Below are 288,358 nucleotides of genomic sequence, written 5' to 3'. Positions count from 1 at the left end.
TGGCTGACAACAGGAGGTCAGCAGTGGGCCATGTATGGCCCATTTGCCTGCTCGCAGCTCCAACGACCGTGACTGGCGACTCCATTTGGCTCTTGGCTAATCAGCGCAAATATCGACAGCAGATGAGGACGCCGGTTGGGGGCTGGGCTGTTGGGAAGCTGCGAAGCTGGAAAACAGGCAAACTGGTGGGCTGGGACTCATGTAATATACATCGGCGTTGTCGGTTTCGATTCTGAATCTCGTTTTCGTCTCTGCACTGATACTGATATGCATCGCTGGTTCGCCAGGAGTAGCATTCGATGTCGCCTCTTTTGCCATTACTGCTGATGCTAAAACTGATGCTGATGCTGCAGCTTTGTCCACGTTTTTGGGTAAAAGTGCAACTAAACATCAATTAGCCCAATTCCCAGGCCATTGCCATTTGGCTTCCACTTCGCTTTCATGTTGCATGTGGCTCACGTTGCACGTTGTAAGTTGTAAGTTGCAGTTTGGAAGCGGCGGCAGTTGCCCTTGCGACTGCATCTTCAGACCAAAAGTGTGCAATTTCTGTGATTAGACGCCGCTCTTCTTCACACAAGAGTGAAATTTATTGCAATTTTCATTTTATTTATTTGCGTTGTCTTCGGCACGGCCACTGCCTGGCTGTTCCCTCTCTCATACTCGTGTTATTTTATTGTTGGGCAAGAAAACGTTTCGCTGTAATTCTCTCATCGAGCATGTGACTGCAAGTTACTTAGCTAGCTGCGTTCTGTTTAGGCCAGGAGGTCCCAAGTTCGGTCTCTGAAGTTCGCATGCCGGACTCACAATGCTGACTGCTTGTCTCACGTGCCATCGAAAGTGCGTCGGTTGGCAGCGAAACTCGCCATGAACTCGAAAGTGATTCTAATCACATTAATTTGGCGAAAAATTGAAAATGACTTCAGAAGAAGTCTGACTGAGTCCCTGTAGATCTTTGTACATCTGTCAACCGAACGAGGTTTTCAACTTGTTCATAAAACAAAGTCTCCTTCTGACTGATACTTCATCATTTCGATTCCCATTTCTCATATTTGTGTCACGACTTTGACCAAGTGCCCGTCTTTTCGATCAAGTGATGGGTGATGAGCGCATCAGCGATCGCATTGAATCACTCTAATATCGGCTGAATGGGACAGATGTCTAGCATTCGCATTACCAATGAGTGTATGCGCATGTATAATGCGAGAGAATTGCATTCGAACAAAACGAAAGTTCATCAGTATTTGAAGAATTCCCAGTTGTTAATAAGTTGAGTTTGTTGTCGAAGTCTTTCGTTTGGCAAAAGTGAAACCTCTAATAGCCAGTAATTGCCTGCGATTTGGAGAAGATTCTGCGACGCGCACATAATTGATAACCGAAAAACAAACAAGAAGCATTAAATACACAAAATGAGATTTGTTTTTTACCTCCGACCCACGTCTGCTGATTTTCGGTCTATGGCTCTCAACAGGTTTTCCAGGTGCTGGCGATCGCGCACACGCACAAAGTTGACAGTGCGCGCAGTATTCCTGTCAAGCTTTATGCAAATAATCATAAATTTGTTCATTTCGAACATTAACAGCAACAACAGAAAACATAGAAACATATACCATACTATAAGCTGAGTTCAAATTAGCTTGAACCAGTCGGTGAAGGTGACGGGGCAAATGATCAAACCACGCTTTGCTTTTCTTTAAATGCTAATTGGGGGTATTTGTGGTATTTGTGTTCGAGAGATGGAATGAAATGACAACTACGCACGTGGCTCGTCCATTTTCAATGCCTTCACTATCGATGTCGATATCGAAACTGTGTCGAATCGAATGGCAACGACGCACACGGGGCGTATACGCAACGGTGCGTAGTCCGAAATTAGCAAGACGAGTAACAGTAAAGCATTCTTGCAGCGCTTTGTAATTAAATGTACTTTTACTTCGAGAACGGTACGTTTTCTGATGATTAATGATGTGTGAGCAGCAGTCGCGCTCTTTTGACACATATTAAATCAAATGAGGAACCCACCCAGTACAGCGCAGGAAAGGCAAATTTCTTAATCGAAAGCACAATCTTGTTCTTGCCTCATACATGCGAGTGAGTACAAGGCACATTACACAACAACAATTTACGGTTGGCAAAAAGTTTGCCTGGCAAGAGAGACAGAAAAGTGTCATGAACTTTGAGCCTCGTTGGGAGCCGAGGCCTGACCCAGCCGCCAACTGCCAACTGCCGCCTATCAGCACTGACATCGCTGTACGCTGAGCTTTAAACAGGCAAGCGAACAAGCAGTAGAGGCATGCAACGATGGAGAGCACTAAACAGCAACAAGACTTGATCCTGCTGCTCCTGTTAAATGTTGCCGGTTGCTGAGCCAAGTACGATGCTGCATGTTGGGCGCCTTACACTACTGGCACAATTTCTAAGCAGCAAGCAGCAAAGCATTGGGAGCGGTGGCATTCGGGAACGGGGTAACCAGTCTTCCCGTTGGTTTTGTGTTTTTTTATTTTTGTTGTCTTCATTGCTGAGCATTTTGTCAGCGGCATGTAAAGATTTAAATGGACATGCAAGGCATCCCACGAGCGACGAACGAACGAGGAACACGTTAGAATTTTCGTGGGCGTACCGAGCAACTGACGTTTGTAACCCAAACAGAGAACCAAGTCCACGAACCATTTGCAGCTGGGGTAAGATGCACATTTTCGATAAAATTTGGAAAATTTATGCAAGAGAAAAACTGAGCACCGCATTAGTTGAGATTTGTAGTAGCAGGAAAAAGGGAACAACATCATTTAAGAAAAGGCTGGGTTTGTTAGGCCTGGTAAGAAATCCAAATGAAAACTTACACTGTGGGCTCTTTGAGAAATGCGACTGATTTGGAAGCATTAAGACTTTGCGATGATTTGAAATTGCGTTACGTTTATAGGAGTAAGTATTTTATAATGACTGCCAGTCTTTCCACTAAAAAAAAACTTACAGTCAAATAACATTTCTGGATATCTTAAGGGATATGCATTTACAGAGTGCTGACCCATAACGGTTCACATTGTAAATAAAAAAGAACATGCAGAATGGAGGTGCCCGCAATTTATGTCTAACTTAAGGCTATCTGCCAACTATCGCCAACAATTAAGCGGCTACGGTGGCGGCAACGTCGGCAGCAGTTGCTCCAAATTTTACTGTCGTAGTTTTTAAAACATTTCGACAGTTCGGGAGCCAATTCAAGCTTATCAAATACACAAAGGTGCAGTTAATTGAATTTCCATTGTAGACCGCGTGCGGCTAAGTGGCACTAAAAGGAAAGCCCCTTGTCTGAAATATGAGCTGAGGCAGTTCGGTAAATTCAATTGATTGCCATTTGCATGGAACTTGCCTAATTGATTTTATAGTCTCAGCAGCTGTGGGCAATTTCATTGTTGTAGCTAGTCAAGCAATTTTAGTGGCCGATAGCTAGAGAGAAACGCACTTCCTACTTCTCGAGATGAAACCCTGCACTGCTTTAAGGCGAAAGCTTCAACACTCGCCACTAATTTTCACCGCGAAAGGGTGATATTTTTAGCTGAGCTCGTTGATGGGTTTGGAATGTACGGCACAACAATTTGTTAAAATACCACAATTAAATATAATTAAATCAAGTTAAGGCACTTAAACGGCCAGTTTCGATATTTTTAAGCAAAAGCAACTAGCTGTGCTTAACTTTTAAACACAATTAAGAAATTAGCGAAAGGCTTTTCATGTAATGAAGAGATTTTCGTTTCTTCTCATGTCTAATCACTTTATATGAATCAAAGTGCTTATGACCAGAAGATAAGTTACCATTTTGTATTATTTCCCTTTTTTTTAACTTTCCGCGGTCATTGAGTTCTAGGCAAGTCTATTGTATCAGCATTAGACACCATGCTGGGTGGTCTTTAGTCTTTGGCGCGCACAAAGGCTCAGCTATTATTTGTAAATTTCGCGCGTTATTGTGTTGCCGCCAACGATAACGAAAAACAAATCGAATACTAGTGGGAGGGCACGACTCTTGTGTACACTATACTTCTAGACGGCTAAGAAAATTGTTTACAAAATAATTCTGTCTGTTTGACTGGCTATCGAGCTATCGAGGCTCCACAACGAGGCTGTTTATTGCTCCATGCATAAAAAGCAGTCTAGTATATTAAATGGCTGTTGGATCAGAATTAGATTTTGTAAAGTTGCTTAATAAAATGCAACGAGGCATTAACAAAGGTTAATCGTATATAAAAATAAAATAAAAAACGTTGAGGCGTGTTGACTTCAGATAATCATAGAGTGAAAATAATAAACTTCAACTCAGCTTGGACGAATCCTTTAAGGCGAAAGAAAAACAAGTATATGTATTAAGTCTCTGGAGGTTTTATACTTTCTTTAATCTTAGCGTTCAAACAGGCCTATGGAAGAGCCGACGGACATTATTAAACGATTATGTACATATTATAATATATTGATAATTGAACAGTCTATACTTGACAATCATGTTTTTCGTACGAGCGCAGTATATTTAAACAAATAAATTATGTATAAATATAACTTTTGGCAAACATACTTTTGTAACAATTACTTCCCTTGAATTATCTTCAGGTGAGATAAATAAAAGAGGCATTTAAGTATTTTGTTGGATTAGCTTATCAGCCGACGAACAATTAATTGCATTATATTTAATTCTATAAATTGTGCAACTTTCAGTTCTTAAATGTGTAACCTTTTGTTTGTTTTTTCATAAAAACGTTATAAGCAGGAAGAGAAATTTGAGAATGCCTTACTCGCCCCATTCGTAACGCTGCCGATGGCATTGAATTCGACGCCACCACCCGCCCTCTCAGAGGTGGCAAACTTCAATGTCTGGTTCGCAGTTTTATGAGCGAGTGAGAATTTGCCATAAACTTCAATGAGGCGCAGCGTCGTGCGGCCCAGTCGCCCGAAAGTCAGATATGGACGCTCGTTTAAAGCCAGGCAGCGGCAATAAATGGCATTCAAGCGATCTTTACTGTCGATCATGGCAATGAAGTTACCGGCAATTCGACGGCAGGTAAGCACGCCAACACGCGTCTAGCACTTGGTTAGATGCCGCTGCCGTTCTGGACGATAACACTTGAAATATGTATTGATGTTGTTGACAATCGATCAATAGATCTTGAGCTGGAGCACATAAAGCACGAGCAGGCAGCGTACTGAGCTTGCACGTGGAATGGTCATTAATCGTGTGGCCAGAAGCGGCCAATAAAAATTTGTTATACATTGGACACAGACCTACCTACATATATAGTTCAACCAACGGAAGTTAATGTACTATAAGCGAGTGGAATAAATTACTTAATTAATCGACAACGTGTTTACAGTTATTTGATAGATTACAAATTAAGCGGCTTCTGTACAGCTTCTGTGACTTGCTGCCTATTTCCGTAACACATTTACAGCAGCAGCAACAAAAACTTGTGGCATATGCAAATCAAAGCATGACCCACAATGGGAGAATTTCAGCCGGTTACTGGCTTTTGTGGTTTCTTTAGCTTTCATTTTCATATTTGTAGTACACGAAAAAAGGTAGCGGTGGGAAAAAAATCTGCCAAGACAAAACAAAACAAAAACACTTTCCACATTTCCGTGATTTGGCGACAAAAATTCTAAAATTAAAAAGAAGCTCAAAATAATCTACGCATGAAATGAGAATTTTAGAGTAGGTTGGTTAAATAACTGGCTTGGCGTTAACAACAACAATAAAAACAACAAAAACACCATCGGCAACGACAACGAAAAGCCACAATAAGAAAAAGAAAAACTGGTCACATATAAAATGACCTTCAGTGACAGTAAAGTTGACATGAACACAGAAAAATGAAAGTTTTTGGCATTAACAATTGACATTTTACGATGCGTTCCACAGCGTTCCACAGCGCTTTGCAACGCTCTCGGTTGGATTTCGAATATTTTTCATTGATTACGCAATTCAAATCTGGGAATATATGAATGCTTGGATTTTTGCAAATCGTATCTTCTAGCACCATTGTATAGTAAAGCTCTAACCGTATAAATGAAAGTTACAGCGTTGACTGTCAAAAGTTGAAAGCGATGTGTCAAACGCTCTCTAAGATGTGAATTCATATTTAAATCGATCTACAAAAAATAAATAAAATAAAATTCAGAAAACGGGCGGGCAGCTTTGTCGGCATTTGTTGATTTCCAATGCTTGCGGCCGCTCTCACTTTCAAGCGAGGCCTAGCGCCTGCATTGAAATCGTATTTAACGTGATTAGTTATTAACGTTGAGTTGCTTGTTATGCCCAAGTTAGTTGCATATTTTGGAGCAACAAACAGTTAACGGGTGAAGCTGTTTGATTGAAGAAAAATACAAAATCAAAATGTAGAGGAAAACTCACACGTAGCACGGGCACCAGCACCAGCACCAACATCCCATAATGATGATGGCATGAGTTGTGATTTATGACAAACAAATGAAAAGGCTGTTTTAAATTGAGTGCTCAAATGAGCATGACTACGAGTAGTACGTTGATGTCTATCGACAGTACTGTTTGCGCCTCCTCTTATCTAAGAGTTAATCGAGTTGCCGTTGCCGGCAAGCAGTCCTCCATTACATCACTCAACTTGTTCATTGTTGATTTAACTGCCTGACTATTATTGACAACAATAACATGAAGCACAATGTGCAGAATCATGATAAAGATAAGTTGCACTCAAGGAATTGCATAGGCAACCACTTAAATGATGAATAGTGCTACCGTCTTTCCTATATCTACGAGTATGTGGATGTGTGTGTGTGTGTCAGCAAGTTGGCCAGGAATCGTGCGTCTATCCACACAGTTATGCAAATGGATTGTTTATTGACAGTGGTGTCACTTGTGCTTGTTGCTGCATAAACATTACACCATAATTTTGACTAATTGCAAGGCAAATAGAAGAACGGCAAAAACCTGTGAAAATCAAATAATAGCAACAGCATCGACAACAGGCTATGTACATCGGCCGGCAAAACCGGCAACCAGAACAAAAACTAGCGGCATATTGGCAAACATTTTGCTGTCGACATCGTGCCACAATTTCTGAGGCCATTTTTCATAGCCTGGCCAATGCACGCGCCGCAGTTTGGTGGGCGTTGTGCACTACTAAAGAATTGCAACAAGAAAATACCAAATACTTCCGAATGATTTGTATCCGAATTTTCGATACTCTAATAGTAAATAGTTTTCAATGCTTTTTTTTTGCATCAATAAAAAGTTTAAAGAATCGGATATTTCTCTACAGCTTATACAGTTTATATTATGGTGGTCAAAGAGAGGGCGTCCTGATTTTGGAAACTTTAACTGTATTACTTTTTGAGTTAGTGAGTTAGTGAGTGCAGACGGATGAATAAAAAGTTAGATAGGCTAGCTATCTTCTATACTCCATTTCTGATGGAATTGAAAAAGACTTGAAAAAGACTTGGGTTGTGCCTGTGGAGGCTGTCAAAGCCCTCATATTGAAGGAAAGATAAACAACGAAATCATTATTATTACATCACTATAGTTACAAAGGGATAGGCGGTAATGCTGGTCACGAATATTCACATCTTGCCATGCCTGTAACATACAAGAAGTTGATTTCATAATACTCCTTTAATTTTCGGGTATAGGGTATACAGAGGTTAGCTACTTTTTGTTTGAGTTATTATACGTATCAAGGCCTGCGGTCAGAGCTAACTGTGCGCTGCAAAATAGTATAATCTTTATGCATAAATTCACACACCAACAACAACGACAGCGACAACAACAATAGCAGGAATGTAGCAAGCAGGTTCGTTGCCGTAGTCTTTCGTTTGTGGGCAGATATAAATAGCGATGGACCATTGAATTTCTGCACTAGAAACCCAAATTTTCATGTGCAAATATAGCTAATGAAACGTTTAATTAGCCACAAAGCCATGCGGCACGGCACGATAATTCATTAAGCCAAACGCTTTGCCAATTGTTGGCGGCTTTCTAGCATGCGGCGAGGTATTCAGCATGACGTTTGGAATTTTTTGGAATTTAATTAAAAATATGCTTTAAATGGCAAAAATGAACGTCAGCTCAAATTTTGCAAATTTTACAAATGACTTTTGGCTGCACGCAGGTGTGCGTCAAGTGACCCACAAAGGAAATTCTAACCATTCGTGTGTGGTCGCTATTAAGGTTTGAGTGCGGTATAGGCGATTGAAAAACTTACTAACTTTTCCCGGCATTTCCGGCCCAAGCTAACTCAAAGTCCGTCGCTTTTCGCTTTCATTGGCGTACCTCAGTTTAAAGAAAATAATTCATGGCTTAAGCTTTAAGTAATGCAATTACCGGGCGTTAAATAAAATGCGCTGAGCCTCGTACAACATGCACCCGTGACCAGGCCGATTGGTCAATCAAATGTTACATCAGCGCACAATTTGATGCGCGGGCAGAGCATCAAAGAAAACAACCGCATCTGCGGATTAGCTACGGCTCAACTTATGTCCGGCTGCTATGGCACACATTTCATTTTATTCTCTGCATTTACGTGTAATACACTTTTTTTTGCGATAGAAAGAACTTTGAGTCCACACCAGGAGTTACATGAAAATCATTTTAGAAGTGGCCTACCGTTGGGCTATTATTAATATAAGCCTTAATCTGGAGCGCCTTCGAGCAACTGTTGGGTGGCAGTTTAGGGGAGCACCATTAATATGAGTTGCAATAAAATTTAGAATCGCATGCCATCGACTTTTAAGAGCAGCGGAAAGCGCTTCCGTTAGCTGATGCAGTTTTTCTGTCCAACCATATCGACCTGACCCACTTAGTGGGAACACGAAAACGTGGGCGGGCCACGCGCCATGCGCTAGTCCCGACAGACAGGCGAGACGCGCCAGACGCGACAGACGCGCAGCTTTTGCATTTAGATGTGACAAAGATCGGTAAATATGGCAAAAATCTTGGCCCATATGCAGTTGACAACGCTGAGGCGTATGGAAATTTCGTTTTCTCCACGAGGCTCAATTTGAACGATTTTGTGGCCAAATCTGAACGGAACCCAAAAGAAGTTGTCGTCGGCTTTGGCAACGCAACAAGTAGCGTAGATTTGCGTCCAAAAAGGTTGTCAAAGCACCAGTAGCCAGCACAAAGAAGGCAACAGCAGCCTCCAAATTCAAATGCCATGCCAAACGCGGGCCAACAAGCACAGCGCAGCAGAGCACAGCACAGTACGTGTAACAACAACTTGGCTGCCATTTTGTGGACATTTAGACACTGGGCGATCTCACCTAAATACTCGTATGCGACAGCTCAATCAGACCATTGACCATGGCTGCGTGCAGGGGCAGTGCAGGCAGTGGAACGTTTTCCAATTTTGATTTATGTACGCCGCCTTTGGGGGACTTCTTCCTTGTTGCATATTTGCATCTCTGGATTTTTCATGTCGGAATTTATGAATAAACATTAAAGCGCCGAAATTTGGCGACCCGTGACCAACGACTACGAACAATAGTTGGTCGGGCTCGCGCCAGTCCACGGTCCATTGTGTTTTATGGAACGTGAGGTTCAGCGGGACTTCCAAGTCCAGAAACCGAAACAGAATTTGTTCTCACATGGCCAGGAAATAAAACACAAGTCCTATTAGACGTTGCTGATTACAACAACGACCCTCCAGTCACATCTCCAACTCAAACGTAATCTTGTCGAGGCATGAGATTCGCCGACTTTTGTTCAAGCCGACGCCGCCAAACAAAACGCAAAATGTTCCAAAGCTTCTCGTGCAGCATTTGTAAATTACTTTGTGCGACATTCGTGAAAGCTGTGCAGTAAAGAAACATTTTATTTATTGACAAAGCTGAGTGAGAGACGGACAGACGGACCGACGGATTGAATGAATGACGTGCTCGCACTCGTACCTGAACAGCGGGCTCGACGTGTTGTGGTGTGCTTTGATTAGTCAAGGTGTTCGCATTGACCCAGAGAGCTACATTCGAGGCGAGGCAAGGTGGGTGCTCGATTTTTAATAAAACTTTCAATATGAGCGCAACTCGTGTACATTAAGTGAACAATTAAAGTGATGTTGAGTTCTGCAGACACCAGCAGGCACCAAGGAGTTCCAGTTAATCAGTCAGTCAGGCAGTCAGTCAAAGTACGGTTAACACGAAGCTCGCTTTAGCCCGCTTGATAAATGGCCCTTCGTCGTGGCTGCTTCCTCGTCTGCCAAATGCATCGCCTAGTGGTCGAGGCTTTCCCAGCCGGGACTAATCGTCGCCGCTTAGTCGTTTAGTCACTTAGCCGCCTAAATAGTCTCACACCTTGGCGAGCCGGCTTGTAATATTTTGCTCAACTCAATTAGGATGTTTGGGAATGATTCATTCTAATCTCAAGTCGAGTATCTGAAGTCATGAGCTGAGCTGAGCTGAGCGGAGCAGAGCCGAACCGAGCCGTCAGAGTCTGGTCGGATTTACCGTTGCGTCGTGCGGCGGCATTGCCCGGGGCGGCTCGTCCGTTTGTTGTGTCTAGGATTTTGCATGGCTGTCTCTGGGCTGGGACTGGCCATTATTGATTTGGATCTGCCAGGTCGTAAATGTCTTAATTTAGTTGCGGCTCGCCGCCGGCACCTGGACACGTGTACACTGTGGCAGCTGGACAGAAGAGTTGCGAGTTGCGAACAAATTTATGAGAGGTTCACTGCATCCATGTTGAAGCCTACACTGTGATGCATTGCGGGGAACATGGTGGAGTTGCATTTAATTTAGGGCTTTCATATTAATCTCGTTAATTGTCGAAAGTGAGAGCTGCTCAAATAATGGCTGGAAGGCTCCCCGCATGTGCCTTGCCCATTCCATTATACAAGTAGGTCTGTCTTTCTGCTTTGACGGATTCACTTTGGGCCATCAGCACCAACTGATCGACCGACTGGGTGAGTGACTTTAATCGATGAGGCCGATTTGTTTGGCGAGTTGCGTGCGCTTAACCCATTGGTGGCAACCTGCATGTGCAGTGCCATCATTAGGCCGAGACCTGTGCTTGACTGGGTCATTGTGTTTATACTCGTACTCGTATTTTCGTTAAATGCAACGAAAGTGAAAAGTGAAACAGACAAAGAAAACAAAGCGAATAGCTGCACTTTCATAAAAAGGTTGCAGCCTCTGCTAATGAGGGCCGCTCTTGTGACTTGCAAGCGTTAATTACTGAGCCCTTGAGTGCACATTGCTTGGATGCTGGATGGCTTAGCATATTAGTGGGCGTTGCAATTAGAATATTGAATTATTTAGGTACAGTAAATGCCACCCATTTTATAGAAATGATAAATCTGATATAAGCTTCTGCAGCTGTTCTACATAATTTAATCTTAATGGTGTGTCTTTGACTAATGGACGATCATTGTGCGAGCTAAAGAACTAGATAATTAGCTAAATAGAAAATATGTAGATCAAGAAACAAGCCAGCGATAAAGTTGAGGTTGAATCTGTGGAGCACTTCTTTCGGTTATGTTGCATAAATATTTACTTTCACGAGCTTGAGAAAACCCTTCACCAAGCAGCCTAAACAAACAACAAAGTGGCTATCTTTTAGTACAGTACTATATAATGAACGATATCTCATTTTAGCAACAATACTGCTCTTCTTGTTAATTGAATTTTTATTGGGTATTAGTGAGAGTCGTTGAAACTGACCAACTAACTCAGTTCGTTGCGCCACAGATCGCTTTAGTCAGGCAATTAATTTACTCATTAGGCCATATATGGCGCATTATTCAGCCACAAACAACACACATTGTCGTCGTGATTGCGGCACGCAGCCTTCCAGTCCAGAACTGGCGATTCTGGGAAATGAATCGGACTTGTTACGGAATGACGACCCAGAATCCGATGTTTATTCCCACGAGCTCACAAGCTGATCCTCCAGACACAACTGTCGCTACGCATTTTAGGGTCTTGTCGCTCATCCACTTGCCATTCAAATGGCAACACACTCTAAATATGTGTACACGATTCATAACTCAATTAAATGTTGGATTTGATACAGTTAGGAGGTGCGGCCGCCCCAACTTCGTCACGTCCACGCACCGTCTTGTTGTATGCCACCTGTTTGTTGTCGCTGATACGCCGACAAATGCCACTTGCCGCTGCCACCATTGACTGGACACGCCAACTCGCATTAGACGCTTCTAAGCCAAACACAACTGAACAGCGCACTAATGAGCAAAACTGGCAGTTGAAACAGCAGCACAAGCAGCAACAGCAGCAACATCTTCAGCAGCCAGTTGGCCGTTTCGCACTAGTTTTCCAATTTTGTTTGCGCATTTCGCTGTCATGTTCAAGTCCATGAGCGTTCAATCGATTGCGCGACAACATGTGTTAATTACGGTTTTAAGATGGAGCTGTTGATGCATCGTAAACAGTAGCACCAGAGATGGATTCTAATTTAAGCATCTTATCACATGGAAGTTGTTGAAAATGGATATGCGAAAAAGTAAACTAGAAAACTCACACTGGCAAAAAAGGGATACATTTGCAAACCAAATGCTTAAGCGTTGCATTATTTCATTATTATAAAAACATTTTTTAACTCACATCTTTTTTAAGCGTAATTAAATAAATGAGGCCAGTTTTAAATGAATGTGAAACAAAGAAAAAAAAAAATGTACATAAATAAAACTCATACTAAAATCGTCTATTATTTATTAGTACTACTTATATTGCTAATTGGTTTATACAAGTAAGTATATCACAAACACGAAGTGACCCTTATAGTATTTAGGCATTCGTTACAATATTCGAAAATTGAAATATTAAAAGCCCAATATACGTTTTTATGTTTGCTTAAACACGATTGTGGATATTTGTATAAATTTTAAAATCATTTTTAATTCCTATAATTGTATACAGATTTTTATAAAAGTTGTGAAGCTGCAATAACTATCTCTAATAAGTTTCAATTTTTAAAATCTTTGAAATTTTGTAACAAATATTTCTGAATTTTAAATTGTGCTGAAAATTTATTTAATAAAAGTTCATTAATTCTTTGTAAAGAATAGCTTAAATATCTGTACTACTGAAACAATATTGCAATCTTTTTTAATCCCTTATGATCAGATACTGAATCATAAAAAATCCAATTCCAGCTCGCCAAAGACCTACATATGTAGTTGGAAAGCCTTTTTTAACCTTTTTGAAGACTTCAATCAATGCTTTTGCCGTTTTCTTAACAACAAAAATAAATAATTAATTATCTTCAGCTTAGCTCTTAATCTATTTGGCTTACTTGTACATATGATTTGAACTAGATTTTTGATTTTGTGTTCCAGTTAAAAGTTCTGAAGTAAAAATGTATATAATGTGGAGGAACACCCAACGCAAAAAAGTATTAGAGCTAGAATTTTTAATGCTGCCAGTTTTCTTGTCTACAATTTCGTTTCGGGGCAAATGAAAGTGTCACATCATGTTGCCACTTCGACTAACCTTGAAATGAAATTAAAGTTTTCTTTAATTGCCTGCCCAGAACTTGTCTTAGAATCAACTTTTGGCACACGAAAGAGAAACTTAAGCACTTTTGTGCATGCCAATGCCAGAGCTGAAGAAAGCTTTTATGGCAGCGTAAAAATAATAAAAAGAAATACTCGTATAAAAATTAGACACAATTTCATGCTTTGGATTTGCTTTAGTTCTACGCTACTTTAATTCTGCGCTGGCTACCCACAAATTCGCATCATTAAATGCTCTTTTATACGTGTACATGGGCAGCAAATGTGAAAATAATTATATTATCGAGGGAATTGTAGAAAATTTGTATTTAGTTTATGCTCACGTGTTCCGGATAGCGGCCCCCACACACAGTCCCAAAGCTGTAGTTCCAAAGATGCTGACTCACTATTGAGGTTCGGTAGCGCTCGCATGTCTTCACCACACACACATATCTAATAAGACGAGAGTGAGTTGAACCCATGGATTCTGTTAAGCAAATCATTTGCATGCAACCACGACAACAATGGCCATATCGGATCGGATCGTATCAAATCAAACACAATGCAGGCGAACGCCGAGCAGAAAGTAAAAGGTCCATTAGTTTCAACAAAAGAATGTTAATTGCATTGCTATTCTAAGCATTACGAGTATCTGTTGATTCGTTGATGGATAAGTTTCAGTTTCCATTTCACACTTTTCAGTGTGTGGCTCATTTCATATGCGTTGATAACTTTCGTTTTTCTCAACTCAACATTCATTCCATTCACACCTCTTCGGCAATTATAGGGCTTTCTGTAAGCTTCAGCAATAATAACAGTTTCAAATTTAGCGAAACATTGTCAAAATATTTAGTAGTGTTTGCACTGGCACTTAACTAACGGTTCCTGAGCCACAACGCCCACAGAGCGGTCTTAATAGCAGCTACAAATTAGCATAAGCTGCTTAAATGTTTATCCATTTTAATTGCTATGTGGTTCTTTGTCTATCTATAAATATATATATTCGTATATCTATTGGAAAGGTGCTGCAACGATCTTTTCATTTAAATAAAGATGATAATAATAATATGCAGATGACTGCTGTTGATTTCTTGACAGCTACATCCAAGCTTGACAATTAACTTAACCCACTCTAGAGTGTTACCAAAATGCCTCTCAGCTTGTTCATTTCACTTACTCGTATACGCGAGACATTTACACTTCAATTATATTCTCAGCATTCTATTCAAATTGAGTTTCCGGTGTTTGTAGTTTGTCGTTAACATGTGTAAAACATTTTCACTTTTTCTTTTTAACCAGCACTTGACGGTGCTAGCCCGTTAACCAAAATACAGAATAGTTACATACCCGTACACTCACACACACAATGACTCCACAAAAAGCTGCAGTTGGCCCGAACTGCCTGTACTTTTGACAGCTGTCAGGTTCTGTTTTAAGATGTTGACATTTCATTTCAAATATTTCGACTCACCTCTCAGAAATGCTGAGCATACGACATTCCCCAAATGCCATAAACGGCGCGTTATTTTTATTTGATTTGATTGGTTGAATTAATTTTGATTTAATAGACTAAACTCTCAGCACGAGGAATTTGTTGCTAATGAATGAATTAAATGAAATTGTACATAAAAGTCAATTTGGTGGCCAGATAACAACACCATCAATATTTATTATATTTTATTTATTTTTAATTCAACTTGTTGTGGTATATGAGCTTGTTCTAATCTTTTGTTTGGTAAAATTCTATCTACTGAGAAAATGCGAGTCATTACAAGTTTCGCCTACTTATTTATTCAAATTGTTGCCAAGAAATTGAATTACCTTCAGTACCCTAAGGTTAAAGGAGATAAGCTGTGTTATTAATTTATCAGCTTAATTAATTTTAATTTGAATCAGTTTAAATTAAAACTAATAATCAGATATCACCTGGCCCGAAAGTTAAATTGAATTTTTTAATAGGATCCACCATCAACTACGATAGATGTAGAGTGTTAGTTACCCTTGCGTTTTTGGTATCTTGCTTAAGAACATTATTAAGTATATGCAATTTAACTTCTCTATTATTAAACAAGTAAAAAAGCTAAAGTCGGGTGTCCCGACTTTGAAATACTCTGTACATATGTCTACAATAATTATAACAATAATCGAACCAAATCGAAATTATAGACACTAGATTAGCTGAATAATTGATTTTTGTAACTTTGCCATTCGGCTAAAAAGACGTAATTTACTTGCAATATAGAAAAAAGGTTTGTCATTTAAATACTATTTATAAATAGTAATTTTAAAATACATTTATTTTCCATTCCAAACTATTTTACGATTTCATGAAATTAATCCAAAAGACGAACTTAAATTTAAATGTATCTTCGTTGTTAAACTAACATAGATCTGCTCAGGTTAAATATATAGAGAAGAATGTGCTCTATATCTACACAGCCAAAACAGCATTGCTTCATTTTTCTCAATGTTTCCCAACATCTTCGCTGCATGCCCTTTTGTACAAGGAACAAGCTCATTGGAATGCGTTTTATCGCCATGAATTCCAAATACTTTTGTCCGAAATGAAACAGTAATTGAGTTTGAAAATTTCAAGTTTCTAAAGTGTTTACTAAAATTTCCACAATTAACGCGTTCAAAGTATGCGAGCTGTTGCACAATAATTTCGCCTTACATAACTGAAATTTTATTAAAAAATAAAAGTACATAATACCAACGATACGATACGAGTATGCGCGAGTAGTGGCTGTTAAATAAAAAATAGTAATATCTCCTACTACGAGTATGTATGGCATATACCAGCAGTTAGTTTCATTGACGTTTTCCGGCCAAAACCAAACCATGCACACATTTAAGCCAAATTGCGTACAAAATTCAACGGCAGCCTTTAATCTTTTATGACACACTCACACACAAAAGACACGGCTAATTGTAACGGCCAGTCGGCCAGCCAGCCAGCCAGCCATTTCTCTTTTGTTTTTGCGCATTTAAGCGCTGGCGGCCGAAGAAAGTGCACGAATTAAAGTAAATAATGTCACTGGCATTGGTTGGAATATGTTTTACATGACCAAAAGCCTTTTTGGCATGGTCAATGGTCAGTGCCGCGTGCCACGATGCGCTGGCGGTTAATAAATACATTTTATTTTATTTTTTTATTTTTTGTTTACTTTCTTTTGGCCGTGTGGAGGAAACGTGAGAAATGAGCCTGACGCTTTGTTTGTTATGGCTTTTTAATAATTTGTTGTAATGTGTCAAGAGACAAAAGACACGTCTCTGCCACGGCGTTGCAGCGTGAAATTTTCTTATACAATCGGTAGCAAAGTGAAGTTTCTGTATGGAGTGTGTAGGTAGGCATAGTCAGTACAGTGGCAGGAAACATGTTTCATTATGAATTTGCTATAGACGCGTCTTTAACGATGCCATCTGTCGAATAACAAACAGAGTGTCTGATGAAACATATAGATTTCGGCGAAAGTTTCCAGTCTACCAGAATCTCATCACTTTAATAATTATGATGCACAAAAGACGAGCATTCAATAAAGGAAACATTCACTACAAACCACACCCGATAAAGTGCACTCTTTTACAACTAAACAACAATACAATTGTACACCGTTTTAATGCGTTCACTAAAAGACTAGCTAGACTGTACTTGTGGTTGGAATCATAATGGAGCAGTGCATTCAGTCAACTGCAACTGAATTTTAATTGAAAAATAGTAGCGGCTCTGACCACTTTACACATAACTGACAAAGCAACGCGGGCCTTGGGGGCTCAGTCTAATCTTAATCGCTTCTAATCACAAGCGATCAATTTTGAGAACATCGCCCGTACGACGTGCTAGCAATTTCAACAGAAAGATAACACGACACCGTCTGCTCTATTTTGAGGTGAGAAGCATTCAATTGGACCTGGCCAACACTAACCAGTTGCGCCTCAGACTCTAACTCTTCCAATAGCACGCACACACACACACACACACACACGACTTGCTGTTGTTGCTGTTGCTGTTAAGGAGGCAGGTAGGCAGACACCTTGCGTTCTTGCTGCTGCTACTGCTGATTGCTGGAAGGCGATTTGATGCATGCAGTTAGATGTGAGACAGAGAATTCTAGCCACAGTGGTAGCCATGACCTTGAGTGGAGTGGCACTGTCTAACCATGCCCAGCAGCCACGCACGACATGCCAAATCAACAGCTACGACTGACATTTGCATAACACGCAGTGGCAACTGCAACTTCAATTGCAACTTGCAAGTTGCAAGTTTAAATGCAACTGCAACTTCAGCAGTGCATTGATTTATGTGCCACAAGTGTGACTGCCGTTAGCTGCTGTCTTCAGCTGCCGGGGCGTTGCACTGCCGATTATGCAATATTGATTGCACAATAATTGGCGAAAGGGCGCAACAGCCGTACAAGGTGTCGAACTAGAACAGTAGCTGAACCTGACTGCCTGCAAGCTAGCCAGCTAGCTAGCCAGCGTGCCTGCCTGCCTGCCTGCCTGCCTGCCTGCTTACCTGCTTACCTTTTGGCCACATCAATTGTGGCTAACGAGCTGTGGGCCAAATCGCCAAACAAATGCTGCCATAAAACTTCATAACTACAACTTCCGCAACATGGTAAAGACAGCGACGACGAAGACGACAAAGACGACGACGACGGCGACGATTCAGACCCCACCGTATGTATAGTGTATAACGTATGCCTTATGCATGGACATTGTGGTCAAGTTTGGACTTGGACTTCTTCGACTTGGCCGTGCTTGTTGTTTAATATGATAACAAATTATGGCCGGCCATAGTGCGGCGCTTTACATACACGGCCTGTTCCTGTGGCAGAGGCGAAAAGAAAAAAGAGCGACCACATATGGACGCCAACAAGCAGCTTTTATGATTATCATGATATACGAGTGCCCATTGTTTTGTGCTGGACCCCAGCAGCATTCAACATGTATGCGAGTCACCAAAAATGGCTAAGAGACTAGCCAGTTCAAGCTGACGCTGAAGCTGAAGCGCAAGCTGAAGCTAAAGCTAAAACTGAAGCTCTAGCTGGCGCTGTGTAAAATTTAAATGAGCATATTTTCACAGCGGTGGCAACGATCGCCGCATTGGTATTGGTATTGGCATTAGCAATGGCAGTGGCAGTGTCGGTGGCGGTGGCAACAGTAGTGGCTGTGGCAGCCACCAATTTGTAAGTATAGCAACTCAGCATTCCACTTCCAGCAACGTTTATCAGAGCACATTAGGTGAGAATTGTGTCACCTAATTAGCGTAAATGAATCAAAAGGCAAGCAGCTGGGCAGCCGGGCAGCAGCACACGGCAAACCGCTAATCCGCCAATCTGAGGCAGCGAGGAAAAAAAAACCAAAAAAATAAAAAGAAGAATAAAACGTGACGCTCGGGAGAAACCGCTCGCTGCACAGCCTTTTGGGCTAATTTGAGCGTATCTAAAGCGTGCTTAACGCTCCACAAAAAGTCGTCCATGTACCTACAAAATAGTTGAAGTTTAAGAAATTTAAATACCAACAAACCAGCAGCCACACAACAAAACCTACAGTGGCTAAACGTGACAAATGCCGGCAGGCAAATTGAGTTTTACCCCCAACCTACTATTTGTATTAAACAGCAACAGCCAGTTACTCCGACCAGTTGCTAATGTCTTGGAGAAATGTAAAAAGAAAGAATAAAATCATAATAAAAATTGCATGCTAATTGCAATAAATAGCTAAATAAACAAAAATTCCAAATTCCAAAAGCGATGGCCAAAACAACTCAAGTAACAGTAGCGATGTCAGCTTGAAGAAGCCCACAAAGCACTTGTTTTTATTGCCATTCTTGGATTCTTTCTTTTTTTCATCATTATTATTACTATTATTATTTCTGTGTTAAGCTGCGACGCGCACATGGCAAACTGTAGTTAGAACGTGCGTTGCCTGCCACTGGTGGCTTTGATGGTCAGTTGTGGTCAGTCTTGGCCGCTGGGGCATTTTTGTCTCATTATTGAGCACAGAAGTTCTTGTTATTGACAAAACTACTTTCACCGTGCTTAGAACGAGCTGCGAAAAAAGTGACAATTCTTGTGACATATTTCGGCGACAAATTTCTTAAGAATTCTCACAGGCCCACTAGATGTACGCGAGATATTTGTGGGCTCGTGCAAAAATGTAAGGCTTTCGAATAAGAATTATTAGCAAAAAGGCAGAAAAATTCTTAATTGAAAGGAAAAAAGGCATTTTTTAAATGAAAGTTTTATGCCTAGGACCGCATCAGTAAGCATTTTGATTTTTTGTGGTTTTGCTAAAAAATCAATACCGGAACCAAATTTTATAGTTTCCTTCTTCAAAGCAACCGAACATGGAATTTATAAAGTATTAAACATTTTTAGGGCCATCATGTTTTATTACTATTATTATGTTAGGTTTCCTTTGCAGCTCTGACAAATTATTGATAAATTAACACTTCCCTTTTGAGGTGAATCGATAGTTAGTTGACACTTAGTTGCAAATAAATTGAACAAACTACGTCTACAAAAATACACATAAAATAATATAACAGGCATTTATTGGCTATTTGCATGCCAAACAAAGCTTTCATTTAAAATTAAGAAAAATGCATATCATGACAAGGTCTTCATTAAATGAATAACTTTTTTTAAACTAAGTGTACGTTTTTTTTAATTTGGAAAAATCATAATGTTAAAGAAATTTTCAAAAAACCTATCCTCATTTTTTTATGCTACGCATAATTTTGCACATGAATACATGGTTGATTAACTTTTAAAAATTAGTATCGTACTTGCATTTATTCGAAAACTGCAGTACTACAACAAACTGGAAATAAAACCAGGTTAGTTGAAAAAAAATTTGTTACAAAGCTGATGTTGTGAATATTCTTATTTACAATATTCACAAACAATCGCATACGGCAATTATTAAGTGTAACTTATTAGTATTTTAAATATATATATTTATGTTTCAAAACAATAACTATCTAACTAGACAGTCTACGAAAAAAACGGCAAGGGAAAACACAATCAGCTATAAATAAGACTTACAACAGATGAACTTTGTTTGAACAAAAAATAGAGCCGCAAACGAAATTTAAAACCTAATAGTAACAAAAGTGCAATACAAAGTAGATATAGGGGGGGGGAAACGACAATGAAAGAAAGCAATCATCATAAAAAAATTTATTTCGTTTTGTTTGTTAAAGAAAGATTACATGAACAGGCCTAGGATGAAAAAGATGTTACTAATTAAGTAACAATTAAAATAAATAAATATCTTTCAAAGTACTAAGCTATTTCTACCTTTCAGAAATCGCAGAAGCTTATATAGAAATCAAATTGCAATGAATGTTTTATTAAATTATTAAAGGCAGAACTAGAATTTTCCCCTTTTTCCCAGACTTAAATTATGAAATCAAATTTATTCCGCATACAAGTAAGAAGTGAATTGAGAAAATATTGCAATTTAAATGCTTCCAGAGACTCAGGCTTAATTACTCCATTAGACTTTTATGGCCCAGAGCCCTAGCATCAGGGGAATAAATTGCGTCATTTGTCAGTGTAAAATTTCACTGAAAGCATTTGTGGGTCACACGCGCACACACACGAACACATATTCACGCCTTTACCAGGAAAATCCACTTAGGCCCCACTCATATTCAATTTCACGTTTGACACGGCAATAAAATTTGCAGCACTGCCCACGGCTATCCAGCAGCTATGCAACAGAGACTCAAAGGGACGCGACCGCAAGCGAACACAGCCCGCACAGCCCACACCCGAGGACATTAACAAATTACGGTAATCAGCTTTAATTAACGCTGCTGCGTTTTATCTCTGGGACCCTAAGGGTCAACTTTTCATTTAGGCCAAATATGGCTAAGCTCATTGGCCGGGCCATTGAACTTGCGCATAAGCCATTTGGCAAAAGGCGTTGCCAGCATACAAATAAAAACGCACAGTTAAGCCAATTTATGGCTGCCAGAGATTTCGATCGCCAAATGAAAATAATCATAAATATAGCAGTCGAGCCCGCCCTTTGTAAGCCCAAGAGTTCTTTATGAAAAAGTTGTCGGCGGCGACGGCGTCGCAATAAGAATACGAATACGAGTATGTGCTAAATATTAACACATTCTTGTTGGTTGGACCGTGGCGTCGGTCGCTTTTAACGCTAATCATCAACACACAATTGGCACGCACAATACACGAATTTGTTTAAAATGTGGAGTAAAGCACATAGAAAAATAATTTCATGCTTTAAATATTTTCTTTGGCATTGCTCTGCTCTTTTCTGCTCTGCTGTGCTGTGCTGTGCTGTGCTGTGCGGGTGTCTGCAACAATTGTTAATCAAACCTCAATGATGTTTGAGAAATTGTTACCAGAAAAATAAACAACAACAACAACAGCTCTACTAACAACAAACGTTTTCTGCGCATTATGCGTGTATAAGTGTTTGTGTGTGTGTAACCATACTATGAACACAAATGGCGTTTATAGAGGGCTTTGAACTATGCCGCCCAACAAAGAGCTTCGTAGCATTTGGACGCCTAACAATTTTGAAAAGAAAAAAAACCTTAAACAATTCTCAAAAGCAAAGAATAACGACAATTGCCGGAAATGAACGTTTGGTCAGAATTCAGCAAGTTTTCAGATAGTACATCTCAAATTAAATGTTTGCCACAAAGGCGTGCGTTTAGTTCCTCCCTAGAGTCTCATATCTTGAGCCAGCATCATGCTTAAATCAAATGCTAGAAACGTGGCGCAAATAATGCGCCTGCCAGCGCCTTCGAAATGCTGGCAAATTGAATTGTTTCGTTGGAAATGGGCATGTCACGCCCTCCTGCCTCTGCTGAATCTGCTGCTCACGCCCACAGCTTGCCACAACTTGCCACAGCTTGCATTGCTTTGCCACATTAACGGCTCGATGATAAGTAGTAAAGTATAGAAAATATATTATAGGGCTGAGATTGTGGCTGCCGACGGCACTGACTCGATTTTTATGAGGCTGCCAAACGTGAGCGCATTTAAACAAATGCTAGTGTAAATACTTGGCGATAGGCAATGAATGCAATGCAATAGTTGGATTCAACGATCGCATTAAATATTCAATAGCGGCCAATTTTGCATGGCGCTCCAAACAAAGCAGAAATAAAATTTTCTCAGCTCATATTTCACCAAACGTCGGGCACATTACGCCCAATTTGGGACCAGCTTTGTTGTTTGGGCCTTGTTAACAACGACGTACAATGGGCCAACATCATGTGAGAGTCTACATACTTACGAGTATGTGTGCGGGTATGTGTGTGCGTTTGCTGTTTGTTTTTGGCACATTTTCATCGGGCCTCGCACAGCTGAAGCAACTTAATCAGGCAAACAACCAAACGTTAGCGGATGCTGTTAGAATTTGCCAGGCCGAAAACAGCTTGCGGTTCATGTGCAAAAAAGAAGCATTTGCACACAACGACCCGGCCAACAAGATTCACATGTATTCGCCAGAACATAATGTACACTCAAAGAAACAAATTGCAAATAGCAGCTAATCAACTACAAGAACGTAACCTTCATTAAAATTATAAATTAACTTGGTATTCTACTTTAAAAAATACGTTTTAGTTATATTTAAATATTTGAAACAATAAGATATATTAGCAAGAAATTCATTTAATAATACATATCGATAACGTTTAAACAAACCCAAGTAACATTCTTAAATTGCAAATTTATTGCACATATTAAAATGGGACATCCATAAATTTTAAAATATATAAGTCCTCCACACACTAGTAATTACGTATTTATATATATGAACTCTTTTAAAACTGAAAATATGTGTATGATTCACCCCTAATTAAACAGGACTTTTCAAAAATATCCACCTATTGATGGGTGCCTAGTAACGTACATCCCGCTAAGCACTTCTTAAAAATCATTCAAAGTTACGCTGTGCATGTGCTATCGGTAACGATAGAAAAAATAACAAATAATAAACTTTTTTATTGATATAATGAATGAAAGTTTATGGTGACAATTGCTTATCTCGTGGCAGGGCCCACTTGTGATTACCAAAGAATCAGCCAACATCTTTGTTACAATGAAAAGGAAATTTATATCTCAAATTCATCGCATTTTAACCGATCATTTGAGTTTGCGAACGGTGCGCTTCTGTTTTTATGCGCAGAAGCTGAATGATAACAAAAAATTTCTCAGAACTTATCATTCGGTCGGTAATTGCTTCTGATTTTTTGACAAAAAAAACAATTTTTTTTTACCCTTCATATTCTTCTGATTTAGCTCCGTGTGACTATAACCGTAACAAATATTTGCATTTCTAAAAGCAATACAAAAGACTTGTAGCACAATTTTGGCCAGATGACGGTCAAAAAACCTTTTTCGAAAGAATGCCCAATAAGTTTAAACCTATTTAGGGTCAGAAAATAGTTATTTTTGATAATAAAAAAAAAAACGATTTTACAAAATATCAAAATTGTGTTTTTTTTTAAGAAGAAAGTGTACGCGAAGTTGTTTACTATCGAATAGTTAAATGGCATATTCATGTAATCCCAGCACTATCACATGTGTGTACATATCAATTAAAATCGCTGAAAATTAATTTAAAATATATCAAATCTAAAAGTGCTATCAAAAATTAAAATATTCAGATACCAAAATGTATATGGATATTAAAAATGACTCTATACAAGAAATAAATTTCAAAAAAAAAATTTTTTTTCTTAAGAAACATGATTTGATTTCAAAGCTAAGGGTCATGAAATATAAGCCTTAATTCGGAGTAAAACTAAAAAGGAATGAGATAAGGAATAAAATTAAGTTACACTTTGTATTTCTCTAGCGTTTCAAACCGCATATCGTAAGGGTTTTATTTTGTAGAAACTAGCCTCAATTTTCTAAGTGCATGCACAATGAATGCTAATAGTGCGCCCGTTGGCTTAACAAGAGTTATTGGCTGGCAGCAGCCGCTTGGCTGTGAATTTACGCAGAATAGTGTTTATAAAATACAAAATATACCGTAATTAAAAGTGTTTTAAATGTTGTGCTAAAGCTAACTGTTGACTGTGTCGCAATGCGTTCAGCTAATTAATTTGCAGAAACGAATGACTCAGGCAGCGAACTGACAAATATACTTTAAAAAAACAACAAATTCGCAAAATTTACACATTTCAGAGCATTGGTGATTGGGGCATCCATTAAGGCACTAAAGCACAAATGAAAGCTGTACAATTTAAATTTTCACCGAAACGAAAGTGCTGACCAATTCTTACCAAAGATAAAAAAGAAAAAGAAGACATTTGGACAGATAGGCTGCACCTGTCGACAAATCAGCTGTCAAATCTTTGAGCACATCAACCAATTCGCCAGCAAAGGCAGCTGTTGTTGCCTTTTTATCATTGTCACAAGCATTTCGCCTCATTGTCGCTCTGGTGAAATGCAAATTGCCTTTCCAAAAATAACAACACACACACATTCACAAAACACACAAGCAAATAAAAAGAAGCGCCGCAAATGTTTGTTTGTTTTCTTGCTTTTCAGCGCATATTCTACGCCTTGAGTTTCCGGTGCTCACAATACAAATGCGATATGTATTAACACAATTATATGTAAATGTGTGTTGCTTCCTTGCGATACGTTCATGCCGTTTAATAATTTGTAGCATTTCTGTCTCGGCTTTCTCCACGTCATCATCAGCATCATCAATATGCCCGCTTTTTGTTGGGATTTCATTGAAAGCGAAAGGTTTACTCGTCTTGTCTTCTCTCGCATTGCCTTTGTCTCGTCTCGGGCATTAAATTCAAATTGATTCATTTGATTTTGGGGTTTGTTGCATTGTCGCTTTTATGTGTGTTTACATTTTTTTTATTATGATACATGGCGTTGGATTTACGAGTCCATTGGCGAAGCTTTGTCGCATAAATAGTTTAGTTTATTGAGTCGGCATGCAAATGTCTAAATTGAAATGCTGAAAAACATAAATAATTTGTGGGCCTACTCGCTTACATTTATGAGCTTTCGTTTTCTCAAGACATAACCCATTGAACTGTTGAAAAGTGTTTGAGCTTTCTTTGCTGGCAAAGAACTGAATTGAATTGTTTTTGTCTAGTTATGCACTTTATTTTAATACCTTTCTCTCATCTACTACTACCACAGTAAGCCGCCTGGGCTGACTTCGTTTTGCCACCTAATTCGTTTAAACTGTTGTTTTGCCCATCAATGGACAGAAAATCATGCTCAGAATCGGAGCAGTTTTGTAACTTTGTGGAGCAGAAACACACGACAACGCCTGCCGCTGACCACAACAGATAAAGCTCAAATCAACTATACAGAATCTGAGCCGAATATGAAAAATCATAATTTTCATGTGCTGATAATTCAGTTAAGTGCATCGGCCAATTGATTTCTTTTTGCTTTTACTGCAATGATTGTGTGCCATGCGCTGATTTTAATTTAATTAATGATATTGGCCTTTACAGTATGCGCCAGTTTGAACTTCAAAAACAGACAAGCAAAAGCAAAAACAACAACAACAGCAGCAGCAGCAGCAACAACAACAAAAATCATAAACAGCGCTTTGCATAGATTTTGTAATAAGCATTTAAAATTGCCCGCTCGCACGCAAATCATGAATGAATGGAACAAACACACTTGTACGGTTGAAGAGCAACAAAGCCAATCTCAGTCTGCAGTCTTCAGAAAGAGAGCAAAGAGAGCGCATGCGCGCAGCTTTTTGAGTGGAAAAAAATCAATAAAGTAAAAGCAGTGCAAAGACAACAACAAATACCAAACAACAGCAACTGGCTTTTCCAACTGCTCGACACACGCGCGGCTTTTGAGCACTTTGCGTTTGCGCTCATTTCTTTGGACTTTCTTTGCTCGTTTGCCAGCGCGTTTATTTTTTCTTCTTGTTTTCTTTCATTCTTGTGTGTGTTTTGTTTTTGGGACTTGGGCTTTCTTTCTCGTGCGACTGACGGCCAAAAGCAATGCTTGGCGCTCACTTCTGCTTCATATCCATTGCCATTGTCAAGGCGAACGCACGGCCAGTCGGAGCAGCTCTCGCAATAAGAAGACGAATAAGAAGAAGCAGAAGCAGATCAGTCGCTGCAGTTGCAGCCAAAGCCTTCGAACTTATATAACGACCTATTAGCCCGACGTTTAGTTTAGTTATTCGGTCAACTCTCGACGGTCAAGTTCGCAGCGCGACTCGACTGTTTCGCAGACGAAAAATAAATAGAAATATTATCAAATATTATCAAACATTTTGTTTAACACTAACGTGCGAAACCTTCAACAAGTGCGTTAAGGAAGTGCGTTATGCAGAACTGTTGACAAGGAATAAAGCAAAGTGCAAAAAATAACAGCTATTAAATCCTAATTAGTGTGTTATGTGCAAATGTTCCAGCAAATAAACCAAGTTCAAGAAATAAGTCAAGAATTTAATGCATTTAAATTTTGAAAACGTGACAAATCAGAAGTTTTAAACTAAAAAAGGATATTTGGAAAATCGCAGCAGCTACCAGTGAGTCAAGTGAGTGTTAACTTCTATATCATATTTTTCTTCAATGTATTATACAACGTTGATATGCGACACTAATAAGTAGAGATGTGATAAAAGTACACTGTATTTAAAAGTTTTTAGAAATTTAAGACAAAATCTTTAAACTACATGACATCCAAAAAGGATGAAGATGATGCGCTCTGCGTTAAATACTGTTCTTAATGGCCTTAATTCAAGCGTTGAAAGCTTTCATGTTAAGCCTCAAAAGTCATTGACATTTGTAAAGGATATTAATTTGTTCTACCGCCTAAAGATTATTCTTAATATTTATTTTCATTTCGTATTTCCTTCAAACGTGCGCAGTAAAACAAAATTCTTTTCTTAATAATATACATAAGCGAGGTAGTTCATATAAGAATGCAGGTTTATTATATATATATATTATATATATATAGCATTAATTTGTAGCTTCTCACGAGCATTTACAACATTGTCCGTTTATTAAATAATCATTAGTTTAAATACTTTCAGTTCAAGTTAACAAATCTTTTTTCACTTTTTTTCTATCACTCTTTTTTTTACAATTAATCGTTTTTTGATAGCTTCATAATTGAAGCTCTGTTGCACTTTTATGTAAAACAAATTATTAGGAAATAATAAAGAGCCACACCTTTAACCTTATCTAAGTCCACATCACCTCCTGACAACAGAGCAATAAAAAGAATGGCAGATATTTACTGTAGGCTAAGTGACTACAAATATGCGCTTGATCCAAAAATATCCTATAATTTTGAACCAATTAAATGTCTGGTGCTCAGTCAGATGAATTAAGTTTTATGTCTAAAGAGTGGCAATTAAAAGTACAGCCCAGGCAATTAAATTAATTAAGCGTCGTCTGTGAAGGATGTGGAATCGTAGACGTGGCATAAAATGCGCAACACAGGTGTCAAAATGCGTGTCCATCAAATGGCATTTACCACTTGTTGTTGCCACAGGGACCACCAGCCGAAATAGCGCATTGAATGTCAGCTACCGTGTAGTAGCTGGCCAGCAAGATAGCAAGGGTTTTACTATTTCAGGCACCGGCGTCTTGAATGCCTTTGCTGTTGCTTCTACTGCTGTTGGTATTTAAATTTGCTGCTGGTAATTACCCTCAAGTCTGGGCAATGCTGCTGCTGTTGTTGTTCATCGTCATGATGCTGCTCATGTTGATGTTGATGTTGATGATGATGATGACATGACAGTTACAGCACAGGCAGTGTTGCTGGCTATGAGCTATATATATATAGTATATACTGGCAGGCAATCTTAGCTAGGCCTTGCAGGCTATTCTGCTCGCCTGGTAACTATTAATTTACGCAACATGCCAGCCACTGTCGCTGTTGATTAGACGAAGCGTGCGCTTTAATTGCCGCCAAATGGGCACATCTACAACACGCTTCCAGGTCTGTCCATACTGTCTGATTCAGATACTGATTGTCATTCTGATACTGATGCTGATTCCGTGCTTTGGCTCGCTTACCATTTGCAATTTGTCATGTGCATTTAATATTTTCCCAGCTCTCCACAACTCTCAGTTCAATGTGCTTGGCTGCCTGCTGTAAAACAATTTGCGTTTGTTTGCCCAATGGAGGAGCTGAGTTGGTAGCTGATACAACTACATAGTATGTAGTAGCTTGTTTGTTGCTGTTAGCGTTGATTAGCGTGCTGCCATAGATCGGTGGAGCTATAGCTATTGCAACTGCCGCAATTACTGCAGCTGCAATGGCCGTTGCGCGTCTGTAGCGTCGCCTCGGTGGGCTCTTGGGCGACACGGACACGCCTTTGAAGACGTTTAACGCAACAACTGCCAGTCAACAAAGCAATTTCAAATGTCTACACACACACACACACACACATTCACACACATATGTATATATGTACATAGTTATATCGTATGTAGACCCTGTTTGTAGCGTTGAGAGCGACACGACCACCTCACCAAATTCCCATTGGGCGTGCAATGATTTGACATTTGGCGCGCTGCTTCCTATAAGCCTTGAAATGCAATTTTCTAAGTATCATTTCAATTTCATAGGAGAATGTTGTAGCAGCCACAGCAACAACAACAACAACAACAACACCAACAACAGCAACAACCTTGTCAAGCTCTGAAAAGAAAGAAAAAATGTGGTGTTTTTTTTCAAGCTCACTCGTTCGCTTGCTCCTACTGCCTTGTAATGCTCACTTATTTTTTCTTTTTCTGCTTTTTACGGTTGCTGCGGCGGCTGTCGCTAATGATCTTCTTGACAATAATCTCACTAATCAACCTATACAAACAAACATACAGACGCACACCATTATGTGCATACATCTCGTTATTATCAAAGAAATCGCTTTAGAAAATCAGCAACAGCAGCTTGAATTCTGGGTAAGAGCTGATTATTATTGCCAACCGCAAACTTGCAATTGTTGCTGTTGTTGTATTAAATGTGATTATTGAATGGAGTTATGATTTGCCATCGTCGCGACGCCGGCACATTTATCATTGGAGCTTGGCAAAAAAAAAAGAAGAAACCACCACTTCCGTTTCAATTTATGAAAGAAAATTGATTAAGTCGTTGTTGTAGCCTTCGGCTCTCTTGTTGGCCACAAAGCGACCCGGTTTTGGGGTAAAGACAAACGCACCTTTTCCCTCAAGTTAATTTCACATTCAGTTCAGTTCTAAACGTTGTGCACCGTTTTTGAGTATTTGTCGCCGCTTTTGTTTTATTTTCTTTTTTATTATTATTGTGTTTATTTAGCAAATTTTTTGGTATCGAGGTCAGTTTGAACAACGGTTCGCAGTTTTTGTTTGCCACATTAATGTTACGATGTCCGGCCGCGTCATGAGAATTTTCTATATTTAACTACAGATTTGGTACCTCTGAGAAAAATGTGTGTGACTTAATGGCGGCGGCGGCGGCGCCTTGGGGCTGGCCCTGTTGTGATTGTTTGTGATTTGAAATAGGCTAAACGGTTGATAAGCATGCGTTAAGTGGTCAGCTTCATCAATGAATTTTTCAGCTGTTACATGCAACAATGCAACTGCCACAGCAACACATTACAGTGGGGCAGGTTAAGCCGGTAAGGCAGGGAAGGTGGAAAGGTAGGGGCAACCTGTCAGTCACTCATACCAGTCATTCATGCAGGCTACTGCCTTCAATGAGGTCACCCGAGTTCGTCGTCTTTGCCACATGTTGCAAGTCATGCTTCTTCTTCTTCTTCTGTTGCGCTTGGCAATTACATGGCCAGCTTGCCCGCAATCCCCCCAGCACCGCCCGGCCCCTGCCAACCCACATTCGAACTGTCACTCAAGCCGTCTTGAGAAGTTGCAACTGTTGCAGTGTTGCTTGTTTGCCACTTGATTGGCTGGCTGCATCGTTCGCTTTCATTGCCATTGCCAAATGTCTAGCCGACTGCCGGGCATTTGCAGCCTCACTTGCTCTTGGCCACTTGACATGCAGTTTGGCTAATTCATCCAGAAGTGTTGCCCGAAATAATTTCAGGCGTTTCGCTTGCGTTTTGGCAAACGAAAGTCTTTTATTTTCATTTTTTGTGTAACGCTTTGCTTTGGCTTTAGCTTTCGTTTGCATTTATTGATATTTTAATTGAATTTTAATTGAAAATAAAAGTTGTGGAAAAGAAAACAAACACGTAAGCTATGGCATGGGGTTATTCATACTTTGGCCTTAACTCAAATGCACAGCTGGCGGCAAAAGAAAAATCTAAGCTAAGTTCATGTGAAAATTGGTCGTGTGCTTATACATTTCATTGGTGTGGTTTATCGACTGTTCGATGGGGGTTTAATAATGCATGCCAGAGTCCAAAAGATTTCACTTTTTGCTTGGAAAAAACGTGGCGCAAAAATATCAATGAACTTTGCTGCTGAACTTCTGCAATTGCCAGCAGCAGCAGCAGCAGTTGCCAAATGGCAGACAATGGCAGGAGTTGGCCAACTGGCTGGTTATCTGGCTTGACTTGGCTTGGCTTTCAATTGCAGCCGCTCAAGGCAACCAGCCATGGAAAATGACACAAAACTTCACGATGCTGTGGCAGAAGCGTCCGCCAAATATAAACAAAAAAATTACTAAGAAATAATCGTTGAAGAATTTGACTTTCGCTTGTTTGTTTCTGCGCGCGGCCATAAATAAAAAGGATCCCCAAAAAAAAAATAGAAAAAGATTTGTGATTGTCGCCGATTAAATGCGCGAAAAATTGCCAAACCAAAAATTCATTGGCAAATGGCACGACGACAGCCACAAAGAAAGATGCGCCGACAGACAAGCAGACAACCAGACAGGCAGCAGGCAGGCAGACAAATGGACGAGCAGTTAGACGTTTGTATTTACTTAAACTTTGACATTAGCAGCTGGCTTAGGTAAGCAAGGATAGGGGAATACAATGATAGGAGCAGCCCCAACCACAGCCACAGTCATGAGCAGCAGCTGTGAAGAAAGGTGCAATTTATTAGGCATAAAGTGGAAAAGAAATTGGCACACAAATCAAACGGAAACGGTCTTATGGACATTGAGGCGTTGCCGAACAGAGCAAAATCATAAGGTGCGATACTTAAATGGCAAATGTGCATTAAGCCATTCGAGTTCGGACTACCACATTGAAGAAGAAGAAATTAACACTTTAACTCGTAGTGGTATTTTATGGTGTGAATTGTGTGCTTTTGTAAGCGAAGCTTAAGTGATATGTCGACATAATTGTAAAACCCTCGATTATAAACAATCTTATTACATTTTGTATTCAAGAGAGTTCGAACTAGTGTTCTTATTACTTGTATTGTTATGCAATAATTACTAGTAGTAGAGTATAAACTTGTACATACACATGCGCACAGCTTAGCTGCAGTTAAGTTATCATCGTTGAGTTCTCAATTTTGTAACCAGACCCAGAGCGAACAAGAATAAGTTATTGAGTTATCGTATTTAACAGATCAAAATTTTCAGAGAAAAGACTCTAAGTATTATCACAAAGCCAAACAGTTGTAAATTTGACTTAAATAAAAGATCTTTATCTCTTTTCTAATTGGTTTTTATTAGAATAACATAATGTTTGCTAAAATCGACAAGTCCGGTGCAAATTATTTGCTTGACTCATCACATCTGTAGTACTTGGTTTTATTAATTTATTAAGAAATGTATTGCAATAATTTATTTTCTGTAATAATTGTGGTTTTAGGTACTCTATTGCTTGTAGTATTTTTATTCCTTCCACTACTATTTTGATTTCCATATTAAAGTTCATATTTATAAGGGTATTTTCTAAATTCATAAACTATGCAGTCTTTATTTTGTGGTTTTAGTTTTGTAAATGCAAAACGCGTATAAAACTGATATTAACTTACAATTTCCCGGTGGAACTGTATTAATATTTTTGGAATTTAAAACGCTTGTTATCTGGTTTTCATACAGAACACTCCTTTTTAATATTCTCGGGAATTCCATTAGCTTAGGCTTCAGTTAAAACAAACATTATAAACACCCACATACATAAACTATCATGACTCACCCATAAATATCATTATTTGAAAAGTGCATGCAATTAGTGGGTTAATGAAGTGGCACAACACAGGGCCAGCAACTGATCCCTGTCACCTTTAAGCCGTAAAAGACAAAAGATGCCGCAAAGAGCATTTCAATACGGTAGCAAAAAACATTTTGACTGCAATGCCAACCTCTGAACCGAACCACACGCCTTCCAAATGCTGCGATGGCAATTTCACCCATTGACAACGCTCAATTTCGCTTTCAAAAAACGAAGCCCAGCTTTGCGCACAATTTCTACTTCTTCTACAATTTAATGACAATAATCCAATAAACGTTTAAGCGCCTTGGTCGTGACAAAAAAAAAAGCGGCAGAAAAAAAGCTAAACTCCCGCTGCTGTCGCGTGAAAGCGCTCCAAAGTCAAGCCCCCAAAATGCCTTCAATAGTTTTTGACACGGCTGCGTTCCATGGACGGTCTCTCACATTTTGTGCAACATTCGTCTCTATATGCGAGCATATAAATCTATCTATCTGACCTCGGTTCATTACTGATGCCAAGTGATGCGCCACTTTAATTTTTTTTTTGATTTTTTTTTTATATACATTTTCTAGTTGGCCAAATAAAATGCCTCGATTTTGGGCTCAACGATTTGAAATTCATTTGGCGTCAGTCGGTAACGTGCTTGGAGTATAATTTGGTGTTGGTGCCATGTTTTTATGACTTTTGCAGTGCACACGAACATACGAACATATATAAGAATTTCGATCTTACTTCTAGTTAACTTGTACTCTTTTATGTGTGTTCACCTCTTTTTTCTTTCTTTTTTCAACATTCAGTGGCATTTTTAGTGACCTCAATAGAAAGTGTTACAGTTCAATGTCTCGCTTCCGTTGCGATGCTTAACTTCTTCTGCGCTCTCTTTAATTGTAATTTCAACTTTTCATTACAACGTTAAGGCATTTGATGTGTTTCTTGTTTGTTGTTGTTGTTGTTGTTGTGTGTGTGTTTGTAATTGTAATTTTGATTCTGTTTTATTAGTTAGGCGCATCTGCCGGAAGTCTCCCGGTTAAAAACGTTCTTTCTAATGCACTTTTTTTGTTCTTTGGGCTAACAATAAAATGCGTTTAAGAATGCACCGATGGAGGTGGTCCTTGGTTTGAAATTCCAGTTAAATTTTTTCTACAAACTTTGATTAAAGCCGAAAGTAAAAGTGCCCCTCTGCACTGTGGGAAAATAATAAAGCCGGCTCGGATCAAATGCAATTTTAAGTGTTTAGTTGGTGAGCCTTTTTAAGCTAAACGCAAGTTAAAGCTATATCATAAAGTCATTATTTTATAATTATTATTTTACTGCCATGGCCAGCTAAAAGAAGTCAAATGTTTTAGCGATAAGTACTTTTGTCACTTCAAATTAATTCTATATTACAATAGTATTTTAGGTAATCATATAAAAGTTAGTGAATGAATGTTGGGGTAATTTTCAGGAATACATAAAACTTTAAAGTCCCTACCCTCCCCTCTCATCTTGTGGGATTTAACTTGATTTCTACACCAAACTTTTCTATGGCAGCAATACTTTACCGATTTCAATGTAACTTCAGATTACTTAGGGTCTTAAAAAAAATATATATATAATTTAGTTACTTTGCACAAACCTAATATGCCTTTTTTTACCCTTTGGCTCAGCGTATAAGCGGCAATTAAAATTCTAAAAAAAACCTTCAAAGTTGGCTTGATTTATTTTCCATTAAAAATTTGCATAAATTTCCATTATACTGTCCGACTGAAGTTGTTGTATAGACATGCATTTTTCTTAAGAATTTAAAAAATTTACTTAAAAAATAAATAAAATTAACATTTCCAACTAGAAGTTTATACTTTCGAGTTAGATTTCAAATATATCCCTCACTGTGCGACGCCCTCTAAAATCCTGTTTGCTAAACTTTTGGGGGTTTTTCTAAAACTCAATCAACTGTGGCTCGTCATGCGAATGGCGCCGCACTCAGCAGCGATTTGCATTAAAAGAAAGTTGCCGAAAAAAAAAGAAATAAAGACACAAAATCTGCGGGTAGTGAACATCGAAGCACAAACGCGTGCATTGCATACTTAATTGCATACATTTCAGTTATTTAGCTCGTTAAACTACCCACGAGCGCAGAAGGCGCAGAATAAATAGCTAAAATCGAAACGGCAGCAAGTGAAACTAGCCGAAAATGGCCAAAGAAAACAGTCAATGGGAAGCCGTGAAGTCAAGTCAAGTAAACTCAAGTCAAGTCAAGCCGATTCGAGTCGAGTCGAGTCGGCACCCAACAATCGCATGATCTGCAGCGCCCGATTTTGATCAATGGCCATGGCCAAGACTCGGCGGATTTGCAAATGTGTTAAAATTGGCAGCCTTTTTAAGGCAGCAACAGTTGCTGGACTTTGTGTCGACGACGGCTGCTAGCCATATTTAATTTCGTTATTTATAAGCAAATTTGCTGTGCTAAGTTATGCCTAGGCCGTTGCAGTCTAGCGACATAGCGACTAGGTCAACTTTCGCTAGCATGGAATGCGAAATGCAACAGCAGCAACAACAACAGCAGCAGCAGCAACAACAGCAGCGGCAACAGCAACAACAGAGTTACAACTCAAGACCGTACAAACGACACTGCCGTCTAATAATAAGGCAAAACAAAAACAAAACAAAAAACAGAAAAACAGAAAAACTAAAAACAAAAAACACAAGAAAAGAAGTGCTCTGACTGACTGACTGACTGACATCGGCGAAGCGTCCGACTTGACTTGCTGACTTGCTGGTGACTGCTGCTGGCAGACCTAATAATACTTACAGCCGTTTTTTCCTGCATTTCTATAGCTTTTTGTTGTTTTGTTTTTATTTCAGCACAGCACGAACTCGAGTCGACTTCTTGTTGCTTGGTGTCGTCGCTGTCTTTTTGTTTAAATAGTTGCAAATAAATTGTGTGGGTAGCAAGATGTGCCTCAGCTGCAGCAACAGCAACAGCCACAACAACAACAACAACAGTAACAGCCACCGCAAGTAAATTACTTCAATGTCACCTGCTGATGATTCAAAGTCAAGATAAGCGTTCCAGAGAACGTCAGCCCCTGCTTTAAATTTTCTCTTATAATGAAATTATCGCTGCATCTCATTGTTTGTTGTTGCTGTTGCTGTTGCACTATCTGAGATTTTGTGTGCCCCACTGAAAACAGAAAAAATAAAAATTATTTATTTAGTTCTCGTTTTCACGTTAAACGTTGTCACACTAAGCCCAATTGCTGGCGACAGTGCTCGCAATCCAAATGCAGATGCAGATGCATATCGTCCTCCTGATAAAACAGCTGAAGACTGTGGAATTGAGAAAACGTAGGCGTACATACCTTTCTCATTCACTATCTCTCTCTCTCACTCTCTCTCTCTCTTTCTATATATATATAGTACATATATATACATATCTGTCTAAGTGGGTTTCTGGCTCAAAATACAAACGCTCAGACTGTTCGTGCATTTAAGTCAATATTTGTCTAATTTGCATTTGTCTTTTTTTTCCACAGATTAGAGCTCATCTCAAGAGACTGCAGACGAAGTTGGAAAAAGGGAACCGCCCCGAAAATCTATTTGACAATCACAAACATATAAAAGGTATGTGGCATTGCTCGAACTTGAAGTTAAGAAGGGATACCTATGATGGGTGCTGATTATAAAGCTGTGCATGCAGGGTCAACGAACTAAAAACTCTAAACACACAATTATAACCAAATATCTACTTATTTGGAAAGAAGGCGCTCTTTTCGTTTTAAAAGCATGGTGTGCGGTAGATTATGCAAATATTTTAAATTTCCATTTAACGTTCTAAACGAAGGGCAGGAGGTTCAAGCAGGCACAGTGACATAGCTTGCGAGTCAAATCCTCATGTAATATCAAGATGATCGCAAATATTTGTAACTTAAAGCTCAACGATTTATTAAACTTCTCGAATGCAGTCACGAGAAATTCTTCTCTTAAAGTTTGTGCAAGAAGTTCTCAGCTTGCTCTTCTTTTCAAAATAAATGGTGCATATAATTCAAACACTTCTTAAAAAAGCATCATAAAACAGATATTGCTCATACATAGAAGACAGATAGCTATAGATGCGACTGCCTTGGTGTTAGAAGTATCAAGATTTTTTAAGGTATCACATAAAATATACTATCGCATGAAGAATAGTAGTCCAGTCTGCATTCTTTATGTTCACAGATTTAGAAAGCTTTGTAGTTGTATCTTTTGGCCTAACATTCCAATAAATAAATAAAAAAGAAAATGTAATGCAATATTCAGAACATGCGAGAATATGCATGTTTGTGCTAGACATAATATTTATTTACATATTTATATATTATTTATAGCTAGAAACTGAAAAGAATTCTTAATGGCCACTCAAAACATTTGCACGATGCTTATACTTTTAACGGGCTACAATAAAAGTTGAACAAATTACTAAATTTTCATATCTGCCGCACTAAAATGTGCATCGAAACTCTGTCAACTAAGAGCGCCAGCGTAGAGTCCATAAATCTCACTCATACCAGTTAAAAACTTTATGTGCTAGCCATCAAAGAAATTGTGCATAGATGGCGGATTGTGGATGAGCAATTAGTGCCAACGCCATTACCATCTTATGTGTGGAGAGCAGTCAGCTTGATTTCAAGACCCAAATCAGTAATCTGTGGTACAACTAATCTATCTGCGGCGGCAATATTAATGCGGTGCCGTCATCGATAATGTTTATTAAATGCAAACAAAGTGAAATTTTCGTTTTTTTATTAAGTGAGCAACGAGAACTGGCAGGAAATGAACCACTAAGCCACAGCATTACATTCCAGGTGGCTGCCAACTTGACCGTGCATATCATCGACCCAGTTTTGTGGGGGACGATGTTGCCGGTGCAGTTGCAACTTCCAAGAGTCGCTGCAATGGGAGCAGCCCGAGCTTAGTTCGCTTAGTTTGCTCAGTTTGCTCAGTTTGCTTAGTTTGCTTATTTGCCGATTTGACTGCGGTTGCAACTTGATTACAATTTTATGCTGCCACTGCCACAGTGGCTGCTGTGGCAACCTCATGATGATGCTGCTGCTGCTGAGCACTGTATTTAGTTAAATAGAAAATTGTTTGGCGTGGGCCTCCGCTTCGAAACTGGGTAATGCAGCCAAACATCAAAGCAATTTCTTTATTTCATTTTTATTTCACATAACTTGCCGCATAGACGCTGCATAAATTAGCGATACACACACACACACACACACAAGCAGGCATACCACACTACACTATATACTATATATAGAGTTATATATATATAAAAAAGAAAAATACGGCAAGGCATAATTGTGCAATGAATATTATTTGCCAGCAACAACAATATCTGCAGCATCAACAGCACAGTTGCAGTTGTTGTTGCTTATGTTCGTGTTGCTTTTGTTGCTATGCCGTTGGCAGCAACAATAACAACCACAACAACAACAACAACTGTTCTACTTTTACTTAACTTCGATAGCCGCAGACAACAGCTCGTATTTTATAATAAAGAATAACAACAGCAACAGCAACAGCAGCAGGAGTAGCATCAGCAGCGACTTTAATATTTATTACGTTCTAAAGACGCGTTGAAATCGCTTAGGCTGCCTTGCTGCAGAAATACAGGCGTTCCTCTCTGACGAGACAACATGTTCAGTTAATGAAAACCACTTAAAACTGTTTTCACTGCAGTATTACCCGAGCTTATTTCTTAATATCAGATATTTCAAGAAAACTCTTTACTTTCTAGAAATGTATTTTTGTTTCAATGTTTAGTCATTTGTAATTACGAATTAATAACCAGTTTGTTTTTCTTTCAAATCAAAAGACGCTTTTTTATTATTACTATTGCTCGAATATCTCATGTTGGAAACGTTCTTCGTTTTAAAAGTTCTTCCTTCTGTCTACAATGAAGACAAGAACACAAATATTGAGAGAGGCACAGATATCAATGTTTTCGAACCCTTAGTATTTTCTTATGACAAATCCTGATACATAAATACTGATAAATGATAAATAACATTTCTATCTATCTTCAGTTAAATGTTCCCTCCTTAATCAATTCTTAACAGGATATTTATAAAATGTTTTTCTCTCTTTTACATATTTGTTATGTCAATAGATAACCAATATTAAACTAACTGCCATATATTTGGAATAAGAGATTCAAAGAATAATATGAAATAAACAAATAATTACTTTTTCAGTTAAAAATAAGGGGGCTTCTTAGAAAATATAGAAACTTAGAATTACAGTTCAGTTTTTTAAATGCTGCCTTCAAGTTACAACATTCCCCCTTATAACATTTTCCATGTATCGAAACTCTACTGTAGTGGCTGTTGCCAACGATGCGGCAACATTCTGCCCACATACGTATATGGACAGCGCCCAATTGCCATAAATCTGTGCGCATTGTGGCTTCATTGACTTTTTATGTGCAAATTATATAATGAGGCTTGGCTTCATTTATTTGCCTGCCAGCCTGGCTCCTTGGCTGCCTGTTTTTGGGCGTAATTTATTGTTTACTATCTTTGGCTGGCAAACTGTGTCACTTAACAAAATGTTTCTCTATCTTGTCTAGCTGTCTGGCTGGCTAGCTAGTTGGCTGGCTGGCAGGCTGTTGCATTTCCGTTTCCAGCAAAAATCTATCTGTGGAAATATCAAAGAACACGTGAGCCGGAAATACGGCAAACGTTATACGTGCCGCTTAAGTTGTCGTTGGTATTGTTGTTGTAGTGGCTGCTGCTGCTGCTGCTGCTGCTGATGTTGCCGTTTCGATTGGTATTGGAATTGATTTTGATTGCGCACAGTGGCGTGCGTAATGATGGCAAATAAATCAACTTGGAAATTGCGCTTAGATTGGTGGGAAATGCGCCGATCTGACGGCATTGCAGGCAGCAACGCGTTTCCTGCAACAGCAACAGCAACAACAACAGCAACATTGCAACAAATTAGCGCAGCAACTGCATTGGCGGCGGCATCTTGGCGAAATCGTAAGGCAGACAGCAACAGCATCAGCATCAGTCTATCAATCAGTCAATCAATCAAGCAAAGCTTACATTGCCGAAGCAAACAAATAAATGCGCCCCATTGATTGCTCCTCAGTCAGTCAGTCAGTCAGTCTCTCCGACCGTCTGTCTTTCTTTCCATCTATTATCTGTCTATGTCTGCCTGTCTACAGACCTATCTATGCGAGCTTAAGCAAATGTTTGAGCAGTCGCGACATACTATAGTTGCTGTTGTTGCTGATGCTGTTGCTGATGCTATTGCTGATGCTGTTGCATGGCTACCGTAAGCCGCTTAGTTTTAAAAACATTTGACCAAGTGTCAAGCTGGCCAAAAGGCAAGGCAAATACTTTTACTGCCACAAATGTTCAAAATGTTTGCTTTTCACATGCAACTACGACGGATGTCAAATAAAGCAGCAGGCTGTGCAACCACAACAACAACGAAAGCAACACAAACAACAGCAACAACAACAACAGCATTGGCTACTTGAAAATGGGTTAATGGCACTCACAAGTCTCTTGGCCGACAAACATTTTAATAGCAAGCCATGAAGATGCAGCAGCAGCAGCAGCAGCAGCAACTGCAACCGCAGCCATTTGAGCATACAAATTTATTAGGCATGTTGCAGCAGCGCCCAGTCCCCCGTCCCCCGTCCCCGCTCCTCTCAATCGGCAAACTCTTGCAGCCGACGCTGCCGACGCCTCCACGCGCCAATTATATGACCAACATTGTGCGCAAATTGGCTTAAATGCGAGCCTGCCTGAGTTACGAGACGTTGGCAATTAGTTGTGCGCGCCTCAGTCGTTTGGTGGGTGGGTGGTACAGAGCTTTACAGTTAGCTTTTGCGCCATGTTGACAGTTACGTGCCGACATCTACTGCTGCCACCTGCGCAGCAGCGTTGCATAAATTAACAGCAGCAACAAGTGGAGCAGTCAGCCAGGCCACATTGTTGCCACCATTCACAGGCTGGCTGGAAGAGGGAGGTAGGCCAGGTGGGCTAGGCAGGCGGCTAGATACGTGTATGTGTATGTAGGCAGGTCTAACCGTGCCGCCTTTTGTACTTGCGTAATGCATTTTCACGCAATTTATAACAGTTTGTCGGAAAATGGGTCAACTGCTGGCACCTGTCGCACAATACATATGGGAATTCGCATATGTTTATGCACTCGAAGAAAAACGCATGCACAATCTGGCAAATTTGAAATAAACTTTAGAAAAAGCAAAACTTATAAAAAGTGTAAAAAAACAAAAATAATATTTTGTTTATTACTACAACTTGTTGATGATGCTTTGCTTATAAAGAGAATATAATCTAGTAAACTAAACTGCAGTAGTTGTGCCATCATGCAGTTTTTAAAGACTTAGAACTTCAAATTGCATCCACAATATTGACAGTCATTATATTTATAACATTAAAATCCTCTTTTATATTAGCCCGATTACTTTTCAAAAGTCTCTGTGATTGTTTTTCTACATACCATAGAATTTGGTAATCAAAGAACTGACCATATATTATATTTAGGAGAGTCTTCATGCAAAGTTTAAGCACTCGGGCTCTTATAGTTTCTGAAATCAAGGCATTCATACAAACAATTAAAGGGACGTTTAAAAGCGCGACACAGATAGAGATTTCGCCTCCTCTTGGATGTAACATAAAACAGATAGATTTCAAAGAGTATAGGCTGCCAATATCTATAACTAAATATAAACCAATTTATTTTATAAGTATTATGTAGCTTTCAAATTATGTTTGCATTTTACATAACAATGCCACATCTAGCTTAAACACCTACGAAAATATAATTTAAAAAATAATTGGAAGGAGTTTCTCTAAAAACGCACCACAAATAGCTTTCAGTGTACACCTGTAGGCTTGTTCACATGTGTATCAAAATTCATTTGCATTTGATTGAGTCGTAAATTTGCAACGCACGCGCACACTCAAGCTTTGAAGCTTGGGCATAAATCTTGCACGCTGTGGGAGTTGCCGTCCGTACGCCCGCCGGCCAGAACAGAAACCGTAAAAAACAAGAAAAGAAGAAATTCTTTTGGAAAAATTGAGGAAAAAACTGAAAAGCCTGCAACTTTGGAGGCGGCCTAAATTGCTCGCCGGTTCGGTCTGCATTCAAGGCATGGGACGTTGCGTACACGCTTGATGATGATTGGAGTTTGGCGTGCGCTTTTCGATTTGGCCGCAACTTTTTAACTTGGCCATTGCTGTTGCCGTTGCTGTTGCCGGTGCCGTTGCCGTTGCCGATGCAATGCGGCCGCTTCCTTTGGTTTATGTTTATTGTTGTTATTTATGCATTTTACTTTTGCTTTAAGAATTTCCACATAAATATACCTACATAGATTTTCGGTTGGCTTTTGTGTTTTTGGGGGCATGCCGACGAAAGTTAAGAGAAAAATATAAATAAAGTAAAATCTTGGTTAGCCGCGCGTGCTAATTGTTTTGAGCAGAGAATCGAAGCTTAAACATACAAATCAGTTGGAAACAACAGCAACAGAAAAAGACCACAAACAATAAATGCCAACAATTAAGTTCCAATGTTGCCTGCCACTTAATTGATTTGCTTTTTGCCTGCAAGTCCAACTTTCTTGCTTTCTACAATGGCTCGATTTTGCTGCGCCACTTTTCAAGAATTTCTAATAAGCTAAGCGAATAACAATAACAACAGTAACAGAAACAATAACAACAACAACAGCAACAGCTAAAGCAACAGCAACTACAAGCATTGTTTGCTTTAAACGTTTTTTTATTGACTCATATTAACACTCAAGTAGAATTTTATGTCATCAGCACAACGCCGGCAGCCAAGCCAACCGCTAATGCCTGCCCGATACAAGAGAAGAAGCTAAAAATATTTGTTTTTTAACAAAAACTAGCCAATGTCGTACAATGAAAGTGCCAACTCATTTTTAGAATTTGTCAACTTTTACAAATGAAAATCTAGGCTAAACTTTCTTAAGAACCTGCCTTAGCTAGAAGAGACCCCCAAGTCTAAGCTCATCGACCACAATTGTGGGCAAAGAAAGCGAAAAGTGTTCGGTACTTGACACACGTCTCTGGCATACTCGTACTCTTCGTAGTTAGCGTTCTCTTTTAGCCCCCATTGTCATAAAGTTCTTTGTCACGTAGTGGATATAAAATGTCATTTTATGATGCGATTAGTGCTGGGTTTTATTGTGCTTAAGGCATATCACCATATCGCTCTTGACTGATGGGCCACACAAAACACACAAGCACAAGCGCAACAGCCACATCGGAGAAAAGTGAAAAGAATGTCAAGTGTTAATTACCATGGGCATGTGTTTCTTCGGCCAGGGTCTGTGTCTGAGTCTGAGTCTGGGTCTGAATCTGGGCCTGTCTATTTGCTTAGCTCTCTGACGGAGATGAAGATTAAGTTGTCGCCGTGGTTTTATGGGTTTATAAGTGTTATGGCTGTGGCCGCACAATTTTCTGTTCTCCAGTATCCATGAGTGTGTGACCGATTAGGAACGTGCATATAAATGATTATAAATGGCAGGCAAATTAACTTGTCTTGAGTTATGATGGTGAAGGGCATTAGAAGGCTTAGTGAGCAATGATTGCAGCAGCCTCAGAATAAATGCGACTCATACAGTTAAGTCAAAAAGAAAAGATCATAACAGCGCAGACATTTCTTAAACGATTATTCTTATTTGAAGTACTAGAATACGAGTATGTCTTATGTTGTGAACCTCTGCAAGCATTTTTTGACTTGAGCCAAAACCACTTTATTCAAAATTGTTCCATACTCTGAGTCTCTTTGTTGAATGCTTCGTAATTCCATTTAATGTTAATACAATAAAGCAGACTGCTTTGAGGGCAATCCTTTAATGTTCATAAATGTATTTAAAAACGCAGTGAACTCAAAAATAGAATATTAATTTCAATGACAAATAAATCAATAAACCATTTAATTCCGCATTGACAGCGAAGAGTGAGTCTGATAATTACAAAGGATAAGTGTACGAGAAGTTGCATGAAAAAGCCCCCATTTAAGCTTTTTCGACTTGAAAATGTGTATATGGATGTCTAGTGAAATGTTGAATACTCGAATTCTTATTATTTTATTACCCAACAGAGCTTTAATATTCTTTTGAATTGATTGCCGTATAGCACCACCTACATATATATATTTCCACCATTATTATTTATGCAATAAACAGGGTATAAATAGGCACTCAATGGTTTACAGCTCGACCAAAAAAAACTAGAGCTTCAAAGCACAACCACCTTGTTAGGAAAAGGGTCATAAATTTTAACAGCTATACCAATAAAGCTCTCTTTTATTTATAAGAATGTTTTTCAATCAGCGGCAATACAATATGGCTGGCCTAGGGAAATAGTTTCGAAATAAAATTTCGTATACTTGTAGGAAGTGAAGCTGTTAAATTTACAAAAGTCTCAAGTCGTAGCTTAAAGAATTTCAATTTATGTTGAATAAAGGCCAATAACAACAACAACAACAATAGCATGAAGAAGAAGAAAAACAACAACAACAACAGCTTGAGTGGCAAATGCTAATTGACTTTTGCGTCATAAAAAATACCAGCAATATAATTCGATGCCCAAAGCTTGGCATGCAACACTTTCTCAATGAAAGGCCAATAGCAACACGTCTTAAATATTCCAAAGAGTGGCAACTAAATGAACTCAATGAGCAGCAGCAGCAACAACAACTACCACTACTCGTAGCAACATCAACAACAACAACGTCTGCGCATGCATAATAAATAAGCCTTTGTAGACCACAGAAATGCACGTAGAGTGCAAGCAAAAAAATGGGGATAAAATAAGAAAAAATAGACCAAAGCAAACCAAATTGTATAAAGCTGCAGAGGAAGCCGCATATTAGCGGCCAACTAGCGGACACAGCGGTCTCGGCATTATCATAAACTAAATATAGCAGCAAATATCAATTTGATTGCGCGCTCGACCAGCCGGCAGCAACAACAATAACAACAACAGCAACAACAACAGCGCCAACAAATAGACTGCCGACCAACTGTGCAGTGCGATGTGCGCATTGTTTGCCAAGTACCGTTCAAGCTCAAGAAAATGCTCAGCTCTCTGGTCACTCCTAGGTTGGACACCCTGGCTGGCTGGCCGGCTGACTGGCTGGCTGGCTAGCTGGCTAGCTGGCTTTGGTCACTGGCCACGTCCGGTCAGGTCTGTTGGCCTTTGATAAATTAACACTCACGGCTTGCCATTAATTTTCGGAAATGTACAACGTGCCGCGCCAGCTACAGTGTGAAAATTTGCTAAACTAGCTGCTGAACATTATTATTGTTATTGGCATTGCCTGTATGTAGTATTCTCAAGTGAATACGAAATCGAAGTCAGTTAATATCGCTCGAACGAAAATTATGAAAAAATCATATTCACAAATGTTTAAGCAGAAATGGCAATCAACTGCTAAGTACCTCAGTATTTATCATTGTTTTCAATATCACTTACAAACAAATGGATTCTTTAATAAGGTTAGCGAGGGAAAGAAAATATCGTTCTGCATAAACAAACATTTTATAAATAGCTTGCTAATAGTTTTTGAGTTTATATATTTTGAAATATTTACTTTAAAAACTTTAACTAATATCGCAGGCTTAGTAGAAATACCTTTCACAATCCCTTCAGCAAACTGTTACTGTGGGCACTCAACTTTTATAGAAATACTAGATTCTTAACATAAGGAGACCCACACAATATTATCAAACTTACTTGTGTATTTTTTTGTCGTTTAAGTTTTTGTTTTTGAACTCTATTTTTTTTAATATTTCATTCTATATCCACTTAGTTGTAACGCCTTCCTTAATATCTCCTTAGATAGAAGACTTCGCGGTTGATTTAAATTGGGAGCACAATTATGGCTTAAAAAGAGTGATATAGAACTTTAAAGTAATACAATTATTGCAGTAATCATTCTAAACAATATTATTTCAATTTGAATTACATCTAATTTATCTTTGCCAATTAATCCTTAAAAATTTCATAGTTATGTTGAAACGTGCTCGCCTTTAAAGTCGGCCCTTCTTCCGTTTTTACTAAACTTAAACCTTTTCCCACAGTGCTATGACCATGTTGACCATCATGTTACCATTTCCATTTGGCACAAAAATTATTGCATTTTATGCCTACTATTGTAAGCTTTATACCTTAGGCACCTTCGTCTTCTGCTTTTGGGCGTCTCTTGGCGTTGGTGTTGGTGTTAACGTTTATTATGCAAATTTTTTAGCATTAACTGCAAGCGCGCTGGTCTGACTTGAAAATTAATATGCAAAAATTGGGCGGCTTTTGTGTGTCGTTGGCATTTAACGGCACTCCATGCTGATGATTGTGATTTAGAGTGCAGCCATTAAATCAGCGACAAGTTGCTGCAAACTTCATAACAATTGAAATGCCGCAACTGTGGCTTCTACTGCAGCCGCTGCTGCTTTACATACACATACGAGTATAAGTAGTTGCCAATACACGAAGCAGTTGCACTGTGGCAGTGGCAAGTCTCTCTTCGCTAACAACTTGATTGGTAGCAGCGCGTACTTGGCTGACATTGAAATGTGGGTCTGGCATTGATGCTTCTGATGCCTGCCAATGATTGTTCTGCGCAGTTGTCAGGCCGTAGCAACAAAAACAAGAACAACAGCAATAGCAGCAGCCGCAGAAGCAGCAGAAGCAGCAACAAGTTGCACTTGTCATGCCACATAACTAGGCTGAAATTCTAGCTGTGGCTCCTGTAGCCACCGCAACCGCAACCGCCACTGACACTGGACTCTATTGCATAACTAACAATGTTCGGATCGCATAAATACAGAGCGCTGTTGTTGTTATAGATCGTGCTTGTATGTATCGAATGGAGTAACGGGCATTGCTTGACATGCAAAACTATTTCAGTTATGTGCGCGCAGCTCCGCTGATTATGCCAGAACGTGCACGAGGGTGGGTCAGGAGCAGGGGCGGTGCAGTGCAGTGTAGTGGTACAGAAAGCAGAGTGAACAGAAAACAGTGGACATGCGCAGACATTAATTCAATGCAAATGGCGGCATTTAGTTTATAGAGATAAGTCAACTGCCAGAGTCGAGCTCTTGACTACGCATAAGCAGCAAAAAGCAATGCGAGTACAATACAAAAATGTTACTTAGCGTTGAAGATATTGGACTTTGCGGTGTTCAGAAACAATAATGTGATACTCTGCAATAATATTGCAGTTGCAGTTCGGTGCTTGAACATAAAACTAGAGTACGAAATATAAAATAGTCTAGATATATCTTGTTCGGGTCTATAGAAACTAATTATTTGCGTTGAAGAATGAAGATGCGAGAGATATTGCCGTTAACATTTTAACATTTCTTCTCAATTGAGGTTCAATTGTTTGACCAAGAATATTAAATTAAAAAGAATAAAACGTTATTTTAAGGAACTTAATTTAATTTATCGAATGAATTTTAACACCGATTTGAAAACCGAGAATTGTATTATGTGTAATTTTGTTTTAAACTTGCATATTTCTTCAAGGCCTAAACTCAAATAACAAACATTTGGTCATTATGACTTCTTGAAACACAAACGAAACCCATAATTCACATCGCATACGAGTACATCCATATGGAAGATATCGAATCTAAAATAAAACAGATGCCAAGTGAATGCAATACCCCCTTTGGTGTCTCCACATGACAACAAAATGAATACACTCGCTTTAATGAGTGTATGGGAAAACAAGTTCGTTGTCTGAGTCTTTTGATTTGATAAGACTGAACTGCGACAGCTGACATACAAAAACAATTAGCAAGCGCTCAATGCCAATGCCCAATGTGCAGCAAAAACAGCAGTGTGCGAGCGTATCTGCACACAATGAGGCAAGTTCGTTGCCTAAGTCTTTTGTTTTGTGGCCTTACCTAATCCTCTTGTAACTGAGACTATTAGCAGCCCATTTCATAGCCTAACCCCACAGCATGCAGTCCATCCGCTCTCACATGATTGATAGCCGGCTGCGAGCGGGCCGCTTGTTAACGTTCAATTAGTGATATTGATAGACAAGCCACATACAAACAACAATATACTATACTTAAACATATACATACAAATATGTACGATATACATATGTATAGTCCTATGTTATATAGCTGTGGAGAAACATAAACAAAAATAAAGCCAATGTTATGGACGATGTTGAAGATGAAGTAGAAGGCAAAAACGAAAACGAAGCGTTCTCAAAACCACAAATTACATGTTAATTAAAATGTTTTACTTTAAACCCCATTCTCCCCTCTATTGGGCTTTCTGAGATTTTTATCCGGCCGTGCTGCCCATGCCTGCGGCTGCAACAGTCAATGCTGCCGCATGCCACACACACGCGCATAAACCGTTCTTCTTTCTTCTATATATACAGGTATAAATATATATATATTTTTTGCCGCTACTCTTGCCTTGGTTTGGTTTGCTTTTTGGGCGTCTTCTGGTCAATGGCTCATTACATTTGTGGGTTAGCAGGTGAAGCAGCCCCGAAACTTTTACAAAATTGTAAATCATTTATGCGTATGAAAAAGAAGAGATACAAAAACCAAAAAAAATGGGAAGGCGCTGCAGCAGCCGCTTATTAAAAGACCGTCTTTTGGCCAAAAAGGCAGCGGCGCATGCGCCTTGTAAGCTATAATTAACATAAATTCATAGCACTAATTGTGGAAGTGCTGGAAGTGAATGTCGGCTCTGCAACGTACCTGTTCCATAGCTTTTCGTCAGTAATGAGTCTTTCAAAAGAACATTTTCAATATGCACATTGTCTGCTGATATGGAAGAACGAGTCTCCAGAGATTTCCTCCCTCATTTGTGTATTCTTCTGTCTATGTGTGTGTGTGTGCACTTAAAACTCTGTTATTAACTTTAACGGTGCTTTTTGGCGTTTGTTGCTGCTGCTTTTTTTCTCCTCTAATTTATGTGTGAGAGCGCCGAGTTTTTGTTTTGCATGTAAATCTGTAGCAGACACTAGATGGCGCTTTGCTAGTCGCGATCAACATCAACAGCAACATCAACATCAACATAGACGAACGCATCATATGTGCGCGCCCTATAATTAATTATGTAACAAGTTCCCAAAGGCATCACTGCTCAGAAGTTTCTCACGCAGCTGCTTATTAACTGATTTACAGCTAACAGCTCTACGCCAGCTGCTCTTCCTTCTTTTCTAGCTATTGTTGTTGTTGCTGTTGTTCCTGCAACTCCATTTAATGAGTTATTATGGCCCGCATTTAAGATTATCTCACAATGGCGCGGCAGCTGTTGTGCGTTTTATTATTGTTCAGTCATTCATTTATTCACTCTTTTGGCCATATACTACTACTTCACGACTGCGTTGCGCGTGTGCTTGTTTTTTTTTTTAGTGTTTTGGCCATAAAACTGTAGCTTAGCTCGCAAAGAAAACAAACAAAAACCCTAACAACATCAAAATGCTGAGTGCTTAGCTTTTATGAATGAAATCCCCACTTTCACACTTTAAGTACATTTTCGTCTTTATTTCGCGTCAGGTGTTGTTGATAATTTGCGAGATTTGGCCAGTGGCAGTCATAAAAAATGTGGGTTTGATGGCGCCGCATGCATGTTACATAAGCTGGCGAAATTCTCAAATAGTTTAGCACATCGAATTGTAGAAAAAAATAAAAAAAATTGCGCAAAAGAAAAATCGTTTCCCAGCCACAGCTTTTCTTCACACAATAAACTTTTGCGCCCAAACATTTTTCATTGCTGTGGCTGTAGCTGTAGCTGTTGCCATTATTGTTGTTGCTGTTGTTGTAGCAAACAAACATTGCTCGTCGTTGGCTGTAGCTTTAATTAGGCGCTGCACAGCGAACAAGCGAGCAATTAAAGCTCAACAGCAGCAGCAGCAGCAGCAACAACAACAACAATAATGCTGGCCACATCAGGTTGTCAGCCAAGCCCAGAAAGACAAGCAAGACAGAAAGACAGACGAACTAACGAACGAACCCAAACAATGTGCCGTTCGAAGCACCCCACCATGCCAAGTCAGCTAATATCAAACTAATAAAATGCACACCAGGAATTACATAAATTACGCGTAACGTAAAATTAGTGCTTGCCTAATTAACATTGTACCACACCCGCACCCCGCCCCCATCTTTTTCTCTACAATTGCAGGGAGCCAAGCAAAATGTTTCTACGCCACTGCACTCTTCTCCTACTGATCTGCCTAATTGCGAGCAACGCCAGCGCCGCACGCAAAACAAAACGTCCTGTCAAGCCGGTCAAACAGACGCTTTCACGCAACAACGCAACGCCTGCTCCCGCTCCAGCGCCAGCGCCTGCGCTCACGAACAGCGCCAGCACAACAACAACTACTGCTGCTACACAGCAAGCCGATGAGCCTCTGGATGGCATCTTGGCAGAGGCTGCACCTCTGACAGGCAGCAGTATCATCAGCAATAGCGAGTTGCCCAAGCCGCTGGCCATGCAGAACGATCCCATCGCCATTCCCGTCGAGGCAAAGACGGACAAAGTGCCCGCAGTACCGGCCACGGCAGCAGCGGCAGCAGCATCACCGTCTGCCGCCGAGGAGGAGTGCGATCCAGATATGATTGGCTTTGAAATTGTGACGGGGTAAGTGACATTAAAACATCATAATTTATAAGTAGTACGCCATAAAAGACAAAGAGCAAAAACTACGAACTGTTATCAAAGCCAACAATCAAAAAGTTTCACTGCCCAGCGCTATTGCTTATGCAATAAGTTTAATTATAGAAATCTTTTATTTCAAACTTCCAGTTTTCACTTTTACTTTCGGACCATTCTGCCCTTATGACTTGGCGCAATGGCATAGAAACTTTTTCGTTTAACAAAAGAAGTATACGAGTAGTAATAGTGCTCACAAATTTTATCAAATGCATATTAAATTATGTTTGGCGTAGGCCATAATAATTTGCATAAGACTTGGCCAGCGTAACGGTACTAGATATGCATATTCAGCAGCGCACAGTGGTTGAAATTTATTGGAAAAATAGTCACTCGGAAATTGTGTTTGTAAATATAAACAAATATTACGAAGGTGTATTACAGCTTGAATTAAACTAGAAGAAACGCCGCTAACTCTTTTAATCTTGAAGTTCTTTGGGTTAGGACTCCACTATAGGCGCCATATTATAACTAAGTCGGAATAAAATCTCTCTAATGAATGAATTTGAAGAGCCTTAGTGATAATGCATAATTATCAAAATGGATGGCATTATTAAATTCGAGCATCGACCATTTCATATTGAATTTAACATGTATCTACAAGACTAAAAAGTCTACAAGTCTACAAGACTAAAAAATTGAATAATTTTCGAATTCATTCTATTATCTCTAAAAATTATTACCCAAATAAAGAAGGAATATTAAACAATACTTAATCTTCAAATTTCAACCACTGTGCGACTAGGGAACACTGCTAACTGCTCATGACTGTTATTCATATGCAAATGTATATCACTTGCCGGTTTTGATGCGTCAACGCTTTAAAAAGTGATCAACATTAATTTCGAAAGGCGGCGGCAGGTGCTACTCTGGAAACAAGTTTGTTGCCAGACTCTTTTGTTACCACATAACGAATTTATGCTCGCTCATTGTTAATATTTAGGTATATGTGGGCTATATGGTGTATGACGTTGTAGAATCGTTGGTAGGAACTTTCATTTTCATTTCAAGCCATCGCAGGTTAATGAGCATCGTTTGTTGTTGTGCGCTCGCTGTGCGGGCGTTCGTTTCATTCCAAATGCGGGCGTTACAAGTTGGGCGCGTCGGGGCGTTTGAAGTTATCAATAACCGGGCATAACGGTTGGGCGCAGCGACCGACCGAACGACAAGACGGGGAAGGTGGTGTAACGCCTTCACAGTATTTATAAATTGCTAATGAAATTCGTCTCGCTACATTATGGGTTTTATGTACTTTACAGTTACGTGCTTTCGGCACCATCGAAAATGCTGGACACACTGCCGGGCACCCTGATGCTGACCGATTGTCTGGAGGCCTGCCAGAGCAATGAATCCTGCAGTTCTGTCAACTATGAAACCGGCTTGTGTGTGCTGTTCAAGACGACAGCCGATAAATTGCCAGGTGAGTGCGAGTTCGAGTGCCAATGCGAGTGCGAGTGCGAGATCAGGCAAAAAGCGCACTACAAGAAGAAAGTGTGAGAATCGAAGGCGCTGCCTGTCTGCCTGCCTGCCTGCCTGGCTGCCAGCCTGCCGCCTGCCTGCTTGTCTTTCTTTTGCTTTTTGTGCCAAAGAAAGTTCAATAATTCAAATGTGCGCACAAGCTTGCTTGGCCATTTATTCAATTATTGAGTTCTAGTTCATGAAAAATGAGAGAGTCAAAGCAGCCGTTTCAGTTGCTAGGCATAAATCACACAAGTGACGCGCCCAACCCGCATTATACGCATGATTTTGTTGCGGCAACGCCACCGATTGTGGCAGCAAGTTGGCCCAAACTAGATTTTGCCTATTCTGCGGCACAAACTGGCTTTGAGTGGCATTGCGGTTTGGCGTTTGGCTGTTTGGCTGTTTGGTTGTTTGGCGGTTTGGTGGCAAGCCTAACGCATAATTTCTGCCTGCCGTTGTCGTTGTCGTCGTCGTCGCGCGGCCTGCGTTTCTCAACGCCTGTTACTTTTCAGTGAAGGGGCGTGTGCGTAAAACGCACTCACGCACTATCGCACTAATACGCCCGACACCGTTGGCTCATGATTTTTTGTGTGTCTTTGCCATCCATGTTGCAGGTTCACTTTCGCGCTCACAGTTTCCGGTTTTCACCATCTACGCACAAAAATCCTGTTTGGGCGTGCGTCCTTGCTCCAAGGCCTGGTGTATAGATCGCGTTCAAGGTTACCGACTGCCCGAGCATGTCAAATCTAGTCAGACAGTGCTCTCACGCCGCGACTGCCTGGAGCTGTGCCTTGGCGAGACGGAGTTTACATGCCGGTGAGTTCATTGCGCCCATCTACGAACCTACATAGGTATTGCGTAAGCACGCTGCCTTTATCACTCTGGCCATCCTCCGGCCAACTACCTCTGCCTAACTCTATTTATCTTCTCCTTCTCTCTGTCTCTGTCATTTTACACACAACACACATACCATCTTCCAACTTCACACTATGACTCCAAACGCCTCTATGCTGCTCATAAATCTCGCACCACGTGCAGCTCGGCCAACTATTACCGCCACTCGGGTCTGTGCGAGCTGTCGGATATGGACCGCATTACACTGTCTGCGGGCACCAGCGTGGAACCCTACGATGGAGCTGACTATTTGGAAAACAACTGCGCTGAGGAGCCCAACAAACTGTGCGAGTTCAAGCGCATCTCTGGCAAAATTTTGAAGACTGTTGACTCTGTATACCAGGATATCAATACGATTGAGGAATGCCGCGATCTGTGTCTAAACTCGCCCTACAGGTAATTACCCATAAAGCGATTCAAATCAGATCGTTTAAGATACCTGTTGGGTAACCTTTGACTAGAACTAAACTCAGTGAGCAAAACATGAACTATCTAATCCATTTAAACAAAATAGAGTAGAGCATTTAATATAGATATAAAGTACTTTCGCAAACAAACAAATAATGGCTTTTATGTTTTTCCCTGACATATTACTCCTGTTTACCCACAGATGTCACTCTTACGACTATAACGACACTGGCGATATGGTATGCCGCCTTTCGCATCACAGCCGCGCTACACTCACCGACGTACTCGACCCCTACCTGGACGTGCCTGAAGCTGCCACCTACGAGCTGTCAGCCTGTTACAACGTTTCCATTGAGTGCCGCGCCGGCGAAATGATCACCAAAATTCGTACATCCAAGCTGTTCGACGGCAAGGTCTATGCCAAGGGCGCGCCCAAATCTTGTGCTGTCAATGTGAACAGTTCGCTGGAGTTTGACTTCCGCATGGGCTACAACGATCTCGAGTGTAATGTGCGCCAGAGTGCCTATGGTCGCTACATGAACGATATTGTCATACAACATCACGACATGATCGTCACCTCCTCCGATTTGGGTCTGGCCGTCTCCTGCCAATACGATTTGACCAACAAGACGGTGCTTAACGATGTGGATCTGGGCGTCACTGGCGAAATTGAATCATCGCTCAGCGAGGAGATCACCATTGACTCGCCTAATGTTGTGATGAAGATCACTTCACGCGACGGCAGCGACATGAAGCGCATTGCTGAGGTGGGCGATCCACTGGCACTCCGTTTCGAGATCGTTGAGCCAAACAGTCCCTACGAGATCTTTGTGCGCGAGCTTGTTGCCATGGACGGCTCGGACAGTGCTGAGATAACGCTGATCGATGCTAATGGCTGCCCCACCGATCAATACATCATGGGCTCAATACAGAAGCTGTCCCATAATCGCAAGGTGTTGCTCTCGCAATTCGACGCCTTCAAGTTCCCATCCAGCGAGGTGGTACAATTCCGTGCTCTCGTCACGCCCTGCATACCGCGTTGCGAGCCCGTCATTTGCGACAACGAGGACGGTGCCAGTGGTGAGCTCAAGTCTCTGGTCTCCTATGGCAGGAAGAAGCGTTCGGTGTTGAATGGCACCGATGGTGGTAAGTGCTGGTCGATGGTGCAACTTACCTCATTGCGCCCTGCTAACTGCTTGCAAATTCACACACAGCCGAGTTCATGGTCAGCAGCACACGCCAGCGTCGCGATGTGAGCCAACAGTCCCCTGACGACAACATTCTGCTCGTGCAGTCCATACAAATCACAGATAAGTTCGGCTTCCAAGCGGAGGATGGTGATGGCGTAACCAATGCTGAGGCCCACGACAAGACGCACACTAGCGGAATCGGTGGTGGAGTGCAGGACAAGCTCACTTGTCTCAATGGCTATGGTAAGTCGCAATTCTCTCTCTCCCTGTGAAAATGCCCAATCAAGCGCGAATCAAAGTTGGCTCGCTGTGCTGATTTGCATAGACAATGCGCAACTATGGCGCGATAAGCAGCGCAGTCCAGGACGTCGTGCCGGCTCGGACAGCGGGTGGCCATCCAACAGACGACTATAGGCAGCAGCTTCTATTACATCGTGAGCCACTGACTTGTTCTGGCCATTGTGGCTGCTCGCTAATTTTGATAATGAATCAATTTTTCATCATTGCCGCTGCCTGCATGAGAAATAAATTAGAATTCTTCTATGTGGTTCTATTCTTTTCCATTCCATCCATCCACCCTGACCGCCTTCTCCCATTCCTCTTGCACTTGTTGGCAAACGTGTTTTCTGCGTTTTGTGGCAGTCAGTTTGCAATAGAGATGTGATGGTTCTAGAGCTTTTGAGCTAGATCGCAATGCATTTCAATACATATCCATGATAGCAACAATTTCAGGAGTACTATTTTTACTTCAGCAAACTCAAGTAGCATTTCAGGCCCAATTTCTATTCAATTGCTCCACATATACCTCTTCTTTTAGAGGGCATCGTTTTCTTGTTTAAGAACTAGTTCATTCTAGAAACATTCTCATACGAAAGCCAAGCCAACTAAATTAGTATTAGAACTAGTTCATGCAACGCATCGAATTAATTTGCACATCACTGGCTAATAGAGTTTACTAAACAAGTTATGATATTGTTGGCTTCACCAGCATTTGCGCATGCGCATCATCAGCGCTTGGATCACGACCGGGTCAGTAGTTCAATGTGATTCTTGGCAGCTGCAGCTGCTGCCACTAGTGCCACTGCTGCTCCTACTTCAGGATGCACTGGGTGCACGCCTCAGTTTTCGTGTGGCGTAAGTTATTTGCACAGTTGCTTAGTTGGTCCGTTAGAAGAGCCTCAACTTCAGATTCAGCAAGTTCCATGTGTCATTGCCACGGTCGAAGTTGCCTTTAGCTTCCATGCTTTGTGGAGCAATTTCAATGCACATTTGGTATGCTGCATTATAACAACAAATGCAGCATTGAAGCGTTAAATTGACAGCTTGTTAGCTGGCAGCCGGCAGCCGGCCACCAGCAGCCTTAGCTCGCGTCCAGTCTAGTCTCTCGACGACTGCCGATGTCGATGTAGTAACATAAATTTCCGTGGTAATTACTACACGCAGTGGCTGCCCGACAAAGTGCAACGCTCACTGACCGTAATTAGAGCAACGGTTTTTCGGTTTAAGCCCATTTGCCACACACAAACACTCACGGATTCACCATACAAGATTAGGGGCGTTTTAGCCACATACACTCAGGGAAAATGGTACGCAAACAATTTTAGATCCACCTTTAAGGTAGTTTTCGTACTTGAATAAATATCAAATCTAAGATCGCTTCTTACGACACTACACTTAATACTAGACTAGAAGAGGACAACAAGTTAAACTATATTGTCACAAAAGTAAACATAGTTAGGGAAGAAGACAACAGACCTGTAGAAAATCCGGACATTTCTTTTTTATAATACCAAGCTAGCACATCAGCCACGAACCAACAAATACCCTCGTAGCAGGGTCCGAAATTAAAAAGTTGCTAGCTAGTTAGAGGGGATCCAAGACCAGCAGTTAACTCCACACCATAGATCCACAACTCGTCTTCTTAACAGCAACAGCTATTATATTCAACAATTTAGCCTTTAAGTTCAGTTTTTAAATCATGCCTTACTGATCACAAATTTCCATACTTAAAGTTTGCAAGTAAATACAAAATTTCTAGAAAATACATCTCCAAAGATAAACAAAAAATAAAAATAAAATACAGACAAATTGATAACCTCCTCCTTTTTGAAGTTCGTTAAAAAGAATTAGAATTAAAAAGAATTAGCTTTTTACAAACGAATTATTAGCACTACAGGCTTAGAGACTTCGAATGTGAAAACAAATCAAACGAAATACATTCAGCCTAATCATTAGGCAAAGTCTTGAAGCTGACTGAAACGTTTATACAATAGAGTCCTAAATTAATCCAAAAACTGTCCCATCGAAGATTTTTTACAGTTTTGATAGAAGTACTTTTGAGTTTATGCAAATCTAATGAAATCAATCGTCTTTGATTTTTTGCTGAGTGCATGTGTTTTTTGGTGGCCTCATCATTTCGCATATGAAATATGAAAACAAAATCTCTAGCATATTTGACCCATATTTGTGAGATTTCCTTTGAAGTGGCCTTCTGTGTGGACCTGCGGCAAAAAAGGCGCTATTCGAAGCATGCTCTTATGGCCATATCGTATCACTTGAGAAGTCTTCACAGTTCCCATAGTGCTCGAAACATTTCGAGAAGACATTACAGTGGCTGCCATTGTTCTTCTATTTCTTTTTTTCCTGTTGATGCTTGGTTTGACTTTCTTTGTTGTTGTGGGTTCGCTGTTTAAGTGACTTTAAATTATGTATTTAACATTTGATACTGTGGGAGGGGGGCAGTAGCAGAGGGGGCGCCTCAACGTTTACTGCAATGTAATTGTAATAATTTAGTGTTGTTTTCTATACGTTTTTCTGTCTGCCTGTAGGTCTGTGGGTCTGTCTGTTTGTTTGCGCAGACAAACTACGATAAGTATAACTGAAAAAAATGCACATAAATAAAAGCTCAAGTGCGTGCGCTTTGTTATTGAGACTCATTCAAGCTATTCCGTTGTTGTTGCTGTTGTCGGCCAGCATTGTTTGTTTGAGCCGCCAGCGCCAGCTTTTTATGGGCATTTGATGTGCCAGAGCCAGAGTCAGAGCCACAGCAACAGCAAAAGCAAAAGCAACAACATAACTTTGATAGTCATCAGCAATGTCGGCATCTTGCTCTTAAATTCTGATTTCGTGAACTGGACGATGTCGACAATGTCGACAGCGACAGCAGCATGCGAACAACTCTACGACCAAGACGCTGCACTTTGGCGGCACTTTCACCCGATTTCTTTCGGCATTGAGTTTCGTTCGTTTTCTTGGCATTTCACTTGCGTTTTGACCAACGCCAAGGCATTGCGGCTTATTTATGTGGCATGTTGCACTTTTAAGAACCAACAACCGACCCAACCAACCGACGAACAAACGAACGAATGAGCATACAAGCACGCAAAGTACGAGTACATCCAGCTCTTCGTTGCTCTTGGCACATTAAAAGTGAAACAGTTTGAACCGTTAGGGGGAGGGACTGAGGGACGGACCAAGGGGTATGCCAAAATATGCAACTCATGCATTAAATTGTCGCTGTTTTATTTCTCATTGTTTTTGTTTATCTTCAACTTGTTGCTGTCAAACTGGTCCGCATCGTCCGCATGGTCCGCGTCGTCCTCCTCTTCGTCTTCGTTGTCTGGGCGCTGTCGCTTCGAGCTTGGAACTTGTCGCTTGCCATTGTTGAGCATTTTGGAGCATTTCGTATAAAGTAGCTGGGCAGCTAGAAGACATACGAAACTAGGTCAAGTGGCGCCCACTTTTGTTTTCTTTGATGTGGGACACAAACGCACAAGAACCTAACATTTTAACCCATTTCGTACACAGTTCCTACTCGAATACTTAGCAATTATTTACATAATTGTTTCTGTATTTAGAAGCAACGCTACTAATCACACCAAGTATATGTTATCGCTCTAAAAACTTTGGGTTCTTTTAATCGGAGCTCCCAATAATATTAGCTCACAAATCCTTAATTTTTACAAATCTTCTCTAAGCTTGAGAGAAATTTAAGAATGCGCGAAAATCGCAGTTAGTAGCCCCGTCCATTTATCTTTACAAAAGTATTGAAATATACACAAACATTGTTAAGATATATCAGGCCTTTATTGAAGTCACAAATGCTATAGAGTAGTGAATCAGAGGCACACAACTTATACCCTAAGCTCTTCAACATTGTGTCTCACAATTTGTTTCCCTCTTTACACATTTATTTGTAGGACTAATTTTGGCAGGATCGCTGTTCCTGCTGGCCCAATTGAGCATCTTTGGCATTTGGAAGACCGTGCAGCGACGCACACGCAAGGAACGCTATCTTTACCAGCATGAGCCCACGCCCACTATTAGCTATGGAGCGCCCACCATGATCTATGGTCCACCACCACCATCGGCTGCGTCACATATGAGCAGCGGCACCAAGGATACGCTGAGCAAGCTGTATGATAGCGGCATCAATGGACGCTATGGAGGACAACAGTTCTAAGAGGATTTAAGTGAGAATTAAACGCAATACGCCTCGAAAGCTTCAAAAAGATTCGATGAGACTTGAATAGACATTTTCGTTAGCACAACGAAGTGAAACGAAAATCAATTTTAAATACAAGTTATACTTATATAGTTTAATTAAATCATAGCTTAATCTTATAACTTAGCTTAAATTAACTTAAACGAACTACACTTAACTAATGGACTAATTTTTTTTGTGCGTGACAGAAATGCGTGCTTTTAAATGCGATTTCAGAGCATAGCAAAATTTAAAGTTTAACCAAATTTTAGTTGATTGCATTTTAAAACTGCGCATTGCTCTTAAATTCTATCTACTTAGTTTAAACATAAATGCCTTTAGTGAATTAAACAATATTTAAAGAGAAATCAAGCAAATGCTAGCAAAAGTTAAGCTAATTTTAAATTTAGTGAAAATCTCTTTCAAATCCAAAACAAAACAAAACATCATCACATCTAAGTCTTTGCGGTGTTTGCTGCCAAAACTCAAGCAAGTGGAATGCATTTATAACTTTTATTTTATTTATTTATTTATTGCTTATTCGAGCTGCTTTATAGCTGAATGCAACGTTTCTTTGCAGGCTTGCCAAATAATTTTGTATCAAAATGTTTGCGCAACGCTTTGCGCAACGGTGTATTTAACTTATCCGAGTCGAAAGCTAACTATTCGAAATTTATTTGTACTTCATACCTTCTATTTATTGCTAATTTATTTATTGCCGAAACGTATAGGGGTGCTAATTGTTAGGGTTAAGTGCGGGCTCAATGTGCAACAACACAGGAAATACGAGCTACGATGCTTAGTTTAGACTTAAATAGTATATATACGAGTATGTATCTTGCTAAACGAATTGTACTGATTAAGTAAAGCAACAAAATCTATGCGTAATAAACTCTACACATAATAATAAATGCCTAAACATATGAATAAAAATATACCTCTTCTTTCATTTGGCTATGGAATCTAATCTTCTAATATCAAATGGAAATATGTATGAAATGAAACTACTACGTCATTATGCAGGTTATTGCAAATCAGAAAGCATTCGAAAAACAGCTAACAAAAACTATAATTATGCTAATATCAAAAACTAGTCGTAAACCAAATTTAATTTAGAAAGAGATTGGAAATTGAATGGAGTGTTTAATGCCTTTCCTCAGCTTCAAAATGAATAAAATCTGCATTTGGTTTAAATTTCCCATCAAATATTGATGAGTAATTCTATAAAATATATGGTCAGATTATTGGACCCCAACAACTTAATTCTACAGCAAAATGCATCAAAAAGAGGCAGAATGCAAAAGTAATTTTTCCTATCCTAATTATTCCTCATATTTTCCTAATGCCTAAAGGAGACAGCATTTTTAAAAGTATAGTAATGACTCTACGTGGGTAAACGAATTGATTCAGCTGAAAGTCTTTGTTAAGGAATGGGTAGAGAATTAATTACAATAATGTACGCAATGTCGTTTCTCAAGTTTCAACTGGTAAAAAATAATGCCTTCTCGACAACAGAAATAGCAACAAGTGGTAGATTTAACAACTATTCAACAAATTTCAAATTCAAATCATGTCACTTTGAAAAATCTGAAAATCAAGTTCAGTGGCCCTTGGTTTTCTACTTTTTAAGATACCAGGTATACTCATATGGATATATTTTATAAATTTGTATTGAAAAAGTAGTAAGTATCTTAATAGTCTAGAAACGTTGTTACACGTTAAGAACATTTAAATATAAAAGTAAACGACCCACAAAATTAGACAAAACTATTATACGAGTAAGTAACCGTGAAAAAACGAAAATATTTGTCAAGTTGATAGTACATTGTCATTCTTTTGTTATTTACAGCAAGGAAAGGTTTAAGATTCTGGTACAATTTGGTAAAATGGAAAAAAAAAAACATGAAATACAGAAATTCAATTTTCTGAAGCTTATAATTTTCATCATGGAAGCATTCGTAAAACATTCGCACTGCTTTTTGCTTTGTTTCAGGCTCATATATCATAAATTTAAATAAAACTAATTTTTTAGTTAAGTTAAAAACCATTTGCATTCAAACGTTAAAGAAATCGAACCAAAATTAATAGACGAACATATTTAAATAAAGAAAATATAGTACCTAATAAAGTTCATAAAAAGAGTACATTCTCCTCAAAAAGTTTTTGAAACTCCATGTTTTAAGAAAATCTGAATAAAAGTTTATTTGAAACAATTTACAAATAAAATACAAATAAAATACCACAAATACGAACTAGGCTAAAGCGGTTATGCTATTGTTTACTAAAAAGTTGACGATAAGTCAACATATTTCAAATCGAAATTATTGTCTGTATTTTCCTCTAGGACTACAAAACGGTCGGCGCAGAAAATGTTAAGTGAGAAACAATAAAAAATTTACAAATTATAATAATTTTACAATTAAATAAAATACCGCAAATAAAAACTAGGCTAAAGCGGTTATGCTATTGTTTACTAAAAAGTTGTCAATAAGTCAACATATTTCAAATCGAAATTATTGTCTGTATTTTCCTCTAGGACTACAAAACGGTCGGCGCAGAAAATGTTTAAGTGAGAAACAAAAAAAAAATATTTACAAATTATAATAATTTTACAATTAAATAAAATACCGCAAATAAAAACTAGGCTAAAGCGGTTATGCTATTGTTTACTAAAAAGTTGTCAATAAGTCAACATATTTCAAATCGAAATTATTGTCTGTATTTTCCTCTAGGACTGCAAAACGGTCGGCGCAGAAAATGTTTAAGTGAGAAACGAAAAAAAATTTACAAACTATAATAATTTTACAATTAAATAAAATACCGCAAATAAAAAGTAGGCTAAAGCGGTGATGCTATTGTTTACTAAAAAGTTGACGATAAGTCAACATATTTCAAATCGAAATTATTGTCTGTATTTTCCTCTAGGAATACAAAACGGTCGGCGCAGAAAATGTTTAAGTGAGAAACAAAAAAAAAATATTTACAAATTATAATAGTTTTACAGTGCAGTGAGCAGCGGAAGTTACAAAGCTATAGCCAGCATATCGCACAGACATCATCACTAAACGCCAGCGGCAGCAGCGGCAACAATAACAAGAACAACAACAAGAGCGACTGACAAGCGGGAACCGGCAGCTTGGTCGGCACTTGCCGCTAAACAAAAGTGTTAATCAAATTATGAGAAGCCGCTACAACAACAAGAACAACAACAACAATACTGTAGCAGGTTTAACCAGGCGTTTTACGATCTCTTTAACGCTTCAGCTACGCACGCCATTATGCCTGGCCACGACATCAAAATTCAAAAGGCAAAAAGAAAACAATCACTCAAAAAAGCTGAGCGCGCAAAAAAGGCAGGCGTTCACAATTAATCATGATCATGAATTGGTTATAGACAAAGTCGAGCAGACCCGACGACGCGTCGTCAACACATATATTTATATGTGGTATATACATACACACAAGTATATATGTATACTTGTATGTATGTATGTAGCCGTAGTACAAGTATGTGTCGCTAACGCACCTTAATGGAAACTAAATGAAGACATTTCGCTGTCTGGTTTTGAGCGCGGTAGGTGTGCTGCGAGTATGTGGCTCTAAAAGCCAAACCAAGACGCATGACAAGACGCATGTGCGTCGTGTGCCATGTTTGTTTGCCACTCGGCGGGTCTGTCCGTTGGTCTGCTGGTCGGCATGAATAAAACGCCCCTATTAAAAAAGCATCAACACGCGTCGTGTTGACAATTTTTATGGCTTGTTGGCGCGTATTTGGTCTGCAGTCTGGCCCGTCTGTCCAAAGCGCCGGCTGCTGCACTTCTGCACTGAACAAAAGAAAAACGGTAAAGTGTTAGCCAATGAGTGTTAGGATGCCAGTAATTCAAAGGCCAGATATTTGCTCCAGTTCAATATGGCATCATGGATCAGCGATATAGAAGTGGAGAAGTTGAACAAATATTTATTTAAATAGAATTGAAATGTAATCTATATATATTCAACTTATGCTAATGCTGTGGATATAAAATTAAAGCGCATACCAAAATGTTCACTTTTCAAATCATTTTAATTGCAATTTTTAGCTTATTCAAATTCAAATATTTTTACTTGAAGGAAATAAAATATTTTTAATTCCCCTACCAAGCAACCGATCTTCAAATTTGAAGTATATATGCAAAACCTTTCCACCCTTTCATTTTCTGATCTAAATTTATTATAAACTTAAAATACATCAGTGTTCAAAATACTGTCTATAATTTTCACTAAAAACGCCACCGATTTTCGAATTTATTACGAAGTTAAGTTCACAAAACGCAGTTTCAAAATTCAAGCACATATCTTCCTAATGTTTTCCTTGTTTTCATTTTATAAATACTAGATTTTAGATGAAAACTGTAAAAGCTTTAAGATAGCACTGGTTAATATGTAGCGGATGTATTTTCCATTGAAAATAAAAGTTAAAAACGAAAAGTTATCCTACTCGTATATTGTTCTAAATTATCACAACAAATTTTAATTTTCGGCTTAAAAGAATAAAATACTAAAAAAAAGATTTGCCAACAATGAAGAGGTGGAGTCTGCAGTTGATAGCTTTTTGTGTGCACTATAAAAAAGGGTACAGAGGTTATTGAACATAGCTGGCATATCGAGCTAAAAGAGGCCTACTTATGTAGCGTTATAATGATAAGTATTTTGTTCTCCAATTTTGTATATTTTCGTTGTTGGTTGTGTTCCTTCAATAACTACCAAAAGCTTCCGTTTACTGACGAATAAGCTTACAAGTTACAAGGCCCTGCTAATTTAAAAATGAATGAAACTACTTTGAAATGAAACTGTCGGCGATTTGCGTTGGCAGGGAGATGGCTAATCGATGTGCATTCCCAACATTTTTATACCCTGTACCCAAAAGGGTACAAGGGTATATTAGTTTTGTGCGAGTGCACATGGAACACACAGAAGGAGGCTTGGTAGACCCCACAAAGTATATATATTCTTGATCAGCATGACAAGCCGAGTCGATATAGCCATGTCCGTCTGTCCGTCTGTCCGTCTGTCTGTCCGTCTGTCCGTCTGTCTGTCTGTATGAACGCAAGGATCTCCGAAAGTATAAGAGCTAGAATAACCAAACTTGGTATACAGATTCTCCTGAGACCGAGAAAGGACGAGTTTGTTCATTTTTTCTGATCCACCCCCCCACTCCCCCCCTATTGACGATTTTCTATAACTTCCGTAATTCTTGGAATTTTGAACTAAAATTTGGTAGTCACATTAGGTTAGTTATTATATAACCGTATACCAAGTCTCATTATGATAGAATGATCGGAAAGAAAGTTATAGCCATATAACCAGGCCCAATGCACACATACATACATATGTACAAGTACACAAACACGCATAAGGCACGATTCTGATGTAAATGTAAATGTATGTATGCATGCATGGAATATTTTATATTTAATTTAGTTAATTAATTAAATTAATTTAGTTAATTAATTAAATTTAATTAATTAATTAATTTAATTACTTTTTTGTGGGGTGGTACAGGGTATTTAAGAGTTGAGCCTGCTCGACTTTAGCATTCCTTTCTTGTTTCGATTTGTAAAGCGGGAACGGGCCCGCATATAGTACTATGTTCATAACCACTAATAGGATGCTATTTCTTTTATTTTTTGCAGTGTGCAGCTGCTGCGTGAGTTGCGTATGTTTAGTCGTCATCTGAAACTAGCTGCGTGCGACGTCTTGGCCAGGTGTGAGGATTGCTATCAGTCATCAGCTATGCAAATGCTTGGCTATTAAGCTGTTGCCTGTTGCTTTTAATTAGGCACATTGCTCTTCCACACACACACACACACACACAGCCACTCGCAACTTTCTAAAGGCAGAGTGGTAACGACAATGGCAATGGCAATGGCAACACCTCTGGCTGCAATTGTCGCCTTTGGCCACGCCAACTCACAACTCGTTGACACTTTGACCATTGACAGGCGGTTTGCTCGCATTTTGCCAATTTTCATGCATAAAACTTGAATTCGCATCTCGTACACCCTCACGCTTTCTGGCATTTGCATTTAAATGCCTTAAAGGAGCCCGATGCACTTCCTTTCAATGCCATGTCGCCTTGTTGGCTCGCTCACGACTTTGCATCGATATAGCAAGGCGTTCGGTTCGTTTCGTTTTGTTTCGTTTCGTTTATTTTCTCTTCTTGTGTTTGTTTTTTGCTTTACAGCTGCAGCGTTTGATTGAAAAATTATGCACTTGCCATGGCAGCACCAAATCCCAAATGCCTGGCCTGACAAAAGGTGGAATTTTAGCACTTGAAATGCAACGGGCGGCCAACGCAAACACACTTGAAGAAAATCCACCAAGTAGTTGATAAGTGTACGATTAAGTAAGCATGATGGAGCCATGGCCGGTGGAACTTTCTGGCCAAAAATTGTGCATTTTCAGAATTGTACACAAACAATAGTAGACTCCCATTGAGAGGTCAACAGGTAGCCAGTTTCATAAGAAGGCTGTACATCGCCACATACAGATTTATCAAAGCTCAGTTGAGGGTCATAGAGACTCTCCGCTTCTCCCAGCATTGTCGGCGGAGAATCGTTTATTAATGACTCCTCCGGCCACCACACACCACCTGCGGTATATCGGCAGTAGCCAATTTTTGATGTGAATCACCCATTATGGCCCAACATTTTCATGCCAATTTATTATCTTGGAGAGATAATGTGTGGGCGGTTCATTTGTTGGTTGAACTTAAGTCTGCCAATAGCGGAAGTAAAAAGACTGATGGGATAGATGAGAGATAGCAAGAAATTGGAAAATAAAAACAGCTTCTAAATGGTCTCCCCTTAACGATGTAAATGGGGAAATTCTTATGTGTTTTATTTATATAAAATCTGTGTGAAACATAAATACCCTCTCTCTAGCTAGACCGCCCTCTTACTAATTCAAGGCGTGAATTATGATTTTAAGAAAGCATGCAAACTTTTTCTTAGACAAGTCCGTTAAAAAAATTAAAATATCTTTAGACATTTTTTTTGCATTTTAAGATTTTCTCGATTTCAGGCTTAGGTTATTCATCTATTCAGTTAATATTCAAAATAAAAAAGAAACAACCAGCATTGACATTCAAAAATTCAACTGTAATAATAATGTTTATAACTAACTGATTGATGATTAACATGCATCTCGAAACTTGGATATGAAAGTTTTATAGAAAAAACTTATTTTCCAATTCATTTTCAAATTAAGAAACTAAAGCCACTTCAAAATACTCACTCCTATTTTTATCAGCATTACAGCAAAAAGTACGACCAACCTAATAAGAACAGAAGAAAGGATTATTCACCTTTCTGGTCATTTAATAAAATGCCTATTTTTTGGTAGAGTGTAGTGCCAACCCGTTGGTTTGCGCACCCACAAGAGCCTGTCGTTTTGGGGCAAAAGCGAAAAGCATTTTCTATTTTTCCCAAATTTTGTTTTTTATTTTTTCTATTTTTTCTGTTTTTGGTCGCATGAAATGAGAAGTAGGTGGAGTGGGAGCAGTGGGAGGAGGAGAAGAAGATTAAGGCACTGCAACATTTTTAACATGAAGCGGGCGCGCTTGCAACTTTTCTTTTCGTGGCCGCTAACATGTCGTCCGACCAGGCAACAAGGCAACCACAAAACCAGGCAACTAGCCAGCCCCCGCCAGCTTGTCCTGCTCATTAGCAAGCGTTTTGGCCTGGGCGACAGCTGTTGGCTCCTTTTCACCTAATTAAGCAAACAAACGTGTGGGAAATTGGCGCGGCGTTCTGATAACTTTCGCCCGCACAGTTTGCAAAATGGATTTTCAGTCAGGGAGGAAGGCCGGCCGACCAGCAGACAGACAGACAGGCGGACAGGCAGACCGACAACTGACCAGGCTAATTGCCACAACAAACAAGACGATGAGAAGCTTCGCAACAGGGCTAAATGCCAAGGAATGCAACTGCAAACATTTGTCTCTAATTGCGGTGCGGTATGCAGCAAACCAATTGGGCGAAGCGAAATTAAATTAAATGCAACTAAACAAACAAACGACTGAGCTGCAACCATGCGGCCTGGGAGCGGAGGCAGAGGCAGCAGCAACAACAACCAAAAACAACACCATCAACTACAACAATTTTGTGCACAAATACAAATTGGAACATTTGGAGAGTCAAGCCACACTAAGAACAGGCCGCGCGCTTGGGAAATTTATGGTCAGAATGTACGACACGCGGTCGGGTCATTGACGGTGGGGTGGCAGGGGCGGCTCCGGCTCTGGCTCTGGCTGTTGCTGTGGCAGACGCAAACGCAGAACAGCGGCATCGGCATCGGCTGCTGGATAACATCTGTTGACGCGTCGTGCGCGCGCTTGCGCAATGGGCGCGCATGCAAGCCAAAGGACATTGACACAGCAGCCCAGGTGAGCGAGAAGGCACTCAGAAAAAAACAATGTATATAGTAGATGGATCCGGAAGTGTAAATAATCTGCGCACAAATTTGTGAAATATTCCTAGCATGTCACAAAGTAATGCTATTCAAATAAATCAATAAAAAAGAAAGAAATGTCTTCTTGTGACTCCCCTTTCTAAGCAACGAAAATTAGAAAATTGCCTTTTTCTCTGCTTTTTAAATAAGTGATTTTATTCCCAAAAGTTAAAAGTATGAGAACTCACACAGCTCTTATATGCAAATTACTCCAAAAAAGAGGTAAATAATTTTTACCAGCATTTGATTTCCAAATAGGTTATTAAACTCATCAAAGATAAGGGTCTAAGAACTCACACAAAGGCAGAGGTAATTGAAAAGTAAAAATAATATATACAAGGAAAAAAGAAAAAACAATAACCAGGTTTAAGAAATATTTGCAAAATGTTAATTCATAAATTAAAATATACACTTGGCGCTACTTAAATAGCAACTTTATACTCTTGTTAATTATGCAGAAAATATAATAACTCATAGAACTAACTTTTATATTTCAATTTAAATAAGTTTTATTTATTATTATTTTATGAAAACTTGTGTGTATCGGAGGTAGATTTTACTTCCATTTAAACTTAGCGTAAATATTTTCAAATGAATTTTACTCTTTTTTGTTGTGGGTCGAACATCCTTTTGGAATTTTCATACAATTTAGCTATGTAAGGCAATAAAATAAAGCTCCAGATAGCTTTGTAATATTTTCTATTAATAAGGAATATATTACAGGCTTAGGAAATGTCGGAAGCGAGTAAGTATACATTTGAATATACGATGGACAAGAATCGACGCCTATTGCCTATTATTTATAGATTAATTTAAAAAAAAGAATTAACATACTATATAAATCTGTGTGTGCATCCCTATTTTCTCTAATAATAAAATGAAATATTTGTATGAACCAACATACTATCAATAACTATCGATGGTACTGTTAATATTTCTCCACCTCATGGCAGCTGCTTTTCAGAGCTATTCACTCAGTAGCTTTGTTACAAATTTTTATTGTAAAAAAGTTTGATGGAAGGGCTAACTACTATTTTTACTTTATTGCCAATTTCCGTCTGACATGTCTTTTATCAAACTGCAATAATTCCAATTCTACGTTATTCAAAAAACATATTTAATTTTAAAGTTTGTTGAAGCAAAAATGCAGTTGTATTCACATAAATATGAATAAAATATAAATGGAAATCGATTTGAATTCCTAGAGAGTACTACAATATGGCTTCCTGTTTGATCGCAAAATGGTTCCCATACTCTAATAAAATTTTAAATATTCTTTAAAGCAAAGTTAATAAACAAACTGCGTATACTTCTTACATCTAACTGCAAGGGCAGCTTAAAAATTCTGGAATATATATTTTCTACAAGTGTGGCTGTCCGGCCAGCTGGCGGTTGGCAACTTCCGCTCGGTTGCCGCTGCTTGGCACTGTTGGGACTCTTGGGACTTTTGCTTTCTGGCCGCGTGCGTTTTACTGGATGAGATGGCATGGCATGGCATGGCATGGGATGGGTTGGGGTGTTGTACAGGGGTATGGCAGTGTGGTATGGGAGAGGATGCTGCGTATATTCAATTTGGTCCGTCCCGTTGGAGGGCGTGCGTGAAAATTGCACAAGGCACACGGAAGGCCGCTGGCTGGCCTCTCTCACGAGGCCCAGACAGGCAGGGCCAGTTGCGCAATCGCAGTAAGTGATTACGTAACAGTGCATTGTTCTAAAGAGATGAAGCAGTAGGAGTGGGAGTAGGAGGAGATGGAGCTAAAGCTTAAGCTTAAGTTAAAGCGCTTAGTTTTTACTTTTCTGCGGCGTTTTATTTTGTTGGTTCTTCGGTTGGTTGGTTGGTTGGTTAGTTTGTTTTTATTTCATTGAACAACGCAAGTTTGAGGCGGTGGCATTGGTCGCGTTATCAGTTCTTAGCAGTACTGGCGCATCAGGCACGAGGAAGCTGCAGCGGCAAAATAATTTATTCACAGCCATTATGCACTGCGAATTTATGCCACTTCCTGGTGGAACAACTACAAATAGCCTTTTAAAATGCGATAAAAATAGCGCCAACGGCCCCTAAAGAAGAAGACCGAGATGACGATGAATAAGAAGAAGATGCTGCACAATGGACAGCCGGGGCAGGGGCGTGGCATGGCGTGGCCCGGTCTGGTCTGATCTGCTCTGGTCTGGTCTGGCGTGGTGTGGTGTGGCCATGAAGGAGCGTTGGCGCAACGACTTGCAAGCATGAAACCGTAAAATGGTTTTTCAATAAACACAACCCAACTGAAGTATCGCCGAGCACCGCACACCACAGCAGAGCGGAGCAGAGCAGTGGAGATGAAGCAGTCGACGATGAAGTTCATGGGAAGCATTGGCAAAAAGTTGCAAACAATGCGACAAATATTTGAATATGTTAATTAGACCAGGCCATAAAGTTGCCTCTTTTTGCCGAGAATCTAAAGCACAGGCACGAACGAACAGTTGCCGCTCTGGCTATGACTTTGGCTCTGGCTTCGGCCTCGGCCTCGGCTTTAGCTGCTCCCCAACTATCAGAGGACGTGCATCGGTGCAGTCTAATTTCATGTGTTGGGCCTTGTTAAAACTATAAACTGTTTTACATTTTGTTGCGGCATGTGCTTTTCGCGCCAACAGGCCAGCTAACGAGATGCTCCAAGCAGATGCTTGATTCATATTTAAAGTTATGATTGGTATGCCAGTCCAATGGATGCCACTGGGCAGGCAAGCGTACCACCAGCCACTCACTGGCCACACACGTACACGAGTTGGCCAATAAAGCTGCCAATGAGCCTGGCTAAAACCGCTTGACAGGCTCTTGTAGTTTTATACGTACTTGCAACGACAGAGAGCCTTATAAAGTCTTATAAAGTCACAGGCCAGCCAACAAGACTTGGGGGTCTGTGGCATTTTCGCCATTTGCACGCAAAGTTTTTTGGCCAGGCCCAAAAAAGACAAAAAGGAACACCTTCAACACTTCGGCCAAGCCAAAATTAAATACTCTTCTACACTCTTAAATTGTATAACTTCCTCATTGTTTCAAAATGTTCTCTATCAGTAAACAATTCCAAGTCTAAGAAAAATTCCTAAGGCTAGTGCTAAATAGGGAAAATCTTATAACTCAACTGGCACATCAAGTCCCATAGTAGGTATAGCATCTGGAGCTCTGGAAAAATGCATATGCCAGCAACTCACTCAAGACTGAGGAGAAACCTGTAAACAGCATATTCCTGAACCGGGAGAAAATTCATAAGCAATGCATATAAGATTGGAGAACTTTTCGTGAGTCTCACAAACAGAATATACCACTAATAATATATTATTACAAACAAATAAATTATCGAATTTGTGCAAAAAATTGCATTATCCTCAAGATTTTACTTGTAAATGGCTTTCTTTTCTATAAAAATACACTAAAATATATTCCTTTTCTTATTTTATTGGACGGATTTACCAGATAATATCGATTTGTGACTGATGATTGGCGATTGATGATTAGTTTCTGGTGAATAGCTATGATTATTGATTGGTAAAAATATTGCCGTTTTAGTATTTTTTAACAAATACTCTCAGTCGCAGGTAAAAAACTACATTGAATTTCAAAAAAGGAAGAAAATTACGACACGATTTTAATATAACACGGATAGAAAATTAAAATTTGCATATATATTTATTTAGAGATAAGAAACCAATCACCTATTTTTGCATATGATCAATGTATTTTTTTACGCGGTTCTTTCTGGAACCAATCTACCGTGTAAGAACAGAATTATGTGTACTTATATTAGATATATAGCTTTGATGGTTTTCTTTACTTTAATTTCTTACCATATCTTTTATGCGTTTTAGTTAAAATGCCTAAAAATAAACGGAGTAAACGTAATTGATTGGAGACGTACAAGTAAAAGAGATTGTTGTAAGACTACAGTATCGTATGAATAGAACTAGGGAGACTTCTATAGTATACTGACTGCAGGTGCCATTTGCCGTATCTGCATTAAGAATGCTCACGAATTTTTTAACACAAAGACACACACATCTCAAGCATGTTGAAAAAACAAAAGATCAGCTAGTAATTTAATACGTAATCTTAAAAACCCATAACATACTGAAATTATTTTATTGATTTTTAATCTTAATTTTATGCATTACTTTTTTCTACCTGCACTAAACTATAAATTGGCTCAAAAAAGGCGACTAGCAGACAAACAGACATTAAGACGGTCAAGCGGACGAACTAACAGACAAGCTCACATGACGTTAGCAATTCGTTCCAATAGGCCATAATAATCTTTTGGAAATCTCTCATTCACAGTGTACGTAATATATACTTGTAGTTCGATTCAGACTGTTCTGAAAAAGAGTGTCAAATAGTAACATAGACTCTTACGGAAACCTTTCGTTTTCAGACTTTTTGGATGTTGATCTAATTAGTATGATGAAGAACAAATATGAAAGGCAAGATTCGACAGCTAGGATTCTGTACCAAGCGCCAAACATTTAAAATTCATGACTAATTCATAATGCACACAACTACTTCGTCGAAAACTTGGTCAGACTGTTCTGAAAAAAAGTTCAGTTGCCCAAATTTCACTTCAAAGATAATTAAGGACAGAAAGCGGCAAACAATGCTATATTTACTTCCTTCAATACGCAATCATTTCTTCTTGCATATCAAACACAATATACCCCTTTATTTGCAGTATAGGGTATAGATGAAAAAATGTTTATGTTTATGAAAATGTATTGTTGTTGTTTCTGTTGTTCACCCACCTGAGTCACACACAGCAACAGGAACAGCAACCTCTGCGGCATTCCTCGCGTGCTGCCGCTGTAGGTGTTGCCGCTGCCACAGCTGATGTCTTTGACAGCTACTAAATTCTACTTTGCGCGCCCCGTCCGTCTGTCCGAGAGCGAGCGTTGTCCACAACGCACGTTTCTTGTCCAATTTTGGTCAGCCTAAAGTTTGCCGGCGCTTATCGTTTGGCCATAAATTTATGCTGCTGCTGCTCGTCGGCGCTGGCCATTGCAGCCAAATATTGCCAAGTTGGAGGTCCTAGGCCATAACTCACTGACACGCAATGAAGTTGTTTGCCAAGCGGTTTCTTAAGCTCTTTTTGGTATCTCCTTTTATTTTTGGCCATTGTGGAATTTTTTGTTGTTTTCTTTTTTTTGTTTTTTTGTATCAAAATCCAATTAACGGTAGTTGATGCTGCCTAGTAATTAGAATTGGGAGTTAATCAGTTCTGTGTTACACAATTTATGCGATTTTGTTATAATTTCGCTAAGAGCTATATATATCTGCAGTTTAATTTTAGTTTCGAACTGTAAAAATAAATAAGTGTAGTCGAGTAAACATATGTTTGCTGCCAATTTACATAAACTATTACATTTTGTTTAAGCTGTGATTGACTTCCAGTGTTCATAAAATTAAACACAACTACATGCATTGGAAAAATATTTTTAATATTACTATATTTGTTTGTAAATGTATTTCTTTTAGTTGAAATTTGAAAAATTAACTGCTTTTTAACATTTGAAGCATACTTTGTGGAGTAAATATTTTCACCATTCCACCGCATGGTAGCAAAAACTTACCATTATACTTTATTCACCACATTTAGCAGCGGCAAGCACAGTTTAGTATAGACAGCCACCGTAGAACATATAAACATCGACATTGCGATTATTTAATATTTGTGTTGTGTTTTTTTTTGCGCGTACACCACTATGAATGCTAATGCTGATCCTTGCAATGACCATACATACATATATTAAAAGAAAACAAAAATTACTTTTCTTGTGTATTAATGAAAGCCACGTCGCTGTTTTTGCCTTCATGAGCACGTTTTTGCAATTTGTTTTTTGTTGTTTTACGCTGCATTGCTATGCCGCTTAACGCCAATTGTGCATGTTTTCCATTTAATGACACTTGACTAATTAGCGCATTTACGAACCGTTGTGCATGCTTTTCACTCAACAACACTAGCATTAATTAACACAATTAAACGCATATATTGTGAAAAATTTGCATAGTTCACTCGATAATAAGATGAAAGACAATTAGATGAGGGCACAAACGCGAACTTAACTTTAGCCGAAAACTAATGATGCGCAAGCCGAGTCTAGAGATGGGAATGTATGGATTACAATTAATTGAATACTTTACCGTTATTGTGCCATTGTGAATTCACAAGGAATAGGTTTTTGTGATGATTTTCAAACGTTTATTTAAATCAAATATAACTGCTACAGACAATTTGAATTCAATGGAAAATAAATTATGCTTACTTCCAAAGGCGTAGAACTGCAATTCTGCAAAGTGCGTGCATTGGCTGAGGCGAGTTCGTGCAAATAATGCGCTCGATTGGATGAAAATGTATAGAGATTTGAACTCAGTTGGGCTTAAGCACGCACCCATATGAAGGGACAAAATTGCAGTTCTAGGCGCTTGCTTGGGTATTACATGGGTATTCTTAAGTATTGTTTGTGGCTGTGAGCGCATAAAGCTAATTTTATTCACTTTAAATACGTACAAAAATCAAAGTTATGACATTTATTTTGTATTTTTAAAGCAGTTTAATGCTTTGAGTGCACTGAAGAATTTTGTCTTATTTTGTAAAATATTGAACATACATACATACAAAAATTACAATAAAATGGTGCCAGGATCTTTTTTTCGTACTAATTGAATTGCGTTATAAACAACGACTTTTACTAATATTTGTAGAAATACAGACTAGTAGCTGAAAAGAAATCTATAAAATGTCTATATTATGTAAATATTTATTTATAATACGCGGTTTCATGTGAAAAGCGAATAAAATTTACGGTGGTACTTATGAAACTTATACATACATTAAGTAGAACGACGTTTGCGCTTGAAAGGACAATACGAGGAGCAATTTGTGTGCGGGGTATTCGATGATATAGCAATTATTATGGAGCTGCCAATTCAGCAGCCTATTTACTGAGCCTGTTTTGTGAGCATACATACAATTTGAAGAACATTAGACAAGGTATTGCAAGGATTCTCATTACATATTAAAAAAAATGATGATAGAGTAATGTGTTTGGTTTTATTGAGGCACATTTCATGGATCACTAAACGGGAGTAAACGCAACATTCATGAGTTTCAGACTCAGCTGTGAGGAGCCTTCTAGAAATGTTTCTGCAAATGGGCGGAAATGATGAACGGCGCTACCAAAGAACAGAGTGAGACCAAGACGTTGGCAATTGCTTGCAGATTGGCTGTAAAATAAAAAAGTACCTGTAGTATTATGTTTATAGAATTAAAGGAATTTAAAGTTCTTACCGCCACTACAGATGTCGTGCAGTAAATCCTCTACATAGCCGTTATCGTTGTCACAAAGACACAACTTGGTTTTGCTGGACATGAACTTGGCAACTCCAATGGTCCGATTGTTGTTCTCGAACTGACAAACCATGCCATCCTCACAATCATTGTTGCTGATGCATTTGTGACGTAGACCTGCCACAGCCAAAAATATGATTTACAATAGTTTAGCAATGTGTAACATGTATTTAGCTAGGGAAGTATGAAAAACATTTCTCGAGTATATTGTATGAGTGTACATTTGCAATTTGCTGTGCATGTCGCAAATTGGCATTGCTGGCTCTGCTGTCACGGCATGCTTCCATAAATTTGACATTACGACCCATAAAGGAAACCCAGAGACGGCCCTTGCTCATTTCAGCACTTTGTCGGCTGCTACTTTTTAGCTCGACAAATCTTCCCCTCACACTTTTTGCCCGCTATACTAAATCAAGAACACGCTTTCTACGTAAAGGTATTTATATACTCTTTCAATAATATAGTATCTATGGCTTAGACGAAAGCACAAAGTATAATTTAAAAAAAAAACCTTTGAAAACTAATAACAAAAAAATACACATTTTCCATTAGCCGAAACTCGATTAAGTGGGATGCTCTACGGTGATTCCCCTCTTAAATTTTTGAAATTTCCTGTTGTACTGTTGTAAAAAGAATACAAGTATAGCATTTCTTAAGATTATTTTTAATAACGTTTGAAACTGAAAAGTGTCGTTTAATTTTAAACTTATTAATGAACTTTTTCGTTTTACGAAAAACAAGAATATTTAAATTATTTATAATTAACAAGCATGTACAATTATTAGTTTCTTATTTTATACTTTTTTTGTCTTACTATTTTCATGAAGTTCTTCACATATCTTATTAGAACAGCTACCTGTTTGTTCAAGATTCTAATATATTCTCAGCTACTTGTCTTAAGATTCGCTTTACAATAACCCAATCATTTTAAATTAGACGAAGTACTTTAGCGCTTGCTTTTTGACATAACAAAAATAGAATTTTTTCGAACATTTTTTTAATTTCAATGTTTGTTTCCGATTGGTCTGCTCCATTCGATTTCGATGCAATTTAGTATACTACTGTGAGAACATCACCCAGTTCTTAACTTAATTCTTAATTTTTACATACTATATCTTTTATTATTATGCATTTAACAAAATCCATCAATCAAAATACTGAATAGAATAAAGGTCAACATTTTCTCGAGATTTGAATCAGTTTTTAGCAAATTCTAAAAAGAATGTGTCTCTTCAAGATTTTGACACTACTCTTTAAATATTCCAAAAAATGATCAATACAAATATTAAGATTGTCATCTTCAAATGATTTATAGGCACAACTTTCGAACCAAAACATAAGATTGAAATAATATCATGCAATATTTTGAGATATTTATAATTATAATAGAACATTAAAGTAGTATTTGTGAATTTTTTCAACACATTTAACTACTTGTATGAGGGTACCCAGAGAAGAGTTCATACGGCTGTTTAAGGTTTGGAGGTGGTCTACATTTTTGAAATGTTTTTGAAAAGTTGATTGAATGCGAAGCAAAGTTCCTTCCATTTGCTTCATTGTGAATGTAAAAAGTGAGAAACCTGCTTTGAATACTCGAAACATGTCAAAATAATTGTAAAATGGACCATCACTAATTCTGAGAGCGATCTAAGTAGTTCAGCTGGCCAATGGACTGCAAAATAGACTTCGAAGTCGACTTAGTAAGGGCACTGTCTTACCAAATAGCTCTTTTGTGTGCTGAGTCCCCAACAAAATCAAAAGCAGAGCACAATGGGACTAGTAACGTATGGCAACAAAACCAAGTGTGAAGAGGACACGAAAACTAAATAAATAAACATATGTGTAGATATGTACATATATGTGTTTGTAGTCCGAGGATGGGGATGCTTTGTTTAATTCTCATTTGGCGCCTTGAAACTGCCTTGCAGGCCACCTAAAGCCCATTCGTAAACTTGTGGACGTGTTGGGCCCTATGGGTCGGAGGTGCAACCCTTGAGTTGTGCACAAACAGAGCAGGGCGAAGAAGAAGAGGAAGAAAAAGCAAGAAAAAGTCTTCTTAAATAATAAATAAAATGTATGTCTAACAATTAGTTTTTGTGCGCATGCATTGCTGATGAGCACGAGGTCCGATGCTGGGGTCCTTTGCATTTTCTCGACCGTTTTTCTCGAGTGTGTCGTGTCTCAAGCCTCTTAGCCAGGTGACATGAATTTGGTGGACAGGTTTAGCTGAAAATTCCTTACCTTTAAGAACATCGGGACACAGGCCGTTGGAGGGCGGGGAATCGTCGCCGCAGAGGCAGCGCATTTTATAATCGTTCGGATCCTTTACACAGCTGGTCCGGTCTATCGCGCCACAGTCATCATGGGTGGAGCATTCACGACCTTTGACTGCAAATCAAATCCAAATTAGTGTCACACTCAAATGAATAATTATTTGTTTACGCATTACACTGTAATTTGTTCAAGTAAATCCCACTAATTGTCTGTCAACATGCCGCTAATTAGCGCAAACCCTTACTATCTCTTGTAGACCATCAAAAGAAAATACAAGTAAATAACCACCCAGCAAATACAAGTATTGTGTAGTTCTAATAAAGCGACTAACTCGTGGAACAACCGCCCCCATTACGTACATAATTTCCCCGCACTGCTGTTTTTTACGTCTCTGCCTGATTCCTTGACAATGGGCCTGATTCGCCGATAATTTCGTTTTATCGTTGCCCGTTTGCCTTGAGCATTAGCATTGTTGTCATTGCATTTGACTGACTTGTTTGATCAATTTTTGATTTATGTTTTGTTATACTATATGTAATTTGAGAGTCATGCCATTCATTTATACTAGTAGAGCAGAGAAGGAGGTAATGGGGAGTGGAATGTGCTACCGGCGTATTTGTAAACATGAACATACCTGCACGTGCCAGCACCAGCGCTTTCAAGCAATTATCAATGCATGCAGGTACTTATCATTAATGATAATAAGTATTTATTTATTTACATTCCAGCAGCTTCACCTTCGCCAAATGACAACGCACTCGAATTGGAATTTTAATTTGTTTTTCTAGTTTTCAATGTGAAGCAGTATTGCTGAAGCTTGTGTGAAATACTTAATTATCTCTGAACCTAGGGAAATTTTGAGCTCCAAAATGGGGAATATCTATGAATACCTATAGTATATAACTTTCAGCTGCTCTTTTTTGTGATCTAGTGGCAGCTATGATAGTAAATTTTCTTATAACGTTTGTATCATTTTATAAAGAGTACATTTTTAACCATGCCTAGTTATTATAAGTTGTAGAAATGTAAAGTAAAATACTTATATATATATAATCATCACTTTGCTGCGAAATAGGAAAAGAGTTCAAACGGCTCTGTACAGGATTTCGACATAGTTTGGGTTTTAATCAATTGTATATATTTTACTTAATTTTAATAGAAAAAGCAGGCAAACATTCTTCGAAACAGGTTTGGAGAATTATGGTTTTCCCTCGAATAGTATTTAAAATGGCATTCTCGATGAACTAGACTTTTGAAGGGTTTTAAACATTTTTTTTATTTACAAAAAGAATTAAATGTGCAAATATAAAAATCATATTAAAATATCATGTTAATTGTATTTGAACCTTTTAGTCCGTTTTATTAAAAGCTGACATTCGAATAAGCTTCTTCGGCTCTTTCTTAATCTTATAAGTTGTCTCTCAAGTCTTTAGAGCAGCTTTGCAGATTAAGCCGTAAAATATTACTCTTCTTAATTCAAATAGTTTTCAACTTCCTTATTAAACCGCTATACTTAGAACTGTTACAAAATCAATTGGATTATCAAAAGTTTTATATTTTAAGTAACTCTTCAATGGGGAATACAATGATAAAATCATTTTGCAACTTGTAACAATTTAGTTCCCGAAAAATAAGAAAAACTCAAATATATCTGTTTAAAGCCAGTAAAGGTTGTACATTAAAATAAAGTTTTCTGGAAGAATAAACCTCTTAGGGCTTACATTTTTAAGGACTGTTTCAAAATATTTTAAAATATGAGAAACTTTTTTATTGGTTTATTGGTTTACAATTATTGTGAACTCAGAATTATAATTTAAAGTCAACATCATTTAAATCTGACAAAAATTGAGACAATTAAAAATCTCTCAGTAACTATTTGAACAATCTTTGTTACTACTATGATTGCCATGCATCGAATTTTCAGAAATACTATATGTTCAAGAAACACGATATTTGAGTGAGAAATTCTTTCTATCTCCCAACTCTTCGAAGTGCTGTTAAATCCACTCTCTGATCAAAAGTAGTTTATTTATATATGTGCTACGCCAGCATAGCATTTGAATTTGTTGGAGTTAAGGTCATGCCCTTTTTTCGAGCTGTACTTATCCCTTGGTCTTATATTCCTTTCAAGGGCATACGCAGCTTTTTCCAAAGGGTTGGTAAGTCGTACTTATTTACTATCTAGTTATTTGAAATACTCCATTTTAATTCCATCCACTCTGCAATTTAGTGTATGGCTTACTTATAAGCAATCCAACGTATATCAAGTAAACTTTACCAACTCAACTAGAGGCTAGAAAGAAAGCTTTGGATATTTCGTCGACTTTAAAAGTATTTCAAATGCTTGTACATTTCGGTTCCTTTCTTTTCTAAGATTCCTCATTTATGTACGTACTTTATCATCTGAGTGGAACGGCGCTTTAACTCACCTATGGGAACTGGCGGAGGCGGTTGGTTGTTGGTTTTGCCAAACGTTGTTAATGCCGTCGAGCTGACGCCGAATAGAATGATGAAGACGCCAAAGAGCATGGTCAGGCTGCCGCATTGTGTGAATCGTTTTAAGGGCTGCATGTTGATTTTTAGAACTTTCACTAGCACTCAGATAAGTTACTGGATAAGTTATATAAAAATTGCTAGACTCAGAGTAAATCCTTTCTAGCCTTGCACGCGTTAAATTCTCACGCACTAAGCTGAAAGCTGCCCAACTATTTGACTCAAGCCGTTAGGCAATTTTATGCAAATTTTTCACACCAAAATTATTTCCGCTCGAAGAAGTTAAGGCCGCACGAAACTCAAAGAAGCCAAACCAAACCAAGCCAAGTCAAGTCAAGCCAAGCCAAGACAAGCCAAGAAGTTGGCAAGCGAGCGTCACTCTTGCACTCTTTCTCCAGTCACTTGTTTTGGTTGTAGTATAGTATATATGTATATATTTCAGAATTTTTTATTGTTTACTTCAAAAATTGTGTATCAACGCTTATTTGTTATTTACAATTAGTTTTATTTCTTCTTTATTTGAATAATTTTCTTTGAGAAACCCAACGAACCGTTCGCCTGCGCGTTCGAAATGCAAGTGAAGAATTTGTTGGCGTACACGGAGCTTAAGTTTTGGGGTCCCCGAGCCTAGCGAGCTACTTAGCTCTACTCGCGCACGCTTGGCGCCAAGACTGTTCGCCCCAACCTTCCCCCACGACAATAATAAATTAATGTGTGCAGGCAGGTGGGCAGGCACGACGGCTCAAAATCTCTCTAGGCAGATTTGCTTTCAGAACGTACGGGTAATTTGTGGAATACCATAGTATAGTACAAGTATAGCGTTAACGCATTTCTCTCTGTGCCAGAAACTGAAACTGAAACTAAAACTAAAAGTCCAAGTCAAAGTCCTCGTCGTCATTGTCGTTGTCGTCGCAATTCGTGTGACTTTCGTTAACTAAGATGGAATTTTTTTGTTTGCTTTATACTGTACTTGCCTGCACTCGGAGAAAACTAGAAGGAACTGATCTCTAACTTTAATGTACTTGTATGTATAGTTTTAAATCGAGCACTCATAAGTTATTAGTTCTTATTACCTATTTATCAGTGCTACTAAGTGTTTAAAAGTTCTCAAAGCATCCTCATGTAACTTAAAATAAAACTTGATCATTATTTGTTTAAGTTTATTTATTAACTATCTCTCCTATACCTTCTTAGATTCTGTTATGTCGATGTATGCTGATGATGCTAAGCTTGTTCCATCTCACAAATTACCTCTTCATTATAACCATTTGTTAAAAATCTCAAAATAAATATAACAAGGTTTATCGATTAAGCGGAGAATATAATTTTAGTAATATTCGCGTGCGAAAACTAAGTTTATCTCTTTCCCCTCTGCAGACATTAATCTTAACTGGGTATAGACATTATTGTTAAGAAAACTTTACCAACTTGATGATCTTTGAGATGATATTAATATATTTTACTAACTTTTAAAGTATTACAAATGCCATTTCTATTCAGTATGTTTGCCTTGCTTTATTTACAATCATTCTTACATTATTACATTGTCAAGAAAGCCTGCTGGACTTATGAGATATTAGGTATTACTTGTATTTATTAAAAATTATTCAATACTTAGGCTTTTCTAGCTTTTAAAGTGTAAGTATAACGCTTTGCCATATACTTGTAGATTTTAGTAATACAAAACCAGTGTCAGTTTAGACCAATGGACCGCCTTTGTTAGTCCCACATGGGCCGAATTGGTCTAAAATATCGCAAGGGAATTATAAAACATTTCGGAGAGCGGTTTGGGGAGAAGGTGTTTCAGCGATTCCTTCTATTTCCTGCATCAGTCTTCTGTTGCAATTGGGAGTAGGCCTGTTATAAGTCTGCATTCCTTTCTCTTGATTTACAACACAAATTGGATGAAGATCATTTTATTGATTAAACTTGCTTAAAACATTCCATTACCTAAAAAGTAGAATTTTTAAGATTTACAAACATTTAATTCAATTTCAACTTTGCGACCCAACTTATAGAACTTCACCAATGGTAGTGGATTTTCTAGGATAATACCTGCATGTTTCTCTTATTTTTTCTCAGTGTACATTTACATATGTTTATTTGCAGGGATGTGTGTAGCAATGTTTTGTTGTTAGTTACCTTCGTGTATTTGGCTGTTGAAATTTGATTGTTGTTGCTGTTGAAGCCGAAGTTCGACCTCGTCTCCTCGTCTTGTCCTCGTGTATGAGTGTGTGTGTGTGTGTGTGTGTGTATGTATGTGTTGTGGATATAATAATAATGACGAAGGCATTAGAGGCAATGCATAGCCTACTTTTTGGGGTGGTGGCGCATGTTTCTGTGGTGTTGGTGGCGTTGGCGGCGGCGGCCATAAAGTGTGGCATTAGCACGCACAACAACAACAACTACCTAGGCAAATAGTTATTTTGGTCATTATTTAATTTTTTTTCTCTTTTTTGTGAGGTTTGTGTGTGTTTTGGCAGTTTTTTGTGTTGCAAACTACTACACCAGTGTGCGTGTGTGTGGTGTGCAGAGCCTTAATTATAATTTTTGGCGCTTGTTGCTTTTTTGCTCTACTATATTGCGCAAAAGGTTGGAAGGCACGCCCACTCGCCAACCATCACATACGAGTATTGCCGAAATTGCCAATTTTCCAAATCACTTTCATTGCCTATTGAACAAAATGCGATGTTCGACACGGTTCTTGGCAGCCGGCAACCTGTCATGTCTCTCTCTTGGCCTCTCACCTGCTTCCGTAGCGCGAAAATAGTCCGTAGTGGCAGAAAATAAAAATCAAAGTAGACGCGCATTTCGGTTTGCATTTAGGGCCAATATTTTACACCTATACTTCCTGAACACAGTTGGAGTCTAGACGCATTGAGGTCAACATGGGCTAACTGTGGGCTCACTTCCCTTTCTAATCCGAGTGTTGTGGAAAATGTCAACGTTGCGATATCTTTGAAATAAATCTTCATATAAATGTGCAGCCATTTTGGCAACCTAAACGTTTGTTTCAATCGCAACGACGTCAAACCCATTTGCCCGCAACTAATTGTACAAAATGTATTTAAATTTATTTTGCCATTACTTCTGCCATTCACACTCACACACACACACACACTTGCACCCCCACATGCTCCCACGGACCAATCAAAATAGAAACATTTTGCACGCACTAAACCGAAAAAATAGGGAATAACAGCTTGCACGACCAAATTTTGGAACAGTGGTAAAAATTGTTTATACTTGTAGAAGCTAAATATAAACTATTAGGCCCCCTGATCGGGCCAAATATGTACAGTTTATAGGGATTAAGTAAGGGCTGTTCTTGGAGTAGTTTTTCTCCACAAGCTAGTTGTCGGTGATATAATTTGCTTTCGACAGAACTCTCTCTCTCTCTCTCTCTCTGTTCTATAAAATTTATAATTTATTTATTTATAGGTATCTCCGCGAAAATCTCTGACCACTTACTGCAGTAAGTCGGACTGGCTTTTAAATTGTCCCCCACAGGGTTGGAGATTTCCCTTTTACTCTTTCTCTTTATGGTTAATAAGCTGTTAAGTAGAATTACTTTTCCTTCTGTAATTACTATTTTTTTAGCCTGTTAGGTCTATAATGTCTGACTACATATGGCTTTCTTATTTTTATAGCCTGTACCCAAAGGGTGAAAGGCTATACTAGTTTTGTGCGCATGTATGTAACACACAGAAGGAGGCGTGGCAGACCCCACAAAGTATATATATTATTGATCAGGATGAGAAGCCGAGTCGATATAGCCTTGTCAGTCCGTCCGTCTGTCCGTCCGTCTGTCCGTATGAACGCAAGGATCTCAGAAAGTATAAGAGCTAGAATAACCAAACTTGGTTTCCATATTCTCCTAAGACCGAGAAAGTACGAGTTTGAGTTTTTTTCGATGCACCCCCCCACTCCCCCGCAATTCGTGTTTTTTCTTATAACTTTCGTAATTCTCGGAATTTTGAAATCAATTTTGGTAGGTACATCCAGTTAGTACTAATGTGTCCGTATGTCAAATTTCATCATGATAGGTCAATTCTGAAGAAAGTTATAGCCATAAGTAAAATCGCTGCTCATGCGCTGCCTCTGTCGGCAGCGCTGCCCGCAGCTGTTGTTGTTGTTGCTGCTTTGGTTCAACTTTGTGCTGCATACATACACGCATATAAACACGCATAGGTACGTGATGTAAATGTATGCTGTTAAAACTGAACATAAACATGTATTCTCATTTAATTAAATTAATTAATTCATTCATTAATTTTTTTTAATAATTTTTTTTTTAATTTTTTTTTTTAATTTTTTTTTTTTTTATTTTTCTTTTTTGTGGAGAGTACAGGCTATTTTACTGTCGGGCTTGCTCGACTGTAGCGTTCTATCTTGTTTAAGTTGAAATTATAACCTTGTATTATTAAATATATTTTTTTTTATTTTATAATATTATATGATTATATAAATCATAGTTTTTGTATATATATCGACAGCACTATTTGTTGATTTACTAAATAAATTAATAAATAAATAAGAGCAGTAAGGACCTTTCTTAAATAATAAAGGGAAAAGTGGATACCCCCAAGTTTTGCGACCATGATTCTTATATTTTTTGAGATTTATGTCAGACTGAATAGGCTAAGCATAGCTAACATGTTGGTGACTACAAGATCTAATCCAATTTATACAAGGTTTATAATAAGTATAATAAGAGTCTGAAAATAAAAGAAAAGGAAAATAAAAAATAGATGGGCCTATGAAAAAACTGAACACCACTAGATAATAGCGTACATAGAGACAGGCATGAATCAATTCTGAAGAATTTTGCTATATTTATTGTTTATTTTAGTCAAAACGATAACGTCCGTCATTGTTAATTTCGTTTCTTAGAAATCAATTTAAATGAGTTCTTTAACGATTGATTCTTTTGTATCTCAACTAAAAAGGCAGCACATCAGTGATTCCATTTAATAAACAAATTACTATCCAGAGTGTGTATACTTGTATATGTGTGATACATCCAGTTGAGATCTAATAATAACAAATAACTAGTGTTTGATATTGTACTTCAAGTGTACGGGCATTACCAGAAACATTATGTTGAAAACTTCTTCAAATTAAGCAAAGTATTTTTAAGAACATACAAGTAGATCTAGAAAAATATAATTTGAATGTCCAGTCAACTAGAAGTCATCTAAATAACGTATATCTCAGATAACATTCGCTTGCCTCTTGACAACTCTTTATATGTATTTTAGGAATTGTACTTTATGTTGAATTATGTTCTTCAAATTAAGCAAAGTATTATGAAGAACATAGATCTAGAAAAAGTAAAAGTTTAATAAAGATAACATTTGCTTGCATCTTGACAACTCTTTATATGTGTTTTAGGAATTGTACTTCAATTATATGGGCATTACCAGAAAAGTTATGTTCAAAACTTCTTCAAATTAAGCAAAGAATTATCAAGAACATAAATACAGAAAAAAATAAATTAAATGACACAATTCTCAGATAACATTTGCTTGCATCTTGACATCTCTTTATATGTATTTTAAGAGCATTTTGGAGTTCACATATTTGGCGCAACTCTCCCCAGTGTTGTGCTACTGTTAGCGACGCACAAAACTATACAAATTCCAGGTAAAAAAGAAAAAGAACGAAATGTGAAAAATATAATTCTTGCATGGCATATTTAATTACCTCCTTGTTTATGCCGAAGCAAATAATTTTTCATATGGCAGAGAATTTTTGGCAATAGCTTTGTTTCATTCTTGACGCAATTGAATTAAATTCATGATAAATGTTCTAGCCCTAAAAATACTGCGAAAATTATATGTAAAAATCACGAACTTTATCCAAAACGAACCACGAATTACGGCAGCTGCAACGGTCAGAGTTACGCCCCAGGGCGCAATTAAAGAAGTATGTACTTTTATTGTGTCAACAATCTGGGCCGCTACCAAGTTGTGTTTTTCTCTTAACTGATGATTAATTAGTGCAGCAGTCGTGGCATTCAACATATTGTGGCACTCATAAAGACGACGGCTTTAGAAAAAAACAAAAAAAAAAACAAAAACAAAGAAAAAACTATTTAACTCCACGATATATAATTTTCTCACGAACTTTGTGGCAAGCGGTAGTCATGCTTAGAGGTCATCATGGTGGGTATTATTGCTATACGTATACACTACTTGGGCACATACACTTATGGAGCACTCTGGGGCCGGAACCCCACCCAGACAAATTAGCTTTAGAGTAAATGCCAATTTAAGTCCTTTAATTTCATATTGCGGCTAAGTCTAATTGCGCTTGACCAGCACTCGCAACCGAGGGAGTGGGCATGGGAATAGTGATGGGAATTGGGAGGGGAATGGAAAGGGGGAATGGTGATGGGGATGAGTAGTTCCAATGTCCATGTTTTACATGCAAGTTTGTTCGTGCGTTTTCGCGTACTACTCAACGGCGTGCTAACGACCAAAACTTTCTTGCGCTCTCATTTGTTTTGGCTACCAAAAGTTGCATGCCACCAGGCCGACTTGGTAGCCTTGTCTCTTGGTCATTTGTTGGCCCCTTTGTTTTACGGCTTTCTGTGGTTCAAGCCGCTCGCTCGCATAACCTTTGCTTGCAGCCATGACTTTCTCAATTTATCATTTATATGCATATTGGTCTCAAGTTCATTTTATTTATGCCATCCTTGGTCTTTTTTTTCTCCATTTTTTGTATTGTACAGCACGGCGTAAAGTCTGTCAATGCGCATACGTCACTCACGGCCAGCGTTAGTTCTAAACATGAACAAAAAACTTGTATATACTTCATTTATATGCTAAACTATTATGTTGCTATGTAGCACGAAACGTGAAAGGACACGATGCCAAAAACATAACTCATACGTAATAGGATTGTAAACACGTCAATGGCTGAAGTTTGTGGCACAAGCTGAACTATTAATGCCTGATTTATATAATAATAATAATAATAATATAATTCTATCTACAGTTATAAATATAGAGACACCTATAGTAAGACGAAGCAAAAGCTCAAAAAAGGTTTCCCGTAGCGCTCATTTTTTGAACGATATCTGTATACTACCAGCAAAATTCGAGTTAGAGGTAATGCCTCAGCATAATCTAGCACGACTCCTTCTAATAACATAGAACGTAATATATATATAAATTTTTACTAATCATTTTTAATTTTTGCCCAAAAATAATCGTCCCAATTACTTATATAAGTTGTTTTAAAACAACGTTTTATACGTTACGTTTTATAGTATTAATTACTAAATTTTAAAATTCGTTAAACGTCATAAAAAGTCGGTCAACAAAACGTTATATTTGACATTACGTGCCAAATATGTAATTTTCCAACTATGAAACCGCTCTACAAGCCGATCTCCACTGACTAAAAGAATTAACTCGTAGGACTGATACAAATCTTTATTATCGCCTTCAAAATGGACTCCTTTTGATCTAGTATCCCAATGACTGTTTTATGCCACGATATTTAAGTTTGGGAAACAGAAAAAGGACTGATATTAATTTACTAATAATATTTAGTTTTAAAATGTGTGCAATTTAATAAGCTTTTCATTTGAAGAGCAAAACTATCCAATATTGAAATTGAAAAAATATATACTCCAGTTTTATTTTGGAAATAGCAATTCGAAGGGGATACCATCTGATCGAATTTGACCCGAACTGGTTAGAAAATAAATTTTTATATATTTTAATACAAATTTGGCAGGATATTTAAGTTTGGGAAACAGGAAAGGGACTGATAATAATTTACTAATAATATTTAGTTTTAAAATGTATGCAATTTAATAAGCTATTCATTTCATGAGCAAAACTATCCAGTATTGAAATTGAAAAAGAATATACTCCAGTTTTATTTTGAAAATAGCAATTTGATCGAATTTGATCCGAATTGGTTAGAAAATGCAACATTTTTATATATTTTAATACAAATCCTTATTATCAAATTAAAAATAGACTGCTAATAATAGACGGTAATTTAGTTTTACATACTCTTGTTATAGGCCTCAGCCGGAATTGGCTTTTCATGACTAATGGCGCGTCCGTGGTATGGTGGCTGAGTGGTGACTTTTATTTCCAGTTCGGCCAAGAACTGAGTCACAATCAGGCCAGAATATGATGGCATATTGTCGTGCTGAAAAATCTAGGAATTGGTGGTTTGATCCGGGACTGGTAGCGACGCGCTTCTTATCCGATATTTAGGACGTGTTTAGTCGTTTCGGAGCAGTTACAGAACACAGAACTTCTGCTTCTTTCTCTAATGCCAACATGACGATTTCAATCACAGTTTTCTTTACTTTTTGGATGTTATTGAGGCAAATCACGACCCTCACTGAACGCATTATGCCTCCCAAATAATACTTGTGGTCTCGATAGAGTAGACTTGAAAAGTCTTCTGCAGCAAAGGAGATTTGACATTTACGAGGCACAAAACTATTCTTAAGATGATGTTGGTTGATCATCAATGTCTCTAGTTGTCAATCGTCGATTTTGGAGATTTGCTTTGTATCCGCCAAATAAGTTTGGTTTACAAGTTTGTGTTTAATGCAACACTTTGGATGAAATTGGTTTAGAGGTTTTACTTATATAAACATAACGATTAGAATCGCTTTAGTCATATCTCTCTAAGCAAAACGAAGCCGCAGTTTCGTAACGATTCGAAAATATTTGAATTGTTTTAAAATATCAGCAACATAAATCCATCAAGATGTTTTTTAATTTCCATTCACTGTATTGAATACTCTTTTGAACGTCTTCTTTTTGAAACTTGAATAGAATGACTCACGCCTCCTTTACCATTAACTGGAAATAAGAATTGGAAAAAGGGTTGGTTTTGCATTCCAAAATTGGTCATTTGCTAGAATGATGAGTGTGCATAGTTACAGCTTGTTTAAAAACTATAAAACCGTGGTTTATGGTGCCATAAACCTAACGAGAGTTTAATAAAGTGCTTATGGTCGTGGCTAATTTTAAGTTGAGTTATAAACAGCAGAGGCCCTCCGAATATAGCTACATACTTGTATTACGTTTCGTTTGAGTGGGACACGTATGGTTTGCTGATTTCAAATCGGTGACGAAATCAACGACACACTCGTATGTATATCTGGCAAAGCTCAGGCATTTGTGCGTGCGTCATCATTCCACAGTACATAAAACTGCTCCACAAGGCAACCTTCTGCCTAGCTACATACTAAATATATGCTCAGATCAGACACCCTGTAGGCATTTAAGTATAATATGCAAATTCACGCACATAGTACAAAAGTAAGAGTAAGTTAGTTCGCTGATGTTGGAGGAGGCCATAAAACGAAACAACAGGAAAAAAAATCAATGCCGCATGCTAAAAACCTTTGCAACAAAGCTAAGCAATGCGGTCAGTTAAGATCCTGTGTGCGGATATTAGGGGGTTCGGGTGGGCAATGCACAGAAAACACGATTAAACCGCACTGATTATGGGTTACGACCATTCGGTAGACCAATTTTTTTGCCAAGAGCGAAACTTTTTCCCCAAACTTTGTGCTGAGCGTTCGCTGTTGGCTCTTGGCTCTGGGCCGTCGTGGACGTTGGGTCTGAAAAATTGATGACGGCTTGGGTGCACGCAATCCATGACATCACCATCACCATCAAACCGTCGACCATCATCAACACCATAGGTTTGTTTGCTCAAATTGCACACAAGGTATGTGAGAACTACCAGTATATGTATGTTCTATATAGTACAAGTAGTAAGTATGTCGGGGCTCGCTGACCCCGCAATTAGTGTGAGTGCTGACCCTTCCAAAACTGAAATAACTGTTTTTGTAGCCCTTTATCTTCAAGTGAGTGACGTGCTGACGAACTGTGCGAGCCCTGTAGGTCATTTTTTTGGATGCGTGCCTTTACTGTCATTTACAATTATCCTTGACAGCGTTTGTGTTTCAACTTTTTTTTAGCATAAAACTAATGAAAACTGCGACCACAAACGCAGCTGGAAGTAAGTGGAGTGCGAGTAAAGCAATTTTTTTCTCACACACATACTGACGAGTACTACATACTTAGTTATGCAAATATTTACCCACTTTACGTTTATTCTAATAGGGTTTTCGCTAGGCTCTGGCTTGTCACGATTTTACGTCAAGAGCACTGAACCTTAGGACTCTATAGTTTTCGCCAACAGCCAGCGAGCAAAATGAGTGGCGTTCTTAATTAGAATTTAAATTAAAAACTGCCCGAAGTTGTGTAAATTGTCGCTGTTTTATTCAAATGTAATTACTTTCCATTTGGCCCTTGACATGCGACTTGTTTGTTGCTTGTCATCAAGGAAATGCACGGTCTGGCACTCATTTATTTATTTATTCATTGGCCATAATCAATATTAGACCCTGTGTGTTTGGAAACCCCCTCCATTCGGAATAAGACAATGATGAGATTAAGAATATTATTGAAGGCATTTCTACAAACGATCTCCCCTATAGAGGTATATACGCGTACTAAATGCAGATACAATCAACATCGGCTGTATGTTTGTAGACAAAAAGATTGGATCTTATTCATAGTTTTGGATTCGGTTTGGATTTTGAAATCCGTAAAGAAAGAAAACAACAAATTTGCAAACTTCCAGCAGATTGTTTTGAAAATATTCATTTACCATAATCCGTCGCAATTCATTTTCCTTAATAGCTTACTTTGAACTACTTCCGAACCAAAAGCTTTTTAAAAGTTATCCAATCTAAAGTATTGTTTACAAGAGTATGGCTTTTTAAGATGCAATTAAGTCTAATATGTCACAAATGCAAACGAGAATAGTTGTTTCCCCACTTCAAGGGATTCGGAGGGGGTCCGTCCAATCATAGCTAATTCCAAAAAGCCTTCCATATTACTATTAATTAGATAAGTACATTATTATCGAAGCTTTATTTGTATCCAATACAATTTCGATATTATTAGAAACAATGGTTAGGTTAGATTAATTGTGATGTCTTATAATTTCCTTTATTTATTATTGATCCGCTTCTGTGAGATCATTTAGGAAATGTTAGCCTAGCTAGCATGCGGGACAATAAAAGAGGAGGTGCTCTATACTCATTTGCTTCCTGGGAATAGGTATATTTATAATCCGTTGTATGGTAATTTTTGGTAACTGATTTCATAAAAGAAGATAAGCTACAGTGATTTTTTTTAATCTCAAGCGTACTAGCCTAGGCGGGTTCTTAAGTAAGGTTGCTACAAAGAAAACATTTCCAAATTATGCTAAGTATTTAAATTGAATTTAAATTACTGTACATGTTCGAAAAAGGTCATATTTAATCTTAATACATGGGTATTCAAATGAATATATTGTTCATTAAAAAAATGAAAAATTCGAATATTATTTGTAAGATACTAATATAGAAAGTGGCTTTCTGGATTTAATTTAATTTAATCCACAATTTTTTTTATATAATTGATATAAAGAATATTTTAAACCAATAGATAGATAGTCAGACAGATATAGAAACAGATACAGGACAGACAAATAAATAAATAAATCGACTGATATGTTGGTAAAATTAAACAACTGGTCAAAGCTTTGAGAGCAACACAGTTAAGCTTCTGCGAATCCTTCGACAGAGCCTGTTTGCCAGCCATTGACAAATTGGAACTTAAGAAATCATATTCAGAAAATTGAGGTCCAAGAGCAAATATTTGGAAGTTCATTTTTAAAACATTTAGATCCGATGGTATCAGTATCCACTATCAGTACAAATCCCCAGTATTATAGTACGCTGCCACATTAAATGAAACAATTGGACACTTATCTTCTTAGGTACTCAACATTTTGAAACAACATACCAAGAATTTACGAGCAAGATAAATTAAGGCAAAGGCATTGAGGCCGTTGCAAACGACAAAACATCGTGCAAGGCATGAGATTAGCTGTGGCACAACGTCTTTTAAAAACAAATAAACTTGGCTTGTATTTGTTTGGGGCCCATTGGTTTTCGTTTTGTAAGCAATACGCCATTTTATCGCCGCACGTGCCTTGGATTTGCACGAAATGGGTGATTTCCGTTTTCATGAATGAAAAATTACTTACGAATCTATGAACAAGAAGAAGTGGTGAGCGTGTTTTCATGGATTTTCAATTTTCACGCTAGGTTTGTTGGCACAAAAGTTTTACCTGCCCCTCTGGGCTAATCTATGGTGAATTATCAAGGCAGAAAGTGAAACTAAATCGTTGCGAAAAGCCAACGTACCAGAAAAGAGGTTAAATATATGCAATCAGTTGCCTGTGTTGCAAATTAAGCAACGAAATTGTCGTCGTGTTCTTCCATTACTTTGCCGACCCATATTAATTACAATGTGAAACTCATTAGGAATGCTTTTGCGTAATAAGTACAATCGTGGCAAGTTGATGAAGCGAAACAAAATTCGGGGTAGATACATTCAGACTAAGATTATACCCCTGACAACCCGCGACAACCTAATCTACATTCAGAATAGAAGAATTAGAAAAACTCTTTTTCACATAACTGATTATTTAATGGTAAATGTAGAGCATAGTTGATAGATAACATTGTCCACTGACGTTCTATGTTGATAGCTGAGAGTTCGACAAATTTGAATTTGATAAGTTCGAGCTATGCTCAGAGTCGGAAGAGTGCGCCGGATGCGGTTGTATTTGTGGATGATGTGACGGCTGTTTTGCTTGAATGGCAGTGCCCGACTCATAGTTAATACGTATCCATTGACCCTCAATGTTCTCCTTCCACAAAGAGACATTATTATCGCCGCCACTGACGGCCAATATGTTGCCAGTGGTCGACCAGGAGACAGTCCAAACGGCATCATCAAATGTATGCAGGACAGTCGAGGTCCATTGAGTTAAATCGGCATTGCTGCTCCATATGATCACATGACGGTCCTGGGATGCCGTCGCAATCTGTGATCGTGGCAGTCCAATAGATGGTGACCAGGCCACATCGCGCACCCAATCCGAATGCGCCTCGAAGCGTTGCTCCTCAACCCAACGGTCGTTGTCCTCGCGCCAGATCCTAACGAAATTATCGCAACCGCCGCTGACGATCCGTTTTACAGCCGTATTACGCGACGTGGCGCGCTGATCGAAAGCTGGATCAGGTGCTTGGGCCGGACACCAAGAGATAGCGTTGACGCCAATCGTATGCGCGTTGGGTATCTTTTTAGCATCCCATGAACCATATTCCGTATTACAAGACAATATTGAAATGGAGCCGTCCGAGCTGGCGCAAGCAAGAACCAAGCCATATTCTGGCGGCGCAAAGTCTACAGAATTTACCGAGGAATCATGGTTGCTGTATTCGTATCTGTAACAAAACCAAAGCAATTAGGCAACGCTTCAAGATAACGTCACACACAAGCACACACACAAGCACACATGCACACTCACACAAGCACACATGAACACACACAAAAGCGCAAATGTTTTCGTACTTACAGCTTTGTCCAGTCTCTGGGCGTTGTGGACTTCCAAATTATCACTTTGCGATCATAGGAGCACGAGGCCAGAATGCTTCCAAACTTTGGATGAGCCCAAGCCACACGCCACACCGGACCCTGGTGGCCTTTTAACTCGGCCAGCGCCTTATTGTTCTTGCGCGAATGAAATATTTTGACGCTGCCATCTGACGAGCAGGTTGCCAACAGCAGTCCGTAGAAGTCCAGTGCTGCGTGATGAACCATGTCCTCATGCTCGGTGTCAATTTCATGCAAAAGGCTCACCATTTTGTTTGAAAATATTTATTTAGAGACCGGATTTAAGAAATTACACCAGTTCGTCTATTTTCCCCGGCGTCCAATTCCAATCGTTTACGTGGATTTTAGGGATGTACTCGATGTAACTCAATCGAATCATCGTAGCAATAATATTCGATAGCAGGCACTTGTTGGCGATTAATCTATCAAATAGTCTTATCGATTTTTCCCTAAGTCTATTGTGAATTGGACGATTGAATTTTCCACAGACAGACACTTACTGTGCATTTGCAAGGAAAAAAAGGTAATTAAGATTCAATAAATAGCTTGAAATCGTAGTAGCTGGTTTGTTAAACGCACCAAAAGTGTATAAATAAATCGAATGTGCGAAAATTCAACTGCAACCAGCACAACAACAACCCCTATTACATAACCTTTTTAAGGTTACAAAACTGGAAGTTTTAGATCGAAATCCGGCTAATTTTTATGCCTTTGCAGATGTTGACGCAATCAATCCTGAAAGGCGCGCGTGTGCTGCGCACCGAGGCTCGTCGCAACATTGCCATCCTGGCGCCAGCACTTAACAAGGCGTCCGATCCCATCCAGCAGCTGTTCTTGGACAAAGTGCGCGAGTACAAGCAGAAGAGCGCGTGAGTATCCTACAATAGTCCAAAATTCAAATGATTTAAGACTTAATTATTGAATTGCAGTGGCGGCAAAATTGTCGACTCCAATCCCGAAATTGAGCGCGAGATTAAAAACGAGCTGGATCGTGTTGCCAAGCAATTCGGCAGCGATGGCAAGACCGACATGCTGAAGTTCCCCGAGTTCAAATTTCCCGATGTTAAGATCGATCCTATTTCACAAGGCACCGCCACCAATTAAGAACTTTTCGTTTAATGAAGTTAAAATTGTTTTAAGTTTTCCTATCACACAACAACAGCAACAACAACAGCCAGAGCGGAGCTACCAAGTAATTGCGTGTTAAAATAAAATAAAAACAATATAAATTACATAGAAGGGTTCGTAGAACAAATCAAAAACTGTTATTCAACACATTCTGTTTCTTTAAGCTAACGTGTGCTGATGACCTGCTGCACCGTCTGCTGGAGCAACTGCATCTTATGGTAGCCCGCTACCTTGGTGAATGTGTGCAACAGCGCCTCGATATCCTTGCCGCCTATCAAGGGCACAAAGTTACCGGCACAGGTGCAAAACTCAGCCAAATTGTCGCGCTTTATCTCATTGCAGCGGGCACATCGCAAGTCCTGCAGAACATACGACATCATTTTGCGCTGGACGACATCAATCATACGCATCTCAATCTCCTCGTTGTCATACGCTACATAGCACTGGGCGCACAGCCAAACGGGTCTGTAAAAAGATAAGTCGGAATTAAACACCGTATGTGTGCTCACAAAAATTTTACTCACATGCCATCCTTCATTGCTCGGTGCTTGTCCTTGCACAGATCTAGATCGCGACAGTGATTGCAAGCTTTACATATCACCTCGTTTATGATATAACTGTCGCTCGGATCGTTCCATTCGGCCAAGTCTGAGAACTCGCCCACGCCCACAAGTCTCAACATGTTACGTCTCAGCTCATTGATGTGCTCGGCCAGACTCTTGTCCACACTCAACACCTTCACAATTGTGCGTATCAGCTCCAAGCCAGGGCTGGTTTTGCCCTTGCCATAATTCTTATGCAACTTCAGCACATAATCAAAGGCACAATGCGATATATCCTTGATGGCCTGTTGGGTAGTCTTGTGCTCCGCGAGCGACTGCATAAAGAGTGTGAGCAGCGTTTCGAACTTCTCTCGACATTCATTTTCATCCGGCAGCCGTTCGCCAATGGTCCAATTTAGGTCCAGCGATAGCTCTGGTTCCTCCTCCTCCGCAGCATCTGTTGCCGAAATCACTTCGCAATCCCGCTCCGGCCTCTCGCCATCGTTATTATCATCGTCGTCTTCATCGTCACTTATTGTTTCGGTTGGACGATGCATTGTCCCACTAGCCGTCACGATAGAGGCTGTCTCATCAATGCCCTTGGGCAGCCTTCCGCGGATGCCCGAAAAATTCGCCTGATCCAACCAAAGCATAAAGTTCCAGCACTGCTCAAAGCTCAGCTGTATGGAGTGGAACATTTCCTTGTTACGCAGACTCTGCACAATATAGTCCACATAGCCCAAGGCGTCGGACACGGTTTTCTTGCCCGAACTCAAAATAATGCGATTGAAGTCCGCATAGACTATCGTGGCGCCCAGACGCTTAAACTCCGCAATGATCCGCAGGAACATTTTACGCATGAGATTGTTTAGCGAACGCCTCAAAGCCGGATCATACATCAAGGCATTACTGGATCGCACCCACCGATAGAAATGGACGATTTGAAAATCGGAGAATATGTTCTGATTAATAGATACCTCCCGGAGCCAACCATTTACCATGGAGCGCATCACGCGAAAAGCTGCGGAGCACAGAGCGGTCTCATCATAGCTGGGCAATGTAGCCGCTGGCACCGTGCCAATCATTTCCTCCAGCGATGCCTGTGGCATCACATCAAATGTGATGGCCGAGGAGGCGCCCTCCATTTCCTGGATTTTCGTGGACTGCAGAAGTGCACTTACTGCCAAGCTATCCAATGCCAGCTCCACGCACACATCGCCATAGAATCCGGCACGATTCTGCACCACACTGATGCTCTCCTCGAATTCGGCCAACAGACGACTGTCATCCGCCTCACGTCCGCCCAAATCTGGGCGTGTGGTCTCCGACCACCACAACACAAAATTGTGTTTCTGCAGCAGACGTGCAAAGAAGAGATCAGCACCAAATAGCACCGTATCTGGTGGCATGTTTCCAATGGGCACATGAAAATACCGACACTGATCCAACATTAAGTCGACCACATTGTTCAGGTTCAGGAAGTGTCGAATTACGGCTCGTGTGCCCTGACGCTGCCAATCCAAGCCGGAGAGCAGCGACGCATCATCTGAGATGTGTATCTGAGCCTGTGGGTAATCCAACAATATGGGCATTGCAGAACTCAATTTCCTCGCCTCGATCGCTGTCTGCATGCAGAGCATTGTGGGTCCGCGCTGTTCCTGCTTGTAGCTAGAGAGCGCACGCTGTATATGCCTGTAGATCTGTTTCACATCAACCTCGATAAGCACTTCAAAGGTGAAATCTTCTGGGGGGATTTTCTCGACATCTGCTGACTGCTGCAAGTTCTTAATAAGCGCCAACCGTTCCGCTGTGTAGAGTTGCTTCATATTTGGCATTTGATTGGCGCGCACCGTGTCCAGACCAAATATATAGGCACGCTTGCTAGACAGCAGGAAGAGTGCCCAAATCTCCTTCTTGGCCGTGGGTATGTTATGCTGATATAGATAGATCTTTCTTAGCTTGTTACTCGCTTGTTGCAAGTACTTGATGTGCGATTGTGGGCGCTGTTCCAGCTGCTCGATGGAGAAATTCTCCAGATCCTTGGTGGACAAAGCGGCCAGACGACGCGCCTCGTCGCGCTGCACCGCACAAATACAGCCCAGGTCCATTAGTGCACGAAACTCCAGCGTCATCTGAGTCTCATAGATGCCCTCGATGTCCGGCGTCGCTAAATCTGCCAACATGCCCAGACAATTGTCCCGGAACACCTGTTCCGGCACACTGTAGCGATAGAGATTGTAAACCGGTCGCGAGCGGGGCAATACGCGATTCACCTTCCGCCACAACTGCCCCTCTTCCGGCGGCGCAGCACTGCGTTGATTCACGTAGAAAATGCGCGGCACATTCAACTTGATGCGATGCAGTTCATCGCCAATCATGGCCCAAACAGTGAAGTGGCCCAGATCGTCGACTGGGACTATCTGCAAAATTTGCCACTGCTGGTCAATCAAAGTGCGTTGAGTGCGCCGTAAAAATCCCCCAAGCGTGGCCGTTGAGGTTGTAGCTCGGGCCCCAACTTGGGCGCTCTGGTCACTGTTGTCGTTGCGCGAGCGTTTGTTCTGCTGCCGATAGCGTTGGCGCTGCTCTAGTTGCCAGGCCCATTTGCGCTTTTGGAAACGCACCCAATCCATAATACTCTTGCGTGTCTCGCCAATGGGAGGCGGGGGACCAAGGGCTTGGCGCCAAGTGGTAGGCGCAGGCGTTGTATTTTCTGTCGGGGTGTCATCCTCGAGCTCAATGCGTTTCCTCTTGGTTACTATGGGACGGCCGTCTAACTCCGATCCGCCATCCCTGCCGGCCAGATCTTCCATGTCAGCCAGCTCTAGATCCTTATCTTCCGTATCCAGTGCCGGTTTTGGCTTCGGACGTGCTGTGAACATCTCATTGATGCGACGCTGCTTTAGCACATCATTTTTCTCCAGCATTTTCTTGTGCAGCCAATCCGGATGCTGGACGCGTGGCACAGGATTTGCCAGACCCTGCAGGGCAGCCGGTATGGTGATAATCTTTTGAATAGTGCCACCCAACCGCTCGATATAGTAATTCCAGTCCAGCACATCGCGTATGTCCGCATCGCCCATAGTGTTGTCCTTCAGCCAACGACGCAAGTGATGGCGTCGCACACTCGGCTCTGACTGAAATATGGCCAATGGGATGGCCCGTTCTGTGACTGGCGCCCCTTCAGGCTTCTTCGAAATGATATACTTGCAAGCTAGACCCGCATCTTTGACCATTTGCTCGCCCAGAAACTCGGCTAGACGTTTAGCTGTTGATATGGAAGTGCTTTTTTGTGCGCCATATTCCTCCAGTTTCTTCGACATAGATTTGTTCTCGGCAATCAACTCAAATAGCTCTGAATCGGGCAAATTGGAGCCACGACTGTACAGAACGTCTAACCAATAGTCGGCGACTTTGGCCACCGAGGCATAGCATTCCTCCAGTGTGCTGCCCGCTAGAAACGCTTCGAATACAGAGCTCTGAAAATTCTTTATCAGTTGCAATTCGCCACGCCGCTTCACTTCAAAGCCCTTCAACTCCGCCAAGGAGCCATCGAAATTGAAGACCGCATAGCGTTTCTTCAGCTTTTTGCCCTCCTCTTTGGCGGCAGGTAGCACCATCGCCAGATAGGGACCATCCACCTCAAAGAAAATCGAATTTTCCTCACGTATGTCATACTTGGGCGGTTCGTTGGCATTTTCGGATTTGCGCAGCTCATGATATTGGTCGTTGGTAAAGTGATCTTTGACCATGGTATTAAGCACAGCATTTGGGTATGAAATGTTGATTTTCTTTTTCTTTTCGTGTGTCGTATGCACCGTAAATTCCTGCGGGAATGAGCCGGGTAATATGCACCAAATACCATCAGTGTCTAGCTCCAAGGGTCGACCCACTCGCTCAATAATCTCACGTGCTTTCGTGATGATATTCGAGCCGGTTAGACACACAATGCCAGCCATAGGCATCGAGTGCCAACGCGCTCCCCGGCGCATCACATAGCCATAGAAGGAGTTCAGAATACACTTGTGTGCCAGCTGGAGCGAATCATACAGCACTTCGCGGCCCTTTGCCGCCTTAATCTCAGCAGCATCGCCCGAAGCAACGGCCGCGTTTACTGAAGCTTTGGCCACTTTGGTCAGACCCTTGTATTCGTAGCGACGATCGCGAAAGGCGCGTACCGTATCCACATAGAAACTGTTCTCCTTTTGGCAAATGGTCGAGTTTCGTGTCTCCAGTTTGGTAATCTTAGTCTTTTTGTACGCCTTCCGGCAATAGTCGGACAGACGTTTCTTCTCATAAGCTGCTTGATCCTCTTTGGAGAGTTCGTGAAAGGCACGGGTGGGTCCGCCCGGAAAGAGTGGCGGAAATTTCTCCGTTTCCAGCTGCTGTTGTATACGCTGGAACTCATTGCGGGAGGCGGGCAACATTTCACCTCGCCAGAGCCAATCCATAGAGCGCTTACAGCGTACACCGGGCTTGTTGAAATCACAAGCGGCGCAATCCATGTCGCTGACCATGGCCGAGGGCTGCAAGCGATTAGTCAGAATAATGTTGGGATACATAGCACCCACATCCAAATGATAAATGACCGGCTGTTCTAAGCGATTAGGTATGTCATGAAGACCTGCAAGGAAACAACAAAACAATTAAAGTGCCAAAATGAAAGGAATTTTAAGAGGTTTACCTTGCAAGCCCTGCGATATTTCCTGCTTAACCTCAGCTAGATTGGTCACCTTCTCCAGCGGTATGCCCTCCTCCACTTCAATGGCATGCTTCAGAACTGCATCGACATGTTCCATCAATTGTTTTACCATATTTGGATCGAGGCGAAATCGACAAGGTATATCTGCACGAAATACTCCAGATTCCAGGGCCTCCACATGGCCGCCTACATAGGTTTCGGAATCCAGCACATGTCCCTCGTTGGACAACTTGTTCAGTTCACTCTGATGCTTATTGGGGTACACGATGTTAGCATGATAGGCCTCCACCATCAGCAGGGTCTCACACAATGTGCCCGATCCCTTGCGCAAGATCTCATCCGGTTCCATGGGAATAATGGTGTTTAAAGCAAAAATAAACGGATGTACATACTTCATGTACAGATAATAGGTTGCCACAGCATCGGACACCGAATAATTGGCCAGCACCTGCGGCTGTTCCACAGCCATGCGACACATATCCTCAGGATCTAGCTCAACTGGATCGTAGCGCAGTTTTGCCTTGGCCACCGCCTTTAGACCCTGCGAACCCACGGGCAGATAGGAATCACGCTTTACCCAGCAGAGACAATCCATGTGTATGGACGGACGACTCAGATAGTTGCCATCGCGCACCTTCGAGAAGCCAATTTCTTGCTTCATATCCAAATCGTAGACGGCCGCGCGTGTCTCCACAAATGGCCAATCGAAAAAGTCGCCGTTGTAGGTGACGACAATGTGAGGACGCACCTCCATTATGTGATCAAAAAATTTCTGCAGCAGATGCATTTCATTCTCCTCATTGCAAACTATGAAATTCCCTTCGAATTCGGGCTTGGGCGTGTACTCAAAATCATTAACATCTGAAGATATAATCTCGCGATTTGTTATCAAATAGCCCTGCCCGTCGATCATGTACGAAATCATCATAATTTGATCGGTTTGAGCGTCGGGAAACTTAAGCGGCAATTTTGTCGTCTCTATATCAAAGGCCAATACGACGGGCTCGGGTCGATCCAAAATATCGGGTCGTGCTGTGACCAAAGGCATTTCGTCTCCACTGCGACAACGTATGTTATACCATTGGCCGCAGAAGATGCGCAAATCGATGGAGACCCGGACATGGTACGGCACATCGTGCTCCCGAATATCCATGATGCAGTCCATATAGTCCAGCTGTCGCTTACCCCCACCATCCTCACTGTTGGACGACTGAGCCAACGAAGATGCCAACATTTGCATGTAGTAGGTGTTGGACTTTTCGCGCTCCTTGTTACGTCGCACTGCCGACATCAGTTCCCGACGAACTTTCGTCATGGCTGTTTGATTGAGGAAGGACAGTTTGAGATAGCGCTGCTGCAGGCCAGATAAGTGATTGGGCAGGTCCAGATCCTCTTTGATGATGTGCTCCAAGCCAGCAATCTGGCCGGAATATTTGCGGCCCAGGAAACGCGCCACTTCCAGATGCATATTGTCATCCGGCCTTATAAGCAGGTATGGTTTGTAGGGAACAGTGCACTTAAAACGAGTACCGTCCATTTGTATAAAGAATAGATCTAATGCGGCAGCCAGTCGCCTATCCTCATCAAGCACTTCTGTCTACAAATAAAAATACGTAGAAATTGAACGTTTTTCTAATTCCTATTTATTGGAAGCAACAACTTACGGAATGCATATTAATGAGGTAGCCGGTGCGCTCCAGACTGTCCTTGACACGATCGAAACCATATTTGGAGTCGATTTTATCATTCTCCCGCGATTGTCGGTACCCAACTTCGTTAAAAAAGTCGTCCCTGATAAAACAAAGGAACACAATTGCAAAACTCATTGGCGATTTCTAAAGAACAAACTTACCCTTCAGCTCGCGTTTCGCTGACAAATTTTCCTGTATTTTGCAGCACTTTTGCTTTGTTGTTGCCCTGATCCATAATTAATAAACATAAAAATCACATATAAATAAACAAAAACTAATGGCAAATGTGTTTCACTATGTTTGGCGCCTTTTGTTATTTAATATCGATATGGACAGTGCATATCGGTGCTATCGATTGTCAATATACGATGGTATCGACTAGCAAGTGAAGTTGGCTGCGCTGCAAGCAGCTGTTAAACAGATTGAATGCAATTTTTGCTCTGAAATTTGAATTAAAGAATAACGTTTATTTTCTTATTGCACTGCATTCATAATTTGTATTAGAATCCTACAAATTTAGATGCCCTATCGAAATTGCACTTACCTTAAGAACAAAATGTTCACATTTTCAAATTGCCAATTTTTTAATGCATATAAATTGCATTTAAATAAAGTGCCGGCGATCAGACGCTGACTTACATTAATTCAATGCTTCAACTTACATTGCGCACGCACACGAATAAATTCATTCATAAAAATCCGGCTCACCTACACGCGTAGTAAAAATGCAGTTCAGAGCTTAACATAGCAACACAAACACATGCACATAAAAAACTGTTAGCTAAACTCTTTGCGCACGCGCTCTCTCCATATACTCTGGCTCGCTCAGTGGATTTCTCTTTCATTAACCGCTTCGGGCTGCTTACGTCCTTTTTTTTTTTTGATACACTTGTCGCTTTGGCCGCCCCATAGCGTTGCTTTCCCTACAATTGGATTTGTTTCCCCTGCTTTTTACGGCTGTTGACAATCTTGTAGCGCCGTCAGTGGCAGTCAGTCAACCATATTTGTTGCACGTGTTCGTTATGCAAGGCTGCCTTTTACCGCCTGGCTGGCCTGCTAAGTTCCCTGTCGCAGGGATCTTTCCATCTTATTGCCCTTTTCAGCGCAGCTGGCAATACTGTCAATACATGCATATGTAATTTATGCGAAAAGCATTGCCAGTATAAATATACATACATATACTATAAACATATAAATGTGTTTGTATGTACATAAACCTGTTTGTGTGTGGAGACCAGTTGCGAGTAGGAGAGAGCGCCGGCGAGATTTCATATGCACAGTGTGCAGCAACAGTGGATGCATTTGCACTAACATTGTGCTAACTCGCACCACTGTGCTCGCTTGCCAAAACGGACCAATGCATACATACATACATATGTACAAGCAAACACATGTATGTATGTATGTATACTCGATACTCTGCCTTGTCAGATTTTGTTCTTGTAACGCAAACATTTTGTTGTTTGGGTTTTTCTGATTTTCCTTTAGGGGTCTGATCTGCATTAGTTTGCGTAAGAGTGCATGCTCCCACGCGCGTCTTTAGTTTAACAGCAAATGTACGTTGCATAAAATGTTGACAAATTCTGTCCGTTGCTTTCAAATTATACAAAATAAAATCTCCGTATTCACTTACATTTGTATATATAAACCTATATACGTACCTATTTACACACACATGTAAATTGCAAACACACTTTCAGCGAAATACTCTCGCTTTTTGGCCTTATCAGTGGACAAAAGGCCAGGCTATTTGTTTGCAGCTCAGAGGCAAGAACACTGCTCTTCATCAACTTCTGCGCGAAACACTTGCGCTCGCTCACAAGCGTTGGCGTCGGCGTCGACGCTGTTGCTGCCGCTGATCATGCTCATGCTGCGCTGCTTGCTTTAGTTTGTTATCGACTCTCTTTCGGTTTGGTCGCAACAGTGAACAACTCACTGTGGGACGGTTGTGCGTTATGTGAATTTTTAAATACACATGTAGCATATTCTTAACCGCTGGCTCATACGCAAAACAAAAAATAGTAATAAGCCAGAAAGCGAGCGCGTTGTCGTTGGCGGCAAAGTAAATAGCAACAAACGCAAGCAAATAAACCGATAATGCATGTAGTTGTTGTTCGCCGTGATGAGTGCCATTCAACAAATTTAAAAATCCCTTGTGCGCAAGTCAATTATTTGTAACGCAGTGTGTGTGGCTGCCGCCACATCTATGCCAATTTTTGTGCAAAAACAAAACAAAACACTGAGCTTCAGCTGTGCAATAAATAAATAAATGTATAAAAAAATATACAAATATAAAAATATATATAGCAATTCAAATGTTCAAACGCATGCGCATTATGTGGCCAAGTCTGCATAAAAAATAATTACCAAATAAAATAATTAGCGAAAACAAAACAGATTCCGCAGATACATACCTACATACACATACTCGTAGATATGTATGTATATACCCATAGATTATAACTACAAATCTTCGTGAAAAGCGCAATAAAAGCAAAGTAATAGCAAACAAAAATCGTTCAAAATAGCGTTTTCGTTTTGTATTTGCTGAGCGTGTCCCGAGTGCGTGTACGTGTATCAGTGTGTGAGTGTGTGTGTGCGTGTGGGACTGATCCGTTCGATCTGCGTTAGCGTCGGCGTCGACGTTTCGTGTTACGAGCTCGAGCCGCGTCCTCAAAGAACCGAAACCCACAGAACAGACACAAATACAAGAGACAAGAGACGGAGCCAGATCCAGAGCGGACTCTTCCTCTTCTGTTTCCTTTCGTGCGCTTTGTTTCAGGCACGTAATCTCGTCGTTGGCTAAACCGTATAATCAACCTGCTGCTGTTGCCGCTGCTGCTGATCCACGATTAAAAACCAAGGGTTAAAGCCACAGAAAGGCCGCGCGTTACTCAAAAGAAATAAAACTATTATAATAATAAAGCATTTTAGGCTGCTGAGAGAGCACCTGAATCTAAATCTGAATCTGAAACTGGCGGTGCAATTCCTGCTTTTCTCGGCTTGCCTGCGCCTCCGTGTTCAATCAAGATTATGCGTCTAATTTGAGGCTGTAATTAATTTGGATACCCTAATAAAAAAAACAAAAGAGGCAGACGAAAGAACAACAAAGTATAATAAAATAAAAAAGAAGCAAAACTAAGCGGCTACTTCTCCCATTTTCGGGGCGTTGTAATCCCCGCATTGCGGCCGATACGCGGCGCTATTTTATTACCCACCGGTGAGTGAAGTGTTGAAAACAGTAGTTGAAGTATTTTTCTCCTATCCAGCAGCTACTAGATATAAACCTTTTTTTTTGTTTTTGATATGCATTTGTGTGCGTGCTGCCGGTTTCTTGAATGAATGAATCTATCGCTCGGGAACTGGTTTGTGGCAATCAACAACAGCAACAACTACGAGCTGTGGCATAAACTTGATTGTATGCACTTGAGACTACAATTCAGCGAGGATTTCTCGCCCAGCCCTTTGGGCCACTTGTTGCCTGACCAACACTAACACACACATACACACAGCACACTTGGCAACCCTTTCTGTGGGCCCCTTTAATTGAAATTACAACAGTTTGCTCTGCTTTTGTTTCCGGTGTTACACACAAAAAACAGTCGATGGATCTTCTGATCCCATCAATGAAATTGGAACTACACATTTTTTGGTTTCTTTTCTTTCTTTTATTTTTTTGGAGTTGGCTTTGTAAATGATAGCGTGTTAATGACTGCGGTTTGAAAGCTACTGCTGCTGAAACTTTTGTCATAACCTTTTGGTCATTGATCTGAGAGTTCTGGTTACTTGCATCGTTGTGGTCCAGACATGCAGGTCCTTCAATTTCAGTTCACTGCGTACCCCGGCTGCTGGTTCGTTCATTCGTTCGTTCGATCGTTCGTTGCCCCATACCTATGTACATACATGGTTAGTGTGCCATACGAGTATATTAAGACAGTATTTCTTTTCGTTTTTTGGTTTTATGGTACAACCTGCTGCAGACAGCAGACAACAGACACTGTTGGCAATTGGTTGTCCCATGGAGAGATGCGCACACGCAGACAGCCAACACATGTGCCCTGGCAAGATCAACAAAGAAGGCCCCTTCCGAAAATGAGGGAAAAAACAACAGCAACAAAAATGAGCAGCAACTAAAGTGTATTCTACCGTTACGTACATACAAGTATACAAAATTGCACCCCTAAAAATGTGTTGCATGCGCGCTGGGGAAGGAGTGCGCACCATATCGAAAGATCATATTCGTTTTCAATCTGTTCCTTCGAGCATCTGCTGTCCGATGTCCCGCACACAGTCTCAGCCTCAGCTTCAGCCTCACACTAACACCAGCACAAGCATGGCCTGCTTTATTATTTTTGCTGTCATTTTTTCTTTTTTTCGAATTCTGTATCTGTACGAATATCTGCCGCCTACCCATCCAATACCATATTACTTTTTAGGCTTGCTCATTTCTGGAGAAAACATATGCTGCACTGATATTGTAGACGGCTGCCTGTTGCTGCTGCCCTATCTCTCTCTCTCTCTCCTTTTCTCTCTCTTTTTAATTTTCTTTACGCTATCTGTTAAGTATGTAGCCTGAAGATAAGGTCATGTTCTGAAGGTAGATAGCAGTTGCAACAATTATTTATAAATTTCACGTCTAGCCCGGTATACGTCTGTTATTTGTGACTCCAATTGATCGATTCATGGCTCAAGAGTTACCAAATTAGAGACACTTCAGATTATCTTCAGACTAGTACGAGTGGCAGCCAAACCCAGAGATGTCGAGCCATAATACGTGCTTGGGCTGAACATTTGCATCCCAGAAATTTAATTCAACAAGCCCATATGTGTACCTTCATATGCAAATAAAATTATCAATCTAAAAAACGATAGAATTTCCTAAATTTGCGGGTCCTATGAAAAACTGTTCCCAACCTTCTCCTCCTTTTGACGCACCTGCCTAAACCAGGCATTATCATCGTGTGCTGTGCAGAAAATTAAATTACTACCTACATATGTATGAAATGGATTTGGGCAATAATTTTGGTATATAGTGTATATTTTTTAGAAATCTAATCTTGCTGTATTTGATGAATGAAAAACAGACGTCGAACATGTTTTTAATGAATGCGGGAATATCAGTTTTTGAGAATGCCGATTAACCCAATTGCTTAGGTGAGACAGTCTCTGAAGATTCTAATAAAACTATTGCAAATCATTTGTAAGAATAAAAAAAACCGTTTTGTTGTCTTGGAAATCGATGTCCAAACGGAAGCCTCAAAAATGTATACATTTAAATAAAATGCAAGGATGCGAAACTCCCTGAATTTTTTTTTTCGAAAATCATGCAAATTATATTTAAATGTATTTATAAATTCTAGGAATGAATATATGTTTTGTTCTTTTTTAAGCGAATTCTATGTTAGAATATAATGGATACATTTCAATAAAATACGAGGATGGGAGACTGCAGGAACATTTAGAGGAGATTGAATAGACAGTCGTATTTCTTCACATGCCTTGTCATAGATTACAGGCCATAAAATAATTCACTCCTATCTTGACTTATTAATAATCAAGTCTACACTATACTTCGAGGCCGTCCAATAATGAATAGAGTTGAAACAATATGCGGATCTATGTTTAAGCGGAATATTCAAATCAAACAAATCTTATATTACTGTATTGTTTTGAGAAAGTGGGTTGTCCAAATCCTATTGCTGCTTATTTTTCCTTTCCTTATAAATGACTCTTTGCTACTTAAAATATTGCAATATTGTTGTTCTTTTAAATGTTGTTTTGATTTTGAACATGATAATGAAAATGGAATTTTTTTTTTAAATGCTAAGAATGAAGACGAACTGCTCTCTGTATAAATAAAACATCTATGTACAGTTTCGGCTAGTTATACTTTTTATGCTTGAGAAGAAAAAGGAAAAGTTTAGGTTCATGTTGAGATATCAAATAGAACTGCGTTCAATTCAACAAATGATTATGCTAATTAAATAATCAGACATAATATAAGTATCACGTCATTCAAAATATCTTCACAATCTTCAGTTATTATCTCACCTACCTAATTAAATATTAAGTAAGTAGGAGACTTGTTATTTATTTATGACAAGCTCATTGCGGAGGCTCTAAAAAAGCAAGAAACCCGTAAGCTAAATTATGCATTTTAGCGCACTTCGTTGATAGACAGCTCCACGCTACCCGCTACCCGCTCCCCATCCCTCTACCCTACGCTGCTGAGCCACCCTCGCATGCTAATTAGATACGCTATGCAAATAGAAGTTTGCGGCGCATCTGTTGAAAGCTTTGTCTGTATACCAAACAGTTATCTACGCACGTTATCGGCACAAAAAGCAAAATAACAAAAACAATAACAAACTGTGCACATCTACATATGTATGTATAGTGTTTATATAATACGGATGTATGTACATATAGATATACATGTATATGCTATGTGTGACAGTGATCTGAGCAGATCTAACTGAAAACCGTTGCATAAATTTTGTGCGCTTGCGAAATTCATTTCGATTTGATTTGCTGATTCTGTCGCAGATGGCATGTTATAAAATGCTTAAAATTACATTGGCATACAAACAAACACACACACACCCATACATCCATATGGGATATATACATATACATACTATACGTACTATATACATCAAGTGTGATTGAGTGCACTAAAAATGAATTTAAGTTAATCAACATTTAAATGGATAATAAAAATCAGAGTGCAGCCAATTGCTGTTGCAATGTACTAGCTGGGCAACAACAACAATATTACACGATTTTATATACATACATATATATATATATATATGTATATACATACATGTACATTTGTATATGCTATGAGTCTACACGTACTATATTCTGCGGTTGGACGAAAATAAAATTATTGACGCATAAAATTGGCACAGAACATAAAAATTGATTTTGAGTGAAACGCTAGAAATTTATTATAAAACTAATTTGGTGCTTTACTAATTATAAATATTGTTGCTAGAAAATATTATATTGATTCCCGGTTCCTGAGAGGGAAAAGTGTATATGTACTGAAAAGACTTAATGTCAAATGTACGCCGAGCACTTTTGAGCCATAACAACCAGGGACATCAAACTTGCTTTCCATGCTTTCAAACTTTTCTTATCCATAGTACGTTAAGAAACCTTATTAAAAACCATCAATAGCGTTCTTATTTTATATGATCAAAGGTATAGTTTTATTTATCACTTTTATCATACATTTATTTTCTAATCTATCGATGTATATTAATAGAATACTGATTGGCGACCAGCGCATAGCCCAAACGGTGAGAGAAAGCAAGTTCGGTGAGAACTGGTCTATTCGATCTTCAAGGGGGGAAAATGGGCTCCAAAGTTTCTGCATTTTGTAAACAATTAACTTCAAACTCGGCTTGTAAACTCTAAAAAGAAATGCAAAACAATCTGGATTCATGGTTTTTGGATTCATTTAACATTTCTTGGTTTTTTTCAAAAGAAATGTTTCTGCTTAAATTCAAACGACCATGTTTCAAATTTGGAAAACATGCTCACCATGTCTTGCTTAAATCGCATGGTGCTGTGCGAACCCCGAACCCGATCAGATTAGTTGTTTGCTTTCTGACTCTTCGTAGTCTTTCTAAAAACGCCTTAAGTCCTTCTAATTCTTCACATAGATGTCGCTTTTCCCATTAGTTTGTGATCCATCCTTCTTCTTTATCTTTTTTACTCCACGGCCCCCATATCGCGTTCTTTTCAACTGCTCCACATCAGGCGTCAGCACTTATTAGCTCTGAGAACCCAATGGCATTTTATCGCTCTATTCGTTTATCGTTTAAATATTGTATACACACACTACTTTTATGCATTTATATGTAAATTTGTATAAATAATTTATCGTTTGCTTTGCTTTGTTTTTCTTATAAGTTTATCTGTAATTCCATGCCCAAGCCCATATTTATGAGGATTTATGACAGCATCAGTGACTACTTGTACAAAATTTTACTAAACAAGGCATGTGTGCCAGAGAACTGGTCAGACGATAGCGTTCTTTTAACCACTTCCTGTGATAGTAATAAAAAAAAAGTACAAATTTTCCGTTATTTGGGTGGATTTTTGAATGGTTCCTTAGAAGTGTTATCGTCAGAGCTCGTCACCGAGCGCGCCATATAAAATTAAATAAAGCTAAGCAAAGAAATTTTTTTTTTTTTTTTGAAAGAACTCCTCCGATATTTGTGAGTCTATATGGGGAAAATGACGAAGAACAAACCCTTGCCTAAAACTAAAACTACATACGTAATGGATGCTGTGTAAACAAATTTTGGTCTATCTGTGGAGTCGGCTCCTTTTGTTGTGGCCTTGTCGCAGTTGTGAGTACGGATCGGAACTTTTGATGTTGCTGAGGCGTGCACGCAACTTTGAAATGTGCCGATTTTGTTGTTATGCATATATACTTGTATGTATGTACACAACAAGGTACGGACGCTCCATCCCGTCTCCGAGCCACACAAAGACTCGCAATGAGCCGCAAGAAAAAGTGTCATAATTTCTTGAATCAACAAGGCGGGCAACAGGCAGGCTGTTGGGCTCACCTGGTGAGCCTCAAATTGAGCGAAAAGGTGTGAAGATCGCTGTGAGGTTGAATAGTTGAAGGTGTGAATGGGACCGCATGCTAAGAGCTCAATAATTACCTGGTAATGGGCCGAAAAGCGCCAGTGCCATTGTTTATAATGTTATTTGGTATTCTTGTTGTTGTTTTAGTTGTTGTGACTGAACTCGAAATATTAATTGTTTATTAGCATCTCAATTGTTCGCTTAATTAATTTGGTTTCCCTTATTTTTTTTATTTTTAGATGCCTACGCAATATGGAACTAGCGATTTGTAAAACAGACTTGCCCACCACGAAATTTATGCTGCCGCCCCCGCTGCCAACTGCAGCAGCAATTGCAACAACAACAGCAACAACACACTCGTCGAGTGCAGCAGTGACGGCCTCATTCCTGGACAAAGCGGCCCAGCTTAACGAGTTATTTAATCTCAACGCCGGTCATTTGTTCAGAGCCAGCAACAGCAACAGCAACGGCAACCACAATAGCAACAGTCCGTGCCATAATTTAAGCAACACCCCAACAGCAACACCAGTTCTTAGCAACGCCAGTGGCACTCTCAACACCACCAACAACAACACCAACAACTGCAACAATAGTAGCAACAGCAATATGAGATTGAAAAAGAATCGCAAAGTGACATTTCTATCCAGTCTAGTTGAGGTAAGAACTACGAAGTACATGTATATAAAAAGAAAATTAAGATATAAATAATTTTATTTCATACATAAAATATTGCACATCACGTATAGAAACTACCTACTATGTACTATTATTATCCTTTCATATTATACTCCAGTAGATAAAGCTTGATCCCATTCTTATCACATTTTCTAGACTTTCCTAAAATTCTTGCCAAAAAAGGTGTACCAGGCACCATGTTATATACAAATATATTTATCAAATCGGTGTAGACTTGCCCGCCTATTCGTCCGCATGAACCATGAAAACTTTTCAACCATAACAGTTAGGGGCACCAAATTTTGTGTATATAGTATAAAAAATATATTCGCATTATTTTATGTAAAAGTACAAAGGAACGACCTTTTCTAAATTCACCCTTGCTTTCAATTTTTGTCATTCAGATATTTTAAAAACTTTGTTATTTTTGAAATTTCCTAATATCTTACTATAACCTGCTATATTTCTCAGATGAACGATTGGTGCATTAACGTTTATTTTAGTTGAAAAATTGTGGAAAGAAGAGGGGCGATTATAGTCTATGCAAGAGTTGGACTCTAGCCATTTGAACCTTCTACTAGTTTTCTTTGAGAAGTATTTGTACAGATAATTTTAAATGAGAAACCCATAGTATGGATTTATATACATCTATAAAGAGGATGTGTCAATTAAACAGCAATTTGTCAAAACCTTTATCATGTACATACATCCATATTTTCAAAGATCCAATTCTTTTCATTGTATAGTACATATAATCAGATTGATCTGAAACAGACAAATATCATATCTAACTAAATACTAACTAGTTGTACATCAATTGAATGTCATCCATATTTTCAAAGATCCAATTTTTTTCGTTATAAATCTTTAATAAGGAAAAATAATTAGGGTATAGCATAATCAGATTCATCAGAAACAGACAAATGTCATACCTAACTAAATACTAACTAGTTGTACATCAATTGAATGTCTCTGAGACTCTTAAGAAGCCAGAAAGTCAGTAAATGATCAGTCAATGGACATTAAGCTGTGCACCTAGGAAATATTTTATTCCACGGCTTAACTACATATATGTATTTCATAACTGTATTATAAAATAGTCCTAAACCTCATCTTCGTCTGGCCACAGTTGGCACATTTCGTAGCAACAATGTCGATGCTAAAAATAAACGATTATCTGAAGAAATAAACAATCGAAGCCTAGTTGACATAAAAATTTGAAATCAAAACGACACAACTACGGTTTCTTATAGCGCATGACAGTATCGCAGTGTGTCAGTGGCAGGCGTCAGTCATCCGTTTTAATACTATATATAGTATATATCGAAGATATTTCATCATGCGAAGCACGTAGGTTAACTCTAAATTTGGATGCTCAAAGCAAACGCTATTATTGTGAACTACGCTTTTGTACTGAATAGTTATTAATGCATACCCTGCAATCACAGTTAAGTGGGCCATAGGGATGTGCACATGCATTTCGTATGCTCTGAGTACTGGAATAGTTCCGAGAAATCTGTTCTAAAACATATTAAGTGAAGGAAGCACTTTTCCAATGGCATTTTGGAGTGATATTCAACAAATTTATTGATAGAAATGAGATGAAGAGATGAAGCTACATTTAGTTAAAGATATATCAGACAAGAATATCGAATTGAAATGTCAGACAAAAAGAAGAGGTTCAATATATGAGATGACAATATTTACCAAATAACAGATATGAATACCAATAATGGAAATATGAAAGAAAACGTTCAATACATAGGAATCAGCCACATACATCAGACGACTGTTCTATATATTGATATTTGGAATAACTCATTGAAAACTCTAAAAGAAAAGTGATGAGGTGGAAATATTAGCTATAATACTAAAGAATATTCGCTAATACATATACTAGATGTTAATAGAAAATGCAAATTTAGAATTCCAGTAGACAGATATTGTTTAGATAATACTTATGAATAAGATATAAAAAATATCACAGCAATATGACAAATTTTTGGCTATATTTATTCAAATTTTAGAATGCTAATACATAGATCAGTCTCTGTTTTAGCTATAAAATGTATTTGATAATAATATTACAATAGAAATATATTATATCACTTAAGGTACCGATATCTACCCCATGTTCGCACCACAACTCGGCTTGTTCATTGTTTAGAGCAGTTTCTAAGCGTTCAATCATTTGCATTTTCTTTGTTTAGAGCATTTTATAAGTGTTCAATCATTTGGGATCATAATTTTAGCTTCGACTACTATGTAGGTGTGTCTCCTAATCTATGACGCACAACCAGTCCAATGTGCATGCTAAAAATATTCAATGACGTTGCTGATGCCTTGTCTAAAAAAGGCAGACAGCGACGAGGACAATGCCTCGTCCTTGTACGGCTTCGCCAACTGTCTGTTGGAGTCTCTCAGCTGATCACCGTGGATCACACTTGACATAGCTATAGTATGTATGTATGTACTCGTATATGCCACCTATACAGACAATACTATATATACTCGGGCAGGTTGCGGTAAACATATCCGCTGCTCTGACCACTTTCATCCGGTCAATGTAGAAAGGCCAACACCCTGCGCACATATCAAAAGGACCTGCAACCTGGAACCTCTGCGCATGCGCACTCGCTTGGAAAATGCAGTCAAGTAACTTAATCTTAGAGTGTCAACTAAGGTTGAACGCAATGGCTATTGAATTTCCTGCCATGGCATACACATACAATGTTTGAGATCGAAAGTAAATGAGATTCGGTTCGATTTCGACACCGAATGTCCCGAATTAGGCAATAAATGGATAATAAGACTTTGGATTGATTCGTGGCATGAACACTTTTTATTGAATTATAGTTTAAAGCGATTGTTGCCTCAGGCTTGTCTTAGACCTCTAGTTAAAATAATTTAAAATGAAAGGTATAGGTGTAGAAATATTGTCTTGTTTTGGAATTGCCTCCTCATCCAAAATTCATCAAATCATCGAATTTAAAGGTCGGGTGTCAGATGACAGTTCGATTCATGAAATTGCGGCTTATCTCTCATCAAAATCATTTGTCTAAGTTTAAAAATAAAAAAATGTTGTATTAAATCACGACTTGAATTACTTATGTTTTATATAATTCCTTTAATTTTAAATTTTTTTTACACTTTCGGTTAGCTGCTCAATCTGAATTGTCTGTCATCCATTAGCACTCGACAACTACTTAACTATCGGGCAATACAGGAACTGGGCTATTCCTACTATCTCTTACTAATTACAGTGCTCCTGCACATTCATAAGCAAGAGCGAATTCTGTCACCTATTATTGTATTGAAACTTGCATTAATGGCATAATTCCCTTGTCGGGTTGTTAAGTTTCCAGTAAGATTTGGTCCAGACTGTTTCAAGAGGCATTCAACATTGTTTGTTCTCGAAAAGCTGTAGAAATAATTGAATCGGATCATGTTTATTAGGCACTCAATTGGTTGATTCTAAATAATCCGCTATAGTATATACGAATCAACCGATATGCTCCTTCACATTATTATTCACATTATTATTATTAGGGAACGAACCTGAAGACCCAGCTACCGAATTGATATTAAATCGAATTTAAGTTTCAAAAGCGAGCCTAGTTTGAGCTTTATTTCGGGATTTTTGTGTAGCTTTCTGTTTAATAAATTCCAATTCATAAGTCCTATTTAGGTAGCTCTAAAAGTTTTCAGTCTAAATTTGCATATGTGTCATATGTGTGTGTATGTGTGTGTGTGTGTGTGTGTGTGTGTGTGTGTGCGTTTGTGTAGTGTACATTTTTAGAATCAAATTCCAAATTTCAAATTGAATTGTCTGCTTGTTGGGGCTTTATTCAATTGATTATGATATTTATGAAACATTTCGTTTGACTATTTTGACCTCCATTATCATTAATAAACAACGACATCGTCGCCACAATGGAGAGACAACGACGTCGTGCCTTCCAATTATTATGTTTGGTTTTGTTTTATGCGTTTTTTGTTTCAGCACTTTGTGGCACACTCTACAAAACGATCGTCGAGTCAAATGTACAATTCAATTTATTAGAACGCGTTTAACACGATCAGGCAGCGGGTGTAGGGGTTCCAAATGCCAAATGGAGGTGGGCAATCATTTATGAGAGCTGCTGCTCTGATTCTACCCAGAGACCGTTTTCGTTTCAGATTGGGGTGCTGCTGCATTGTAAATGTGTAATTGGGTAAAAGTGGTTTGTTTACAAATACATACATGTACATACGTGTACCTCATTGACTGCCTGACTGACTGACTGACTGACTGTCTGCTTGACTGCTTGACGGATGAGTTAAGTTGCCGTTCTCATTCTCATACATGTGCTACATGCTTGTTTGATTATTTGTTTTAGTTCTTCCCAAGAGCACGCTATGATTCTACAAGTACAAGTATACTCGTACACATATTGGCAGACCCATTAGACAAACTATGAATGAAGATGTAAAAGTAATATACACACATACCATATACTTGTACGCGTACATATCTATATTGTAAATATTTATTCACAATTAGTTCTGCCTAATCGTCTGTGGTTGATTTAAAAGGTCTGTTAGTACTATCTTATATTTGAATATGTTTTATTATTTAAAAGCGCATCTTCTTTAAATTATCAAACAATATCTCTTATACATATGCTTGAGGGCCTCTAAAGTTGACCCGAGAGTTACAAGAATACTTGTACAATGTTTTTATTTGAAACTTATATTAATTAAGATATCAATGATACATTATACTTTACTTTATTGGATTATACATGATAAGAGAGCAACAGTTTTATAGTTTTTGATACAAATACCACTCAACCCAAAGGCACTCCGTCTCCGATTTACACGGATTAATGCATTACAGAAAAAATCTTTGAATATGATTTCACAGCAACGATTTAAACACACGCGTCTAAACGTATTTATGGATGGCTCTAAGCTTGGAGGTGGAATCTTCCTTTTTTCCTTCTCCCTCTTGTTTATATCAGGCAGAGTGTTACAGAAATGCAGGAGGACTGACAATACCTACCCCAAAAAAATTGTGGGTAGCATGCTACGCGATTTGCCAAGTGGAGCTTTGGACGACAGGTCCAAAGTCATCCCTGGCTGCCCAAGATAAGCAACTTAAAGATTCCTGCACAGATGGGGAAGATAAAGAAAGCGTAGAGCATATACACTTTTGGTGATTATAATCATATTTGTTGGTCAAGTAACCGGCATGATTTTTAGACCCAGCTAAGCCAAGTCCTTGCGTCCCTCAGCCTGTAAAGACTTAATCAAGCTGTAAAAGGCAAGGTTCGCAGAATTTTGCTCATTTTCCTCATTGCTCGTGGGTATGTGAGCAACATTTATTAAGTGGGAAGCCTCATGCTTGGAATTAAAATGTAAGCACTAAGCAAATGTTGAAGTGGGTTCAATGACCTAGCATCAATTTATACCCATATTTTAAAAGGAACATATATCAATTACAATCGATTCGTTAATGCACGTATCTATGTATATTAACACTCTATTATATTTATTGCAGTCCGAAAATATATACATTAAGGAGGAGCCAGGCTGCAAGGATTTGCGTCCACCCCTATGCAGTTTATCGGATATTTCAGATCATGACACCTCAATTGGTAAGTTTCGCTCTCAACTATACAAATGCAACTATCGTTTGTTTTATTATTTTTTTTTTAAAGTACTATGTACGTCTATAAATGTAGTACGAGTATATATTTTATGATGAGCCCCATTTATTTTATGGCTCTCGATGATGTGTTTGTTGTTGCTGTGTTTTCTTTCTGCAAGCCCTGATAACATTTTTCTAAGAAATGGCATAATTGGAGTGCAAACTGTTGTGCATGTTCGGCTCTGCTTCTTCTTCTGGTTTCTCTCACTTATTTTTGCGCTATCTTCGCGCATGTGCCAGCGCTTTAGCGATCGAGTGGGAGCGCGGGATGGAAATTCAGAGAGCGATTCGAAGTGCTCGTGTCTGATATTTGGCGGCAGCTAATTTCTTTGCGCTTGCTCGTGTGTGTCAAAAATATTCTACACATATGTATGTATGTATACTCCTATATATGATGTATGTAGGTATATAAATGTATGTGCTTACAAATGCCATCAGTCATGTTCGCTTACTCTTTACGTTTTTGCAACGAAATTATTATTATGTGCTCTTTGAACTGGCGATAAAAAAAAACCGAATACAAATTATTACTGATAAGATAAGTAACCGAAAAGCGAAAAACGCGCCACACTCTTTGTGTTGTTGGTGTTGCAAACAAAGCGACGAAGATAGCAAATTTTATTCTATGAAGTATCTATTTAACAAACATAGGCTATACAAAAGGGCCACAATAGGGCAATGGAATTCGAGTAAATACAAAACTTGTCTTGGTAGAACGACCTTCACAATTGTTTTCGAAGGCAATTATTCAGGGAGAACCAGACTTCAAACATGGCAAAATATACCATACGCTCTATATTATAAAAATTATTTTAAAAATTATTCTATACCATATCAGTTTCACGCACTTCCCAACTGAGGCTCAGATTTCCAAAATCAAACTCTCAAAAAAATATAGGGAAAGGTCTGTAAGGTCTGTGATGTCTGTCCTTGATTTCGATAATTTCGGTTCTTAGATTTCAATATAATTGAAAATCGTATGTAGGAATTCTTTTCTTAGTCGGGGATAGGTAACTGAGCCTAGAATATTTTGGAATAAACAATTTAGATTTCTATTGTTTTTCTTTTTCTTGAACATCCACTTTCTAGTTATTGTACGGAATAGTTGACGCACCAGTGTCTTAAAATAATTGGCATGAGCAGAATATTGATTATTCATTTTAAGCCTATAACAAATAAGATTTAAGTAAACTTAGAAGACACGAATTAAAAACAATCTATAAGATCTTAAGCTAAATATTGAGATTGAAAGCTTCGTCGATATCAATAGATTTCAGATATCATGGGTCTTAGAAACAATATGTTCTAGTTAGCTGCAGCTTTGTTATGGCTTAAGCGTATCTTTTGTAAGTATTTTCTATCGCTTTATTCGCTTTTTCCATTCTTATTTATCAGGCATTATTTAAGTATATATACTATAGTTATGGCCATTTTATCGAAATGAATAAGCAATTAAAAGTAAATGCATTTGCTGGTCGCTCTTGGTTTGGTGTATTCTCGCCTTTTTCTATAGTTTGTGTTCATATTTTGTAAAAAGTCACGTCGTTTATTTCCGGTGTCCATTCACACAGGCACACCTAAGCGCGGCATATTGCCAAGCAAACTTACAGATTCATTCACTCATTCATTCATTCACACACACACACACACATGCACACACACACGCATGCGTGTCATTCAATTCTGGCCAAGCCATGAAACATTTGCATTTCAAATATTCAAAATAAATATCTTAAAATGTGCGCCCTGCACTGCAACAAACTCAAAAATCAACGCCAGCCGTTGCTGCTGTCAATCAGGCAATACGTCAGTCATTCAGTCAGTCACTCAAACTAAATATACGTATACTTAATGTGACAAAGCGTGCGTGTTCTTTGTGAGTGTGTGTGCGTGTGTGTGTTGTCTTTCTCTATTACTTATGTATCTGGTAGCTGTATGGTAATTTATTACACATCTTTGTTCTAAGATTCTGAATAAATGTGTGGGGAATCGAGTAAACAATGTACTCGTTTTACCTATGCCTGAAATCTTGTCTTTTTTTTAATAAATTGGGCTTAAGTGTTTAAAAAAACTGTCGAGCTATTGAATATGGAAATGAGAAAACAAGCTCCAAGAGTACTTCTATTCTTAGAAGAAAAGTAATGTTACACACCAACCCCTTTTTCATTTTTTCTTTACATTTACGTTGGTTCAAATTTATCAACAAATCAAATTTAAATTAACAATAAATGTCCTTAAATATCAAATCTTAACCAACCATCAAGCAATGCAAGCAATTAGTTGTACTTTATATAGTCGGAATTTTTCAGTATATGCTATATTTAAATGTTTCCTGATAACTAAGTAGTAATGTAATCCATGTAGGGGCGAAAATCTCAGCACAATTATCAAATTCATTATATGCCTATATTGACTCTACTTGTCATAATTTTTTCGCCACAAAATTTATAGCAAAAGTTTGGCTATCAGAAATGTGTTATCTTGCTTTTTATGGACCTTTAAATATTTGACTTTGTATGATAGCATCTGGGGTTACAATAACTCGCACAAATATCGTCAGAAAAACGAAGTACTTATGTAGTTGAATTATTGATTGATTATTGACCCATAATTTATACACAAAAATGTAAATCGACTACTATTATTATTATATTTTGAAATTTGAAATGTTTGGCCCCGTTTTTTCATTTATATTTGCATTGTTTTATTATTAGAGTTGTAATAATTAATGATTTCTTCAATTGATTTATGACAACTTTCTGAATTTGGACATTTTTATACCTATTAGCTGAAGGGCTAAAGTGTTTGCTAGAAGGTGTAAGAGCAAAATGTATTCACATAAGGGACAGAAAAATGCATGCATGCAACATAGCATCTATTGTTATATGTATGTAAATAGGTATATATACTTACAAGTATGCTTAATATGCTTAATGATGACAAAAATCTATTCGTTCGTATAAACACCGAGAACTTACATACATATGTATGTATTTACCATAACAGCTAGGGACATCAAAGTTATCATATAGACTCGTTTTTTTATACAGAAATCCATGACTGTATAGAATTTTTATGTAATTTACCTGTTAAGGAAAGATCGGTGCAGAAATCACCCTTAGTACTGACAACTTCTTTATTTGTTATAGTTTTTTAAAGTCTCTCACTATATTCTGAACTCTTATCGATTATATCATTTAGCTGGCATACGAATGATTGGCATACAAAAGTTTATTTCACTTGAAAGACTATACTGGCCTTTAAAATTTTAAATGTTATGATTTTGTATTTTGATTGCCGTCGGCAATTTGCGAATTTGAAATAAGTACGATGCCTGTCAATATTTGCAGTCATTACTAATTTCTGAAAATATTAGATTGGTTTTTATTTAGAATACATAAAAAAGGTCAAGTAACTTCTTGAAAACTCCTTATGATCAGACAGCTATAGATCAGAATTTATACAAGGAGAAATACCTTCGCCATCAAAATAATATGAACATATAATTTGTTTTATTTTTTGCATTTGCGATTTCAATCAGTTGTTCATTGCTTACAATAGACAATCAGTCTGGTTCTGCTGATTACATATCTGTTGAAAATCATTGCCATAATAAACGTAACACATGTGCAGTAATATTTCTGAAAAATCTGAACAATAAAGTAAAATTAAACTAAATGCTGCTAATAAAAACAAACAGCATTTTTATTATTGTATTGTATCTAGGTATACACATACATATATACATACATACGCACGCACACACACTTAGGGGGAATTTATGTCTTATCGCTGCGTAAAAATCTACAAGCGCAAACAATTTCAATGTCAACGCGGCAAAAACAACAAAACAATAAAGTCAAAAGTAGCAGCAGCGGCGAACGGACAGAAGTCAGTGCCCAACTATACATAAGTATAAACATATGTATGTACATACATATATACACTTATGTGTACGAGTGTGTTTAGGTATGGTTGTGTGTGGCAGTCAGTCCCTTACTAAAATTGTATTCGCAAGATACTTTTTGTGCTCACCGCTAGAAAAGCGCGCAAATCAACAAGAACAAAAAAAAACATGCAAAAAGCGGCGACAACTGCGCATATGTATGTACGTATTTTTATATGTTTGTATGCCTCATTGAATAAAAGGGGAGTCCGCACGTAAATTTAGTTTACATTATGTATCTGTATCTGAGAGATGCGCGCCTGCCTGACTGACTAACTAGCAGGCAGCCTGCCTGCCTGCTTTCCTCACACTCATGCATACATACATACCTACACATCTATGTCTACACCAATACAAATGTGCGGGGTACATACTGCCCTTATTTTAATTATGTATATTTGTTTTATTTTTGCGCTCTTTTTCGCTTCATAATTCTTTGCCATTTATAATCAACTCGTGCATTAATCACAAAACTTTAAGAATAACAGCGCAAAAGCAAACAACAACCAGAGAGAAAAATAAAGCAAAAATATAATTTTGATTATTAAATATGCTTTAATTTGTATGAAAAAAACAAAAACAAAAATTGGTTAAATCGTCATCAGCTTTGGCGTCGGCACTCAGTCTCACTTTTATGGTGTTGGTGAGAGCAACAGTGGGCCAGCGCCAAAGCAAAAGAGAGTGCGACATACAAGAGAGCGCGAGAGTGCAGTTGCCGCTGTTTAAGCGTCGCAGTCGTCTAGCCCCAACTTTCATTCATTTTGGCGCTCGGCCGCTCATTTCATTCATTCATGCTGCAGTCGCTGTCACTGTCGCTGCCGCTCTGGGCGTCGCTGTTAACGTTGCTGTTGCTGCTGCTGCTGCTGCGGTGCTGTCTATGGCTACTGTGGGCAGTAGTTTAAGCTCTCGCACAGCTCTCCGAACAACAACGGACAACAGGCAACAAAAACAAAAAACACGTTCGTTTTCATTCATATAAAAATTTCTGGTTCTGCAGCCACAGCCACAACCAACGCCAAACGCCGCCAACCGCTGCTTGATCGCCTCGCAGCGTTGAAATGCAGTTGATGAATGGGGGACCAACGCACAGTGGGACAAAAATAGCACAAATTGAATAGCGGGAAAATGTATGGTGGCAATAGATAGATATAGATTGTATGTACTTGTATACTCGTATACTATTAATAGACTGCTAGCCGAAAAATATGCAACTTAAAGATATTGACGTTTGAATGTCCCCTTCATAAGAACAAATCACTTTCAAATCAACAATCAATCTTGATACGCTCTCAATTACGATGTACTTTGAAGATACGAAGGGATACAAAAAACTTAAAAGCTATGAAATCAAAATTACAAACAATTCAAACAACTTACTTGCTTTATTTACTGTGTGATAGGTATAATAAGGCTATATTGTATACGTAATGTATTAAAGGCAGCTGTATGTACGGTGTTCTTTCTGATTTGTTGAAAAATAATTCTAGTCGAATAATATTTCAAAATATCAAACTCATAAAATCAGAGGCTATATCGGTTAATTGCAAATTTTTATGGTCGGGTTTGTTTACGGTCCGGCAGAAGTTTAAGTTCAGGTTACAAGTATTTTAAGATATAACAACTCTCTATAAGCGGACGACCTTTTCTCAGCGTCTAATAGCAGAAATTGGTTACCTCTATGATCATGCTATGTTCGTACTATCTGATATTTTATTGTTTTACCATCAGATTGCAATATACTACATATCCTTACACTTTTCAGTAAAATACATTTTAAGCCCAGTGTGCAATGCTGCGTTGACGCTGCTGCTGCTGCTGCTGCTGGACGCCAACTGCCTTTTCTTGTTGTTGTATTTAGATGGGGAGGGGATCTTTGGTGCATGGGTGTGTGAGTTGTTTGTTGTTTTTGGATCATCGCTGCTTTGTTGAAGTTCTGTTGTCGATGCTTGATGTTTGTTTCCTTCCTTTTTGCGTGCCCCATAATGTGAACTAGGGTGTGTGTGCGTGTATGTGTGTGAGTGTGTGTGTGTATTCCTGCAAACCGGCTTCGACAGCAAACTTACGTCTCATCTAGACTCCAATCGGAGACAACGACTTTTTCCCCCTCTCTTGGGATACGAAGTCGCTTGCCCAGCCCCAAAGTCGTGGTCCCGGCTTTGACCGTGGGCGCGTCGATTATACATAAAAAATACATACATATGCATGTACATACATATATGCAGGTATATATGTATATATTTTGTATATATGTGTAGTATGTGGCTGATTCCTCACTGCTGCCTAGTCCCAGTGACTTTATATTTATTTTGATTTTAGCTGTTTCTTTTATTTATTCATAATTCGTCCCCCATTCCCAAAAGACAAAAACAAAAAAAAAAAAAACAAAAACAAAACTAACGCACACATTTGTGAACAGCTGCTGTTGATTTTTATTCAAGATCTGCTGCTGCTCCTCCTCTACCTCCTTCTCCTCCTGTTACGTCTTCTTCTTCTTCTTCTTCACGTTGGTGCTCCATCAAACCAGTTGCCAGTCCGCCTGCCTGCCTGGTCTTTGGTTCATCTTTAACGGCGACACTTGCTCGCATTTCTTGTTTAGCTTTTATTTTAATTTAACTCTTTTTAGACCTTTCAAATTTTCTTGTTCACAGATTTTTGAAGTGCTGCCGTTGTTGTTGTTGTGGTTGTGGTTGTTGCTATAATTATTGTTGTTGTGCTGTTTTTCATGGAACTGCTGCGTTAACAAAATTTTTTTCCTCGTCAAACTTACAATTTTTCATTCATACGCTTCATTCATACATACATATATGTATATTTCTTTTTGTTATTGTATCTACACTTTGTGGGTAGGTAGGTATAAGTATCTAAGTGTATATGTGTGTGTGTGTACATAGTTTGTTTGCCTGTTTTATATTTCATATGCACGCCACTTTGTACTCACTTACTATACATATGAGGCGTGTGTTGGCTTTTTGCTTTTTTTTTACGATTTTTTCCTTCTTTTTATTTCTCTGCTTCTCAGCTTTATATTCATTCATAAATTAATTCAGCGTAAGTTTTTCCCCCACTCTGCTCTGCACACACTTTTCGGTCGAATGCAGAATTTTTATTCGTCATTTTGCATATTGAAGTAGCTAATGGGAAATTACTGTAGCATTCAATTTCTTATGGCCTATGCAATCGTAATTTTAGAACTAATCGTTGCTAATCTTGAAGACTTCTGTAAAATCGTTGTTCGTATTTCTAACATTTCGTGGCAATGCCAGGCATCGGCTCTTTGCTTTTTAGGCAACGGAGCACATTTTTTAATGAGTCAATTTTTAAATGATATTGTGTTTAGAAAAGTATTGTATCACTGCTTCATGATTTGGCATATTGGCAATGTGGGATACCCCTATACAAAAAAGCCTCTATCCATTCCTAATGAGTCGATAAATTTAATCAAAAATGAATGCCAATTAGAAATACATTCGGCTTATTTTACAAATTTTCTTGCAACTAAGACGCCTGACATTGTGTAAAATATTTATGTCCCCAAAACTGTCAGTTAATTTAGGTTTCGACGATTCCATTAATGGTAAATAAATGAGTTCGGGTATGTTTACGATCCGGTTTTAGTTTCAGTTAAGGAAATTTTAAAATATGAACGGTTCCTGGTTAAAAATTCCAAATTCGTGTGAAAATTTTGATTTTATATTTAGATAATATTTCTATAATACTAGTGCTCCTACAAAGGTCTGAAAGAAGTGCTCTATAAACCAAACTTATACTCTTTAAAGTGTGCCTATTGAGTTCTTTCAAAAATTGCTTATACTTTTTTATTTCTTGGAGTAATTTTTGTTGGGTTTTCAGAAAGCCGAGATAACTTAAAAATTGTTTTTTCAAAAAGATTTAGAATGCAGCTGCCATAAATTTGTATTATTTAATATAAAAAATGTTTGAACTATATAATAATAATATAATATTACATTCTGACGCGATTAGGAAATGATTTCAAAGTTAGACATTAGCAGTGATTGTACTTTAGAAAACAATTTATAGATAATCATTTTATAGATTTGCCTTGACTATTAAAAGTATTGACAAGCGCAGCGAATTAAGGCATATCTTAGTTACCCCAAAGCGCTTGATAAATAGATTTGTAGATATAATATTTAGACCCAAAAGTACTTTGAATGCAACGCCAATGCCAAAAAGTTTTGCGATCTCTCTAAAGATTTTCTTAACTATTAAAAGTGTGATTACGTGATGAGCCGAATTAAGCAATCGTCATCTCATAGATGCATTTTTTTTTGTTATCATCAGACGTCAGTACCATTTTGATCCCAAAGAAAACATCATAACTGAAATCTAACACGTTTTTAATCTAATCTGGAATTTGCTACCGAATTTAAAGAAACTCAAAACTTTTGTTGCCTTGCAGCGGTTTATCTAATCACGCTCTTCATACTATTAATATCACAAGAGGTCTCCCGCATTCATTCAACTCTTGGCTAGATTATTATTTTGTAATTCATTCTGCTGTATATATTGTATCTTTTTAAGGTCTTTTCCATGAAAAAAAGACGGATGTGCCTAAATTGCAGCATCCCATGAACCAATTAATTTTTGCGCCGCTGCTTTTTTTTGTACACATGTACATATGTGTATATACGAGTATATATGTACTTATAGTATATAGAGAGAACATGAAACAGAGACATTCAGACGCACTCGCAGCTGAGCTGGCAGCATGCCTAATCAGCACGATCGGGATTGTTGTTGGTTGTGCATAAAAAACAATAACAAATAAAAAAACTGACCAAGCACAACAACAGCTTGCAGAGGTGTCTGAGCTAGGTGTGTGGGTTGTATCTCCCCTCCCGATCCCTCCCCTCCCGATCCCTCCCCTCCCATTTATGCATAATATCAAATATGCAAACAAATTCTGAAGAGCACAATTCAAGGCACAAACATTTAAATCTACAAAAGAGCCTAAAACAAACTCATCTTTGCAGATGCCTTCCAAGATAGTATTGTTTTTCTTTGGATCTGAAGAGTTGGATGCAAATCTAATGGCAACATCAGAACTTAAAGTAGCAAAAGTACGCGTATATCCGTACAAGTATACTTTAAGATTTCAGATATTTTTGAAAGCAATTCTAAATTTATATTTCAAACAGTCTCAATCGAGATACTATCTGAAGCTTTGAAAGCAATCCTACACTATCCATTTATCCGAAAGTCTACCAGTTTAGACTGATTCGGCTGACAATCAGAGATCTATTCTTTTACAGCAACAGGATAATATTCTCTTCTGCTCTTAATAAAGAGACATTAGCTTAAAACACTAGTCTAAGCCAAGTAGGAGCTTTAGTTTCCCAACTTTCTGAGTGCCCGCAACCTTCTCCCATCCTACACAGTCTATATTTTTCTATCTTTAATATTATTGAAGAAATAATTCTCAAAGTTCGGTTCTTTTTATTAAACGTCTTTAATTATTTCTACCAAAAATCTAACTTCTTGTAAGCGCGCAATGCGATCGCCTGGGCGCATAATAATAGAGGATTGTGCGCATTTCGAGCTTCGAATTGGCAATAACACCTCCCTGTGAGTCCAAACATAAGCCACACTAAGGAGGGAGCGAACCAGCTGTGCCATCTTGCGGATAATTGGCTGGACAGTCACGCCTTGACATTCGTAAAGACCAACTTCACATTGTTTTGGGGAGCCAAGTAATCAGCATGCTGAAACAAGGTGGAGTAGACTTAAAATATGTTTGCTATACCAGCTGAGCTTCTATATCATCACTCACTGATAGCAGCGACTGCTTGATCTTTGTGCCGTCCACGTTCAGTACTAAGGCACGTCCGGAGGACTTGCCTAGCCAGGCAATGGCATTGAGCACAAACTGATCGGTAACCTCGTCACATTCCTTCAAGTCAATGCGCTTAAGCTTCATGCACTTTCTCACCATTCTCATTAGGCCTATATCGGTGACGTGTCCGCACCAGAACAGTCCCAAAACCTCCAAGCCAGACAAGTCGTTGAAGAACTTGAAATGATCGTCGTCCAGGACATCGTTCGTGCTCCAGTGGAGTTCCTTTAGTGAGGAGAGTTGACCCACATAGCGCGCGTGCTCGTTTGTGATTTGGAATTGGCCCGCCAACTTCAGATAGCTGAGATTATTGCCCTTCTTCTCCGCCAACGTGGAGAGAAATCCGATGTTGAGCTCGTTGGAGGTCATCCAGGTCTTCAGCGTGCAGCGCTGCAGATTGCAATTACACAACTGAGCAATGACCTCAAAGTTCGTGTCACAGCCCGAGAAGGATAGCTCCTCCAGCTGGACACAGCACTCCGCTATCTTATGGTAGAGGGACTGGTTCATCACCTCGAAACAGCAGTTGTCCAGATCGAGGGAGCGCAACGTCTTCAGAGGTATGCCGAACTCGCCCGAGTTCCACAGCAAACAGTCGCGCAACACAAGGCTCTGCAGCTTGGGAAAGCCGCATAAGTGCTTCCCTGAGTACCGAGTGGCTATAAAGGTGACAAAAAACTGTTTGTTTCTGTCCTGCACTTACCCGTGTAGCAACCATTAATGAGCTCAAACGACTCCAGATCTCGATTGCCCTGCAAATTGAAGTTTAAAACGTCCTCCGCATCCATACAATCGATGCTGACGCGTCGCAGCTTCGTTAGGCGCGCTAGTAAGGCGTGGTAGTGGAAATCATCCGTGACATTCGTAAAATTAATTTCCTCGATATTCTTGCAAAACTCGGCCATAAACTCCACCAGCAAGGACTCTTTCTGAAACGAGGCGCAGTCCACATGCAACACTTTGATAAAAGGACCGGCAATGGAGAAAAAGTCTATGATGTCGGGCAGCCGCATCATTTCCACATCCTCGGCCACCAGTTCGTTGCGTCGCACTCGAGCCCAGTCCTCAAAGGCGAGCCGAAACTTGGATGCCGTGGATGCCAAGCGCACCTTATCGCATAGTTCGGGTAGATATCGAAACAATTGCCGAACGAGGTCCTCGGGCAGGCGCATAATGTGGCAGTTCGGCTTTTCTATTGCTTGGAGCTCTGTTTCCGCCAACATTTTCTTCGTCGCTTGCTCTGCTTTTGTATTTTGAATTTTGAATCAAGTATCTGCTAAACATTTTAATTTTCTTATCTCTTCATAGAAAATAATACTATTAAAACTTATAGGCCTGTTAAAAGATCTAGTGACGAAGCAATATTCGGAGATTCTTTTGCTTTCGAATCGGGTATATGCTAAACATTTTAGATTTCTTATTTCTTGAAAGAAAATAATGCTATAAAAACGTATAGGCCTGTTAAAAGATCTAGGGACGAAGCAATATTCGGAGATTCTTTTGCTTTCGAATGAATCGGGTATATGCTAAACATTTTCGTTTTCTTATTTCTTGAAAGAAAATAATGCTATAAAAACGTATAGGCCTGTTAAAAGATCTAGGGACGAAGCAATTTCGAATGAATCGGGTATATGCTAAACATTTTAGTTTTCTTATTTCTTGAAAGAAAATAATGCTATAAAAGCGTATAGGCCTGTTAAAAGATCTAGGGACGAAGCAATATTCGGAGATTCTTTTGCTTTCGAATCGGGTATATGCTAAACATTTTAGTTTTCTTATTTCTTGAAAGAAAATAATGCTATAAAAACGTATAGGCCTGTTAAAAGATCTAGGGACGAAGCAATATTCGAATCGGGTATCTGCTAAACATTTTAATTTTATCATTTTTTTGAAGAAAATATTACCACACTGACGAAGCCAGAAAACAAGCTTTCCATATGAACTTTTGCTTAGATATTTTTTTTAGCTATATTTAAATTGTAAGTAGAGTGTCTGCTGAAGTGTCTGTCGAGTTTGCTTATTTCGTCAACTAAATTATTACTATACTGACCTCAGAAAGTTCATAATTAGCTTAAAGAGCTAGTCACGTAGCAAGAAAGCCAGCTTTTAATAAGAATTTTAGTCGTTTGTTTTTTGCATTTGTATTTTAAATTAAATATGTATCTATTTTGTCTTAAAACCCCTTTTGATTAGTTACAAGATCTAGTGACGAAGCAAGCTCCCATGTTTTCCATAAACTTTTCTGTCGCTTCTGTTTCAAATTTAATAAATCAAGTAAATATTTTAGAAACTTATAATATGTTGTCTTTAAAATCTAGTGATAAAACAATATCGATATACTTGTACAATTCTAATTCATGTAGTATGTAGTCTCTTTATTACAAATTTGTGTACAATTTCGTCACTACATAGGCTCCCCATCCGTGGTACATATACATTGTATATTTGGGGCACAAATTTTGCACGCGTGCGTATGGCAGAGGCGTTATCTTCGACCTTCAAGAAATTTTGCTCACACATTCCAACTTTAGTTGCCTGATAAGGTTTTCTTTCAAGCACTCGCTGTCTGCCTCATATGTACGTAGAAGTATTGTGCGTCCGACATATTGTACCTGCACATTTATAGCCGTAGCATCAGGATTTTGAAAAATGGCCGACGCTGGGGTCTGATAATATTTCTTAGTATGTGTGTAAGTCAGTTGGTAAATAAAGTCAATTTGTAAATAAATAAAGGGGCAAATGACGTTGCCGATAAAGGCGTCAAGCGGACTGTGCAGATATGTCGCTATCGCATATAATACCTTAAGTTATGAAGTTTAGCATTTCTTGGAACTGAATGTATTGGCGAAATTCGTGGAATGAAAATGATAGGGAGTGGGAAATACAACACCGAGTGTGTTCTACTTTTTTTTTGAGTGTGGTGCGCAATTATTTTGTATACCTAGAAATGTATTATGTTTGCTTCCTTTTGGCTTAGTTTTGAAGTATCTTCAAATCCATAATTGATAAATGTATTTAATTATGTTGAAGCTCTTATATGTACATATATATAATTATTTATTATTTATGTACATTATATATATTTAATTTTTAATTTTTGCAGACAAACGTCTAAACAGATAAGGCTTATAGAAAATCGAAAGCAAATTTAAATTTTATCTTCAGTGCAACCTGAAAGTATGCTATGTTAAACCATCTGGGCTGTTTTTTAAGGGAGGGTGGGTGTCTTCGCTGCAACAACAACCTGAATTACCCGTCATATTCTTTATGTCCAAAAGTATGCAACAGTTTTTTGTAAATGTGAAAATCAAGGCAATTGCAATGTTAAATGAAACAATTTTTTTAAATCACTAAACATTTATAATTAATTTATTAACAGACTAACAAAATTCTCGAAACTCCACATTTCTTTGCATTGAAAACAAAATTTAAAACATAGCGATATAAACAACACGTATGTATTTGCGAAAGTTTTGTGCAATAAATTATGCTTGATGCCTGCTTAGGTATATAGACAATAATCGTTAATGAATCAGTCGCATACAAATGCCCATTTGTGACTAAATTCATTTAATAAAAGCTACCAAGTGTGGGCAACAATTAAACAAAATAAGAAACATACTCTTTTCAGGCAATACTATTGAAATAGTTTTCAAATATGAAAAGAAAAATTTCAAAATCGCGACAGAAATATGAATCAATTAGTGCTGCACAAACAAAGACAAACTGTCCAAACAGGTAACACAGTTGGCATTACTGCTGCATAAACTCATGAATGGGCAACTACTACTTGCTCCGAATAGATGCCAAGCCAGCAGCAACAACAGAAAATTGCACATAAAACCCGTTCGTACTGCATTCAGTTGGACTTGTGATTACCACGACGCATGCGAAACCAATTGATAATGCAATTGCGGTCACTCGCTATAACGCAATTGACAAACAAAAATCGATGAAAAATTAAACTCCATCTCCGTATGGCATAAGCAAATTTTGTTTCGATGCCCCCCCAGTTCCAAAACAATCAAATGATGGCTTCATTTTGAACCAGCTCGTAAATCTATCTCTCCCAATTTTTTAATTCAAAAGTGACGGATTTGAGGAGCTTTTTTAGGCTTCAATATTTGGAATGTCCACTCTTGCTCCGATTGGAAGTTCTATTTATAAGAGAAGTTTTAATAAAAGTGCTTTTAAAAGGTTTTGATTGAACTTTGCATGCGGAAAATATTTATATTTAGGCATATTGGTTCCCTGTGGATACAAAATGTTGTGCAGATATGTTTATACAAAATATAAAACAAATTTTTTTTTTAATATTGTTCGTGAAAACTGAGTTTAGGAGCCACACTAGAACTTTAGAAATAACATAAATCCGTTTGAATTTCTACTTATATTCAAGACTATATTGTAGTCCTTCTACATCTACATAGATACATATGTATATCCAGGAAGCTTAAAAAAAAAGAGTATAAGCGTAAAGAAGGACTACTCTAAGGATATTTTTTTCCCATTCCAACATAACCTTTAAGCTCTTGACGTTAGCTGCTTTAATGTAAACATTTAATTTTCCCCCATTTGTGGGTTGAATTTTTCATATATCCCTTCTTAGTGCACACTTTCTATTGCAAAATGTAGCGCTATAAATTGTAATATCCATTAGGTTGCTTCATTAAACAAATTTACAAACATATTTGTAATTGAACTGCATACTCTCTCCTAAATCCAAAGCTCTATTATGGACTAGTTCCGCAAAGTTAGGGGCACTGCTGGGTCCAAAGGAGTGTGTGAGTGTGCATCTGATGTTGGGCTCAGAGTGCAATTGGCTGCTGCTTTCGTTGTTGCTGCTGCTACAAATGTAGCACACCTGCCTGATAATAATAATAAATTTCATATCATCAACACAATTTTCCAGTTGCCTGCCTCTAGTCGTGGGCTGGCAATCGCGAGCGCATCTGTAATAGAGTTTTTCAGGAGTTGGTCAATTGAAGCGTGTCTCATGCCCGATCGGCCATTGATACGTACATACATATCCACTATATAGCACTCGTATTGTGACTTACGTATGTAAACCTCTTTTGGCCAATTTAACGCTTATGCTCGAGTCGCCTGCTGACTTACTACCCTTTGTTTATGTTGCTGTTGTTGAGCAAGCTCAATTTGTTTTAAGCCCAATTGATAATTTAACGCTTCAATTGTCACGCAGTCGGACCGAAAACTATCTTACCAATGCGCAGGCGTCGCTAACTGACTGAAACATTATTGCCTTTTTTCTGCCCTGTCATAATTTGTAGCACATTTTAAGTCATACATAATACTTCATTTTTTTATGTTTTTTTTTTTTGTTTCTCGCCATTGTCGGCTTGTAATGGCTAATGGTTTTAGACCTTAATGGCATTTTGGTATTGTCATTCGAATTAAAAGCCATTTGTTGCGGCACTTGGATTATTATCAAGTAATTGCCACACACATGGCAGATTTCTATGGACTTATGCTCACGTGCTGATAGATGTCATCTAACCATATAAAGATCTATTGAAGGGATAGGGATAGATATAGAACAAATATGTATTATGTCCGCTATCGCCAAATTCTGAAAAAATATTTCGTGAAAATATACGCATTTCTAAAACATACTTTAAGCACATAATTTAGTAGAAGAAAAAGATGTCATCTAACCATATAAAGGTCTATTGAATCGAATTACAAATGGTACTGTAACTATTCAAGAAATATTGGGGATAAATATAGAAAAAACATTATGTCCGCTTGCGCCAAATTCTGAAAAGAAATTTCTACATATTTCTAAAACATACTTTAAGCGCATAATTTAACAGAAGAAGAAGAAGAAGATGTCATCTAACCATATAAAGATCAATTGAATCGAAATACAAATGGTACTGTAACTATTCAAGATATATTGTGGATAGATATAGACAAAATATTATGTCCGCTTGCGCCAAATTCTGAAAAGATGTTTCCTGAAAATTTCTACATATTTCTAAAACATACTTAAAGCGCATAATTTAATAGAAGAAGAAGATGTCATCTAACCATATGAAGATCTATTGAATGGAATTTAAAATGGGGATAGATGTCGAAAAAATATTATGTCCGCTTGCGCCAAATTCTGAAAAAATATTTCGTGAAAATATACACATTTCTAAAACATACTTTAAGCGCATAATTTAATAGAAAAAGAAGAAACTTTAGTGCGCTTAAACGATTAACGAATCAAACATTATAATCATCTTTATTCAATACAAATGCATGCATAAAATATTTTCACAATTGTATGGATAAATTTTGCTTCGAAGTACAGACTAGAATGGAATTCGGTGATGGAGTCGAACTTCTTTTGAATATGTTATACTACTATATGCTGATTTGAAATTAGTAATGATCTGTGCTGACCAAACGAATACGACTTATCACTTAAAACGACTATATTCTGGTAGCTATATAAAAAACACAAACTTATGAATGGCATAAAATAATGAAATAATAATGAATCTGGACCCTCTGTCCAGAAAGCGTGGAACATAAAATGCTGAACAACTAGTTAAGTAAATAAAAGAATTGATGCTTCCAAATCTTCGATTGACAGCTGAAGACATTTATAATGTCGTTGCCATTTCTAATTAATCAGTCAATATCATGTTCAGAGAACTTTTGTGCCTCGTAGAAGTTAAATTTCGTTGTATTGCACCTCTGATCTCATTCTTCTTGGTCATTGTACCAAAAACCAGACGCATATCATTCAAAACCGCCTGATTTAGCTTCGTGTGACTTCTGGCGTTTAAATAAATCGGAAATCCCAATCAAAAAAGTCGCTGAAGGGCATTTCATAAGACTATTTTTGTATTAAAAAAGCTTGGCATTGCATCCGAAGGGAATTACTTTGAAGGCGATATAATAGATTTTAATGCATTAATATTCAGTTTTAATAAATACTGCGGATCATATTATTATGTAGTAGTACTATTACTAAGGGTTTTTAAAATTGATTCTTCATTATGAGAAGAGAAGTTGAGAGTGGAAACGAATTAACATTTTCATTTCGTTTCTGTGATGATGCGCAGCTTCAGTCTCCATCTCTATTTAGTTGCAACAACATCAACTATATTATGAACTGATCTCTACAGCTGCCAGCTAGCCAGCTAGCCAGCCAGCCAGTCAGCCGCACGAGCCTCCGCCGCCTCAACGATGGCGTGCTATGTGGAGCGGGCCCAACATAACACCTGGCGTTTGCATTCGCCCTAGCACAGGATGCCAAACGAGCAGAAGAACCCAGTTGTGCAAAATTAGGAGCATGAGGAGGGGGTGCACTAAAAAACTAGCTAAACTGCAAACTGCAAACAGAGAGCTGCAAACGGCCAACTGCAAACTGGAAGCTGTAAGCTGTAAGCTGCACTTTAACTGTGAGCTGAGCTGAAGCTGCATTGAATTCATTTTGACTGCTGCCCGTTCCGTTTTGTGCCCAGCTCTAGTCGCCCGGCCCCGCCGCATCTGTCCTCAGTCGATTTGCATATGCGAGTAGACACGTTATTACTGGGCAAACGGCAGTGGGCATACACACATTGATCATTAGAGCATCTTTAATAGAGATGGAGCGCGAAACAAGTTCCGAGTCTCTTTGCTTTTCTTCCTCCAAGTTTGACGCTGTGGCCATAAAAGTGGTTTGGTCAGCTGTTCGCAATGAGGGGGCCCCTGTGTGTTTGCCACTATTGCTGTCTAAGGCAGCGGCAGGGGTGGCGAGGAGCTGGTGGGCGCATGACAGTCGCAAGTTTCACCTGCTCCTCGATAAAGTTGTTGCTGTTGTTGTTGCTGTTGCTGCTTTGGTTGGTGTTACTGCAACTGTTGCAGCTTGTTTGCTTGCTTCGAAGACTTTTATAGAATCTGTACCTGGCCAAGCATTTCTCTAGCGACTGTGTTTGATTTCATTGTCGAGGGTATTCCCTTTCATTTTTTTTTTAAATTTAGTTTTTTTCATCTCCAATTTTTAAAAAGTGTTGAATATTGTCATCATCCATCAATTTCATTTTTCATTTGTTTCATTTGCCTTTTTTCCTTTTTTTAAAAGCACTATATTAACATATTTGCTACCGACTAATAGTAAAGATACTATTATTAATTTATTAATTGTGTCTCCCATAAGTTTGTATTGAGCTGCGGAGAGAATCTTTTGATTATACCGTATTAATACCTCCTATAATAGATCCAACTTACAAGTAAAAAACCCTCAAAATTAAATATACAATAATGTCTATTGGGGGAATTTTATTTGCCATACGGCCAGCTATGCCCCGATTCATAGCCAATTGTGGTCAGAATCATTGTAAACCTAACATACTAAAAAATAGTATGTAGAGAAGATAACTTAATTCTAATTAAGAACTTGTTATATACGAACAAAAAAGAGAGAAAGGAAAATCTTCAACCCGGTGGGGATAAATTACATATATTTTAATATAATGCGAGAAGAAGCTTCCGATACCAAGCTGCAATTGTTGTTGTTGTTATATTGTAGGTTGTACATTTGTGTCTGCTTTATTTGAAGAACGTTTATATATTTATTTAATTTTAAAATATAGATATTTAGTAATCTAAAATAATGTAGAAAACTCTGGTATTTGAAAGACTAATAAATTGAATGTAGCCAATACTTAATTCTAAGTAAAACACAAAAATATGTGGCAGTCGAGCATGCCTTGAAGCGAAAAAAAAGTAAGTTATATGGACGCATAGCCAAAAAGGAAAAAGATGAAGAAGAGCAAAGGGCGTAGTACTGGGGTACAATTGTTTCGGTTACAACTTTTCTTAAATTTAACCGATTTGAATGAAACAGATTTAGAGATAAACATATTATTAACGTATGTTGCTTATGTGATGGCTTATGGAATTGTTGACAGTATTGACGAACCTCTTTAACGAAGGAAGGAGGAAGAAAATCAAAGAAATAAAAAAACTCATATTGTCTAGAGATTAGGGGAGTCTACATACCAAGTTTGGTGAATATAGCATCACCCGTTTTCGAAATCCAGGCGTTCATTCAGACAGACAGACGAACGGATAAACGGACATGTCTACATCATGCTGTTTAAAAATATCTATGTATACTTTGTGGAGTCACAGATGTTTCCTTCCTTACTAGGCTACATTTACCTTACTTTAATAGGATAATATAATAATAATAATAAAATCTTCTGGAAATTGTGGGTAAGAAAGGAACTTCAAACTAGCTGCCCTTTTGTGTGGGAGTAATAAGTATAATTAAATAACTGGCTGTAAGGTGCTGTGTGCATATAAAAGACTCTCAAGGAATACCCCTTCTATAAACAAACAGTAGTTTGCACAACAATTAAGAGTGGCGCACACCTTTAAACAATTTCAATTCGGACTAAAAAAGAAAGTGGTAAAAAATAAAATACGTAATGTTTCAACGAAATGCCAACGGCACAATGACAAATTAATTTATGTGCCAAGCAACAAATCTTGGGCTCAAATAAACAAAAATAAATGGTACTACATATATACATAGCCAGCGCCTCATACATAAATACATATATCCACCAATACTCGCACTCGCACTCGTATGTGTGTGTGTGTGTGTGTGTGTGAGCATAAATTAACTTCCGATCTGTATACAAATTTATATGCTAATGTGGGGGCGCGTAGTCAACTCTGGCGGGTGTTATGGTCAGCATCAGCATCAGTCTTAGGCCAGCAATTAAATTAAATGCAAGTAGGCAACAACACAACACCAACAAGTACAACAGCAACAATGGGAGCAACAACAAACACTCAATAAAATGCGTTGATAAATTGCGTCGAGCATCAAAGGCACCCAAAAGGCAACCCACAGCGTTGATGGCGCTCGGCGGTTGCCTGCCAGCGCCATCGCCATCGCCAGCGGCCACTTGCAATCTTCTTACAAAATTTATCGATTGTTTTTGTTTAGATGAAAATCTCTTTATGTGCAACACGGAGCGGCAGCTGTGGCGGCTGTGGCGGCACCGCTGCCATAGACACAAAAGCGCCACATGAGCAACACAACAACACTAACAACAAACAACAAACAGAAGTGGCCGAATGCAACTGACAAAAAGGAAAACATACAAGTTCATGGAATTGAAATTCCTATTGCAAAACGATTCAATTTCTGAAAATGTTGGTCAAGTTTACGTTTCGCGATTTGAGGTCCAGACTCTCCAGCTGTACCTCATTGTGGCTGATTCTGCTTTGTGTGGTTTCTGAAACCACATGCTTTATACTTGTAGCTTTCCAAACATTACACACTCCAAATTATTTAAGGCACGATCTAATATATATAACTTATATTTCAGATAATGTGTAGTAAGTTCTCAAACCATATTTTAAGCGAGGCTCGTTTCTTCTAATACGTTTTATTTTCGAATGACAAAGAGAGTTTGATTTGAAGAAGATTTTAAAAAAAAGACTGACTATTCTGTAATTTTCTGGAATTTCTGCGAACATTCGAAAGCAAATGTATTTCCTTACAAGTATTAAACGATTCTGGAAAACATTCTTATTTAACATAATAGAAAAAAACATTCAATGTTCAGCAATAATTTAATAATAAAATATTAATAACATATATAAACACACAGTCACAGTTATCTAAGTTCATTTAACTTAAATCCAATTGAAAATGTTTTGGGCTACCTTGTTAAAACCAAGTCCATAGAAAATATTATCAAAATTTCGAACAGTTGATGATTTCAAATTCTGGAGGCGACTGGAATGGGGTAATCTTAAAATTATGTATTTTAGTTTAATGATAGGTCGATTGATGTCTCTTGGAAAGACAAATAGAGGTCATACAAAACATTTATTAACATTTTAGTTCATAAAAATTAAATGAGAATTAATCAAATTAAAATTAATGTTGCATAGTTGATTTTTTAACCAAAGTGACTGATAATTAGAAAACGGTTGAAAATCCGTTTTGGAAAATATTATTTGAGTATTTGAAATTAAACTATTTAGTATCAATATCAAAGTTCTGTATGGCTAAATGTAAAATTGTTAGCAAAACATTAGTGTCTTATAAATTGAATAGACACTATAGGTGGTTATATTGTACCTACTACTACTACTTATAGTAGTAAAATAATTATCTTATTATTTAGTGCACATGTAGTTTTTGCACTGATCGGCCATATGACCGCTATACAAGTATATCTAATTGAATTAATGAGGCTGCATATGGTTTGTAATAAACTTGGTCTGCGTAGGATGCAGCTAGTTGCCATGTCAAGTGTGGCGCCGCTAGTTGCTACGTTTAAAAAATTATCGACGTTCATACAGACGGACAGATGTACAGCTAAACAGACAGACCGGCAGGGCTTTATCGTTTCTTTTTAAAAAATGCGATGCTTACAAGATAATGAAGATGACTTTGTATTCCGATAGCTTATTCTCATGTTCTTGTTATATTTTTGTTTCTTAAGATGGACAAAATTAAAATAAAAGTAATAAATTGTTGTAAATTAAAAATTAATATTTGCATGTGCACCGATACCAATTCTAAATTTAAACTAAATATACAAGACAGTAAGAGTGTTTGAGCATGGAAAACTCAATTGGATTTCTGTAAAACCTTAACCCATTGTCCCCTAAAATTTTGGTGGTCCTGAACTCCATCATCTATATACAAGTTACTGGTATTATCAAGTGGATCTTCTTCTATGCTCCATTTGCTGCTGACACACCTGCAACAAATCAATTCAATTACAACAAAATCCTACATCACCATGAAAATTCCTTTTATAGGAAAAAATTAAATGATTCGGCCACCAAAGTGCTAACCCATAATAGATAAATTGGTCGCCGCTGTGCCGCGCACAACGTGGGCTCAGGCGCCAGTCATTCAAGAGCTTTAAAAACTATTAATATCCAAAACAGACCCATATATGCTGTCGATTTTCTACCTTAATGAAAACGCTATCCGTCACACTTCGAGGGAAACAAAAGCGGAAAGACAGAAGGGTATACGCATATAGTATACTTGTAGTATCAGTGGGCTGCTTCGTCTTCATTTTAATTGTTATCAATTAATGACCGTGTATTTGTTAAACAAACCGGGCGAGGGCCATCATCTTGAAATACATTTTCGGCCATAAAGCAAAACAAAATGCTTTACAGTTTACTTAAGTTACCTTTAATTTGTGTGTTAATTTATGCAATGGCGTTTCAACGAATGCCCGTTAAAAGCTACAATAGAGATTAAAATATATTTATGTGTTTTTTTTTTTTTGAGTTTAAATGTTAAGTGTGTGAAAGTTATTAAAATGAGTTGTTTTGCTGGGTTTGGGGCACATTGTATGGGGAAGTATTATTCTGAATAACAAACAATATGGCGATACGTATTAATTCAAATATTCTACACATTTGTATCAATCTTTAATGCTAACAAGAAGAACTTTAATAAACTACCTAAGGAACAAATTAATCTCCATCTAACTAATAATTGTAATTGAAAAGGGAAGTGCCATGAAAAGAAAAAGCTGATGTACCGTCTGAAAATAAAAGCTAACACGCTTTTCAATATTTCCATTTAAAATTTGTACCAACTCTTTTTTAAACTAATAATCAAATTTTGTTGTTGAAATATATAAAAAGGATCGAAATTTAAATAATAATAATTTTAATAATACTGCGTGGAAAGCAGATGTGAATTACATCAATAAACATTCTATTTATCTGTATACCCTCTCTTGAAATTGAGAATTTCATTAGAATTATTCAAGTTATCTGCACACATATCTAAAGCTGTTTATGTATTTAATTATTGATACTTTTTGTTCGATCGAACCTTTGAATCGGGCTACCCCATACAGTTCTGAGAGTTCTGAAAAGGAATTTGTGTATCCGAAAGTAGTGCTTGACATTTGGAAGTTAAAAACAAAACAAGTTCGTGTCGGTCTGAAAAAAACCGGCCTATGTGCATCTTTAGTTCGAACATTTGTAGCCTACAGAAATGGAGTGAAAATCAAAAATACAAATAACTTCCCTCCAAATGAATTGAATTCTATGGCTAGCGTTTCCCATGCACAAATGATTCGCAATAAATAATAAATTTATAAATCGACAAATCTTTTTATATTAATAATAATTATTAAAAAGCTACAAATGTATAATCGAAATATCAACACAATTAACTTAGTGATTGATTCAAGCATCGAATAACACTTAACTAGCGAATCGAATCAAGTATCGAATGGTATCGGATGCCAAATACTAGAAGCTAACGAAATTGTTTTAAAAATGGGCGTCAAAATTAAATAAAATCTATAACTGACGCGCCAGAGATTCGACTGCGCAAAAGCTCTATGATTCATCTGATAATAATAATACAAGTAATACAGATTTGTTCGCTTCATTTGCTTGCCATTTCTACTCACCACTGTTTTGGACTAATCAATAATTATTGCCGATACGAATGAACTGAAGTTAATGATGAGAAGACAAGACAACCAGAAACTCATCATTAACAGCACCAACTTGCGCAATTAAATTGATCTTCATGAATGAATGACTGAATGAATGAATGAATGGAGAGATGAATGAATGAGTAGCTGGCTCTACGATTGACAAGCTGAAATGTGAGCGCGGAAGTTGATATAAGATTACTACTTATATGCATATATCGGACCTAGTACATATAGAATTAAATAATTATATGTGCTGAGCTCAAACAAACATCATGTGCTTCTCGGTGGTGACTCGCAGAGATGCTGATTAGAGACTATAGATACGAGTAATGTGTGCGATGTATGAGTATATTAGTTAGGCTTGCGAAAAAATTCATTCATAATTTGCGTTGTTGTGGCTTTTGTCTGATGTTGTTGTTGCTGCTGCTGTTGTTGTTGTTTGCATAGCAAGTCATTTCGTACTGTACTGAGATTATTGTGGCTATCTGGCAGATAGTATCTCCGCACTCAACCAGCAGCGGTTTACAAACAAAAGATAGAATATGTATCTACATATGTATGTATGTATACTCGTACATATGTATATACATACATACAACGAGGCATATTTAATTTGAGGCAAACTAGCAATGATTAGGAACATCCGGTTTACTAACCGAAAAACTGGCGACGGCGGCGATGATGACGACTATCCATCCATCCAACGAAACAACGAACCATCCAGTCATTGAACAGTAGCGACAACAACAACAACAACAGCAGGTCGAACCGAGCTATATTCGTTCTTATGTTCAGCTTACAGTCGTCTACTTGCACCGAAGTCGTCGTTGTAGTCTCGGCAGCCTCATCATCAGCATTGAGTGTGGGGTAGGGATGTAAATCAAGGGAAAAACATCGATGTTGTTGTACAGCGATGTGTCTATAAAAAATCGATGCATGGTCGATGCATTGCAAAACATCGATGTATCGATATTTTAAAATATTAACTGTCTATAGAAAAAATGATATTAGTAGGGAGAAAACTAACAGAGATTTTTTAAATAAAAAATGTTTATATATTAATAAAGTACTCGTAAAAAAATACAGTTTTAAAAACGCGACTCGTTTTAGTTACGCCTTTCAAGCATATTAAGTCTGACATTATTTATGAATTAATGGAGATCAAATGCTGAACAATCTAAAATTCATACTACAAAATACATATTTTTATGAAAACATCAACTAATTTTTAATAGAAATATACCTTCTTCGGTAAACCACACAAAGAAATGTGACCGCCCAACAAAACATGAATAATGCCCGATGTTTGGATAAACATCGATGGATCGACGACTCATCGTTAGAAAAAAAACGATCGGAAAACATCGATGCATCGTGGTAAAAACATCGTCGATGCTCGAAACATCGATGTTTTTTTACATCTCTAGTGTGGGGTACCCGCAGCCACAGCCATTGGAGCGCCTGCTTCGGATATAAGGCAGATAATAATGTTGTTGCTGTTGTTGTCGTTGTTGCTGGATGCTGTGAAGTTACTGTTTGGAGTTTGAATTGTGTGTAATTTGTTTGTTGGCTACTGTGGCTACTGTATTTTTCAGCTGCTGGTGCTTCTTCTGCTTCAGCCGGACAAGCCATGAACATCGCCACACGATCGCCGATTCGTCTTGTAGCTGCTTCTGCTGCCTGCTGCCTTGCTGTTGTTGCTGTTGTTGGTTTTGTTTGTTGTAGCCGCACATCGGCTGCCTGAGCATCATCAGCTTTAGCTTTAGCGGCATCGGCATCGGCAACTGATGCGATCAGCATGTTTATCTTGAGCTTTAAAGTGTAGCCTCATCTCTCACACACACACACACACTCACAACTTCGCTTCCTTTGGCTCGTTATGTTATTCTTTTATTTGATTTTGTTGCACGTTTAATTATTCATTTGCAGCTTGCAGCGTTGAAAGGCCAAACCCTCTTGAATGGGCGGCAAGTAGGTGGAACAGCCCACCCATTTATATGTCTGAGGGAAATCCCAGCATTTGACATTCTTGAGTTCTTATGAAGTGTAAAAAAGAGAAAAACTTAATTAAACTAGCATGATTGCAAAGTCGATTCTGGCTCTAGATCTGGTGTTACACAATTCCACTTTTCGTTATAAAACGTTTTGATAAACATATTTAGTTTCTATGTGATATCTGAAATAGCCTCAGGTATTTTTATTCAAAACTGGAATTCAATCTATATAAGATTGAAAATAAACAATTTCGAGCTTATATTTTCATTTTTAATTCGGAGAAGCATTCTTAAGTTTTGTTATTAAACTGGCTAGTGCATTGGAAACTGGAAACGACGGCTTAAAAATGTATATATATTTATTATATGAATACTTACTAATCAAGTATAAAAATCAAACGAACTTGTTAAGCGATAATCCTTTGCAGTCGAATTGGAGTTATTACCTCAAATCTACCCAATCAGAATGCTACAGACATAACTAATCGATATGGAAAATGTCAGTTTTATTAATCCCAGAGATCAGAGCCGACAAATTTCTGAATATGATACAAAAAAGAAGCAGAGTCGAAATGGTGTTTTATTGATCAAATACTGAAATGGTATCGCACTCAGATAAGCTATTGAATATATTTAAAACAAACGATCCCAGGTCGAGTATTTTCAAGCTACTTAAATGGTATTCAAAACAGATTAAAATCTGATTAACAGCACTTTTTGGTATCCCTTTTTTCTTAATTTCTTATGATTGAACTATTCTATAACAAAGACACTTATGTTGACCCAAAAAAATCTTTTATAAAAGAAATTTCTTTTTATTGCTCCTTTAGTTCTAAACTGGGATTCTAATCTTCTTTTACCACAAGCTTATTTAATAACTTTGTATTCATTAATTTTAGGTCGAATAAACTTTTTACAAAAAGAAACTTTTTTGCTTTTCTTCTTAACAGTTAACTAATTAACTAATTAGTTCCAATTGAGAATCCTTTTCGGCTGTTTTGCTCAAACTCTTATGCTCATCTACTCTCAATCGTTCTTCAACTACCTTCGGGATAATCCCGGACAACTGCCACTGAATCGGGGCATAGTGTTCCCTCAGAAATGGAGAAATAACTTCGTTGTACTTTGAACAATACTCATAACTTAATTAGCAATAAATAGATTATACTTCAATTTGTTTAGCGGCCCTGTAGCGAGAAAGAGAGACATTTGACAAACAGTGATTTAGAAATTGTAAAATACACGATAGTGCTTATGTATACTTTTTCATCAGCAACTTAGAATATAGGCTTAGGCATATGTAAATGATCTACTAAGTGCCAACAACTCATAACACATAACTTTCTCACTGAATTCAGCTCTAACTGTTCAAATAGGTAATCGACCAACTCTCTATGCGCCAATTCTCATAGAAATGAACTCAAGCCATGCATATGCATAACTTATTAATTATCGAACATGTGAAAAAATTAAAGCGCACTTCCCAAACCAATTAAATACTAATTAAGTCAAATCAGGCAAAGATATCACAAGCCGTCTCTACATTCAGCTCATCTCCATCATCCAGGGGAGTATCGTTCTCATACTTGTAAGTAGTCGAGGCCGAATACGCCAAAAACTTGGCTTAGAAACTAGTTCTCGCAACCCACGGCAAATGCAAATTATATTCATTGGCAATAACAAATCGAAAATTAATAACTTCAGCCTGACACCATAGACACCAAAAACAACAAAAGAGAAAAAAAGAAAAGAAAAACCTGTTTCATCCGGAAACATATCCTGTGTGCATTAACTGTTTTACATGGTCCGCGAACTTCCGCAGACCGGAGGCATAAAGAAAAATATCACCAACACTTGATGGCATTTTCCAAGCCTTTCCAGTTTTTTCTTTCTTATGCTAGCTTCCTTTTTATACATATGTACATATATATTTTTTGCGCGGATACTAAAATAGGTTGACTTGGGCAGAGTGACCGCCGCGGCCACTTGTTGCCGTTGTTTGCCGCTTTTCCAAGCTGATTTGAATGGCTGATAGCCGCTGTCGCTGTCGCTGTCGCAGTCGTTGCCACGGCAGGAAAATGCGTGCGACTTGCCAGCGCAACTTTCGCATTTCATTGGCGCTCTGAGCGCTGTGGGGTGCGCTCACCACATCATTCACTTGCTCCTAATATCAGCCAACTTGATCAGCTGCAGCAGCCAGTTGGCCAGTTGGCCAGCGGCAGCAGGCAGCAGGCACAAGCTTAGACTCAGGCTCAGGCGCAGACAAACCAAATCAGGCAACAGGAAAAACTTTTGGCAGAGACAGCCGAAGCATGGACACTCTTTTCTTGTATGGCTTGTAAACAATTATCCTTTTTACCATATATTTATTTCTCATATAGTCGGTAGTAGTCTGAAAACACAGCAGTAAATGGGAAGAAGTGTGACGTTGTCGACCTCGGAGCTCGTACAAAACTTGACTGATACGAAACTACAAATAAAAGTACTCGGTATCGATACTATGGTAATACAAAGGGAAGGAAGATGCGTAAATGAAATATATTTATTCTTGGTATTTGAATTGGTTCAAAAAAACAAAACTTAATGCGATTTAGTTAAAGACACTGTTACCGGTAAAGGATTTTATTCACCAATAGCTTTCATAAACAAGGAAGTGAATATTGAATATCTCTTAAAAACCTAGTGAAACATTTTCGAGTAATCAACTATTATCTCATTTTCCCAAATTTTAATTTGAATTACAGATTCGATTTGTAAAATTGACTTGCTTTTTAGTATGTATGTTTTAAGAAAATAATAAAAACAATTACTGATGGTTCAAATTTTATTACGATTTAAATTTAAGACAACTTAAAAAATTCTTACTAAAGTAAATATTTAACTCGGGTTTTGTTTTTTCTTATTACGTACACTTATTAGGCTTTCTTAAGCGAGCTGCTTAAAGGATCGAAAAGCATTCTAAATATTGAAGTTCCATCAATTTCAATTGAAGTATCCTTCACTTTTTTTCCTGTATTACCAACAACATATCAAAGGCGTGCTACCTTTTGGAAAGTGTATTTAAATGGTTAAACAAAATTAAGCAAAAAAGAAAAAGTTTTATGCGTTCGTGCAACTTTGCGCCGCTTGTCTATTTTTGCAATGATCGTGTGTATTTTTTTCTCACATTGACCGGATGAGCAGCTGCTGTTGTTGCCGCTGTAGTCGCTGCTGTTGGGGATCAGGTGAGGATGAATATAATAACATAAACCCCAATATCAACAGCAACAACAACAGCAGCAGCAGCAGCAGCAGCAGCAGCAATCGATTGACTGACGAAACCAGTTTCATTGAGAAAACGGAGAATGGGCAGCGACGACCACTACATGAATTAATCACTTCGTTTGTTGTGGACCGATCGCAGGCGGGTGGTTTGGTATTAACCCAGCATGTGCGGATGTGTGCGAGTTTGTAAACCACTGTGTGGTTGCCGTGAAAACGTATGTGTGTGTGTGTGAATGATTTGCTTGTGGGGTGTTGCGTGCATTGCTGGCTTGTTCAGGCACTTTTATAAGCGAACCTGCCTGGCTGGCTGGCTGGCTGGCTGGCTGCCTCACCTGACACCAGCCCACACCCCACTACACCACAGCACCACCGTCAGCACCACCGCTTGGCATAGCTTGCTCCCAACTGTGGCTGCTGCGTGTGCACATTTTATGAATGAAATGATCGACAGCTGAATTGCGAAATTGTAAAACAACAACAATAACAATCTCAGCAGCGGACTGGTCGTTCGGTCCGTCCATCGCAGAGCTTGTTGCTTGTTGCTTGTAGTTGTGGTTGCTTCATTGATCGACATGCATGGTATCGAAGCCCCGATCCCAGTCCCGTCAACGTCCACGTCCACACAGCGCCAGTGGAAACATAATTTCTCTTAATTATATTGCCGGCGATCTTGTAGAGTTAATGAGTGTTGATTAAAATTTTGTTGCTCATGGGATTTATGTGCGCAAGTATGCTTCTCCATTGTGTGGCAGCCTCATCTATCTCTGCTTTTATTAACTTCCTACTCTGTCATTGGAGATCCATCTGTGTATGTACGTATGTGTTCGGGCTTTTTTTTTTGTTGTTGTTTATTTGTCGTTTTTTATTGGCTAGATATCGATTGAATTTGCAGCCTGAAAGATGGCCAATTGGGCAATTAATCAATTTTTCACTGACACTTGCTTGGCCCTCGCACTGCCAATTGATTTGTTTAAAAGATGAGCAACTTAAGCTGTTAATATGCTAACATATACATGGCAATTAATAGGTATGGAATTGGTGGAAAATAAGATACAGGTGCTATTATTATAATATAGGTATATTACTATACATTGCCAGAAAAGGCATAAACTTAGAAGCGTTTCCTTGGCTATATTTTGAATGTTTTGACTTGGCGAGCTAATGAAAAAATTAATGATAAATGGCAGGGTAAGGTATGTAGAATTGTTAGTATTTAGAAAAGTTCAAAGTACATTTACAGCAATTATAACATCACTTTAAACGTTAGTATCTGGTCTAATGAGGAAATCAGCATCCATTTTTAAGAGGAAAATGAAAGATGCGCCACAAAATTATTCCAAATTTGATGGCAGAGTAAGGTGTAACTGCTACGGAAAGTTTTGAATACAATATCTGATTGGACACAATGAATAACTTGCGGAAACTATACTATATACACTTAACTGTGCCTGACAACAAAAATGTATTCCTTCATGGCCATGAATCGTAAACTGTATGCCCCCCGACTGCAACATTCTGAAAATTTGGAAATATAAACTGTTTGGAAATATATAAGTTTTTCATACAAAATCATTGCGTTTCTATGAAAGCTATTTGATAGTTCGTGTATAGTGATCTGGCATGGTCCGTCTCGACATATTGCTGTAAGACTGTGGAAAGAGTAACGATTGAAACAGACGGACGTACGGACAAGCGAGCAGATAATAATCACCATTTGGGTTTGTCTCGATATGCGATCCACCATTCTGCCTGCTGCGTGTCACAAAAACATTGAATTTAAAAACATTATATCTATTTACTAGATACATGCATCAAATGTGAATATTTTCGGTTCTTACCTTATTGGTGATAATGGCAATATCAATAACCCCAATTTGCAGCCACTTCCCGAATCGCATTCCAAGTTTCGACCCTTCTCTGTGCTGCATACTTGTATTTTCAAAGTGTTCCGACACCTCCTCAACTTGTACGAACTATTTATGATCCACACATGTTTACATACACATTGGGGAGTACACATAAACTCATAATGACTATGATGATTATTGCACTTCAAACAGTTGCCAAAGTGTCTGTTTGATATCAGACTTTCGGTGGCTTTCCAATGCACTTCTCCCCTCACACCCAGTTGCGGAGGGCAGAGTTCCCTCAGCCCTCAGCCCCGCACACAAGTTGAGAGGCTCAAGGCAGCCGCCACAACAAACATGAAAGCAACTGCTTTGATCTATCGATTGCACTCCCCCCACTGCCCTATAGAAATTTATGGTTGTAGGGAACCAGCCATACGTTAGCAAAATGTGTGCTTTTTGGCATAATTTTGTTACTAACTTATAGTTTGGAAAGTGCGCGCCCAACTAATGAATTCATAAAACAAATCTTTAAATGCAAAAAGAAATTGGTGTCATGCGAATGAAAAAATTATGTTTTTTTCTTTCCTTTTCTAATGGTTTATCATAATTTTTTCCTTTATTTTGTCGTTTGATGTCTGTTTTTTTTTTAGCTGGAAAATCAGAAATACATACGAAATAAACATTTGTTTTTGGAACTGCACGACTTTACTTCTCCATTTATTGTGCACTAATTTTCGGCCAAATATATTTTTAGTGATATTTTTTTGTTCCTAATTTTGTTTTTTTTTTTTTAATTTTAGCATATTGTGGCCATAGTTGTTCGTACGTTCGGGTTGTTTGTAAACATGACAAGTTCCGCTGAAAAAATTTAGGAAAAAAAAGTAATGCCGCGCAGTCTGTTTGTCTTCTTTAATGTGTTTCTTGGGTGTTGTTTGGTGTTTTTGCTGTTGAAACAAAATACCCATAAAATGTTTTGTACAAATATGAAAAAACAATATGCGAGTTCACGTACATCTCTACATGTGTGTGGAAGTTGGTGGATGGTTTGTGTAATGTGTGTTTGTGTGCCATAACATATTAAAAATTAATTTATTGGCTTTTAGCAAGAAGAAGAAGACCTAATGTTCTATTGGACGATTGATCTCAGTTCCGTTACCGTTCCAAATAGCCTCTGTGTTGAGTTGATTTCCACCCCTCTCCCTCTCCTCCCTGCCCAATGCCCAATGCGCATACAAAAATCCCATACGTGAGAGTTTTCTTTTGATCATCAATTTTATTACATATTCATGTTGGGGCTTTTGTTTTTGTTTTGTGCATGTGTGTGTGTGTGTTCGTATTTTGTATATTTTCTATTGGGTTTTTCAGCTTGTCCGATTGACTTTGGCCTGTCTATATAAATTGTGTTTTGTGTTGATCGTTTGGTAAATAAACATTTTCCCAAGCTCTTCTATGTTGTGCGGCATTCGCACAATCTCTATACATCGAAAAGGGAGTTCTAGTTTATAGAAAACTGCAATATATTTAATTTGTATTTTATTATATGTAAAAATAATTGCATTTTTTCGCATGTTGACGAAAAGTGTTTATCAACATAAGAGCTTGAGAGATGATGCTAGCAAGAAAATATTGCAAAGCCACATAGTCTTTAAAATTGTCTTTTCCTCTTGAGATCCATCTCCATTTTGTGTATCTGCAATCTCTCGAGGCTTCAGTCTCTTTCTCTTATTTTTCATTTTGTCTTCACGAACTAGCTGGTCCTCTTCATAATGTGTCTAAAGGTTCTTCCAAAAGCATATTCATTTATTTATTTATTTATGTCAACAAACATTGACTGTCGACCAGAATATACTTGGTGCTTTCCCAGCGCTATGTTCGTCTTTGCTTTCAGAGAGCATTAAACATAAAATGCGAAATATCACTTACAATTGATAAACTAAGATAAGAGAAAGACTTCAAAGGAGGATTGCAAATCATCTTTTATTAAAATGCACAGGAAGACAAAATAAAGCATTATTCTTCTATGGTAATGGAAGCTTACACAATAGTTTGTCCTGAAGACCAAAAAAAAAAAAAGAACTAAGACAAGATTAAAACATAGAAGCAATAATCTTCTATCAGAATTGAAGACTATAATATGTTTTTACGACTTATTGTAAAAGAGTATTCTTCTGTTGTTCTTCTAACTCTTCTGTGTTTAATTCTTAGGGCCTAAAAAGAATGGGAGCAAAAAAATAATATTCTAACCTTAAGAAGAATGTTTTGGGTACTGCTTAACTAAGACGAGATAAGATCATAAAAGGAGGAATTTAAGTCATTAACTTCTATTAATATATGCAGAAATATAAAAGAAAGGATTACTTTGTGAAAATGTGTTTTTTTATTGATATTCTGACTCATTGGAAACATTAGAAGGAGGTGGTTGTAGCGCCTTGGTTATACGATTTTTTTTCAACCGAAAACTAATACTGATGAGTAATAGTCTATGATGACTAATATCCAATCGTTTACTTATTTCATATTTGTTATGTATGGCAATTTTTTCTGGGAAATCTTCAATTCTTGTATCAACAAATACAAGTATTAAACACAAGTTTAATGTCATTTGAATTGTTGTAATTTGTAGTTAAAGGAAAGTTCACCACAACTTTAATATACATATGTATGTGTCTATATTTGTATTTGTAACAAGTTGCTCAATGCACCCCTACTCAGTGCTTATCTAAATGATTTTAACAAAAGTAATGCGCTCCCCAATCCTCATAAGTCAGTGGACTTTAATTTGCTGTAAGTTGCTGGCGAAAGACCTCAAACTGTCCAGTTTATTGTGCTATGAATAAATGCAATTAGTCGTAAGCTCCAGTGGACAAACATTGCGGCAAAGTGTTCGAGCCGCCCACCATCAATTAAACGGATGAAGATTCTCTAATTAAATGATGTCGTTTGCGCACGCGCAACACAGTCCCTAAGTAGAGTATTGTAAAGGTTTTTTGTCAGATTTCTACAGACATAATTGAATGAAATTAAAATTGAAAGGAATTAAAAGACAAACAGTCGGACAGACAGACGGACAGATGGACAGACCGTCGTACAGACGGACAGTGGGCCCCGACATTTGTCAACTCTCCTCAGACAGCGTATTTTCCGTTTGTTTGCCGACAAAATGTATAATGTTCTGTTGTGGAGCATATGCGAGAATTAAGAACTTTTTCTTGGAACTTAATCGACATTTTTGCCATGAATTTATCGCATGTGCAAATTGAACTTATCGCTTTAGATTCCATACGCTATCAGGCAGCTAAGCTCACAAATTTATATACTTGTATGTACACGGGTATACAAGTATACGAGAATTCATGTGCATGTATACAAGTATATATTGGTACAAAGCAATTGAATAGTTAGTCAAATCGACGTGCCCTTCCTTATTGAAGAGTAAAACAGATAGCAGTATGTTGCCCCCCAGGCCAAGATACAAAACGGCAGAGAAATTACAGCCAGACACCAACATGCTTTGTGCTTATCAATATGACCAGAGTTGTGGGACATTTTTACCGGGCCAACAACAAATCAAAAAGCCATAAACATACCTTTTTCGCATACCCTGAATCGAAATTCAATTACAAGCCCAGCGGCAACAACAAGAACGCCATCAACGTGGTCAAAGCCATAGCTGATAGCGAGATAGAGAGCTGCAGCTCTACCTGTCAAAGGTGACTAAGCGCAGCCGGTCTGGCATATATACAAGTATTCAGCATATCTGCACTTAACTAAATTCTGAACAGACTGACTGCCTGCCTGCCTGCCCTGCGGCCTAGTGGGAGCAAGGCAATAAAATGTATAATAAGAGCCCTCGATGTGCACCTGAAAAATAAAAAGACGACCGCAAAAAATGAAATGAAATAAGATTGGGGGAGACACGAAAACACAGCCAGTTATTGCTGCTGCTGCTGCTGCCGATGCCGCCTGAGAACTCGCCAAAAAGCAGTGAAGGCACAACTGGAGGAGTAAGTACTGGAGGCAGACTTTCCCACGACTCTTGGAGCTGAGAGCGCGCGCACACAGACAGACGCCAACCGAGTCCTTGAGAGGAGGGCAGAGGCATTGAAATGTAAAATGTCGAATCAGGCAGTGGCGAATCACCAAATAAATGGTAACGTTGCTTAATTGTGGGGCACATTCATCTAACAAGTCGCAAATGCCTTGCGCAGGGTATGCAACAAAAGTTTGCACAATTTCTTCGTTATCCTTCAGAGCGTTTCAGGCGGACCCAGACTTTTTCATTAGCAGGTAAAACCTCGAAACCATTGTGTTTAGCATGAGAACGCGATGGATACTCGCATGCAGATATATACACATATATATATATGTATGATATACTTATTATGAGTGTGCTTGTGTATGTAATTCGAGTCGCACTTCTGCTTGCAATGTTCAGACATACTGCGTACATATTTTTTTGCCCAAAAACAAGACAAAACAAACGTGATTCAAAATATGTCAAAATACACGAATACGAAATGATTCAAGTGCGTGGGAATTTTATTTTCTGCGAATTTTTGTATACTCTCTGTGATCTTCAATAAACTATTGTTCAGATATATATTTCCAAGAACTTTTATTAATTAATCAAATTTTTTGGCGAGTATTTAAACAGACTATTTTCAAATCATAAGACAGGTACTGGGGATCAGATTGGAGAGTAATTCGTTAACAAAGTTTTAGTTCAATGCCTGCAGTGCGAGCTTCTTGACAAAGTACCTTATATGAGAAACTGGGCAAAGGAGAAGCTTCTTTGGTCTTCGTATTGGGGAGGCCAACAGATTAATGGCCTGATTAACAATAAAAATTTGATTTCCAATTGATTGCTATTTAGAATTTCATTAGAACTTTGCCACAGGGGCAAAATATATGTGGAGACCACAATACAAAACTTAATTATTATTCGGAAAATCATATGGTGTGCTAAAAATTATTAAAAATAAAAATACAGAATTGATAGTTTGGCAACATTAGTTTATTTTATTAAAAATAATACGACGTTTTGCACGTTTGCGATGCAAGCCTTTTGAATGAGAAGAAAATGCAATATTTCGAGAAGGTAATACATACTCGCGAAGCGAAATCAGACAAATATGGGAAATTATAGATATTTAAAGTAGATCGAATCCTATATCAATAATTGCATTTAAAGCGTAGACAACAGATCAACATTCTCTCCACTTTTGAAAACACGACCAGTCACAAAAATGTACAAGAAGTTTTGGTATTTATTTTTGGCTCCTTAACGTAGTCTTTCAAATGTTGAATTTTTAAAAAGCATATTTGAATAAGTCGTTGAATCACAATCATAATAAATCATATTTAATCGATGTAAAAATTATAAGTGTTTAATTTTGTTTATTAAGGAATTATACAACTTAAATTAAATAGATAACTATTTCAAAGTTTGTAATATCTGGTTCAATTTACGTATAAAATTCATAATTAACGAATTATAGTAGGAAAACACATATAAGCTTTTAAGCAATGTAAATACATATATCTGGCAAGCAGTCACAAAAAATTATTGTTTCTTCACCTTTGATTTTGACAACAGTTTTGTGAGACGGTTCCAACGATTTGCGGATCAGTACGTCCAGTGGCTCTCAGCTCACGTACCAGGTACATCTCAAAAGACCCCATTCCGGGTCAACTAGAGTTTCCAAATAATATTTAATTTTAAGCGCCATGTTAATTTAGAAAAATTCATTTAATCTTGTATTTTGTAAGAAGCCACTTACTCAAGGCACATGAACTGATTTAATAATTTCCTTTTAGGAAAGATCTTAAATGAAGCAACAAAATCCTTTGATATCAAATAATTAGTCTTCGTTGCAGTGCTATTTTAATTTCCTCATTGTTTGTAGCCCATTTCCTATTTTTCCAATTCTGCAGCTAAATGCAGGCGCTCCACTCATTAGAACGTCCATGTAAAGATGGCTTTTTATAAAGTTTTTCGTTGAAGTATCTTCACATTGTATGTATGTACATACGAGTATGTAGTTTATAATTGCAATTAATTTTGGTCGTTCTTTCTAGTTTGTACGCACTTCTTAGTTCGATTGTTTGACACCCTGTCCCGTTGTTGCACGCATCAGTCGTGACACTAGAGGAATCTTTGTGCAGCATGCAACATATGAACATCGCACTCGCAACCACACACACACTCACACACAAACACACACACCAGCACAAGCACGCACACACAATTTAAGTGTTGAGTGTGTAATTTTATATTTCCGGTGTAGTAAGTTTCGTACGACACAGCCGTGCTCTCGGGCCTTGGCCACGGCCTCGACTTCGCCACATCTTGGGCTCGTTTTCTCCACACTTGTCTGCCTGCTTGCCTGCCCGGCGCTGCTTTTGCTGTTTCAGCTGCAAAAATGCAACAACAACAACGACAGCAACAGCAACCCATGAAGTATCTTCTCGATGGTTTTGGCTTGTCTTGCTACTTGTCAGGCAACGTGGACGTCGCGTCGCCAACAACAACAACAATTACAACTCACACACAATTCCTGCAATTATTTTTATATCGAAAACTCCTCAACACTCCCCACACTATCAACGCTCTGCTATAGCCAGCCTGTCAGGTATACATGTTGTATATATACATACATAAATATGTATGTATATATGTATATACATTTATTTATACTCGACTGTGTGTGTTTTTTGTTGCAGTTAATTAGGATGTATATTTGATTTATTTGCGTTCAATATAATTCTCAGACCTTTTTATCCAGAATTTTGTTCGAGAAAAAAACTGCATACTTTTCGAAGAATCGCTTTCAATACGACCATCAAATACTGAGTACTGTACAAAATCTGCATACTCTTTAAAAACTACAAAATGCATGCTTAATTTTAAGCTTTGGAAAATAATGATAAAATAATAACCAAAGATCTCCTATATATTAAATATTTAAATATTTTCTATTTCCATTTATGAGTAATAAAATAAAAAAATATTTCAAATGCAAATGCATATGCAAAAATAATTAAATAATTTAATTAAATGCAAAAGAAAACAGATATTTAACATAAGTTTTAAAAGAAAATACAAATACTATCAAAAAATAAATTATACATATATTGAAAAAGAAATAGCATTATTCTAAACAAAATATGGAGCTTTAAAACTGTGACCCATTAATGACTTTAATCCAATATCAGATCCATATATTCCTCTGCGATACTGCCTTTTTTCTCAATAGAGACTTCTTAACATATCTATCATAACATTATACATACTCCGTCTTTTTAGGGTATAAACTTTTCAGCATGTCAAAGAAAGCATTTTTTTCCTTTTATTTGACAAATATTCCCAGAATTTTTCACGTTGTCGCTGCTTCTGCTGCCTTAACGTTTTATTTATAAAATATTTGAATAACACCAATTATTCACATTAAGTTACGATTTACATGCTGCCCACAGCATTTGCATAGACAGCTTTTTGCAATTATACAAGAATATATAAGTATTCTATAAATATAGAAAAAAGTTAATGAACTTTGAAATAAATGCGAATTACATCCAAATTAAATATTTGAAATTGTGAAGCCAACTTGTATACCTCGGGGGCTTAATTGTTTCAAGCAAATATCAAAGGACACTTGCAGAAGGAGACAAAGAACTTAATGTTGCTAGAACTGAGCCTGCTCTTACACACACTCAAAGAAAAGGGGGCGCAGTTTGCCTACACATGGAAGGAATGTCTGAACATTTATTGTACTCTGTACATGAAATGTACAAGAGTATATTAGGTTAGCGGGAGCTGAAAAATGTAACAGGCAGAAGGAGGCGTGGCAGACCCCACAATGTATATATATTCTTTTCAGCATGACAAGACGAGTCGATCTAGCCCTGTCTTTCTGTCCGTCTGTCCGTCCGTATGAACACCTGGATCTCAGAGACTATAAGAGCTAGAGATACCAAATTTTGCACAAAGATGCCTTATGTGTGTACGCTGTACGAGTTTGTTTTATTTTTTTGATTTTCCCCCTCACTTCCCCGATAATGGAGCTTTTCCGTAACGCCATTCGTATAATCCCAGAATGAAGCTATTTTAGTTTAATATTTGGATACAGTGTGGGAACTGTGTGCATGGTAGGAACTGGCAAATCTTTCAAGTTTTACTTACTTATATTTCCAAAATACTATTCTGAATGCAGCAAATATCGGGTAACATTATTCCAATGCGTAACGAATCGATAAACTAGCAGCTATAGTTCTTTCCATCTCAAGTTCTCTTTTATTAAATGATTTTTGTTAGCTCACAGAGTTGTTCGAACACATTCTCAAAAGTATTCAACATTTTTCCGGTGCAGGAACATTCATTAGTATTCAAGGTGTTGATGCAGAAGAAGAAAGAGAGTAAACAATCAATGCATTGAGAGGAGAGCCTTTGCCATATTTAATTATCACAAAGTACAGTTAACAATCGTTCTATTTATACAACTGTGGTGGCAAGGAATCGACACAATTCCAACTCAAATCATCCGGTTGTGGGCCAACGAATCTGCTCGCTCCCCATCCCAGACCTTGATTGGTGCAGCTGCCTAGCCTATCTATAACAGTACCAGTAGTCGTCAAGTGGGAGAATTTTATAAAATTTATGCTTTTGTCGTTACAACAACAGCAACAACAAAAAGAAAAGCAACAACAAGCAGGCAGCTCTTGTGTCTGCATAGGAGAGGAGAAACTCCACGAAGTTGGTAATGAAATATCTAACGACCGGAAGTCAATAGCAAATACTTAATAATGTTGTTGGTTGACTGAGCGTTTGTGTGTTGTTGTCGGTGTTGTTGTTGTTGTTGTTGTGGGTTTGTGGTTTGTGCCTTTGGCGGATTGCTGTAGTTGTTAATTTCCATGGCAGAGAAACTGCGTAGTCTTGATGAGTATTGGCCAATTAAAGATGTGAGAGAAAAAGTTGTTCAAAGTAAATATTGGGCCCTGCATGCACCCCGTAACAAGTCAATTCATTAATTTCACTACAAAAGGCGCATGATATAGATAATTTTGTAGGGCTTAACCGTGGTCAAGTACTCTCCAAAGGGCTGCGAATATAAAACAAGAGAGAACGCTACAGTCGAGCAAGTTCGACAGTAAAATACTCTGTACCCAGACAAACTTCCTTCACTGAGTTATATGCGGCCATAGCAGAAGCAAAAAGAGGAAGATGCTGCAGCTCTTGGGCTCTCTTATAACGTTTCTTAGAATTGACCGAATTGGATGAATTTGAAGCAAAAGTAGATAACTGTATATAGATTGTGTGTGCAAAGTTTGATTTATGAAGCTTTTGAAATCTGGACAGCATAGACGAAATTCTGTAGTGGGTGAAAGGGGGAAAAATTACAAAACATAACCTAAACTCGTCCTATCTCGGGCTTAGGATAATCTGGATACTAAGTTTGGTTATTCTAGCTCTTATACTTTCTGAGATCCTTGCGTTCATACAGACAGACGGACAGATGGACAGATGGGCATGGCTATATCGACTCGGCTTGTCATCCTGATCAAGAATACTTGTATATATATTTTTTGGGGTCTGCCACGCCTCCTCCTGTGTGTTCCATGTACACTCGCACAAAACTAATATACCCTTTTACCCTTTGGGTACAGGCTATAAAAAAAGGGCTGCCAAGCTTCTCACAATGTACTTGAAGTCACTAATACATGTGTATATGTACTCAAGTGCTTTTCAATTGCCTAACTGGTGTCTGATTGTAGATAACATTCCAAAACGGAAGAGAACTTTGCAAATACATGTGACTGTTATCTGTCCGGATATAGGCATTTGGAGTCGCATGCTAAAAGAACGAAAAAGGAACCGGAACTGTTGAATTTTTGCCAACTAACATTCAATTGAATGTCAAAGTGTCGACATTTATACTCAATTTTCTTATCATTTCCGCAGTTATTATTGATATGGCTTAAATGGGGCACGTTTTCATAGAAATTTTAATATGCCCGCCTTGTCATTAACTGATAAGCAATCTCAAGGTGGCGGCAGCGCAAAAAATAACCTGCACCAATAAATTTTGCCTAGTGACCTACCCATCTAGGTTTCCTTATTACTTCTTCAATAGTGAGTTCTCATATACTAGAATATAACGTCTTGCATAGCTTCTCGTTCGGAGAATTTCGATAAGCCGCATCGAGATAAGAAATTTGTAACGTATTACGCGCGCTTTCCCATTATACGTCTTATAGAAGTATAAGTATCAAAATGAACGTTAATATAAAGTAATTAAATAATTTAATTACTAAGAACATACTCCTATGCTGATACTTTCCTATCTGAATAGAATGAATGATGTGACGCACTTTTATGTGGCTGGTGCGGACGATCGACATGAGCAACCGCAAAGCCTTTGAGCCACTTGGTGGTCTACGTGACTATTTACTTGGTGTCGACTTGGGCGCCAAAACATTGTGATAATGTGTCAATAAAGTAACTAATGCAAAATAATGAGACCATTCACAGCTATTTGGAAACCAAATTGAATTCTTGTACGCGTTCTGCTTGTTAGCCGAGAACGATAACAGAAATTTGCAACCGGAACTGGCATCGATGATAAAGGCTTGTCAAACAAAAAGTTGCCGTTACTTTTGCTACGAAAATGGATGTAACAATAAAAATTCTTTCGGCATCGATATCCGTTGATTCTTATTGTTTCCGAGTAATAAATATGTATTACGTTGAAATCGGAATAGGATTAAAAAGTGATACAAATTTTGTAGTATTGCGAATAATATTTTGGTATAAATATTCTCGCTTAGCAGATAATGTAGCATTTACTATCTGACATTGTCAATCGATTCTTATTGTTGGAAAATGGGTGAGTTTTTACATATTATTTAAATAATTATTGGCAGTGTCTATTATTACATTTTTACATTATTTGCACGTATGAGGTAGGGTGTGTAAAAAACCATCGATTTTTTTTTACTTTGCTGATAATTAGTACTCGATTTTTTCCGACGTTTTTACGAACGATATATATCGGCGATAATCGGGGTTTGGGTAAAATCATCGTTAGCTTATGGTCTCCAATTTTACAAAGCAGTTCAAAAGGAAACTGACGCCAGTTGTAGAATGGTGATGGCGTTTATAGAAAATTTAACATTATCGGCTGCAGATAATCACCCTTTACAAATTTTGAAGACAATTAACGGGGCGTATACACATTTTTATAAGTAGCCCGAAAACTCCTACTAATAGTATCCACTTCTGTAATATTAGACCGTATGTTTTCCGAATCCGGTAGCCGCTTGCTATTGGTATATTGAACAAGCTTCTGTTTCTTATGAGTCTTTATAAAGAATATATTCATGACTCTTGTTAATTTCAAAAGTGATCTGTGTCCTCGTCTTGGCAAGCGCATTTCGTGTCTTTAAAAAAGGAAAAACTTACATTTTTCGTTGTGTTTTTCTAAATTATACACTACATATATACAGACATATACTCGTATGTAGTTTTTATGTGATATGCCTTTTCATTCCATGGATGTAAAAATGACCGTCTGTTTGTTCGTCCTCCTGTTTAACTGTATGAACACCGATAACGTTTGAACTAAAACAGCTAGAGACATCAAACTTTTTATGTTGACTTGCCTTATCCAAACACATAGAAAGTTTATTACAAACCATATTTTTGCCAAACCCCATAGTCTATATGTTCAATATTGCTCTGATTGAAAGATATCCATATATTTAATCGTTATCTGGAGATTATAGAAATACTGAATAATCATTTGCCTGTGTCTTGCATGAATTGGCTGCGTGTTGGGTCTTCTGACCCATTTTAAGTACTAGTTGGGAAAATGAAGCGCCCAATGAACACCTCATATGATTACCAACACTTCACTTGCAGCCCTCAAGCTTTAGTCAGACGCCTAGAAATGGCCATGGTATTAACACCCAAGTGGTTTGCTGTGTGGCCAGCCGGCAGCACGACAACAAAAACAACAACTACATACAAAGGGAACAACAATAACAGCAATCAGAAGAATTGTCTACTCATAATGTATTTTGAACACGCACAGACGTTTTGTAATTTCAACTTGTAACTACATATTTTGCTGCTTTTAAGATTTTTCTTTCCCTTGCAACAACGATGAGTAAAACATGACATAGACTGGTAATATGGCATGCATATGTATATATACTTACGATTACAGGAAAATATATCGTAAATGCTGACCATCGTCCCATTGTTAAGTTAAATCGTTTTGGGAGAATTTGGTTTCTTAAATTGAGTAACTGGGGCTTCACATCCTTTATTAATACCTTTAGTAGCAATTGTGAACAAATTTATAGCTATGGGGTTCTGAAACCCTTATAGCCTGCAATTCACCTAACATTTAAATAAGAAAGTCGACTGTCCTTCAGCTTAAAGAAGGTGTGATTTTATAGCAAGTACAATTATAGTATGTACTCAACGCGCTTGTATCACCCCTTGTTGAACTCTGAAGTGTGAAGTTTGCAGAAGAGGGAGCTTCGAAATCAGATCATAATTACCTTACAAAAAATGAAAAAAATCGTCTTCAACACTGGGGGGTGTCTACCAGAAACCATGCCATCTCGCAGACATTTCAAGAATCCCTCAATCATTTACAACTGAAAGAAACTAAAAATATCACTAAGTAGAGCCAAACACATACGAGACTCGCTCTTATAGGTTACTGATTTAAATTAAAACCATTATTCAAATCTTTTTTTCTATTAATATTGATTAATATTTTCAATATTGTTATTACTCTTCCACATTTTATTATTATTATTGGCTCACATATAAGATTTAAGTAAAAAACTATTAATTGTTCTTGGTTAGTTTTCTATATTTGTAATCCACATAGGCAGGTTTCACTGTTTAAAACAATAATTTGTTCAAGACGAAGATGTTGTCGCTTTTGTATCTTGAAGTTATATTCATAATACATATGTATGTATGTATGTACATACATAAAAACGTCAGTAGGTTTTCTTGTAAAAGGGTTTCCCTGCGTTTGTCGCCAATTATGCGGTTTTGTGATAATGACCAAATGATCTCTGCGTTGCCGCCGCCGTCGTCGTCGTCGCCGCCACCGCTGCCGTCGCCGTCGACGCGCACGTAATTTCAATTCATTCATAGGTTGGCGACTACGACGCTGGCTGACTGGCTGCGTTTCATTCATAAATTTACCTGGTCGCGTAGTCATAATAGCTTTATCATACAGCCAGCCTTTGCTTTTGGTCTGCTACGCGTATACAGACAGACAGACAGACATACTTACATACATACATACATACTTAGTTTGTACGCGACTTCGTCGCTGGCTGCCTGCCTGCCGGTCTGCCTTCTTTATCTTCTTATAGGTAAAACATTTTGTTGTTCGATACATTCGACGACGACGACGACGATGCGCGCGCCATTCAACGGAAGCAGCGGAAGCACCTCACCTCTGCCTTCTGCCTACAACCATTGTTGTTGTTGTTGCCGTTGTATATTTTTGACGTAAAACAAAAACAAAAACAACAGCAAAAGCAACCAGCAACTCCAACAACGAAGCTGCCTGCTGCTGCTGTCGATCGTAGCATTTGGTTTCTTGCCTTCGGGCGTACTTTGTAGCTGCTTCTTCTTCTTCTTTTACTTTACGTTTCTTCTTCTTGATCGTGTGGAGTTTTTAGCTCGAACGTAGACGAATACTCGTGTAAAGCAACATAAGAAATTCATTCATAAATTGTTCCCTTCACCAACAACTGGACAAGGAACTCCTCTGTGTGCATTGATATGCCCTCTTGCATATGTATGTATGTATATATATATATGAACATATGTTTGTATGTATGTAGGTGTGTGTTGGCAACATGAGTAGAGTTAGGTTCTTCAACAGGGTTATATAAAATGTGGCAAATACTTGTACTTTGCTGATATGTGTTGGTCACTCGATCGCCTCATTTGTTGCCCTTGCATTTTGCACTTGAACTTTGAACACTTTAATTTGCCCGGCACCTGTTACAGCCCCCGTCCCAGTTTCAATTTCAGTTGCAGCCCTCACCTGTTGTGCAACAAAAACAACGCACAGCAACAACATTCGCTCCACCCAAATACTAATGCTTCCTTGCGTTGTTTTATTTGTTATTTGCTTTGGTTTTCATTTCGTACATTTGCCTTTTTTTGTTTTATTTTTTTCTCTCGGCTAAACAAACAACGTGTTGTGCACTTTTGTTGTTTTACTAGGTGTACGTAGTTGTAGTTGCTTTTGTTGTTGTTTTTGTCGTCACGATGATGGCCGTTTCCGTTCCACACGCACACACACTTATCCATGTACATCTACATATATATGCACACGCGCAACAGATAAGGCAAGCGGTTTGTGAATGAATTCCAGTTCGTTTCGTTTCAATTCCACTTGTTGCGCACTCAACGCATACGCTCTCTGCTGCACTCTCTCTTCAGCGTGCGCTCTCCCGATTGTTGCTCTCTTGCGTATCTGTATGCCTTGTATGGGTGTGCGTGACTCGTTTCGTATCATTGTTTAGGATATCATCGACGACGCGATCGTTTCGTTTCAGTTTGGCTTCACAAATCCAGCAATCCGATAGATACACAGAGAATAACTCGTCGTTACAGAAAATTTTCAGTTGTTTTTTGTTCGTACGTCGTGAATTTTTCGCTTAATATATTTAAATAAATTGCAATTCTGCGCATGTGTTTGTGTATATACATGTGTGTGTGTGTGTTAGAGTGAAACGGCAATTGAAGAACTTGTTTTGCCATTTTATTGCCTGCATGTTGACAGTTTGTAATGAATTATTTTGTGCATATTATTTGCGTTTAATGACATGCATTTAAACAAGTGCCACAATTAAATAGTGACGCCATAATTGTTGTTTATTATTGCATTTATTTAAATAAAATACAACTGGTTAGTGCTAGAAGTCAACAAGACAACAAAATCGCTTTTAAATTGCACGCTAATCCCATTGAAGGGCCATAAGAAGTCAGTTCATTGATGTGCCGCGTAGATACATTTGTAACCACAACAAGCAGACGCCCGCCCGCCCTTACGCAACAAATGCGAGCGCGGAAGTTGTGAAGAAAGGGTCGCGACTTTCACTGACATTTCGGGTCAAACTTGTTGCTGCCGTTGATATTTTGATTTTCACGCCAATAAATTAAAGCAATTGAAATTGACGATAACTTGTCTTCATGAATGGGTGTTGTGTTGTGAACGAGTGCAGTGAGTTCGTCTTTAATTGCTTCATGGGCAAACAATTAAATTGACTTCTTGACACCCAACAACCGCACAGCTACTACGAGTATGTCAGTCACAACAGCAGCTCGTTAAGCATTTGTTACACTATATTCAACATCTTAGAGATACTTTGATTGCATATCTATTGAAAATACTGCAAAATTATGACAAATGAATGGATAGATTGGAATGATAGTCGCATGTTGCCGCCATTGCGCACCACGGGCTACAACAATCATCAGGCGTTTCTAAACAACAATAGCAATTACAACAACTACAACAACAACAACTATCAATGTTTTTCGAGTAAATTCAATTTAAAAGCACACAAGTTGCAGCAATTGCACACAACCAATGGCAGATTGAAAGGTAATTTTAGCCTTCCCTTGAATTTCATTGAAATATATACATTCATACATATATTTCGGAGCTACACAGCCTTAGACTGAATCGAGAATGTAAAGCAATGTTCTCTCTATCTTTCCTATTGCAGATATACCCACAGCGTTGCCGCCATTAACACCAGGCACAAATCATAAGGTTAGCCAGGTGCTGAAGGCCTCATTTGCCTCATGGGAGAAGGAGGTGCAGAACTGTAATATTACCAAAGGTAAGCACGAAGAGTATCATACATTTTTGTATTTATTATCGCAGATCATATATGTACATGGATTATACAGTATTTACCTATGCTACACAGTGGCAAAAACATTTGCAAAGCTTAGAGGCTTAAAGCGTTATCTATGAAGATACATACATACATGCTCGTATGTGATTTGTAGAGTCTTTTTGAGCAAAAACCTTGGTGGGTAAATCAACATATAAAGTATTGTTACCAAATTCTGGTGCATAAATTCCATTTCAAACTATTCTGTTAAGGCTTTAGGCTTCAATGGAGTAAATATTTATTTTCTAAGTCAACTTAAATGTTTTGAGAGACCTTTTAGGGACCTTCACAATATCCATGCGACTTTTAAGCTATTGAGGGAATAGGGTATTTATAAATACACCTAATTCTGTTTTTACACGGTTGATCGGTTCCAGAAATAACCGTGTAAGAAAACACATTGATCACATGCAAAAATAGGTAATTGGTTCCTTATCTCTAAAGAAATATATGTTACAGATTTGGGTGTATTCATCAGTTGAATGACTCCAAAATGCTTCTCCAGCTGATAATAGTTATTCTGAATTATTTCTTTAAACTAGATATGTTTTAATATGGCATGTTTAAAGGTCCATATATTATTAAAAGAGATTGGATATTTTAAGAAAATAATCTGTAATTAAAACGGACAACATAATGCTCAATTGATACTCAATCAGGCTTGGCTAAATGAAAAAAACGTTCGCTCACATCCGATATGTCATCACTTTCTTTGATCAAGGTTTTTTTTTTATTTTGGTCTAGAAGTTGTTCTTCTGCTTTCCTAACATCGATGTGTCTTACTCGATATCGTAGTTTCTAATGGATTCATATATTAGTAGATTGCAACTGGACATGAATTACAGCATTAAAGCGTTATTTAATTAGATTTTGATTTGATTTGAGCGTAAAATCTTGGTTAAGATCACGCCTTTCAATTTCACTTTCCTATAATTTTCCTGACTTCTCCTTATCTTAACCTTACCAATCGTAGTACAAATTATCAACTTGAAAACCTACGTTGGGTAAGACAATTAAATGCTGATTGCCATTTAGTTTTGATTACTAAAAGATGACTGTCCGCGATCACAGATTTCACAGCACATTGTTGCTTTTATTAAATCGTCGAGTATTGCTTCAGTCGGCAAATGCTTCATGCTTTTGCTAATTCATGAATATTGAGAACTACTTGCTAGAATTTAGAATGTTTCCCTGTATTATGTTGATGAGCTAGTTCAGTAAATTGATCAATTACTATTAGTATAATCCACATGCCACAAGTTAGCAGTAAATTTGAATTTGTTGCATTTGATACGCCAATAAAATAATAATATATAAACACATGCAATAGAGACAGCAATAAAAGACAGCAGCTATACGCTTGAGCCTAGACATGATCATAAATGAATATTAATAGGTTCTCACAGCAATAACGTTAATAACGTTTTGAATGCGCTCCCACGCACTCTTGGTGACTTGTTGAAAATAATAATTAAGTAGCGAAGAAGCGGCGCTGCAGTATATTAGAAAACAATTAATTTAGATGTTTTTTGTTCATTGAATTATTTATAATTTGATTACAGATCCACGCGAATGGACGGAGGAGCATGTCATTTATTGGCTAAATTGGGCTAAAAATGAATTCTCATTGGTCTCAATGAACCTGGAGCCCTTCTACAAAATGAAGGGCCGTGAAATGGTTGAGCTAGGCAAGGAGAAATTTCTGGCCATAACACCGGCATTTACGGGTGATATTCTATGGGAACATTTGGATATTTTACAAAAAGGTAAGCCACAAATATGAAGTGAATGCGCGTGATCGGCATATCAATAAGCAACTGGCGCCAGCAAGAGTTGCTGCAACAACTTGGCTTTAAAACTGCTGGTGGGCAACTGAATGGCTACTATCGACTATGGCTAAACCAATTTGCGCTGAAATTCTGACATAAAATAGAACGGAAAATTGGCGCAAGCAGCGGAAGTCTTTAAGCTAACAAAATCACAGAGCGTCCATCGACTGCGCCACATCCGAAGTGCCGAGCCACGTTCTCTTCTCCATTTTGGGGGGTTGTTGCACGAACGGGTTTTCCAACGATGACGATGGCGATGGTGAAGGTGTATATGTGTGTTTGAGCAGTTGGACCAGTCGGGTCGATTCGGAGAGGAGACTAGCAGTCTTACACACGCTTTCCGCCACTAAATTTGCTTCCTACTGCTACACAATTTGATTTTTCTTGCCACATTGGCGTTAAGGTCAACCTGCGGAAGTCAAATCAGTTCGCAATTTCGCTGCTCTGCAATATAAAGAAAGAAAAAAAAAAAAACAAGTCAACAAGCAGTCCTTACCTACCATATAATTTATTGAATTTAAAAACCTTTTAGTGGGGTCATATGATTTTTCATAATAAGATTTTTCACATAAATTTAATTGTATTCTTTTCACTTTCCCTTCCCCACCATACACACACACAGATTGTGAAAAACCAAATGAGGACATTGTGCATGCGAATTCCTTTGAGTCCGCAACTACAGCCTCGGTCTGTGGATCGGACCATCAAGTAGCGAGTTATTTAGGCAATACAGTGAATTCGGCAGCAGCAGCAACAACACCAGCAACAGTGCCTGGCAACAATGCCAATAATAATAATAATAACAACAACAACAACCCATCGAATCGCTTGTCCATTGATTATGGCCCAACAACAGCGACCAGTGATAAGAGAAATTTCCATTCACCCTCCATGCAACAACACAGCGGTAAGTGAGATCCATAAAATTTATTGTGTCCTAATTCCGGTAATTATGAGCGGAACAAGCCATATTTTAAATTATTACCATAACCATCAACTGAGCATGATTAGATTTTACCTCCACTTGAACAATCTTATCAAGTGCGCTAATTATGTTTACCAATATTAAAGAAGATGCCAACAAATGGCAAATAAATACAATTCGACTCGCCTTCCGGTTGAGGAAATACGCTCAATAAAGGCACATTGATTGCAAACTATGCACCAGAGAGATTGGTTTAAAAAAAAAACAGATGAGAGGGAACTTGTAGAGAATAGAGGCAACAGGATAAGAAGGACAGATAGTACTTCTTATTCATATTCCTCTGAAGCTCTACGCGTATGAAATTTGTATTCTTTCCACTCTTTTTCTATTGTTGATTTTTCCATAGCTTCCGTAATTTCAAAAATTGAACCACATCCGTTGCTTATTCGTGTAGGTGTTTTATATCCTTAATTTATTGGTTTTAATAATACAATTTATTTTTAAAATGTAGTTTAAAGAATTCAACTTTCACATGTTCAAAACATTCTTTTAAAGTGGGGTTTTAAGAGTGGGGCGCACACAGCTCTCAACATTTCAGTCTTGTTTTTTGTTCCAACAAATAAAATAAAAAAGTTGTACTATATTGAAAAAACAGCTTTCGGTCAAATCCAATAACATTAGCAAATAAACATCTTAAAATAGGTTGCTCCGAGCTATGAAGGAAAGCTCAATTTTACTCCGATTTGTAAACCTTTCGAATCCGTATTTTCAAACTAAAACAAGTTAGCTAAAGACTGATCTAAATATATGCTTTCATGTATTTAAAATTAAAAATTTAAGTTCTAAAAATTTTATTTAAAACCTTTCACACTGCGAGTAAATATGATATAATATTTTCAAAAATATAATGCTAATTTTGTTGAGTTATATTCAACTTGACATGAAAATCAAATTGTAAATCTGAAAACTTCTTTTTGTATTTTGAAACATTTTTTTTCTAACTCGCTATTCATAACATATTTTATTTTATTAGATTCGTTTGGATATTTAAATTTCTTTTAAATACACACCCGAAAATACTTTTAAAACAAGTAAAAAAGCTAAAGTCGGGTGTCCCGACTTTGAAATACTCTGTACATATGTTTACAATAATTATAGAAAAAAAAAAAAAAAATTTGATCGATTTTACCTCTCTCGGTATTCGAACTCACGTAAAGGGTGTATAATTGCACATTTACATAGCAATTGCGTCTGTGTGAGTGTATGTATGCCTATGCGCATCTATTCGTGTCTGTGTAAGCATTTTCGCAGTCAACCGAACAGCAACATCAACAACAGCCGCGGGCAGCGCTTGAGCAGCGCTGCAGCAGCGCTGCATCAGCAAATATATTTATGGCTATAACTTCTTGTTAAATCGGTCTATCATAATGAAATTTGGCATACGGACACATAATAACCAACTGGGGGTATTTCCATTCCAAATTTTAGTTCGAAATTCCAAGAATTACGGGAGTTACGATTTGCGGGGTAGAGGGGGGAGGGAGGGGAATTCCAAAATATACATTTTCTGCGTATTCACATAAGGCATCTGGGACTAAAATTTGGTGTTCCTAGGTCTTATAGTCTCCGAGATATAGGCGATTATACGAATGGAAAATCGGGAAAACCCCCATAGGGGGGAAGTGGGGGGAAAATCAAAAAAATAAAACAAACTCGTATAGAATACACACATAACGCATCTTTGTGCAAAATTTGGTGTCTCTATCTCTTATAGTCTCTGAGATCCAGGTGTTCATTCGGACGGACAGACAGACAGGGCTAGATCGACTCGTCTCGTCATGCTGATCAAGAATATATATACTTTGTGGGGTCTGCCACGCCTCCTTCTGCCTGTTACATTTTTCAGCTCCCGCAAACCTAATATACTCTTGTACATTTCATGTACAGAGTATAAAAATATAGATCAAATTTTGTTCAATTAGATTTGAGTTCAAATTTAACTCGACTACCTCGCTAGCTTATCAATATTTTGTTCACCTTACATAAGTATTCAAGGTATTTAGTACTTCCTAGAAATCACTCACTATCTAGAAAATACGATTCGCTTCACGCATAAGTCACTTCAATGATCGGCGCTGGCTAATTACCGCTTTATACAAAATGTTAGCCCGAAATTCCATTAAGTAATCAAACTTGTTTATTTCACATCCTCAAATCGTAATGCCCGATTTTGATATTGGCATTGGCATGTGTTTAGTGCATCCGGCCCATGTCAAAATGTTATTTAAACAATAATTTAATTTTATTTATTGTTTTCATTTCTCATTTGTTATAAGAAATTAACGCACCTACGATTCGCGAACATAAAATTTGACTTGATATTTTTTTCTAATGGGCGTATCTTTATTAATTGTTAATGTACGGGTATGTGAGTGTGCATCCAATGAGTGTGACTTTGTTTGGATTGAGCGCATAATTTAAATGGCAGGCCATATATTAAGCATATATCGTGAATGTGTAGCCGTTTTATATTTGTGTGGTACTAATTTATTTATGTGAAATTGAAACGGAAATTAAATTTTAAAACAAATAGCAAAATGCCTGGAGGGGCGCATGGCGCCAGCGTAGGCAGCTAAATGGAGAGATGAGGAGACGAAGAGACAGACCGACAGGCGGACAGACAGGCAGGCAGGCGAAATAAGCATATCTAAATATCTATTTAAATTGTTTACATATTAGGCATTGAGTTGGCGACTTGCTACCCGACGCCGGCACAGCTTGAGATACATTTATTTAATGCTCGTGATACAAATTGGAGCGACGGCTCATTAATGCATTGTATCTCCTCCGACTCTAACTGCACTTTCGATGCCAGCTTGCGGAGTGTTAACATGATAGAGTGTGCGCCACAAATTTATTAATAATCAAGTTGCCCACAGAGTGGAGTGTTGGAGTGTGTTGCACTATCGTTCCAATAATGCGTGCACAGTTAAACCGAAAATTTAACTTGTCAGAGATGCTCGTTATCAGCATTCTATCTGTCTGACTGGTTTGGCGGCTGCGACTGCTGCTGCTGCTGCTGTTATGAACATTATAATAAATTAATTGAATTTACGGTCTTGACACATTATGACCATAATGGTCAGATGTTTGTGCATACTTCCAATGCATATGTATATAAGGCGTGCGCTGCTAATGAAACAATCAACGAATTTGACAATCAGACACAAAAATCTATCTGCCATTAAATGCCGAAACTTAAATGCCCTTAAACGAGTATGTGAGTTTCCTGCAGACACTCTAAAGAGCACATCATATACAAGTATTCTATGCGAAGCGTACTCTTTAAATTTCACTACCAATTTATCTTCTTGTCTATAAGAAATGATAAAAATAAACAGATCACAAATAAATAAAATAAAAAAGCAGGGCTTTCATTCGTTATACTATATTTATAATTATACTTATTATAATTATACGAGACTTTATTTAAATCCATGTATGTATATAAATGAAAAAGTTTGTCTTTCAATCGTTTACATGCGGAATCCATTTTGCATTAAAATGGGTACTGGGAAGAAAATTATCTTGATTTCGTCACTTCCTAATTATTTATAAACGAAATATATCATCGACGTGGTTCTGAGTTAAGCTTCAAACATTAATATGTTATATAATTTAACAATAAAATACATGTTTTTCGACACTTCTTCGCTAATTTTACATCGTATGTAGTGTATTATATTTATAACGAAACTAGCGATAGTATCAAGAAGTATTTTTTCCCACCCCATTTCCCAAAAAAAAATTCCATAATTTGCATGAAATTCTGCACCGAAAATAAAACTGTGTTGTGACTAAATATTCTACAAGTATAGTATACCAGAAAACAGGGGCTGTTATACGAGCCAGCATTCTTAATGATATTGAAAGGTTGTATATAAAGAATTTATTTTTACAATATTAGAGTCAAAAAGAAGAAGACAAATTGTACGCATTAATAAATTAGTAATAACTTGTATATGGAAGAGCATTAATCATAAAAACCACATCAAAATCCAAGCACAAATCCACATTAATTCTTAATCGTAAATGTGAGCGGAGGAGTGCGAGCTTCAAAATTTGTTTTCTTCTGCCTCAAATTTGATTCAATTTCTTCTAAAAGTATATAGTACGAACGCCCCAAGTAGCCGCTGTTGTCATCTCGTGTATGAGTAAACGACCGGCGATTGTCGAGCCCCGCTGTCGCTGTCGCTGTTGCCGTCGCCGTCGTTGTCGTCGCCGCTGTTGACCGACCCGTGGGCCCAGACCCAGACCCAGGGACAGGCACAGCTTTGGCTCCGACTGGCCCGCATACAAATTATGCGACAGCTTGTAGTCAGTGAGTTGTTGTGGCTGCCGTTGTTGCTCCCTCCTGCGGTTTTTGTAGGTTGTCGCTTAATTCGTTTCGATTGTCTTTTTGTCAGTCATTAATTTGCTGAATTTACATATTATTGATGTACTTTGAGTGTGTGTGTGTGTGTGAGTACGTGTCTATTTGCATATGGTAGTGGAGCGCCCCGATAACTAGAAATTGGATCCTCCACCAATATACATTTTAGTTAACGCCTGAGTTATGATATCGGAATACTTTAGAATGCTCATAAGAGTTCATTTTTGCCTACCATCGCGGTTAATTCTCAGCTATGGTTGACTCTTTGACATTGAGGTACATTAAGTATCTCAGCGCTAGGTCCTTAAGTGAATCGCATATGCAATTATGTAAATGCGACTCTGATAAAAGGTCTAAATGTCCAGGTGTTCAACGCAATTTAACACGAAAGCGATTCTTCCCAGCCACATAGAAAAAAACTAATAAAAATACTAATGAAATCTTGGCGATAAAAACTTAAAAATCATTCATCAAAACTGAAACAAATTATAATTAATTACACTAATTAAAACTAAGTTCATGCCTTGCAAAACTCAAAGCTTCAGCGGTCGAAATGTTACCAAAAATAAAAATAAAATTAGTGTCATGAACGCTATTCTCTTTTCTTCTTTTTTTTTTAACTAAGCCCGATTTTTGTGTTTTTTTGTTGTGTATTCTTTGTTAAACTTTGTTTTAATTTGAGTTGCCGTCCGCCCGGCCGCACCGCCAACAAAACTACACCTACAACCAAAACTTGGAGTCAGCGAAGCGCAAAAAAGCTAAAACTACGAATTTCATCATCTCGGCTATAGTGCCAGCCAGCAACAAACTCCAAAGATATAAATTCAAAAATGAAGAGTGTACTTTGTAGCAGCCGTGACTTGAACTCTCCGATTGATTTATGGCAAATGCTACTTAGACGCATCTCTCTTTGAGCAGCCACCGTTCTGCCACCGTTCTGCTGTGTAGCAGCAACATTCAATTGCATGCAAATTGATTTTACAACCAATTGTAGCTTTCGTCCAACGCTTACTCATCACCTCGATGCATGAATAAAACATCGACGACACCATCCACCCAGCAAAGACATCCGTTTCAGCATACGCTCTGGCGGACAAATCTTGACTTGAAAGGGTTCCTTTTCTGTGAGCAATCAGTTTGGGGAAACTATATTTTCAATATCGAGTGTAACCTTTGGGGAAATAATACCTTTATTTCTCTATCCCTATTTCTCTACCCCTTTTAGCTTGATACACATAGACTAGAGAAGGTACTTTTTGTGAGCAATAAGTTTGGGGAAGTGTATGTCCACTATCGAGTGTAGTTATTAACAGTTTTATGTGGGTAGTATGTTTGAAGTAGCTATCCTAATAACGAAATGGGCGGTTTTATCTCTCTTCATATTCCCTTTACACAATTTCCAGCAATGTTCAATAACTCCGATAGCCTGTTTTTAGTGCAAAAAGTGGCCGCCTCTCTCCGCTTTATTGCTGGCCAATCTTTTACCAAGGAGGCATATTATTAAGTTTGGAAATACTCCGAGAGGTGCAAATCTGGCAAACTCATCCATGCTAATTGTTTTTTGTTGGGTGGACGCTCAGATACAATAACTCATAGATTGCATACACACATGCTGCTGTTGTTATTGTTATTGTGATGGGTTGGGTTGGCTTGGGGGCACTGGCGACTGTCTCATACATACTATAACTGTCTATATATGTGCTTGAATGTTTGTATATATATATATATATATATAAATGTGTGTGTGTGTGTATGTGTGAAGAGCCAGGGTCTTTTAATGTTTTGGTTGAGAGCATATCTAGGCTAGTGTATCTTAGATATTTGCACGCAAAATTGTTTTTTATTAACGCGTTTTCATTGTTCCATACACAGATACGACGATACAATATAACTTTGACTTGAAATATGGCAAGAGTTGTATTTGTTTTATGATTTAATTACAAACATTTTTCTGCACGGCTCATGCATTCGTCTAGCTAGCCAAAGTATCTGAAAGGCCATTTACCTTTCAACGCCAATGTGGTTCAAAATCATTTGCAGCTCCAGTTCGCCATTGTTTAAAATGTTTTATGTATTCTTTTTTATTTTTTTGTTGGGTATTTTTGTTTTTATTTCGCGAAAATTTGTACTATTTACTATTCTAGGATTTTAGTTTGTTTTCTCTTCTTTTATTTTTTTTTATTTTTTTCAACCAACTCATTCATGAGCTGCAATCGGTTGCTTTGTTGTTGGTGCTGTTTTTGGCTTGTGCTGTTTTTTGTGTGTTTTCTGTGTTGTAGCTTGTATTTTTTATTTCTACATAATAAAATGCTTGATGCGTGAAATGTTTGTCCAAGCTTGAAGAGTTGTTGCCATTGTTGCCGGCTGTTGATTCATGTTCCTACTCATCGTCATTATCATCATAGTGCTCATCATGCTGATGTCGGCATATAACCTCAGTCGAAGTCGGTCCAAGCAACCAACCGATCAAGCGACTGTCTCTCCATTTGTCCAGCCAGCCAGCCAGCCAGCTAGCCAGGCAGCCAGCCATCCAGCTGTCCAGTCGACTGCTCCATTCGCTTTTCACATCGCTTGGCCGTATCGAGTCTCCTTCTGTGGGCCTTGCAGTGCGTAGCTCTATGCTCGTGCCTCAGCGTAGGTTGTTGCCTCACAAAATGACACATTTAATGCACATTTGACTTGTAGATACATTTGAGTGCGCATGCAGACTCTGCTCTACTCTGCTCTAGTCTGCTTTGCCCTGCCAAGCCCAGCCGTGCCGAGCCCCTCGCAAGCCCCCCCTTGGACAGAACTAATGCCCGTGCCGTGGGCTGTTGATCATCACATTGCGTGTCACTGGCGTTTCATACTGCACTTTATGACAAACGTGCCCCCCCTCCACCGACCCCCTCTCACCCACAATTGTGGCCAGCACATGTCTTAAGTGAACTATGCATGTGATTGCTTGTAGTGCCAATTCTGACATTTTATTTGTACACTCTGAGCGTGTGTCAAGCTTTTAAAGTTAAGTTACAGTTTGTTGATTTTGAAAACGACAATGAAATTCCTCCACTTGTGCGCACATGTCGTCTACATTTATTTAGAGGCCATGTACGAGTACATACTATATCTTCTAAGGTTGTGTTTATTTTTTACGCTTGAAGTGGGTGAAAGGTTGCTCGAATGTAACTACAAATTACCACTCAACTTTCGATAACAAATACATACAATTACAATACATTTTGATAAGTTATAAATTATAAGGCGTGGATTTGGGATAAAAGATCGTAGGTTTTAGTTTAAAATCCACAGAGATTTATTGTTGACCGTAATATGCTTTAAAAAATGGCTTTCTACTATTAATAACGAATTGCAGAAACATATAATTCAAAAATATCTTTATTCCTGATTAATTCATTCAACAAGACACAGTTAGAATCACTGCAGATAGCGAAATTCGACCCCTTAATTGGAAAAATTGCGCTCAAAGATCGTACGTTTTAGTTTAAAATCCAAGATTAATTGTGGATCATAGTACGCTCAAAACAAATAACTTACTACTCTTAATAATGAATTGCAGAAACAAATAATTTCAAAATGTCTTGATTTCCTGAATGAATTATTTAACAAGGCACAATAAGAGAGAACCAGTGTGGAAAGGGAGCTGAAGTTTTAAAGCAATTAAATTGGAAAAATTGGGGCCAAAGATCGTAGATAACTTACTACTCCTGATTAGGAATTGCAATGTATTGTAATGGCATCGCAAGCCAACACTAAAAAATGTTTAAAAAATTGAAGTCCCCTCAAAAACCTTAACTAGGAATCTTTTTACTTTCTCAGTCTTTATGCCGGCCATTCTCCTACAATCTTGCCGTTTATAACCAATTTTAATTAGTCCACAAAATACAAAGTAATGCACAAACGGGCACAACTCAAGAAGCCTTTTAATTACGCTAAATTCTGCCATTAGCGCTTGACAATTTTCACCTCCTACAAATTATGTGGCATCGGAGCAGAACCCCAAAGAGGCAGAGAGGGAGGGGGAGTCGAATGAGTCCACCACGCACCACAAAATAGAACACATCCATACACATACAAGTACATACATAGGAATTAAAACTCCAAGTCATAACATGTAAAATTATGTTGATTGCAAATTTATTAAGGTCATAAAATATAATTTCATTTTTAATTTTAACGCCATTGTTTTGCAATGGCTAAGTAAGTTTACGATCTGCCCGCCCTCTTCGCCTCGGTTTGTTGAACTGAGGCATATTATTATAGCATTTAGCAGAATTTAATGCGTCCACTTCAGGCCGAGTTACTATACTTGGAGTAGCATATTAATCATTTGTATACGCAGTCGGGCCGCTAAGTTTAACACAATGGTTAGAAGAATTTTTCAAAGAAGCGGCCAACACTAACAGCTAAAAAGCTGCAGCCTTCAAGCCAGAAATCACATAGCGACTAATTAACATACTAGTGGAGTTCGAGTTGGAGTTGGAGGTGCTGTTGATGTTGATGTTGATGTTGGACTTGGATTGGACTGCGACTGCGTTCGCAACGCTTGCGCGGTTGGTTGGTCAACGGTGGTGACGACTTTGTTGGTGCAGGTGGCGTTGGTGGTGGCGGTGGCTATGACGGTGGCTATGGCGGTGGCGATGGTGGTGGTGGTGGTGGTGGGTGCCAGCGCGCAGAGCTGTGAAAAGTTAAGTCAACGTTTCAGTTTTATGGTATTTTCTGTTTTTTAGCACGGTTCAAAAGCCGCACAACCTAGAATTTTGCTGCTGTCAGTGCATTTATATATGAGCATATGCATAGGTGTGTGGGTGTACTGTGGCTGTGGTTTCCCTTTTTTGTGGTCGAAATGTTTCCAAGTTGAGCAGCTTGCGTAACGTCATGGCCAGCCACAGACATCATCGCAGCCAATTGCATGCCTATGGAGTTGTGCTCGAACTAGTTAAAGAAACTAGTTTCGTAATTGAACTATTGTGGATGTGTTCTTTCAGTTAAACAAATTAACAAATTAGCCCTTGTTATATTTTTGATACTTTGTAGTCCTTGATCTAAAATTCTTCATACCTATCAATGCTTTTTGAGATTTCAGAAAGTCTTTTGAAACGTTCTAATACTTATTTGATCTGAGAGGATACTCTTTTTCCATAAATTTTCAATACTTATCTAAGTAGTAGGAGCTAAAACAGACATTACTTAAATATTAAAAGTGCGAAACTATTGACTTCATTTGCAATACTCTCAGATCTATGTTTGGAACCTTTAAATAATTTCTAAAGAGTATCTAAAGAGTATATAAAAGATTTAGCAAGCAATATTAATGGTCTAAACTGTTCCCAAAATAGTTTTCTAGATATATAAATGACAAACAAATAAATATTACTGTTTCGATGTCATTTAAGTATTTTGTAAACATTTTACGATACGTTTAAGATTCTTCTCTGACTATCAGCAGCTACAATAGAAAAATGATTTGGATTTTATAACTTATCGAACTTAAAGCCAATACTGAAGCTTTATAACAAATTGGAAGAAGTATAGTGATCGAAACTCCACCTTCCTGTTGGTAGATTCTAGCTCTTAAAAAATCGTTTGGCGCTCTACTTTAAACTCAGTTCAACTAACCGAGCTGCGTTGAGCAACTCTATGGCATACTCATGCAGAGTTGTAGGTAAACTTTTTCGTATAATTCTTCTCAAGTATAATTCTTTTTCTGTAGTTCTCTTTGTGGATTTCATTTAATTTATTACCATATTCAGTTGAATCTGACGCGCGCCAACGGCAACACCAGCAATAGCAACAGCCCCAGCCCCAGCACCAGCACTAGCACCACCACGACCAATGCCAGACATTAGTTTTGATGCTGATAGAGCGTATAACGTAAGCGCAGCCCCTACTTGCACACACACACACACACACACTCACACACATTCGAACCTTTGTTTTTTCGACGCGCGTCTGTAAATTAAAAACGTTCGTAAAATTCAAATAGGTTTTAACGCCACTTGGTTCGTTTGCAATGCTATATAGTATTGGGCCTCTATATTCTAGAGGTTTTTTTTTTCAAAACTATTGTTGCTGTCGACGAGAACGACGACTACGACGACGTCTCTCTTCGATGCATTCAGTCAGTCAGCTTGTTTTGGATTTTTTTTTTTGGTTTTTTTTTTGTTCGTCGTCGGTTTATTTCGTTACGTACGTAGATATAAATTTAACGCCATAGAAAAGCGTTACGGTCGAGTTAATCTAAAACAAAGAACATTCAAAAGAACAACATCAACGGCAAATGTGAGTTGGGCTTTTTTTCATTTCATTTTTCGTTCATTTTTCGAGTCGAGGGAACAAAAAATTTAACATTAAATTGTATAATGCGAAAGCCACTAATAGCAGCGCAGTAAGCCGTAGTTGCTTCGAATATAATGGGGCAAGAGGCGAAATGCATTTGATCGTGTCGACAGACATACACACATAAGTACCCCCACATACAAGTATAGGCACTGTAACACCTTTATGAATGAGGCGAGGCATGTGTATGGGTGTGGGTGGGTCGGAGATTTGATTTCCTTAGGTTCAGTAAACTCATATATAGTAAATGTGATTATGTGATTTGAAAAAAATTATGCGGGAAGAGAAGTGAAGAAAATTCACGATCTACAGATACTCATATAAAAGATTTAGCAATTAAGCAATATTAATTGTCTTAAATGTTCCTAAGATTTCCAGATATATAAATGACAAACAAAAATGCTTTATTTTCAATAGTTTGTTTCCTTAAATTGTTACATATACATGGATGTTTTTTTAAAATGTCCGCAATTTATTACAAGCGTTTTAATATTCATTCGATTCTTCGAGATACTTTTTAATTCATGTATATTACTTTGCAAAACTATTTGTTACCTTCTAAACAAGTATGTTTTTAATCCTTCTATCTTTTAATACTCATATAAAAGATTTACATTTAAAGCAGTATTATTAATAAAAATTTGCTACAATTGATTCTAGATTATTAAATGACAAACAGTTATGTTTACATTTCACTGAGAAATTCATTCAATTTCCAAACCTATTAGATATCTTAATTAATCGACAGGTAATGAACCATATTTTAATGGCTCTGGCATGTGGGGTCAGAGATTCTGGTGGATCTTCGAGAGGGAAGAGGAAGGTGGAAGTGATTATTCTAAATTACTATGAAAAGAATTGTACAATGCTTACATCTATTTAGAATAGGAACTAAGAAAACTACTTAAAACATTATGAAATTGTTATCATTAAATATTTCCCAACAGTTTATGCTACAGAAGCAGTTGGCTGATTAAGATTTATTGTATGAGCTCATCATATATTTATATGATGGAATATATGTAGGCACGGAAGCTTTTTTTTACAAAACCTATATTAAATTGTATGGTAATTAAATGTTCAGATAATCAGGTACATATACACAGATTTTATGAGCTATACAATTAGCACGTTCATCTATTGATAGGATTTGTATTTGCTTTTATATTATGACAGCCATCGAATAAATTCCTATCCTTAATTACTTATTTATATTAAAAATTTAATATGAAAGAAAATATAATGTTTAATCAATACATATATTCGCACTTTTGCTTTAATTGTTTTGCAATTAAACATTGTTTTACCCAAAAAAAAAAGAGATTTGCATTCAGCATTAAAAAATTTGTAAAAACTATTCACAAATTACAGAAAATAGTACCACGTTCAGGCGCAATAGCAGCACTTTAGTTAATTTATTCAAGTTTATAAACAAATCATATTATTATTACCAATAATCATCATTGTTTGCTCTCAAATGGTAGAGAATGATTTATGTCTATTGCAAAAATTATCTTTTGAAATGTAGCACAGAATTGGAAGTAGCGGATTTGGAGGCAAGTTGGCAATTAATTCGCAATCAACTTTCAAAACTTTGTGTAACCAAAGCACTTTATGCATCATTAAGAATTAGGCAAAAACAAACGACAAAATGGAGAAATAGACACAAACAGCCATGTCTAACAGTTACCCAGATTGTTGTATGTGATGTGTGTGTGTGTGTGAATGTGTGTCGATGTGTGTGTGTGGTGGGGAGCGTTGTCCAACATATGGACGCCAATTTATAATTATTAACTGCTAACAGCAACAAACGAATAAATAAAATCAAATTGTGTGTAGTGAGGAAAAACGTCTTGAGGCCCGTTGGCCAGCCCGACTGACTTGACTATCTGACTACTATGCCCCCAAAGAACTACGCCAACATCCGTTCGCACACACACACACACATACATATACGCACACATAGATATATAAACATACACACGCACATCATTGTAACGATGAATGAGCGCCAAAAGCCGGTTCGTTGGCCCAAGCGTTGAGTGGTCGATTGAATGGACTCTGAATGAATAGAAATGAATGAACTGTAACTTGTTTTAGATTTTGCGCTTAACTAAACCATGTATGCACGTCTGTATTGTATATTTGTGTGTCTGCTACCTTTACATACCTACATATATGTATATGTATAAGTATATCTGTGCAAGAGCTTCATGTAATTTGGTTTGCCTCAAAAGAGTTCACATGAGAAAGAGACAACAACGAGGCACATCGGAGACGACGACAAAATGTTGACCGGATGTGAGGCTGCGTTTTTTTCTTATATGGTATGTGAATGCTCCTTGTAGTATTTGTGAAATAATTATATTATTATTGCGAATTTCATATTGTGTATGCGCAAAATTAATAGCTCTGATAAAATCATATATTGCTGCAAACATTCCTATGAACAATTGTTTTCCCAACTTAATACATTTTTCTTCATTCGCATGGAAAGATTCACAAAAAGCTCAGCATAATGTAATGCGCCGGCTTGAGAAAATATGGATATCTATTTATTGCATTCAATTAATTTATTTTCTGTATTTAAATCTCATTTCCGAGACATTAAATTCAAATACAGATTAAGCCAAACAAAAAAAAAATAGCAGAGAGGCGATCGCTCAAGCTATTTACAATTTAAAATTTATATTTTGGATTAGCTTTTTGGAATAAAATAGGAATACCAAACTTATATTTAAATGCAGCAGAACAGCATTAAGTCGAATTATTCTACACGATTTAATAAAAATAAATATATAATTCCTTCACAACTTTGCTGATGCTACTCCTGTGCGACATTAAACTAATCTAAAATCTAATTTAAAAGGGCTGTTGATGTCAGTTTCAATTTTTCTCTTCTTCAATTGATTTCCAGGACCTCACCTCAGATTCATGATTGAAGACCTATACCAGAAAACATGACTAAGGAAGAATTAAGTTAAAGTAGAGTTTTAGTCTAGCGTAAACAAACTTTTTTACAAAATTGGTTTGGTTTCCAATAGTTTCATAAATTAGTTGCGTACTAAAATTTCCCTTCAGTTTAAACTGCAACTAAAACACCAATTACCAAGGGCAAGCCCAAATAGCCACAGAGACAAATCAAAATGCCTGAGCAGCAGAACAGAACCAACTACCACTTGAATGCGAACCACCACTAAGACTTGACACTGACATTGAACCAAAACCTGGGAAAAAACACAGAAACCAACATTACAACAATAATAAAAATAATAACAAACAGCCACTTGTCACCCGACAGACAAATAACAAAATTATATAGAAATGCAATCAGGATATGGGAAATGCAACAAATAAAATAGGGAAACAAGTCGCGGCGAGCTTGAGAGCAAAGAAGCGGGTGACATGCCTCGAACGCTAGTACATGAGGGTGAGTCCACACCCTCGCCTTGCCCCACACCCCTAGTTAGGAGGAGTGACAGAAATTCCAGCAAAGTGCAGTCGCGGGCATTGCTGCACCTGATGACTATCAGCGGCGAAACCACCACCTTTAGCTGGGGAAGGACCTGCACAGCCAGAGTACCGGCATGTCCTGCCCTGGCAGCAGCAACATTTGCGTGGTGGCCAGTCGCACAATTTGCTTAAAACCGATATTAATTTGTAGTCTGCGAACGTTTATTTTGTTTTACCTTTAGTTTTTGTGCTGTCGCTGCTGGTTCAACACCTGAGCCTTTCGCGCTTCAAATTCTCATGAACGTGGGAAAATTCTCATTTCGAAAGTTGGCCTCTAATCGTAGTGTACACTAACTAATGCAATTTGGGGCCCTCAGCGCCGCCGACCAGTCGCTCGTAAATTCTGTGCAAAAGTTGTGCTCTTGCTCTTGATTTTTATCAGTTAGCCCGCACTACAACAACAACTACAATAACAACAATAGCAGCAACAGCAACAGCAACAATAATAATACGCAACAACAAATACGAGTACCAAAAGCTAGTTGTTTTTTCATTCATTTTCATTTAATTTTCACATCGTTATTCGTCACTGCCTGTGTGTTTGTTGTTTTGTCATTTATTTGTCTACATTTTGTTGCTCTTTTTTTCTGGTTTTATTCCTCTACACTTTTTTGAGGTTTTCTCCCTCGCGCTCTTTGTTTTAAATGCGTCAAAGTGTAAATAAATTTGAATTTTCAGCTTGTTTTACCTTTAATTTTGACTTTGCTTGCCTGTCTTGTTGTTGCTGTTGTTGTCGTTGTTGGGCTTTGCGATTTTAAAAGGTCGACCGCTGCTCTCTGGCGGTCTTTCGTTTTAGCTGTTTTTAGATGTCGGCTTTACGGCCGTTTTACGTTTGATCTCTGCGCTTGCGCAGCTGATTTGTTGTTGCCTTTTTGTATGTACATTGTTGTTGTTTCATTTACTGTTTGCTCGCCAGTTTTTTTTTTATTCGTTTTCGTTTCACTTACGTACGAGTATGTTTACCAGCCTCATCGGCTAATTACAAGTACACTAGACTAAGGGGCCGGGGCGGGGCAGGGCAGGGCCACATCATAAGTAAATCCACATCAGTTCTTTATTTTCCTTGGCCCTGCATTCGATTTGCATACAAGTAGATAGGCAAAAAGAAACACTTTAGCTGTCTGTCATAATTGCATTTTCGAATATTCACACAATTCAATTAACACGCGCCCATAAATCGTTTATTGAAATTGGCAAATAAACAAGCTGGCATTTGGCTAGCCTGATGAAAAGTGTAACGGCGGAAATATGCTTGGAAATTGGCAAGACGCTGACAGGCGACTGCCATCCCATCAGGCTGCCAGCCAGCCAGTCCTTAACGTCAGGGACATGGCCTTAAACGGATATTTGCCGCAAGTCTGTGGCACGTTTAGGAGGGCGTGTAATTGTCGACCCGGAAATTGCGGCTTACAAGGCCAGCAAAGGAGTCACATTGAAAAAATACAAATAAATAGATTTGTAGACAAATATACTGCATGTAGCTATAGAAAGTTAAAGCAAAATGTGTTGCTTTAAAATAATATGAAATATGAACAAATAAGCCTTGAAAAACTAATCGCATATAGATTTGGTTCATCATAAATTTATGTTATTCCACAAAGAGGCTCTTAAGAGTAAGTCCCAAAGAAGTTTTTAGTAGCAGAATCGTACATTCATATATTATAATATCGAATTTTTATTAGTTTTTATAAGATTAGTTATGAAGTGAAGTGAAGAATGCTAAACAGCCATCATACATAAAGCAGCTTCAATCATGTTTTACATATGTTTTTCAAAAAATAAATAACATCATACGAAGAGCTGTACAAAAAAGAGGCAAACACTTATATATCCAATATATAACCTAGGATTCCGAACAGCTGCGCCAAGGATTGAAAATTAAAGTCTTCAATTGTTATTTTATCTATCTATCCCGAAATCTTAATCGTTTAAACAGTTTACTAACAAAGCCGACGTAAACATGAAGATTTGAATAATTTTGAGCTAATTTACCAATTTGAAATCCAAAAAATGCCATTCAATACTAATTTGCAAAAATTAGAATGGGAAATGAATTGCTTTCTTAAAACTCATACTTCATATGAACAATTTGTTGTTTATTAAATAATATATTAACACGGCAGTATTATATGGTTGGAACTTGGTAGAAATTTTCCTTTTACAAGTACATTTTACCAGAGCCACCAAATTTGGTAACTTGGACCTACATGGCTTTAGACTCACAAGAGTTTTAAACAATATGCATGCCTCTATCTATTCATAATAGTGCTCTTCAGATAAATTCTTTAAATATCCCAAACACTTTTTTTTAACTTGGCTTTACCTAGAACACTAATAAACCAATTATAACTTCAATGTGTGCACCGAACAGTTTACGGACTGTTTTCATCACTCCCTACACAGGGACAGAGACCCTTTTAGTTTTTGCTGCTCCCACGCATTGAAATTGTTAGAACGCACTGCTCCTGGTCTGGTCCTGGCCAGGACCTACTCGAGTTGCAACGAAACATTGGCGTGCAATGAGCTGGAACGCGAATGTACGCCACCCTGCTGCCTGTTTGCCAACTTGGCCGTTTGTTGTGTAATTTATCAAAAACATATCTATGTGGGCAGCGTGGGAACACATTCTCGAATAAGTTACCAATATTGCAAGTGGCCATAGGCAGAGAGATAGAGTCAGAGAGAGAGAGAGAGAGAGAGGAGGAAGCTATTAAAAAGTCATTGCAGAGATATTGAATTAATGAGCTAAAACATGTAATTATTGTCGCACTTAAAACTTCAACTACCTGCATGTGAATTGCTAGATTGAATGCAAAAATGGCTTGATTGGTGCAAAAAAGGGGAAAAAAAAAAACCAAATGAAGAGTGAGAGGAAAAACAAGCTCGACAACTCACAATAAAACGGCAGGAAAGCGTTGAAAAGAACGCATGAAAAATGAGCAAGGTTGTGTATCTCGGTCGGTGAATGGACAAAAGCCGCAGGATATCTGGATATCTTTTGCCTGCATTCATTCAATGTGAATCGAAAAGAACAACAAACAAATGAGAAAACAACATCCGGTAATTTACTTCCTTTAGTTCCGTATCGATGGCTCGCATTCTCAGTCGCAGTCGCAGTCTTAGTCTCAGTCTCTTTTTGTGCACCTTGGCAGGGTAAAGGCAGGGTAAAGGAATTCGAAAGAACAGAACAGTTCAGTGCACTATAACGTCTGGGTAGCCTTTGTTGTGTTGCCAAGTGGTAGAGATTTCAGTTTTATGAATGAATGAAAACTACACAAGTGTACGCGAACCGGCATGGTGAGAGCTAGTGCGAGTGAGTAAGGAAGAGAATGGCTGCGCAGGATAATGCGGCACGCCGGCGCACAAGCAAATTAGGCAAGCCAAGGGCAGACCAAAGTGGCTGGCCAGCCAGGTACCAGCTACCTAACATCCCAAATACGTATGTATATCTATCTAGCAGATCGCATCTTGCATCTTGTAAACAACAACAACAACAACAGCAGCAGCAGCAACAACAAGAAAATGTGAGGCCCTGCAAGTGCGCCTGAAAATTCTCACACAAGCCTGTGCAGCCTGTGACTCGGAACCAGAATTTCGGAAATGCTAGCCTGTGTCTTGTGCGTGTTTGTGCATGTGTGTTTGTGTGTGTGTGTGTGTGTGTGTGGGTGCAACACACAATCTGGCTACGAATTATAGTATGTAGGGGGGAGAAAAAAGCGCAAACTCAGCAACTGTTGTTCACTAGGGTCTGTCGCTCTGAAGTCGGCGTCGCTCGGCGCACACATGTTGTCCAAAAACTGTTGACGCACACAGTTTTTGCCCCGATATCTTGTTGTTGTTGTTGTAGTTGTTGTTGTCGTAGTCATGGCAATGTAGTCGGACAGGTGCACAACATTTGACGTTCCAGTCAGCCGCTTGAGTTGAGTTGCGTTGCGCAGGCAGGGCTCATTCGTTTGTTGTTGCTCTTTTATTTTGTGACCGCATGCCGCATTGCTTGTGCTCTGTCTTGCCTCATCACACCACTGTGCACAGTGGGTAGTAGCAGCGGCCATAAATGAGCCATTTAGCGAGTCAGCTAAAGAGTGTTGCAAGCGATGTTGCAAGTTTGACCAACTGGCTTACTGGCTAACTGGCGAGTCATTAAAATGAGTTGCTGCTGCTCCTCTCTAAATGTTGCAGGGAGCAAAGATCAATGCCACACACACACATTCGCATTCACACACACACACTTACGCTTTGAGATGCCTGCCCACCGCTGTCTCCTGCATGCATACATTCTATCAAAGTATCTGGTTTCATTTCCGCTCTATATACGCTCCAAGGAGCTGTGAAGATAATGCCAGGCATAATGCTGCCTCTGTCCCTGCCCTTGCCCCTGCCTCTGATTGTTGTTTGTTTACAAGCAAAGGAAAGCAGTGCAACAATCAACATCATACACATACATATCTCTTAGAGCTGCAGCTTGTATATGTTTGTTTATTGTCAAAATGCAGGTACAGCGATACACACATGCATATACATACATATGTCTATATATACATTAACAGTAGATACTCAGATATTAAAACACTAGACAATTAAAATCGTATATCATATATACGGTGTGTTTGGGTGATATTTTTGAATGCTCTTAAATGATGACAAGCAATGGGATTTTAGGTTTCTCCACAAATACTCTGAAATCAATAGCCTGGTGGAGACATCGAATAATAAAATACTAATTTAATTTAAATCTGATTTCAAATACTACGAACATATGCCTTGGATGACAAACACATTTTTGTTGCAATAGACTCTGTGTCGAAGAGGATGCGATACAGACTCTGAATAAAATCCATAGTTTTTAATGAACAATGATGCTGTTTAGAAGGTCCCTTGAAGGAGTTAAGAAAAAAGACTTGAAAAGTATTCTTTTATAATTACAATATGGTATAGATGGCTCAGTCAGTTACTGCTTTTGCTTAGAATTAAAAAACTTAAAAAACCCAATTCTAAACTAGTTAAGAAATCCCTCTTGAGACTGCCTTATACATTACGAATTTGAATAAAAACGCGAATTAATAATAAATGCCCATTTAAAGATATTAAAAATTCTATATAAGTACTATTTGGAAGAAAATAACCTGCTGTTATTTGGAACACCTCTAGGTTCTGCTTTGCGATCTACATTTTTATTTATTTATTTACTATTTTATTTATTTCAAAGTGGCTTTAGTTCGCGAGTCTTTACTGTGTTCACGACTAAATTGCAGAGAGCATCATTTCAAGTTCAGTTTACATAGAAAATTGATATTTTTCTTTGCCATCGCAGCAGCAATACGGAAGCAGCCAACAGGTGTGTGCGTGTGTGTGTGTGTGTGTGGCGGTGGGTTGCATGTCGAGGGGGTCTGCATGCAGTTGTAATTATGATAGTTGCTGCAAGAACAACAACAACAACAACTATCAACTACTGACGCTGTTTATGATTTCCTTCCGTTTTGCAGACTAACAGTTTATTTATTTAGCTTCGCTTCTAACAGGTTCTCTGCGAAGCTTTAGCCGCATATTCTTTACACATTTTCCTCAGCAATTTATTTCTTCTTCATATTTTTGTAGCAACTTTTAATTTATATGCGTCACGCGCAGCACAATGCATTGACATCCGATTTACATTAGTAGCGCGACCAAAAAGAGACAATAACAACAACAACAACAACAATAATAATAGCAACAACAACACACGCGGCCAGGCCACACGCACCAGCTTCATCAGCTCCATGCGCTTCAGAGAGTAGCAGAGTAGCAGCAACGGAAGTGCTTACTACAAAAGGGACAATTATTGTGGAGTAACTAAACAATCGAATCAGTTTGAATTGCAGATACACTCGGAGAAAATATTTGCCGAAATATTTGAAGTACCGATTCGAAATTGTCAAAATTAAATGCATTTTAGCTGCTAAGCTGGGAATTTACTTCCGATTTGAGTGTTCTATTTAAATATTTATGAACAATACTTAATTTGGAGGCCAAATTGAAGTCAACTTTAAGCTCTTCTTTATTTAGAATTATATTCAGAACGGTTTAAATAGAGATTTGCGAAGTTTTAAATGCCTACAAATTACCCACGCATAGAAAAAATGTGTTGTTTATGGAGCCCTTAGATCAAGTATTGGTAGCGTAGTGATTGAGAGAATAGTTTGTATGCTGTTGGGGTGGCTGTGAATAAGCCAGGGATTATTGGTGATCCTGAGGTACTTCTGAGGATTTAAGGTTTAATTGGTTGACCCATAGATGTGAGCCATAGGTGCAGAGCTTTCCAAATAACTTAATATTAAAATGTTATCAAAGAGCCTCATCTTATCAACCAATATAGCGAACAGCCTATTTTAAGCTTTAAACTAACTTGTTTCTATAAGAATTAATGATATATGCATGTATTTAAATTACCTTTATGGAAATGTATACATACTTGCAGTTCTTTCAGAATATCTATAGTCTTGTAATCTGAGTGGATTAGCGCCACAGGATGCAACCAAAAAATGTGAGCCGTTCTACCTATAATTAGTGGCTAGCGTCAGTTCTTCAATCTTCTCTAAGTGTACAGCTAAGACTTAGGCTTGGCTACTGCGGCACATTGCAGTTTTCCTTTTGGCGCACACGTGTGCAGGCAACTTTAATTTGATATCAATAGGCATTACTACAATTTTTTCCTTTTTGTCCAACCTATGTGGATGGAGTGAGGGGGGGAACAAAGACAGGCTCAAGTGTCAGCGAGTGCCGTCTGTCATGCAGACGCCCTCGTCGGCAGAGAAATTCTTCGTCTTTGGCACAGCTGTTGAGCAATCCTTTTTACTTTTTTTCTTTCCTATATAGGCGCTTCCTGCAACTCCCCTCATGCCCTTTTCTGCTACTGCTGCTGCTGCTGCTGATGATGATGATGATTTAGGCTCGTACCAGTTTATCTTGAATGGTAGGGAACGCGTTATTGCATTAAATTGTAATCCTTTTTAGCACTATCCTGTATGGCTGCGTGCAGCCATTATGCCTATTGTGTTCTGAATGGGTTCGGAACAAGTTTTCCGTTTTTCTTTAATTGAAATTCTACATAATTTGCCGCCTCGGCTGGCTCTTCACTCATCTTCGGTTGCAGCTACGCCCCTCGCCACTTGGCCCTCCCTATGCCTGGTAAGGCATTGGCACACACCATTCATTTCATATTCAAAACCTGAAGCTGAAGATAATTATTATGTTATTCGGTGCGATTGTCAAATTTTTATTGAACGTGTGCGTTGTTGTTATTGTTGTTGGTAGGATAGGGCAGTCAGGCAGTCAGTCAGCCTGAGCTTAAGGTTCAGTGGTTTGTGATTGGTGTAGCTTGTAGTTTGGATTTTGTTTTGGTGGTTGGACGACTCGGCTCCTCTTTAACGCGCACGTGCTTCAACCGGAAACGAGGAGTACCCAAGCGGCTGCCTTAGCTATCTCGCTCCCTCGCATTCTCAGCTGTCAATGCCTTGTTCAGTTGGTAGTAGTAGTTGTTGTTTGGTATTGCTGTTGTTGTTGTTGTTGTATGTATTTCCGCTTTTTTTCGAAGGTTTTGTTTTTTATGCATTTCCATTGTTCTTAGCACTTTACGCACCAAATCAAAATAAAATTTTATTTTGTGTATTATACAGACATGCTGTACTATTTTTTACGCATATGCAATGAACGATTCTAGTTGTTGTTGTTATTGTAATGTACGAGTATGTTTGTTGTCGCGCGTGCGTTGCCTGAATTTGTAAGTGGCCAAAAAATGAAGAGAAAGAAAAACTCGTCAACGATCCTTTTGTGGTGAAGTTCATTAAAACCGAAAATGGTCAACAGCTGTTAACGTTTTGTTTATTATTCTTGCTGTTGCTTCTCTTCTGCTGCTGCTTCTTCTTCTTCTTGCCAACACATTTTAATTTTGACCAAAAACATAATTTATTATTTATGCCGTTAAATTAGCAATGGAGCAACTGTAATGCTTTATCAGCAGCATTATACTTGTATGCATAAATTTCGAAATATGAAGACAGAGAGATTCCAGGAAATACACGAGTACATAGTTGCTGGTCCGAGCGAAGTGCTAAGAACCACAAAATACAAATTAGTCAATAATCGTAAACCAATAAGAACAAAATTACAAAGATATTTTGGTCGATTTAGCTTTGCAAGATTCGAATAAAGTTTATAACTATTTTGATCGCTCATTTTTCCACATAACTGAGAAGTATTTAATCAATAGCATAAATATAGCTAATAGTATATATGGCTTTACTGGGAAATTTCACATTGCATATTTCTCGAAATCTAATCTTTACCTTTAATTAAAACCCTACTTTTCGCTTATACGATTATACATATCATTATGAGTTCCTGAGAATTACTTTTGCTTCAATACTGGGAAAAACTATTGCATGATAAATATAAATGCTATTTTTGCAGTTTTACAATCGTACATATCATTATAATTTATGTTTCTATACTTCGAAAATTAGTTGGCGTGGAAAGTTCAAATGATTTTCTAATCTTATCTTTCAATTGGAATGCCAAGTTTCAACTAACCTTATATTTGCAAAAAGGCAGCACATTGTTGTTGCCTGATCTTATTTATCTAACTAGCTGCACGACATCGATTTTTTATCTGAGCTATCTTCAATCCAGTTGGGATCAGCCTAACTCATGGCTGATTTCTTATCAATCAATTATTGTTGGTTATTATTGTCGCGCCAAAATCTGGAGCATCCTAGAGAATTATCGCCGTCTCCTGAATATTTTTCAAAAGCAATCTAAATCTTTCGTTCACATGTTTGATGTTTTTTTGGTCTTAATTCGAATATATTCAAAATATAAGAGCTGAAGAGATCATCTTTATATTGCAACATTCCTTCCTTTGTGCAATAAAGGTGAAGCCAAAATTGCCAATTTTGTTTTGCTCTCATTTATTTGTACCCTCAAGGTTTGCTTTCATTTGTAGCTTACATCACAGATACAGTTTTGGACGTGTGTATTATTTCATAATTTTTGAAACGTCTTTGTTCATTACACGTACTTCAGTCTTCAGAGCGCTATTGTCATTGGCTGTTTGACCAAAAAAGCCATATAACACGTTTATGAATGCATGATGGCCACCATTTTAAAACCATATATTACAACAAAAAAGAGCCATAGCTATATAAACTTAAAAGTTATATAAGTACTGATTTGGCAAAATGTCGTCGAATGCGAGCACGGAAAGTGGCAAAAAAATATCAAACAACTTTGAGCTTCTCCATAAAAATGGCACACAAAAAAATTATGGCAGCTGCAAAAACACGTAGCAGACAACTAATTGTGTATTGTTGTTGTTTATGTTTTTGTTGTAGTAGTTATTGTTGTCGCTGAAAGACTCGCTCGTCAAATGTACAAGTTAGCTCGCTGCGGGTTGTCGGCCTTATGCATGATCTCATGTCTAAACAACAACCAACCAATCCCACTTTGTCTAATTATGTTTGTGTATGAGTGAGTCTATCTATGAGATGCTTTTTATATACATTTTCAGTATTTTTTTGTATTATTTGCTGTGGCCATCAACAAAATCGTTGGCGTTCCTGATGAGCTGCTACCCACATGCCAGTGACCAGCGCTCCATCTCCAACCAACGGCGGTGGCTTTTTGCTGAGGATGGGTCGCTGATGGCCAATGTTTTGATGGTTGATGTTGTGGAGTGGCAGCAGCATTCAGCTTGGCGTGGCCAACAAGCTGTTTTGGCCATTTTGATGCAAAGTTTGCTCAACGCTCGAATGTGATTGTCTGTGTGATGAGTTGGCGTCGCTCTGTTAATTGGCTAAAAAGCACATTTTGTGGGCGAAACTGTACCTGATAAATGGCACGTTTAACTTATAACAATTATGTGTGTGTGTGGTTTCTTTGGATGATATTTCGATTTGTCTATTTGATAAAAGTGTATAGCAATTCATTAGAATTTCAATTCATATTAAGAAAAGATTACATTCATTTATTTATTTTATCAATTTCACTTAATAGAAGACAAATTTTAATAATAAGTCAGTTAGAAACTACACTGTTGTCCAACTTTTAAACTTATAAAACTCCAAAATTGTATCACAAAAAACAGTTGTGATCGCAAAACACAAACAGAACGCGCTGAACTTATCTTAATGCAATATACTTATAATTTTTAAAGAGATAGATAATACTTTGGCGGTTAGTAAATATAACATTGTTCAATTATTGCAAACAGGAAATAAATTTGAGCAATTGTATTGAGTTTGAATAAAGTTTCATGACTAAGCCCTTAAACTTGTTTGATAGTGCTTCATGGCTGCATACATATGTACATACATAAGTCTAAGTATAGCATCTATCAGATATTAATGAATTAAAAAACTTGGAATTGTAATAACAATGATAGTTTGTATTTTTTATTAGATTTCCGAAATAAGAGTTTAAGTGAGATTCAAGATTCCCATAAATATGAAAATGTTTAAAATAATTGAAATATAAAACGAAATAATTTAGCAACTTGTTAAATAATACATATGTATAAGCTTCATCGTACTTTTCAAATCAAAACAAGATAGAACGCTACAGTCGAGCAAGCCCGACAGTAAAATAGCCTGTACTCTCCACAAAAAGGAAAAATTAAAAAAAAAAAAAAATTTTTTTAAAATTAAATTATTAAAAAAAATGAATGAATTAATTAATTAAAATAATTAATTTAATTAAATTAGAATACATGTTTATGTTCAGTTTAAACAGCATACATTTACATCACGTACCTATGCGTGTTTATATGCGTGTTTATATGCGTGTATGCATGCAGCACAAAGTTAAACCAAAGCAGCAACAACAACAACAGCTGCGGGCAGCGCTGCCGACAGAGGCAGCGCATGAGCAGCGATTTTACTTATGGCTATAACTTTCTTCAGAATTGACCTATCATGATGAAATTTGGCACACGGACACATTAGTACTAACTGGATGTACCTACCAAAATTGATTTCAAAATTCCGAGAATTACGGAAGTTATAAGAAAAAATACGAATTGCGGGGGAGTGGGGGGGTGTATCAGAAAAAATAAACAAACTCGTTCTGCCTAGGGCTTATAGGAACCTTGATACCAATTTTGGTTATCCTAGCTCTTGTACTTACTGAGATCCTTGCGCTCATACAGACAGACGGACAGACGGACAGACGGACAGACGGTCAGACGGACAGACGGACAGACGGACAGACGGACATGGCTATATCGACTCGTCTTCTCATCCTGATCAAGAATATATATACTTTGTGGGGTCTGCCACGCCTCCTTCTGTGTGTTACATACATGCGCACAAAACTAGTATAGCCTTTCACCCTTTGGGTACAGGCTATAATTAAACAACTACTCTTTAAAGGTCGAGAGCACCATTTTTATTTAGATCTATCGAATAATACTATAGTGTCACCTTTTGATGGAAACGCCACGCAATTACTTAACATGTTTCTGAAGTTTTTCGCTTTTTTTTTTAACCAAAAACACGCACTTTGATATTAATGGCATTGCAAATATGAAAAACTAGCTTGTGAGAAGAAGCAACAAGTTCAATTCACGCGCAACACACCCCAACACAGCGCCCGAACCAACCCCAACCCTCAACCCGAAGCCGTCATAAGGAACAGGGCAAAGAAATAAAACACGAAAGAAAAAAGTGCGCAGCAAAAAACAAACATTTCGATATCGTTTCGCGCACACGAGTCTACAAGAGATATGAGAACGTCCATGTACATACAAACATACATACACACACGTACATAGCACATATGCACATTGAGATGTACATACATACATACATATGTGCATATGAGTACGTTTTAGTTGTTCTTGATTATGATTATTACCGCGGCACATTAGTATGTTATAGTACAGTGTATTATATTTTGCTCAGTTGTTGCCGAACCCGAACACACAGCACACGAAGAGCAGCCAATGAACGAACGAGCTAACGAACGCACACGAGCCCGACATAGGCACTCAGGCACAGCACACACAGATAAACCGCTACGAGGGATCGACAGCGTCAACGTCAGCGTCGACAGCAGCGCCAGCGCAGCCGACAATACAACGCACAACTTCGGCGCAACTTCAGTTCTTGAACGGATGTCGAAGGTGGAAGAAGTGCCGCTGATGTTCGCGCTCGCTTGAATTGAAAGAAAATAAATAAAAATCACTCATACGAGCCATTGTACGATTGTCGTCCACATCGACGTTCAATTTAAGATATAAACTGTGCGCGCCAGTGCTCCAAGACGCGTGTCTTCTGTACTCTACACAGTCAGGGCGATAAAATAACGAATATACTAAATACATAGAGTATATAAATATTTGTGATTACAAATGAAATAAAAGGAGACGTTGGCATTGAAACTGCACACAAATTAAATAAAACAATGAAATAAATAAAAACAAGTTGCTGATACTAACATCAAATACATTCACACAGTATTTTTTCAAAATATATGCGCATTAATTTATCATACGATTTGTGTGCTGTATATATAATTATATATATGTGTCTGATTGTGGTACTGAATCTTTCGTTTCGGAATTTTCTCATGTGAATTGCTTTAAACAGTGGCCATTATAAGCGCGAAATACCAGCAAGTGTTAAGTTGAAATTAAAAATGCGACGGAAAAATTTAACAATTGTGAAGGAATGCAACAAATGAAGTGAGGAAAAATTTATATCAATGAAAAAAAGATTATAAAAATTATAATAATTGTCAACGCTTGGCAAATAATTCGATTAAAATAACTAAAGCAAAGAAAGCGTTATACATTTATTGGAATATTTGCATTATCGGAGAAATAAATTCCCTTGGCTGTACTTCAATACCTTTAAATAATAACAATAAATTCAAATACAATCGAAACGCTTCACCAAATTTAGATTAGGACCCGCATAGTAGAAACCCCCTGAAAGACCACAACAACAATATTAAATTAAGTGTATATGTATGTGTCGGGCAATGCAAAAATTAAGAAGAATCCAAAAACCAAAATCAATTTTAATACAAATGCAAGTACCACCAGCATAAACGACAATTTCAGCTTACGATTTCGAAAATACTCAATTGAAGAACGGACATTGTTTCTGTGTATGTGTGTGTGTGCGTTATCTGCTCCAATACCCGCAAATCCCGCAGAATTGAGGCATTCAGACATTCAGATATTCAGTTTTGTTAGTGAGTAATATTATGAAGTGATTTTGAGAGACCATAAAAGTCAATGACGTGCGCTTTTTCCATTAAGTTTTTGACAATTGACCAATTGGAAAATTCGAAGAGATGCCGCCCTCTGCGTTTTTAGTTAATGCCACCATAATCAGCGCAACAACAGCGGCAGAGGGAGCAGCGGACTGCGATAGAGTAACAAACTTAAACATTGACGCCAACACAAGCAGTAGGCCTATAAATCAATTGAAAAATTTGCATAAATTGGCGCAACAGCAGCAACAACAGCAACACTTTGCGAGCACGAGCAACAACAATTGTCAAACGGCGCCAAACTACAATTACGCAGCAACAACAACCGCTACAACAACGAAACCAACAACAAATATGGTGCTACAAAGCTATGAGAATTATCCTAGCTATCATTTGCCACATCAAGCCGCCCACTTGCTGCATCAGCAACATCACCAGCAGCAGCATCAGCAGCAACAACATCATCACCAGCAACATCAGCAACACCAACAGCATGCACTGCATGCACAGCAGCAGCAGCATCTACAACAGCAACAACAACATTATGGCTCACCCACGCATCACGCACAACAACAGCAACATCAGCAGCAGCAGCAGCAGCCACATCAACGCTTGTCCGGCGGCAGCACCGGCAGTAACACAGCCTCATCCTCATCGGGCTCCAGTTCCAGCTCATCCAGCGCCTCAACGCCCTCATCTGCCGTCGGCTTAGGTGCTGGCGCCGCTTTTTCGAGCGGCACCAGCGCCAGCTCTCTGGTTGGTGCTTTGGCCAGCTCCACGGCTGCCTCATTGGGTCTGGGCTACTTTAATGATATAGCGCCGTTTGTGGGCGACTATTCGCCCACATCGCATCAGGCGTCTAGCAACAACAACAATAATGCCTACTACACCGATTCGGATGTGAATTTCTTTAGTTCAGGTAAAGCTCCCAGTCCCCCTCTCTCCCCTCTCTGTTCCTTTCTCTGGCAAGAACAAAAGGCAGCTTGGCAAATATTGAAACAAAGTAAAACCCGACGCTAATAATCTTGACATCAAATGCTAAAGCATTTCAACCACAAATTTAATTACAACTGGTAGCCCACAGAGTGCCAGGATGGTGGGAGGGGGTGTGAAGTGTGTGTCTGTGTGTGTGTGTGCTCAAAAGATGTGCCCGCAGACAAGTTCGTTCGTTTGGGTCGCTCTTCATTGTGCGTTCTTTGGTTCGTCCCTCGTTACCAGCCATTTCAAATAATTAAATTGTAATTCATTTTTAAGTGCTTATATGCAACACGCCTGGTGCGTAATCACAACGCGCGTTGGCCCGCAAGTCATGTCGGCCTAACCCTCACACCCCCACCCCATCTCCGACGCTCTAGAAGTGAGCAAACACGCAACAAGTAGCTATGAGATTGTCAGCACTTGGATTTCAGTTTTGGGGATTTCTTTTCCATTCTAGATGGGTGGGTGTTGCGGCTTGTTTGTTCAATAGTTGGTGCTGTCTCTGTTTGCACTTTAGGCAGCGATGTGATAAATGCTCACTGTTTGACAATTAAATGCTTTGTCCACAACTTGTATATATAATGTACATTGGATGTATCATATACATACAAGTATATACTCGTACATGCTTAAATCAGCTGCAAAATGGATGTAGAATGTAACGCATGGATGAGTTCTATAATTAATAAACTGCACATCATTTCAATCAGAAAGGTCAATTTTTGAACTATCAATTAATGAAAAACCTCAAGTCTGCTTTAGAAACTAAATTTAAACTAAAAGCATTGCCTAAAAGGTTGAAAATTTAATCCATTTTTGATTTAAATTTATGTTTGTGCTTTATTTTTTGGGCTTCAATAATGGAATTAGAGTTTAAAAAGTTATACTTTTGATTTCAGTTTACTTGATAGGTTTCTTTTTAAAGATTTTCTTAAAGTAGCTTATTAATATTCATTTTGAAATATGGATTGGATTATTAATTTTAATACAATTTGCAGTTTTCTTTTATTTTCAAACATTGCAGCGAAGCACTTTTTGGTTTTACAAGTATTTATATAATTGTTAAACTCTTTTAAATGAAACATTTCAGTTCAGATTACAAACAAATTAATTTTAAATTTTTAAAGCTTTGCAGAAAGTAGCTCTACTCCCAATATTTTTTTATATACTCTGAAGACTTAAGGGCTTCATCGAAACAAATCTGGCAAGCCTCTAAATACTTACATCCTTCCAACTATACGAGTATAAAGTTGAGAATATATAGATAATTGGAAGCTTGACAGTATTAAGAGGGTTGCCAGATTTGCTTCGATTTTATAATGACTCCGGAATATATTAATGTACACCTAAGCTTCGTGACAATGGTTTTGTTTAAACAATTAGTTGAATCAAAAACGTTATGAATCAAACAACTATAAGCTGCAACTAAATTTAACTCAATTCTATCTCAGTAGACACCCATATGCGTATATTATGCATCTATAAAATTATTTTAGAATTCTGAAAATTTCGGTTTTCATAATTAAACAAATTAATATACCATTTCAGAATGGTAATCAATTTTGAACAGCAGGAATTTATATTTTGTAAAAATATAACCAAATACGAAATATCTTTGAAATTCATTATACTTTTTTCTAGATCTGTTCTTAATGGAACTTCTCTTACATTTTACGATATACTTAGTTTTTCAAACAGTAAAAGTGCTGCGGAATAAGGATATTGACTCGTTTTACGTATTCATATTGTATTGCTTGTACACCAAAAATATGGTCACACATTAAATGATGTGCATACAAAGTCGGAAGGAAAATATACTTAAGAATAGAATTAATTATTATCCATGAACATTGGGCAGTCTGGCCGTAGCTTAAGCTATTTTTATAAAAGAGAAGACTTGGTCCAGTAGATGATGTCTCTTTAAATGTCTTTGGTGTTGACTTTTCTTGAGCAGAGAGCCTTTGGATATACCGAATACCCTTGCTATGCCTAGGTGTAAAGCGTTTAATAAATTGCAGGATGCACCCAGCCTCAGTTTAAATCCATGTGGTGTTTATAAATCCAAAAATAAAAACAAATAAACCCTAAAATCGGCTTATCATTTAATTTAGTTTTTATAAAAGGATATACCAGTTTGTTCCGGATAACAAGACAAGTCAATATTAGTATTCCAAATAATTAGGTTCAGTGTAACTTTAAACGGTAATAAAGTCTTATTGAATTATTTGTAAGCTTTTTGGAAATTTAAGAAACTATTATTTCAGTTCAGCTCGTCAGCACATCTCATAAGGTACTGTAGGTCTTTCAGGGCTTCGAAGTTAATTTCGAATTTAATCAAGCACTTACGACTAGCTAGTCCTTGTTTGTCCTTCAGATGCTTTGGGGTTGGCCGTCTTAGCAGAGTTTTCACTTAACTTTTGCTTAGATGCTGCGCCACTGGCAATCGAAATGAATGTATCTGTGGGTATTTGTTTTTTGTTTTTTTTTGTTTTTTGGAGGAGGAGTATTGACGCGAATCGAATACGATGCGCTGAACTCTTGCGGCTCGGCGTGCGCTTCGTTTCGTCTCACTTTGCCAGCCAACGACTGCTTGTATCTGTATCTGTATATGAATGTGTATCTGTGTCTGTGTCTGAAAGTGTGTGCGCAATACCGGCGTGTTGAGCGAATGGGACGAGCGCAAAGCTTTTCGAACAAACACATGAGTGAGTGAGTGAATGGGATTACAGTGGTTGGAGCGAGCGAGTGAGAGCCAGAGTTGCAAGAATGTATGTGTGTGTGTGTGTGTGTGTAGCAACAGGTTTTTTGTATCTCACAGATACAAGTAGCAGCGATTTGTGTGTTAAATGCGCTTACTGCGATTAATGTAGCGTGCGCTGCTCACAGACCATTAGATGGGAAAAAAGCTGTCTATAAAAGTGTCTGTCGGTCTGCCAGTGTGTCTGTGTGTGTGAGTATCTGTGAGCATGCGTACACTAGTATGTGGGCCAGCTTTGATTTTGATTGGTTTTCGATGTATTTACACTCTCTGTGCCTATGCGTGTGTGTGTGTGTGTGAAGCTGATGATGTGTGAGAGACGCCGCCCCATTTTTGACGACACGCCATGACGTGCCTTCAATATTTGAACTTGATTGATAAGATAGTTTAATTACAGATACTCTTACTTGTGTGTACTCGACCCCTTTCTCAAAGTACTGTACTTACTTGTAATAATCAACATTGTCTGTTTTTATTTACAGGCTATAGCAATAATGCGCATGATCGCTCCCAGACTAGCCCGCCACCGCAGCAACAGAGTCAGCAGAATGGCAACAACAATTCAATGCTGCCGCCTGCTGTGCAAAACTCGGCCAGTCAGGGCAACAGTAACAGCAACAACAACAACAACAATAGCGGCAATAGCAGCAGCAGCAACAACAACAGCGGCGGCGCTAATGCGGGCAGTAACAACAACAACAACAACAATAATAATAACAACAACAACAGCAACATCAACTACATGCAAATGGCAGCAGCCGCTGCCGCAATCTACACACAACATCAGCTTAAAGAGGAGCCGGGCACACAAAATCCCAACAACAGCAGCAGCAGCAACAACAACAACAACAACAGCAATGCTGCCGCCTACGCACAAAATCCTCAAAACGATCCCACCGATCTCTCCAGCTACGGCCTGCCCGCACATTTGGCAGCCGTAGCGGCTGCTGGCCACTACGGTGGTGGTGGTGGTGGCGGTGCTGCTGCTGGCGGTGGTGGCGGTGGTGGTGGCAACTCTGGCCCTGGTGCTGGCGATGATAACGACTATCACAGCACACTATCGGCGCAGGAGCATCAGAGTCAGGGCTCGAGTGCTGGCAATGGCAGCGGCAGTGCCGGCAGCTCTGGCTATCTGGATGGCAGTCCCGATTTCTATAATTCCTATAATCGTTCACGCTTTTCCGATCCCTACGGCACCGATTTCACGCACTACGATACCACACAGTTTCAGGGCATGGGCGGTCAGCCCGGCATGGATCAATGGGGCGCACATCCACACCACAATCCGGCCGCTTACATAAGCACCTTGGGTCTGGATAAATCCCTACTCGGCGGCTATACGACCCAGGGTGGTGTGCCATGCTTCACGGGCTCGGGTCCCATACAGCTGTGGCAATTCCTGCTGGAGCTCTTGCTCGATAAAACGTGTTCGAACTTCATCTCCTGGACAGGCGACGGCTGGGAGTTCAAGCTCACCGATCCCGATGAGGTAAGTAACAGCTGCACAGATTTTCTCTAACCTACGGTCACACAGTCAGATTATTTGCAGAGAAATTTATGATGGTTTTATACCAGTACGCAGCAGCTTAGTTAATAAGCAATTATATTTGCATAAAAAAATAGTTTCTTCGACTACTAAGTATATTAATGAGATTTGAGTATAACTCATCGAATTTGTGTGCAAATTATTTGCCTGTTATAACAGTTTTGAAGAAATTTGCATCAAAACTTAGATGTTTTCCATCGATCAAAGAGTTCTTAGAAGTGTAGGTCAATTATTTAAATAAGTGCTACTCGATATTCAAAAATCTGCACCTTTATATACTATATTCATATATATTCACTAATTTGTAAGCCAATTGGAATTTGAAAAACTTAAGTTAACTTAATTTGACACACTTGTTAAATATGACAAATTTGTATGCGAATTATTAGCCTGTGTGACCATAGCCTTACTTGATTTCGAAAATTGAACTAATTTTGTAAAAGTTTCAGATTTAAATCTATTCATTTTTTAGAAAGATTCGAATCTTGTGAAATATGACAAAATTGTGTGCAAACTATTCGCCTGTGTGACCATAGCCTTACTTGATTTCGAAAATTGAACTAATTTTGTAAAACTTGCAGATTTATTAGGCAACTGAAATCTATTTATTTTTTAGAAAGATTCGAATCTTGTGAAATATGACAAATTTGTGTGCAAATTATTCGCCTATGTGGCCATAGCCTTACTTGATTTTTGTAAAAGTTTCGAAGTTATAAGGCAACTGAACTCTATTTCTTAGCGAGATTCAAATTATAGATGTTTCCACCGAAACATCTGCAGATTTAAGAACGAATAGTACAAGATATAGGACTTTTAGTTTTCAGAAAATTTCATCACACAGAATAATTCATGGTTCCCATATTTTCTATCTACCTGCAGGTTGCTCGTCGATGGGGCATACGGAAGAACAAGCCCAAAATGAATTATGAGAAGCTGAGTCGTGGTCTCCGATATTACTACGATAAGAACATTATACACAAGACAGCGGGCAAGCGCTACGTCTATCGCTTTGTGTGTGATCTGCAGAATCTGGTCGGGTAAGTAGCGCAAAAATGAGAGAAGCATAAACCGATAACTAAATGTTCTCTTAACTCTTACTTACAGACACACGCCTGAGGAGTTGGTGGCGAAATACGATTTGAAAATCGAGAAGAAGGACATCGATTAGCAGCGATATGGAAGCGATCGAAGCAGCATTACACCGAGTGTGGATTCTTTCATGTGTGCTTAGTTTTGTGCTCTGACAACACAATTGTTTTAGCTTTTCATATTGGCAAAGCTGAATATATACATATACTATATATACTATACATACATATACATACTATATTTTTAGCTTCAGAGTTTGTTTTCCATGCGTGATGTTAAATTTTAAGCAGCATAACCTGCGATCTTACGACGAGATTAAAGTGTTAAGCGCCCAATAATGTGTAATGTGTAAAAAGCAGAGTAGCCTTTTAAATTAATTTGAAATTAATTTAAATATTCGCCCCTAGCCCTAAGTAATTAGCCATTACCCCTAACTCTAATTTTAAGCTTAAGTCGTTAGCATTGATACTATACTATATGAAGGAAACCAGTTCAAGATACAACAGAAACGGATTGAATACGAGTGGAAATCAATATAAAAAGTAATTAAATTTTAAATTTGTGTGCAATTTGATTGTTGTTGTCCCATGGAGATAGTTGATGAAGAGAAAGTGAAAATTATAAACTGAAATTATAAATCATTTCTAGCATATTCGTAAACGAGGCCATAAAAAATGTGCATGTCCCCAAAAAGTGATATTAAAACGCTACATTTCGTTAACATTTTTTCAATTTTTTCGATCGCTTTTTTTTCTTTAACCCACCCACCCATTAAGCTGCAACACATTTTTCGAAAACGACCAATTTCGTGTGTACATATAAAATGAAATCTGTAGCTATCTATATAACATGTGTATCTTTAAAATTTGTAACTTATATCTGTCCTGTTGGTAATACGAAGTACTCGGCCAGCCCCCCCCCCCCCCAAAAAAAAAAAAAAAAAAAAAAAAAAAAAAAAAAACACACCCACAAACACACAACATTTTGTGCGCTTCCGTGCGAGCCCAAGAGTTTTAAACGTAAAACGGCACATCAGTTAGTAGTACCTATCTAATATTAACCTCTACGAGTATATACCAGCCTGTATCCACATAGTAGTACCACATATGTTATATTTTAGTTTGTATTCAGTTAGATATATGTATGTACGAGAGAGTTGAGCAAGCATTCAGTTTGTGCTTTCAATTGTGTATAGCTATAAATTATTTAAGCTTAGCTCGTAGCTAGTAGCCACGTATTATGTAGAGCAATTTTCAAATATTGTATTTATATAATAAACGAAAAATCCAAAAAATATTTTAAAACAAACCCAACAACTCAGTCATCATTCAAATGTTTGTCTTTGGCCTTTCTCTGGACTTTATTTTTATCTACTTAAAAGGAATTTAATCTCTTTACTAGTCTTCAGAAACTCTCTCAAAATTTTCCAGAACATATTTTTTTGTTTTGATTTGTTTCCCACGAAGAGATCGCGTGTATTTCGAAAATGTTTCGTGGAATTACTCTAGGCCTCGGCACGTGGCAAAAAGCGCGCTCTTTCCAGCAAGTTCCAAGACGCCAGGAGCACAAAATGCCAGAGCATTTGAAGAAGGTCGAAACGGACAAGGATCCCGAGTTCTCGGCAATGGTGCTGTATTATTATCACAAGGCGGCGCAGAAAATGGAGAAGGAGCTGGTCAAGGAGATGGACGTGTACTCGCATATGAAGCCGGAGGAGAAGCAGGCACGTGTAACCGCCATTTTGAACTTAATTGGCAGTGTGACCACCTCGTTGGAGGTCAGCTTCCCGATTATCAAGAGCAATGGACAGTATGAGATTATCACCGGCTATCGCTCGCATCACATTAGACATCGGCTGCCCCTGAAGGGAGGTAAGTGGTCGGCGCACAGGGAGTGGTTCAGTGCTGGACTAATCTCTTCCTTGTCCAGGCATACGCTACGCCACCGATGTGGATGAGAGCGAGGTCAAAGCGTTGGCCTCCATCATGACCTTCAAGTGCGCTTGCGTTAATCTGCCATATGGCGGCTCCAAGGGCGGCATCCGCATAGATCCCAAAAAGTACACGGTTAACGAGCTGCAGACGATTACGCGTCGCTACACCATGGAGCTGTTGAAGCGCAACATGATTGGGCCGGGCATTGATGTGCCCGCTCCGGATGTGAACACGAGTCCGCGTGAGATGAGTTGGATCGTGGACCAGTATACCAAGACGTTCGGCTACAAGGACATTAATGCGGCGGCCATTGTGACCGGGAAGCCCGTCCATTGCGGTGGCATCAACGGTCGCAACTCGGCGACGGGTCGGGGTGTCTGGAAGGCAGGCGATCTGTTTCTGCAGGACAAGGAATGGATGGATTTGCTTAAATGGAAGACGGGCTGGAAGGATAAGAAAGTCATTGTTCAGGGCTTCGGCAATGTGGGCTCCTTTGCGGCCAAATTTGTGCACGAGGCTGGCGCAAAGGTAATTGGCATTAAGGAAATGGATGTATCCCTAGAGAACAAGGATGGCATTGACATCAATGTGAGTAGCAGACACACTGCCATGGTTCTCAGCTGACCAATCGATTTCCACACGATTCATAGGATTTATTTGCGTACAAGGATGAAAAGAAATCTATTAAGGGCTACTCCAAAGCAACGGAAGCCAAGTCTGATCTCTTGAAGGCTGAATGCGACATTCTAATGCCGTGTGCCACACAGAAGGTCATCACCAGTGAGAATGCCAATGACATTAAGGCCAAAATGATTCTGGAGGGTGCCAATGGACCCACAACACCGGCTGGTGAGAAAATCTTGCTCGATAAGGGCGTGCTCTTTGTGCCTGATCTCTATTGTAATGCGGGCGGCGTCACTGTCTCCTATTTCGAGTACTTGAAGAACATCAATCATGTATCCTACGGCAAAATGAACTCCAAAACGACATCTCAGCTCATACACGAAGTAATCAACTCAATTAACGAGTCCTTGTGTCAGGCCAAGGATGTTGAACTAGTAAGTATACGAATGTGACACTGACTGCTACATTTTTAGGGAACTTCCGTTGTGAGTAGACAGTCATATTCAATGAATACTTCTCTTAAAGAGTCCACCTAAGAGGACAACCTCTCACCTAAGTATTAAGGAAGAGGCTGAAAATAGAGATACTGAGATGATCTATCCAGCAACCTAGTATAGCCTGCTTAAACATACTTATATATAACTTTTGTTAGCCAACTGCCGGCATAAGGATTGCTTAAAGGGCAGAATTCGATTTAGGTTTGGGCGATAGCCTTAACGTTGTCTGACCATTACACTCGATAGTTCCACCTTCCCCTTAAGCACTGTTCTGCCAATGGAAGTGATTGGTTAAGTCCATCCAGAATATCTTGTCAGACAAATCAGTGGACTACAGATCCAAAGAAGAATTTGCTTATGAAAAAGAACCACCAGCCACTTAGGGAATGTCCAGAGCTTCGTCAGCAGAGCTTTATAGAGCATGGAACGAGCTCGTGTGTTTCGGCTGTGTTTGGCCAGTACGGATCGAATTCTAAATAGATCTGAGCATGGAGCTGGCTATGACTGATTCTCCTTCTTCGAAAAGAGGGAAATATAGTAGCTCTATATCTTGCCAGTTCTTTTTAGTGAAGCTCCATATGAAGAGTCAAACCAAAAAAAAATATTTTAGACAGATTAGTGACAGCTTCTCGGATCCAAGACTATCGACAGCACTATTTGCCGCCTGACTGACAGTCATTTATTTTCGGCCAGAAGATGCTGTAGTGGCTCGAAACCATACAAGATTTTCCTAGTAGAGTAGACACCACCACCTTCCTTTGGGCTGTCTTTGAAAACCCTAGAGAAGTCTAATTTTTTTGGCTTCAATCATAATCCCTTTGGCCCTAGGATTCCCACTCATCTCCCGTGCATCTCTTTGCAGCCAGACATTGAGCCCAATGATCGCCTGAAGCAGATACGTGACTGTACCAAGGAGGCCGAAATTGTAGATGCGGCCCTGCAAACGGTTATGGAATCTGCAGCCGCTGGCATCAAAGCGACCGCCAACCAATTCGAGCTCTGTAACGATTTGCGCACGGCAGCCTACGTGTGGTCTGTATTTAAGATATTCCGTGCCATGGAGAGCTCAGGAATATCACAGCAGTAGTATGCTCTGACCTTCCACTCAACACGTATGGAAAAAATTTACTGTGAGACTTGGGAGAACTCATTTTTCGAAAACAACGCGTCCAAAAAACACTTCAATATAAATTGTGCTATAGAACAATATTATACCACAAATAGTTTTTGTATTTAGAATAAACAAATTAAACAAATTTAATACGTTTTGCTACTTTCTATACTTTAACCAAACTTTGTTGGCTGTATTCGCGTCTGCACAACATGGACGATATACAGTTCAATAAGTCGAGTTTTCTCGAGAGCTATCTGCTCAAGCATCGCGATCTGGGCAAGAGGCAGCGCGAGTATAAGAAGATACTGTCCAGTAAGTTGAAGACGCGCAAGGAGACCATCATCGAGGCCAGCTACGAAAATGCCATCACCCAGCTTATGGAGGAGAAGGATGACTTGCGTGCTCAAATCTGGGTGGCCACTGGCGTTACGCACAAAAAAAAGAATGATCGTCATCTGAACCTCATACGGTGCCACGTTGATTGCCAGGAGAACCTGACCGAGGACATTATGCGGCTCAAGGTCTCCATAAATAATATGGAGCGCGAGATAAGTCGGGTGGACAAACAGATTTACGATCTCAATCGCCTTACCGTGCCCGACCAGCAGCATCAGGCGCATGTGGCACGTGTGCGCAAGAAGATGATGATACTGGAGAATTCGCTGGAGGTGGGCGTGCGTCAGGAGTGTGGCTTCACTGCAGCCAATGCCGACTTGCGCGAGCAGCTCATACGGATACTCAACCATCGCACCTTCTTCAACGAATCCTACACCAAGATGGTGCAGAAGCTGAACAGCGATAAAAAGTATTTGGTCGATCTGATCGAGTATGCGCTGAACACCTTCGATGGCTGCATCGATGTGTATGAGAAGATCGACAACATTGCGAAGCGTGAGGCCAAGGAGCGCGAATTGCGAAAAATTGAGATGCAGGGCATTATGCGAAAGGTGGCGGCCGACGCCGACAATACAGCCTTCCTCGAATGCAAAGCCAAGGTGCGCATACTCGCCGATCTACAGCCCAAGGAGTACAGACGTCGAGACGAGTTCCGACGCAAGCACAACAAAAAGATCAATCTCTACAACTCGGTGCTGCAGAAGATACTCGACTACACCAACTCGCACAACGTCGAGGAGGTGATTGAGAAGTTCCAGCAGCAGGAGAGCCTCTACTACTCATTCTTCAACTACGCCAACGAAATGAGCTACCACATTACGCTTCTGAACAACTCCGTGAATCGTCTGTTCGAGGACATCATAATGCTGAAGCGGGACAATTCGCACACCCTGCTGGATCAATTAGAGTTGATATCCAATTTAGAAGAAGAGGTTAACAATAAGCAGGCCTCTAATGTGACGCTGCACAATGCCCGTGAGCAGAACGACACGCGTCTGGAGAATCTTCTACAGGGCGTGGAGACGCTCTGCGAAATGTGCATGGTCGACTCGACGCCACTGAGCTCTCTCCTCGGCGATCACACGCACGTCAATTTGGTGAATGTGCGACGGTTCCTTAAAATACTAGAACGTCGCATTCAGGAACTGACCGCCTGTGTCTACGTGAACGAGCGCCAGGACGAGGGCAACTTTGACTATGTCGTCAAACAGATCGAGAAGATATGCGAGCTGCCCACCGATCTGAACGACATTGTCCTAACCCAGCAGTGTCCGGAGTGCGCCGAAGGCGAGGCGTTCAACATGGACGATGGCGGCGATGGTGTCATCATACACACCGTCACCGAGGCCAAGAAGAAACTCTACGAGAAGATTACTCAGCCGGAGATGCAATATCGACTGCACAGCATCAGCCAATGCCGTCTACCCCGATCTCGATTGCTGGCTGCCAAGCGCAACATGTAATCTTTCCAATTTCTTTCCATACCAATTTTGTTTGTCCACAATTCCAAATGCAAATCTCTGGGGATAAATACATTCATTTGAATATACAGTCTTTTACTATATTTGTGAACATAGGTTCCTAGACATATGTTCAAAACAAAGCAGCTAAATATTTGAAATCAATCAAGTGATGGGGCAAGAAAGGGCTGGCATCTAATGATAGAAAAATTAGCACTTCTAGCTACACATAGCACTTTCAGAGTTCAATAACAACGATCTTTTCTGAAAAGTTTTTCCTAAAATTTAACTAATTATTAATCAATGATAATTACAGCCCGAAATTGGGGTAAAATTGTAGGGAAATAATTATTTTGTGTTTTTTAAGAGAGCGAGAAATACTGTATCGCAATCTTCTTTTTTAAGGATAATGATTTCCTCCATTATTAAAGAATTTTTTTGATTGTCTCACAATGTAATGTTTAATTTAAAATTATAGTTCTCAAGAACTTAACAAATAATTGATATTTTCCAGCAAAAAATAGAACTCTTAAGAAAATGATTATTTCTTGAGATTTTTTTTTTTTGCTCAAAAGTAAAAGTCACGTTGAAATTTATAGTATATAGTTTTTTAGCTGTCTTTAAAATAAACCCATTACGTACACAAAGGTTCTAAAGCTGTCAAAGTTAAATGAATGAATTAAAGAAATTGTCGCTATGTTCCTAAATTGTTCATAATATTTCCTATGAAATTTTGGATAACAATAAAGAAGACTGTTCTTTAATGATTCAACTATCTTGATCATACATATTTTCTTGGAAAAAAGTAAAAAACTATATATACTTGTAATTGCATTAAATAAGATTTATTATTATTTATATTTGGTAAGTTAAGTTATTTGTTTTTGTTGCTACATTTATTAATGGAGGATGCATTAAATAAGTCGAAGGCGATGATTTTGAATGTATCTTTGGTCATTCTTTCTACTGGCTAGGTTTGTTCTCATTCTCGTCGCCTAGGCCCAGGCCGCTGATGAGGCCACCGAGGAAGCTTTCAACAATTGGATTGCCGCTGCCTGCAACAGGAGCGGGTGCAGGTGCAGGCGCAGGAATTGGGACTGGTGCCACAGCTCCAGGTAGAGTTGGTTGATATCCGCAATCGTACATTTTGTTCAGCTTTTCCACATCGTAATCGGAGAAGCCATCACGCTGACCCATTTTGGAACTGCCACCGGCTCTCTGAATTTTTTGGAAAGTGAAATGAATTTGGGGAATAGAAAATAATTCAAATTATACGAACCACAGCCACAATTGTGGGCTGCCCGTTGGTGGAGAAGGCATTAGCCGAATAGTGCATCACACTGCCATAATCGTAGGGTACTCCGAAGGCCTCGGTGCGAGCCGCCTTGTCGAAATTGCTTTTTGCGGATGGCTGCACATTCTGGTACTGAATAGCGACAAAGCCATCGCGTTCCATGCGGTTCTGTTCGTGTAGAAAGCCCAGAGCATGCATCAGCTCGTGTATGGCTGTGCCTGGTCTGCCCAAACATCCAGGAGACTGAAGGTTCACCTCCTGCTTGCCGCCCACACGTCCCACCGATGACCAACAGCCCGAATTCCCACTCACAATGCTGATGTAGTCGCGCTCGATGCTGCGTGGCACAAAACGAATGCAGGTGCGTCTGTGATATTGGGCGATGGCATTCTCAATGGTGGTCCTGTCACGGGAATTGAAATTTCCGCGTATCTCGTAGGGCACCACACCTTTGGGCCAACGGGAGCTCTGCGTGGTGAGTCCATTCCTGATGTACTGGCCAGGCATAAGAATATCGCCTTCCAGATAGGTGCCCAGCTCCTCAGGATTAATCGCGTTCTCGGCACTATAATTGGCCACGAGGGCCGCGGTTAACTCTTGATCGGGCGTACCAAACAATGCACTGCCATAGGCGCTTAAATCGATGATATCCTTACTGGCCGGCGCCTCAGCTGCATCAATGGCATTGTCAGGCAACTCAATGACCTCCGTATCGTCGATATCATCATAAGATATCAAGGGCACAGCCTCGGCCAATGCAAGGGTAAACGTTAGCACCAATATTAAGCGGATCATTGTTCACTTTTTCCCCTCTAATTCTTGTCTATTTAGTATGTTGTTGACTGCTTGCTCGCTTTTTTGTGACTGTGCTATATTCGTGGCCGCTAGGGTATTATATACATGTCCCCGAACGGCCCGATGCAGCATAATCACGCGCGCAACTCTCTTTATCAGACGATGACGACGACCAAGTTGTTGCTTCTTACGTTTATTATAAACAACATGCTTACATACTATAGATATTTCGCCGGTAGACCTTCAGCTGTTTTCATTCACTCCCACTCGCTCGCACGCTTAATTGCTAGTCAAATATTTGGCATTATGTCTTAGCTGACGTTCTCAGTTAGTTCCATAAAGTGTATCAGTAGTTTGTTTGCATATTTAAAAGTTTAATGACATTTCTTAATGAGAACTTTTGCAGTTTTTCGTTGAACTAAACATAACCGATAAGCGCGCGCAATCGCTGTAACCTTTTCGTTTTATGGATTTATAAGCATACTGTATATTTTGGCTGTGATTTAGAGTGGAAAATATATCCAGAAGTACACCTTTCATATAAGCCGCCCAGCTTGATTTAAATGGGCATAGAATAGATATGCCTCAATTAAAAATTAGAAAAAGAAAAACATTGTAACATAAATAAATAGTGAATTAAAAACAATTTAGATTTCACATTATTGCTCTTGACTTGGACTGTTTCCAAAATTCCCAAGCACTACCAACAAGTAGAAAAAACGAAACAGCTGTGTGTGCCGTGTGCACAAATTGAGTTCAAGTGCATGCGGCAGCCGTAGCCGTAGCAGTCAGACCGAGCAACACACCATGTATGTATATAATATCGATATTATTCTTTTGAACATGGGAGAAAAAACAACGAACATAGTGCATTTACATGAACTATTTTAGGTCTCGAAACTCATCTCGACAATCATATTGGAGTCTGAATTGGTCAACTCGTCTTCATCAAATTTCAATTTAACGCCATTGAATTTATCAGCACTTGGAGCACGTTGGCTGCCAGCCGGGGTGGATTTGGAAACCTTTTTTAGGGCCTTGCTGCAAATCTCATCAATTGTGGTGTTGTCATCCATTAAGTCCTCAATGCAGCCTTTCAGTATTGTGGATGTGACAATGCAATCACGATTTAGAGCCAAACTCTTATGAAAATATTCAATAGCCTTGTCGAGGTTACCCAAAAGAGCATGGATAAAACCAATGGATGTGTATGTCGTTGGGTTCTGGGGCTTTAGCACCAGTGCCTGTAAACAAACAATCGTAACTTTTAAACAAATTACAAAAAACCAATCATCTTATTGGCTTACATATTGAAAGTGATAGAGCGCCTCCTCGTACTTTTTAATTTTGCGACAAGAATGACCCAAGTTGATGTACAACGGCTCCCAACGTGCAGATATTTCCTCATTATTGGCCTTTGCACGTTGACTCACAAGATCCACAGTGCAATGGAAGATGGTGGCGGCACCCTCGTAGTATTCATACTCATATTTAATCACGCCCAACTCATGCAGCACATAAACGTCAAGAGGAGCAATTGTCATGGCCTGTAAAAAGAACTTCTCCGCCAATTCGAGATTCTTTGTCAGTCCACACTCGACACCAATGTAGAGCAAAGGCAAATGACAGCCACGCATTAATTGCGTGGCCTTAAAGTACGCAGCCATGGCCTGCTCGTGCTCATTCTCATTAGCAAAGGAATGGCCATAGGCTAGCCAGGCGGGCCCATAGAGACGATCTAGTGCTGTGGCTTTGGATAAATAGCGGCGAGCTGGATCGCTCTTGCCTATCATGTCGTAGTAACAGCCAACGGCATACCAGGATATTGCTTTATCAGGATAGCGATCAACTAATTTGTGGGCCACATAGAATAGCTTATTAAAGTCTCCATTCTCCACGAGACACGCTATCTGTATGGTCAAGGCATTGTTGTGAAACGGATCAATTTTCAAGAGGCTGAACAGTTAGGAAATTAGTTAAATGCAGTCAATCATAAATATAAGTCTTCAAAAACGTACTCATTCAGAATCTTCAGACAGTGTTTGTAGTCACAATCGTAGAAGCATTTCTCAGCCTCGGCTGCCATAAGATCCGTGCTGCGTAGCACCCGCGTCATGCATTCGGCGAGTGGCATTAACTGTATCGTGACTGTATCGTTGTCGCGTGAACGCCTTCGCCCGGACGACTCAAAGTAGGAGCGGTGCGAAGAATCAATCATGGAAGAGGCGCGGGAGAGGCTTGTTTGCAGCGAGAATGTGGGTACCTTCAAGTCCTCGAGCACTCTAAATTGTGATCAGGACTTATATAAACAGCACTCTACAATAATTTAATCTTCTTCACTTACTTTTGTGCCGGCGAAATTACCGGGAACTTGACCAAAATCGGCTTAGGTACCTGCGTCTCCGATGTGCCTGTTTGGGGCTGCCCACGTGTGCTAACCTCTTTGATATATTTAAGTACATCTGGATTGACAATGGGCGATATTTCATCAACCCCGCGAGTCGATATGAGCTCGTAGTATTTCTTCAATCTTGACTCGTACAATTTAAGAATAAACTTGGCATCCACTTCGCTCGATTGCTGTGCCAACGGTAAATGGTGCATCAATTCAAACTCTAAAAGGATAACAAGAGCTGTATTTTATTCGGAATATATGCATAAGAAGGAGCAGTAATTTACCTTCCCAGGCCATTAGCATTTCGTGCTGCACCAAAGCCTCTAGCGCTTCAAAGCAATAAATTGATTTGTGTAGAGCCTGCACATAAAAGTCCATGGCCATGCCCCGATTGTCAAGCGCTTCGTACACTTTACCTTTCATCAAGTATATGGAGGCCAGCAGTTCCTGTAATAAGCAAACATCACTTAATCATACAACTGCTTAGCCACGGCAGTTTCGCTTACGTTGCGATTGTTCTCCTCGCCGGCAAAGACACTATTGCTCTCCAAATAGCAACCACTGCCCGCATCAACAGGCTGATTTATCAAGGAGGTGGTCATAAGATCCACCTCCACCGATTGTATGATATTGGCCGCCTCATTATACTCCTTCGCAGCGTATAAGCTTTCGAGCAGCAAATTGAAACAGGGCAGGGAATTCTTCTCCAGCTTATAATGCTGTATGGTATGGGCAGCGCGATGAAACTCCCCCAACAGAAACATGCACTGGGCATGATAATATACATCTCTTGGTTCATATCCACTAAGCACGGCCACTTTTTCTGCCCAAAAGAGCGCTGTTGAGTAGCGACGCTGTAAAGCAATAGAAACAGGCAACAAAAAAAACAAAACATCATCGATTTGTTGTTGTGCAAACAGCGGCGTCCACTTACCATGTCGATGAACTGTTTCACTAATTTGCGGTAGACAGCCAAATCAATTTGCTCATTTGTGGTTTCGGCACTGTTGCTCTCATTGTCGCCGGCCATTTTTGTGCATTTAAATGATGTTCTATTCAAAATAAATAAAATTGTTAGCTTTATTTTCCCTGCTTGCCGGCAAGCGCTTGCATTTTTTCATGTGATCTGGCAGCACTGTCGCTCAGCTGTCAGTCATATGGACTGCCATTCACAATAGGACATTCAAAAGCGCGGGCGTCCATACACCGCGAGAAACTATTTGAATGAAACAAAATGTTTTGTTGCATATGAACTATTTTTATATTAATTTTTGTTATTTGTTTAATAAGTATCATATATGAATATTAAATATTGTAAGGTTTATTACAAATTATACAGAAAATAGTAATGTCTGACCCGCTAAATATGCGAACCTTTGTGCGGTTTCATGCGTGTCCTTGCAACATGTTCGCTCTGACGAGTCCTGCGCCTGCATATGGGCGCCGCTATCATGTATTCTCTCACAGCTTCCGTTTCCCAGTGTATTTCAATTGCTCGTTAGGTGAGGTTTTGCAATTTGAGCCACGGACGGCAGCCAAATAAGTTTAACCACAAGCAGAAGCGGCAGCAAAAAGTTTAAATAGTAAAAATTCGCTCATCAAAATTAAAATTTGTCTAACAATCATATTATATACCAACCAATGCCTTACTGTTTTTGCAAGTGTAGTGCAAAAAGAAAGATTTGGCAAATTCACGGCGACGAATAGCGTACTATATGGGAAGTAACGGTTCTTAGCTTCTCTTGTCGTCGTCGCCGCCGCGACCATACAGCTTAGTGTGTAAAAATGTGCTTCGCACTCATAGAGGAGGCGACAAATTCAATAGTTGTGCAAAATTAAAATTAAATTCAACAATTTATTTGCTTAAAACGTGCGGACTTTACAAAAGTGCCATTAAATGCCACACCATTGTAATTTTGGGGTATGTATTGTGAAATTAAAACCCGAGCCGGGAATTTTTTGTGTGTTGTGTGTATGATAGTGCCATGGCCATTCCCAATTCCTTTTGTACGCCCGGTTGCGCCTAACGGCAAATGTAAGTGGGTAGTAAATTGTTGGTAAATTGTAAAAGAAAAACATTTTACATGTAGTATATGACGAAAAAAAAGTGAAAACGGGAGGAGTCGCAGTTGCTCTCATTGTGTGTGTCTGTTGCGACTTCATTGCCTTTTTATTGTGCGTGTGCCTGACTGTTGTTTTTGTTGCTCCAGCGTCGGTGTCGTCGTCACGGTCTTTTTACTATTTTCCGTTGTTTCCCCATGTATGTATGTAAGTTTCACGTCATCTTCGAACAACAACAACACAACACACATACTACTGTTGCTATTGCTAGACCACTTTTTACTACTACTACTATGACATCTACTACTACTCTACTACTATTTTGTTCACATCTACTACGCACAGAGAGTAGCAACGAAGCTCAAGCTCTTCTTTCTGCTTCTTCCCCATGTTGGCTGCGGCGTTCTGCTCATTTCATGCTGATTTATGGTTCTAATAATAGGTTCGCTCAACACACAACTTCCTGTTTCTGAAAAGGATTACACTCGTTCGCACGCACGCCAAAGCAAGGCGCATATACACATACGTCCGCACAAGTGTATCAACACTTGCCAACACATTTAGCGCCCTGCCGCCATTCTTATCGTCCTTCCCCAACCCTCTTCCCCCAGCACTCTCGCCCACAGGCATATTTGTGTTGGGGAACATTTGGAGTCGCAAACAGCAGCCATCACTTTTAAGTTTGTTGTATTAAATTAAAATAATTACAGCCAACGACAAAATTATGGCATGTTTGTGCTCGGCATGCAGTCGGACGCACATCCACATATTTTGGGGTGAGCGAACAGGCTGAACAGACTGAACGCTTTTAGAGGACCTGCTATAAAATTGGTTAATTACAGTCATGTTTGTTGGGGATACGCCTTGATCGATTTACATCGTTTAACACTTCAATGCACCCATTTTGGTTTAGAAAGTGTGGATTCTGATTTGTAGTTTGGGTTCGTTTGGTTTGTGGCTCAATGAAGAAGTGCGTGCAAAATCTTATTAAGGGGGTATTAGCACACTTCACAGAATCTTGGTATATTAATAAACTAAAATATACATTAACATTGTTAATTAGAGCTAAATTTAACAAATAATTTAGCTGGAAATGCGATATTAATAAGTAGTATTAATGCAGTATTAGCTTTGATCGAAACAACATATCAAAGCTGTTTAAATGCTATTTAAACCTATTTTGCCTATTTAATAAATAACTTTAATTTTTATCTTAATTTCTACACCTGGAAATGTTCTATATCTGAATTAAAGATGCTTCTCTCAATGCAATCCTGGCTCTAAAAATTAGTAGTATGAATTTAGGGTTTCAATTATGTTAGGACTTACATTTTGGAAAAATATCCCTCAGTCATCGGAAAAGACGAGATTTTTGTGTTTTGGTCTTTTATCTGATTTGTACATTATAATCAACCGACTTGCTTTCGTATATCTGTTTTGATCATTGTTATATATTTTTGAAATTGTTAATGTGATGTAAATTTAAGCAACAAGAATATTATATCAAAATTAAGTCCCATTAGGCCTTTTACGATGTTAATGCATGTTAGTGCATGAATTCTCGAAACTTAACTAATTTTCTCATTTTTTAACTTAAAAGCAAACTCGACAAGCTGCGCTTGGCCTTAAAGAATTTCAGTACCACTTACGAATATTAGTATCGTTCGACTTTGATTTCATTCTGTTTCTACTTGGAATTGGACAAAGAAAAATCAATCAATTCAACAAAATGTTATGCAGCCACAACTTTAAATTATGCGACACAATTGTACATTATTATAAAGACCTTGTCCCCTATACGGAATTTGAAATTTGCCAACAATTTCGTTTTTATATACTATACACACAGCTCATTCCATTCATCCTTCTTACATCTATATCCTTCTTGTTAGATGCAGTTTGCATATTTTACTAAAAGATTATGTAAAATTATTTCATCTGCTCTCCCCAACAGCAAAAGCAACACGACATTTACATCATTGACGAGAAATAATGAATCGATGACTATTTGCTGCCGCTGACACGGCTGCTTGCTGTCTGCGTTCTGAGTAGTGTCAAATCACAACAACAACAACATCAACAACAGAACGGCGTGGTCCGAGCAGCTGAAACTTTAAAACTGTTTGCCAGCAAGGACGAGGACCAACATGTTTTGTGCCTGAGCCAAACTTTACTATAATCGAACCATCGAACCGAATAGGGCAGCAACAACGACTCGTGTCGAGCGCGAAAGCTGCGCGAAGCGAACAAGTGAGCAAGCGTTGAGCATCTTTGCCAGTCATAGAGAGAGCAACTGTGAGAGCACCAAAGAGCAGGTGTTATAAATTCTTTGAGAGTAACGGGGCGACAAGTGACGACGACAACGACAACGCCATCGGCAACTTGCGGCTTGTGTGTTGGCCAGGATACCGATTGTTGCTGCAAGCACCATACGGAAGTAGTGACATCTGTTTTTACCGCTTTTGCCTGCTTATCCTGTTGAAAGCGGCAGCCGATGCAATAGCCGACACACAACGACGCCGACGACGACGACGCCAACAACAACAACAACAACATTGCCAGCAACAAGGATAACGACGACGGCAACGTGAAATACAAGTGTGGAAATTGGAATTTTTATTCAAAACAATGCCTCTGCTGCAACAGGTATGTAAATAATAATAAAACCCATTCGCACTCAAAGCCGCCAGTAGTAGCAGTCGCCGCAGCAGCGGTAATTGAAGTGCTCACGTACGAGTGCGAGAGCGCATCAGCTGGCAAACCGCCGCCCACTCACCGTCTCTCTCTGCTCTTTAGCTCACCTCAACTGATTGTTTGATTGTACGTGTATGCTTGTGTGCATGAGTATTGGGGTGTCTGTTGTGTGACTTAAGCCCATCATCATTGTCAGCATCATCATCGCGGTGGCGTTTTTCGTTGAGCCGCCTGTTGGCTGATCCTAATAAGATTAGTACTTAACTTTATATGCCTCACAGATATGCCTCATCCTTCTCCTCAACTCTCGCCTCGCCGCTTGTTGTCTGTTGCACATTATGAGCAGTTAAATTCGATTAAACTTGCGGCGTTTGCTCGCCGGCTGTTGCTGCAACTACAGCACCCGCCTTAACACAGTCTGAAGCAGCCACCGCCTTACCAAGTAGCAGTGTCCTCCTTGGTGGCATTGTGCGCGTGTGCGTATAATTTTCCTCTTTGTCGTGCAAAATAGTTGCGTGATTTAATTTCTTATGCTTCTTTTACATTTTTTAATTACATTAAGCGCTATGATTTGGTTAGTCAGGCAGCACAAGTTGCCACTGCAAAACTTGTCATATACAAGTATACTTGTACGTATGTGCATATGCATGTATGTGTGTGTGCGTGTGTGTGTCATAAGTAATGCAGCCACATATGGGGCCTTGAGCTAATTAGTTTTCATACTTGAATGCAATATTTCTAACAGGTTAACCATAAGGAACATTGCTAATTGTCTGAGCTTCAGCCTTGAGTTGTACTTCAAGTTCATTTTGTTGTACAATTATAACAATTATCAATATAAAAAATCTTATTTACTCAGTAAGCAACTTAAAGGAGAAACTAAGACACAGAATGTGGCGACGAAAGAACTAATTCTGTTCAGTTCCATTACTACAAATCTGTTAGTCAGATAGATAAATATATTGTAACGAATTTGACAAACTTTTTTTAAAAGTCAATACTGCGGGCCACATATAATTGCAAGTTTTATTTTGTTTACACTGCCAACTTTACCATGTTTAGGGAATACAATGTGTAAGAAAATGGTTTAATAATGTTTCTATTTATACTCTGTACATGAAATGTACAGAAGTATATTAGGTTTGCGGGAGCTGAAAAATGTAACAGGCAGAAGGACCCACAAAGTTGCCTTATGTGTTCTATACGAGTTTGTTTTATTTTTTTGATTTTCCTCCCCACTTCCCCCTATGAGGGTTTTCCCGATTTTCCATTCGTATAATCACCTATATCTCGGGGACTATAAGACCTAGGAACACCAAATTTTAGTCCAAGATGCCTTGTGTGAATACGCAGAAAATGTATATTTTGGAATTTCCCTCCCTCCCCCTCTTTTCTCTAACTCCCGTAATTCTTGGAATTTCGAACTAAAATTTTGCAAATACCCCCAGTTAGTTATTATGTGTCCGTATGTTCACTATGATAGACCAATTTAACAAGAAGTTATAGCCATAAATATATTTGCTGCTGCAGCGCTGCTCAAGCGCTGCCCGCGGCTGTTATTGATGTTGCTGTTTGCTTGACTGCTAAGATGTTTACACAGACACGAATAGATGCGCATAGGCATTCATACACTCACACAGACGCAATTGCTATGTAAATGTGTAATTATATACCCTTTACGAATACCAAAAAAAGTATTTCAAAGTCGGGACACCCGACTTTAGCTTTTTTACATGTTTTTTACATGTTCTCTTTTAAGAGTCATTAAGATTTTTCTTGCGTTACTAGCGATCGGTTTACATATATGTGAATTATATTTAGCTTACTTATGTTATAATAAAAGTTCAATACAAATTAAGATGGAATTTTCACGAACCACTGCTTCTGACTGTCCACTGCTGCTGAATACTGTTTCTGCTTCTACCAATATCGACTGCTGCCTTTCTTCTTATCTCTACTTAGTGCCGATGCGACAGTCTTTACCAACCAAAGCATCGTTAAAATGTTTTTAAATAATTATTACATTATTTAGCGTTTTTTGTAACTCGTACCTTTGTTTCGTTTGAATCGTAATAGAAACCAAAAGAGCTTATCTAAACTGAGTTTCCTATCAAAAACGTCGTTTACTTATATTTCAAATAGAGCTTGTCTTTTTCTTGCGTATGTACACATATCGAAATCTTAGTTCCTCAGAGTTTTCAAAACATGTAAATGAGTCCAACAAATGATGAAAAAAGTACATGGTTGATAAAATAATTTCATAATGAACTGAAATCAAATTATACCTTTAAAATGCCCTTAAAACATATATCTAGTTATTTGCTCATTTGACTCAAATAAATTTATAATTCTAATTGCCTTGATTGCTCTTTGGACATTGTAACACTTTGTAGACAGTCTATATTTATGGAGCTCCCTTCCACTTTTTTGCTTCCCTGTCAATTTCTAAACTTTAAACCGCACCAAGTGAAAAAGAAATGTTGCCATTGCTTGCGCAAACACACAACCATTGTCGCCCCCAAGCGTTCCAAGTTGACACACACATGACACTCGCCATGAGCATCATCTGACACAACCAATTGCTAAGCCACTGTCACTTGTTTCAGTCAATTGCCATTTGCCACCCGCCTGATTTGCTATGCCTGTGAAACGTCGACTGTCGACCTGGAATTGAAAGCCAGGACCTGCGGCTGCTTAGTCAAGTGGCATGCATGTAATCATTATGTATATTATGGCATCATGGCTTAGCCAGAGCACGCACTCTTAAGCGTTCCAGAGCGTGCTGTCAGTTTGCGTGTCAATATATGTGACAGTTTTTTAAGGCGCCCATTTCCATAGCCATTTTTATCAACCTCCCCAACCCACACACACACCGCTTTGTCCTCCCATGTGCATTGTCATTGTTGCATGCGTAAGCGTAGCGTCTGCTTCGCAGAAGGATCTGGCATCGAAAAAAAAAACCCGGCTAAAAAGTTGCTCATTGTCGTCGGTGGCATGCCTGTCTATTGCTCATCATTCAGGCATTTGACGATGGGACGACGAGTAAGTATGTTAGTCGGTGCAGTGACGAGATGGGGAGCTTGGTACGCAGCTTGACAATGGAACTATGGAACTATAGGAGACAGTGGAGGGGAAGAAGCTTCGACTGCGCATTTGTTACAATGTTTACACAAATATTTAAGGATAATCCGGCGATTTCAAAGGGGTTATTATGCAATTTTTCTTCTCATTTTATTGTGCCCGCAAACACAAAATATAAAAGGAGAAAAAAAAAACAGTCACTGCAACGCAACTGCAAAAAGAAAAACTGATGGAAATAAGTAAATGCAAAATGTCAATTTCGTCGTGTAAGCTGCAAATGCGGATCCTTCCCCTCAAAGCCCAACAGTAAGCATTGTTGTCTATATACAAATGGCAATACGTACATACATTTATACACATTTATTTGCTAGCAAAGTATATTTGTATGTATTTATGTATGTATGTGGTATAAAAATGCGCCTACGGCTCAGCTGGCTGGCATATCGTATTTCATATTTCTACTTGTATTTTAAAATTTGCGCTTCCAGCGTTTTATTTCAGCCTACAATGAGAGCATTGTAGCAATTGCCTGCTGTTTAGCATACCCATAAATATTGTAAACTACAAGTATTTTGGCAAATATAATTGCTGATACATACATATATGTACGTATTTATGTCGGGATGGGTTGTTGTACCGCATTAATTATATTTGCTACCCTCTGAGAAATGGCACAGATATAAGTGCTTAGATACTTTACACATCCATTCCATCATCAAAGCTCTATAAAGCCATCCAATTTCACTTTGATTCCAAACATTTTGGTTTTGTTCATTATAAACAACTTTAATACTGCCTTAGACATTGCATTGTAGATGTATCCGAATTACTGAATCATAAAAAGTTGCATTAACTATAAAAATGAATTGATAAATGGGTTGGTTATGCCTACAGAATTGAAATGTGTGATGAAGCGGATGTTGGTGAAATTCCAGAATATACTGAGCAAGGTCAGCTCATCTTATTTACATAGGTAATTCTAAGCTTTTTTGTCTCACGAAATGAAGTTTAGATATACGAGCGAAGAGACTTGACATTTCTGTAACTTGTAAATTATGTATTTGCTTCAGTTAATCTTGTTTCAGACCTTATTCATCTTTTCTTTTCACTAAATAATATTCTACCAGTACAGCTCGAAACTAACACAGTCATGTTAGTCATTAAACTGACTTAATGATTAATATTGTGAGATAATTTTTTATTTTTTTTTGAATTGAATTGTTTGCAATTTGTAACACCCTGAAGAAAGAATGGTAAGCCCTTCTTTGTAGGTGTACATAAATATGATCGGCACAATGTATCCCACTGTTTTACTTGAAACTTTGCACAGAGATTCTTTTATGACAGTCACAGATAATCTATGAAAAAAAAAGCAAGATATATAATTACAATCACTTTGTAAAGTTTAGTTTATGTAGCTCAGGAATTGATCAAATTCCGTAGCAAAGGGAAAAGGAGCAAAAAGTTGTAAATAAAAGGATGGGCTGATGTGGGATCAGCCGTTTTCGAAAACCGAGAATAAGAATATACCTATATACTTTATAGGATTGTAGGCTATACTTTGCACAAAACTAATATACCTCTTTGCCATTCGTACAGGAAATGAAAAGAATCAATACTTTATGTTCAGTCTAACGTTATTACTAATTATTAATTATTTAATATCTGTAAAGTATTTACTGGTGGTCGAAATGAAATGGTTTCTTATATGTACTTTATAGCTAAAAAGCCAAGTGTGGCTACAACTCTTAACTATGGTACTTTATGGCCTGCAGAAGCTTTGATATAGCATATTTAATTTGAATAAAATGAAGTAGTCTAGAGTCTTCTACAAGTATTGCGTGCTCTGATAAATGCTAGAAAATCACTCTTCAATGTAACCATCATCACAATTTCCATCTTAAATTGTATGCCATGACGTTTCCATGCTGATTAGCTCGATTTGTAACCGCGAATAAAAAACTGCGCGTGCAAATCCAGAAAATGGCAAATGAACTCAAATTATACAATGGAAATGCACAAATACATATTTACTAGTGCTACGAGTATATGGCAATAAGTACGTAGGCCATAGGCGCGGTATAATAATAATAATGCATAAGTGTGTAGTGGTGGGAAAAAAAGTAATACTTACATTTTAGCGTTGTGCATAAAAGCGGCGAAACTTGCGAAGGCTAAGACCATTGGTACACTGGACGAAAAGGATGAGTGGAATGGCAGAAGCATCTTGGGTTGTGGCACTGACGGAGAGGGTGAGGGCGAGTGCGAAGGAGGCGCAAATGGCAAAAGTACAAGGCAGTGCACAATGGCAACGAAAGCGCCCAAAGCCACATCATTAAAATGTCGATACCAAGCAAATCACACGCCATTCCGCCAGCCAGAAGGATAAAAATGCGACGCGTTTTGTGGGTGGCTGGGCGGTCCAAGTCTAGATGGAGCAATGGTGTGATATGTAGCTCCTTCTTCTTTTCTTCCTCTTGTTATAGCCTGTTGTTATTGTTGTTGTTGTTTGGTGGGTTAATGGGCGTAGCCCGGACTGACTCTGCCTGCAATATGAGCCGCTGGCATTAAAAAGTGCAGAATTCAATTGAATTTACTTTTGCGCCAGACAAGGTCTGCTCAACTAGCTCTTAATGTATTGACATGCGTGGGTGTGGACTATACTATATCCATGTATCTATATAGATGTGTATATAAAGAAATGTACACATTTATTTGTATACCCACTGTTATATGTACATATTGTGATGCGTTATCATTAAAAACGAAGCAGCAAAAGAAAACAAGCTTTAAACAAAAAACAAAAAAGCGCAAAGTGGCGGTGGAATGCACAACAACAATAGAAGAAATAGCAGTAGCAGCCGCAACAACAACAATAAACATAAATTCTATACTGCAGCAAGAACAACAAGAACCACACAATGCAAAGGCACACAACACAGTCCATGAGCCGGAGTTGTTTTTTAAATGGGCATGAAAAAGTTTTGCTTTGCTTGTGCCTAAAAAATATACATCATACGCCCCGTTGTGCGGCAGAGGCAGCAAACCTCGCCCAGAAGATAATACAGTGCGGAAAAAGCGCGTGTTTTATTTCCACTTAGCACAACACTAAAGCACACCCACCCAGCCATCCACACATACACACGCATGCTAACTCATACCCACAAACGCACACAAACAACAGTAGAAACTGTTTAACCGCAATTGTTATACCATGAACCCAAAGGATAAAAAGTCATACTAGTTCTTAGATAGGTCCAAATCCATTTATACTTTAGACTAAGTTCTTTGATGTTGATGGAATATTTTATATTTAATTTAGTTAATGAATTAAATCAATTTAGTTAATTAATTAAATAAATTTAGTTAATTAATTAAATTTAATTAATTAATTAATTTAATTACTTTTTTGTGGGGTGGTACAGGGTATTTAAGAGTTGAGCCTGCTCGACTTTAGCATTCCTTTCTTGTTGCTTCTCATTTGAAGCACTTGTACTATCGATGAGCAAAATGTTATTTGATAAATGAGATCGTATCATAACTACTTGTACTGTATAAGAAAAGATAAGCACCTGCCTTGGCATTCTTTCTTATATAAGAATTTTCAGAAAAAGCCCTACTCCGCGCTGCTTGGCCTTAACCTCATATATAAGAAAATCATAATAATTGCGAATGGGTGACGAGCTACATGCTACATGAAAAAAATGAAAAAACGTTGAAAAAATCGTTTCTGCTTGTATTATCGAAAGGAAGAATATATGTATATATATATATATATATATATATATATATATATATATATAAAAATGTTGTGTCGCTACTCGTTTGTAACGGCAATGATGAGCATACTGACTTTAACTGCTCAGGGGTGTAACGTTATTTCTTTTATTGTAATTTCAAGCTTAACCTACAATGTAATACACCGAATTTTCTATGTCTAAAATGTTCCGGCACATATATAAAGTCTCTCTTTTCGCTTCGCTCACACACTTCTAACTCGCTATTGTTCCGCGCACACACCACACATCCGCTCGCTTCGGCTTCTCAAATCGCTCGCCTTCCGCGCACACACCACACGTCCGCTCGCTTCGGCTTCTCAACTCGCTCTCCTTCCGCGCACACACCACACGTCCACACGTATATATATATATATATATATATATATATATTTTTTTTTTTTTTTTTTTTAAAGTTGACCGCCCCCTATATACGAGTATATCTAAAAATCTATCACATGGATAGAAACTTATTATTGGCTCCTTTATATTTCATTTATATATTTAAGTTGTCTGCCCTGAAATGAATTCTCGTAATTGTTGTTGCATTTAAATGGTTTCCACTGTTGGACACAGACACATACATGCTTAGTCTTATAGAAGTAGTATATTGAATGCCTGTTGACGGCTGTTTAAAAACGGGGCGTTTGCGCGCTCGCTTGTGCGTCAGTGCTGCTGCAGAGAAATGGTAGAATGGTGCGGTGGTGTTCCTGAGCTGCGGCGCCTCATCCTCATTCAGTTGAAGGAAATGCATGTAAACTCTGTGCAACAATAACAACGACAGTAGCAGCAGCAACAAAAGCGCACAGAATCGGAAATGTTGCCGTTGAAACTGAAATGTCGCTCCGTTTGCCGTCTGTTTGCTGTCCTCATCGTAAGCGGCACGGGCGCGCTTCTGTCAGTGACTTGCTTGAATTACGATATTGTTATTATTAAATGGATGCACGGGCATGTTGCTCGAGTTGCCGGCGGGGGCAGTGGCTGTTGCAGTGGCAGGGACGGGGACGCATGCTTGATAGTTGGAGAAAAAATGCATTTAATGCCTTGTTTTTATATCGAGTGCATGCATGATGGCATGAAACAGCGACACAGCGACACCCATACTTACATACATACTACATGCATTCCCATAAAACAAACAGACGAACAGACATGCACTTGCAATGACACACACACATACTCGTACAATGCTCATACAAACGTTCTGTCAAAGCACAAATCAAGCATTGCCTTTAGTGGTGTTGTTGTTGTTGCTGCTGCTGCTGATGAAATGACATTTAAAATGCAACTCAATTTAATTTGCTTGCCATTTAATGAAAATGCTAAAAACACAACATCGACATCATTCAGCAACGAGTCATCGGGCGTGGTGGCATCGAAGGCATCTCTCTGCATGTTGCATACTTCGTAGGCGCAGCAGCAATTACGTGCCATTACAGATTGCTCCCGGCAATTGTATCTTACAAATCGATTACGCGCATGCCATGCCGCCGCCGTTTTGCATCTTCACTGCTCATCTGCTCAGCCGGCTAGGGGGAAATCCATCGTGTCGAGTTATGGTGCTGTCTGTGCCCAAAGAACCTTTCCATTTTGAATATTGATTGTCTGAACGTAGCTTGTCATTTCAGTTTTGTGTTGCCATCAAATCTATAAAATGAAAAAAAATATTAATATGAGTGGCTTACAATCATATCGTATGTTGCTATAAATATGTATTTGAAAATTTCGTTCTAATTGCATTTAATTGCTTTCATTCACAACCAGAACTCTTATTTTTATACTCTGTACATGAAATGTACAAGAGTATATTAGGTTTGCGGGAGCTGAAAAATGTAACAGGCAGAAGGAGGCGTGGCAGACCCCACAAAGTATATATATTCTTGATCAGCATGACGAGACGAGTCGATCTAGCCCTGTCTGTCTGTCTGCCCGTCTGTCCGTCCGTATGAACACCTGGATCTCAGAGACTATAAGAGATAGAGACACCAAATTTTGCACAAAGATGCGTTATGTGTGTATTCTATACGAGTTTGTTTTATTTTTTTGATTTTCCCCCCCACTTCCCCCCTATGGGGGTTTTACCGATTTTCCATTCGTATAATCGCCTATATCTCGGAGACTATAAGACCTAGGAACACCAAATTTTAGTCCCAGATGCCTTATGTGAATACGCAGAAAATGTATATTTTGGAATTCCCCTCCCTCCCCCCTCTACCCCGCAAATCGTAACTCCCGTAATTCTTGGAATTTCGAACTAAAATTTTGGAAATACCCCCAGTTAGTTATTATGTGTCCGTATGCCAAATTTCATTATGATAGACCGATTTAACAAGAAGTTATAGCCATAAATATATTTGCTGATGCAGCGCTGCTCAAGCGCTGCCCGCGGCTGTTATTGATGTTGCTGTTTGGTTGACTGCGAAAATGCTTACACAGACACGAATTGATGCGCATAGGCATACATACACTCACACAGACGCAATTGCTATGTAAATGTGCAATTATACACCCTTTACGTGAGTTCGAATACCGAGAGAGGTAAAATCGATCAAATTTTTTTTTTTATTTTCTTAATTTTTTTTATTTTCTATAATTATTGTAAACATATGTACAGAGTATTTCAAAGTCGGGACACCCGACTTTAGCTTTTTTACTTGTTATTTATTTTGAATTGATTTATTGTAACATTGTGTTATTGCATCGCATTTTTATTTAATTTTTCATGTTGTAATCTAATAGTAAAGTTTGAAAGGTTGTTATCATTGCCAATTAGGAAATTAATGAAGATAGAAAAAAATGCAAAAAGCATTTACATAAAACATATTTTTTATTGATTTTAAATAAAGGTGTTGAGTCAGATCTAAACTATTCGACCAACACATTCATTATGAAGAGAAATTTTGCGAACCAATAAGTACCGTTGTCGGATCAAGGAAGATTCAATCGTTTCCAATGGTGACAGTAGGTGTTAAGCTGGATCGTCCATTTAGTTAGGCCTGAAAAGGCCATATAATTCCCTTGGCTTTATAGTAGGTCCCAATCCCTTTCAATCACCCGACAGTATAATCTCAATATTTGGCATATCTGTGCATTCATTTAGCAAGGTTGCTGGACATTGAAGATGCTCTATACTTTTCTTAACTTCCCCACATCTTCTCCACTGATTTAGCAGCAGAAACCTTCAAACGATATTGTCCAGAGTTGGCCATGTGGGCCTGGCTTGAACTGAAGAAAACTATTGGTTATAGATTCCATTCTGGGGGCTGTGTCTTTAAGATACGGCAGAAAACAGCGGGGTGGGAGTACGTGTTGCGAGGCCACTGATATTCTTTTTATTTTCCTGATAGAAACTACAGCAAACAGCGATACGGAAGGTGTGTTTAGACACACCGGCTATAAGTACGTGGGTACAGATCTCTCCTCCGAATCTCCGTTCAATCTTGGATGCACCCCACTGGTTGAGAGCATTGTTTCTTGCGTGTAGAAAACCTTTTCATTCTTATCGTGTAGGAATTCTTACTGTGTAATCCTTTTCAAAGGTTATTTCTATCATGCTGAAAGCAACACACACGTAACCGCATGAATCTCAACTCAAAATACATTTCGTAATATTAATTATATAAGGAAATTAAATAAGAATTTGTGTACACAGCTATTTTGAGATTTTTAAAACCATTGTTTAAACGGTCCTACCTTTAAGAATCCAAACGTTGTAACCGCATTTGTTATTTTCCAAACGTGGATAAAGTTCATCGAGCTGGCACGAAAGAAAACGAAACTATTTAAATAACAAAGAAAGAGATTAATTATAAATTCAAATACTGTAGTCAGCACTGTTTATTAGTACCTTTCAGAAATTAGATTGCATTGCAAATTGTCTGTGCAATATCTTGTTAGCAATATCTGATCCCTCACACATGGTGTGTAAATGTATTACTTATCGATGTACATAAGTAGCATAAGAACAGTTAACCTTTGAGAAAATGTAAACAAGAAAACATTTACCACTTCTTTAAATTTAAGTACTCCCCATGTGCAGACATGGAAACCCTCTCTTGGTCAAACGAATTCAGATATGCACAAGCAGCACACAAGTAACGCTTATCCTTTATAGGCGGCACTCCCCTTACACTTATTACATGTAATCGGCCATAAAAAATTACAACTGTGCATTAACCTCTGCGCTTTGGTCAGCAAGGGGGAAATCGAATCGAATGGCAATGGCAAAGGCAACGACATCGTCACAGTTATCGTCGTCCTCGTCGAACGCTTATCACTACATACCATCAAATTTTAATGTCAAACCCTTTGCCAGAACATCAAGCAGGACACAGTAGCAATATCTAATAAGTGTTGTAAACGATGCAAACATAATAATTTGTAAGACTTTTGAAAGCAGAAACTTGTATTTTTACAAACAGCGACTGGTAAGGATACGAACACACACACACATATATATCTACTTATTCTACTACTTATTCTTATTTCTATAAAATGAGTATGTGTGAACGTTTGTGCTTAGATGCAGGCCAGCCATGATGTCCAGAGTTCCCGAATACCCTTGCTCCATTCCCAACCCCTCCCAAACAATACGATTTCGACGAGGACTACGAGTATGTCGTCAGCCTATCACACATGAAAGTGCTTGCCAAAAAATGCTAGTTGCATAAAATGAGGGAGCAAGTAAGGGACAAGGACAGAGAAGGGGAAGGACTAACCAAGAAAATGCACAAGAAACCAAGCAAAATGGGCACTGGATAAATAACTACTGAGTTATGTGCGTTGGCTGACTATTTGGGCACTTTGGAACGCCAAGAGATTTCAAATATCTTCATGTAGCAATGGCAGCAACTACTACAACAACAACATACAAGTGAATCAAATTTGAAAATCCTTGACGACAAAGTCAGGCTGTGGAATAGTCATGCGGTTGGTTGGTTGGCCTGTCCAAGAGTCAAATGTTATGCGGCGAGTGGTTTAGATTTTTGCTCGTATTCAATTTCTTTAGCTTTGCTCTACTCACCAGGAGAGCGATGGACTGTTACCGAAAAGGTGTTCAGGTTAAACCATACATTCAAGGGTTTATAAAGTTTTAGAGAAAATATTTCCAAGTTGAACTGAATAAATGAACTGTACAGAAATGTATATTACAAGTAGAGACCTGTAGTTTAAAATATAAAGCACCAAAAAGCCCAACTTCAATTTGAAGCAGTTCCAGAATATTTCTACATTGTTATTATATTTAGTATAAATTATTGAAAACTTTGCTTCATAATAATAAATTCGTAATTATTTAACAACCTAACATTTCTATATTCTAAAGAATTTGAACATGAATAATCGTCTCTTATTAATGTTGGTTTTGTATAGGGTCCATTTCATTAGAGAGTTTGAAGGCCAGTACTAGTACTTGCAATGCTGATAATGGAATCCAATCCAAAATCCAGTCACTCGGTTTATCAGGTTTCACAATTAGCTCAACACTCAAAGGTATCTTTGGTTTTAAAAATCCCAACAAGCACTAAACACTGCAAACCTCCCTCTTTATTTTTGCATGAGAGACCATGAGAAATTTTGTGACAATATTAAATAGTTTTCTGTATGACACATCTTGGGTATTCCTCCAATAATCATAATCAAATATCATTTGCCCATTTGAATTTTTTACTGAGTCAGCCTAAGAAGATTTTTTTTGTGACTAGTATTTTTCCAATATTTCTAAAATTGTGTGAAATGAGAGTATTTTAACTTCGTTTGGCTGCAATTGGGTTTCCGTTGTCTCCTCCTTTGACGGCCACCAAAGCTTTTAGTTAGTCTTTTGTGTGACTCGCACGCGGCTGTCGGTATTACAAAATAGCTTCAAGACTATTTGTAATTTGCATTCATTGACGCCGTTTTTATATCGCCCCGAGTTTCTTGTTTCTATGTATAAGTGAGCTGTGAGGGTTTGGGATGTGACTTTCGGTGGAGTGTTGAGGCAGAAAGTGTGAAATCTACGTATATACTATACGTATGTACATACATATATGTGTCAACAGGCTACAATGCTGCTTTTCAGCTACATACTCTTATAGTATGTATGTACGGATATGTATGTATGTGTATAGACTTCCATACTACACATGACTCACGACGCCAGTGTCGGAGCCATGCATAGAAATGTGTGTACGTGTGTGAGTGTGTGTGTGTGTCTGTGTGTTTGTATTACCGTGCTATTTCCGACTTTTCTCGTACCTTCATCAAGTTGTCATTCAATTTTTAAATCCATAGCATGTTTTGTACTTAACATAGTTGTGACAAGATGACAAAAAGTAAGGATGCGCTTGCTAGTTCCATTGAAACTTACTTGCCGCAACTTTGTCGTGGACTTTAAATAGCATTGCGTAAAGTTAGTTATGTCAAGAATAAAGTTGATATATAGTATGTATGTATATACTTGTATAAGTATATGTTTTTTTCATTTAGAAATCGTTTACACATTACACACACACACTCAAATAAAAAGGGAACATGAATGAAAATCTGATACCAATTCACTAATAGAAAATGCTCGAACATTTATCTGGCCGCCCAGTCAAATGTAATTTGCGCTACCCTTCAATCATCCATTCAATCAGTGCTGCCTCAGTCTGGATCTGGTCGGCTTTTCGAAAGCATCTAAAGCCGCACGTACTTGCTTTCACTTAGATGGGCCATTTACTTTCATTCATCGGTAACATTAACAGTTACTTGTTGCCCCACGGCCGTTCGCGGCAGCTCAGAGTCATCATCGTAATGTTTCTCGCACACATTTTTCCTCCTTCTTATTCTTCTTCTTCTTATTCTGCTCCTTCATTCTGTTGCATTAATCCCACGTAATGAGTTGTACGCCATTTTGTGCTAAATTGTTTGGTGAGTGCCTGATAACAATATTTGCACTAATTTGGCATTTTTAAGTGTGCTCCACCGACACTTGATGCGCTTTTAATTGCGCCAAACGCTCGAGTGTACTTTTGTCGAGGCATGTCTGCCTGCTTGCCTGCCCGCCCGCCCACATGCCCTCCTCCTTGCCATCTGGGCGAACTGTGGGTGACGGAGCGTGTATATGTATATACATAGTTTATGTGTGTGGGTATGTGTACGTTGACTTGTGGCTCTTAGACAGCCTCGTGCGGTTTCCAGCTTGCAACGTTGTTGCCTTGTTGCATTGCACTTGCTCCTGCTCCTGCTTCTGCATCGTCCTTGTCGGTATGTGGCAAGAAAACGTAAAAGATAAACGATTCATTAGTTCCTGCAATCATTTTGGTGTGCCTTTAATGGGTGTCGCTGCAATGAAAGACAATAAAAGTTTCGCCCCACCAAACCAATACCTCCATCTCCCTCACAGTGGTCTGGCTCGCCATTCTAACCACAAAAAAATGTATTTTTTGTGGGCTAATACATCAATAAATAATTCGTTGTAAGCTGATCTTAGACTATAATTGCAACGACTGCGTTGTATTTTATATTTAACTTAATGGGAGTTTTTATTGATATCGAATAGTTAAAACATTTTCGAAAGATTATCAATTAATGCTAATAATTACATACTTTTAGAATTTAAAATACTTTAGGTAAATTGTTTCTGCATATTTTCGAAGCTATTTATAAAGAATTTTTTCTATTGATGAAACAATTGTGGAACATTTTGCTAGCTTTTCGATAAATTTGAAACAGCCCTCTATTGGAGCTCACTAAAATGTCTCGTTTCGCATACTCAACTTTGAAGACTTTATAAATGAATTAACCCCAGATTTGTAATCTTCGAAAGGTAAAAGTGTACATTACAAATTCGAAGAAAGTAGGACTTCTTGACCGTCAACCCAACTTTTCTCTACTTTTGTGAAAAATTTCATCCAAATCGGCCCGATACTAAGAAAAGTTATTAGCTAAACAATTTTACTCCAATACTACGCCCACAAATTGCAGAAAGCGGTTTGTGTAGGTACAGGGTACAGTATTTCAGTATTTTTTTTTAAATCTGGACCACAGTAATGCGTAGGCGCCGACAGGAGCAAATAGAAGCGTGCGTGCGTGGGCCAAGTTTGATTTTAACGTCTGGCACTTGTAATATAAGTTACGCCCTCTTTTATTACCATTCAAATTTTTTAACGCCTTTCTTGCAGTACGACACTCCAGATTGCGGATCCGCAGTCAGCAGCCTGTGTGCCTTGAGCGGCGCCAACAATGATTTGTTGCAGAAGCACTCGATTAATTCACTGCTGGAACAACATCAACACGATATGCTGGGACGTCGCAATGATGGCAATGATGGACTGATATCATACATAAATGGTGGGTGCAAATAATGATTTCTTTCTACCTATTCTACCTATTCTATGTACCTACAAATAAATAAATTGATATGGTTTTAGCTACCGATTGTTCTATTTGCGTTACACTGCTACGCTTTTTATATATATTCTTGATAAGTATGACAAGAGGAGTTGTTATAAAAACGTCAGTCCGTCCGTCTGTTTATATGAACGCAAAGATCCCAGAAAGTAAAATAACTACAATAACCAAAATTGGCATCCAGATTCTTCTAAGTTCGACAACTTCCCCGCTATTTGTGAATTTGCAAAGCTTCCGTAATTCTTGAAATTTTTTACTCAAATTGAATAATTGCATCTAATTATGTAATGCTTGTCTGCCTTATTTCATCATGATAGGCCAATTTTTAAGAAAGGTATATCCCCAAATTTAATCTCAACTCGATCTCTGTACTGAACAACCAAAATAATGTGTCTCAAGCTTTTATAGTCTCCGAGATCTAGGTGATTATACGAACGTCGCGACGTTACTGAAAATCCCTAATAGCAGCGAAATCTGTGTACAAAATTTGGTGGCTCTAGGTCTTATAGGTTTTGAGATCGAGGTATTTATACAAACAGACAGATAGGGATGGATCATATGCATTTTGTGGATACAATTACCCCGAACAGCTACTACTAATTACTAACAGTAAACTAATGACGAAATCACTTCTTTAGCGCTTCCTTGTGCCTTCAAAACCTCTTTACAAAATGCACTTTGTTAACGAGTTCATAATACGAATAGTAAGTAGATAGATGTGTAAAGCATACCTCATGACTTTTCAGTTGAATTTAGTTTTGGTCAAGTAGTCAGTCTTATAACAATCAGACATTTTAACATTTTGAAATCGGCAACAACATTATTATTTGTATATGTATTAATTTTCAATTTGCTTAAACTAGGACTTTTCCTTGCATAAAATTCCAAAATAGTGTAAATTTAAATTTGCGAACTTGGTATTTGCGCGTGTTAGTCGACCAGTTAGCAGGAAAGACTATAAAGCGCAATAAATTTTCAAGTATTTGTAAAATTTTAAATAAAAAATTTAAAACAATTAATTAAAACGAAAAAACAAAATTTGATTGTGTGTGCAAATAAGAATACACACGCTGGAGGACACTTGGACAAGAGTAGAAACAGATAGCAAGTCATCTTCATCAGAAGCACGTTTTCAAATAGCTGACCGTTGAGCGCTGAGCATAAACATGTTGAGCATCGAGGAGCTGTTTTTGAGGAGCAAGAGTTCGCTGCCAACAGTGGCGCCCACGCACTTCGATAAGGACATGCAGGAGCATTACGAATTTGGCATAAATGAGAGTGGCTGTGGCAGTAGCTGTGGCAGCGGCAGCGGCAGTAACGAGGGCTTTGGCAACGCTGTCGATGAGGGCGATGGTGATGGCGATGGCCGTGGCAGTGCAGGCAACTTGGCCTACGACAATAATAACAGCAACATCAACATCAATAATGACGACGACGACGACGATGACAACAACACAAACAACAACTGCAGTAAGTTGGCATATATGCCAAAAAGTGTGGACTGTGTGGACAGAACGATGGACGAACGACGAACGACGAACTGAGAGCGACCAACATATTTTCGCTTAATTTATTAGTTGATTTTGTGCAGCAGTAGTTTTGAATATTTGCAAAATACTTGAGAGCAGGCAGAGAATAGCAATCGTTTTGCCCTTTTGGGCAATAGTTTTGATTTATTGACCCACAGGCTGGTAGCTGCAGGCTCAAAGACGATGGCAGCGGAGAGCATGCAAAAAAACAAACAAAAATAATAATAACAACAAAACTATACGATTCACATTATTTATCGAACGAACAACGCTTTCCCCCTCATTGCAGATCCAATCACACTGAACGATCTACTTGGCCTGTGCGGCGAGACAGCAGCAGCAGGAGCAACAACAACAACAGGAGCATCAACAACAGGAGTGTCTACAGCCGGAGGAGTAACAGCAATAACCATGGGCGGCATTGGCATGTTGAACACTGGTAACGGCAGCGGTGGTGTCGGCGGCGGGGCTGGCGCCGGCAACGGTGTTGTTAACCATAATTTGCTGCTGGGCGGCAATTCGATGGGCAACGCTGCCGCGGTCACCGCTGGCGCTGCCAGTGGTATGCCAGTGGGCACCGATGGCTCTATAAACGGTTCACCGGCAGTACTCTATGCGCCCCTAACGCCTAGCTCGACGCAGTCCTCTGCCTCGCCCGGCACACTATCGAGCAAATCGAACTTTGATTTCTTTCAGGTGAGTTCATTTTGTGTCGGCCATTGTCGTTGTGCCGCGTTTGCATTCTGGTCTTTTCTATTATCCTTCTAATTGCACCGAACTTGCACCGATTTCTTCTAACTTTTGGCTTGTGTCTCTGTGACCTTCTCTTTCTTTCTTTCTGTCTTTCTTACTTTTTTTCCTCGCTCGTGGACTGTTCCCGTAAAACTGTTTGCTCGTACTTTATACCAAATACTATATGTACTCGTTAAACAACAAACCTCTTATATGATTTACTCTCCATATCTGTATGTGTGTGTGTGTGTGTGTGTGTGGGTGTGTGTTTTTGTGTGCGTGTATCTGTGTATATTTATTTTAATTTATTTCTTAATTTCTTTTCTTTCTTGGTCTTTCTTTTTTGGTCGAAAACAAAAACAAAATAAAAATTGGTACATTTAGTTTGAAAATAATGCACAAAGTACACCACTTAAGGCTTTCCAAAGAACAAACATCAGCTTCGATTGCTCTGCACCTTTATCGCCAAGTACGCCTACATCTATTTACAATCGCTCCTTTCACAGCTCACCTTTAGTCAGGTAAAATAAACGAAAAATGAAAATGCAGCCCAACAGCTAAACGAATCTGATTCCTCTTACAACCTTCCCGCATGCCCTCACATTACAGTGACAGCAGCAACTCCTCGAGCGGCACTGGAGGCACTGGACCCTCCATGGACTCCATCAATATGCTATATCAGCAAAATTGCTACAACACCCTAAACAATGCAAACAGCAGCAATTTAGGTGTGAATCTACAGAACGCATCGACGCGCTCCAATTCACCGGAGAGCCAGAACAGCAATCAATCAGTTAATGAGCCCAATTTGCTGGATATGATTGTAAGTAATGTAACAAGTAACAAGCTGTTTACTGACAATTTATATCAATGTTGTTTGTTGTGCTTTCAATTCAAAAATTCCTAAACCTTTACAGAATCTGCTGTCTGTGAGCAGTAATAAGTTAGCTTGTGTGCAGCAGCAACAACAGCAGCAGCAGCAACAGCAACACTTACAACAACAACTTCAACAACAGCAGCAACAACAGCATTATCAACAGCAGCAGCAGCAGCAACAACAGCAACAGCAACAGCAAAATGTGTTCGCTGGCTTCAATCTGAACTTTGATCCGCATATGAGCGGACAAACGCCTTCGATTCAGCCGCAGCAACAACAACAACATAGTCAACAACAACAACAACAACAGCAGCAGCAGCAATTCAATAACTTTGATCTATCAAGCAAAGATTGTCTAAACAAATGCTTTAACACGAACGGCCTGGAGAATTTTGCGAGCGTTGACATGGAGCTGGCCAAGTTGCAGAACTTGCAGCGCATCAATACCTTGAAGCTGTTGCAGGCCCAATCGCAGCAAATGCCGCTGCTCAATCAGTTGTTGCAGAGCTATGCTGGCAATAGTAACAATGGCATGAACTTAAACGCATCAGCAGCTGGCTTGGGAACTGGCCTGAATATTGTCAACAATACAGGTGGCGTCGCTACCGGCTTGACCGGCATTGGCCCCGACGGGCATCTAGATCGCGTGGCCAAATATCATCGCACATCGGCTGCTTTGTGCGATCCCACCTGCACCTGGAGCGGACAATTGCCTGCACGCACTCATCGCATGCTCAACTATTCGCCAAAAGTGTTCTTAGGTGGCATACCCTGGGACATAAGCGAACAATCGCTGATACAAATCTTTAAGCCTTTTGGATCGATAAAGTAAGTGCAATAGTTTGTCCTGAAATACAGATACTTGTAGAGAGACAGGGACGAGTTCATCTAATTTTTCACATTTTCATCGTACACAGGGTGGAATGGCCCGGTAAGGAACAGCAGGCTGCACAGCCCAAAGGCTATGCCTACATCATTTTTGAATCGGACAAGCAGGTCAAGGCTCTGCTATCGGCATGTGTTGTGCAAACTGATGATTCAGTTAGTGGCAGCAATTATTTCTTCAAAATTTCTTCGCGTCGCATTAAATCGAAAGATGTATGTCGAATTGTTGTTAATAATCTAAATATTTGCAGCGTATAATTTGAACCCCTCACCATTTCATAGGTTGAAGTAATACCCTGGATTATAGCCGATTCGAATTTTGTGCGCTCAAGCTCGCAGAAATTGGATCCCACAAAAACAGTATTCGTAGGCGCTTTGCATGGCAAGCTAACAGCCGAGGGCTTGGCCAGGATCATGGACGATCTATTTGATGGTGTGCTCTATGCAGGCATCGATACGGACAAGTATAAGTACCCGATTGGATCTGGACGTGTGACCTTTAGCAATTTTCGCTCGTACATGAAGGCAGTATCGGCTGCATTCATTGAAATACGCACCAGTAAGTTCACAAAGAAGGTGCAGGTTGATCCCTACTTGGAAGATGCTTTGTGCTCCATCTGTGGCGTACAACATGGTCCGTACTATTGTCGTGAATTGTCGTGCTTTCGGTAGGTGTTGCCGTCGATTAGTTACGACGCTTGCAGCCTAATTTATTGTACATTTCCTGTTCTTAGCTACTTCTGTCGCAGTTGCTGGCAGTGGCAGCATAGCTGTGACATTGTCAAAAACCACAAGCCTTTGACGCGCAACTCGAAGTCGCAGACTTTAGTGGGTATTGGCCCATCCCCGTCGTCGGTGTCATTGGCTCCATCGACAAACAGTATGCATTCGAATCAGCAACAGCAACAATCAAACATCTATAGTTTGCTGTCCAATACGCCGGGGACCAATTCTTCAGCTACATCGTTCTATAACTACCAACAGCAACAGCACCAACAACAACAGCAGCATCAGCTTCAGCAGCAACAATCGATTTAAGTCTATCGAGATCTGATGCCCAACTACTTTTACTTGTAACCGTTTTACTTCAAATCCAGCGTGAACGAATTTTTTGAATTTTAAGAATTCGCATATGGCTGATTGGAAAGCCAGAGATGCCAACGTTTTTCACATTCCCCCGCTTATAAGTACTTTTAGGCACACTGAAGGCCAAGTTAATTGATTTGCTTTTCAAGAAACAACAACAAGTATAAGTATGCAAACTATTGAATGCAGCTGTCCTCTATTCGATCGATACCCCAGATCTTATTATCATTAACTAACTGTGTAAATTTTATTGTAATCGCCTATGTAAATATGGTAAATATTATTAAGTATAAAACCTTTCTTTTAGGCTAAACATATTTGAGGTTTTTATGCGAACTCGCATACCGCTCAATCGATAGATATATGTGGGCCGATGTACGGGTTTGCAAAGATTAATCCAACTGTATACATTTGTCATACTACCTTTCGATAATCATGCTTACATATCAGCATTGGAAGCTGGCATTCAAATGCTAAACGAAGAGCGAAACGAAAGCAACAAATAATTGTTAACCATAATGATGAAATTAAGCATTTATGTAGTTTAATTTCTTTTTTGGCTAGGAAAGCTGTTAGGTTATTCCTGTTAATTTTGGATTAAGTTTATGTTTAGATTTTAAGCACAACATTTTGAACAAGCTCCCACCTTTATTTTTGTTTTGTTAAGTTTTTTGTAATGCGCTATTATTGAGAAATTTTATAGTTTCTTTTTAATTAGCGAAAAGGCCAAGCATTTGAAATGTCCTTGGAAGCGTAACGAGAAAATTGCAATTTTTAAGTTAAACTTTTAAAAATTGTAAGATTTTTTCCCGAGTTTTTTCTTTTTTGTTTATTTTGAATTGTTGCCACGCATATATATGAGTTGATTTTTTTGTTATACTTATTGTAGTTTTTTCGGTTTATAGATTTAATTGTGAAACAATATTGCACATAGCTTGAATGTTGGAATACATTTTAAGGTATTTTTTGCTTTTTTGCTTGTTAAAGTTTTATTTAAAAACTTCATCAATATTATTTATGTCTTACATTCTCTTTATGTATTAGCTACTATGATTTATATACACAAAATGTATGTATGTAATATCAAAATGTTACATATTTGAAACGCTTTCATTTAGAACTCATTATTTTTTGTATACAAAACACAAAGAAGGAATACTTGCTTATTTTCATTCAAATATACACAATGTATTACTTACGCGTTTACTCAAGCAAAAATTTGTTTAATTACCCTATACATATGATGATTGTACATGTACTTATGTGTTCACAAGTCGCACTAACTCATTCTCACATCCTCGCATCCTCGTGCTTTCATTAACCCTTCCATCATCATCATCTAGATAATGGTGTAGGTATGCAAAAAAAAAAAAAAACTAAAAATCAAAAAACAAGATCATTTAGTCTAATATCAATTTTAAATTTAATCGAATTTAAGCATAAATACAATCAAATTACTTTACCATGCAACTGAAATACTCCACACAGAACAACTGTGCAGAATTCAGATGACGAACAAATGAAAATGATTCGCACGTACATATGAATGCATATATAATATGGATACAACAGTCCAGTTATCATCGGGTGTTCTATGTAATTTTAAAATGCGCATACGAACGCCAATAGGCGTTAATTGTTTTAGGCATATTTTTGTGGGCAAAGAATATGTTATGTTTTTAAAAATGAGATAACGTTTAAGCACTTACACTTACACACATAGAGAACCTACAGGGATTTTATGGTAGTAATCGAAACCCCAAAAAAACCAAAATGTTAATGCATGCTCAATTGTATGCCTTGTGTACATAATTTGCAAAGATGATGAAAGGAATGCAAGGAGAGCACGAAACTAGTTGAATTCGTTGAAGAAATTTTTAATTGAGATAAAAGCTGGTTTTGGCCAAAGAACAAGCCTCTTAGTGTAACGGTTTCTGTTGTAGTGCATTATATGGCTTAGTTACGTTGCCTAGAAACTCGATGAGTTTATTGTTTGTTTCCTTTTCTCCTACAGTTAATATGTAGGGGCTTTTTAATAAATTGTATTAAAGCAGCAATTTGTCGCTAGTAATGCGCATCAAAACTATAAATGCTAGACAATTATAAATGCTTAACTATAAGTATATAAGTAAATACATAATAAATACAATTTACCCGTTAGGATGAAATATTATTGTATATCTGAGGTCTGGAATATATCTACGTATAAAAATTAACACCCCCCTTTCAAAACAAGTACTCGCTTTATCAAAATCACAAAATCAAAATGCTTATTATTACCTACTTTTACGTAATAGAAATCGTATATACAAGCATATAACTACAAATATAAAATAACTAAATACAAATATTCATAGAAATATATATATATACATATATATATATAAAATATATATATATAGTATAGTACGTGTTATATATATATATATATATATATATATATCTATATATATATATCTATATATATATATATATATATATATCTATATATCTATCTATATATATATATATATATATATATATATATATATATATATATATATATATATATATATATATATATATACATATATACATATATACATATATACATATATTTTAAAAAACAAAATAAGCATCTGCGACGAAAGGGAATTAAAACATATATAAATATATATATATATATATATTTAAACACACATACATACCTTTAAATATTAGACAAGAATTGTATATATTTACACATAAAATGGTGCTTTAGCTGAAATATAATAATTGTAAGACTTGAAAAAAAGGAATTATATTTAGACAAACAATAACTTATTTCAACCACCATTTTAAATTATTTTTACAAAGCCAGAGAAAACAAATTTTTAATTTACTATTACATTTTTTAGCGCAAAGCAACAACAACAATAACAACAATTGAGAGGCAGAGGCAGTGCCTTTTTTATTCAAAAATCAAGCGTTTAAATTTTAAACTATTGGATGGAAAAAGTGATTTTACCAAAAACAAACCAATCTAAACATTTTCGATTATGCAAAAACTCACAACGTACACACATTCACAAGTATTCTAAACATTAAAACACAAATATACTAAAAAGAATTGTGCAAATTTTAAATATATATACAAATTGAGGAGTATCTACTTTTACTACAAAACTTAAATTAAACAAATTGACAATTTTTAAATCAACAACATTTTATGGTCATTCTGAAAACTCTTAACGAATGGCGAAATTGGCGCTCAGTCTATTGCGTATTTACTTTTTATTTTTTTAACATTTTAACGCTTTTAGAGATTAAACAAAATGAAGTTTTTTAATTAAATACGAGCTACAACATTTGAAAGCAGCGACACTTTTAAACTTTTCTATACAAAATTAAAGGCGCTCATGCAACGCCACAACATCCACAAAGCTTTTCGTATGCATGAAAAAAAACAGCAACAACAACAACAACAATTTTTTAATGAAGAAAAATCTCAAGCAAGCAACTATAAATTACATATGTAAATGAATAATTAAGACATTTAATGTATCAATGAAATAAAAACGAAATGTAAAGGAACCAAAATCGAACGCTTCCCACGCAAAAACGATAATATTACAATTTTAGCAAAGTAAACGAAAACATAAAGAAATTTTACACAATCCCATATATACATAATTACATTTAAACGTAAATATATTCAACACTATTTTCCAAAACAACAGCCGTAACAGTTTAACGCTTTCCAAAACATATTTAAATCAAAATAAAAAAGGCACACAGCTATGGGTGAAAAACAAAAGATCTTGACCTAAAAAATTTCATAAGTACTAAAGGCTATTGAACTTATGCATTGCGCCGAAAATAATCTATACTAATTACTAACTACTCTATACGATGACTATTACTAACTCTACTAAACTAAAAACAAACTAATATTGAACGAGAATTATTTTTAATAACGAAGCATGGAGTCGACATCTAAAACACAAGCGACATGTGAGACACATTTGGGGGAACATTAGCAACATAAATTGCAAATTAAATTTTAAACTAACAACATTTGCACGGCAATATGTTGAAATAATGCAATAAGAACGGTTTTTAAAAAGACTATTATATATACAAATTATTATTATAAAAACCAAAAAAAAAAAAGGAAAATAAAATGAAAAACGTAATAAGCTTTTAATGCAATATTCAAATGTATGAACAAAATATGTATTCTATTTTAATACCATTCAAACAAAAACCTGGAATGATATATACAAGTATACCTATTATATAAGTATATCTATTACGCAGTTACACTACTCGGAAAAGCAATCAAATTTTTCTAAACTCCCAATTGGAATTACTAAAAATGAAAGTATACAACGTTATTTTTGCCTGACAACAAGCTACATTACCTGTACATATGTTTTGAAAAAGTTTCCGGCTTGCACCTTTTTTACTTACTGTGTGGAAGTATATAAAATCAAATTTCTAAATGAATGATTGAATTGAATACGAGATTAATCATTAATTTGTTTAAATTATTATCTTTATGAGCCTTGTTTGAAATTCATTTGTAAATGTTACCGCATTTTCATTTCAAATATAGACTATTTAAGTCCACAAGTTTTAAAAAATGAAAGCGTTTAGCATTCGAAGTCAAAACTGCTGTCGGAGGTCCTTCTACAGCTAATGATAAATACTTTTACAAACTTCATCTTATGTGGCGATAAAAACAAATTTGCGCATTCATTTGCTTCTAATCTTTATAGATTCATTTTAATTTTAGTGCAGGTTTCCTCTTTTATGAAATTCTTCAAAATCAAATCAATCTGATTATTATACATTATTTAAACAGCTTTGTGTACTTAGCTTAGCTTAAAGCTTCATAATTGTACCATTTTTAGGTTACAAAATGAATCAAAGTATTATTAATTCCCAATTGGAATAAACTACGTTTTAAACTACCTGTTTTGACTGCCAAAATAAGGACACGAGTTTGGTTCTCGTATATATGCCAGATTTAGGTGAAGCTGTTAAAATAGTTTGCTATAATGATATTTCAGAAAAAAGTTTTAAGGCGAACTTTACTAGCGGGACTTGAAATTAATGCATAATTAAATATCATTTTAAATTCAGACAAGTTGTCTGACTCTAAATTTAATGTAATTGCTACTATTTTTGTAAACTTTCAAAAAAAAAAATATAGATATATATAACTAATACCAACTAGAACTCCCAATATAATGCTAAAGTAATGTAGTTTATTATATTCAAATGAATTTGTTAATTTTAAACACAAAAGCTTTTATCGATTTTTGATTTGAGTTTTCTGAAAATTCCATGAACGCTTCATTTTTTTCTTGAGTGGTGTAAATGTTGAAACATATTAATATTGTTAAACTACTGAGGTATATTTAAGAGACAAAACAAAAGAATATTCTAATTGATTTTCCCACCTTATATAGGAATATAAACATGAATACTGCAGTGCCATTTTAAATAGCTTCCGATAAGTAAAAAAAAAAAACAAATATATATATATATACATACATAGATATTAAAGGTAAATGAGAGACAAATATGCATACATCATACGTACATACCTAGTATATACATACAAACCTTATTATATTGTATTGTTATGAGCAAAAGTTCAAATGCATTAACACGTTATTAAGCAAAGCAAATGGAACAAAGTTGAACTTGAACATATTTTGAATGCACACATTTTTGAAATTTTTGATGCTTTTTTTGTATAGCATTTTCGAAAAATACGGCACACATTTGCATGCGCAGTATACATACATACATACACGTATGTGTGTCATCAATAATGGTCTAATAAGCTTCCACTTCAGAGTCGAAGCGTGTAAATTGTAGCCTTCGGTTTGGCCGAAATTCGCGCGCGACCGTAACAACAACAACACATTCAAATACGAGTATATACCATATTATGTAATGCATACCCTATAATGCCAACAAAATACAAACCAAAAACAAAACAAAAATACAACCCAGTAGCTAGGTCTATTAATCAATTAATTAATAAACAAGTACATCCCGATATCTATTTATACTTATGAACTGACGAAAATTTTAACTAACAAATGTATGAAATACGCGCAACATTTTCATAACTACACGCTATACAAGAACCTATAGAACGTGCGACAATTTAAATCACACACTCATTTACTCATCAACTTCACACATGCGAATACATATAAAAGAGCTTACAATAAGGCAGTAAAGAACCCCTATATACATATACATACATATATATATATATATGATATTTGTTAAAATGTAGCCACATGCAAACCCAAACAACAAATTTACCTACCACGGAAAGTGTATTTACTATGAAATGTTGTTTTAAACTGCAGCTTAATCACAAGAAACTGATTAAAACCAAATTAATTGACACAGTGAAACGTGCAAGTCTCGAGAACTCTCAATTTTGGCAATTCCAAGGCTTGCACATTACAGTGGAAAGTCATAAAGGAAACTACAAGTAATAACCATATACGAGGCCTACGAATAATATATACATATAAGCATATATACAAAATATGATATCAAACAAGGCGTTTTAAATATGAATAAAACACAAAAAAACAAATGCAATGACAACATAAAACATTCTTGAAGATTTGACACAAGACAAAATGTTATAATAGACACCTTCGTATAATAAACAACCCTTTAAAGAGACGACAATATATGAGCCTATACATTAAGTTAAACATTATGCTGAATATGCCGGGTAATAGCCGATGAAAAGTATGTATTGTATATTAACAATAACAAAGAAATAATAAAGGAACACACAGACCAAAGTTTGAGTTTTGGACAGTTGGAAAACTCCATTAAATCCGTAGGTGAAAAACTTTATTCTTAAATTTATTGCATTTTTATACATACATATACGTAAATATGTGCTTATTTAACGCGATTTGTAATTACAGGGTATTCACATCAAGTTGTTTCCCTCATTGTTATCTTTATCGACCTTACCTAATGCGCTTCTCTTTTATATGGGCAGTCGGTTTTATAAACTTCATTCATCATTTCTTCTGTAAATATTTCTCCATCATCTAGCTATTACTTGTCACTTTTTATTCCTTATCTCATTGTGGCTTTAAAGCCGCAGTCTGTTATTAAGCTTTTCAGTGTTAACAATTTTTGAACGCGGCCCACCGTGCATTCGCCTCATTACTATTTACAACTGAAAATTTTTAATAACTACTTTTTCAGCCCACACTCTATAAAACTCTGTTTCGTCTATGTTTTTCTTAATAAGTTATTCAAAGTTTATGTATTCTTTATGATCTGCATGCATGGCTGCCAGGCATGTTTAAGTTGACATTTTGTTTTGGCTTGACAGTACTCTTAACAACTGAAGGACTTAACAGCTTTGATGTAGATACCCTTAATGTTTTTTGTTGTTTTCTTCGAAAACCAATTAAAACTAGTTTAAATAATTCAACGAATACTACCGTCTCGGCATACAAAAGGTACAATACTCGAAAACTACTTGTTCAGTCTTCTCTTGGCAAAAATTTGATAAATGCCCAAGCCAGCGGACATGGTGCCAATAGCACCCACCTGGAATGTAGAGAGTTTGCCACCCCAGAGATAGCCTTTTGGTAGCGTACTAACAGCATGGAGAAGATCCAAAGATAGTCGAACTATGGAAAGCATTTCCAGCCTATGCTTGCCCAACGCCTTAGAATCAATGCTGCTGGGGCTGTCAATAAATAAAGTTTTCTATTAGGTACCGTGAACGGCAAAAATATTTTCAATACTCACTCGCTTAGTTTGTGGCTGCGATTGAGCTTGTCCTGATTCAAAGAGAAGTTGCGCATCGTTCTAGAAATTGAATATTTTAAAGGAATTTGCAAATTATTTTGAAATTGTGCATACCGCATCAAATTTAAGTACACCGAAAGCACCCAAAATATAGAATTGACGTTATCCCAACTATCGGCATGCTTTACATTGACAATTTTGTGCTCGGAAAGCCAGCAGATTTTCTCGATGGGGTAATAAAGTAGATCCACAATATTCGCAGTAACGCCGAGTATGGCCATAATGCGATCGGGTTCATTCTCTCCCAGACCATATTCTAAAGCGTATTGTATCATCGGTATGTCATCTATAAGCCGCAGCGTGGCGCGTGCTCCTGATATTTTGGAACTGGCAATAGCATAGCGCTTAGCCAAGTCTGGATTTCGTTTTGCATGATATCCAGCCACGAGTTTGGCGCTATAGCACAACACCTTCATTACCTGCAATAAATTAGAGTTTCGTTATCAGTTCCAGTCCCAAGACGTCTTCTTTAGGTACGAGTATATATATTGTTTTACTTTTAGTGTAATTTTTGAAATTGCTTTGTCGTTACAAAAACAAAAAAAACTATCAGCGATAAAATGAAAACCACGACAGCTACAAACATCTTTCCGACCGTGCAATGCACTTGAAATTAGATCAAAATTGCCTTTTATATCCTCATTTTGTGACTCTTTTATTCTGTGTTTATATAGCAGCCAATGGTCGACTGCTTATTAATTAATTACGATATTTGTCTGTTTGTTTATTTGCGTTGTTGGGGTGGGCTTCGAAATCGATATTGGTTAAGTAAACAAAGCTACAACAGCAAATATTTAGAAATATTCCACTAGCCTTTCTTTCATAGCGTATTATCTTTTTAATCTCGCAGCGCGTTAACTTTTTACCGGCTATGATGTCTAGCATTATCTGAACTAAACGGTATGCTGGCGTCTATTGAACATGTTGCCTGATAAAGTCACCAGCTAATGGTAAAATTGTGTGTGGCTATTAAAATTCGGCGAGAAGTAAGACAAGGTTTAATTCGACCGCCTTCCGCAATGCTGACATACCGTCGTTGCTCTTGATTATCAATGTCAAAGTATTGGTGATGGTGGACCAACAACAATGTGCAGAAATGTACATAAAAACCTGTTGTTGCGGTTGGACAAGCCCACCGGAAAACAAGTAAACATGCCACGCTGCATGATCGAAGGGGCTTTAAAATTGCATAACACTGGGGGAACTGGGATCCAAGTCCACATAATCCAGAAATAATAATTTAAAATGTACTTTCTCTTTATAACTTCAGGTGTTACAGTTATAATATTTTAATATTTACCTTATCTCTGCCGCCATAGGAATCAATGATATCACAGAATTCTTTTGCAAACTTAGTTGTGCCGCACATTGTAATAATGGATGTCAAATAGCTACAGGTACACTACAGGTATAAACACAGGAGATAAAGATAAATAAGAGAAAAAACACACAATAAACCTTGATACGAGTGCACGGCACAACAATACGTTTGAACAGCTGCGCAAACAGCTGGCGTCAACAGTGGGTATCGATGCCTATTGATGCTAATCCGGGCTGCCAGACTGGTTCAGTTTCTCGCTGTCGACGATACATTGATTGTTTATGCGGAATTTCTGCAGGACGAGATCGGGATTGGGTAGAAAGCCGTGCTTGTATTCAGTTTGCGCGGAAACATGAGCTTGCCTAATCTTAGCAACAACAATCACGCATCGTCGCCCATTTATAGTGCCACGACTAGCACAACCGGCAACAAATCCGTGCCAAGAAAGTCTTCAAAAAATGATGTCTTACGTGCGGCTGTGGGCTTGCTGCTGAAGCAAAAGAACTATGTGGTAAGCAATGGCAATGGATCAATGAACGAACTAGGGACTATTTTTTGTTTGCAGGGCAACGAAAAGTTTCGCAAATCGGATTTAATTTTGCTGCAGAACAAAAATCAGTTCGCCGTGCACAAAATGCTGGAGAGTGACGTGCATGGCGGGAACAGCTTCACATACTCTAATGTGCAGGTTATCACAAATAATCAGCAGATGATTGATCAGCAGTTCGGACGCTTTTCACAGTTCGTCGAGGCGCAAATAGAACCGTTGCGCTTAGAAATGAAACGCTTCTATGCACCGATGTTGTGCCATCTCTACCTAGAACTATTAAAGGCGCGCGAATCGAAAGGTGCTGTGGATTTTCTCAAAAAATATGCGCACCTTGTTGCACCGGTGGATTTATATGATGCACCGCTTCCTACAAAAATCAATGGATGCTCGGTTACAAATGAATCACAGGTCGTTACAGCAACGGACACCTCTTGCCACATACGCTTTGCACGTGAGGCACAAGACACGGGGGATGCGGAGCTAGACTACTTTATGAAATTGGTACAAATATTGTCGGGTTGCACGAAAATGGAGACGGCCGAGTCGGACTCCACAGTGGCGCACTTCCGCGCCTCCAAATACGAAATACACACAACCGCTCAAGTAGTTGACAAAATGTGCACCTATTTGCAGCAGCGAGGGCATGTGCTCATCACGAATCTCATCTATACATGGCTTCACGTGCGCGCCATTGACAATGAGCAGCGCCTCTTTACAGAGGATCACCTGCTGTTGGGCACAACAGATGATATAGATGCTGACGATGGCATTCTGTCAGAGGATTATGGCGCCAGCTTACCTGCAACAATAGCTAGTAGCAGTCGCAGTGAGCACAAGAACAAATCCAGCGATAAGTCAAGCAAAAAACGCCCAGCTGAAGAACCCACCATTAAATTAGAGACGGAGACAAAGTCAGAGACAAGCGGCACCGTCGACTCTGCGGTTGATTGCAAAAGCAAACCGCAGCCGCTTGCACTCAATATTGACACCTGCCTCCAAACGCTTAAAACCTCCAGTACACAAATACAAAAAACCCAAGTAGAGCTCCCGCGTTTCTTCCAGATTAGCGAAAAGTCACGGGGACTCACGTCAGCGCACATCGATGTCAATGAATGCCACATGTTGGCTGGATTTGACAACTCAGCCATACAGCTGTGGCAGCTAAATCAGAACAGTTGCCGTGGTAAACACTTTTACAGGCGGTTTCAACAATCGCAATGTCCTTGGGAATTGAACAATTGCGACCAGGAAGAAGGTGAGGAGTTCGACAGTGATGATGAGGTGTCGAGGCTGACTACTGAGGAGCGTAGAGACCGCGACAAGGCATTGCGTAGCAAATACCCAGGCAACTCATTGTAAGTAAAGGAAAATTTTGTAAAAAGAAAACTTCAGACAATTTATGTTTCCTCTTTTCCTTAACAATTAACAACGAAATGTTGTAATTAAAATCTAAATTGACATTTTGCAGCAATGAATATGGAGGCATACAACTTCGTGGTCACACTTGTGGGGTCACAGGCGTGCGTTTCTCGGCTCACTACTCCCTGCTCTACAGCGTGTCCAAGGACAGCACATTACGCTGTTGGCGGGCCCACAATTTGCACTGTGCCGGCATTTATCGCAGTCACAATTACCCCATTTGGTGCATGGATGAAAGCCCAGTGGGGCAATACGTAGTGACAGGCTCAAAGGACTTAAGCGCACGACTGTGGTCGCTCGAGCGCGAGTATGCACTGATTATTTATGCTGGCCATACACAGGACGTGGAAGTAAGTTATAGTATAATACTAATTCAATAATTACCTATTCAATTATTTATGAATATACACCTAGGCCTCGCTTAACGTCGTGTTAAGCGAAATCGCGTTAAACGAGCCATGTATTTCCATACAAAATGAGGGGTTGCGTTCCTAGACTTCGAAATTGTTTAGTGTTTAAATTTATTAGTTTCAAAAACTTAAAAAGGTTTATTCAAATGGCAAAAGTTTTCAAAAGTAAAAAGAGAAAACATATGTATTAAAATAAAATGGAAATTCATTTAGTGGAATTTATAGGAGCTTCAGTAATTAACATTTTTTATATGGTGGCTCCCCTTGCGTGGCAAAAAAATCTGTAATTTTCGACTGTTTAGTGGCTCTTAAAGCTTCATAGTAGCTCTACTTATATGGTTTATTTTCTTTTGTTGCCATGTAGAAACTGCAATTTGTATAACTTACTTTATACCATTTTATTTCATTCAACGGTTAAACCATTTCACTTATCACAAGAATTTTAATCTTACTATGTGCGCGCCTGAAGAAATAAAGTTTTGCTCACCTTAGCAACTATTTATGAGTATGCACTCATTCTTACTCTGATGGTGTAGAAAGTGGGACTTCCCTTTTTATACACACATCTCATGTGTGGTGATACATACTATACCCAAAGATACTCATGCAATAATCGACAAAATAAAAAAATCGAACGAAATAGAACGAGGTATTTCACCGCGTTAAAAGATAAAAGGTAGCAATTTTTCAATCGCGTTAGACCGAGTTAGCATTAAAAGAGTTAGCGTTAAGCGAGGGCTAGGTGTACATATGTTAATTATTGATATAAACAAAACAATGAATCGAATCTTTTTAAAACGCTTTTAGTAGCTTTACCTGTATGTATATATGTAACGGAATCTTTCAGCGTAATTTTTACCAATTTCCAGAAGTCTGATCAGCTTGAAAATTCGCACAGGGGACAAGGGCTGATGACAATACAATAATTATTAATTGCATGATCATTTTAGACAATATTTTATTATTGTTTTTGGCATTATTATTCGCATTTGGTTCAAGCTAAACTAGAATTAATAAGATCATTATGAATTGGTATAAGATAAAGTTACTTTGTTTTACTTGTTTGAGTTTATTAGGTTTTTATTAGGTTTCCGCGAGCTAAAAAATGTAACAGGAGAAGGAGGCGTGGCAGACCCCACAAATTATACATACATACATATGTATATATTTTTGATCAGCGGTACAAGACGAGTCGATCTATGTCTGTCTGTCTGTATTAACACATGGATCTTCGAGACTTAAGAGCACAAAGCTACCTTAGTTGTGAAAGCTGTGCAAGTTTTTTTTTTTTATTTTCCCCTATGGGGGATTTCCCGATTATTCATTCGTATAATTGTCTATATCTCAGAGGCTATAAAAGCTATGGACACAACGTTTTAGTCCCAGATGCATTATGTAAATACGCAGAAAATGTGCATTTTGGAAATTTATAATGTTAAATGGCACCCACCGCTTTTTATTTTAATATTTTTCCAAATTAATTAGTCGTTTTGGTATTTTCTATTGCTATAACACAAGCTCTTGATACTCAAAAATTATTTTCTACTTTTTAATGTGGTTTGCCATTAAAGCGTGTTTTGTTAGTTTTTTAAGCTATAATTTGGAATGATTCTTTCCTATTTCCATACCGGTTCACTGTCTTAAGTGTTGTACTATAGATGGCTTCAACACCACTTTCATTCAAATTTAATAAAATTTTTGATCTTCCAGTGCATTGCATTTCATCCCAATGGAAATTATATAGCCACCGGTTCAGCTGATCATTCGGTGCGGCTATGGTGCACCACTAGCGGCAAACTGATGCGTGTCTTCGCCGATTGCCGTCAGGCGGTTACAACTCTGGCATTTAGCCCCGATGGCAAAATGTTGGCGGCCGGTGGCGAGGAGTCGAAAGTGCGCATATTCGATATTGCTGCTGGGACACAGCTGACTGAGCTGAAGGACCATAGTTCGACCGTTAGTTCGCTGGCCTGGAGCGCCTATAATCATCACCTGGCAACAACCTGCCACGATGGCACTTTGCGCCTGTGGGATATCAAGAAATTGGCACCAATGAGGTAGGAACTTGCATTGGGCTTAAAGGTTTATTTATATATTAGTTGATTCTCCACAGCGACAACAATTCATCATCGTCATCCTCATCAGCTACAACGATTCGTCTGCTATCTCTGAACAGTTCCTGCCAACGCTTGGTCGAAGTATTCTACGGGCGTAGCAAAACGCTCTATTGCATAGGATCTTAAAAACTCAATTTCTTTATTGTTCATTTTTGTTTTGTATTCGTTTATTGTAATAAGTCTGTATAATATTACTGTTATAACTCTATATATGTATAAATGGAACAATTTGTATTATTTTCGAACCACTTGCGCAACAGGTTGCGTTATGATAATATTTGGTTATGATGTTTCAAAGCCAAGTTCTGTTACACCGGATAATGGAGAGTGAACCCGAAAATCTCAGCTATAGAAGATCAATCATACACTTATATAGATCTACAAATCCTTTTGATTGCTTAGAGGTTTCATATGACCATTGCGCCAACTCTCGACAAGTTTCAGAAAAGTCTTAATTAATATAAAACCAGCTTTCCACGATATCCAATTTTTATATAACCTGGGAGGCGATGCTAATAAAACCGATTCGACAAGAACACAGTCATGTTCGTTGGACAAATGTTTTCATATTTTCTTGCAAAAGAATAATGGTTCTATTATGATATCTAAAAGGTTTTGCTTTTTAAATGCTATTTGCCTGTATTAAATTTTGACTTGAAATGTGAAAAAAATCACGCACATATATATTTATATATAATTTCTTTTTAGTTAAGCCAGCACACAAAATTTATGTATAGGTATGTACAATCTGATTTGTTGAATCTCACATTGAAGTTGATACTCACACAGCCCTTTAGGACAAAAAACACGTTGTGATGAAACAATACGTTGAACTTAATATATACAGATATCTAGTCTAAATGTGTTGTATATGTATGTAAATGTAGTTGGACTTAAATATACAGAAACTGGACAGTTCAACGCCATTACGGACAGTTAAAAACTGCGACCAAATTTGCTAGTTTCCTCAAATAATATTTGCAATCAACCTAAAATCTAGAAACTTTCTATTTGTTATTAATGTACGAATATATTGTTTGACATATAATAGTTGTAAATGAATAAATAGAAGTAGCTCATGGCCTAACAAACGAGTATAAAGTTATAATCCTCAAGTATAGATGCATGCAAGTACGTATTAATGTTCTCTCCTCCCTAACGCTTGTGGCGTCCGCGCATAAATTGCAATGTTTTTGCCATCAAGGGTGCTTTCTTTGGACGCATGGGTGCAACAGCTGTGTGGTATAGAGTAGATACATTTCATTACTAATATTTAGCATTCGATTTTGCTTACTCACCAACTTGTGCCGTGTCACGAGCTGATGCTGCCACACGCAAACGCGCATCACCAACCTTTGCCGCATTCGGGGTTACGCTGGAGAGGGCCGTAACGCGAGCCGCGGGCGTGGCTATCAATTTGCCCTTGGTGCCATATTGTTCCTGTTTTCGCTGCACATTGCGCGGCGGCTTTACCATTGAGTCCACAAAGGCTAATTGAGTTTTCCGCACAGGCGCTTCGCTTATTTTCTGTGACGCTTTGATGCTCTCGGCAAGTATGCTTAGCTTGCGATCCTTTTCCTCTTGACAGCGCTATTAAAGAATATAAGGGAAAATGAAACGTTCAACGATTTAACAAAGAGAGATTAAGATCTTTCCATTTATTCAGTTAGGCTTAAGCTTATGCATTGATATGTAAAAACTATTGTTAAAATTGAATTGGCCAAGTTGGGTTCGAAAACATAGTGCAATGCATGATTACTTTTACAGAATTTTTTATACCCTGTACCCGTAGGGTAAAAAGGGTATATTAGGTTTGTGCAAAGTATGTAACATACAGAAGGAAGCATCTCCGACCCCATAAAGTATATATATTCTTGATCAGCATGACGAGAGAAATCGATCTAGACATGTCCGTCCGTCTGGATGAACGCGAGGATCTCAGAAACTATAAAAGCTAGAATAACCAAAGTTGGCATCCAGATTCTCCTAGATCCGAGTAAGGACGAGTTTATTTATTTTTTTAATTTTCCCCCCTTCCCCCGCTGCAGAATTTCGTCAATAGCGTCCACATTTCAAATGCTACCTAAACCAAACTTTGCACAAATAATTATCTACTGTTGTTCAAAATTTTATTCAATTCTGTCAATTCTAAGAAAAGTTATTAGCGAAACAAATTCTCGCCAGTACAACCCCCACAAACTGCAGCAACAAGTTCGCTCTACTTCTTCCTCTTTTTATACCCTGTACCCGTAGAGTAAAAAGGGTATATTAGGTTTGTGCAAAGTGTGTAACATACAGAAGGAAGCATCTCCGACCCCATAAAGTATATATATTCTTGATCAGCATGACGAGAGAAATCGATCTAGACATGTCCGTCCGTCTGTCCGTCCGTCCGTCCGTCTGGATGAACGCAAGGATCTCAGAAACTATAAAAGCTGGAATAACCAAAGTTGGCATCCAGATTCTCCTAGGTCCGAGTAAGGACGAGTTTATTTTATTTTTTGGAATTCCGTTCCTATTCTATTTCTAAACTTTCAATATGAGTTCATGTTTTGGAATAGTATTCATAAAGAGGTTTACAATTTGGTTGATATAAGATATGCCCATCTCTGCAGAACAATTATTTACAACCTGAATTGTTGAAAACTAAAAATTAATTAAAAATTCTATACTTACCAAAAACATTTCACGCCACGTTTCCATTTCCTCTCGTTTTTGGCTGCGATGATGACGTTGTACATGGTGCTGCCACAGGACATCACTGTCATCCATCAGATAGGGGTTGTATTCCTCAAAATTAAGCAACTGCTGTGGTGTAGCGCGTTCCAGAACAGGGCGTAGAACCTCGAAGGGTACACCACCGGTATATTCGAGTGCTATAAATATGAAGAAACGGTTCGCCAATAAGTTGGGGGAAACTTTTCCTTCATACGCATCACTTACCATCGATGTTCTTCTGAAGAATACGGATGCACAAGTCAAATAGTGAGGGTACTTGTAGTATTTGTCCAGTCTTGACACCCGAGTAAATTTTTGTACTGAAAGAGTTTTATGCGTATTACGCGTATTAATATTTGAGTGATAGGCCTCCTTATCCAATTAAACTAACCGCATTGTTTTGGACGAAATTCCATGGGCTAAAGCCTCAGATTCATCGAAATTTCGCTGTACTGGCTTATGCGAGTTGTTGCTTCCAGAATTGAAAACCACATCCATGACAGTTTGATTAAGTGGCATGGGTTTATAATTATTCGATATGGTTGGTAATTCTAAAGCGATACTGGGATCCAGTGGCTCCAATTTGGCAGTGGAAGCTAGGAGATCTGGTTTCTATAGAAAACATTAATATAATTAACGATACCGATAGGGTCGGCGTTTTTACCCGAGTAGTTGTTGTTGTCAGCTTGATGCTGGAACTTAACTCTGCTGCAGGCGATCTATGGGCTTTCTTCGATGCGGTTGTCGTTGATGTTGCCTTGTTGGGAGTTTTTGGTTTGCTGCTACTCTTCTTGCTGCTCATGGGCACATTTAGCATGCCAAGCACATCATCAAAGTTGGCACCCATAGTGGAATCAAAACCATCCGCCGTATCCTCATTACTTAGAGCTTCGGCTTTTGTTTTGGTCTTTGCTATCTTGGGCTTCGGCGATACTTCGTCGACAGTACGATCGGAGCTGCGAGCTCGCTTCGCTGACTTGGCCGATCCAGATGAGGATGATTTGTGTTTGCTGGATTTGTCTTTGGAGTGGCTATGAACGCTATGAGACTTGTGCTACAATAAAATAATAGCCATTACGATTACCTTTTGTTCTATACCTGTTCCCCAGATTCAAGGTTTTACCTCTTTAGTTTTTTCGTGCGTTGAGCTGCGCACCTTGCTTTCTCCGCTTTTGTGGCTCTCCGATTTACTGTGATGGCGATGCTTACTCCTGCTCTCATCACTACTGCTCTTACTGCTGCTTTCGACTTTTGCGCTCGTCGATTCTTTCGGCATACGCTCTCCGTTGCTTCGTTCGTCCTTGTGAGACTCGTGCCTTCGTTCGCTATTTTTCGCTTTATCATGCCTGCTGCTCTTGTGTTTTTTCTCACCATCCGACTTGGTTTTCGAGTTACTTTTGCTATTACTACTGTGATGGTGGTTGCTGCTGCTTGATCTGATTTTGTGTTCAGTAGTCTTATTGCCGTTGCTCTCTCTTTCCCGACTACGCTCTTCGTGACTATTCGACTTGGCCTTGAAGTGCATTTCATCAGAGCTGGACGTGTTGCTACCCTTGTTCCCATTCTCATTCTGATCTAAATCCTCGTCACTGGAACGCCTTCCGTTCGACCGGTTTGAGTCCTCTTCATTGCTATTGTGAGTTGCTGGCTGTATGGGTTCTTCTTCGGCCGCGACCATGGCCTTCCATTTTGTGACTAGTGTTTTAGCAGCAATGCCAACTTCACCGTTAATTTTCCGCAGGGTGTTAACGGTTTTTCCAATGCCGGTCTCCTGCAGGTGCTCAAATTTAATGGGCAAGTTGAACAGCTTAGTTATGCAGTGTAGAAGCTGCAAGCAAAGACAGAGAAGGCGAAATGCATGAATTCTAAAGAAAGTTGCATGCTGAGCCATGGGCTTAAGCAGCGGCACGTGGATTATGTTGCAGATGCAAGATGGTGTGTGTGTGTGACAGGTGTTTTGAGGTAAAGCAGACACCCGCTTCTCTCAAAACACGTACATACTCTCTTTAGCAATTCTGCTTTTGTTACGCGCGTGCGAGAAAAAGGTCAATGCACAACAAAAACAACGAAAGACTCGTTGTTGGCAAAAACGTTTGTGGGAAAATATACTGCGTCACCAACTTTTTATATTTTGGTCCATGAAAATATTGTTAGCATCAATGCAAGGCACATACACCCACATGCATACCGCAAATTTATTTGTGAGTGTTCTCGAAGCAATTACACAAGTATGGAAAATCGACAATGATTTTTTTTTGTATTCGAATGAAAAAACTTACGCGTGTCTCATCCTGGCCGTGCCGCTCAATGCTACGTTGATAGTGCCGCACTACGTCGGCCAAATTGCTTGTAGACGTCATTGCAGTTGCACTTGCTTTAAATTAAATTTGCGTGTCGTGCTCACACTTTTTTTAACTGGATTACTGGGCCGTAAAATGAGGCAGCAGCGGTGGCAAATTTTATTAAGCTGCTCGACACTTTGTTGCATAAAAACAATTACACTGCTGCCTTGGAAAGCACACAAGACCAGGTACCCTGGACTGGCGCACTTGAATTCGCTTAACTATTGCATGTATTTGCACTTCACATAATCACCGACACAAATAAAATTCACAAATTCAATAATATCTCCGACAACTCGGATTTTGCGTTCGCTTTTACTTGATTTCTGTCACTTGCTTTTAACTCTATTTGACGTGAGATTCACTCTTTGTGTCAGTTGATATTTTTCAACACTGTCCACACAAACAGCTGATAGCCTTTACCATAAGTGGCATCACTACCAACTATAAATTTATTATTTTCCGGGCGTCCTTTCTATTATTTTGGCGCGCCTTCATTTGTATTTACAGCCATGTCGGATGATGATTGCGATATATTTAGCATATCGCGGAAGCGGGCGCAGGCACAGGGTAAGTTTTGGCTCAACCCGATTGGTAATAAGTTGTTCACCTCTATTAGCATTTTCAGTGCTTCCGCAAAAAATACCCAGCCTTGTAGATGTTCCGTGCGAACGAGCTGCCGATTATGATTTTATAACCAAAAAAGACACAAAAGTGAAAAAAGCCGCTAAATATTCAAAAATCAAAGAAACCAAACAGACTGAAATTAAGAAGAATGTACGTAAAAATGCCAAAAAATGTGCAGATTCAGAAGAACTGGAGGTGCCAACAGAACCTCCGCCGTCATCGCTACCATCAGTTAAAACTGGAGCTGTGCTGCCAGAAGCTCCACCTCTATCACCCATTTCTCAAATGATATTTGAAATGGAGCAAAAGAAAATTGGTGATATGGAAAATTTGCCGGTGGCTAGACGGACGCGTTCCTCGCATGGCAAACGGCAACCCTTGCCTGAACCTGATGATATTGTAGAAAAGGCGCCATCGCCGCCAAAAAGGCGTGGGCGAAAATCCAGGGCAGCCGCCGCATCATCATCTGCTGCAGTCTTGGAGACCTTTTTATTGGTAAGTTTACAATATTTCAAAATGCACTTTTAATTTAAGCTTTGTTTTTTTTTTATTAGGGAAACACGGCAACTAGATCGCAGAAAACCCGCAGACAAGCTGTCGCTGAGATTGCTGCTCATGCGCCTGTAGTCGATTCAGTTGATCTTGTTTCGGCTGTTGTACCTCGCGTTGAAGGCTTCGTAAGTTGTAGACACGGTCGGGCCTTTGGCGTACTCATAGCTCTTTATACTACAGGTTAATTTAAATTCGGATGAGGAGAATGAGGAGCCGGTGGATAAACACGTTTGCGCTGTGGAGGAAGATTTTGATTGGGATAATCCTCTCGTAGATGTTAGTTTATGCTGGCTTGGTGAAATTCAAGTCTATAAATTGAGAAAATATCAGAAATTTTCGCATATATTCAAAGAAATTGCTGAGCGTAATAATGTAGCTGAAAAAGATATTCTTATAAATTTAGACGCTCATTTCATTCAGCCGAATGAATCGCCAAACAGTATTGACTTGCAGATCTATCACATAATAAGTACGTATTATGAATAAGTATATATGTGTATATCTATTTAACAAAATTGCTGAAATCTTCAAGATGGCCGCGCTGTCAACAATAACAAAACGGAGATTAAAAGTAAAGATCATAAAGAAATCTATGATCATCAAAAATTACTGCGTAAGCCTAAGAATTTTCAATTAAAAGTGCAAGCTGATGAGTGGAAGAAACCGTTGATCATTCCACTGGACAAATCGGAGACATTCAAAATACTCTACATAAAATGCGCTGAGGAACTAAATTGCAAAGTTCAGGAAATTCGGCTGCTGTAAGTATAATGGTATAGTTACATATAGAATGGAAAAAATTAGGTTCTGTTGATATAAAGAGCGTCAATCGTTTCCTATTCAAATCCCTGTTACATTCTACTGCAACTAAATTTTCTATGATCTTATTATACTTATAGGTTTGACGGCGAATTCCTGGATATTAATGATACGCCAGAGAATCAAGATATGGAAGGCAATGAAATGATCGATCTGCGTTTTGTCAAATAAAGCAGGGTCTTACAATATTTATTTAATTAATCTAATCGGTAACAAAGTTAATCTTATGTTTTGTTCGTTAGAATTTTTGTAATTGTTTATGAATATATATTTAAAAATAAAATTTAAAGTCTTAAAGCTTAAAAATTTGTAGCTGGCGGCATCTTTCACAGAAGTTTTGTATCTAAAAAGACAATTTTCTGGGAATTCTTGAGTGTTGATTTAATGCTATATTTTTTACATAAGCCAGATGCTGGGTGAATAGTTTCAAAGTTTGCTGTAGGTATTGGGGCGTAGTTCTGCTTGGCGAATAACCATGATTGCAATCATGCTGTTAAACGAATTGGGATGAATTCTATGCGCATTCTATCCTCTCGATGTTAATGAATGTAGTGAATTCGAAAACGTATGTGACATTAATTCTAAAGCTGCTTCTGTTTTTAAGCATTTATAATGTTACCAATGGAATCGCAAAAAGCTAAACATTTGACGTACACCCCTGGTACATTGTGCTGTTGTTTATCTAACATAGCGGTATACATCGATAGCTACTCACACTCTGAAGGAAATCATTGTTTATATTCGTGTGTGGATAATGGATGCTGTGCGTTAGGGTTGCTGTTGCTGCTAGGTGGTGGGGTTTGGAATAGTTCCGTTACCCATACCACACTCTCAGATTTGTTGTCGCTCTCACTCTCTTTCTCTTTATATCTTGCCCAATGGCCTCTCCTCCTCCTTTAGTTTCCCTTGGAATTTCAACTGAACAAATTCTGACACAGGATAATGCGAAACTTTTGCGAGAGTAAGAACTGAAGCTTTTAGGAGAGGCAAAGCGCCTTGCATCAGCTGCCAGCCATCGCTTTTTATCAGAAAGAGTTCATCCTTCGTGCTAAATGGACGTAATTTTTGTCGTGTTCACGGCACAGAACGTGTAAAACCAATTTTCATTTTGTGTTCCAACTAACGCACAATAAAACCCAAAAATAAAAATTCGCAGCAACAATAAATCACAACCTTCGAATTGGAGTTTCAGTGCAACAAAAACCAATAAATAATAATAATAGCAACACAAGTGCAAAACAGTGCTACAACAACAAAACAAAATTCAACACTTTTATAATAGCGTGTCGCCTACAAAACATATCCTGGCTATATACATACATACGTACATATATCCACCTCTTTTGGAGCAACTTGGCGCGTAAATTTCATACATTTATATAAATTGGAAACAAAACGAAGCAATTTTCTGCACACCTTTTTCGCAGTCGGTAAAGAAAAGCTTTTACATTCATACATATACATATATATAAATTATATTATATACTTACATATACACATATGTAAGTGTTTTCAGTTTCTTGTAGCTGTTTTCACAGGCATTTGTTTTGTTCGCTTGGCATTGATAAATGTGTTTGACATGTTGACTTTGTCGTGCCACCAACAATTCAGACGCGCTCACTCTCATAAACAAAAACATCGTCGGTTAAACAAATCAACTGAAACATTTGTATCATTACATGTCTGTGCGTGCATTCATTTGCACAAACTTGTCTGTACTTGTGCTCCCTTATGAGCACATCAACATCAATAATTTAGTTTGATTGTCCGAATATGTATATAGTATTTCCGCATTGCACGGCGACGACTAAATGAAGTTGAGCTTCAACTCAATCATCCTGATTATATCCGTGTGCCTGTGCGTCTGTAGAGAGCACTTTCAATACAGTGAGCTTTGTGTAGAGTGAATAAACTTCTTTAAAAGAAGAAATACATATGTACTTAGTTTCCACAGTGCAGGCAATTGGCAATGTTATCTTCGGCAGTTCTTGATCAAACCCATCTTTTAGTTCCAGACACATGACATGTATTGAAAATATTGTATTGAACATTATACTACAACTATTAAAATACATTCATTTAAATTGTAACAATATAAATTGAAACAGCAGTAGCTTATGAAAAAAAAAACATATTTTGTTACATTCTACATAGTATTTCTACTGGATTTCATATACTTTTAAAAACAGTTGCAAGCTTAAGCAAAAGCTTTGTCTTGTTTACTTAAAGATAATCTTTATTATTACCAGCCACATCTTTTTTTAACAAAATAAAGTTGAATGACTGCCCCATGGTTTTATGTGTGTATATTGTTATTGAGTTGTACTTGAGTTGTCTTTCTATGAATGAATCTTTGTATTAATCACAAAGTTGGTTTGCTCATTTAGTTCCTCAAGCAAGAGTTCTTGCTATTTTATTTTATTTATTGAAACTATTAGAAATGTAATTCGCCCAGGAACATTAGCTGTCCGATTAACAGCTAATATAATTTCAAGACATTTATTACTTACATTGTTAGTAAATACAGTAAATACAAATTGCTTTATTAGTTCTAGTATCAGCTGTGGCTATAATTCAATCATATGTATTTGCTGTTTTTAGAATTCTTTATTCTAGGACCAATTGGTGGTTAATCATCAATCAAACCCATGCCAGTGGTCTTATAAATGAGATTTACGCTAAAATGTACTTAAATCCCCCATCAAATATTTTGATATTTTAAACAGTTAATGTATTTAAGGACTTCTGGCTTGAAACAAATTTTTCGTTTTCAACAAATCGTGCAACAAATTTGTCAAAATCGAATTAATTGAATTTCTTTGCCGTAGGTGCGATTAAAAATTGTAAAATGAAACTATTTAGAATGCAAGCATATAATGAAGGCGTAATAATATCAGGAGAGTTTCCTGTTAGAAATGTAAAAATGTAATAAAAGAGAGAAATCTTACCTTAAATGTGTGTAGAAAAAATGTAAACATTTTCTTGTAATTCACGTTAAGGTACAAGTAATACGCACACATGTTTTTGTTTCCAAAGATTGAAGTGTAGACCTTCCAAACACAGCATATATGTAAGTGTAATCAAGAGAATTCAGCTTCGAAAACAATCCCCTAACCCTAATTAGTTGGCCTAAATGAGAGCTTACTGTATTTGTGTGTGTGGGTGTTTGTGCGTGTAGCTTACGCATGAGAAGCGAAGTGCTTCGCTCACTCACTTTGGGCCGTTGTACGAGTAGCTACCAATGTTTTGTTGCTAAAAATAAAACGTGACACCTGCAGAACTCGTCCAGCATAAAGTCAGACCTGATCTGAACGTGCCCAAAAACCAAACAGAAAGCAACTTAAACCAAACCCAACCCAAATCAAATACGAGCCGGCAGCTTGAACTAATGCCCCCTAGTGGCGTTCGTTTCTGTCGACTACTTGGCCAAGTTAATGGCTCGGCTAGTGTTACCAAGACCATTGGAGTTAGATACGTGCCTCGAGTGCAACCTGCCTGCGCAGTCATTCATGATGTGGGATTTGTGAAATGGTCTGTTGCTGTCACTTATATGCACATCTGTTGATGTGATTGCGACCAATCAAGGTTAGTGGCGGAGTGGGTGGTTGGTGGTTGGCAGTTGGCGGGTGGTAGCATGTTTGTTGGCTGCAAGGCCAACTACACACACACACACACAACTACACCTATTGCATACGTACATAGGTACATACGACTGGGTCGACCTTCAAATTAGTTTGTGCTGCATGCGAGCCACACGCTATTGCCTAAAAAGCTTTTTCCAATGGCACATGCTTTAAACTTTAATTAGCATATTTTTCACGTTTTCTTTTTTCGCATTTTTTTTTTGTAGTCAACTGGTTAGGCTGATAGGACAAGGCTTATGGCTGCTATTTTTAAAGCAGCGTGCGCCAGACCGGAAATAACGTAACAAACGACACATTGGGCCACAATTTGCGCAAAAACACACAGACACACACTCACAGCCATTTATTTACACACTGTTACACACACACACACGTACGAAGACATACAGGATGTGCTGCATGTTGCAGTTGTTGGTTTTGCGGCTATTTGTAGTTGCATTGTCTGTTGGTCGGTCGGCCTTCGCATCCACAAAGCGTACAAGCCATAAGCGATTGTGACAAAAAAAAGCAACAACAAAAATTGACGCCATTTTGTCATTAATCCCATTCACGTTGTAGCCTTGCGATAGCAATACGAATGGCGATGGCACACGCACAAAAGCCTTTTAAAATACTTTTGTACTTGGTCCTTACATATCTTTTACCTTAAAGCGCCAATTGTTTGAAGAACAAAAACAATTAAGATTCTGTGGCTATCGTTTCAGATCAATAAATGTTTCAATGATCCTGAAAAGAAACGTCAGATGAGTCAAAAGTTGGAAATTGTTCGCTTTTGTGAATTGTTATTAAACGATGTACATACTTTTTTGTATCAGATTCAGTTTCAGCAGGAAATCCCTCTGTAAAGATTAGACATAATGTTGCAGCATTTGCATTCTATCTAGAGCATCAATCACATTTTTAAATACTTTTTGAAACATTAATTTGTAATAAATCGAAAGTTGTCCAAAAATTTTATAAATCTTGTTATCGTTGTCAAGAACTAAATCCTCACTCTTATCTGAATATGTAGTTAAAATCTAAAGAAGTCAGAAAAGCAAAGCTTGATAAAGGGATAGAAATATAGATGCATAAAAATAAATAAATAAGAAACATGAAACATATGTATTGTACATCGAAATATACATACTAATATTGCAGATTGAATTCGATGAACGCTGCTTATGAAATCGGTACTTTTAAAATTGATAAATGTGTTAAAAACCAGCCATATCTACTTATTAATTTTGAACTTTTCTTGAAAAAAGACAATTCGCTTCAAATTAGTGCTTTGAATTAAGGTTTAGTAGTGTTTCATAACTTGAAATAAATCGCATTTAGATCATAAAAAATCTGGTACTCACTTGACTTTAATCGGAGCTGTTTTTTTGACAAGTATTTGGAAGTATTTCTTTTAAAATCCTCCACCTGATGCCTCTAAAGACATTCAGTCCTTGAAACTCACTTTAACTAAAGTGAAAAATCATAGTAAGAAATTATAATAATCGTACACTTTCCTTTTAATGAACCGACGACCTTTTTTTATCTAATATTCGAATTATTCGACTTACCTATAGGTATCCACAATTACTGAATACATTCGTTCTTCCAATGTAAAGTGAGTCTCTGCCCGATCTTGTACCGACTTGTTAGCTTTTGTTTGCTTTTACCTTTATTCTGTGTTTTGTGTTTTTTTGCGAATTTGTGGTGCAATGGCTAAAGTGGTTTATTACCTTGTTTTACAACTCACAGGCAACAATTGGCGCAGCAGATCTTTTGTTTGTACCAACAACCCTTCATGGGTTGGCGTTTTGGGCCTCGGTTTGGGTGCAGACGGGTCACCATTAAGTGTTGCAGTCAGTCAGCCAGTTAGTCAATGATTTGTTACTTTGTACAAGTAAATGCGAAATGGGAAATGGTTCACGTGTCGCGTGCATTGAACTGTTGTTACAATATTTTCTTGGCATGCTGCCCATGCCACAGACACGCCCACAACTGCTGCAAGTGCAACAAACTAGACAAACAGCTGCATCATGTACATAGTATACGGGTATATGATGAGTGGGAGACCCCCATTCTTATGTGCTTTGTGGTTTCAATTATTGTTGCCCTGCCTGGCATTTCTGGGTCTGCTTTGCATTCGCATTTGTGCCCCAAAGCTATTGAATGCTTTTTAGTGTAACTTCGTTCTCGGCGACAGCGTCTACATGCAACACTGTCATTGTTGGCGTTGCTTGCTCCTTTTTGCGCCAGGTTGCACACACAAAGCTCTTGGAGTGTTTCCCAAGTAGGGCTCCACCCACGCTAGGAAGGAGTCGGCAAGGAGTGTGAATGCGAGTGTGAGTGCAAGTGCTTTTATTAAAGTTTCGTTTTGTTTGCATTCAACAATGTACATAACAGGCAACGAACGCCAACAACGACACCGGCAAAGTGCCACTGCCAGTGCCAGGAGCAGGACCAGGCCCAGCAGCCGCTTCAACTCCAGCAACAACATCAACAATCAGCGACAGGCGACAACAGACGTGCTGTAGCTTTTAAATGGTGTGAGGAATGTGTGCATGAGTGTCCCTAAAAAGCGCAACGACACAAACTGTTGCTGAACTCAAAGTTTTATGCTGGCATAGGTAGGAAATGCCAGCAGTATCAGCCATACATCGTTTTTTTCCTATATAATAGAGTCTTGAGTAGAAACAACGCTAGTGCAAATGAAGTTCTTCTTTTGTACTTATCTCTCAGCAGATGAATATTTCAATACATAGTAAAAGATGTTTATTTAGAACGGCGTCTTCTTGTTTATTTAACAAACCGCAAACAGATAATCTTTATCAGCTTAAGCTTTAAAAGCATTGATCTATCAGTATACAAGTATGTAAGTTTTTCAGGTGGAGTAATGATTGAAGCAGTCAGATGTCCCGACTGTCATATTTTCAAAAGGTTATACTACCAAGCACCTAAGAGAATATCCCCCAACCGTTTTGAGTGAAAAGTTTATTTTTTTTATTTTTTATTAGCAGAGTGTTTTTATTTAAAACTGTCCATCGTGGACAATCATTAAATTGGTAAAATAAACTTCACAATAATTGATTTCATTTATGATGAAGTTGTAGTATCCGGCTAGTCCCAGGGGTGGTCCAGACGATGGGTCCTGAGCAGCCTCCTGGTCCGTTCGCTGTTGAGTGAAAAGTTGTCAACAAATTTCAAACGACCTTTATTGCACTCGCCTTTAATTTATCTCAAGCTTACTGCTTTTCATATAAATTTTTGAATACCTAGGGACATTAAAACTATGTGCTTAAATTTAAAACAAGGATTACAGCTGTCTTAAAGAGAATTTGAAGAATAGAGTTGAGTTTTCAATGAACTATATTTATTAAAAAAAGTATCTGCTATATAAAGTTAACAGCAATTGTATACATAACAACACCATGCAATTTAAAAAGCCATTTAAAGCGCTCTAACTATCTTTTCTGTTTATCTTTTTGCAGTCGGAATAAACAACAACAAAAAGGACAACACCCATTACTGGACCAATTTTATAAAACAAACGAACGCAAACACAATCAACTCTACTCACCGACTCGTAGTATTATATATGTACTCCTATATGTATCATTTACAACAACAACAACTTTACAACGCAACTTTTTGGATACACATATCTTTGAATCAGCAATAAGAGAAGCAACAGGAACTGTAGAAGGGGCCACTGTAAAAAGGAGGAAAAAGGAACGAAACAAAAAGAAGGAAAAAGGGCCACGACTCCCACATACCCCTAATACCAAAATAAATCCCAAAAACTAGCCAGCAAAATTGGTCAAATGTTATGTTGTGGCTTCTGCTGTGGCAACATGTCAAAACGAGACTACAAGGTGGCCACAACGGATGGCATCGAACTGGAGCCGCTGGGAGGCGAAAAGAGTGAGAAGGAAAAGGATAAGGAAAAACAAACAAATGGCGTCACATTTGGTAAGTTAAACCAACCAGCTAACCAAACCAACCAACAAAGATTCAACACTTAATTTAATGCACACATACCACGCGCGCGTGTGTGTCTGTGTGTGTGTGTGTAATTGCCTCAAAGGAGTCGCCAACTCCCGCGCCCCCTTGATATGATTAAAGAGAGCTCCTTGCATTGCCAACGAAGTGCAGAAAAGTGCATAATTGCACTTGTGCATAATTTGACGCTTCACGCATGCTGTTCTCCTGCTTCGTCCTTCGTGCTACTTCCTTGTTGCTTGTTGTGTGGCACCCTTTGCTGCCGAATCCTCGCCGGAGCTTCCCTTCTGCAGTTTATTCATCAAGTTGTTTTCTTAATTACGCCAAATGCAAAACAAAAGCATTAAAATGCACAAGATAAAGGCACAGGCACAGGCACAAAAATGCACGAAGCGTTAATGTGAACGGACAGACGCTGCTACTTCTGCTCCTGTTCCTGCAGGAAACCGTTAGGCATATGCGCTCATGCATGCGTCCTGCCCCTCTGGCCAGCATAGCCGCAAATAATTGTGATGATGATGAATGTCAGACGCTTGCGGTTTGCCGCCGTCCTCGTCTGCCTTTTGCTTTGGTCCTCTTTTTTATTTTCAGCGCAATTCGCATATTATTTTTCTTATTTTTTATTGTGACGTTGCCTGGCAGCGATTTTCCAGCATGTTGCTTCTTTGACGTTGCACTTGGAAAAAAAATGGGGTTGCATACAGAGTTTTCAGGATCCCTTCCCGAAGTTTCCACTCAAAACCAAAATTACATGAAAATTTAACATTTAATTGGGAATCTGGCAGAATATTAAATTTTTTGCTTCCACAAATTATAATAATGTTTTGTTATTTTGATTTCAAGAGAGTTAACAAATTTAACACTGATTTAATTCGAATTACAAAATCATAGAAAGCATTTGGTGGAGGAAGAAACTAAGCCAATGTGGACCTCTATATATAGAAAATAAAGATATTGAAAATCTAAAAATTCTTGTGTTATAGTTTTAATATGTTAATTATGTTATATGTTTTGTAGTTGCCCTGAAGACGGTTACCGTGGCGTAACCGAAATATATCGGAAAAAGAAAAGAAAATTAAATAAATTGGTTTTTCTTACTCTGACCTCGAGCCGGCCAAACAATAAAAATAACTATGAGGAAGGTCACCAAAATACTCAACGAAAATCTATTATTTGAAAACGTTTTATTTTTTAAACAAGATGATGAAGTCAATAAATTGATTGAATTGATATAATTTTAAAAGTGTTCTCATTTAATTTACATAATCAAAGATAATAACAACCTTCTTCCTTAAAGATATATGTACGTACAGAAAAATTTACTTCTATGAGCTAAGAAGTTCATTTAAATATTATTATTTGATGTCGTACAAGTACATTAATTTAATAATATGTATACTTAACTAATATTATCTAAAGATGCTGAAAGGCTATTAAACTTAATTATTAGTTGAATTGAAAGCTGAAAATAATAGATACTGAAGCATTTGGCATTTTAATCAAAAAGTTTGTGATTTTCTTTCTTGAAATATTTGTAGCGGTTGTTTGCTTTATTGCTGCAACTGAAATTAGCTAGAGCTAGGCTAGTCCCGGATCCTCCTTTCCCATTCGCCATCCAAAACGATTGCTGACTCTGTGAAGCGTAAATGAAGATACGGAAGGATTGAAAGATTTGTTGTTCGCTTGTATTTCATTTAATTTCTAAGTAATGTGATATTTCAATGGCTTTCCAAGTCCACTAAACCTCCTAATTTTACTCCTAATTATATTTTATGGCTGTCATCGCTTGGCATAACTCAAGTGTCTGTATTCGGCCCCCATTGGAACATTCACAAAAGAAGATCATGGCCATTGCTTTGCTTAATTCGAATCGATAGTTAACGATGATGTTAGATTAACTGTTCATCATTAGCAACATTTCATTAATTCCAAAAATAAATGCAGCGTTCAACTCAGCTTTAATTTACTTCACTTTATTTTATCAATGGCAAACAAAACAGACTGATGACCTAAAATACTTCAATTAATTACTCATCAAAATGTGCGTACTGATAGTTTGTAGCCATTTTGATTCCTTCCTTTACTTTGGATACTGCATCTCTGAGCTAGATTTTAGGGTCTGCTTTTTTTCAGTGTAGCCATCAGCTCACTATTTACTGCTGACGCAGTGTCTGGCAGGCAGACAGGAGTAGGGCAAAGGAGCAGTCAGGGAGCAAGACTTACTGCCTGACAGTCGAACTGTCAGTCAACCTACGAGCCCGTCAGGCAGTCGAGCGGTCTTTGTAAAGTGAGCATTAAGGCCTCCTCAGTCAGATTCGTGCCAGCCATTTCAATTTGTCGTTCGTTTTTTTTATCCGCCTGCGTGTGTATGTGTATGCATGAATTGGGCCCCTGGGGCTATTACTTTATTATTACGTATTAAATAAAATTTCGACAAGAGCCCAACGGGTTAAAAGACGCAAATATGGAATGGTTTGCAACCCCTTAACGGAGTAAGACTAAGACTGAGTCTCCTTCATTTTTTATCAATATTTTTATTATCTGTAAACGAAATCATTCTCACTTGTGCACGCCAGAAACCCGAGTGGAAGGCTTTTGAAACATGCTTATTCCCTCACCTACACATACAAACGACTATGCACTCGTATGAGTGCGAATAAAAAGCAACCTCCAGAGCCAAGCCCAAGGCAAGCCAAAGCAACGCAAAAGGCGCCAATGCCAAATCAGTGTCACGGGAACAGGACGTGTGCTTGTCACCCACGCAATTAAGGATGCATGAAATGGAGTAACCACTTGACGGAACCGCAACCTCATGTGCATGTCAAATTCAGATGCCTATATGCATTTACATACTTGTATATATGTATATGTATGCTTCCATAACACGCGATGTTGTGTCCAAACCAGTTCAAAGAGTCAGTTTAAAACAGGAAAGTGTGCTTCTTCCCTACAGATGTTATGCTATCTCTTAAAGCTGCTTCATTAATAAGCTCCCGAAAAATGTGTAAACGAAATATCTGGAGTCTATTTTTAAACGTAGCCATAGACATTAAGAACTGCAGACTCCCTTAAGCAGATTATCTAAAAATAGCATGGCTTCTAAAGCCCTTAAAATGGCATTCGTACAGCAGTCTTATTTAAGGAAAATGAAATCATAGATAATCATAGAAATCATAAGAAAATTGCACATTGAACTTTGAAATTAATGTAAAACAGACCTGAAGCAGATTGTCCTCGACTCCACAATTAACAATTAATATCATTAAATTTTATTGGACGCACCTCACAGACACACACAGACACCTACACGGTCTTTTGATACTAAGTCTAAACAATTTAAAAAAGATGACAAACTTTTTAAGTTAGGTGAACCAAAATTTGAGAAGTTTCGGTTAAAGCTTTAAAAGAAATTTTTGTTTAAAGCCACAAAGCCACCCACTTCGTTTTGCTTAAAAGTTTCTCTAAATTTTAAAAATGGATTTTCAACTAGTTCATAAATTTGGACAACTCCCATGTTTACCTGTAAGTTGTGTGTGTGTGTTTTTGTGTCGCTGCTATGGAAGCGAGCAGCTTACACGTGGCCGGGCACATTTGTCAAGGAGCCTCGGCCGCGGCAAAGTTGTCAGATTGCAACGTGCATCGGATGATGTTGCAGGAGCAGTAGCAGCAACAGCGGCAGCGGCAGCAAAAGAAGTAGCAACAGCTGCCAACGTTGATAATTACGGGATGCGTTGATTGCGTTTTCAATGGGCTCAACACGCACACACACACACTTATATATGGAGCACTTGCCGCATGCAAAACACATACATACATACTATATGTGCAGACACTTGAGGCGGCTTGACTTAAATAAAGAAATCCTGCATCCCGTTCTGTGAAAAAATAGGGCTAGAAGAAACAATGTAGACACTGTAGGGCTGCCTCGTCACTTTTGCTGTTGCTGTTGCCATTGCTGAAGTGGGCCAGAGAGTTTTGTTGGTTTGTTTGTTTGTATATACATAAGTGTGTGTATACACATATATATATATATACATATATACGTTTAAGAATATACATATGCATCAACAAAGTGAAAGTAAAGGCGGAAAATGTGTTTTTAGGTCAGTCAGGCTTGCATGGCACTTCAAAACGTAACTCAAGCAGGAAACGGGAAACTGGGCGAGGGGACTAAAAGAAACCGAGAAATAAATACATATACAATTGAAAAGCAGCCGTCACAGCTCAATTTAAATGGCAAGCGTCAAAACGACAGCAGAGACCAACGCAAATAATTGTTGCGAAATAGCGCAAGCGAAACACAATTAAATGCGGCTACAAAGCCAACTTTGAGGCGCGCACTTGAGCGCCCAAGGCAATGCAATGCAATGCCCCTGCGTGTGTGTGAGTGTGTGACTGTATGAGCTGGTGTATATGTGTGAGTGACTGACGCAGCAATTAAATGGAAATGAAAATTACAAAGGAACGAGCGCAGTCAGCAGGCAGGCAACCCAATTGTGGTTGCGAAAACTGTAGCATACTTTTCAGCGCCACTTGAATCAGACCCAGGCCCATTTGGATTACTGCCACTTTGGTCATGCTGCTGTTGTTACTGCAGCCAGTCTAATATTGCTGGATTATGCATCTGGAGCGATGCAGGATGCCCTCAACTTCATCCTCGTCGAGCTCAGCAAAATTTCTGCTCAATTAGTTCGCATTTATACTTTTGCTTGTGCTTGTCAAGCGATTCGTATTAATTGCACTCTGGTACCATGTGGTATTACATATTTCCCCATTGCTGTTTTCCATGCATTTGAACTTAACTGGTTTCTTTGCTCGCTTCCCTTATTTCTATTTTGTTGTTGCTCAATTCATCAGCAAGTTTTCAATAAGCACTTCAACACGGTCTAGCAATTAATTAATTCATTAAACATCATGCGATTCCAAAGTGCGATACCACCACTTGCAGTTAATAAAGTTTCAAGCTGTTTTTATGGTCTATTAGAGATTTTAGGTATGAGCTTGTAACTTTGTAATAGGAGTTGTATGTACTGTTTCAGATTACAATTAAAACCAGCATAGGGTAAATATTTGAAAATATAGAGATGCAAAATAGTTGAAATATAAAGTCTTCAGCAAAAAAGCAGAATGAACATAAAAGGACAATATTTAAAACTGCATTTAATTAAAAATTGAAAAACATAAGCGATATCTTGCAATTAAATCAAAAAATACATTTTTTATGTGACATTAAATTTGAACATTGTGTCTATTAAGGCAGGAGTTAGATATTTATTTTAATAAAAGTTAAACAATGACTTCAATTAAGTTGTGCTGTTGTGCATGTAACAGCTTTTTGCAAAATTGTTGTTGTAAACATAATTATGCGAGCATTGTCGGCATTTGTATTCCCACCAGGAATGGTGGAAAAAATCAATAGTTTGAATTTATTTTAATTGCAGATTGAATAAATAGAATATGCGTGCATTTTCTGGTTTTGTGGGCATATACTAATGGGAATGAATTGGTATTTTATTATTTAAGACACATTCGCATTAGGAGTAATAAAATTGTAATAATTGAATAATAATCCACCAAATAGAGAATTGATTACAGTTGCATAAATGTTGATGAATCTTTTGAAAGCAGCCGATGAACTCTAGACGCTTCATATCATTAACAAACATATTTGCAAGCAGAATGAGAACTCTGAGGTGTTTGATTTATTTCTGTTATACAGTCTTAGTCAAGGTTTAGACATTTTTCGTTATTTTCTTCCAATGGGACCACGGCAATCTCATTGTCTCTATAGCCATACAAGAAAAGTAAATCAAGCCCAGTTCTTATTATGATACGTTGTGACGCCGCCCTGGCAATCATTACAGAGTGCTGTAAGGATACAGAAAGGCAGCACTTGGCTGCCAGTGTGGTGATCTGTAGACTATAAGTTAGAGTTAGTCCTTCGCCAAATATATGATAATAGTGTACGTATTTCAGAAAACAACCACAGAGATAATTTTTCTGCAATTAACCAAGTTCTTCTTGTGACAATCCTTATTGCTTAAGCTGGCTAATTAGTTATGTGATTAGACCAGTTCCCTTCTTCATAACCATCTTCAAATTCCATTGTCAGAGCAACCTCCTTCAATTTGCTCTTAACTTTTGACACTTTTGGCTCTTGATGTCGCAATAACCATAATATAAATAAACATAATGCAGCATCATAGCAACTACTTCAATAAATGAAATACATGCATTTGATTTGGTTGTTAATTGTTGACAAAACAAGCCAGTTCGACAACTTGATACTTAATTGCGACAAAACCATTTGTATAAGTAACCGAAATTACACAGCAATTGAAAATAATAAAATCGTAATCCTCAAACCCAATTCGTGCAATGACGACGTTAAAGGACAAGTGTAAGCACACCCATATACACATACACAAACTCATACAGGCACACAAATTACCAAAATTGTCGACATATTTTAACGACAATGCCGGGCTAAATGAGAGGACAAGCCGCAGCATGCTTTGCAGCTTAATTTTATCGATTGTTTCATAAACGTCTATTATTTTACCACCACATTTCGATCAACGCAACACCCTAGGGCCGAGGTCTCCCAAAAACAAAACAAAAAAAAAAAAAAAATACATACCAAGGCACAGCAGCAACAACACACACTTGTGGTCATGTACAATAAGTTTAAGCATTTGGCAAGGGGTGCGTAGAACAATTCGATTGAAGGCCCACTGGATGGGTGCTCGATTGGTGGGCGGCTCTTGGGTGGCATGCTAAATACCAACCATATGCATAGTCGATGCCACAAGAGACGTCGTTTGTGTAAATTTGCATGCGACAGCAAATACTCAACCACTGCCGTTGATACCCTTCTCCTCGTGGCTGCCCGCCCACGCATTGCGTTAAATAACCCACACACACTCGTAGGCAAGCAAGCAAGCAAACTGGCTTTGAGGCTCAAATGAATGATGTATAGGGGCCCACAATGAAAGAAAGAAAGCGACCCAACCCGAACCGAACATTGCGAATTGTAATGAACGACAGTAATGGCAGAAAATAAAAAACGAGAATTAAATGAAAATGGGAAATAAAAGTGCGACTGTGTGTACGAGTATTCGAAAAATGCCTTGTGGCCATTTCCCAATTCAATTTGCCTCAACTTTTCCACATGCTGTATGGCTCAGACCTAAGCCCTCAGCCAAAGCTAACAAAACCTTTGGCCTGGGCGGCCGGCGGCACTTTTCAGGAGCAGGAAATGTTATGCGGCAATGCGGCATGTATAAGGACAGACCGGTCAACAATAATGCCACTTGTGTGAAGCTGAATCATGCATGTAGGTGTGCCTGTGTCTGTCTGTCTGTCTGTGGGGATATGCTTTAAAGCCTTTAAAACAAATTGCTACATCAGCACTCGTATTGTAGGTGGTCTATTTTTAAAGAAAGTGGAACAACTTTCAATAATGAGTTATATCTTTTGATAAATTGAATTAGTTTAGTCAACTCGAGCTGACAAGTGATGGACGAAATATGTTTCTGTTGCAATATATTCTGGGTTTATCTACATGCATATACAAATATACAAACAAAATATTCGATTAGAAAACCAACGAGTTTTGTTAGACTAGACCCAGCTAGTACCTTATAATATCAAAAAATAATAATATTTAATCAGAAACCAACGAATTTCACTATGCTTGACCCAGCGAATTGAAGCTCTAATTTCGAAATATCACACAATTGTTGATTAATAAACGCATGATTTTATAACTCTAGTCCAGCTGCAGACTAAATCTAAATAAACCTTATACCTAGTTGCTGCTATACAATATCTACTGTATGTTTGTTTTAATGCCAAAGTTGAAAAGTTGCATTTTTTATCGACCCAAGCTTTAGTGCTTTAACTTACTGATAAATCGTTCGTTACAACAGGGTTAAGCTGAAACTTTTTCTTTTCATCAGTTTTATGAAAACTTTCAAATTTTGTTTGGACAAAACTTTGCAGTACTTAGAACAAAAGAAAACTGCAATTGTGCTTCATTTTTTCCAGGGCTTGTATTATTAAACTTTCGCACTGTCAAACCTAATTACAGTCTGCTTCAAAACTTTATCACGCACACGAAGTTCTAGCTGTTGCTTTTGTTGTTGTTGTTGTTATTTGTAATTGCTCTGCCGGGTTTGTTATGTTGCTCCATAGCATGGCATATTATTTAAAGAGGCCTGAAAGCATGTTATAATACACTTAAAAAATGCGCGCCAACGGATCATGGCTTTTCTAACACCCCAAGCGGAAAGGTTGGAGTGTGTGTGTGTGATGGGTGGTGGGTGTGTTTGTATGCTCGTAAATTTTATGTGGGATTCCCTTGTCTGTCGGACGAGAAATAGACCAAAACATAAAAAAGAAAATCGAGCGAAATGTTGAAATGCTGAAATGAAGTGCTGTGCCAGCAACAGCATCCCTTAAATAATCAGCGCGATTTCTAATGATAGTAGTAGTCTAAAGGTTGAACACACACGCACACACACACACACAAACAAAGAGTGAATGTATAGCACTTTACTTTTGACAGAACAACTAACTGACTGACTGGCTGGCTGGCTGGCTGGCTGGTGGTCGCTGCTGCATTGGGGTTTGCCTTGTGGGCGCAGTGGGTGCTTAAGGGTTGCAGTTACAACAGTAAAAGCAACAACAGCAGTGGCAACAACAGCAACAATAACAACAACTTCTCATTTATGCGTTTATGTTGCCTAGCAACACACTACACGCGTGCCAGTGTAGTTGTAGAACATAAGTTGGGCCACGAAATTTCATTTTCATTTTCGCATTCAAAACACACACACACACACACACCCACACACACGCACACATGCTCACGCACTCGCTCAGCAGGTGAGAGCGATTGAGAGCAAGAGAAGAAAAGCTCACGGCGTTGCGCCTGTGCGAGCGTCGTTACTATTTTTGTTGTTGCCACCAAGAGGGTTGCTGTTTTGCCATTTTTCACTCCCGAAATGTTGCGAACAGCATCCAGTTGGAAAATGTAAGCGCAATCAAACGCAACACACAGCGCGTTGCCAAATTTGTAGTTCAAGAAACGCAGCCGAATCTCAGTGTTGACAAAAAAAAAAGTTTTACACACACGCACATACATGCAAACACACATACATTATAGCGCACACACACACACACAAACACTTTTATTCCCCTTCTCCATGCCGTCGCGTGCTCGTCCGTGTTTCGTGTGCTGTCTATAGCGAAGGAAATCAAAAAAAAAAGAAGAATAAAAGTAATTCAATCAATTAATATCAGCGGCAAATGGGAAATGCAAACAATAGTTAAAAGCAGCAACTACAGACACACACAACTTTTCCACTTCGTTCGTGCGTTAAAAAGCGCTTTCAATACATACACACAAGCACACGCGACACACACACATAGAGACACCTTTAACTCGGCCGTATTTGATTCGCGATTTGAACACCAGAAACATAAATTAAGGCATTTATTATAATTTAAAAGTTGTGCAAAGGTATACAAAACAACAACATTTTATGAATTTCTTATTAAAACAAAAGCAATGTGCAAGTGGAACAGCCATAACAGCCGGCACAGTGTGACCAAATGCAATATAGATATGTTAATAATTCATTTAAAATATGCCTGAATGTCTCCAATAGAAGCCATTCAGATTTTATATTGAACACAATGTGGACGTGAAGCAACCAACACAATAAAGTCGCGGCACAGTGTAACAAAACACATTTATAGCAATTGAATTGCATGCCAAATATGTTTTAATGCCTCAAATAATAGCCATAAATGTTATAGCTTTGGCTTAACGACCGCGGCTTTTACTGCTTTATTAGTTGTTGGTATTGTGACCTTTTAGACAGGCAGTGGCCGCAACCAAGCAACAATAATAACCCGTTACATGGGTGCCAGCAAAAATGAAAGGGCGAAATTAATTAGTTAGCGCCATACAAAAATATCCGACAAATGCATGAAATTCAAACACACACAAACACATGCACGCACACACACACACACACACACATAAGTATGTACATACCAACATTTATAATTCAGTCAAGTGGCAAAAAGGGAGCAGCTGAAAAAAGTCAAGCAGTGTAGCAATAGAAGTGGCAGGCAGCAGCTGAAAAAAATCACTGTAAAAGGACTGGAAAGCGCACTATTGACATATATACGCGCATTGAAACGGCATATACGGGCGCGCACACACTGTGAAAGAAAACGCCGCAATAATCAACAGCAAGACAAAACAGGAAATTCACTTATACTCTGGCGCTTTCACACATACAGAGACATAGAGCGACACATCTGAGGAAATGCGCGCTGTTGAGCTTTGCGTTTTGACATTTCATTTTCAAAACATAAATTCCAATGCGAGAGCAAGCACCGCACGAGCCATGCGGTGAGAGAGTGAGAGAAGCAGGCTGAGAGAAGCAGAACTTTATTTTCATTTGGCTCTCATATGCACACTCACTCTCACTCTCTCTCGTCGTCGTCGTCTCTCTCTCTATCATTTTCACCACTTGCTTTGTTAAGTTTTGACTTCTGTGCAGGCTCTTCAGGTTTTTGCATTCACATTCAGGCGAGAATGACGACAATGAAAAATACTATATGAAAATGTAAACAAATGTTAAAAACAATGACAATTCTAATATTAATATCAGTAGTGTGTCGCGTGTTCGTGACAGGTGGTGCGGGCAGGTGTTGGACTATTTCTATACACAATGCAAATATTTTACTCATGACAGTCACGCACACACACGCACATGTTGCAACAATAAATAAACTACATTTGTTGACATTGACAGTAACTGAGGTGTGTGTGCTTGAAAGGAATTCTTATTAAAGCACGCAAGCTAAACAACAAAATGCGTGAGACAATAGAAAGGGGAATGCGTCATTTCCTAATAAAAATATATAGCATACTTATGTGCGCCTGCATGCTGCGTTCACTTTTCAAGGAAACTGCTAAACATTCATTTTATTAATTAATATTTTAAATCTTGAATTGAACTTAAATGAAAAGAAAATTAAATAAAATACTTGAAAACAGCCGCTCGCAAAACATAACCGCAAATAAAACTCGTGATGATGCTCAAATGCAACTTCAACAACATCAAGTGCTGTTCAAAGGCAGACAGAGAAACAAACACACAGACAGATGCCGGCACACACACACACACAAATTATTATTATATATGTATGTACATAGTTATGGCAACAAAGAAGCCGCTTTTTGGGGGTTGGTTTTTTGGCGTGGAAACGCGTTGAAAGCGCTTTTCACTAATTCAATGCGACATTGAAATTGCGAGAAAATGTAAAAGTGCGATGCCGGCTGCAGACAGCCAAATAGTCGGCTGACTAGCCGGGCTTGGCTCTCAGACGCGCACACAAATACAAACACAAACATAGACCGAGACAGAGACAGAGACGTCGCGCCGACCGGAAGTACAGCGTAAAATGGGAGATGGTCGAATGTCTGGCTTGGCACGAAACCCAAAAACAAAATTGAAGAGCTCTGCGTGTTCTCGATGCCGGCAATTGCACACAGAAAGCATGGGAAGAGGGCGCTAAAAAGAAAGTGGAAAATATTTTGGGGATGACTGCATAAATTATGAGCAGGAGATTATCAGCATGACAACAACGTCGACAGGCTAAACTTTGTTTGCCCACAATTTTCTATTTGCCTGAAAAAAATTGTTCTGCAGCTTAACAAATTGTCAGGTGGTGGTAGCTAAATATGCTCTGGAAAATTTGCTCACGGGTGAGGGCGTTGGTTGCTTTGCCTGTTTCACATTATGTTTCTGTTTTTTTTTTTGTTTTGGCTACTCGAGACTCAGTCTGTTCCCTGCTCATCTCAATCTATTGCATACAAAATGATGCTCACGTAGCTCTGAAAGGGTTCAAGTGCCGCAATAGACTTTGATTTCGTTGCATATAAAGCTAGTGATTTAGACAGCAATTATTGAAACGTGCACGTGTTCCAAATAAAAATCACACATTGGCGCTGCCCGAGGGCAAATATACAACGTCGTCATCTCGCTTGACCACGCGGCGTTATAGCAACGCAAATTATCGTACGTATTGGCCGGAAGACAAAGAGAGATCGGCCCCGTTAAGATTTCGGTCGTTGGCGGTGGTCGGAGAGGTTCGAAAATTTGGCGTCGCGAGCGCATCGAGATGACAAATGATCCGGATCTAGATGATTGTGCATTTCTATCAGGTAATAATTAAAGGAGGCGTACATTCACACATACACACACACACATATATATAATAATCTGCCTCTATAGTGAATATTTCTCATATATGCGACAAAGCAAACAATCAGTGTTCAAATATTAAATTTAATATTCCCTCCTGTTTTTTTTCTTGCCTCTTTCCTTTATGTGCCGCCGTTTTTTAATTACATTTACCATTCTACCCAAACAGGTGGGGAATCGAGTGGCGGCCGCCAGACCCGCACCGGTGTTGCCGTCTGCTCGCAACGTCGCGCCCTCCTCGTCGCCGGCATCGTACTGGGATCCCTGCTCCTGACGGCGATTATCATTGCCTACGCTGGACCGCAAAATGGTAGGTTGCTCTGTACATATTTACATTTCGGTTGCAGTTTATCGTTTACTTTTTTCTTTGGAGCCATCAATGGCTCCACAACACAAGAATAACAAACAGTATTTGATGGGGTTCTATAGGGATGCTAGTATACATACGAGTATGTATGTATGTATGTCTCAAAGGTTTCAGTTTTAATGTTGTATGTGCATATATAGTATATGTATGTAAACATGCGATGCTGCTGTGTTTCTGATAGGTGGTCGGTAAGGATGAATCGAAATATTTGTCAACTTTAACAAAATGAGACCACAAGTTCTAAATAAAAATCTTACGCAAGTCCCCAATTAAACTAAAAAGAAGGAAAGCGGAAAAGAAGGGAGAGAATTTTCTGTTCCACACAACTTGGTCAATTTAATAATTATTTATTGTCTTAACATGATATTGAAAATATTTAAGTAGTTAAAACTGTTTTTTAAAGAAAAATATACATCACATATAAAAGAAGCACGTGGTTGGATAAAATCTTACTTACTTGTAGATTGTAAACAAAGAAAGAAATTGACAAGAGCTTCAATAAATAATTATTAATTCAAATATTTGTATGTACATAGTATGTATTTTATTTGAAAACAATTATTGCTTCAATTTATTGAGTCTAATAAATTTGTAGTTGTGAATTTTTCAGACAGACTAGAATTGTGTTGAAATATCGTTTTAAAAGAAACATTTACAAACTACAACATTTTTGCCACTTAAAATTAATTTCTGCAGCAATTCAAGTTAAACTATAAATTTAGCTTTGAATTGAAATTAAAATGATTGGCCCAGACTAATTCACTTTCAGGTCCTTTCATAAAGGCTGTAAGGCAATTAGTGAATCAATAACAAGCATAACAAGCAGCTGGCTTATAATAATATTTATGTGTTTGTCAATAGAACACACATATTCGATTGTGCCAGATAGCTGGGAGGCGGGTATTCAAACAAACAAACAAACACATTCCTTCACAGCTTCAAGGCACGTCAAACATATCGGGTTTCGCTGATTAATGGACACAGTTACACTCACGTTCTACATACATATATACTATATATGCACATATTTACGTTCTGCCGAGAGTATGCAAGTTACAACATGCTTTTAACAATATTAAAGGAAACCACAGCTATGCCATTACACCTAATGAATATGGGTAGATGCGAGCATCCCCAACTCCTGCTTCACTTCCTACGAGTACACCTCGCATTCAGAGCTTGACGTAAGACCTGGCATTTGAACACCCACGTAACAGTTGCTTTACTTTGATGCACACACACACACACACACACACACGCACACACACACGCAAAGCAGCTCAGTTCGGGGTCGGGGTCGGGCCTCGTTTCATTGCAAATTTTATGTAAAGTGCAAACATAAAGCTTCCATTGCATACTTAATAGGGCTAAATGCATTGAAGGCTAATTGTATTAGGCCAGACGCAAATGCAGCTATTACACATACATGTACACACACAACTCTGTGTGCATGTTGTGTGTGTTGTGTGTATTTGCGCGTTTACTTTTTGTTTACCCTTGCTGCTGATATTGACATTTGCGCCTCAAGCTTGATTCTGCAAGTGGGTGGGTGTTTGTGTGGAAAATGCACTTTGTACTATATGTGGCAGCTATGTTTTCTACAATTTTATTGGCTTTAAAACGTGACCATGGCGGCTATCGAACAAGTAAACGACTTTGGGGATTAGCTATATGTTTCCACGCTTTTCCAACAATGCTACCTACGCTCAAAACGAAAATAAAATTGTTGTATAATGAACGCCACACATTTTTTCTATATACATACAGATACACCTCTATATGCTAAATATATAATATGAAGCTATATATTTTTATCGTTTTTTTATATTGTTGTTTCATTTTTTTCGTATAAACAATGTTATATATATGAAAATTTCTCTTAAATGCTTGTTTGATTGGTAAAAATGTGAGTAACAAATTTTCAAGCCCAAAACTCTTTACCGGTAACTAATAATGTACTCTATTTACATAAATATATTAAGAAACATGTCCGCATGTTGTTGTCATCATATGTTTGTTCAATATTTCTTTCTTAGTGCATATTTTGATAAGTTTTGATAAAACTGAATCGAATTACGATAAAACAAAAACTAAAATCCTCCGCAAAAACAAAACGCATAAACCCCATCGACCGTTTGATATCCTGTACCCAAAAGAGAATTTAAGAGCTAGAAACACCATAACTGCAATGTCTTGGCTTATCAACTTTATTATAAATTTCAGATATCTCTACTCAGAGAGTACAAATTTTCAGATTATTCAATTTGGTTGCTTGCAATGTAATCCGATTTCTATAACCTATTGCCAATATATTAGAAAATAGTACAGGATATCTCATTGTCGGATCCGCTAGTCTTGAATATTTGCTCTTATTTTGAATTCCCTTAATATATTTTTATCAGATCACGCAGTTTAAAGCGAGCGCTCTTCAAAAAATTTTAAACTAACCCTGATATTTTAAATAGAACTAAGTTATTCTTTGAAAGAGGAAAGCCATCAATGTTAATTAGAAATCAACAATCCCAGAGCATTTTGCAGCTCTTTGGCATCACATTTTAGTAGATCATCAGTCATGACACATCCACAGATACGATTATAGCTGTCATTATCCCCTAGCCAGTTGTAACCCCCAAGCTTGTCCCTGAAGTTGTTTGTTTTTTTTTGTTTGAAATTTTTTATTTGTTTTAACCAGCTAGACATGCTAAAACATCCACCAGTGTGTATTTCCCTATTTCTTTTTTAACCCCAATTTTTCTATGCAGTGTTTTTATTATTTTTCTTCTTTTTTTTTTGGTTGTTAGTCGTGTAAAAGGCGGTTGCTTTAAGCGGCCAGCTCCAAACCCAAATGCAACTCTAAGCCACATGGCTCATCGTACCGTTTGTGTGTGTGTATGACTTTTTCAGACTGTTCGTGTGCGGCTAAAACGACGTCTGGCTATGAAACGGATGAAGAGAACAACACACAGCCATTCAATCCGATTGCAACAAACGGGGAGCCCTTCCCCTGGCTCGAGAAAACTCTGCCCACAAGTGCACGTCCGATGCGCTATATGGTGACCATACACCCCAACCTGACGACGCTCGACGTGAAAGGTGAGTAGTCCATCCATCCTGGATGTGAAGGCTATGCAAATTACTTGCGTATAATGCAATTTATTCTTCTTTTGCATCGAAAAAGGTCAAGTAACCATCGATCTGTTCGTGGAGAAGGAAACAAATTTTATTGTGCTGCACATACAGGACCTCAACGTGACGGAGAAGGTGAGTTGGGCGTGCAAATGAAGCCAATTAGTCTTTAATAATGCTCTCTGACATTTCATGGACAGGCCATTGTGACGAGCGGGCCAAAGGGCTATGCGCTAAAGATTGTTAAGGTGCTGGAGTTTCCGCCACGCCAACAATTGTACATTGAAGTCAAGGAGAGACTGAAGAAGAAGTCCAATTATACATTGAACTTGCGTTGGTATTCCAAGCTGAGCCCCGAACCGGAAGGTTTCTATGTAGACCAGTACGAGAGCTCCAATGGACTGGAACGGTGAGTAAAAAAAACTCATTTTTCAATGCAATATTTAACAAGTTGCTTTAGTTTTCAAGCCCGATTGCTAAATGTATTTTGCTTGAGGATATTAAGGAAGCTATAAGATAGTGTGGTTTACGAAACCGTTGTTAGCTAAATTCAGAATGTCCTGGGATACGTAAGCGTTAATTTAAAGTCCACTCGATGGTCGCATTCATTTCTGAACAATCAAAAAAAAGTGGAAAGAAGTAAATGAGATCCATTTTTTTGGTCTTTCCTCTATTCATAAACTTAGACTTAACTTTTTTTTCCCCACATAGGGTTGCCTATACCTACCTGATCCTCTATATTTAACTATATGTATATATTCACTAATAAGTACATAGACTAAATATATATGTACACTTGTAACAAATGTGCATTTGCTTTAGACTGATAGCATTTTTCTGTTAATACATAGTTTCATAGCTACATTGAAACGCCGCATAATTTATTTATTTATCTACCCTATCTTTCTATATCAACAACGACTACCTAGCTTGAAACAATAAAAATAACTCATTGGCCTATATTAATTCCTATACTTAATTTAATTATTCTGTTGACCTCTGAGTATTTCTTAAAATTCAATTAAAAAATGACATTCGATTGAGTTCAATCTTTCCTCAAATATTCAACAACATTTTTTAAATTGTTTTAAAATTGAAGAGATCTTTATAAGTTGAACAAAAGACACAAAATACAGCCAACTTAACTTAAGTTGATTCAGGCATATAATTCGTGATATATCGCGATTCAATGATACCTCAATTAAAAACAAATAATAATTTTACTTGTACACATAATGTTGTTTAAAATCACACTTTAGAATTCACTTTACAACCCATATTTGAAAAAGCTTAACATTATGTATGCAAATTATTTGTGTATCTGCTCAAAGCTTAATCCTTAGCTAGAATATTATTTATATTTATTTATTTATTTAAATCAACAAGTGGATCTGTCGATTTATTCAATAACAATATATAAGTATTAACATTTTATATATATATTAAGATTTAAAATTAAAAATTCAAATATGATTAATATAACATAGTCTCAACTTAAAAGATAAGAAAGCCCACGAAAAAGCTGTACAATAACGTCTATAAATGGCCCCGACACGTTGGGGGAATTTTATTTGCCAGTTGGCCAGCTATGCCCCGATTCACAGCCATATGTGGTCAGAGACATTATAGACCTAACAATCTAAACAAATAGTATGTAGAAGTCTATTCTATTCTACTTAGGAGCTAATTAGAAAATGTAAGGAGTAGAAAGATACAGAGGTAAAGAGGGACAGAAAGGAAGAGGAAGAGAAAGGGGAAGAGAGAAACAAGGAAGACAAAAGGAGAAAGAGGGAAATCTCCAACCCGGTGGGGGAAAGTTTTAAGCCAGTCCGGCCAGCTATGCCCCGACTAACAGCAGTATGTGGTCAGAGACTTCCACGGAGATAACTATAAAGAAGAACTTGTATAGAATAAAGAGAGAGTTCTGTTGAGAGTATATGAGAAAGCTCATTATAATTAATATATAATCAATATAACGTCATATACTAGAATAAAAGGAAAAGAGCAGCTGGCATTATTTCTATGGCTATAAAACAATCGAATTCGGCCTTAGACAGAAGAGCAAATAAATCAATTTAAAGGAAAGGGTTTTTGATGTTTTCTGTGAATATACCTCGATTATTCAAATACATACCATTATTATCTTTACAGCCTGCTTGCAGCCACTGTCTTCAGGCCGAATGGAGCACGCAAAGCCTTCCCCTGCTTCGATGAGCCGCACGTGCGAGCACCCTTTCGCATCTCCGTATTTCGCGATCGCTTCCATATAGGTCTTTCCAACTCGATAGTACATACGACAGAAGATGTGGGCTTCTATATGGGCACAGGCTTGGTATGCACTGCCGCAGAGTACTCAGTGAACTAAGTGACCTATTCATGAACTATATCTTTACAGCTACGCGACGACTTCATAGAGACGCCGCCACTGCCGGCCGATGCTGTGGCCTGGGTTGTCAGTGATTTCCAGCGCGAGTCGCTGCAACCCTCTGCTGCCTATATACCGACCACAGTGGCACCGGCCACTGCCGCAGGGGCCAAGAAGTCCGCCCAGATGAACAACTACACGCAGCTGAAGAGCAAGAATCCACCGGTACGCAACATCACTGCCCTCACACATTCTCTTAATGTGAATCTGACGCCACGTCACAATGCAACGACAACCACAGCGCTGCCTACAATTCTGAATGGGAATGGTAAACCCTCGAATTTGACCGCACTATCCCAATCGATGGGCTCGTCCATCAAACGCGCACCCTCGTATACCTTCTATGCGCCGCGAGATCTACTGCCGCGATCCTCGTTCATATTGCACACATCGCGGGATGTGCTGGAGTATTTGCAAACCTGGTTGGACATCAGCTATCCCCTTACAAAAGTGGACTTTGTGGCACTGCCTTCGCTGGATCGCAATCTCATCTCCTCGTTGGGTCTGGTCACGTTGAAGACTTCGTTTCTCACCGATCCCGATTCCATTACCACGGAGCAGTATCAGTTTAGTGCTCTGCGCATAGCCGAGGCCATGGTGCGTCAGTTCTTTGGCGGCATAACCTCCCGTAAGGTGCTGAAGGATGTCTGGCTGTGGGAGGGACTCATACAGTATCTGGGCATACACGCCCTCTCCCCACTCCAGGAGAGTTGGCCGCTGCGCGAGATGTACCTGCTGAAGATGGCCACCGCAGCGTTGGACATTGATGCCATACAGGGCTGGGACAGCATTATGAATGGCACGAGCCATGATGGCAACAACGAGGAGTTCTTTGTGCAGAAGACAGCGGCCATATTCTCAATGCTGCACACCGCCATTGGCGAGGATCGCTTCCGGGGCTGCCTGGGTTCTTTCCTAAAGCTCAATCGCTTCAAGACGGCCGAACCCTCAGATTTGTGGACCATATGCACCAAGAAAGCGAACGGCTCGAAGAATATCAAGGACATGATGACACTGTGGACACATCAGCCGGGCTTTCCACTGCTCACTGTCACCAAAATGGGCAACAGCGTCTCCATAGCGCAACGTCCCTTCAAACCAGCCGATTTTCTAGCCATACACGACGACTCGTACGATGGCAACAATTACAATCAAACCACATTGAATGCCACGGATATGCCGAGCACGGTAGCACCAACACCGGCTAGTAAGCACAAAGGACCTGCACCCATGAAGTGGATATTTCCGGTCACCTATGTCACGGACATTAATAATGCCAGCGAGACGCTGTGGATGCAAAATGTTGATGGTAAGCAGTTCTATTTCTATGTCTTGATTAAGTCGTGCTTAATGACCTTAAATAGAAATTCGAGTTAAATTCCAAGTTTCAGGATTAGTTTTAGAATTTTTTTTTTTTCGCTGACTTTGATATTTATATTTTAGTTCCTTTCACTGCTTTTCATACAAATGCATTCTTATCCATGGAGTACAATCAAGCCAAAGGAAAAAGATGCTATTTATAACATGGCGAGCTAGGTTGAACTTGTAATATCCTTTTGTCTTTTAAAATGAGGAAAAGTGTATGAAGTGCAAGTCATCATAGGTCATATGTTCTCCGAAGCCTGAATGAAGCTATTTTTTATAGAATAAAAGTTAGATCGGGCTCCAAAAAGTGTATAGCATACATATGTGTTTTCGATCATCACAACGAGCCGATTGATCATGATATATCTACCTTTAGGAACGATTAATAAGTTTGATGAGTAAAAGAGCAGATGCCAACAAACTTAGTGAGCAGGTTCTTCTCAGCTTATTTATTTTCCTATTATTTATTATTAGCCATTCACCTATTTTATAATAACTTAACAAAGCCAAGCAAGGACTCGTTTTGGGACACGTTTAAGATTGTTCACAACTCCCGAAATTCTTCAACTGACTAGATACTATTCTGAGAAGCATTAATAGTAAGATATTAAACAGTCAGCGTGTTCTATTGAATTTAGTTAAGGTTTCATTTCATTCAAATTATCAACTGAAATTCCGCATTCTTCATTTCAGTTACCTTCAACGTGCCGGAGAATGTCAAGTGGATCAAGGTAAATGCCATACAGAATGGCTACTATCGCGTGGTCTACAACGATGACAACTGGGCCAGTCTTATAGAGGAACTCTCTAACAATCCGAAACGCTTCACCAGCGAGGTAAACACATGGTTTTGAAAAACTTCTATTGGGCTATTTAACTAAGCTGTATTTCATCTGCAGGATCGCATTGGTTTGTTGTCGGATGCGTTCACCCTTTGCCACGCCAACTTGTTGCCCTGCGAGATTACCATGAACATGATACAATATTTACCCAGCGAGACGCATTATGGTCCCATGGCCTTGGCATTGCGACATCTGGAGAAATGGCGACGCATTCTCAAATACTCGGAGTGCTTTCTCATGCTATCCGAATTTATCAAAATGAAAATATCCACGGTTATGGAGAAAGTGGGCTGGACCGATGAGGGAGATGTAGCCATTAGGTGAGTCAAGCGGAGCTAACAATAAAATGGGGTGACAACTCTATCTAATACGTTGCCCTCACACAGACTTATGCGTCCTGAGGTGCTGCTAGCTTCAGTACTATGGGAGGACATTGATAGCATAACGAAGGCTAAGAACATGCTCAATCAATTTCTCTACTATAATGGTTCGGCCATACCGCCAAATTTGCGCGAGGTAAGCATCGGTGCCAACATCTCTGCTGTAATTTTTTAAGACTCCTCACCTTTTCCAGGTCGTCTACACCGGTTCCATACTGTCCGGTGAATACATTTACTGGCAACATTGCTGGGAGCGCTTTGTTGCGCTGCATCGCACCTCAGAGACCTTTGTGGAGCGCATGCAGCTGCTGCGCGCGTTGGGCCGCACCAAGGACGCCTGGCTGCAGAATCGTCTGCTCTCACATGTCACCATGCTGCCCACCGATGAGGTGGTGCAGGTGCTCAAGGCCATAGCAGGCACTCCGACGGGCGGCGCCATGGCCTGCCGCTTCCTGCAGGCCAAATGGTTTGAGCTGGAGAAGCGCCTAGGTCAGGGCACCTTGAGTTTCGCCAAAGTGATATCGGCCATCACACAGTATGGCGCCACGAAGTTCGACTATGACGAGGTAAGGCAATAATTCACACACCATAAATAATTACACTACAGGCAGTAGTGTAAGTTCTGCGAATTCTTTTTATTAAGGTATACATGGGGGTCACCAAAAAAAAGAACACGTATTCAGTGGCTTTTATAGTTTCGCAAATCCTATTTTTTCCTCTCTTTTAAACAAAAAAGGAATTTTAATAGAATTAGGCATCTTAGTTAAAATATATGATGAATCGTTAAATGAAATTCGTAGTATTAATGAATATCAAGAGACATATTTAGTATGGTCCTAAATTGAGCTTCCTAGCTTTAACCACAATGCTAATCTACTATTATATCAGAACTACTTAGTCTTCAAATAAAAAAGATTTGTTGTGAAGTTGCTTTGTTCATGAGAGGAACTCAAGTGCTCAGATATTTGTCTATTCATTTTCTAAATTCCATGTGCTATCTAAAAGTTTTTATACCCTGTACCCGTAGGGTAAAAAGGGTATATTAGGTTTGTGCAAAGTATGTAACATACAGAAGGAAGCATCTCCGACCCCATAAAGTATATATATTCTTGATCAGCATGACGAGAGAAATCGATCTAGACATGTCCGTCCGTCTGTCCGTCTGTCCGTCCGTCTGTCCGTCTGGATGAAAGCGAGGATCTCGGAAACTATAAAAGCTAGAATAACCAAAGTTGGCATCCAGATTCTCCTAGATCCGAGTAAGGACGAGTTTAATTTTTTTTTTTTTAATTTTTCCCCCCTTCCTCCTCTGCAGAATTTCGTCAATAGCGTCCACATTTCAAATACTACCTAAACCAAACTTTGCACACATAATTTATATATAATTATCTACTGTTGTTTAAAATTTATTTAAATAAATTTATTGAATTCTGTCAATTCTAAGAAAAGTTATTAGCGAAACAAATTCTCGCCAGTACAACCCCCACAAACTGCAGCAACAAGCTCGCTCTTCTTCTTCCTCTTTTTGCTGCTGCTTTGGGCGCATATAACTCAGTGACGGAAGTTTACCTGGGTACAGGGTATTACACTGTCGGGCTTGCTCGACTGTAGCGTTCTCTCTTGTTAAAATAAGAAATATTAGGTCCTTCCCAAGTAGAAAATCACTCTAAAAACAAGTAGAACCATTCTCTTTTTCCAGTAATTGTGTTTAAGTATCAATCTTCATATCTTAAATATCGTGTACTAGATTACTGAGTCAGTCTGAACCATTTTAATTTCCCTGAAATTATCTAACCACGCAAGGCTATGAGTCGAGGTACAGCATTTTAATCTACCCCCAACGGGTTAAAGATTTCCGCTTTCTCCTAAGCATTATAAAAAACTACTCATTACAATTAAATTTCCGGCTTAATTTTATTTTTTTGTTTGTTAGACCTAATCACTTGTGATTTGGGGCATAGCTGTCCGGCAGTATCAGATATCATTGTATTTTTATTTGATTAATTTTTGGGTTTTCTTAGCTTTCAATGCTTATTGTAAAATGTAATTTATTTTATTATTTTATGATGTTTTTTTTAATCTTTTTCTTTAAATTCATAATAAAGTTGATTTCAAATTCATAAATACAAGTATTTTTTAAATATGAGAAAATATGTTTTGTATTAGGTTTTTCGTAAAATGAAATATTTTTAAAATAAGATATTATATATAGAATATAGTAATAACACAAAAATTATCCCTAAACATCTGGTTAATTGTTATCGCAAAATTGTTAAACAACTCGCAGCCCCTTTTGTAGAAATCGTATTCACGTTAAAAAAATAAAAATACTTAGACTTAGATTTAGTTTTCCATTTAAGATATCACTATTTGAGAACTCTAGAATTGTCTCTAATACTCTTTCCATTACACTTACAGCTGAAATCGCTGGTGCATCGATTTGGACGTGGCCATGGCATGGCAGTCTTGAACATGACGCTCAGCAGCGTGGCCTCCAACGTGGAGTGGGTGGCCAGATCCCAGACAGCGCTCTACAAATGGGTGGAGAGCAATTTGCACTCACATTGATGGGGCTTATCGACTGTTGGCTGGAGGACGGCATTGTTTATTTTCTGGTTCAGCTGCTGCACTGCTGCATGCCTTTCAGTAAAATATTTTGATTTAGATTGGAGTAAACGACTACTTGCTGCATTTCCTCATTTGTAATTATGTTCCTTGCAATGACAAACACTGACACACATACACACACATACACTAAATAATCAAATTAGAGAAATCGAATTCGTATTTATTTTAAAAACCAGAAGACACTATGAAATAATAATTACCATATCATATGCCATACACTTGTGACTCAAGAAGGACAGATCTCGGTTAGTTGACTCTTACTTTGAACGCCATTATAAGACGACAAACTCTTTTTGTTGGGAAAGTAAAGCAAATTGTATCTATATATAACATTCTAGTAAGTATCCTAAACAAGAGAATTAATATTAATGTATTAGAAGAACAACAGCAACAACACACCAAGCTCTTATAGTATATGTATATGAAAACTTATAATACACTTTTCTATTGTCTACAACTGAACATGATGGATATATCTATATACTGTATATGTACATATATTTTACAAACACATACATATTTAAAAAACAAGCAAATTTGTAATAAGCGAGATCATATTTTTTCAAAAAACCCAAACAAACAAAAAACAACAAAGAAAATACAAATGAAACTTAAAAGAAAAAAAATATATATATATATGATATGTACTATATAGCATATTAGCCTATAAAGTAAGCATCAGTTAGAAAGCTAAAGCAACATATAATTTTTTATCCAGTTTCTTTTAGAATGCCTATATAGTATACATATACGAGTATATATATTTAAATTAATTTATGTGTAACTAAATGTTTTTAGGGAAACCAAAATTATTTATCTAAATGTATGAAATTGTATATCTGCATCGGCTATATATCACAGAACTCTTCCTTAATCAGCGAGCAAAGTGGGAATGGCGCGTGGCATAATGTTGGGACATTCTATCAGATAATCAGCGTACAAAGCCATAGATATGTACATAGCTTACATGCCTACAACTGATACACTATTTATTTATGCACACAGACTACTTAAGCCTCTTGTTTGTACTCTGCGATAGGGGAAGCGTTATATATTTAGGTTAATCGCTGGCCATTTCAATAATTAAACATTTCATTTGCGTTGCCGAGTCAGTCGTTGTTGAGTCAGCTTTGAATGCTATCAGTTTTTTTTTTTCTTTTTGTTACTCAACAAGAAGGAAGATATAGATAGGAAGAGGGTGCGAGTGAGCACGTTTCTAAAATTCGGGTTTTTTGTATAAAAATACCTTCGCTACCTGTTCGTATCACCACTTGAGCGTCTATAATTTTATGATCTTTGCTGTACACCCAGTCGGGCAGAACTAAGATTAGAAATGTACCTAAACGGCGATCGATTATAGTGTCTGCAGAATACATATACATACTATGTTTATACATTTATTCTGCAGACAATATGTATGTATGTAATGTGCTTGTAGTCTTTTGCCAAAGCTTATCAGCCCCTTTTGTCCGACGCCAGCGTCGTTAACCTCTGCTGATAAACCACTCACTCGTCGCTCTCTCGCACTCACGCTCTCTCTCTCTCTCTCGCTCTCCCTCTCTCTTGCTCGGCCTCTTTGGCGATCACTAACTTGATTTCAACTCTTCCTCCAGCGACAAGTTTTCGGTTAGCAGCTACAAGCAGCTACAAAAACCTTCAACATACATACTACATGCTCGTATTATTTAATGATAATTTTTATTTGCATTCATTTACATATCTCAAAAGATAGTATGTATGTTTAGTTAGTTACTATAGTTTGTCAGACAGTAGTGGTTCGTTTCTTGCAAACTAAGACTATCTCAAGATACTCGTACTCGTACCCGTACATTATCGCAACAAAAGTCAATCGGATCAGTAATAAATAGGAAAGCTATTGAAAGTACATTGGGATTTCCATAAAACGTACATCGTACTTACAACAAAAACAAGCAACTAACTTTAGAAGAAAACAAAGAACAAGTTTTGGAGGGATTTTACTGTTTTCTAACATGTATGTACATATGTATGAAAACAAAGAACAAAAACCGAGAACAGCATACAAATATTCGTATAAATAATTAAAACCACGAACGCAAAATTTAGAGAGTTTTACAGAAGCCGCATGGAACAGAGACTAAAATGATTTGAATGTGGATTAGCGGCAGGCTTGGCCGGTTAGTTTTTTAAGGA

General features: G+C 38.3%; 17 protein-coding genes and 1 long non-coding RNA gene across 21 annotated transcripts; 10 read left to right on the top strand and 8 right to left on the bottom strand.

Moving 5' to 3' along the window:
- Positions 1 to 49,719: 49,719 nt before the first annotated feature.
- LOC115621471 lies at positions 49,720 to 58,652 on the top strand. The gene is made up of 7 exons (XM_030515130.1): positions 49,720 to 50,165; positions 51,497 to 51,657; positions 52,313 to 52,514; positions 52,737 to 52,988; positions 53,203 to 54,146; positions 54,215 to 54,433; positions 58,390 to 58,652. The coding sequence occupies exons 1-7, from the start codon at positions 49,720 to 49,722 to the stop codon at positions 58,650 to 58,652; spliced, it is 2,487 nt and encodes an 828-aa protein (XP_030370990.1).
- Positions 58,653 to 74,225: 15,573 nt separating this feature from the next.
- LOC115621244 lies at positions 74,226 to 79,482 on the bottom strand. Its single transcript, XM_030514835.1, has 4 exons — positions 79,240 to 79,482; positions 76,778 to 76,924; positions 74,477 to 74,653; positions 74,226 to 74,412 (listed from the first exon to the last, which is right to left on the bottom strand). The coding sequence occupies exons 1-4, from the start codon at positions 79,379 to 79,381 to the stop codon at positions 74,321 to 74,323; spliced, it is 558 nt and encodes a 185-aa protein (XP_030370695.1). The 5' UTR covers positions 79,382 to 79,482; the 3' UTR covers positions 74,226 to 74,320.
- Positions 79,309 to 79,787, top strand: LOC115621245. Its single transcript, XR_003995256.1, has 2 exons — positions 79,309 to 79,416; positions 79,470 to 79,787. It is a non-coding gene; the product is annotated as an uncharacterized LOC115621245 (long non-coding RNA).
- Positions 79,788 to 91,821: 12,034 nt separating this feature from the next.
- Positions 91,822 to 93,162, bottom strand: LOC115620191 (protein SEC13 homolog). Its single transcript, XM_030513322.1, has 2 exons — positions 92,780 to 93,162; positions 91,822 to 92,648 (listed from the first exon to the last, which is right to left on the bottom strand). The coding sequence occupies exons 1-2, from the start codon at positions 93,064 to 93,066 to the stop codon at positions 91,895 to 91,897; spliced, it is 1,041 nt and encodes a 346-aa protein (XP_030369182.1). The 5' UTR covers positions 93,067 to 93,162; the 3' UTR covers positions 91,822 to 91,894.
- Positions 93,163 to 93,218: 56 nt separating this feature from the next.
- Positions 93,219 to 94,056, top strand: LOC115620192 (ATP synthase-coupling factor 6, mitochondrial). Its single transcript, XM_030513323.1, has 3 exons — positions 93,219 to 93,340; positions 93,535 to 93,686; positions 93,747 to 94,056. Exons 2-3 carry the CDS (start codon positions 93,535 to 93,537, stop codon positions 93,919 to 93,921), a joined length of 327 nt encoding a protein of 108 aa, XP_030369183.1. The 5' UTR covers positions 93,219 to 93,340; the 3' UTR covers positions 93,922 to 94,056.
- On the bottom strand, positions 93,918 to 101,125 carry LOC115620190 (DNA polymerase epsilon catalytic subunit A). The gene is made up of 5 exons (XM_030513321.1): positions 101,039 to 101,125; positions 100,851 to 100,977; positions 99,169 to 100,783; positions 94,470 to 99,108; positions 93,918 to 94,410 (listed from the first exon to the last, which is right to left on the bottom strand). The coding sequence occupies exons 1-5, from the start codon at positions 101,110 to 101,112 to the stop codon at positions 94,110 to 94,112; spliced, it is 6,756 nt and encodes a 2,251-aa protein (XP_030369181.1). The 5' UTR covers positions 101,113 to 101,125; the 3' UTR covers positions 93,918 to 94,109.
- Positions 101,126 to 103,441: 2,316 nt separating this feature from the next.
- Positions 103,442 to 199,342, top strand: LOC115620717 (ETS-like protein pointed). Of its 2 annotated transcripts, XM_030514094.1 has the most exons (9): positions 103,442 to 104,097; positions 109,727 to 110,144; positions 115,705 to 115,801; positions 161,994 to 162,110; positions 163,730 to 163,933; positions 164,619 to 164,903; positions 196,672 to 197,678; positions 198,615 to 198,772; positions 198,840 to 199,342. In XM_030514094.1, exons 2-9 carry the CDS (start codon positions 109,740 to 109,742, stop codon positions 198,901 to 198,903), a joined length of 2,337 nt encoding a protein of 778 aa, XP_030369954.1. In that variant the 5' UTR covers positions 103,442 to 104,097; positions 109,727 to 109,739; the 3' UTR covers positions 198,904 to 199,342. The 2 variants fall into 2 exon arrangements, with proteins under 2 accessions (XP_030369954.1, XP_030369955.1); XM_030514095.1 differs by lacking the exons at positions 103,442 to 104,097; positions 109,727 to 110,144; positions 115,705 to 115,801 and adding an exon at positions 161,665 to 161,869.
- Positions 125,238 to 126,927, bottom strand: LOC115620720 (F-box/LRR-repeat protein 14). Its single transcript, XM_030514099.1, has 3 exons — positions 126,358 to 126,927; positions 125,592 to 126,298; positions 125,238 to 125,523 (listed from the first exon to the last, which is right to left on the bottom strand). Exons 1-3 carry the CDS (start codon positions 126,875 to 126,877, stop codon positions 125,461 to 125,463), a joined length of 1,290 nt encoding a protein of 429 aa, XP_030369959.1. The 5' UTR covers positions 126,878 to 126,927; the 3' UTR covers positions 125,238 to 125,460.
- An 866-nt stretch (positions 199,343 to 200,208) lies between the features above and the next one.
- On the top strand, positions 200,209 to 203,140 carry LOC115620719 (glutamate dehydrogenase, mitochondrial). The gene is made up of 4 exons (XM_030514098.1): positions 200,209 to 200,695; positions 200,754 to 201,346; positions 201,409 to 201,816; positions 202,742 to 203,140. The coding sequence occupies exons 1-4, from the start codon at positions 200,311 to 200,313 to the stop codon at positions 202,964 to 202,966; spliced, it is 1,611 nt and encodes a 536-aa protein (XP_030369958.1). The 5' UTR covers positions 200,209 to 200,310; the 3' UTR covers positions 202,967 to 203,140.
- Positions 203,141 to 203,146: 6 nt separating this feature from the next.
- Positions 203,147 to 204,940, top strand: LOC115620718. Its single transcript, XM_030514096.1, has one exon. The coding sequence runs from the start codon at positions 203,203 to 203,205 to the stop codon at positions 204,850 to 204,852; it is 1,650 nt and encodes a 549-aa protein (XP_030369956.1). The 5' UTR covers positions 203,147 to 203,202; the 3' UTR covers positions 204,853 to 204,940.
- Positions 204,941 to 205,812: 872 nt separating this feature from the next.
- On the bottom strand, positions 205,813 to 206,938 carry LOC115622036 (zinc metalloproteinase nas-1). The gene is made up of 2 exons (XM_030515903.1): positions 206,129 to 206,938; positions 205,813 to 206,067 (listed from the first exon to the last, which is right to left on the bottom strand). Exons 1-2 carry the CDS (start codon positions 206,936 to 206,938, stop codon positions 205,813 to 205,815), a joined length of 1,065 nt encoding a protein of 354 aa, XP_030371763.1.
- Positions 206,939 to 207,748: 810 nt separating this feature from the next.
- LOC115620955 (cell division cycle protein 16 homolog) lies at positions 207,749 to 210,439 on the bottom strand. The gene is made up of 7 exons (XM_030514471.1): positions 210,268 to 210,439; positions 209,840 to 210,187; positions 209,618 to 209,780; positions 209,283 to 209,553; positions 208,957 to 209,220; positions 208,246 to 208,894; positions 207,749 to 208,182 (listed from the first exon to the last, which is right to left on the bottom strand). The coding sequence occupies exons 1-7, from the start codon at positions 210,361 to 210,363 to the stop codon at positions 207,826 to 207,828; spliced, it is 2,148 nt and encodes a 715-aa protein (XP_030370331.1). The 5' UTR covers positions 210,364 to 210,439; the 3' UTR covers positions 207,749 to 207,825.
- A 663-nt stretch (positions 210,440 to 211,102) lies between these two features.
- On the top strand, positions 211,103 to 234,740 carry LOC115620904 (uncharacterized protein DDB_G0283357). 2 transcript variants are annotated; one of them, XM_030514394.1, is made up of 10 exons: positions 211,103 to 211,254; positions 213,349 to 214,040; positions 229,090 to 229,258; positions 231,137 to 231,543; positions 231,964 to 232,100; positions 232,189 to 232,402; positions 232,497 to 233,284; positions 233,374 to 233,554; positions 233,624 to 234,009; positions 234,076 to 234,740. In XM_030514394.1, exons 2-10 carry the CDS (start codon positions 214,023 to 214,025, stop codon positions 234,377 to 234,379), a joined length of 2,604 nt encoding a protein of 867 aa, XP_030370254.1. In that variant the 5' UTR covers positions 211,103 to 211,254; positions 213,349 to 214,022; the 3' UTR covers positions 234,380 to 234,740. The 2 variants fall into 2 exon arrangements, with proteins under 2 accessions (XP_030370254.1, XP_030370253.1); XM_030514393.1 differs by lacking the exons at positions 211,103 to 211,254; positions 213,349 to 214,040; positions 229,090 to 229,258 and adding an exon at positions 230,182 to 230,788.
- Positions 234,741 to 241,271: 6,531 nt separating this feature from the next.
- LOC115621203 (peroxisomal membrane protein 11C) lies at positions 241,272 to 243,753 on the bottom strand. The gene is made up of 4 exons (XM_030514784.1): positions 243,570 to 243,753; positions 242,324 to 242,688; positions 242,210 to 242,269; positions 241,272 to 242,147 (listed from the first exon to the last, which is right to left on the bottom strand). The coding sequence occupies exons 1-4, from the start codon at positions 243,636 to 243,638 to the stop codon at positions 241,931 to 241,933; spliced, it is 711 nt and encodes a 236-aa protein (XP_030370644.1). The 5' UTR covers positions 243,639 to 243,753; the 3' UTR covers positions 241,272 to 241,930.
- Positions 243,754 to 243,872: 119 nt separating this feature from the next.
- Positions 243,873 to 248,306, top strand: LOC115620950 (transcription initiation factor TFIID subunit 5). The gene is made up of 5 exons (XM_030514465.1): positions 243,873 to 244,101; positions 244,156 to 245,495; positions 245,609 to 245,909; positions 247,680 to 248,026; positions 248,083 to 248,306. Exons 1-5 carry the CDS (start codon positions 243,943 to 243,945, stop codon positions 248,210 to 248,212), a joined length of 2,277 nt encoding a protein of 758 aa, XP_030370325.1. The 5' UTR covers positions 243,873 to 243,942; the 3' UTR covers positions 248,213 to 248,306.
- A 790-nt stretch (positions 248,307 to 249,096) lies between these two features.
- LOC115620951 (transcription elongation factor B polypeptide 3) lies at positions 249,097 to 253,460 on the bottom strand. Its single transcript, XM_030514466.1, has 8 exons — positions 253,084 to 253,460; positions 251,928 to 252,632; positions 251,469 to 251,858; positions 251,196 to 251,416; positions 251,030 to 251,124; positions 250,763 to 250,962; positions 249,385 to 249,676; positions 249,097 to 249,321 (listed from the first exon to the last, which is right to left on the bottom strand). The coding sequence occupies exons 1-8, from the start codon at positions 253,162 to 253,164 to the stop codon at positions 249,242 to 249,244; spliced, it is 2,064 nt and encodes a 687-aa protein (XP_030370326.1). The 5' UTR covers positions 253,165 to 253,460; the 3' UTR covers positions 249,097 to 249,241.
- A 130-nt stretch (positions 253,461 to 253,590) lies between these two features.
- On the top strand, positions 253,591 to 255,402 carry LOC115621329 (uncharacterized protein CG4449). Its single transcript, XM_030514949.1, has 6 exons — positions 253,591 to 253,716; positions 253,775 to 254,268; positions 254,328 to 254,450; positions 254,506 to 254,794; positions 254,858 to 255,086; positions 255,225 to 255,402. The coding sequence occupies exons 1-6, from the start codon at positions 253,659 to 253,661 to the stop codon at positions 255,313 to 255,315; spliced, it is 1,284 nt and encodes a 427-aa protein (XP_030370809.1). The 5' UTR covers positions 253,591 to 253,658; the 3' UTR covers positions 255,316 to 255,402.
- A 1,061-nt stretch (positions 255,403 to 256,463) lies between these two features.
- Positions 256,464 to 286,782, top strand: LOC115620673 (endoplasmic reticulum aminopeptidase 2). 2 transcript variants are annotated; one of them, XM_030514036.1, is made up of 13 exons: positions 256,464 to 256,574; positions 262,253 to 262,733; positions 275,223 to 275,363; positions 278,325 to 278,513; positions 278,599 to 278,681; positions 278,747 to 278,955; positions 280,698 to 280,878; positions 280,942 to 282,280; positions 283,030 to 283,172; positions 283,236 to 283,498; positions 283,565 to 283,694; positions 283,753 to 284,124; positions 285,977 to 286,782. In XM_030514036.1, exons 2-13 carry the CDS (start codon positions 262,586 to 262,588, stop codon positions 286,124 to 286,126), a joined length of 3,348 nt encoding a protein of 1,115 aa, XP_030369896.1. In that variant the 5' UTR covers positions 256,464 to 256,574; positions 262,253 to 262,585; the 3' UTR covers positions 286,127 to 286,782. The 2 variants fall into 2 exon arrangements, with proteins under 2 accessions (XP_030369896.1, XP_030369895.1); XM_030514035.1 differs by lacking the exons at positions 256,464 to 256,574; positions 262,253 to 262,733 and having other exon boundaries at positions 275,347 to 275,363; positions 278,387 to 278,513.
- The last annotated feature ends 1,576 nt before the right edge of the window (positions 286,783 to 288,358 follow it).

This window comes from Scaptodrosophila lebanonensis, unplaced genomic scaffold (genome assembly GCF_003285725.1).
Source record: "Scaptodrosophila lebanonensis strain 11010-0011.00,11010-0021.00 unplaced genomic scaffold, SlebRS2 tig00000024-arrow-pilon, whole genome shotgun sequence".
Classification (NCBI taxonomy): Eukaryota; Metazoa; Arthropoda; class Insecta; order Diptera; family Drosophilidae; genus Scaptodrosophila; species Scaptodrosophila lebanonensis.
The sequence above is the reverse complement of the archived record's forward strand: the minus strand, read 5'-3'. Positions and strand labels throughout refer to the sequence as shown.

What these genes read in the sequence shown, in the direction of transcription:
- LOC115621471 (XM_030515130.1), top strand. Translation starts at nt 49,720, where the DNA reads ATGTTTCTACGCCACTGCACTCTTCTCCTACTGATCTGCCTAATTGCG. An exon ending in GGCTTTGAAATTGTGACGGG is followed by an intron (nt 50,166 to 51,496) that starts GTAAGTGACATT and finishes TGTACTTTACAG; the next exon opens with TTACGTGCTTTCGGCACCAT. An exon ending in TGTCTAAACTCGCCCTACAG is followed by an intron (nt 52,989 to 53,202) that starts GTAATTACCCAT and finishes GTTTACCCACAG; the next exon opens with ATGTCACTCTTACGACTATA.
- LOC115621244 (XM_030514835.1), bottom strand. Translation starts at nt 79,381, where the DNA reads ATGCAGCCCTTAAAACGATTCACACAATGCGGCAGCCTGACCATGCTC. An exon ending in GCCTCCGCCAGTTCCCATAG is followed by an intron (nt 76,925 to 79,239) that starts GTGAGTTAAAGC and finishes TTTGATTTGCAG; the next exon opens with TCAAAGGTCGTGAATGCTCC. An exon ending in GTGTCCCGATGTTCTTAAAG is followed by an intron (nt 74,654 to 76,777) that starts GTAAGGAATTTT and finishes TGGCTGTGGCAG; the next exon opens with GTCTACGTCACAAATGCATC.
- LOC115620191 (XM_030513322.1), bottom strand. Translation starts at nt 93,066, where the DNA reads ATGGTGAGCCTTTTGCATGAAATTGACACCGAGCATGAGGACATGGTT. An exon ending in CCCAGAGACTGGACAAAGCT is followed by an intron (nt 92,649 to 92,779) that starts GTAAGTACGAAA and finishes GTTTTGTTACAG; the next exon opens with ATACGAATACAGCAACCATG.
- LOC115620192 (XM_030513323.1), top strand. Translation starts at nt 93,535, where the DNA reads ATGTTGACGCAATCAATCCTGAAAGGCGCGCGTGTGCTGCGCACCGAG. An exon ending in GAGTACAAGCAGAAGAGCGC is followed by an intron (nt 93,687 to 93,746) that starts GTGAGTATCCTA and finishes ATTGAATTGCAG; the next exon opens with TGGCGGCAAAATTGTCGACT.
- LOC115620190 (XM_030513321.1), bottom strand. Translation starts at nt 101,112, where the DNA reads ATGGATCAGGGCAACAACAAAGCAAAAGTGCTGCAAAATACAGGAAAA. An exon ending in ACCTCATTAATATGCATTCC is followed by an intron (nt 100,784 to 100,850) that starts GTAAGTTGTTGC and finishes TTTTATTTGTAG; the next exon opens with ACAGAAGTGCTTGATGAGGA. An exon ending in CGAGCAATGAAGGATGGCAT is followed by an intron (nt 94,411 to 94,469) that starts GTGAGTAAAATT and finishes ATCTTTTTACAG; the next exon opens with ACCCGTTTGGCTGTGCGCCC.
- LOC115620717 (XM_030514094.1), top strand. Translation starts at nt 109,740, where the DNA reads ATGGAACTAGCGATTTGTAAAACAGACTTGCCCACCACGAAATTTATG. An exon ending in TTCTATCCAGTCTAGTTGAG is followed by an intron (nt 110,145 to 115,704) that starts GTAAGAACTACG and finishes TATTTATTGCAG; the next exon opens with TCCGAAAATATATACATTAA. An exon ending in CTCCATGCAACAACACAGCG is followed by an intron (nt 164,904 to 196,671) that starts GTAAGTGAGATC and finishes TTTTATTTACAG; the next exon opens with GCTATAGCAATAATGCGCAT.
- LOC115620720 (XM_030514099.1), bottom strand. Translation starts at nt 126,877, where the DNA reads ATGTTGGCGGAAACAGAGCTCCAAGCAATAGAAAAGCCGAACTGCCAC. An exon ending in CATTAATGGTTGCTACACGG is followed by an intron (nt 126,299 to 126,357) that starts GTAAGTGCAGGA and finishes CTCGGTACTCAG; the next exon opens with GGAAGCACTTATGCGGCTTT. An exon ending in TCAAGCAGTCGCTGCTATCA is followed by an intron (nt 125,524 to 125,591) that starts GTGAGTGATGAT and finishes ACCTTGTTTCAG; the next exon opens with CATGCTGATTACTTGGCTCC.
- LOC115620719 (XM_030514098.1), top strand. Translation starts at nt 200,311, where the DNA reads ATGTTTCGTGGAATTACTCTAGGCCTCGGCACGTGGCAAAAAGCGCGC. An exon ending in TCGGCTGCCCCTGAAGGGAG is followed by an intron (nt 200,696 to 200,753) that starts GTAAGTGGTCGG and finishes TTCCTTGTCCAG; the next exon opens with GCATACGCTACGCCACCGAT. An exon ending in AGGATGGCATTGACATCAAT is followed by an intron (nt 201,347 to 201,408) that starts GTGAGTAGCAGA and finishes CACGATTCATAG; the next exon opens with GATTTATTTGCGTACAAGGA.
- LOC115620718 (XM_030514096.1), top strand. Translation starts at nt 203,203, where the DNA reads ATGGACGATATACAGTTCAATAAGTCGAGTTTTCTCGAGAGCTATCTG.
- LOC115622036 (XM_030515903.1), bottom strand. Translation starts at nt 206,938, where the DNA reads ATGATCCGCTTAATATTGGTGCTAACGTTTACCCTTGCATTGGCCGAG. An exon ending in AGCCCACAATTGTGGCTGTG is followed by an intron (nt 206,068 to 206,128) that starts GTTCGTATAATT and finishes CAAAAAATTCAG; the next exon opens with AGAGCCGGTGGCAGTTCCAA.
- LOC115620955 (XM_030514471.1), bottom strand. Translation starts at nt 210,363, where the DNA reads ATGGCCGGCGACAATGAGAGCAACAGTGCCGAAACCACAAATGAGCAA. An exon ending in AATGCTAATGGCCTGGGAAG is followed by an intron (nt 209,554 to 209,617) that starts GTAAATTACTGC and finishes TTATCCTTTTAG; the next exon opens with AGTTTGAATTGATGCACCAT. An exon ending in TGTCTGAAGATTCTGAATGA is followed by an intron (nt 208,895 to 208,956) that starts GTACGTTTTTGA and finishes CTAACTGTTCAG; the next exon opens with CCTCTTGAAAATTGATCCGT.
- LOC115620904 (XM_030514393.1), top strand. Translation starts at nt 230,485, where the DNA reads ATGTTGAGCATCGAGGAGCTGTTTTTGAGGAGCAAGAGTTCGCTGCCA. An exon ending in CAACACAAACAACAACTGCA is followed by an intron (nt 230,789 to 231,136) that starts GTAAGTTGGCAT and finishes CCCTCATTGCAG; the next exon opens with ATCCAATCACACTGAACGAT. An exon ending in CACAGCTCACCTTTAGTCAG is followed by an intron (nt 232,101 to 232,188) that starts GTAAAATAAACG and finishes CTCACATTACAG; the next exon opens with TGACAGCAGCAACTCCTCGA.
- LOC115621203 (XM_030514784.1), bottom strand. Translation starts at nt 243,638, where the DNA reads ATGTGCGGCACAACTAAGTTTGCAAAAGAATTCTGTGATATCATTGAT. An exon ending in CCTATGGCGGCAGAGATAAG is followed by an intron (nt 242,689 to 243,569) that starts GTAAATATTAAA and finishes AATTTATTGCAG; the next exon opens with GTAATGAAGGTGTTGTGCTA. An exon ending in CGCAGCCACAAACTAAGCGA is followed by an intron (nt 242,148 to 242,209) that starts GTGAGTATTGAA and finishes ATTTATTGACAG; the next exon opens with CCCCAGCAGCATTGATTCTA.
- LOC115620950 (XM_030514465.1), top strand. Translation starts at nt 243,943, where the DNA reads ATGAGCTTGCCTAATCTTAGCAACAACAATCACGCATCGTCGCCCATT. An exon ending in AAATACCCAGGCAACTCATT is followed by an intron (nt 245,496 to 245,608) that starts GTAAGTAAAGGA and finishes GACATTTTGCAG; the next exon opens with CAATGAATATGGAGGCATAC. An exon ending in AAGAAATTGGCACCAATGAG is followed by an intron (nt 248,027 to 248,082) that starts GTAGGAACTTGC and finishes GATTCTCCACAG; the next exon opens with CGACAACAATTCATCATCGT.
- LOC115620951 (XM_030514466.1), bottom strand. Translation starts at nt 253,164, where the DNA reads ATGACGTCTACAAGCAATTTGGCCGACGTAGTGCGGCACTATCAACGT. An exon ending in TGACAACAACAACTACTCGG is followed by an intron (nt 251,417 to 251,468) that starts GTAAAAACGCCG and finishes TGTTTTCTATAG; the next exon opens with AAACCAGATCTCCTAGCTTC. An exon ending in CGTGGCGTGAAATGTTTTTG is followed by an intron (nt 249,677 to 250,762) that starts GTAAGTATAGAA and finishes ATTCTTTAATAG; the next exon opens with CGCTGTCAAGAGGAAAAGGA.
- LOC115621329 (XM_030514949.1), top strand. Translation starts at nt 253,659, where the DNA reads ATGTCGGATGATGATTGCGATATATTTAGCATATCGCGGAAGCGGGCG. An exon ending in GAAGCGGGCGCAGGCACAGG is followed by an intron (nt 253,717 to 253,774) that starts GTAAGTTTTGGC and finishes TAGCATTTTCAG; the next exon opens with TGCTTCCGCAAAAAATACCC. An exon ending in GTTCAGGAAATTCGGCTGCT is followed by an intron (nt 255,087 to 255,224) that starts GTAAGTATAATG and finishes TTATACTTATAG; the next exon opens with GTTTGACGGCGAATTCCTGG.
- LOC115620673 (XM_030514036.1), top strand. Translation starts at nt 262,586, where the DNA reads ATGTTATGTTGTGGCTTCTGCTGTGGCAACATGTCAAAACGAGACTAC. An exon ending in GTGGATGCAAAATGTTGATG is followed by an intron (nt 282,281 to 283,029) that starts GTAAGCAGTTCT and finishes TCTTCATTTCAG; the next exon opens with TTACCTTCAACGTGCCGGAG. An exon ending in GAGGGAGATGTAGCCATTAG is followed by an intron (nt 283,499 to 283,564) that starts GTGAGTCAAGCG and finishes GCCCTCACACAG; the next exon opens with ACTTATGCGTCCTGAGGTGC.